A 237,398-nucleotide genomic window follows, 5' to 3' on the forward strand; every position below is an offset into this window, starting at 1 on the left:
GGCCTGCACCTTGAGATGAGGCCGACGTGTGCTGGGTCATGCTCTGTGCTGCTGTTCACCGGACATGAGAGCTGGGGTGACTGTGTGACCGGCCCAAGCCTCACTTTCCCCTTGTGGACACCCCCTACCTTCCCTCCTTGCTGTGGATCAGAACACGGAGGACTCACGAGGCAAGCGCTGTCCCTCCCACCGGCATTCCCAAACGCAGATAATTAGACACGATGGAGGAGAAACACTGACCCTAGCTGCCAACCCCTCCTTCAGTAAGTGGGAGTGGTCCCTGGGACCCCTGGGACAGTCCACCAGCCCCTCCGCGGTGACGGCGACAATCACAAGGATAGTGATTCGGTGACGAGGACGGTCTTCACACGCTAACTGTGCCCCGGGCACCATCCAAAGCACCCCGCCTGAATGTCTCGAGTCCTCAGAGCGCGGAGGCTGCGTGGGGAGGCCCAGGTCGGGGTGAACCAGGGGCATCGTTCGTGCTCAGCCGCTCTGGAGGCGGCCGACGAACAAGGCAGTGTTTGCAGCAAGGGCGAGATCCACTTTCTTACGGGAACAAGAGGAATGTGGCGAGTGCCTGTCCAGGGGTCAGCAGCCCTGAGAGGCTGTCCCCAGACTCAGGACAGCAGCAGCCTTGGGACGGTCCAGCCACGCCAGAGATGCTGGACACCTGGGGACCACCGCCTCCTCTCGTAACTGAAGTGAACGCAGGCCAGACCGTCTTCACGTTTGTTTAAGGCCCTGGGACATTAGGGACTTCCACTTTTATGTCGAGAGACATTAGAGGGCGGTGCCTTCCCACGAAGCAGGAACAAGTCAGCATCCGCAGGAGTCACGGTGGACAGCCGTGTCACGCCGCCCCCGTCCTGATGCACACCGCATGTGTCCAAGAACCAAGCTTCTCACCAGTAGGACCTTCCTCCTTCCTCTCTGAGGGTAGACGTGGCCACGTGACTCGCTAATCCACAATCATTGCTTCGTAGCCAGCGACGTCCCAGAGCCACTACCCCCGGGAAAGGGATGTGTGCGTGAGCAAGGAGTCCGCCTCTGAGGGCTGGGCAGGGCGGTTCGTTAGGCAGCATGAGCCCGGCTCTCCTGGCTGAGACGCTGAGTCTCTCGTGGGTCCCAGGCACAGCCCTGGGCTCTGGAGACGCAGCCACTCCCAAGGCAGCCACTGTTTCGAAGTCCCGGAGAACAAGGTCTGCCTGACCAGAAAACCAGCTGCAGCGCTGGTTCACTCAGGAAGACAGCAGAGAAGCTACGAGACAGGCAGGGACATCAGAGACAACTGCTCTGGACGGCGGTAGCCAGGACGAGCTGGCTCCGGGTGCGGCCAGTGGAGGACGTCGGGCCGCGCAGCCAGCACGTCCTTCCTGGAAGGGAGTTGGGCTGTGCGTCTGCGATGAGGACAGCAAAGAGCCGGCAGGCGAGGGGCCTGTGAGCTTTGTTTTTCCTCTGCCCCCTGGGGGTGCGCCCGCGACGATCATGATGGGGCACACAGGGTCCTCCGTGCACATCTGTGGACGGAACCGGCCGCCATGAGAGGAGCATTCACGCACCGCTCTTCCTGCTTCCAGGAAAGCTGTCACCCTGCACAGTGGCCCGGCTCGTCCGGGCGGCAGCTCGGGCTCTGGGTCCCGATGTGGGGCAGAGGGGGTGCCGGTGAGAACACCAAGGACCCCGGCAATACGCAGGGGGAGCCCACTCACCAGGGCCCCGCGCCCCCGTCTTCTCCTTTGTGTCCGTGAACCCCAGAGCCGGCCCCTGCATGGACGGGCCACCTCCAGGAGCCCCCGCCCTCACACGCCCACTGGACACACACGCCCTTGATGAAGCCGCCGTTCGGCAGCCAGCATTTCGCATTCTGAAATGAAACTTTTTTTTAACGCACAGTCCTTTTTAATTCTGTTTCTAATTACCACGCTGTATACAACCCAGAAGGCTGGTGAATTGATAAAATATGCAAATGAACCAACAATTCATAGACTACATTAGAATTTCCATTTAAACTGTTAGTTAAGCTGTACACATTTGTAAATGTAAACATTAACCCTCAGGAAAAATATTTTTTAAACTACAGCCTAATTGGAAACTCCACAATAATGCGGAACAGAACAGGATCGTGGCCCAGAAGGGTGCGCTCTCCCGTGACTTTAAAAGGAACATTTGCACGGGCTGCGGCTCCCTCCCAGCCACGGCGCCCACCCACCCCCACCCCGTGGCCCTGCTTCCCGTCCTCCAGGTGGGCTGCGGCGCCAGGGGGTCTGCACCGGGCACAAGGACAGAGCCTCTGCCCCTCCCCTCACCACCACCCCCTCCACCACAGAGCAGACGCTCGCTGAGCTCCCCTGGACACGGAGAACCGGGAAATGAACTGAATGGAACGGGCTGAGTGGAACTCGCTCACACGCACAGAGGTCGGCGGGTTCCCGTTTTAGAATCGAAGGAAGCGGGTCCATAGTTCCTCCCCTCCTGCCTGTGCGCGAGGGACCTCAGGCCAACCAGCGCGCGAGCAGGACGGCAGGGGCCGGGCGTGGCCAGGGCTGGAGTCACCCACAATCTAAGCAAACGAGGCTGTGCATCTACCCATGTGCCCATCTGGGAAGGGTGTACACCCCGTGCCTGGGTCGAGGGACAGCGTCTCCCTAACCCTGCGAGCACAGCCCCTCCCAAATCACCTTCACCGACTCCTCAACACAGGGGACACTCTACGCTCAGGGGATCCCGAGAGAAGAGAGACACTGAGTCTTCAAAGAGGCTGCCACGACCCTTGCGTCCATCTGCTAGAATGTATGTCGGGAAAACGCTGGCTTTAGTGGAAAGCGTCCCTGACCGTGAAATACACAAAACCCGCAGACCGGTCCCCGCCCGGCGCTGCCGGTGCCGCTCGGAAGTGCGGAGCTGAAGGTAACACTTGGGAGCCGAGACCCCCCGTCCCCAGTTCTTGGGGGGCTGCCCTCCCCTCCTATCCGGCTCCTTATTTCTCTTTCTTATTACATTCTCTACTGGCGCGCATCGGAAACAGACTCAAGTTCCTTTCGATAATGAAGAGAAATAATTAATACTCCAAACAGAACGCGCGTCTGAATGTCACGGAAACTGCCGCGCGACCGAAGCTGAGCGCACATCCTGGGTCCCCGCGGGTCCCACGGCTCCTTCCCGGTTGTCGAGACACACCAGGCAGCTCGCACCGCCCTGGGGACACAGGACTCGCTTCCGATTGAAGAAAGACGAATGCTTTGGCAGACAGCGTTCGTGACTTTCCCAAAGGCCAACGAATTAATGATCTATAAATAGGAACCACACTCCCGTGTTCCATCGCATTCTCTAATCACTTCCTCGGGAGGCTGATCAATCAATAAGGGGGAGGGAGGGGCCGGGAGCACGGCAGTCATCGCTCTGAGAGTCCACGCTGTGTGCCGGGGGGACGGTACGCACGGGCCGGAGGGGGCGCTCAGCCACTGTCCACGTCCCCTGCTCTGGTCGCCTGCGTCCACCTGTGGTGCAAAAGCCGCTGACCCTGCCTCTGGCACGTGGTCAGCAGGTCAGCAGAGCCTGAGGCTACGTCCCGGGCCCCCACCTCGTCACATGGCATGTTGTCACCACGCGCCCTCACGGGAGGAAGAAGCTGCGCGCGGAGCGGCAGGGTGGTCTGAGTGGGCGCCTTCTTCACCCGTCTTTCCCTACGATCATCGTTAAAAGTGTTCTCGTCTATATTAGTTTTTGTTGTTAATCTCTTACTGCGCCTTATCATAAATTAAACCTTATCATATGTCTGTGTGTATATAGGAAACACGTGGTATGTACAAGGCTTGGTACTCTCCGTGGTTTCAGGCGTCCCCGGGGTCTCGCACGGACCCACAGCAGACATAGGGCGACTTCTGGACTGTGTCCCATGGGCAGTAACTCCACGGAGTCGGCGTCACGATTCTTATCGTATAGATGAGCTCAATCCACTGAAACTCAGAAATGAGGGACTTGGTCAATGTTCTGAAGTGACAAAGCTGTAAACACCCCTTCCAACAGCAACCTCCAGCATTTCCTCTACAAGGTGCTGCGGTGCTCCGTGAAGACCTGTCACACGTCAGTGTCTGATGCTCCCGGTTGTCACACGTCACTCTTCCCCGACTGTGGCACGCAGCTAAAAGAGGGATCTGCCCATTCCCAACGTCAAAAATCAGGGGTCAGGGGGTTTAAGCATCCAGTCTGGGTCCACTGAGCAGATCGGAGGTCCTCTGCCCTCTGCGCTACAACACCCCCGTTCAGGGTCCCCCACACCTGTCCTACGGAGACATGAGACCCTTTGCTCCAAAGGCACTGGGTCAAATGCTTCTCCTTGCAGGTTACCCTACAAAGAGCATTTTTTTTTTTCATGATTTTATGTCTCTTTCCCCATGCACCGGACTTCATTCCTAAATACCACACTTCAGAGTTTTGAGTAAGCCCTTGGGGGTAGATCCGGAAGCGTGCCTTCTCCTCCAGATCCGATTCAAACCCTCCCAGCCCGTGCCCCGAGCTCCTCGGCTTCATGACAATTTCCCGCCTCCTGCCCGCTTCCTGAGACGCGGCGTCGAGAAGACGGAACGGGAAGAGGAGGTTAAGTGCTGCCTGGTGGCCTCCAAGAAGCAAGTAAGACCGGAGCGGGAAGCTGGAGCCGGCCCGGAGCTGGCCCCAAGCCCCGAATTCCCAGCGCCCCTCCCCAGGAGAGACTGACATATCTCCAATGACAACGAGGATGAACGTTGGGCAGCGTGAGCACCGCTGGCATTTCCGAATCAGTATCCGTGGAAACCCTCCGGCGATCAAGAGGCAGAGGGTGAGCCGTCATCGACGCAGCTTCTGCTACGAACGACACGGCCCCCCCGCCCCCGCCGACATCCACCAACTCTGGGTATTCACGGGTCTCTTCCTTGACACGAGTGAAGCTTTCAACACCTGCAGGCTAAACCCCCTTCTTTTCATACTCAGTGATTCGCGCAGATGGGCCCCCGCCCCCCACGCACACACGTCTGGCCCGACACTCGTCTGAAATTCCGGTGAAACCAGAGGAAACTGGGCGGGCTGTCCCGGGTTCGTCTCTGAATTTCTTCAGGGTGCCTGAGCTCGATCAGGTAGTTCCTACAGGACCCTGACCCACATTCCTGTGAGTCGTTGAGCCGCTCGAAGCCAAGCTGTGAGAAGCCGGTTCTGCCAGGTAACCAGCTAAGTGGTTCGGGGGAGGCCGGTTTCCTGGCGGGGAAGTCCGGACTACGCTGGTGCCCCGTGGTGCTGCAGCGAGGACCAGCGGAAACAGAGGCCAGCAGGTGGATGGCGCAGGGCTCACAGCGGAGGGGAGGGACGCGGGGACCAGGAGCCCTCACGGCGGGCCTTTTGTTGTCCACAGGTCTTCCTCAGTGCCCCGGTCACTCTCACACCTTAGGGAAACTGTAAGAAAACCTCCTATTCACGAGGTTGTACAGCTCCCTGTGGAATATTGGAGAAAGAATAAAAAGCAATAAGAAAGGGGTTGAATTAAATAAACCCTAAGGGTCCTTCGAATTAAGAGTGTCCTTTTCGGGGCTCCCTGTCACAGTCGGGAAACCCACGAAGACAACAGGATCAGGAGGTTATCAGCCTTCACGGTGAGGTTCCGACTGCGGAGTTCCAGCTGTTTGGGCCAACACAGACGAGGCGCACCGCGCTGGGCCCATCTCAGGCACGAGCGCAGGGAATGCGACAGTCAACCCAGACCCTAACAGAGCCGCAGGAACGGGGAGCGTAAGCGCCGCAGTCCTAGCAGGCAAGACGGGAAAACCTGCCCCAGAGCGAGGGACGCGCGGTTGGCGATGCCGAGCAACATCTCCAAGGTCGCACAGCCCACACATGGAAGGGGCAGCGGAGGAATTCCCGTCCGTTTTCCCTGCCCCCCGGGGGTCAGAACGGCCCCGGCTCCAGTGGAGACAGGCGTCTGCAGAGCCTCCCAAGGTGGGCAGACACCAGGTGCCCACGACGGCCTCCCGCGGAGGCCCCCGTGAAGCCTCCCCGACCTGCTTCCACGGTAAAATCTCGTGTTTGTGTTGGCGAAAGAAAAGTTTGGGGGACAAAGAAAGGGGGACCTCGTCAGCTCTGGATCTAAATCGAAGGAAGGAGAAAATACCCTGAATTGAATGACCCGGGAATCCATCTTTCCCCGAGAGACGACCGGTCACTTGTGAGAAACCAGCTGGAAATGTCGGCACCTGCGGCAGCTCCCCAGGCTTTTGTCCCGGCCACGTGGGGGTGGGCGTGGGGGGTGGATTCGCGGTCGGTGGATGGACAGTGACATCTAGTGGCCACTTAGATTAGCCACGTCCACTCTCCATCAGCGACCTAGTTGGGTCCTGCGGACTTTGTAATTCAGCAGACTTCCCCTGAGTACCCGGAACGTGAGAGCCGTCGTGCTGACGTCCTGTAACACTCTCGAAGCCTACAGAAACCTCTCCCCCCAAAACCAACCCCTGAAAAAGAGACAGAAAAGCATCTAGAGCCATAGAGCCTCTTACAAATGCTCAGGGTGACCTACCAGAGAGGTCCGGTCTCTGCAAGGGGAATGAACAGCTGCCTGAGCTGGTGACCCCATCGAGGCCCCCGTGACTCCTGAGCACCAATCTCAAAACCTTCTCTGTTCCTGTGGATTCAAGCGCTGCGTCGGTGCGCGGCAAAGCTGGTTCTCCTGACTTCCCTTGACGGATCTGTCCCCCTGGTCCACCTTCCCTTTCATGAAGCATAAACTGTCGCTTCCATAGTTCCTTATACCTGGATCTAGGGAAGGAAAAGAGACCCCAGCAGACAGGCAGGAAGACTTGGTTTTCTACCACAGCTACACCCTGGCTGTCCTCGGGCTACTTGTTGACCTCAGCAAGGCTGTGACCTTTTTTTTTTTTTTTTTTTTTTTTTTTAGATTTTATGTATGTATTTGACAGACAGAGATGACAAGCAGGCAGAGAGGCCAGCAGACAGGCAGAGAGGGTGGGAGAAAGCAGGCTCCCCGCTGAGCAGTGAGCCCGATGCGGGGCTCAATCCCAGGACCCTGGGATCATGACCTGAGCCGAAGGCAGAGGCTTTAACCCACTGAGCCACCCGGGTCCCCCAGAATGAGGTCCTTTTACTCCTCTCACCAACTGAAGACTGGATGAAATCTTTTCTCTTCTCTGGAAGCTACTGAGCAACTGCTATGACGGGAGCCCTAAGCCCACCCGGCTTGGAGCCCTGTGCCCAGGGATCGTCACCCATAATCAAAACCTTCTCTCCCCTTCCCCTCTGCTCCCCAGATCACTGACGGCAGAGTCGGGAGCTGAGACTAGGTCCCCTCAGAGACTTCTTCCAAGTGGAGCAGTTATGCTTCTGCACAATTCCCTCACTTCTCGCTGTAGCTCTCAAGCAGGAGCCACAAACCCATAAAAAAACAAGGGGCTTCCATGATTTACCATTAAATTAGAAAGCCTATATTTCAAATGTATAGCTATAAATTACGCCCGTGACAAAGGCATAAATCAGGCAGCGCTACCATTCCCAGACCTTATTTATGAATTTAGTCTTGCACAGAACTTTATGACTCTCATTTTAGATGGGATTCCTCCAAATCTTAAGGAGTGTCTGGCTCAGGACTGAAGTCATAAGGAACCTGTGACAATTCCAAAATTACATTCTTCAGTGACATCACTCAGAACAGTAACCAATTCAAAAATAAATACAAATATTGCCTTTCCTCTGGTTTAATTAACCAATGGTTGGAAAGAACTCATTTATTTCAGAATGAATTTATGGTATTTGCGACACTGTGGGTCACATCCCCTCACCAAACTGGGCCTGGCCTCCGAGAATAAAGGAGCGTTTTGCTTACTCAGACTGGCAAGTAAAGGGAGCACAAAAGATGTTAACGTGTGTACGTGGCTTTTGATTGTGATATGCTCTCCCTGCTGATGAAATAAACACATCATTTAAAACTCCATCTTTAAAAAGATAAGGAACAAATGATCAGAGTTCAGGTCCCATACGTGTTGGATCTCAACCAACATCGTTTAATTAAACCTGGGGCATGGCCACACTAGAAGCAATTAGTATTTTCAAATAAAGCAACTCTTTCTCTCAGAGGCAAAGCATCAAAGACTCATGTTGCGTGTTGTCCTTACCGCAACAAGAAGAAGAACGGAGACCGTCATGCATCCAGTACATAAAAGTTCAAAGAAAGGGATTCTGGGAGAGCCGGTGAACCGGAAATTAGGTATATACCATTCTTGAGGCATTTTAGGTAATTGGGATATTTCTACCTTGTCTCTTTCTTTGGGAGCCCTCAAAAACAATGCACTAATAGAATATTCTTAAAAATATGGTATTTCTCTTCTGAAGTGAAAAAAATAGCATTGAGGAAACCTATCCATTTAAATTGTTTAATGTGACCCCACAGCAAGCACTGTGAGCAGCCTTGAGTTTAGTGTTCTAGAACGAGGCGACAGTCGAGCCGACCGCTCACACAGCATCTACAATTGGGGGTTCTCCCTGAAGTCTAGGAGATCGCCAGCGGAGGCTCTGAGTGGCACGGACGAGCAGGGGACAGGTGTACTGTCCCTGGGATCTGACTGGCACAGTCACTACCACTGAAAGCAATTCAGTTTGGAAACAGAAAAGTACCACAGGATAGGATGTGCTAAGCGCTGCTGGACGGAAGACTGGCCAGCTCGGCCCTGAGGGGCGCCGGTGCTGCTGGCTGCGGGGTCCAGGCTGGTCAGCTTCCCTGGGGCAGGTCGGATGACACTCGAGCTGGGAAGGCGGGAATCGGACTGATGTGCTTATGGTCCAGAGCCTGGAAGACAGAGATGCGGAGCTGCGCAGGAGGCGAGTTTACGGTGGGCGTCGGAGCACACGTGGGCTCTGGAGGCTGGGTTTCCTGTGAGACTGACTAGGCCCCAGAGCACAGGAGATCCCGAGTGTCACAGGACTTCAGGGTAACAGGGGCCCTCTGGCCCGCACGGTCGGAAGAAAGGTCACCGGGCAAAGGCGACAGCGTGCCCCAGACTCGGGCACCCACGCCTGGATCCAGTGGAAGTGAGAGCCAAACCCCTCTCTCGGTCGCAGGGAGCCCACGGAACTGTCCTTGAGGTTCCCTGAGACCCCGCTCTGCCCCGTGTTCCCATTTCAAGTCTGCATTCACTCCAGCCTGCTCGAGACGCTGCAGCACTGCAGAGTGCGAACATCCTTGGAGGTCTCCTGGCCGTCCTCCGGCCGGGGCTTCCAGCCAGCTTTTCCATATTTAATCAAAAGCACTTGGATGCCGGTTTTCAAAGAAGTGAGCACCGCGTGCCCTGCCCAGCCGCTGAAGGCTGCAGCCCTTCAAAGCTCGGAAGCCCGACGCCCACGGACCCCAGCGGATCGGCAGAGCCCAGAAGCTGGGGCGCTTCGCGGGCGAGGACTGAAGGCGGAGTCAGGGTGCAGGTTCACGGGCTGAGTCAGCCGCGCGGCGGGGGCTGGAGCGTCCTCTGGGATTTAGGAAAAGCAAGACGAGAGCCTTTCTTCACTGCCTCCTTCCTGTCTTCCAATCTAATTGACAAAATCCCACAGAAGCACAGAAAAATCCCTCTCTAGCCAGGAGGTGAAAACACGTTTTTTAAGGTGCACAAGGGAAGGAAGGGGACGGGGCTGGCGTGACCTCAGCGTAAGGAAACAGCAACTCCTGCCCAGGAGAAAGGAGGCAGAGTCAAGATGCAGGACGCGGAGCAGGTGGGTGAGATCATCCGATTTCCCGGGTCAGGAAGGAAATTCACGAGTAGAGCAAACCAGCTTTTCAATTAGGAATGGGGTCTGTTTAATTCTCCAAATTTACTACTATTTCCTGAGCCGTGTGCGTGTTTCTGAATTGAATACACCGGCGAGTCATGTCCGGTCCTTCGGCCACAAGCTCTGGAGATGACCCGTCACACGAGGACACCAGCCCGAGGTGGTGTCCAGCCCGACCCGTCACACGACGACACCAGCCCCCAACCTGCTCGTGCTGACGACACCAGTCGCCGCGGCCGTGCATGGTCTCACACATTTCAGAACGGTCAATGGTACCGCTCTTGAGATTGTCACAGCCACTGTCCTGGGAGTTAAGATGTGAAGAAGAGACGTCTCCTGTGTCCTCATAATAACACAGGAGCTCCGGAATCTTTCTTATGCAACCCTAAAACAGAGATAGGACATTAAAGAGGGAGGTCCTGGACTGGCATTTCTGACCACCCAGTAATAACCTCGCGCGGCCGTGCCTGGAGGAAACGAGTGTTTTCTGTAAGTTTAGTGGTTGTCTGTTCAGAACATAAAACCCTAGTGGGTGAGTCTGTCTTCTAGTACAGAGAGTACACGAGGATTACATGTATCTCATTTCCTATAGTCCCTGAATAACCCTGGTACCGGCACGCTAATGGGTAAAGAAGCCCAATCCCAAAGGACAAAATCCATGCGACCAGACCAGGCTTTTCCACAAAGAGGCATTTTTCTCTGCAGTCCTTGTTAGCACTCGATCATGCCACAGGATGAACCTGCACCTCGAGAATCCTTTACATCTTAGAAAAATGGCAATACAGACATACACATATTTAAATAAATCCGCGCTTGCAACCCAAATAACTCATTTCAGAAGACTAACATACTCTCAGGTAGAAGAGTTTACATCTGTGTATGAATGTGCCCAAGGAAACAGAGGGCTTGGGAAAAAGAAAAATAGAAACAGTTTATAATTTTTCCAACTAAAAGAACTTCTTTTTTTGCTAAGTAGCAAAAGTAACAATACTTCAGTCTCATCATCCTAAGTCCTCGCTCACAAGAGAGGCAGAGAAGGAGTGATCATTGTTTAACATATTTGTGTTGTTTAATTCACATTGTATTTATCTTTATTAATTATTAACACATTTTTAGCTGTCATGCATAAAGCCAATGCGGGAGGGAATAATATCAAAATGAACACAAAAGATGCCAAGTGGCAGAGATTTTAAAGAGACCCCTGTCGACAAGGGCCAACACCCCATAAAAGCCTGGAGATGACCTGCGGTGGGAAACGCACCAGACCAGAGACCAGGGAGGGAAACAGGTGCAGGCTGGAGAGAGCTTTGCCCCAAAGACAGGCGCCCTCATGCCCCGACCTAGGCCTCAGTTTCCCGTTCTGTAACCCTGCACCAGGTGACCTGAAACCCACCTTCCTGCCCCCAGTGTGCACGACTTCCGTGGAGCATGAAGTGTGCGCCCCCCTCACCGGGCGCCGCAGATCAGCACAGATGTGCTTGCCAGACGCACGTCCCCACGTCCCCACACTGATCTGTGTCTGATTATCAAACTGCTGAGGGGACTGGTGCCAAAGGCAACGTCTGTTACGACTGATCCTCCTAAATCCACTTCCCACGAGCAGAAGGGCTCTGGGAGCCTCCTGAGGGACTCCACCCTCCTGTCTGTTCCCTCCTGTCCTTGATGCAGGATCCGGGATCCCGTTTGTAACCCCTCCTGGTGGTGGCCGTGGCCCCGAACAGAACAGCCCCAAGAGGGTCACAGAGTCAAGGTCACAGGCTCAGGGCCCCGCAGGCTGAACCACCTCCCACATAAAAAAGAAAACCATCCCTCTTCCTAGGCAGCGAGTGTCCACGAAGCCGGAGACGCCGTTTCGCAAGTCCTGGAGGAGGTAACCAACGGGGTGAGGCCAGTGAGCGGAGGGGACCGTGCCCACAGTCACAACTGTGGGAAAAGAAAGCCATGACCCAGCACAGGAAAATCATGGCCCCTGGACCCCCCAGTTCTTGGTGTGGAGCACACCTGCTTCTTTGGGGATCATTCTAGGCAAGACTATTGTGTTGCTACTGACACAGGCAGGAAAAATGTGTTCCTGCGTTCCTCGGCATACAGCAAATTTTCAAATGGCCCGATCAAAGTAAAACATTTTTCATTCACAGGAAGGGAGGGTCCATCTCTTTAGGGGCCCACACGCCAGGCTGGGCAGGACCCTTCTTCTTCACCCAGAGGCCAGGGCCCCCTCCGTGGGCTCGCCGGGTCCCACGAGAGGCTGGAAGGGAGTCCTGAGCTACTACGTGGTTTCCTGAAGGAACCGCCGGGTTTCCCAGTGGCAGAAACGGAAGATTGAGTATTGGAGCCGCCAAGCAGTGCCTGATACGCACCATTTTGTGGACACCAGCCCCTTCCCGTGACTGTGACTCTGAAAGCCAGGGTCTGGCTCGTCCTCTTGTGACCCCAGAATGGATTAAGGTTACAGAGTCTCTGAGCTGTTTCTATCCATCAAGCTCTGTAGCTTGAAGAGGTGAGCCGCAAATAGCCACATGGTCATCACCAGGGACCTACGGCCCATGTCACTCTGGGAGGCCCTCCAGGACACGCTGATCCTCACCCACACACCCCGAGGGTGTGTCCCATTCACCCCATTTCTCAGGCCCCGCCAGGCGAGTCCCCCGCGCCACTGCGTCCGGACATCTAGGGCAGGAGATCATCACCCCAAGGCTACACTGTCACGCCTCTGTTCACAGAAAATGAAACCCACCCACTGTCCTAGAGGGACCAGCAGCCCAAATGCTTCTGTCTCCCTGGGGAAGCCTCACTCGTCCGGCCGCATTGTGTCACAGCCCACAGTAACCTTTTTCCGGAAGCTTCACTGGAGCCCACGCACGGCTCATCTGCAGGCTCTCCACATGACTGGACCGTGGTCCCCACCCCTGTGTAGAGGGGCAAGAGGACAAGTGGAAGGACCTGGAAACCTGGCCCCGTGTGGACGTGGTTCCGGTCGATGCCTGCGCTTGGCCCCTGTGCTTTGCTCAAACGTCAGCCTCTGTCCGGAGCGTCGTCTGTAACCTCGGAGGATGCGTTGCTGGCCGGCCTCCGCGAGGAGCCCCCGCCGGTGACACCCTCCACCCGAGCTCTTCCCTTCGGGTGCCCTCAGGGAACCGGTGTTCAAGATTCAGCCACCAGAGCCCGCCCAGGAAAAAGCCTCTCCCACGGGGACTGGCTCTCGCAGCTGAACCCTCAGGCAAACGGGTTGTGTAGAGACGGTCCAGGACACAACAGCTCATGCCCCATGTTGGCAGCTGCACAGGCGGACGCTGAAGCAGGCTGACGGCCCGGCCTCGGAACTTCGTCTGCATCGCTGGGTGGGATGTTGGCCAGGAAGGTCAGAACCGCTGCAGTGTCTAACAGACACCTGCACCTGGTGGGGGGGGGGGGGGGGGGGGTTGTGGCCAGCAGGACGTGGCTTCCACGAGGCCAGGTGCCTCTGCTATGTGCAGAGCACCTGGGACAGTGTCTGGTGCCTCGTGTTGTGCAGTAAAACTTGCTAAGTGAATAATTAATAAATAAATAAATAAATAAATAAATGCTGGATCCTACGTAGTGCAAAGATCAGGAAATACCTCAGTTTGTAGGATCTTCTGTTTCCTGCAGTGGCTTTTCGTCTGTCCCCATCCCCCATCCCCTGGGGCCACCCTGCCCCCACCCTCGTCTACCCCAGGGCGCGTACTGCAGGGACAGTCCCAACCTGCCCGGAACCCTCTGCTCAGGATTCTCCAAGAACCTTCCTTCTAGGAATAATGAAAACAAATGCCAAATCTTTATGGTTTGTGTTGCCCTTTATCCATTACTTTTGAGATACATTTATTTAAAAAAAATATAAGTGGAGAAGGCATGCCCCTTGGCTGCAGACTCCAAGTGCCAAATCCTGGTTCCCTCACCAAGAACCGTGTCCGCTCCAGGAAAACTGCTGAAACAGACTTGAAGCCCAGTGCTTTCAACATGAAGGTCACTGCAGATGTGACAAAGCTGGAGACAAGAGCACCAAAGTGACATGAAATCAGGAGGGTTCTGAACAAGAGCCTGGCTGGGCAGAAGGAAGGGGCAGACACCCAGCAGCGGGAGCGGGGGTGGGGGGGTGGGCTGTGGCGGGGGCAGGCCGGGAGCCAGGGAGCTACGGCGTCTGTGCCCTGCACTGAAGGAGTCACCCAGCCAACGAGACAGCACGGTCCAGCATCTTCCACAAGGTAGCTGGCAGGTTTCAAAAAGCCATGTTTGAACTGCCAGGTAAATCAAACACTGGGAGTCCCGGACGTCCCAGTGGGGGGGGACGCGAGAACAGCACCTCCCCAGCTCCACAAACGAGGGGAAATACCAGTAGGTTCTGAGGGGGAAAGGTTCCATCAAAATGGTCTCTTCGATATCAGCCACAGCAACTTCTTTCAAGATATGTCTCCAAAGGCAAAGGAAACAAAAGCAAAGATGAACATTTGGGACTTCATCAATATCAAAAGCTTCTGCACAGCAAAGGAAACAGTCAACAAAACAAAGAGGCAACCCACGGACTGGGAGAAGATATTTGCAAATGACAGTACAGACAAAGGGCTGATATCCAGGATCTATAATGAACTCCTCAAACTCAACACACACGAAACAGACAATCATATCAAAAAATGGGCAGAACATATGGACAGACACTTCTCCAATGAAGACATAAAAATGGTTATCAGACACATGAAAAAATATTCATCATCACTAGCCATCAGGGAGATTCAAATTAAAAGCACATTGAGAGACCACCTTACACCAGTGAGAATGGCCAAAATTAGCAAGACAGGAAACAACGTGTTGGAGAGGATGTGGAGAAAGGGGAACCCTCTTCCACTGTTGGTGGGAATGCAAGTTGGTGCAGCCTCTTTGGAGAACGGTGTGGAGATTCCTCAAGAAATTAAAAATAGAGCTGCCCTATGACCCTACAATTGCACTCCTGGGTATTTACCCCAAAATACAGATGTCGTGAAAAGAAGGGCCATCTGTACCCCAATGTTCATAGCAGCCATGGCCACGGTCACCAAACTATGGAAAGAACCAAGATGCCCTTCAACAGACGAATGGATGAGGAAGATGTGGTCCATATACACTATGGAGTATTATGCCTCCATCAGAAAGGATGAATCCCCAACTTTTGTAGCAACATGGACGGGACTGGAAGAGATGATGCTGAGTGAAATCAGTCAAGCAGAGAGAGTCAATTATCATATGGTTTCACTTATGTGTGGAGCATAACAAATAGCATGGAGGACATGTGGAGTTAGAGAGAAGAAGGGAGTTGAGGGAAATTGGAAGGGGAGGTGAACCATGAGAGACTATGGACTCTAAAAAACAATCTGAGGGGTTTGAAGCGGGGGGTGGGAGGTTGGGTGAGCCTGGTGGTGGGTATTGGAGAGGGCACGGACTGCATGGAGCACTGGGTGTGGTGCAAAAATAATGATACTGTTATGCTGAAAATAAATAAATAAATTTTTAAAAATGGCCTCTGTATATAAATAAATCATTACCACGTAAATGCCTGCGAGCCAATAGAAATCACATCTTCAGAGAATGTGTAATGTCAAAACATTTACATGATACATTTATGTGTTTGAAAAAGTTACCAAAGGGTAGGAACAGTATGAGCTCAACTTTTTAAACAATGTGCACAAACGTACATAGTTATATTGAGACTTGGGACATAAGACAGGAAAGGTTAACAGTGGTAATCTTTTGGATGGTGAAATTTATTCTTCTTAAAAAATATATTCTTCATAATTTTCCAACTTCCTGTCTCAACCATGTATTAGTTTTGAAACAAGAGAAACAAAATGACATAAGGACTCTGTCTTTGGAGATGTCTGTATTTCACTCTATTTGTAAGCAGTAGCTGTTCTCTTAAAAAAAAAAAAAAAAAAAGGAAAGAAAATGAATTTCATCGCTTGCCCCTGTCCCTCCTGACCACTGAAACCCACGCTAAAACTCAAAACCTGGGAAGTGATGTCTGTGTGCTCAGCAACAAAGTCCACAGGGAAAAAAGCAGGATGAAGCCTAATACGGTTGGCAGACACATTCGTTGGCCGTTTACAAGCTCGAAAGCCATGGATTCTCCATGAGACAGGTCCTCGCGCTCCCAGGCTCTCCAGTTAGCTGATGGCAGAACAGTGCCGTGCCTCCCTCAGGGATCCCCTTGTCCTGGGAGGGGCGGTAGCATTCCCCTGAGGGTCTCCACGTCATCCTGCTTTGGAGGGACTGTGTGTCATCCCAGGGACACTAGCAAGAGATTCCGGCCTCCCCAGGAAAACCTCCACCGAATGAGAGGTTCACGACATGGAGCTTCTTTCTTTTCATAATAGGAAAGATTAAAGATCGCTTCCAGTCAATCCTCGAGCTGCCCTGATTTTCAAACATTAGTGTCTGTGTTGTCTAACGCGCATGGATTGCCAGATCTGGCTTGCTTGACTTGGGGTAGAACCGAGAACACGCCTTTTCCACCTGTACTCCCAAGTGTGGACGTCACACCACACTTCGCAAACCACTGTTGGACACACCTGGGTTTCTTGGACCTAAGTGGAAATTGTACCAAAGCGTACGTTTGAACACTTTTGCCTTGGAATTATGCAAGGAAGGGAAGGTGAATTTCAGTCTTACTTTTTGTTTCCCCCTTGAAAAAAATTTAAGATAATATCACTATTTATTGAGTCCTCATTGTGTGCCAGAAGCTGTGATAAGCATTTTTTAATTATCTTACTTAAAGATCAGCAGCCCTATGGAGCAAGAATTATTATCACATTCATCAGATGAGGACTGAGCTCAGGAATGGTGTGCTCAAGGCTCTACAGTCACAGAGAGGTAGAGGGACGTTTCCATTATACTTTCTCTCTTGAAAATTCAAGGACTAAGTTAAGTTTATTTCTACCTTCCACTCTGCTGCTAAACTTCATTCTTGTGAATAAATGTATTTCCTCATGAACAGAAGGCTACACATTTTTCTCCTTCACTCTCAGAAGGACTTACAAAATTGAGCAGAGAAATAATTATCTCACCTGAGAGTAGAAAGGAGAAAGCAAACAGAATGTACACAGAGAAGGCAGGCTTTGCACACAAGTTCAAGGGAAAGGAGCGTGAACACAGCATCTCATCAACAAAGTGAAGATCTCGATGGACAGGTCTGGAGGAAAGGGGACCCCATCACTCGGCCATCCATGCCAGGGAAGGGTAATATGCAATAAAGGACATGGCACAATTTCTAGCCATTTCCAGCGAGCTCCTACCTGAGAGCAGTTCCTGGCTTCTCTACCCCACCATGAACACAAAATCCATGAGGCTGTGTGGTGCTCCCTGGGGAAATTCTTTTTAAAATACTGAAAATATCTGGGAACAAAGTAAAGCAAGTTCTCTGGAGATAGGAGGAAAATGCTTACTTAAGATTATAGATCTGCACATCCATCAACTGGAAGGCGCTGGAAGGCAGCATCTAAGAGGGACTCCGGACCCAAGCAGCATGAGTGACCAGTGGCACCGTCTTTCAGCAACAGGGGCACCTTGTGTGGCAGCCTCAAGGCAACGACAGCGAAGCACACACAACTCCAGGAAGCAGATCCTGGGGCTCTAACTTCAACAAGACCCTTTGGAACAGACGCCATTTTCACATGTCTCCGCCACACGGCATTCAGGACCAAACCACATCCCCTCGTTCTCTGCAACCTGCCTCAACACCTGGAATTTATAGCACATTCTCTCCTCAAGAATTGTAAGATGTGAGCAAGAGAGAGGCAGTTAGGACATCAAAGCACAGGAAAGGCTCAGCTACACGCTTCTTAGTTCACAAAGCAAATCACAAAGTTAAGGTCCTGGGATTTGCTTTCCTAAAAAACCCTCTGTCACTCCACCTCATCCCCTTCGAATGTCTGTGTTTCTTGGCCTAGAGCACCGTTCTTCCTCCTCGTGAACTCCTATTCATCCCTCAGAACCCTCCTTGAAATCCTCTCTAGCTTTGGAAACAGTCTAACACACCTGGCCCTCTGGGGCAACACCAGGCTGTGGACCTGCTTCGTGCTTGAGCTGCAATAACTGTTTGCCTACCCGTTCAGCCTAGTCAGGAGTGTGTGTGTGCATGTGGGTGTGTGGTCATACGTGCTTCTTCCATATATCCAGCATGTCCGGAACATAAGAGGACTTCTGAGCACTCAGAAGTGTTTCTTGAACAAATATTGGTCAAGGAGGAATCTGGCCAAACCCTTGGAGGATGTAGAAAAACTAGAGAAAGCAGAACATCTGGCCTGAAGACCAGCCCAGATGCTGGAAACGGGAATTCTGAGCGGCAGTGCTGCGGACCTGAAGGACACAGAACGTGCCCCGCAGTAAAAGGCTGCCGACAAGAGCCAACACAACGTGTGTTCTGAACCAAAGGGGCAAGCGTGTTTACAGTATAATACGGCTCTCACCGTCCTGGTGACTTGTCCCGATGCCGTTTCAACGCTGGACATTTTAATTTAATTTTCTTTCCGGGGCTGTCAAGACCTCTCATTATTTATGGGCCAGGCCTCCGGAAATACTGTGGCAATGCACACATTTCCATACTGAACAACTGCATTTCGACAGGGGCGGCATCTGGATATATGCTCTTTGTTTGTAGAAAGAGCCAATCAGCGTGTGTGGGGGAAGCAAGACCGGCACGAGTGTTCTAAGCGGCCGTGTTGGAAACCAGGCCAGGTACGAGCTCTTAGCTCTGAAGGCAATTTTTCCAATGCAAAGTAATCATGATGAGCCCACGGCTGGATCCAGAAAGCTGAAAAATAAACATCAAATTTATGTAGTGTATTTAAGAGCTTTCATAACAGAAATTATTTGCGTGTCAGGTACCATCCATCGTAAGAATGTGCATTTAGAACACGTTTAAAATGCATATTACCTGCCTGATAGGCTGACCACAGTAGCCCTCCTGAAATTGCTGTAGTCTATCATGTACATGGGGGGCTCGGGGTCTTTTGAAAGAAGAAACCGTATATTATGTTTTCAGTGGAGCAAACAGATTCTCTGAGCCCTCTCGCTCGATTCTATCAGTGCCTGCGAACTGACAACCTTAGCTCCTTTACGAGGCATGGCAGCAAGTGGAGCAGGAGAACGTGAGAACGCAGAGCAGATCAGGGCCGGACACGGTCACTGGCGATGGCTCAGCACTACTTCACTTTCTGTCGCCACGTTGCCGCGACGTTTGCCCAGCTGGCCAGTTAGCCATGCTCTGCAGAATTCCCCTAAGAGGGCGCCTTCCTTAAGGGAGGACTTTGAGCCCCAAGGACTTCAGTCCCATTTGCATCAAACACCAAAGGATCCAGGAAGCATGTGAATGGACAGGTAAGAACAGGAAGGGGACCCTCTCTTTGGAAGCTGATCTTTGAGGAGTCCCCGGCTGAGGCTTGGGTGTGTGTGTGTGTGTGTGTGTGTGTGTGTGTGTGCATGTGTCCCTTTGGGGGAACAGGGGAGGGAATAACCAACAACCTTCCATCCATCGCACACAGAAGCTAGAAGCTCCTGGTTGTTTTGGTACATCCATTGGACTGGGAGTTTCTTAAGACAAAGCTACAGAACTCCCGGCATGTACTTCATGCTGAGGAAAATTTTTTAAAGGTAAAAATATACATATATATTTCTTTTTTCTTTTTATTTATTTATTTTCAGCATAACAGTATCATTATTTTTGCATCACACCCAGTGCTCCATGCAATCCGTGCCCTCCCTAATACCCACCACCTGGTTCCCCCAACCTCCCACCCCCGCCCCTTCAAAACCCTCAGATTGTTTTTCAGAGTCCATAGTCTCTCATGGTTCACCTCCCCTTCCAATTTACCCAACTCCCTTCTCCTCTCTAACTCCCCATGTCCTCCATGCTATTTGTTATGCTCCACAAATAAGTGAAACCATATGATAATTGACTCTCTCTGCTTGACTGATTTCACTCAGCATAATCTCTTCCAGTCCCGTCCATGTTGCTACAAAAGTTGGGTATTCATCCTTTCTGATGGAGGCACAATACTCCATAGTGTATATGGACTACTTCTTCCTTATCCATTCGTCCGTTGAAGGGCATCTTGGTTCTTTCCACATATATATTTCTATATTCCTATTTCTATGCACCAATATAAAGAAGAACCATTCTTATCTTCTTCACATATTTTTTAAGAGACAGAGAGCAGGGCGGGGGGAGGGGCAGAGGGAGAGAGAGAGAGACTGTCAAGCAGACTCCATGCCCATTGAGGAGCCCAATGCAGGGTTGGATCTCATGACCCTCACACCCTGACCTGAGCCGAAATCAAGAGCTAGATGCTTAACTGACCATTTCCCCCAGGTACACCCTGGATTTCGGGTATTTTTTTTTTAAGATTTTTTATTTATTTATTTGACAGAGAGAGATCACAAGTAGGCAGAGAGAGAGAGAGGAGGAAGCAGGCTCCCTGCTGAGCAGAGAACCCGATGTGGGGCTCGATCCCAGGACCCTGAGATCATGACCTGAGTGGAAGGCAGCAGCTTAACCCACTGAGCCACCCAGGCGCCCACGGGTATTTTTTTTTTTAATCAAATTCCAAAACTGACCTTCTGTGGCCCTGACGCACAGTCCTATCCTGATGGAAGGGTTACCGCAAAACGCTTTGTTTCACCCATCAGTGTGTGACTGCACTGTCCTGCCTTAACACACGGCACAGAATGAAGTTCCGAATCAGCTGAAGAAGCCGGGATCTTCAGGGAAGTCGTGGTTGACCTTGGCAGAACCCAGGCCCTTTCACAGATTCTTGAAAGCTATGTAGCCATTCCCAGCAAATGCACACGTAAGCACGCGTGCACATGAAACGGGGTTCACAGCTCTGCCCGGCGCATTCCCGGACGCTGGTGGAGGACTCCTGCCCCAGTGTCGTCGAAGAGTCACCTCCAACAACAAGTACCACAGAGCAGGACTCCAGCTGCAAAGAGAGGAAGGCGAGGCTGTTGGGTTGAAATCTTCGTAAGGCCAAAACCTACCATTTGTGGTGTTTTCAATTTCTCACATGACCTCCTTCCTCCCCTCTAGGTTTTTTTCTCAGTAATAAAGGCAGTGAAAAATTCTAAGCATTGTGACTAACAGGGTTTTATTTAATAATCGCTGTGGTTTCAGGGCAAGGATCATATAAGTAACCCCAACCCCTCCACCCAAAAATGCACACTTTCAAAGGTGAAAATTGGTCCAAAGGAATGTTTTTGAGTGCAAAAAGGGTCACTTTATCAAGAAATTATTTTAGCCCAATTAGAAAGGAAAATGTAAGCATCTGGGACTTCCTGATCCGAGTTTTTCCTTGTACAGAGAAGTTTCCAGGTGTTCTCAGTCCTGCAGACAAGCACACAGATGGGAAGGCTGGTTCTCTTGTTCGTGGAAGCTGCAGGAGCCTCTTACGGTGTTGACCTCTGAGAGTCTGCGGACTGGAACTAATATGCGAGATTCTGAGCACAGTGCTTGGCTCCGAATGGGGATGAAATAAAGATTAGCCATTATTGAAACTTCCTAGTTAGACTTTATTCTGAATAATCCATTCTGAATACCACTTTACCATTAAATGTCTACTAAGCTAAGTAACACTGAAAGGAAAATATGGCAAAATTCCACTTTCTTTCCAAAAATGCAAATTAAAAGAAACCATAAGACAGATAATTTCCTCTCTCTCTCTCTCTCTCACACACACATACACACACTCACATATATACATATTTGTGTATATATATCAGTTAAAGGAACCAGATGAAAGAACTCACAGATGGTATTTTTAACCATATGCAGACATGTCCACGTGAGGAGGGCTATATCCTCTCCAACAGTTTCCAGAATGGGAAAAGCCCTTAACAAAATGAGATGGGAGATAATGGAGGGACAATATTATTGTGGAAATGGTCAGTGTATGGGTTTCTCGACTTTTCCTGTGAGTTCGGAGAATTACTAGGATGTTGGTGAAAATGCGTAACAGCAGGGGAACAAACCTGAAGAATGCTGTTTGTGAACCGTTTGACAACATACTATTTCAGGGGGCAAAGGGGCCGTTTCAGCCACGTTGGGAAACTATGCCGTTACGGGGACACTCTTCAGTCACCCTGCGTAAGCACAGTGCACTCATCCTGCCACCACGGTGGGCAGTGGGGGTGCCGCCTGCTGTGCTCCTAGAAGACAACACATTTCTCTTCTCAAAACTTAAAGAAACGCTAGCAGCTTTACGACTTAGGACTAAACCATTGGATCAGTTACCAAAAAATTATATTTTTCAAAATAACAAGCTGGGAACTCTGCAAACCACTGACCTATAGTCTCAAAATGTTCATGGTGAAAGACAGAGAAGCCGATCAGCTGTTCCAGGCTAGCCGAGGGCAGAGACGTGAGACTCGTGCCGTGCGTGGTCCTCGACCGGACTGTTTTAAGTCTGCCATAAGCACCTTATTGGATTGACTAGGGAAATACATCAAATTGTTGTATGATAATGTTGCTAGATCTCCCAAGTCTGATAGACTAATACTGCCCCCAAAAGACTTTCAAGCCCTAATCCTTAGACCCTGAGAATGTGCTGGATTGGCCGGCCGGGGGAGGAAGGCTGTGGATTCTCTAGCCCCGACATTCACAGGGGCTGGTTTCCTGGACCATCCGGGCGCATCTGGGGTGATCCCAGGAGAGTCCGTGCCAGAGTGAGGTGCTTCGGGAAAGACTCCATCAGCCAGCGATGGTTTTGGAGATGGAAGGGGCCCTGAGCCAAGGGATGTAGGCAGCGTCCAGAAGCTGGGAGGGCGGGGACCTGGATTCCCTCCTGGAGCCTTTAGGAGGAGCACAGCTCACCCGACACCAAAATCTGAGTCTGGTGAGACTCACTTCAGACATCTGAAGCTCAGAACTGCTGAGCAATAAACTCGTGGCTCTGTTACCACAGCAGAAGAGACCAACGTGACAAGCCTAAGAATTCTGCTGAAATTATGTCAAAGGGTGTTCTTGTTCTCGGGAAATGGATGTGGAAGTGTCTAGGATGAAATGCCGTGCTCCCTGCAGCCTTGTCACTAATAGCTCAGAAGAGAAAGAGGGGATGGCGGTCAGACGTCAACAGGACGACAGGAGCAAAGTCCTGCTCAGTCTCCGAAAGAGGAGGGTGGGCACCCACGACACCAGCGACACTCTGGAGGGGGTTTAAGACTTTTTCAGAATTAAAGTTGTGGGAATAAGAAAGAGAAAAAGAAAAAGACTATAAGATCATGTCAGAGCTCAGTCAGAAGCAGGGTTTTGATCCATTAGCAAAGTCAACCATGTGCAAAGGAAGAGAGTGTGGAACCAGGTGTGTTCGGTGCTGGAGGATCCCAGACAGTCCGCTGAGGGGAGGTGAAGAGACCAGCTCCTCGTCCCCCCAAGCTCCCCTCCCCGGGAGTTTTACTGTCCGGAGAACAGGGTCTCCGGGTGGGGCGCCAGGCGGACTGAAGGTAGACAGAGCCTTCCGATGACAGGGGATGAGTGAGAGCTCGCTTCCTGCACACTTACTCGCCCCCACGATCCCCCGCGGATCCCCTAGGACCCCAGCAGCCGGCGCGCACGCTCTGGGCAGGATCCGGGTCCCGCCAGCTCTGGGGAATCTGGGCAGCCATGGGAAGACGTCACAGCACTGTTGGCGGGGGTCCCCCCCAGACTGGCCACCGAGACCGCCCTGCAGGAAGACCCCCGGGAGCACACGCGCCCAGTCACGTTGCAGTGCTGCACTCTGGACATCGGACGTGGGAGAAATGCTTCAGTCGCAAAGACGCGGTCCAGAATTATACGCTTCGTTCTGCAAACTGAAAACATCCCCTACGATTTTAAAATTAATAGTGTCAGAGAACAGGAAAAGATACTGCATCCACACAACAAAGTACTAAAGACATTTAAAAAGGAAGAAGAAGAAGAGTAAGGATGAGAGGAGCAGCAGCAGCAGCAGCAGCATGTGGGAGACAAATCCAGCGTTGCGGAGAGCGCGCCTCCCTAGAGAAGGGGGAACGCGAAGCCGGCGGCGGGCGGCCACCCCCGCTTCGCGCTCTTGAAGCCCCTGCCCTGCCCGTGCTGCTGCTCCTCGCCCTGGGCTCTGGGTTTTACACCCGGCTCGCTCTTCCGCGGGCCCCTCGTCTCCCCCAGCAGCAGCTCCCCCCGTGCTGTGTGACGCCGCCAGAGATGCGGTTTCCTCCTCCCTTGGCGTTCTCCTCACCTGGCGGCCAGAAGACCTTTTCAAAACACGAGGCTGAGCTTATGCCCTCAGTGCCTCTTGTCACCCTCTGGGTAGAGACTACACAGGATGGTCCCTCCACGACCCAGGTCACCCCGTCCCCACCACACGGTCCCCTTCCAACCCTCGTCCCCAGGCGCTGTCCCCGTCCAGGCTCCATGCCCTTCCTTCCCTCTGGGATGACCCTCACTGCTGACTCTCCCTAGTGCTCCAGATCCCAAAGCCATCCCAAGCCGTGCTGACACCCGCTCCCAACTAAGTCTCCTCTCAGACATTCCCGTGGCCCAGGGTGCTCTCACCACGGCCACTGCGTTTCTGCGTCCATATGTTCAAAGGCTGGATTGATGTCTGCCTGGAGCGGGGGTTCCATAAGGGCAGGAATGCCATTTATGTTTGCACGGCGACTGACATGGTGGAGTTTCTTAAGGATTTGGGGGGAAAGGGAAGAGAGAGCGGGACGAGAAGGAGGAGTCGGGGAGAGGAGAGAGCGCAGGAGGAAAGGAGGGAGGTGAGCCAAGCAGGCTGGCCCTCCTCACTGCGGCCGTGGGACACGGGGAGGGCGAACGCGGAATCGGGAACAGGACGGGACACCTGACTCTGCCCCGGAGAGAGCTCTGCCCGAGGAGAACATTGCAAGCGGCCACGCACTCACAACACGGCGCTTCTGCTTCCTGGACCCCCGGGTCCCTGGTGTTGGCTGAAGCTCAGGAGCAGGCGTAGAGTGAGAACGAGGTCGTCCTGGCAGGAGTTCCCGCCGCGCCAGTGAGCCGAACCGGACACCTGCTCAGCTCCACGGAGAGTCCGTTACACGTCAGGCGCTCTCCTAAGTACGTGCGATCTATAAGTCTAAAAAAAAAAAAAAACAAAAACAAAAAAGGCAAGAGCTTTTCTGTTGTGCACAAGCAGACTCATGTCCCAGATAGAAATAGGCCATTTTCACAGGTCACTGTAGACTGGGCTTGTGAGGGTCCAGCAGACACCAGTCTCAGGGGGAGCCGGGATCTCCCTTCTACAAGCAGGTTTGGGTTCTCTGTGCCGGTGCCAGGCTGCGCTGCTGGAGAGACAAGGGAGCTCAGCACCACGTGCGCCCACACACAGAACCCCCCGCACGCAGAACCACCCCGTGGTGAAGGATGCGCGGTACTGTCAGCTCGCTGCTGTCTCCCAGGCCAATAACACCTGGGAAGTCCTTCCCATTACCCAGACACGGTTGTAATCTAATCTTAGCCATGATCTACTACTTCTGCTTTAACAACAACCCAAGAGGAAAGAGTGGTCATCACTCCCATTTTCCAGATGGAAACAGGCGGGGGATTAAGACCCTTGCCCCATGCACACAACTCACAGGGTGAAACCGCAATCAAAATCCAGGCAGCCTGTCTCTGAAACCGCAAGCTAAACCCGTGGCTATACTATTTCCCCACAGACACTTCACAAAGTCTGTTCCAAGGCTTAGCACATACCAGCAACATACCTGGGACTTCTGATTGTTGAATGACACAGTGGCATTCACAGATAAGTCCTCAAACCACAGCAACAGAAGCAAAAATGAAGAGCATGGAACCGGTTTTAGGTGTGCTCCAAGAGAAGCCCACTCATCCTGCCAGGCTGCCCTGCCCCCTTCCTAGCGGGTGCTCAGAGAGCCCAGCTGAGCCCTGCCCCTGCCCCCGCCTTGCCCCCGCACCTGCCAGGCCTGATGCACTGTTGGGCACCAAGCATTCATGCCCAGGTGTTGGCTCCAGAGAGTAAAGACACAGTGGGTTGCTAGGACCTTTTTTTTTATTTTATTTTTTATTTCTTTCCAGCATAACAGTATTCATTGTTTTTGCACCACACCTAGTGCTCCATGCAATCCGTGCCCTCTCCAATACCCACCACTTGGTACCCCGACCTCCCACCCCCCGCCCCTTTAAAACCCTCAGATTGTTTTTCAGAGTCCATAGTCTCTCATGGTTCACCTCCCCTTCCAATTTCCCCAAACTCCCTTCTCCTCTCTAACTCCCCTTGTCCTCCATGCTATTTGTTATGCTCCACAAATAAGTGACACCATATGATAATTGACTCTCTCTGCTTGACTTATTTCACTCAGCATCATCTCTTCCAGTCCCATCCATGTTACTACAAAAGTTGGGTATTCGTCCTTTCTGATGGAGGCATCATACTCCACAGTGTATATGGACCACATCTTCCTTATCCATTCGTCCGTTGAAGGGCATCTTGGTTCTTTCCACAGTTTGGCAACCGTGGCCATTGCTGTTATAAACATTGGGGTACAGATGGCCCTTCTTTTCACGACATCTGTATCTTGGGGGTAAATACCCAGGAGTGCAATGGCAGGGTCATAGGGCAGCTCTATTTTTAATTTCTTGAGGAATCTCCACACTGTTCTCCAAAGAGGCTGCACCAACTTGCATTCCCACCAACAGTGGAAGAGGGTTCCCCTTTCTCCACATCCTCTCCAACACACATTGTTCCCTGTCTTGCTAATTTTGGCCATTCTAACTGGTGTAAGGTGGTATCTCAATGTGGTTTTAATTTGAATCTCCCTGATGGCTAGTGATGATGAACATTTTTTCATGTGTCTGATAGCCATTTGTATGTCTTCATTGGAGAAGTGTCTGTCCATATCTTCTGCCCATTTTTTCATATGATTATCTGTTTTGTGTGTGTTGAGTTTGAGGAGCTCTTTATAGATCCTGGATATCAACCTTTTGTCTGTACTGTCATTTGCAAATATCTTTTCCCATTCTGTGGGTTGCCTCTTTGTTTTCTTGACTGTTTCCTTTGCTGTGCAGAAGCTTTTGATCTTGATGAAGTCCCAAAAGTTTATTTTCGCTTTTGTTTCCTTTGCCTTTGGAGACATATCTTGAAAGAAGATGGATGCTAAGATTCTGAACAAGATCCTAGCAAATAGCATCCAATAGCACATTAAAAAGATTATCCACCATGACCAGGTGGGATTTATCCCTGTGCTACAAGGATGGTTCAACATTTGCAAATCAATCAATGTGATAGAACAAATCAATAAGAGAAGAGAGAAGAATCACATGGTCCTCTCAATAGATGCAGAAAAAGCATTGACAAAATCCAGCATCTGTTCCTGATTAAAACGCTTCAAAGTATAGGGATAGAGGGAGCATTCCTGAACTTCATCAAATCTATCTATGGAAGACCCACAGCAAATATCATCCTCAATGGGAAAAAGCTTGCAGCCTTCCCGTTGAGATCAGGAACACGACAAGGATGCCCACTCTCATCACTCTTGTTCAACATAGTGTTAGAAGTCCCAGCAAGGGGAGATGGAGAGGAGAAGGGAGTTGGGGGAAGTTGGAAGGGGAGGTGAACCATGAGAGACTGTGGACTCTGAAAAACAACCTGAGGGGTTTGTAGGGGCAGGGGTGGGAGGTTGGGGGAACCAGGTGGTGGGTATTGGAGAGGGCACGGATTGCATGGAGCACTGGGTGTGGTGCAAAAACAATGAATACTGTTAGCTGAAAAGAAATTTAAAAAAAGACACAGTGAGTGATCGCAAACACATCCGTGCTGCCGCCAGTTCTGAAAAGCTGACTCCTCCCTACCCACACTCATTACTACCACAGCCCTGGAGACAATCGTATTTGTTACATCAAAACACCAGGAACCGGGGGCGCCTGGGTGGCTCAGTGGGTTAAGCCGCTGCCTTCGGCTCAGGTCATGGTCTCAGGGTCCTGGGATCGAGTCCTGCATCGGGCTCTCTGCTCAGCAGGGAGCCTGCTTCCCTCTCTCTCTCTCTGCCTGCCTCTCCATCTACTTGTGATTTCTCTCTGTCAAATAAATAAATAAAATCTTTAAAAAAAAAAAAAAACACCAGGAACGGGGGCACCAGGAATGGGGGACACCTGGCTGGCTCAGCCGGAAGGTCATGCAGCTCTTGTTCTCAGGATTGCGAGCTTGAGCCCCACCTTGGACGTAGAGACGACTTAAAAAAATAAAATCTTCCAAAAAAGGGGGGGGCTTAAAAACCCTAGGAATGAGGAAGAAACTTTTGGGTGGTGCAGATGGACAAGTGTTACCAGAACAAATTTATGAAGCGATGTAATGGCAGAGGTGATCTGCTTTCAGAAGTTCATCATCATTTTCGGCATAAGCATAGGTCCCTAAAAGCCTAAGATGATGGGAATTGTGTAAAAGAAAAATGTCATATTTTATCTCAGAATGTCGCCATTTGGGTATATAGGCAAGAAGGAGACTTCAGGAATACATAATATCAAACTGTGTGTTTGCATCATACTCACAACAGCAAATTACAGACTAGAATTGCAGCAGTCGAATATTTCCATTTCTTTGGAATTTCCGCTAATTGCCTTGGTAATTGGGCCTATAAGACTATCAGGCACTAATGTGGACCGCCGACATTGAATTTCATGGACAAGGTGTGAAGGAAGCTGGCGAGACTGAAGGAAGTGCGTTGAACACCAGGCACCACGCGTGCATTTCTAGACTCCGACTTCCAGGCTTCGCCCACAGACCTCCTGATTTTTCACACCATCTAAACAGGAAATTAAAGTTAATAACAGGCTTCTTAGCTGATTTTCAAACTGGTAATTTTAAAAATCATAAATGTTTGAATATCAAGAAGTGGCTTATTTCCCGGGCACATTTTTCCCACCTTTCCAATAACGGGCATGATGGGGTCACGGAATAATTCCAAGTGTTAAATTGCTTCTCTCTCCTTCAACGTCCTGCTTTACGGGAAGCACCTGCCCTTTGGCTTCCAGCCAAGACCCTGATGACAAGGCATGATTTGGGCCCCAAAGAGGCTAAAACATCAGCAGTGAAGGTGCCCCGTTTTAATCTGAGCAAAGCAGAGACATAAACGAAACCAACCTAAAGCTGCCTGTGCTGCATCCGGCTCGGGGAGCTTCCGTGCTCTTGTCCCCACAGGAGCACAGAGCGCATGGCACACAGGCTAGATTCGCACACGTTCACGTTGGAAGTCCCAGTCTGCCGTGGTTAGAGGCAAATCACTGAGCCCCTTGATTTTTTGGCATGCCTCGGCTTGCACATTTGCCCTTGTGTCTTTTTCGACTACCTTTACATTAGACTGCACATACAGTCCGTCTCACTGGAGGTCAGACCCTCATTAATTCACTTGACCGGGCTGGAAAACTGCTCTTTAGAAGAACTGAGGGGCAGAAAATAAAACATTTTCCCCTGGTTCACAAACAAGGAATCAGCAGTATAATAAATTGCAGAAAAATCAGACCAAAGAGAAACATAATTCAGCACTGACCATACAATTAACACCCAGGTCCTACCACAATTCCAATGTAATTGGTGAAAAGTAAGTTAAAACACTTTTTTAAGATTTAAGTTTTTCTTTCTCTACAACTAGAAAAGCTAATAAAAGCATAAGCCGGCATCCACTGTCCCAATGAATCTTTAGACTCGGACACACGCGGAGTCATGAAAGTAAATTATGACACTGAATTTCCAAGTGCTTGTGTCATGTGATGTATTCTCTACGAAGACCCCCAAGAAATAAATATTCCAAGCCTTCTGGCTGAGGTCGCCCTATTGATTGAGTAGGAAAGGGCATTCTAAAAGGCAAAGCATTTTTAAAAATTAACACTACACAGATGCACCTTAATGCTTTTAAGAAATGTCTCTGGCAGATGGAACATCAATTTAAAGAGTTAAAAAAAAATCCGCTCCCGCCGGAGAAAGAACAACAACGTTCAGAAAGCACGATGCTCCCGAGGGCCTGCCTCAGAGGAAACAAGAGAGAATGGAGGAGAGAAAGAAGCAGGTTTCTTTAAGGATTACAGGAACCACCATGCTTTATGGGCGCTAAGTTCCCACGATGTTCTGAGCACGGGAATGAGAGGGGAGAGCCAAAGGTCCTGAGGTCGGCCAGGGAGGTCATGACCTTCAAAGCTCTCGTTCCATTTATAAATAGCCATGGTTTTGAGGGGAAAGAATGGAAACTCATTTGTATTTTGGAAAATGTAATTGGGCCCATGCAGCCTGAGGAGGGGCTCTGGAGGGCTGGGAGGGGGGGTCCCGGAGCTATGGTGCCGGGTCAGTGCACATGGAGAGGACGGTCCTCCTGCAGGGCCTCGGGGTGAGGGACGTGGGGACTCTCCGAGCACCGGGAAGTGGGCACGTGAAAGCAGCTTCCAGACCCTGCTTCTTCAAGGCAGAAGCTCTCAAAGGTAAATCTGTCACCATGCCTTGTCTCCTGCTGTAGGATTTAGGTTTTTATATCAGAGAGCGAGTCTCTGGCATGTGAGAAGCTTTGGCCTTCCATCTTCATATCACAGTTCATTTCCCCGATCAATCTGCTCATGGACGTCGACGTGGGATTCTACGCCCGCGGTTGGTGACGCAGTGAGATGGGAACTCACAGGCATCCCCGGCTCAGGCAGTCTGTTAGGGTGAAGCTGGCATGAGATGTCGCCAAAGCCACCACCTCAAATGTCCCATTGGGTCCTGCTCTTCTGTCCTCCACCGCCGCTTCAGAGCCTTCCCCATGTCCACAGACCTCACCCTGACTACATCAGACAAAAGACACCTACGTGTGTGTTTACGGCAATAAACTACTCCAAGTTTAACTGTAATTTCAATTCGGCTAACACGGACTTAGCACCTAATCTGCACCAGGCCCTCCACCAACAGCCTCCGAAAACCACAGGAAAGCACTTTGCCTCTGAGGACTTTGCTAGTTAGAGCACGGATTTTGGGTCCTAGAGCTACAATCCCAACCCGACACAGGTTTGGAGATTCCATAAAGTCAAAACCCCAAGAGAGAGTGCGGATGATCTCCAGAGGTTGATGTCAGGACCGTGAAGGTCCACCAGTGGGTGTAAGAAAGCCCATACCCATTCAGTCCGAGTCCTTTCCACTCGTGTTCTGTTTTCTTTGACCTTGAACTCTGAGCCAAAATGTTAACAGTTGGTTCAGGAAACTCACTCACATATAAACTCATACACATAGAAACTTCCACATGTAGCTAGCACTCTTATTTCTACTTTGAAATTCCTGGAGTTTCTGTTAGGTGTACATGGCAGAGATTTCTGACGTGGGCCCCCATGATGTCCAGGGAGGGTCAGCCGAGCACACGACCCCAAGGCGCAGGGGCCAGGTGCAGAGTGAGGCGGGCCTCCCCCTGGCTGCCCCAAGGGCTCTGGCTGCCTGAATCTCCCAGCAGGCCAGGCTGTGGCAGAGCTGAGAATGCCCTCCCAGCGGCACCCCTGCCGGGAAAAGATGAGGTTGACAGGTGGCCACGTGGATGAAGTTCTGTGCACTTAGCCCGACTCCTGGCCAGCTGATTCCCAGCACCTTCCTCCATCCTGGTGACCTAACCCCAGACCCAAACATCACAGGTTTGCCCTTCACCCTCTCCACCACTCTGCTCTCCTGTCCCCACGCCTGGTCCCCGCACCCACGTCTCCACCTCCAGGTCTCATCTGTGACACACGCAGCCTCTGCTGGAACACCCATTCTGATGACGAAGGACATTTCCAACCTCATGTTCGTGGGCGCTGCTCCCGGGCTCCCAGGGATGCACTATACTTCAACATTTCCTAAGCTCTGAGTGACTCACTGAAACGTCAAAGCACGTGGGTCACATCCCCAAGGAGAAGCACCTGCTGGGCTCCAAGGCAGAGCCGTTCCTGCTGCGTCGGGTAGCCGACCAATCACGTCTCACCCGACGGCACGCGATGGCAGCGAGCAGCCTTCCTCCCCAGACTCGGTTCCTTAAAGGTGAGCTGACCTGTCACCTTCATTGTCTTCCGCACAGTGCCCGGGAAGGAGCGGGATTGGAGAGTCAGTCCCAGACAGTGGATAATCCTATCGTTACAAATCCTGCTTGGAGCTTACGGGAGAGACTAACCAAATCCACGAGTGTTTTTGGGCTCTGTGGCTGACACAAGATCATGAAGGAAACTGTTTCCTCGGGGCACGAAGGTGAGTGGACAGTGAGAATGGAGAATTCCGCTCACACTGAGCCGGGCGGGATCACGTCCTGCAGGCTCCCAGGCCGGCCCACGGCTGAGCTTCAGAGGGACGGCGGGGTATCCCTCGGGACCAGGCTCATCTTAGATGCGCTCCAGCTCGGCTGTGGACGCGAGAGCAAACACAGGGTGGCTAAGAACCAGAGTGATCCTAGGAACCGGGTCAGAGAAGAAGGGGGGAGGGGAGGAGGGAGAAGAGGAGTGGTGGTGGGGTACGGGGGGGCGGGGGGGGGAGACGGGAGGAGGAGGGAGGAGGGAGAGGCCGGGAGACACGCAGGACAGCTCCACCTGCCTGCCTCTGCTGACATCCAGACCAGCAAGCGTCCCCGGGGCAGCGCTGTCCAGTAGGAAGATCTCATGGACCAAGGGCGGAATTCTCAGTGTTCTGGTGTCCTGTTCCGGAAAGTAAAAGGCAAGAGGTGACGTTAACTTTAATCGTGTTACTTAACTTGAAACCTGCAGAGGTATTATCATTTACACACGAAATTAATGTGCAAAAATGATCCATGAGAGATCCGACGTTCTTTCTTCCTCCTAAGCCTTGGACACCCGGGCTTTTACACTCGCGCTTAGCACCTGCGGACGAGCTGGATTTCACTCACCGGAAGGACAGCGCTGGTGTGGACCCCGCTGAGAGTTCATCTTGCCCTCTCGGGGCAGTGTCCCCCCGTGAAACCGTGATGTTGTAAATAAAACCCAGACCTTATTTCTAAATGGGGCCAGATTCTTCTTCTGGAGCAAAATCTTTTTTTTTCCTTTTCTTTTTTTTATTGTATTACGTTAGTCACCTTAAATACACCATTAGTTTTTGATGCAGTGCTTTTTTCCTGAACCCACAATGGTGTTCTGCTTGGACTGAGTGTCAGACTCAGTCCTCTGCCCCGTGGAATGCTCGTGCCTCCTTCATCACGTGTGCAAGGCCTGGAGCTCGACATGTGGCCTGTCCGGGAGCCATGCTGGGGGCACACACATCACTAGCGGACCGAGTTCTCTCTGCCCCCGCCGTGCACTCAGATCAGCCCTCGGGTGCAGAGCTCAGCCAGCTGCCCGGAGAGGGGCTCACATCTCTCTTCCCTTGTGCTTTTCTCGGCTAGAGCATGATGTCACTAGGTCCCTGGAGATGGCTTTGCTGATTCTTCCTCTTCACTGATTAACTACGGGCTGCTGTCTCTTTCGTGGGCGGTGGGAATGCGTCTGCTTCTCTGCAGGCGGGTGAAGCGGCCTGGGCTGTTCCAGGCCCTGTGGTCAGGACAGAGCCACCGTCTTCCGACCCTCGGAGCTCCCTCGCCTTCCTTCTCCCCAGGAAAGCCAGAATGTGGCTCACGCCTGGGCTCCAGGTCTTCTCGCCACAGACATGGGCTTCCTCACACCCAGGAGTCCTCCTCGCCTGGCTGCTCTCCTGGGAGTCGTCCGGACCCTCCACCCAGGGCGGTCTGGGGCATATGCCATCCTTGGGTCCTTCCAGCCCTACTTGGAAAACAGGAAAACAGCCTTCCCAAACCTAGAGTGTGGAGGACCAGCCCGATCAAGGCACACAGCAAGAGGCGGCAGAGCCCACACATCAGCAGGGGACAGAGTCAACAGGAAGACACAGAGGCTGTTCTCTCAGCATGAGAATATTCTCCAACCAAGAGATGCCCTTTGTGGGTGTTGAGAGACTGTGGAACATCATTGAACTTGTACCCATAAACTAAACCTGTAATGTTTGATGATTTGTCTCTTTTTTAATAAAAACATCTCCTGATGAATTTATGCCTAGCTTGCTTCCAGTTGATGGGCCCAGAGCTATAGAATGTTCTCGGGCTTTCTGGGTGGAGTCTTTAATGAAAAGGAGGACGAATACCAGCCCCCAAGCATTCTGCTGGTGTGCGGGGCCCCAAGTGTCCTGACCTGGTTCATTTCCATAACTAGCTTTTTCGAACACGGTCGTACAGTCTTCCAACTCCTGAACCCTCCACAAGCAAGGGAAGCAGTTACTAAGAGGCTGGAGTTGGGGCTCATAGGCGGGGTGACCTGTGTGGTCTCAGCCCCGGGACAAGGAGACCCCAGGAAGGGGGTGGTGCAGACCAGAGCGTGCAGGAGATGAGGCAGTGGCTGGCTTCCACGTGAGTGCAGGAAACACTGCAGGGGGCACCCCGCCGCCCCAGCAGCTGCTGTGCGAGCCCTCGGCCACGCAACGTGGAGCTGGATGGCTGCGGGGCCCGTGGAGCCCAGGCGGCTCTGACCTCCTCCTCGCTCGGGCTCATTTGAATGGAGTGTACGTGCGGACTTCGCTGCGCAACCAAAGGGTCGGGCTTCCTACAGCACAGCAGCAGCAGTGAGGCCTTCAGACCACAGGTGTGCCGGGCCCTCCGTCTGCCAGGTCCTGGGGGACGTGACGGGCACGGCTGGCGCGTGCTCCAGAACACTGTCCTGTTCTCTGGCCAGCTTTCCCGGGGCCCTCTCAGACAGGGCGAGCACGTCACTGAGGGCCAGCCCTCCTCCCAGTCTGTTCCAGGAACCCTAAGACGGCTAAGACAGACTCCGTCACGTTCATCTCACACTGGACCCGGAGGACACACAGACTCCAGGGCGTCTCTGCACGGGGGAGGCCCCCGGGACCACGTGCAACCACGCAGCACCATGTGCCCTTTACAAGCTCCGTGAATTCGCACGCGGGACCGGCCCTCCAGGCTCCAGGAGCTGCGGGGAAGGCAGCCATAGGCCTCTGCGGACAGCGGGGCCTCGAGAGTGGGGTCTGGGGGCCGCACCCAGCCTCCTTCCACACCTCAGAATCACCACCGTGGTCCCCGCTCTGGAGTCTGGCTTGCCGCGTAGCGGTTCTAGGCCAGGCTCACCCCAGAGCGTCTCTGCACCAACACAGCGCTGTCTCCTAAAGCAGGTGCGACGTCCTTCTCCACGCGGTCCGGCCCGTGACGGGCCTGTGCTGCTCTCCGCAGCGTCGCGATTCCTCTCGGGTTCCAGCCTCTACCCCCACCGCATCTCGTGAGCTCACACGATGTGCTGCTTCCGTGAGAGGCCGGCTTTCTGCCTCCCCCGGCTCAGTCAGTGCCAAATGCTCTTGGGCTCAGAAAGAGATCCCACACCCACTTTTTTACTTTGAGCGGAAAAGGAGAAAAATGGACTATGACTTATTTCACACATATATAATTCCAAAAGTGTATAGAAATTACTAGAAATGTGTAGACGACCAGCTCTAATTCTTCATTTTCCCAAATATGACATTTATTTGTACCTTAGAAAAAAATCTTCTTAAGGCTTTTTTTTTTTTTTTTTTTGCTAGTGTTTGCTCTGCATCCCAGGAAAGCTTCATAACGAGATAAAAATGAATATTTTCCATTTATTAATGTGTATCTCCTACATGTCCACATGTTTGTTATTTACATATTTTTTCCAAAATAACCAAATAACCTTAGAGCCTTTTCTAGGTGACCATCCTCCTTCCGTACGGTCATCCGCGGCCGTTTAATGAAGAAACACTCTCTCCTTCGGAGATATTATCTACAATTGGGTTTTAAAAAATTAACGCTCAACATGTTTCAAAGATAATAATATCCCATGGGCAAAGTCCTGCGGTGAGATACATGCTAGTGTAACCTGGCTCAAACAAACAAGCGTGGCATGTCTGCCTCTAGGTATAAAATTGAGCTCAGTGAAGGTTACTGTCCATGAACTTGCTACGATGTTACAGAGTTTACATTCCACCAAATGGAAACAATTTATCTAAGACTATCTGGTTGGCTGGACTATAAAAGAAGGAATCTCTTGATTTCTTGTCCTTCCCTTATTTATTCCATAATCTTTTTTCATTTAGTTGAGAAACAAAATCTGAAGAGCTTCCAGGAATGGAATCAACAATCGAGGTGGGGTCTCAGGGTCTTCGTGGACGGATGGCCTCTCTTCCCTCGTGACTTTGGCAGATAATGGGAGTAGACACACCTTAACAGACACTGCCTGGGTGCAGGGCACCATATGGGGTCACTCGAGGAGGAAGAAGTCCCAGCCACAACGGACTCCCCCCTTGGTGGCATTTTAATCCTGTCTCTAACGAGGCAGGCTAGAAATAAAGAATAAGAAAGAAAGGGTTCAGGCTCACGACACAGACACACTCGTCATCAGACAGGCTCTGTGAAAACCCTTCTGAAGTGCAGACAACATTCTGCAGAAACACAGACTCGGCACAGAGGAGGTAAGATCTGTCAGCCTGAAGAGGTACGTGGGTTTTGATCAGCCAAAGAAAGGGGGAAAGGAACTTGCAAATAGAGCAGCATGAGCGAAGGTGGGAGATGTGAAAACACACGGCATATTCAGGGAACGGCAAGAAGTCGGTGATTAATCTCAAATCGTTGAGAAACAAGTCACATCTCTTATTCTCACACTGAGATGAGACCTACGTTCCTCCATTCTTGATCCCATTAATTCCAAGAAGCTCTGTGTCAAGCTTCCTTATTCTCATTTCACTCGGTGGAAACGGCAGAAGTCGTGTGGTGGACACAGCGTGGGTCTCGTGCTGGCCGGTGTGGTGGTTGGTCCAGACTCGCCGCACTTTCTCCTGTGGCTCATTGCTCAGTGTCAGCATCATTGGCTATAGTTCTCACAGCCCCCAAATTAATTTAGAGTCGCCATTTGCTGACGACAGTCACTCTAAAAATAATAAGAGGAGTTATTGCCATGGCCTGGGATTTGCATTCAGGGAACCCGAAATGATTCTTTATTATCTATGGTTGCTATTATCCAATTCAAATATTCATCACTTCTCTGATGATTATGAGAAAGAGAAAAGTCAAGTCCAACAATGGACTTGGAAAGTATTTGTGACTTAAAGTCTACAGTAAGGAACGTGATTATCCAATAGATAGGAGTCCAATAGATGCAGAGATTTCTTACAATTACCAAAATTATCTAAACATTTATGGCTACAAAGGGCCGGTATAGTTGAAAAAGAGATTAACTTGGAAGACTTTAGACAATAAATGTTAATAATTGCCACATTATTTATGGATTTCTTGTTTATATGTTTACACGTAAGTCCTTCGAAAACAATAAAGAATTGAAACATTTGCCTAGAGCGACGGAGAAAGCATCCTACACAACAGCTTTCTTTGGTTTATCATTTAGCAGAAGTAGCAGGGGGAGGGGAGAAGCAACAGATTTACTTTAGCAGAACATCTAAAGTCCTTCAGGAACGTCTTAAGTACACACAATCTTGCCTTTAGAAACCCTAGCCTGTGGCATCAGACAGCTCTGGGGGCGGGAGCGGTGAATGTTATAAACACGGACAGTGTTTTCATTTCCAAGTAAGTCCTCACAACTAAGGAGTGATCAATCTTTCCTTCTATCAAAAAAATAATTATTTGACTCTCTGCATCTTCTATCAAAGTCAGTGATCCCACTAACAAAAGGTTGCCTCGCATTTAGGAGTTTCTCGGGGTTCCACCTGTGTCTACGAAGCATATCTGATTTTCAAACCGAGGACAGAGGCTGAGCTGCTTCACGTGCAGTCAGAAGAATGGAGAGTTTGCTGAGCTCCTTCTGCCATTCGCCAGCTGGTGTTTAGAAATAGTATCTCATTTAATCTTTATGAAGCCCTGGGACACGGACACTCAATTGTCCCAATTTTATGAGGAGGAAAACCTGGGCTCTGAAATTATTTTATGACCTAGAAAGTCATCTCTTTGTTAACGCTAAAATGCCTTCTCAGTGCTTTGATGAATGGTGGTCACCTACCTGCCCACTGGGGTTCTTAAATCCCCGACACTTGCGGCAAAGTGAGGTGGTCCCCTGCACTTGCCTTGGTGACCCTGAGCTGCGCACAGCCATGAGGAGGGGACCAGGACATGGTCCAGGTCTCAGGTGGGGGCCCACGGCCCAGGGACTCTGCACACTCCCCTCCGCGTGTCCACAGCATCTTAGAGAGACAAGTGAGAGCAGAAAGGCTGCTGAGAATAGCCAACACTCCCAGAACACCTCGGATGTGCCCGGCACCGGTCGAACTTTGCATATGTCAGCTGGCTTCACCACAAGCCGGACGGCAGTGCCATTTCCAGCCCGTTTCCTGCCCACGGCCGGAGAAAGGCAAAGCCAAGCCCAGGGCGTTCACTCTCGGGCGGTACCAGGGGTCCAGTCGAGGCCTCAACCTGAGAAAAGCTGCCAGAGGGGTGCAGGGCACTTCCTTTCCTTCCCATCAGGGCAGGGGACCCCAGGGCAGAAGGGACAATAGGACAGCAGCCCCGTACAGCGATCACACCCATGAAGCCCCCGCACAGCGATCACACCCATGAAACATCCGGTTTCCTGCAGGGGACCGTGCAGTCTTCGCCTCCGCAAAGTCACGTCTTATGATTATCTTTATGGAGTGGAACGTGCAAACGGGCCCCGAGGGTCCCCTCATCGGCCTGTGCCACCCCAAAACAGTGATGGCCGCTATCTCTGGGCGATGAGATTAGGCCGATTGTTTTTTATTTTAAATTGTAGTTTCTGCAAATAGTTTGCACAAGGAGCACACAGAGTTTTTATTTTCACAGAACAGGATTCCATTCTTGACAGGAAAGCTGCCTTGCCATTCGTCTTTCCTGCTCTAGGTGTAGCGTGGAGCTGCGTCATCTGTGCGTCCTACGATAACCTCCACACATGAGTGAGCGTCAACAAATCCTAAATATAAAGATTTTTAGTGGGTTGATTGCCAGGGGAACAGTCCCCCTGGGGATGACCACGGCCCCCATATATTCCGAGGGCAAGGTCACATGGGCAGCGGTGGCCTGACCAATTCAGCCAAGCAGATCGGCAGCGTTTACTGAAAACATACTAAACGCACAGCATAATGCCAAACCCTGAAACACCCCCATCCTTTAGACAGCAGGTGACCATTAAAAGCCGCTCCTAGTGGGATGGACGTTGACTGAAGCAGCCACCCTCCTGACAGTGTGTCACCCCACAGGGCCCCCCCAACTTCACCATCCCCTTCCCCTGCCCCATGTCCTTCCGAAGCTGCGAGACCTTGCTGTGGCTTGAATCAAGTCCCCAAATTCTCATGCTGAGACCCTAAGCCCAGCACCTCAGACTGGGAGCTTACGTGGAAATAGGTTCATCGTGGATACACTTGGGCTAAAGGAGTTCACGCTGGAGCAGGTGGGCCCTCATCCAGAAGCACCAGCAGGTCCTCATTTAAGGGGGAATTGAGACTCTCGCGTTCGCACAAGGGAGCACCACGTGAACCGGAGGGCCGGGAGCTGCTGGAAACCCCAAATACAGCCTTCCAGCCATGAGAAGCACAGGAGAGACTCTGCCTTATGGCCTCGGGAGGAACCGCCCTGAGACCCCCTGATCTCGGGCTTCTGGCCTCCAGCCTGGGATGCGACGCGTTTCTGTCATCTGAGCCCGGGTCTGCAGCATCCTGAGGGCCTCCTGGGAAATCACTCAGCACCTCTGGGCCAGCCGCCCCCTGTCAGCCCCCAGCCAGCCCCCCACTCCCACAGGGCCAGCTGGGAGCACGGTGCAAACACAGGCAGGACCCTCATGGGTCCCATCCACCGTCACCCCACACTCGTGAGCCTCCGTCTCCTGGCCCAGAGCTTTGTCTCCCCCAGACCATCCTCCCCCAGTGTCCAGAGAGGTGCCACAGCTCCCAGTCTTGCCCACCCTCTGGACAGAATCCCACCGCGCCATCCGAAGGCCCTCCACAGACCTGACTGCCAGTCCCCACAGAGGTTTCGGGGTCTGCCTGCTGCTTTCCAGAGAAGGCACCGAGGCCTTCCTGATGTCCCTCCCAACCCCTGCTGGCCTCTGTGGTCTCATATCTGCTCATCCCAAGTCCCTCTCTCAGGGCAGCCCCACTGAACTGGCCCTGACCCCAAGCATCCGGAGTCCCCCTGGACTCCTTCCAGAGGCCTGTCTCTGCGGCCTGGAGGACGCGTCCTCTTCAAGCCCACTCCAGATGGACAGCAGCCCAGATGCCTCTTCCAAGAGCTCCTGGTGCCCTGCAGCTCACAGGTCCTTCCTGGGGCCGGTGGCACTCCCGGGCCCCCAAAACGATAGCACCAGTTAGTCTGACACATGAGACGTGGGTTCCCTGAGAACGGGGCTCAGGTCTGTCCCTCTCCGCTGAGTGGTTCCCCCACTGCAGGATGCTGACTCCAATAAACATCTCTTAAGTCACTTCTTTCATGGACACGTGTTTCGGCCGAAGCTGCACGGAGTTCGGAATTAACCCGGGGGACCCTGGTCCCAGCCCGTGGAAAACACAGACACGGAATGTGGATAGAGACGTGCGCTTGGCCCCGGGCTCAGACGCTCTCTGGATCTCCGGAACTGGGACTGAGAATCCCACCTTCCAGGCCCGTGTGGACGCTGGAAGGGAGGAGCACAGCCCTCGAGCTGCCCTGGAGCTGCCCTGGAGCTGCCGGCAGCTCTGGAGCTGGAGCTGAGAAACGAGACGGGCTGAGCGCCAACCGTGAGAACTAACAAGGAAGGAAGAGCCCAGGCTGTGCTCTCCGGTGTGGTCGGCGCGGATTCAGATTTAACTTCGTCAAATGTAAGTTAATTAAAATCAAATGAAAGCCAGGATTTCGTTTCTCTGCCACAGCTCATGTTTCTGGAAGTAGGAGAAAGGGAGAGCTGTGGACCTACGGCTCCCTGAAGGCATTAGGACCAGACCGGAGAGAGCCCCCACTTGCCCGTGAAGTGACGGGCCCAGCTATTGCCGAAAAGCAGGAACAATGAAGTCTGAAGCGTCTTCGAGGTGTGCGGCCAAAGGGTGAGTTTGGAATCGTCAGTAAAGGGAGCAGGAGCGGAGGCTCCCGCAGGGGAAGTGACAGGATTACCGGGGACCCTGAGTCTCTGCCAACAGAGTCAGCAGGGTCCTGCTCTGGGGTCCTGGCCTCCCGGGGCCGGGGAAGGCAGGGGCACCCCGCCAGCGCACAACCTTGAAAGCCCTGTCCGTGGGGCAGCGTTCACTGACCCCCATCTGAGATGGGGAGACGGGGACGGGGTGTGGAGAGAGGCTGTCCCCTCGGAGCCAGCGCTGTCCGAGGAACTACGTACCCAGCCCCCGACACCAGCCCGGACCGAGCCCTCCTGCCGTCTTGCCTGGGTGCCGTGTTCACGTAGTGGACGGTCATCACTGCTCGGTATTTGACTTGGCTTCCTGCGAGCTTGGATCAGGCACTTACCGGGTTATGTCGGCGGGAGGATGGACGAAGGGATCCACCATGGAGGCCCCATAGGGCCCTTTTAATCCCCTCCATCCTCAACTCCAAGCGCCAGGTGCAGAAACCCGGTGCCCGTGTCCCTGCCTGCAGGTGGCATCCCTGTGCCCCACGTGCATGTCCCTGTACTGGCATGTGCCGGTCAGACCCCTCCCTGCCACGCAGCCTTAAACCACAGCTTCTTCCCCATGGAGCACATTTCCCTCATCTGAACGGAGGGCTCCTAACCCCTGGGGAAAGAGCTACCAGGAGGAGCCGCGTGTCTCAGGAGAGCGAGGCGCCCTTCCCTGTCACCGCTCAGCCTTCCAGCTCCGGACCGACTGCTCTCTCGGGCCGCAGGATCCCGCAGATGTGTTTGTTGACACAGGCTCCAACCTGCGGGACAAGCGCCTCTTACATGCAGCGGTGCTTTCGGACTCTGCTCTGACCCCCAAGCCCAGCCTGTGGCCATCCAGAGGATGTGCTCCTGCAAACCGATGGGGGAACCAGGGACCACTGCTCTGGGTGCTCACCTGGAAATCAGTGACTTTTTCAGAGAACCAAGTCCTGCGTCTGATCGTGATTTAAAGCGGAGGACAGTGGATGGGGAAGCGTGGGTCCCTGCAGAAGCCGCGTCTCCTCCAGGTTCACTTGCGAAGACTCCCGTGCGTAGGGCTGGGGGCCAAGACCACGTCTCCAGAGCGGCCCATGCCTAAATGCCCCCACGATTTGGAAATCGGAGAGATTACGCTCCACCTACATCCTGAGCTTTTGGGGCAACAGGAAAAGCACATTAAATGTATCTGTAAGTTGAGGAATGTTTCATATGCTGAATGCCGGGGTGTAATTGATAGAAACACAGCTCGTCGTGTGGAAGCAACTGAGAAAAACACATTGAAAAGAAGTAAAACAATATAAAATATAGCTGGAACTCGCTATGATAAGCCATTTCTTTTCCTTTCACACCATATTGGATCCCAGAGTCGAGTGATGTCATTATTTTATTATTTATCACTACTGAGACTTGGCCATGTGAGACTTGGCTGAGGTATCTGGATTTCAGACCATTTGTTTTCTGCTTTTATCATTAATCTTTCCTCCAGCCAAACCCTGGAGCTATGGAAATGCAGAGATCCCAAACCCCCAGCTTTTAAGATCCTGGAAGATGGATGGCCAAATGCCAAACAGCATGTCTGCGTGTGCACGGCTGGGCCAAGTATGCTGCTGGCGCATAATGACGGACAGACCTGGTGCTGGAAGGAGCGCTGGGAGGCGTCCCGGCCCCTCACTTCCCAGGCTAAGGGTGGAGGCCGGGGGAGAGGCAGCATCAGGCTGGAGAGCAGCCGTTTTGCCTGACCCTCGTTCCGAGATGCGTGACTTTGGGTAATGTCGTAATGTAAGTGCTTCTGGCTGATTTTCTTATTTGCAAAATCACCTCCTCATCATCATACCCTGCTTCTGAGGGGCACCCTGCAGAGATGGTGAACTTTTGGGTCAAACATTCTGGAAGCAGCATGACTCCACAGAGGCCAGCGCAGACCCTCGGCGTCATGTCACGGGAGCATCCCACCACTGAGCTCCAAAGACAGCGCGTCGCGACTTCCAAGGGCCATTCTGTCCCCTCACTGCCCAGTATGGGGGCCACTGGCATATGTCACTGTTGAGTGCATGAAATGTCATCTAACCGGGATGTACTGCCAAGGAAAATATTCACTGGATTCGAAGGCTTACTACAAAAGGGATCAATGGCCTCCTCCACACTTCCATAATGATTACCTGGAAATGAGAACATTTTGGCATATGAGGTCCAATAAAATGTATTACTAAAACTAATTGTACCCGCTTCATTTTACTTCTTTCAATGTGGCTACTAGAAAATCTGAAGTTGCCCATATGGCTCCCATCTGTGGCCCACGTTCGGTTTCTTCTGCACGGCGCTGTTCTAACAGCCCCGCCCCGCCCAGCCTAGTCCTCGCGGGGATTTCCTCTCATTCAGGGGAGTCCTCCCTGAGATGGCAGCCCAGCTAGGATGCAGGGGTTTGCCTGAGGCAGCCCAGCCCTCAGCCTCAGTCTGGCTTTTCTCTAGATCTTCCCACAGCAATGGGAACTCAGTCTACACCCTTTCTTGCCTTTTACTCTCAATTCTCGGGCTTTTCACATGCTATCATTTAAAGCAGACACCCCGCAGAAAATTATACCCCCAGGGCCAAAGACACAGCTGAGTGTTATGGATTAATTGTGTCCCCAAAAATATATGTTCAAGTCCTAACCTCCAGTGCCCATGTATATGAACCTACCTGGAAACAGTGTCTTTGCAGATGCAATTAGCTAGGATGGGGTCATGCTGGGTTAGGGTGACCCCAAGTCCAATGATTAGTGTTCTTACAGGAAGAGGAAATGCCTAGCAAAGACAGACACAAAAGGAGCTCGCCCTGAGACTACAGAGGCACCCAGTAGGGTGGTGCCCCAGGGACACCAAAGGTTGCCAGCCACTGCCAGATTCTGGAAGAGACCAGGAAAGATCTGACCCAGAGTCTCAGAGGGAACGTGGCCCTGTTGACACCTGGATTTCTGACTTCTGTGTCTGGCTCTGTGAGAGCAGACATGTGCTTAAGCCGTCCCATTCATGATACTTCGTGACAGCCACCCCAGGAATGAATACAGTGTCAGGAGGGACCTGCAAAGGACCCTGCAAAGCTCACATGCACTCCCATGATGAAAAGAGTTTTCTTTGCAGGTTCATAAATAAATAGCAGCCTTTCCAAAAAAGAAAATACTATTTTATTGGTAATTGTAAGACATAACAGCTAGAAAACAAAGCATAAAGGGTACCTAATGTCTAATACAGTTTAGAAAAACACAGCTAGTATTTAGTGACAGCTGACCTGGAGATGGGCTTGTAGGAAGAAAAGGACCACCAAGGCAGCACAAGGCCCCCTTTGGGGGTGAGCAAACATTTTGTATTTTGAATCAGTGGTGGGCTCATGGGTCCACACATTTTTCAAAATTCTTCAAAACGGAAGAGGGGTTTGAGGAGGAGTCAAGATGGCGGGGAAGTGCAGCTGAGACGACATCGGTCAGAAGGAGATCAGCTAGATAGTTACCAAACCGCTCCGAACGCCTACAAATCCAACAGGAGATCGAAGAGAAGAAGAGCAGTGATTCTAGAAACAAAATCGACCACTTTCTGGAAGGTGGGACCAGCGGAGAAGTGAATCCAAAGCAACAGGAAGATAGACCGTGGTGGGGAGGGGCCGGCTCCCAGCCAGCAGCAGAGCAACGGAGCACTAAATTGGGACTTTTAAAAGGGATGTCGCTCCAGAGGCTAAACCGGGGTGAAACCCTCATGGAGACAGTGTGGCCCCAGGTCCCGCAGGGTCACCGAAGGATTGGGGATGTCTGCGTGTCACAGAGCTCGCAGGTATTAGAGCAGGGAAACCGGCTACAGAGACAGAGCCGATGAGTGAGCTCTCAGCGCAGGGTGACCTTAAACCATGACCCGTGGCACAGTCATGCCACTGCTCTGTGAGCAGGGACCCCACAAGACCCAGGGAGACCCCCTGGAAGAGCGCAGGGATCTGCTGGGTTTGGAGACTCTAGGCGGGACTGTGCCAGGGACAGAGATGCTCAGTCACAGGCTGGGTGAGCTCAGAGTGCAGCTGGAGGCCAGGGAAATGGGAATGACTGAGTGCTTTTCTCTGAGGACGCACTGAGGAGTGGGGCCCCAAGCTCTCGGCTCCTCTTTTCATTCCCATCCTCTGGAACTCTATGGAAAGCGCTCAGGAAACAAAAGCTCCTGAAAGCGAACCCGAGCGAATTACTTAGCCCGGCCCCTGGTAAGGGCCATGCAATTCTGCCTCCAGCAGAGACGCTTGAGAATCACAACAGGCCCCTCCTCAGAAGATCAACAAGAAATCCAGCCAAGACCAAGTTCACTGACCAAGAGAATAGTGGAATGCCAGAGGAGGAGAAAGCAAGGCATGGAATTCATGGCTTTCTCACCATGATTCTTTAGCCTTGCAAAGTTAATTAATTTTTTTAAATTTTTTCTTATTCTAATTTTTTCTAACTTTCATTCTTTATTCTTTTAATGTTTTCAACTAGTTTCTCTTAACAATACTTTTCATTAAAAAAGACCTTTTCAACCTTCATTATTAGAGTCGTATTTTATCCTTCATTGTATCTAACTTTATTTTTTGTATACACACAGGGTTTTTCTTCTAAAAAAAATTTTGGGATACAACTTCTTCTAATAGATCAAACTATACCCTAAATCTAGCACAGGGCTTTGTTCTAGTCTCCAGCCTGAGCAAAATCTCTCCAATTTCTTTTTCTTTCTTTTCCCAACCAACTTATCTTATCAACTCCTTTTTTAGAATTTTTTAAAAATTTTCATCTTTATTGTCATATTCTATCCTTTGATCATGTTCACCCTTATTTTTGTACATATACACACACACACACACACTATATATATATATATATATGTTTTTCTTTCTTTAAAATTTTGGGAGGTAGTTTCTTAAAGAGACCAAAATACTCCCAAAATTAAGTGGGTGGCTCTGTTCTATTCACCAGTCTAATATATATTTTCTTTTCTCTTTTATTTTTTTCTTAATTTTTTTAAATTTTTTTAACTTCTTTTTACCCCCTTTTTTCCCCCTACAATTTGGGGTCTTTTCTGATTTGGTTAGTGCACATTTTCTAGGGGTCTTTACCACCCTTTTAATATTTTTTTCTCTCCTTCATATGTTCTTATATGGATAAAATGACAAGGCAGAAAAACTCACCACAAAAAAAAAAAAGAACAAGAGGCAGTGCCAACAGTTAGGGACCTATTCAATACAGACATTGGTAATAAGTCAGATCTAGAATTCAGAAAGACGATTCTCAAGGTGTTAGCTGGGCTAGAAAAAGGCATGGAAGATATTAGAGAAACCCAGTCTGGAGAAATAAAAGCCCATTCTGGAGAAATAAAAGAACTAAAATCTAACCAAGCTGAAATCAAAAAAAGCTATCAATAAGGTGCAATCAAAAATAGAGGCTCTTACTACTAGGATAAATGAGGCAGAATAAAGAATTAGTGATATAGAAGACCAAATGACAGAGAATAAAGAAGCTGAGCAAAAGAGAGACAAACAACTTCTGGACCATGAGGGGAGAATTTGAGAGATAAGTGATACCATAAGATGAAGCAACATTAGAATAATTGGGATTCCAGAAGGAGAAAAAGAGAGGGGGGAACAGAAGGTATATTGGAGAGAATTATTGTAGAGAATTTCCCAAATATGGCAAAGGGAGCAAGCATCAAAATCCAGGAGTGCAGAGAACCCCGCTCAAAATCAGTAAGAATAGATCCACACCCCATCATCTAATAGTAAGACTTATAAGTCTTAGTGACAAAGAAAAAATCCTGAAAGCAGCCTAGGACAAGAAGTCTGTAACATACAATGGTAAAAATATTAGATTGGCAGCAGACTTATCCAAGAGACCTGGCAGACCAGAAAGAACTGACACGATATAGTCAGAGCACTAAAGGAGAAAAACATGCAGCAAAGAACACTATATCCAGCTAGGCTATCATTGAAAATAGAAGGAGAGATAAAAAGCTTCCAGGACAAACAAAAACTCAAAGAATTTGTAAACACCAAATCAGTTCTACAGGAAATATTGAAACGGGCCCTCTAAGCAGAGAGAGACCATAAAAGTACTAGACCAGAAAGAAACAGAGACAATATATAATAACAGTCACCTTACAGGCAATACAATGGCACTAAATTCATATCTCTCAATAGTTACCCTGAATGTAAATGGGCCCAATGCCCCAATCAAAAGACACAGGGTACCAGAATGGATTAAAACACAAAACCCCTCAATATGCTGTCTACAAGAAATTCATTTTAGACCCAAAGACACCACCAGATTTAAAGTGAGGGGGTGGGAAACAATTTACCATGCTAGTGGACACCAAAAGTAAGCTGGGGTGGCAATCCTTATATCAGACAAATTAGATTTTAAGCCAAAGACTATAATAAGAGATGAGAAAGGACACTATATCATACTCAAAGGGTCTGTCCAATAAGATCTAACAATTTTAAATATCTATGTCCTTAATATGGGAGCAGCCAATTATATAAACCAATTCATAACAAAATCAAAGAAACACATCACCAAAAATACAATAATAGTAGGGGACTTTAACACCCCCTCAGATGATCCAAACATAAGGTCAACAAGGAAATAAAGGCCTTAACTGACACACGGGACCAGATGGAGATCACAGATACGTTCAGAACATTCCATCACAAAGCAAGAGAATACACATTCTTCTCTAGTGCACATGGAACATTCTCCAGAATAGATCACATCCTGGATCATAAATCAGGTCTCAACTGGTACCAAAAGATTGGGATCATTCCCTGCATATTTTCAGACCACAATGCTCTGAAGCTAGAACTCAATCATGAGAGGAAATTTGGAAAGAACCCAAATACTTGGAGACTAAAGAGCATCCTTCTGAAGAATGAATGGGTCAACCAGGAAATTAAAGAAGAATTGAAAAATTCATGGAAACAAATGATGATGAAAACACAACGGTTCAAAATCTTTGGGACACAGCAGAGACAGTCCTGAGAGGAAAATATACAGTGATAAAAGCCTTTCTCCAGAAACAAGAAAGGTCTCAAATACACAACCTAACCCTACACCTAAAGGAACTAAGGAACTGGAGAAAGAACAACGAAGAAAGCCTAAACCCAGCAGAAGAAGAGAAATAATAGAGATCAGAGCAGAAATCAATGAAATAGAAACCAAAAAATAATAATAATAATAATAATAATAATAATAGAACAAACCAATGAAACCAGGAGCTGGCTCTTTGAAAGAATTAATAAGATTGATAAACCCCTGGCCAGACTTCTCAAACAGAAGAGAGAAAGGACCCAAATAAATAAAATCATGAATGAAAGGGGAGAGATCACAACAAACACCAAAGAAATAAACCATTATAAGAACACATTATGAGCAACTATATGTCAGCAAATTTGACAATCTGGAGGAAATGGATGCATTCCTAGAGATGTATAAACTACCACAACTGAACCAGGAAGAAATAGAAAACCTGAACAGACCCATAACCAATAAAGAGATTGAAGCAGTCATCAAAAATCTCCCAACAAACAAGAGCCCAGGGCCAGACAGCTTCCCAGGGGAATTCTACCAAACGTTTAAAGAAGAATTAATACCTATTCTCCTGAAAATGTTCCAAAAAATAGAAATGGAAGGAAAATTTCCAAACTCATTTTATGAGGCTAACATTACCTTGATCCCAAAACCAGACAAAGATCCCATCAAAAAGGAGAATTACAGACCAATATCCCTGATGAACACGGATGCAAAAATTCTCACCAAAATACTAGCCAATAGGATCCAGCAGTACATTAAAAGGGTTATTCAATATGACCAAGTGGGATTTATTCCAGGCTTCAAGTTTGGTTCAACATCCACAAATCAATCAATGTGATACAATATATTAATAAAAGAAAGAACAAGTACCATATGATACCCTCAGTAGATGCTGGAAAATCATCTGACAAAGTCTTGATCAAAACTCTTCAAAGTGTAGGAATAGAGAGTACATTCCTCAATATCATCAAAGCATGAAAAACCTACAGCAAATATTATTCTCAATGGAGAACAACTGAGAGCTTTTCCCCTAAGGTCAGGAACATAGCAGGGATGTCCATTATCACCACTGCTATTCAAAATAGTACTAGAAGTCCTAGCCTCAGCAATCAGACAACAAAAAGAAATTGAAGGCATCCAAATCAGCAAAGAAGAAGTCAAACTATCACTCTTTGCAGATGATAAGATAGATACTTTATGTGGAAAACCCAAAAGACTCCATTCCAACTCTGCTAGAACTTGTACAGGAATTCATTAAAGTGTCAGGATATAAAATCAATGCACAGAAATCAGTTGCATTTCTATACACCAACATCAAGACAGAAGAAAGAGAAAATAAGCAGTCCATCCCATTTACAGTTGCACCCAAAAACCATAAGATACCTAGGAATGAACCTAACCAAAGAGAAAAAGAATCTGTACTCAGGGGGCGCCTGGGTGGCTCAGTGGGTTAAGGCCTCTGCCTTCAGCTCGGGTCATGATCCCAAGTCCTGGGATGGAGCCCCACACTGGGCTCTCTGCCTGCTTCCTCCTCTCTCTCTGCCTGCCTCTCTGCCTACTTGTGATCTCTGTCTGTCAAATAAATAAATAAACAAAATCTTTAAAAAAAAAAAAAAAAGAATCTGTACTCAGAAAACTATAAAGTATTCATGAAAGAAATTGAGGAAGACACAAAGAAATGGAAAAATTTCCATGTTCATGGATTGGAAGAACAAATACCGTGAAAATGTCTATGCTACCTAAAGCAGTCTATACGTTTAATGCAATCCCTATCAAAATCCCATCCATTTTTTTCAAAGAAATGGAACAAATAATCCTAAAATTTATATGGAACTGGAAAAGACCTCGAATAGCCAGAGGAATGTTGAAAAAGAAAGCCAAAGTTGTTGGCATCACAATTCCAGACCCCAAGCTCTATTACAAAGCTGTCATCATTAAGACAGTATGGTACTGGCACAAAACAGATACACAGATCAATGGAACATAATAGAAAGCCCAGAAATAGACCCTCAACTCTATGGTCAACCAGTCTTCAACAAAGCAAGAAAGAATGTCCAATGCAAGAAAGTCTCTTCAACAAATGGTGTTGGGAAAATTGGACAGCCACATACAGAAGAATGAAACTGTACCATTTCCTTACACCATACACAAAAATAGACACACATTAAAGACCTCAATGTGAGAAAGGAATCCATCAAAAGCCTTGAGGAGAACACAGGCAGCAACTTCTTCAACCTCAGCTGCAGCAACCTCTTCCTAGAAATATTGCCAAAGACAGAGGAAGCAAGTTCAAATAGTTCAAAAATGAACTATTGGGATTTCATCAGGATCAAAACCACCTGCACAGCAAAGGAAACAGTCAACAAAACCACAACACAAATGACAGAATGGGAGAAGACATTTGCAAACAACATATCAGATCAAGGACCTGTATCCCAAATCTATAAAGAACTTATCAAACTCAACACCCAAAGAACAAAGAATCCAATCAAGAAATGGGCAGAGGACACAAAAAGACATTTCTGCAAAGAAGACATCCAGATGGCCAACAGACACATGAAAAAGTGCTCCATATCACTCGGCATCAGGGAAATACAAATCAAAACCACAATGAGATATCACCTCACACCAGTCAGAATGGCTAAAATTAACAAGTCAGGAAATGACAGATGCTGGCAAGGATGTGGAGAAAGGGGAACCCTCCTACACTGTTGGTGGGAATGCAAGCTGGTGCAACCACTCTGGAAAACAGCATGGAGGTTCCTCAAAAAGTGGAAAATAGAACCACCCTAAGACCCAGCAAGCACACTACTGGGTATTTACCCTAAAGATACAAACGTAGTGATCCAAAGGGACACGTGCACCCAAATGTTTATAGCAACAATGTCCACAATAGCCAAACTATGGAAAGAACCTAGATGTCCATCAACAGATGAATGGATCAAGAAGATGTGGTTATACATATACAATGGAATACTATGCAGCCATCAAAAGAAATGAAATCTTGCCATTTGCTACAAAGTGGATGGAACAAAAGGGTATTGTGCTAAGCAAAATAAGTCAATCAGAGAAAGACAATTATATGATCTCCCTGATATGAGGAAGTAGAGAGACAACATGGGGGGTTTGGGGGGTAGGAACGGAATAAATGAAGATGGGATCGGGAGGGAGACAAATCATAAGAGACTCTTAATCTCACAAAACAAACTGAGGATTGCCGAGGGGAGGCGGGTAGGGAGAGGGTGGTTGTGTGATGGACGTTGGGGAAGGTATGTGCTATGGTGAGTGCTGTGAAGTGTGTAAACCTGAAGATTCACAGGCCTGTACCCCTGGGGTTAATAATACATTACATGCTAATAAAAAAATTTTTTTTTAATTAAAAAAGAGGGGTTTTGAACTCATAAAAAAAATTCCTCAGAACACACAGTTCAAGTGGATGCAGTTCATTGTGTATTTCAATTAAGTTGATAAAAAGCAAAGCAAAGGATCGTAATAGACTGAGATATTATTCAGGAAGTGTTAACGGAATCCTCTCCCTCCTGACGTGGCACTAGCAAGTTCTCTGCTGGATCATACCCTCTACACTGTTCCAGCTCCTTGGACGGGCTTCTGTGCCGAGTCGCCCGCCCTGTGAAATCTTCAGTTGTGGTGCCTGTGGCATTGAGCCCATTATTTTTCCCTTAAGGAAAGGTTTTTATGCTGCATACACAGTGAAAGGAAGTGAAAATCTAATGTTAACAAAGAAACACACTTTTAAAAATCACATGCAGGTCAGTTTTTTGTACTAACGTTTTTAACATATTTACAGTTGCAACTTTTTCTCTTTTTAAATATCTCACACAACGTGTTGTGTGATTCTGTTGGGATCTTAACATTTCCTTTACACTGTCTGAGCAAGCTTCTCACAAGTGATTTTTATCCATTCGAAAGAGCAGGTGGAAATAAGAATGCAGACAAATCATCAAACACATGAGTCTTCAAAATCTTGTCTAGAAGGGTCATACTGTTCAAGCCACCCCATGAAAAAGGACAAATTACAAACTCTTCACCTAAACCAACTGCTAAAACTCAGAGGTTCATCACAAATGTTCCTGTCATATCGATATACTAAGCAAATGATACAAGTGGTATTTTAAATATTATTGGATCCAGATGAGATTTTAGCTGCACAAGAGAGTTTTGCAATATAAGACACACACACACTAATTTTTGTCTAGCCTTCAGCAATGGCATAGTCCACCATTCATATAACACTCCCCACCCCAAATTTCTGCTAAAAATGACCACTTAGACAAAATAGTTATGAGGTGCCATGACAAGACTTGTGTTACCAATCCCCACAGAAGAGCTTTGACCCCTTTCAACGGAAGGGGAGAAAAGCTGATAAGGATCAGAGAGTTCTCATAGGGCTTTTCCAAGTCCCAGGAAGCTGGCTAGACATTGACACATTCTCCCTGAACACCATCATAACTCGGGAATTCGAGGGAGCACATAGTTAGAAATACTTTAAAGATATTCTTGGAAAACATCTGGTTGAAAAGGCATAAATGTGGTCACCATACAGATCTACAATGATATCAATTTACATGTCTCTCTTCGTGTTTTCCTCCATACCATACAACTTCATCATGCACCTGCTTAACCAATTAGAGATTGGGAGAAAGTGGGGCTAATTATTATTTGATAATTAATAGAATGATTTTTGGCTCCATAAATTGTTGAAAGTATAGATAATGCACTCTAACATTTATGAGATCTTACCCACTCTCCTGCTAACCCAAGCCCAATACTACATAAAACATATGGGTCAGTGTTACACTACTACAGTCAGATTTTTTTAAGGGAATCCAGACAAAGTTGGATTCTTTCAAATAAAATTGTTAGTAACATCATATTGGACCTTTAAATGCAGTAACTTTTCAGTGATAAATGGACCCATTATTAGAGGATAGGCTCCCTGCTTTACTCTGCAAACCACAGTTTGACTCAGACCAGTGAGAGCATTTGCCCGGAATTTTAAGTCTTCTGACATTTATTTCACAGGACTTGTGAAATAAGCTAAGCCGCCCACCGATCAGCTTAAAAAATTCTAAGGACAGCCACTGCAATCCTCCAACATCGAAACAGAAAGAAAGTCTTAGGCCAACCAGAGCCGATCTGATGGTTTTCTCTTTACCCTTTGAGGCAAGAAAATGAGCCCAGGTCAGCAGCAGGCGGGTCCTCTGCCAGCTGAGAGCCGGTTCCACGGCATCTCTGGGCTGCACCTGGCATTGGGCTGGCCTGACTCTCGGACTCCACAGGACTTTGCATCAGGAGACCTCTCCTCTCTTTGCAAATAAGAAACAAAGAAGATTACAAGGGAAATGGCAACCAAGAGATCGCCGCTCCAGGGTTTGGCAGAGAATGAACTCAGCCCAGGCGCCCTCCGGCCAGCTGTCGAACATAGCCTCTTCTCTCCGCCGTCCGCCCGCTACACCACGGAAACACAAAGGTGAACGATAGTCTTATCAGACGCGGTTGGAATGACATGGAATTAGGAAGAAATATGTGTCCTGACTCTGTCAAGAAAGACCAAGCTTCCTGAAAAGCCAAATGACAGGAGCGCAAGGAGAGGGTTTCAGGGACTGGAGCTGGAGAAGGGTGAGCCGCGGCCCCTGCTCCCTCCTCGTGCCAGAGGTGAAGGTCAAGGTCAGTGAGGGCTCCACCATCACAGGTGGACCATCAGCCTGCCTTTCGTCCTGGAGGAAAGCTTAGCCTTACCTTGTGTCTATACCACACAGACAAAATATCTATTTTTTTTTTTCACATCCCAAACATGGCAAGTCAAGGAAAGATTTCTTTAAATGTTTGAAAAGACCGAGAAAAATTATTTCACCCAAAATTAAATGCGCACTTCTCTGACAAATTCATTAGAATCCTAGAAAGCATACCATAAAGTTAACTATATAAATGTTATGCTAGCTTTTTCCAAGTATCAGTATAAATGGATGAGATCTACAAAGAAAGCATCTATTTGCTGTTTCTCGTTGACTGCTGGGCTAGCTCTGGTAAAAGAAAAATGAGAACTCCATCTGACTGTACAAAATTTTTATGACTCTTTATTATTTTGTGCAAAATCTGTTTTATCTTTTTAAAAAATGGGGGGGGGGGGGGTTGCTTCGGTGGCTCAGTCAGGTAAGCATCTGACTCTTGGTATCAGCTCAGGTCATGATCTCTTGGGTCCTAAGATAGAGCCCCGCCTCAGACTTCGCACTCAGAGTCAGAATCTGCTTAACATTTCTCTCTCCCCCTCTCCTTCTGCCCCTCTCCCGCACTAGTGTGCCCTCTCTCTCGAAGAAATAGTCTTTTAAAAAAATACAGATCTTTTTTTAAATTTTTTATTTTTTATAAACATATATTTTTATCCCCAGGGGTACAGGTCTGTGAATCACCAGGTTTACACACTTCACATCCACCTCAGGTGTTTTTTATTTGCTCTTGAAGGATTATTGGCTCGCTGAAATCAAGTTGATGTGTCCAGTGTTTGGGACAAAAGTAGAGTTTTGAAATGATCGGGTTGTATACAAATTTCTGTTGTAATTTTATTAAACTCAGCTCTTCTGAGAAAATTGCTAACAGTCTTCAGGAAAAGCACCTGGATGGCTCAGCCGGTTGGACAGTTGACTTCAGCTCAGGTCATGATCCTAGGGTCCTGGGATCCAACCCAGCATCCAGGTCCCTGAGTGGGGAGGAGTCTGCTAGTCGCAACACCCTTCCCCTGCTCATGCCCTTTCTCTCTCTCTCTCTCTCAAATAAAAAAATTCCTTAGTTAAAAAAAAATACAGATCTGTCTTTACCACAGATATATGAGAACTACACTCTCGGAGTAAAAAGATACTTGGAGAGAAATCATTATTTTTAGATAACTAATCCAAATGTTTAGTTTGCCCCACATTCACGGTTTTGAGAAAATAGTTCCAGGAACACATGGAACTTTGGAAGGTTAATAGAGGAAGCTGTGTTTCCATTAAGCCCATTTGTCTCTGCAGCGGCAGGCTGGCACCTGCTCACAGAGTCACAGAAGCTGATGACACACGGCTCTTCCCCACAGCGCCGCCCGGCGTGTCACTTTGACAGCTGGAGATCAGCCGCCATGGGAAGAGTCACACCTCAGAAGGGACAGATGCTTACAGGAAGGGCTTCCCCGCCCCATCCCAGGAAGCCAATTGTTCAGCATCTAGCAGCACACCACTGCCTCTTAGCTAAGACATTTTCCCCCAGAATATTCTTGATGGGTATATGGGAAGAGGAGAAGAAATAATGTAACTATTTCAAAAAATGTGATCACAGATGTTGATGGAAGTGTCCGAACTTCTAGTTTTAAGATGAATGAGTGTTAAAAGCTGATGTCTAGTGCCATTATAGTTAAAGATACTGTTCTGTAGACTTCAACTTTTCTAAGACGGTAGATCTTAAGTGTTCTCACTTAAAAAAAATAGTTTAAAAAGGTAATTATGTGATATGATGGAGGTGTTAACTAAAGCTACGGTGGCAACCATGTTGCAACACACAACATATCAAAACAACACATTGTACACCTCACACTCAAAGGATGCTAAGTATCAACTGCATCAGGATAAAGCTGGAACAGATGGTAGGAAGGAAGGAAGGGAGTGAGGAAAGGGAGGAAGGAAGGGAGAGAGAGAGAGGGAGGGAGGGAGGAAGGGCCGGGCTGGCACAGTCGGGTAAGCACCCGCCTTCTGCTGGGTCACGATCTCCGGGTCCCGGGATAGAGTCCTGTGTTGAGCTCCCTGCTCAGCGGAGAGTCTGCGTCTCCCTTTCCTTCTGCCCCTCCCCCCAGTGTCCTCTCTCTAAAGTAAATAAATAAAAATCTTTTTTTAAAAAGATTTTTATTTATTTATTGACAGAGAGAGATCACAAGTAGACAGAGAGGCAGCAGAGAGAGAGGAGAAAGCAGGCTCCCGGCTGAGCAGAGAGCCCGATGCGGGACTCGATCCCAGGACCCCGAGATCATGACCTGAGCCGAAGGCAGCAGCTTAACCCACTGAGCCACCCAGGCGCCCTAAATAAAAATCTTTTAAAAAGGAAAGAAAGAACACCTTTTAAGAAAGGAATATAAAAGGAATTATCATGAAAACGTTTTTAGAAGGATAATGAGGAGCCAGTGATTCGGAGCTAATAAACGGGGTACCTGATCTTGAGAATGACAAAGTTGGTCTCCCATACTTTTCATCTCCTTATGTTTTCTACCAGTCTCTGCATTAAAGCTCTAATATAGCGTAAAAAGTATAAGTGGTTTGCGTCTTAAAATTTTTCAAAAGAAATTAAAACATATCAAATGTTAGTGTTTTGTGACAAGTTCAAAGTTTTCGTTGAACAGGTTTTTTTTTTAAATAGAAATAAAAGAAGTTGGGACATCTAAGAGCTGCAATTTGCTGGCCAGCTCACCAGCACCTGTACCCCTAGGAGGCAGAAATTCCCTGGTCTTTCTCCCACGGCAATCTGGAATTTGCTCATTATGCAGAATGCCAGAAATAGGTCAAAATATGTCACTGTGAAAAATAAGAAAAATTTAAACTCATCAATTCTCAAACTTCAAATTTTTGAATATCCTATGTGTGCTTCCCTCTGCACCCCCAAAAAACAGGTTAATTAGGATGTAAACTTGTTTTCTTACCAAAAGGTGTGACAGGGAAACCTTCAAACTAATGTGTGTGTTACAGGTGCACAATGCCAAAGACATACCACATCTAACATCTCTTTTAAAATTCTCTGAGTACGCCATTCTAAACCAAAGTTCACATTCGGTTCTGTTCTATGTGCTTTATTCCAGCATTTAAAATAAGAATCAGGAGCTGTTGGGGCGCCTGGGTGGCTCAGTGGGTTGAGCCGCTGCCTTCGGCTCGGGTCATGATCTCAGGGTCCTGGGATCGAGTCCCGCGTCGGGCTCTCTGCTCAGCAGGGAGCCTGCTTCCCGCTCTCTCTCTCTCTCTCTCTGCCAGTCTCTCTGCCTGCCTGTGATCTCTCTCTGTCAAATAAATAAATGAATAAAATCTTTAAAAAAAAAAAAAAAAAAAAAAGAATCAGGAGCTGAGGAGCTCAGCTCAGCTCTCAGCTGAGAGCATCCAGTGATCCGTGATGTGCAGTTAATGCCAGGTTTTCACTGAATTTTCTTTTTAGTCACTTTGCTGAGTCACCCATGGTGAGTTATTCCACATGGGCCTAGTGAACAATAAGCTCAAAACAACCATACAGCCAAGATGCTACTTCCAGGCACAACGTGTGCCCCCCTCTTCCTAAATGAATTTCCACACCACTAACACTTCATTAGAAGATAAGGTGTACTGTTGGCCAGCCTCAGAAGAACTGTAGGAAACACCCAGGGACCCAAAGAAGGGGAGCTGCCTGTTTCAGAACAAAGACGCATCACTTCTCTGTCCCACCTGGACTTATCCAAGACCCATAAAGCAAGCCCCGGAGGCTTGCAGCTGGGACGAACCCGCTCAGTCTGTGCTCCAAACGCATGCACTTTCAACAAATGAGAGCCCCGGAGTTCACCTAGAGCTTTCAACACTCTTGATTTGTACATTCCTATGACGTTTTGTTATCTTGTTTCTAGTCTACAATAGGTTGAAGGTAGTCAATTACAGTGGGGAAGAGGAAATGTTTAGACAAATTCCGTGGGGTGGTAAGAAGCGCTCACTGCAGGGCAGAGCCAGAAAGAGAAGGACAAAAACAGCAGGACACCGAAGACCTATCAGGTCTCCATCCTACGCACCATCACACAGCGATCTGTTTTCATAATGCTCGTCCTGACTCATTGAGACAATTACGTTGAGTATGCACGATGCCCCTTCATACAGATTTACCCCCCCAAGATGTGCTCACAGGTGTGCAAGCCCTCTGCGACCACAGTTCAGTGAGTAGCCACACCTCTATCCCGGTCCCTGCAGGGCACCCGCTGCCAGAGTCACTAAAATCCTGTCCTGCTCCCTTGTAAGGTGCCCCGAGTCAAGTGGAGGCACATACAACACCTTTCCGTCCCTTCGGTCTCCCTTGCCTGGAAGAATGAGAACCCTACAGTCTACAGCTGTTTACCACCACTGGGCAAAATCTCTCAGCTCACTTTCCAAGTATTTCTCTACAAAAATTATTTAGTCTGCCCAAAATTTCCCTTCCAAAAGGACAAAAAGGCGAGAGAATGTTCTCTGATATAGAGAAATTATGGCAAGAAACAAATCCCCTCAAAACCGCCAAACTAATGGAATCTATTTCAAGCCAAGAGGTAGTAACAGGGACTAGATTCATTCTCTTTGTTTAAACAGCTAGAAAACCAGACAAAGTATGTGATCTTTCTGACACTGGACAGCCAGCACCACTGTGGTCCCTGAAGAAGGGAAATCAACAAGGGGGCCACAGTCTCTGGGCTTTCTGCTTGGAGACAATCTCCAGGCCACAGAGCAGGCAAGCCAGGAGAACTCAGCCAGACCATGGGGTGGGGGGGGCAGCGGCGGGGGCAGGAGGAGCAGAGAGGAGGGGCTGCCCACAGAGCAGGCTCCAAGACCATCAGACTCCTTGATGAAAAAGTGATCTGTACATCCAGAAGAAATAACTACCCAAGAAAATACCCACCATGAAGAACCAGACAAGACAATTCCCAAAGCCCACCTCAGCTGAGAATAGTTGATGTTCCTTGGGACTTGGGATGTCAGGTAGACTCCTCCTAATGCTTCCTTCGCCTTGATCTGGAAGAACAAAGCAGGTGTATGCCTGCTATGCTGGGATCTTCCTCACAGGCTGCCATGCTTAGAACCCTGCCACTCGGGACCAAGCCTGCTCAACAAAGGATGTGAAAGGACCCCAAAAGTCTGTCCCATGGGCTATGAGATGGTCTGAGTTGAGTCCAGCCCAGCCAGACCCAACCGGCTGGTTGGTACCCCAAACCAAATAGAAACTGGTCAAGTTATCAGAGCTTCTCCCTTTGCATTAGGTCAAATGATGGGTTTTGTAAATTAATCTGGCTCATTCTGAGCTTTCTTTCTCATGTACGAAATGCGAAGCAACAGCTGTTAATGTGCTCCAACCAAAGGAATACTGCAGAGTCAGATCATGCCAGTTTTACACCGTGTCACCAGATATTGGAAATGGAATATCAGTTTAACTGATTCCAATGATGATTCAGTTTTTCATCCAAATTCATAAAATAAATGTTTTTGCAATTCTATTCTGTAGAAGATGAGAGCACCTGACATTACGGTGAATGCTATTGTGAATTCAGTTAAAAAATTTAACATACATCAAAATCATGGGTTTTGCAGGGATCACCTGAGTCCACATTGAAGTGGACCACTGTGTTGTGGCTCCGTAATATTCCTGCGATGCTGAGGACTTCCGGAGCTGCGTGGCACTCAGAATGGTTGTGCTGTGCTTGTGATGTCCCACCAGCCAGCCGTCGCTGTCAAAATTATTTTTATATATCAAAGAACATGTGAACTACAGTGTTTTTGTGATAATGTTGTTTAACCAAAAACAGCTTCTACAGGCCAGTAGGCCCTTTTCTCCCTGCTTCCTGTCCTCCATCATTGCAGAAATGTTTGTGCTTTGAAGAACTTCTTCGTACATCAAACTAATGGTTCTACACTTGATAAAATATTTCTTATGCTTTTTAAATTTTTTGTTGTTGTTTGTTCAAAATCTGTTGAAAGCTTTGATAGATAATTCAACCCAAAGAACCAAAAAAAAAAAACTTGATTTGGAAGTCTGGACAACTTGCAATTATTGGGGATAAGCTTGAAAACAGGACTCATGGACATTTATCCTTACAAAAACAAGGGAAATGCCCAACATTTTGAATGATGAGGTCAACTGGAGAGGAGGACTTCATTCTGAAATTCTATAATTTTGCTTGAAAATATCTCAACTTGTAGGAGGAATTTGCTGATGGAACAGCTATTTTTAATTGTTTGAATTTATATGTTGTACCACAATAAAACTCAAAAGCATCATGATTTTGTAGCATATAAATTTAATAAAGCATCCAAAGAATCATCAAAAGAACAACTTCTCTGATGAGATTATAAAAATATTTGTCAATGGAATGTGCCCTACATGGAATCAACAAAGACAATAACCACAGAAGTATTTGCCTGAAATATTTTCAATTACAGTATTATTTAAATAGTATTGAGAATTTTCTATATTTAGCAAAATTTGCTCTGCATTTCCAGGTCCCCAAGCACCTCTGAGACAGTATTTTCTCAATTAAAAACCTGATAGTAAATAGAGAAGAGTCAAATTAAGGTGTCAAAAATTTCAAATTTATTAACCCAAATGTTACTTTGAAGACAATTATTGATAATTTTGTGAAAAATTAATAATAGACTATATTAAAACATACTTTTAAAAAAAATCAAGGAAATGCAATTGCAGGGTCATAGGGAAGCTCCATTTTTAATTTCTTGAGGAATCTCCACACTGTTCTCCAAAGAGGTTGCACCAACTTGCATTCCCACCAACAGTGGAAGAGGGTTCCCCTTTCTCCACATCCTCTCCAACACATGGTGTTTCCTGTCTTGCTAATTTTGGCCATTTTGACTGGCGTAAGGTGATATCTCAATGTGGTTTTAATTTGAATCTCCCTGATGGCTAGTGATGATGAACATTTTTTCATGTATCTGATAGCCATTTGTATGTCTTCATTAGAGAAGTGTCTGTTCATATCTTCTGCCCATTTTTTGATATGTTTGCCTGTTTCATGTGTGTTGAGTTTGAGGAGTTCTTTATAGATCCTGGATATCAACCTTTGTCTGTACTGTCCTTTGCAAATATCTTCTCCCAGTCCGTGGGTTGCCTCTTTGTTTTGTTGACTGTTTCCTTTGCTGTGCAGAAGCTTTTGATTTTGATGAAGTCCCAAAAGTTTATTTTCGCTTTTGTTTCCTTTGCCTTTGGAGACATATCTTGAAAGAAGTTGCTGTGGCTGATATCGAAGAGATTACTGCCTATGTTCTCCTCTAGGATTCTGATGGACTCCTGTCTCACATTGAGGTCTTTTATCCATTTTGAGTTTATCTTTCCGCAGTGTCAGGATGGCCAAGTGGTCTAATGTGCCAGACTCAAGCACAGCTTCCTGCCCATTAGGTTTTGACACTGCCAAATCAGGGTGCTTTCTTTGGTTCCCTTCCTTCAGAAATGATATTTGTCTCTTGACATTCTTCCATAATTCAAGTCTTGAGGGAACTCTCACAGTGAAAGGTATAAAATTGGTAAATTTTTATTTTTTTAAACTTTTTATTTCTTATTAACATATAATGTATTATTAGCCCCAGGGGTACAGGTCTGTGAATCGTCAGGTTTACACACTTCGCAGCACTCACCATAGAATACCCTCCCAAATGTCCATAACCAAACAACCCTCTCCCTACCCCCCTCACCCCGGCAACCCTCAGTTTGCTTTGTGAGATTAAGAGTCTTTTATGGTTTGCCTCCCTCCCGATCCCATCTTGTTTCACTTTTGCCTTCCTGACACCCTAAACCCCCCATGTTGCCTCTCAAATTCTTCATATCAGGGAGACCATATGATAATTGTCTTTCTCTGATTGACTTATTTTGCTCAGCATAATACCCTCTAGTTCCATACACATTGTTGCAAATGCAAGATTTCATTTCTTTTGATGACTGCATAGTATTCCATTGTGTATATATACCACATCTTCTTTATCCATTCATCTGTTGATGGGCATCTAGGCTCTTTCTGTAGTTTGGCTATTGTGGACATTGCTGCTATAAACATTCAGGTGCACGTGCCCCTTTGGATCACTACATTTGTATCTTTAGGGTAAATACCCAGTAGTGTGATTGCTGGGTCATGGGGTAGCTCTATTTTCCACTTTTTGAGGAACCTCCATGCTGTTTTCCAGAGTGGTTGCACCAGCTTGCATTCCCACCAACAGTGTAGGAGGGTTCCCCTTTCTCCACATCCTTGCCAGCATCTGCCATTTCCTGACTTGTTAATTTTAGCCATTCTGACTGGTGTGAGGTGGTATCTCACTGTGGTTTTGATTTGTATATCCCTGATGCCGAGTGATGTGGAGCACTTTTTCATGTGTCTGTTGGTCATCTGGATGTCTTCTTTGCAGAAATGTCTTTTTGTGTCCTCTGCCCATTTCTTGATTAGATTCTTTGTTCCCTGGGTGTTGAGTTTGATAAGTTCTTTATAGATTTTGGATACTAGTTCTTTATCTGATATGCCCTTTGCAAATATCTTCTCCCATCCTCTCAATTGTCTTTTGGTTTTGATGACTGTTTCCTTTGCTGTGCAAAAGATTTTGATCTTGATGAAGTCCCAATAGTCATTTTTGCCCTTGCTTCCCTTGCCTTTGGCAATGCTCCTAGGAAGAAGTTGCTGTGGCTGAGGTCAAGAGGTTGCTGCCTGTGTTCTCCTCAAGGATTTTGATGGATTCCTTTCTCACACTGAGGTCCTTCAACCATTTTGAGTCTATTTTCACATGTGGTATAAGGAAATGGTCCAGTTTCATTCTTCTGCATGTGGCTTGTTCAATTTTCCCATCACCATTTGTTGAAGAGACTGTCATTTTTCCATTGGACATTCTATCCTGCTTTGTTGAAGATTAGTTGACCATAGAGTTGAGGGTCTGTTTCTGGGCTCTCTATTCTGTTCCCTTGATCTATGTATCTGTTTTTGTGCCAGTACCATACTGTCTTAATGATGACAGCTTTGTAATAGAGTTTGGAGTCTGGAATTTTGGTGCCACCAACTTTGGCTTTCTTTTTCAATATTCTTCTGGCTATTTGAGGTCTTTTATGGTTCCATACAAATTTTAGGATTATTTGTTCCATTTATTTGAAAAAAATGGATGGGATTTTGATAGGGATTGCATTAAACGTATAGACTGCTTTAGGTGGCATTGGAATTTTCACAATATTTGCTCTTCCAATCCATGAGCATGGAATATTTTTCCATTTCTTTGTGACTTCCTCAACTTCTTTCATGAGTACTTTTATAGTTTTTTGAGTACAGATTCTTTGCCTCTTTGGTTAGGTTTATTCCTAGGTATCTTACGGTTTGGGGTGCAATTGTAAATGGGATTGACTCCTTAATTTTTCTTCTGTCTTGTTGTTGGTGCATAAAAATGCAACTGATTTCTGTGCATTGATTTTATATCAAGATACTTTACTGAATTCTTGTACAAGTTCTAGCAGATTTGGAGTGAAGTCTTTTGGGTTTTCCAGATAAAGTATCATATCATCTGCAAAGAGTGATAATTTGACTTCTTTGCTGATTTGGATGCTTTTATTTGGTAAAATTTTGTTTTGCCAAAGTATTTATTATTTGAACAAATTGTGTGCCTTCCTATCTCTGTGTTGTAAAATTCCACCCGATCTATTTGCTCCCCAGTCCACCATGTAACCCACATATTAGTATCCTGCCTGCCTGACCCCTAGCAGCCCTTGTGTTCCTTCCCTTAGAGAACTAACTCTGTAAACTACCCATAAAGTTTAGACCTGCTTCTCTGCCTAAAATTCTTCATTCATCTGGTAGTGCTCTGGCATCTTCATTCATCTGGTAGTGCTTGAAATACTCTCTCTTACCTTCTTCTTTTCACATCTAACTCTTCATAATCCCGAGCCTTTAAGGGAAGCTGTCCAATCATGCTTATTACTGAGTCCCTATGAGGATCTTTAATGGGTTTCCTGTCTTGAGGTTCATGACTCTAGGCTGCCTTTAGGGAAATAATTCTATTTCACTCCCTTAAACTTCATCCTTTCTCCCTGCATTCTAGTTCTTTAGGCTCCAATAATTCTTCCTGATATAGTAACTACTACTCCTTTTCCTAGTTTTATCTTCTCTCCTCCCTAGTCTTGTCTTTTTTTTTTTTTTTTAGTCTTGTCTTTTAAGAGCAGTTTTATAACTCTCTAGTCTGGCCTCCTGTATCAAAGTATTCCTTAAGGTTGAAAAACATCATGTATCCCCTTGTAAGCCTCTCTAAGCTCTTCTCTAAGATTACAAACTTTTTCCCCAAAAAAACATTTCATCTTCCAACTGAAGGAATTTACCATCCTCACTTTCTCTGTTCCTTTTCTAATCTCAAGCCCCAACCTTGAATTTGGCACTATCACTGCCCCTTTCCTAGTAAGTGTATTTTATCCTTCTTACAGTTTCTTGTATGCCCTCTTCACTCTCCATTGCTGACCCCAGTGCGTATTTCATTAAAACATATTAAAGCAACAAGAGATTCCTGCCAGCAAACCTACAACTGTGACTTCATCTGTATCAGTATCCCATTCCCTCCTGTTACAACAGAAGTGGTGACAAATGTCCAAATATTTCCTTCCACATGTTCTTGCCTCCTGTCCGTGTAGTTTCTTAAAATCAACCCATCTCACATCTTCAACAAAACAGGAAAAAATATACAGTGGAAGAAAGACAGTCTCTTCACTCTTCCAGTGGAATCATTCCAATAATGACCTCCAACATTTTGAGTATCGATCACATGAAAGAAAGGGAAAGGAAAGGAAAGGAAAGGGGAGAGGAGGGGAGAGGAGAGGAGGGGAGGGGAGGGGAGGGAGGAAGTGGGGAAGTGTGTGGAGGAAAGGGGAGGAGAAGCCGAGGAACCAGAAGGGCAGAGAAATGAAAACCTTCCCTCAGCCTCCATCTCCTTACTTTTCCTGACTCACTTCTCTGTTGCCATTAACAGGTTTGCTTCTCCCGAAGTCTCATTTCTTCTTTCGTCACATCCTCTCTGTCCTTCTGTGGGAGGTGAAATCTCCTTTTGAGACTCCACCTTCACTTTTATTAAACCTTCTCACTCCATGATGGGTACCTCCTAGAGTCATTTAAATACTTTCTATTCTTTTTTGTCTCCGTGCCTCAGTCAGGCATTTTCTATTGATCAGTTTATCAATTTATAATCCTGTTTTCTGCTGTACTTGACATGTTATCTCCATTCATTGCTACTTTCAGATACCATATGGGTCTGTTCTAAAATTTTCTTTCGACCCCTTTTCGTAGGTTCCATGTCTTTGGTAGAGGTTTCTATTCTTTTCCTTCCACATTCCTGAACATACTGATTGTTGTTACTGTAAAGTTCTTCTCTGCTAACATCCGCACTCCTGTGAAATCACTATATCATCTGCGCTTTTCCTGGGTGCTTAGTCTCTCGATTTTCAGTGACAGAATCCTGTATCTTATCACACCTGATAATCTTTGATTGAATGCAGGATGCTGTGTATTTAAGACAGTGTGATTCCTCCAGGGAGGATTCCTCCTTTCTGCTGAACTTTGGTGGGGGTGATTTTTTTTTCAGATTTCATTTTATTTGAGAGAGAGCAAGAAAATCACAGATGGAGAGGGAGAAGCAGACTTCCCACAGAGCAAAGAGCCTGATGTAGGACTCAGTTCCAAGATGATGAGATCCTGACCTGAGCCAAAGGCAGATTAACTGACTGAGCCTCCCAGGTTCCTCTCTTGGGGATATTTTAATCCATTTAGGGAGTAAGCTATATTGGTAGTGGACTGCTGTGTTCCTAACCCTCAACCAGCCTCTTTCTCCTACCAGAATAGAAGTTCTGTGAGCAGAGGGCTTCTGTGGGTCTTGCTCATCATTTTTCTCTTATGAAAGATAAACCAAAATATTCCACAGGGCACTGTAGAGGCTCAGACCAATTAGAACTTTGATTCTCATTATATTTTCAAAAAGTGGACATCCAGGAAAAATGAACTATTCATTGTTCTAAACATATAATTACAAGAAAAGAGAGTCCACAGATGACGTCCACCAACCTTGTGTAATTAATTAAGTGATCAAATTGATTCTTGAAAATGCAACTACATTACATGTACATAGCTTGCTGGTTGGTGGGGGCTAACATGTAGCAATAGTTCATCAAATCATTATGAAAATGTTTAATTTTTATCAACATAGGTTCAGATCTTATTTTTTCCATTCACTTAATAAATAAACCTAATCAAATATATTTAGTAAATCTATCAAGGAGCTTAAAGGAGAAGGATCATATATTCCAGATATATCCAGATATAAATGGTAATTCATAGCTTCATCTGGAGGAAATCTTCTTGATGGTGGCAGGGGGGCTCTGCGTGGTGATAAGATTTCCCATGTTTAAACTGTCCCTCCATGAAAGAAACATCAATACAAGAGAAAATGATTCAAAGGGGGAAATGTGCAAAATATTCCGAATACCCAAGCATCAGCCCAAAAAGGCAATGTGGGTGTTGACTCTCTCACTGCCGACCCAGTGTGGAGTCTCAAGCACTTGGAGGAGAAGCGTCCGTGAAATGATGGGAGTGGGGACTTGTAGGTCCTGCAGTTTGCAGAGACAATCATTAAACTGAAGAAAACAGCAAACAAGATGCTCGGGTAGAGAGGAATACGGGGGATATGTGTGTTAATGTCTCTGAAGGCATTTCTGCAACTCGAAAGCTATTTCTCTACAAGTTTTTGTTAGTGTATCTGAGGCAGACAAGAAATACAGACAACAGAGTTCCAATCTGCTCTGCTTTCTGGTTTAAATAAAAAACAAACAAGACAAGACTTACTTCTCTTAACAATCTCTTTCCCACAAACACAGAAGCACACAGTATTGCCTAATTAACAGAGAAACAAATGAGTTTTACCATATTTTAAATTTGCAAAAATATTCCTGAAAACCTTCATATGTTTCCAAGTGCATGAGACCTTCAGCCATTTGGGTGTGCTCCAGGAAGAGACTCCAAGCTATGCCTCGGCCACAGCGTGTTACTGGTAGGAGGTTCTGGAGATCAACACAGCAACCCTCACAAGTCCAACCAATAAGATCACTCCACAAGGAAACACAAGTTCATGTTCAACTTTTTATACAAGACTAGTTTGATTTAGGGGTGTCTGGGTGGCTCAGTGGGTTAAGCATCTGACTTCTGATTTCAATCAGATCATGATCTCAGGATTGTGTGATCCAGCCATGTGTTGGGCTCTGTGTTGGGCATGGAGCCTGCTTAAGATTGTCTCTCTCCCTCTGCCCCTCCCCACTTTCTCTAAAATATATATATATATATATATATATATATATATATATATATATATACACATATATATATATGTATATATATATGGAGAGAGAGAGATCACTGGCATGCACAACAATACCTTACCATGCCCATTCCAAGAAAAATAAATGAGAGGAATATGAGCACAGGTCATTCTAAATTCCTCTGTTTTTTTTTTTTAATGATCTTTCCGAGGCTTAATTATAAATTAATCACAAAGAACTACATTTCATTCTTTTAAATGTTTACTTAAAAAAAATACTACCAAGAAAAGGAATTAGAACACTATGGAATCCACTGGAAAACCCTCATCTTTAGCTTTTGAGAAGACACAGTGCATGGGCTTATTTCAAACCAGATGCAGTTTTCTCACTGCTAACAAGTCGGTATGCGAGAGGGAAGCACCATGATTGGAGGAAAACTGACGTCAAGTGATAGAAAGGTAATTTTTTTAGTTCATTGGTGTCCACTCCCAGGCCATCTACAAGACATAAAAAAGCAGGTTAAAAGAGAACTTTCTGAAACTTATCTGACCACATTTTATTCCCAGATCCCAAGAGCTGGTATTCCTGTTAATTCTGGGTGTTTTTCTAGACAGCAGCATGTGGCATGTTGAGAATCTATAGATTTCATGAAAGCTAATGACAGAGCATGGAAACAACAATTTGCTCCCAGGCAGGTATGGATACAGAAACAACCTTGAGAACTTATTTTGAAATTATTCCATCTTATATCTCATTAGTTCAATAGTTGATCTAAAGAACCCCTTCCCTGAGATGCAAATCAAAACCACAATGAGGCATCACCTCACACCTGTCAGGATGGCTAAAATAAAAAACACAGAAAACAAATGTTGGTGAGAATGTGGAGAAAAAGGAACCCTCTTACACTGTTGGTGGAAAGTAAACTGGTGCCGCCACTCCAGAGAACAGTATGGAGATTCCTCAGAAAGTTAAAAATAGAGCTACCTTACGACCCAGTAGTAACAAATGCACTACTGGGTATTTACTCAAAGAATACAAAACCACTAATTCAAAGGGATATGTGCATCCCTCTATTTATAGCAGCATCACCTATATTAGTCAAGATATGGAAGTAGTCCGAGTGTCCATTGACAGGTGATGGATAAAGATGTGGTATATTTATAATGAAATATTTCTCGGCCATAAAGAAGAATGAAATCTTGCCATTTGCAACCACACAAATGGAATTAAAAGGTATTATGCTAAGTGAAATAAGCCAGAGAAAGACAAATGCTGTACGATTTTGCTCATTTGTGGAATTTAAGAAACAAACAGATGAACAAAGGCAGAAGAAAGAGATAAGCTAAAAAACAGACACTTCACTGCAGAGAACAAGTCACCAGAGGAGAGGCGGGCAGGAGGATGCGGAAGGAGGTGACGGGGGTTGCGATGATGAGCCCCGAGTGCGGAAGTGTTCAATCACCGTCCCGTACGCCCGAAACCAATGTAACACTGTATGCTAGCTAGGATGGAATTAAGATTAAAAACAAAATAAAATAAAACACAGAATAAAATAAAATTAAAATGAAATGAAATAAAGACGAACCTTTGTCCATCTTCTCCCCTTCCAACCTGCAGCCCCACCTTCAAATGTGCTAAGACGCCATGACATTATTTGGGTCTGCATTTTTTATTTGGTTTTCATACTTAATAACTCTCTGAAGGAAATTAAGTAGCCCATCCCCTTGACACCCAGACCCCTTTAATCTACCCACCAAGTGTAAACCTCATCCAGATGTGATATTTTACAGGAAACAGTATTCATGTGTCTGTCAAAATGAAATGGGTCTGTATTACACCAGGGTGGTACCAGGAATTTCGGAGAGTTTATTTCATTTGATTTATACAATAATTCTGTACTAAGATGGGTTGCGTATTACAGTAATTTAGAACTAAATTTTTTAAGGAAGAAAGAAAAGAAACACATGAGTTCAAGTCCTGTCCCTGCCACCTAAAGCTACCGTCACACGGGACTCGGGACCAGCCTCCAAACCCCTGTGCTGACCATGGAACAATGCCAGCTGCATCGTCTGCCATCTCGGGGTTTGCTCCCAGCTCTAACATTCTCATTTTATGGAAAACAGGTGATGCTCGGAAAGGACAAGTAGACGTTCAAGACCGTACAGTCAACAAAGGTGGCACAAGGCCTGGGCCTGCTGTTCTCATCCCCAGTGCATCCTCTTCACACGATGACACACACCAGGACACTGGGACAGAAGCCTCTGGCTAACGGGAGCAGGAAATGCCATCCTAAAATTCTTTTTCAAGCACCAAAATATGTACTAAGCATGGAGCTAGATCACAATCAGTGGGCTCTCCACCAGACACTTACTAGTTAACCAAAAAAGCTAAGGTGGTTTCCGTGTGATTATAGTTTCCTACTTATGGGTCATAAATGCTCTAGGCATGTCCACCATGAGGTCAAGGAGCCATCATTATGGTGGAATGGCAGCTCTCCTTTCTCCGTCCACAAGCCAACACTGTAAAACTCATTAACAACAGTGAAGACCTTGACGATTCTAAAATCCTTGTTCTGGCAGGAAAGCTCAGTTAACCATAAGGGTCAAATCCACAAATAATCGTAGCAGAGAATCTGCTTGTCTTCTCTCACTAAATAACAAAACAAAAAAAAAAAAAAAAAAAAACCAAAACAACCAAAATGAAATAAACTAACATAGTTTAGTGCCTTTCTTGTGTCCAGGACTGTCCTAAGCACTTTATAAGAAACATTATTGCTTTAAATTATTCCAACAACCTATGAATTAGGTATGATTATTAACCCCAATTTATGGATGAGTGACATAGTTCACACACCTAATGGAGAAGCTAAACTTGTTTCATCTGACTTGAGAGTCCATTCTCTTCATCACCAAATTGTACCTTTCCATGGGTTCTACCATCAATTTCTAACATATAAGACATACGTGTGTCCGTGTGTGTGATGTATAAGTGCTTGGATGTATATTATAACATGTATAATTATAAGATACCTGAATTCACTTTTAAACAGGAGAAAGTAAACATAGGTCAAGGTGTAAGTATATGCCAATTTCAGGGCAGAGGAGTCCCTCTGGAATGCCAGATACGGACTGATATCCCAAGAAATGAAGGTCTGAGCCAGGGGGCAAGATACATTATGTCTCACTAGTCACTTCCCTCCCCTTCCAGCTTCACATTCAGGGAACAGAGGAAGGAATTCCAGGTGAATTGAGTCTTGGTCATTCGTTTTTAATGTTGGCCACCAAAATATGAAATGTACAGTTTTAATATTGTACTAGCATACCTCTTCTTCTGTATAATGTGAAAAAATGCCTAATTTTATTTTCATTTGCCTTATGATCCTTTGTAGCTTCTGACTGTTGTTCCTTACAACGTGGCTCATATTTTGTTTTCATGGTATTTGTTGTTTAATGTTTTTTCCCTGAGTCATCTCTTTTTGTCCCGGTGATGGTTGCTCAAATGATTCTTGTTTGTCAGGTATCTGTTCTTGGGATGGTTGTCCCAAGGATGGACATACAAATGACTCCTTTTTGTCAGGTATCTCTTCTTGAGATGGTTGTCCCAAGGACAGCCAGTCAAATGATTCTTGCTTGTCAGGTATCTGTTTTGGGAATTGTTGTCCCAAGGATGGCCACTCAAGTGATTCTTGCTTGTCAGGCATCTGTTCTTGGGATGCTTGTCTCCAATATGGCTCTTTGAGCAATTCTAGTTCCTCAGGTTGTTCTTCCGATTGGTTCAATGATGACTCTTGTGGTTGTTGTTCCATTGGTGGTTCTCTTTGGTCTTCTATTTCTAGTGGGGTTTCTAGTAGTACAGGTGTGTTTCTTTCCTCTAGAATGCCATATGATTCTTTTTCTTGTTTTCAGTAAACAAAATAAGACAAAATCACCAATCAACATAGTAGCCATCTAAACCAAGTGAAATAAATCATAAAATGACAAACATTGCTACTGTATCATTGATTTCATATTGATAGTGATAATATTTTAGTAAAAATAATACACAGGATATTACAATTAAAATATGCTTTACATACATCATCACCTTTACTCTCACTTGGATATAAGATCTTAAATAACCATAAAATAGGTTATAGAGAAGCTTAAGAGAAAAGCAAGTATAAATGATGTGTTACCAAATATTAAATATATATTTGTTGGTTGTTTAAAAATTGAAAAACCATAGGGAAGACTCTTGCTTTTTCTCAGGTCACTGAGGTAAAAAAGACACTTTTAGTAATATCAAAAAGGAAGAATCAGAGTGCAGAAGACTCCAGAGCCACTGTCTTTCTCCAGAAAAGGAACCAACACATGAAAACAACCTTTAGAAGCAGAAAGATTATGAGGTACTTATTAAGAGGTACTACCACTTGCCAAACCACAGTCGTCAACGATGATACCATCTATCCCTATAGTGATATAGGCCATTGGGCATAGGGAATCAAAGGCTGCTCCTGGAAACTGGAGAAAGAGCTATTTGAGACCGCCCGTGGAAGAACATCTTCAGTGAGAGACCTCCTGGAACCTCAGAGAAGCCAGGGGTCTCAGCCGATGTGCTTTCCCTCCCTCAAACCTGTTCTTTCTCACCTTTGCAGAACCAAGACCTAGACCCCAGTCCAGAGCCCCAACTCCAACTTTATCCGTGCTCCCCATATCCAGCCTGTGGCCAATCTTATCAATCTGGTCAACTCCTGCAAAGCCCATTCTCTTTCTAGTGGTAGCCCACACCCATACCAGGCCTCTGTCACCGCAGGGAACCCTGTCCCTTCCCTGCAGCCCATCCCACCCCAGGCCTCTGTCGTTCAGGGAACGCTGGCTCCTCTCAACAGCGCAGGCCAGGCCCCGGCCTCCTCACCCCCCAGAATGCTGTGAGTGCAGGTGCGGCTCACTCTCCCTTCCCTGCTGTTCTCCAAGTCATCACCTTCAACACTAATTTGACCATATCACACCTCTGCTCTGACACAGTGACAAGATAAGGCCCAAACCCTCTAAATGACACACAAGGTTGCAGCAAGAACCGCACCCCCCCCTCCCCGTGGCCAGAGCCAGCTAGGCCCTTCCTGCCAGCCCCCTCGGCGTGGGGACACACTCCTGCTGTGACCCAGTCCCGCCTCTCTGGCTGGGAGGCCAACATCAGAGGCAGCGCCTCCTGCCGCTCCCCGGCAGGCCCTGTGGGGAAGACGGCCGAGTGTCCCAGCCGGAAGGAGGGACACCAGTGTGGCCTCCGCCCCACACAGGCCCAGAACCACGGGGGACTCGCTCCTGCCCACAGTCCTGACACGCGGGCCCCGAACGGAGGAGGACTCGCTCCTGCGCACAGTCCTGAGTCAGGGGCTGAGTGACGCGGCCTCCCCAGCCAGCAGACCACCTTACACGGAGTCGCCGGACACTTCTGCCTCCTCTCACAGGCCTGACAGGCCCTCTGCGTTTGGGTGGCGGGAAACCACGGCCCTGCCGCGAGCTGCGCACGTGGGACCCTCCCCTCCCCCGAGGGATCCTCCCCTCTCCTGCACCATCCATAGCCCCTGCGGCCTCTCCCGGCCCGGGCCGGCGGCGAGACACCCCCTGCCCGCCTCCCGCGTGTGCACCTGCGCCCCCCGCCCGCCGTAAGTGAGCTTCGGGGGGAGAACAGGACTGAGCCCCCCTCACGCACGCACACGCCTGGGGCTCAGCCAAGCGCCGGCGCAGACCGGGGTCCACACTGCACAGACCGGCAGGTCACACCGCTTCCCTCCGCGTCCACACGAGTCCCGGCCCGCTCCTTTAAGGACCGCAGGAGTCGCCTTCGCTTTCAAGGTTCCAGCTCAATTTCTTTCCGTTTATTTCCTTCTTGAAACAGGGTAAAATGCGAGTCTTAAAAACGCAGGCTGATGGTGGTGAGTGAATGAAAGCAGAGTGAGAAAAATGGATCATGATCCACTCCTGATCATGCTGGAGTTTAAACAGCAAAGGGGGAACTAGGAACTGCCCCGAGGTAATCTGACCGTGAGCCAACGACAGGCCGAGGCAGTGAGAGCCAGCACGGCCCAAGCCGCTCTTTGTAAACCCGGGGAGGCGCTGGGCGCAGGGGACCCGCTCAGCAGCCTGGGCCGCTCGCACGCTCCCTCCCGCGGGTGGCTGTGGTCCTGCTCACCGTCCACCTGCCCCTCCGCGCAGGCAGGGCTGCCTCACTCAGCCCTGTGTCTCCAGCACCCAGCTCAACGCACCACGGGAAGGGACTCAGAAAATGTCGGATAAATGGCAGAATAAGGCAATAAAGAATAAAAGAACCAGCCATCCCCCAGCCCTACACATAGAGCATTCCTAAACACATTCCTAAAAAACACATTCCTAAAATTAGAATGTGTGAGATTAAAAATAGAATTAAGATATTAAAGCACATTTACGTGAGTAATAGATTACCATAAAATGTAATATAAGCTTATGTTAAATATTAATAGAAAATAAAATGTGTTCTATTATTATGCAATAAAACATATTTCCAAACTCCCTGAGCTCTCCTTGTCCTTTGAGTGCAGTCGCCAATGAGATGATGCTGTTGTCACACACACGTGCCCAGTTTCCTATCAGAGCTGAGCCCACGACCCAGCGGACCTCTCCATGGGGCTAAAAAGGTATCACCTGGACGCCCTCCTCTGTCTCAAGTCTCTGTCTGGAATCTGTACTGCTTGTCACAGGTTTCAGGAGCTTTACTTTTCCTCTTCTCTGCCCCCCCCTTTTTTTCTACAAAATATTAGAAGAGTGTACAGTGAAGTATTACAGTAATGGCATAACGCCGGCACTGAACTGTGGGCTGGCAGAGAGCACCACCGTACGGCGGGTCTCACCCTGCACTTGTCACGCTCTGAAAAACCCGGCCCTACCACGTACAGTTTAGAGGGGACCCTGCTTAGTGAGGAGTAAGTCATCTGTTCATGGCCACGTAATACCAGTGGGAGGCGGCCAGTTGACGGAAGGGCCGGTGGGTGCCCAGGCTCAGGTGATGCACAAAGTAACCCACGTGGGACTTCTTCAATGGGGAAACTCACAAATGGACAAAGTGAGCCAGAACAGCCACCTGCATGTGTCACACGTGCCCCCACAAATGATCATCGATAATTCACTCTCTTACCAGGAAATGGAACCACTTTTTTATTCTCGCTGAGGTTCTTGAGAGATGCTGGAAAAGAGAGAGAAATCCAGATATTAGTAAACTAACCAAAGGGCTCACACACCGTGAGATTTCGATGGACCATCTACGCCTAAAGAGTTGGCTGGAGCATAACCACGGGATGTAGCTTGAGGGAGTGTAGAGCAATTTCAGCCAAAGGATAACCGTGCGTCGTGACACAGAAAGTGGTGCCCACATCATGCAAACTGTAGTTCCTGCAGTCACAGGGCAACTGGCAGAACAGTGACCTTATTTTTCTTCCTCTAAAGAAAAGCACATTTTTCCTAAACTGCTTCCTCGTGCCGCTTCAGCGAGGAAAGTTAGGGACACGTGGTGGCATTTCCTTCACTCTGCACAAGATTTGCTAGGTACCAGAGTCTCTCTGGTTACACCAGTAAACCGTGTAATGCAGGTGTCGGGTGTACCCTTCGAGCAACCAGAAAATGCAAACCAGCTCAACTTGCACAGCAGCTGCCTTTCAAAAACAACAGTAAACAGCAATAAAAATAGAGCATTTGGTCTAAAATGAAAAACACTGAAAGAAATGCAGGACTTAACATCAATGCTTGCAAGATAGAACCCACTAATACACCTGGAACCACATGAATAGACTCCCGCAGCCTATGCGGGTCTGCCCCGCGTAACAGCTTCTCTGGCAATTTGGCTTTGACTCTGGCAATTTGGCTCTCTTTTCTGCCTTCAGGTATCCTGAGGTTTACCGAGTTGCTGCCAGCTCAGGACCGTGGCATGAAAATATCGCTCCTATCGTGGATACATGCTTCTGAGTGTGCTGCTGTGTCCAGGTCTCCACTGGCATGATTAACACAGAAATATTTCTGCTAAGAAGCCTGTCGGTGAACTTGAATCCAGGAGCCAAACAGCTAGACTGAAGCTCTTCTGAAAGCCTGACATTTTGGCAAGAAATGACGGACAAGATGGACAAGGGCAGCTGGGGGAGCTGACGACCTCTGGAGGAAGAAATTCGAGACGCGGTTACAAGATTCGATCGGAAAGATTAAACTGCCACCGGCTGCAGCTGCGGCATCTGAAAACTGGGGCAGAGGAGAATGAACGGGAACCCAAGTTTCAGGAGCTGGCTGGTCGCGAGGACGTCGTGGGAGGCCAGAGGCCGCCCGGAGCCAGGCTCGCCGCAGCAGCTGGAGGAGGTCAGGAAAACCTGCCTCTGTCCACGGGGAATCCCATCACTTGTCCGCTTCAAAGTATTCATGACTGGAACGTTTTGTGAGAACGGTAGTCAGCGCTGCCCGGAAACCTCATTTCCGTTGTCACTTACTTCTGTGACTGCCGCAGTCGACGGTGGCCTCTCACTGTGAATGAAGATTTCAGCCTCCAATTGGTGAAAACAAATCCAATGTTTTGGTTTAGGGTATAATTCCCTTGCAAAAAGTTAGAAGCCCAGAGTTAGATGGCATTTAATTTTTGTACATTGTAACTATTACCTAGGCATCTGATTTCTCTGTGGGCTAGAATGTTTTAAAATAAATCAGGAAAGACATTTTCCAAGTCCTTAGAGGGAATTTCAAATTAAATCGAAAAGTAGTTTGAAGTCACAACATCTCTGATGGTGGCTTGAAGGATTCTTTTCCCACTGGGGACCTAGAAAAACAGGGTAACCTAATGAGCCAGACTGCGGCCAGTATAGGCTATTTTATTTTTAAAATAATTTCAGTTTTCTGTGTTCAAATGTGCACATGATAGAAAATTTGGGACATAGAGAAAAGCCCCCTAAAATGGAAATAAGTTTAAGTCACAGAACCACCGCTTGCTATTTCAAGTTGTAATCAACATGCAGTCTGGCAATGGAGAATACGAAATCGTCTGAATTAACAGCCTCAGGATAAACTTCCAGATGCAGATGGCGGCTCCGAGGTACACAAGCTTCCAAGAGCCCTGCAGAAAAAGTGACCCAACTCACACCCTCCTGAGGACACAGCTTCTGCACAGTCTTCCCCAGCGATGGCTGCTGGCCCTTCCACACGCTCGGAAGTGGGGACGGGCGGGTCCTCCTCCTCCTCGCTGCCCGTTCCGGACCGTTAGCCCTTGCTCCTTCCTATAAGCCTTCCCAGTCCTGTCCTCGGGCCCCACCGGCCACTTCCTCTCCCTGAGGCCACCCCACCCCTCTCTCCCTGACTCTCCCGATCCACAGTCCCTCCCCCAGAGCCTCGGTCACAGCCCTTAGAGAGCTCAGCAGCCACTCGAGGCAAACCTCCCTGGGCCAGCTCTGCCTCTCATCACATCTGGCAAGCCTGTCCTCCGTCCTTCTCCCAAGACCACACCTTGGGCCTCGTCATCACCAAGTCATGTACAGCGCATGTCCGGTGCCCTCTGCGATGCTGACAGAGCTCCAGCCTCCCCCTCACCTCACTCTGCCTGGAGTCAGCGTCTGACGTAACCATCGTGCATTAATAAAAACTGAAGTTAGTATTAAGACAATACTATTTAATTGCAGGTTTTATTTGGATTCCACCAGTTTTTCCATTAATATCCTTTTTCTGTTCCAGGACCGAATTCACCAGCGTGCTTGCAGCCAGCGGGCATGTCTCCTAGTGTCCTCTGAACTGTGACAGCTTCTCAGGCTCTCCTCGCTTCCCATGGCCAGGACGCTGGCTGGGTGTTCACAGAACGTCCCCCAGGTGGGGTGTGGCTGAGCGCTTCTCATGCGTGGACCAGAGTTACGGGCTGGGCGGAGCAAGAGCAGAGAGACGCAACGTCCTTCTCCTGCACCGTACGAAAATGTATATGAGACTGACATTACTTTATCACTGGTGGTGCTAACCTTGACCCCTGCGGTTCTCCACTATAGAACATTGCCCTGTTCCCTTTCAAAGACCGAAAACCAACGATTTTGTCCTTGCCTTTTATTTTACACATAAAATTAAGACCCAGATAGTAATGACAGTAGAAGCTCATCAGAAGAGAAATGATGGGAGGAGGGATAGCTGTCGGATCGTTAAGGTGCCTTCCTAGACCTGATTCCCATCATGTCGTAAGCTGTTTATTCTCTTTTCTTCATGCTGATGAAAACATGTCAGCATCTCATTGGAAAGGAATGACAACACATTATGCTATAGGTATTATTCCTGTGAAATCTGCCAAGAAATTCAACAAAAGTGTATGGTGAAAGCCGGTGAGAATTCCATCCTGGGCCATTCGATGTCAGCAAGAGTTTCAGCCTGACTATTTTTAAGCACGCAATGAGGGAGAATGCCAACTGGACGACCCGTCCAAAGGAGGTGTGCAGAGATGGCCGGAAATCAAAGCAAGACACAGCAGGAGGGGGCAGGTGACACGGCGGGAGAGGCCCTCGGCCGAGCGAGGAGAAGGAGGTGCTCTCCACAACACCAGACAGACCCGCAGAGCTTGGGGGAGATCCAAGGGAAGCCGGCACAGAATGGAGAATGGCTCTAAGTTCGGATGCTGTTTAGAGCTCCCAGTATACCTCCAGATTCCTGTCCTCATTTAACAGCACAACAGTGCCAGATGCTATCGACTCTGGAGATGAAGAATGTAACGTTCAAAGAGTTTGAGTGACTTGCTTGGATGCCACAGATCCGGGAGGCAGGGCGGGGACTCGCCGGCTCTCGGTCTAGCACGCTTCCCTCCACACACATCGTTGATTAAACTCTTATAGTTCATTTGAACGCTCAGCTCCTCCAACTAACACTTTGTTTCTCATCAATTCCCAAGCAGTTTTCATACAATTTGTAAGTAACTACATATAAATGTTCTCTTATCAGTGTCAATGTAGCCAATGACAGCTTCTCCACAAGACCATTCTGGAGGAGTGACGTCAATAAACGGGAGAAAGCCTATACCCTGTTTCCATGGCTCTCAGGTAGGACAAAGGCCCCTTTTCCTGCATTCCTGCGTATAAGGCACAGAGTGTCCCATCTCGGAAGAGGAAAACAGCCATATAAATTCAACTTGTTGTACAGACACCAAGAAATAATTTTTATGACCTTGAAAGATCATGTAATAGAGCTGACATTATCAATCCTACGAAACCGGAGAGGGGCTGCGTATTGAGGCAGACCTCAGTTTATTGCAATTTGCCTTACTGCACTTTGCAGATACTGGGTTTGTATTTTGACTTTTGTTTCTTTGGCAAATTGAAGGTTTGTGGCAACTCCGAATCAAGCATGTCTGTCAGCACCATTGTTCCAACAACATCTGCTCATGTCTCCATGCCACACTTGGTGATTCTTGCAGTAACTCAAACCTTCTCACTATTGTTAAATGTGTTATGGTGACCTATGAGCGATGATTACCACCGGCTGAAATCTCCTGAAATCTCCGATGAGAGTACTTTTTAGCAATAAAGTATTTCTGAAGTATGTATATTGTTTTGTAAACATACTGCTAGGTAGAATGTAGTACAATGTAGTATAAGTGTAACTGTTCTATCCAGTAGGAAACCAAAACCTTCATCTGACTTTGCTTTATTGCAGTATCCGCTTACTGGAGTACCGGCTTTATTGCGGTTTTCTGGGACCAAACCACAGTACCTCCCCAGAAGGACCCCAGACCGGTTCCTATAGAGGAATGGCGTGAGTCTGGCCAGCACGAAAGAGAGAGAGGTGTGAGGTTCTCAGAAACGACTTGGGTTTAGGAGTAAGGGAAGTATCTAAGGAGGAAAGTATAGCGAACACTTTTCTCTAGAATCACGCAGCTCAAGTTCTGGCTAAAGGCAAGGATTAGATTCAAAACTCAAAGAGCCCCCGGTGAACCGAAGCCCACCCCTGGGCGTGGCAGGCCCAGCGCCAGCAGCTTCCGGCAGGGACGGGGCAGCCCCTCACATGCTCATCAGCTGAGAAAAGCTGACAGAAGGAGCTGACAGGATCCCAGCGGGAAACGTATCGGTCTTTCCTTCTGATTCTTTTGTTCCTTCTCTTCAAATATTTTTTTTTAATTTTTTCAATTTATTTGTTTTCAGAAAAACAGTATTCATTATTTTTTCACCACACCCAGTGCTCCATGCTATCCGTGCCCTCTCTAATACCCACCACCTGCTGTCACCCTCGGCCTGAGGCGGCAGAGTCGTTCCCCAAGTCACACACAGCCTTCCCTCCACCAGTTATGCCAGTGCCCACAGCACTGTGCGCGGCGCCCCATGCCCCCGCTGGTCGTCACAGGTTCCAACTCATGGGACAAATTCTAACCACACCTCCCTGCCCCGAGCTCTGACCAGCTGGGGACAAGGCACACAGAGACATGGGACTCTAATGCTCCCCCAAGGAAGACGCAGCTGAGTATGGGGGCCCCAGGCTGGGGGGTGAGGGTGGGGAGCGTGCCGGGTGCAGGCAGACCCTAGGGGCTGCAGGAGAGACAGCGGCAGAGCTGGAGGGCCACTAGGACCGAAAGGTACTGTCTCACGGTCCTGGAGGCCAGAAGGCTAAGGTCAAGGTGTCAGCGGTATTGGTTGCTCCCGGGGCTCTCTCGTGGGTGTGTAGGTGGCCATCCTGCCCCTGTGTCCTCATGTGGTCATCCCTTAGTGCGTGTCTACGTCCTGGTCTCTTCTTGTAAGGGCATCGGTCAGTGGGGATCAGGGCCCCCAGTGACCTCCTCGTCCCTGATGACCTCCACAAAGACCCATCTCCAAGCACGGTCACCCTCTGAAGTACTTCCCAATTTTCAAAAACAAGAAAAATAACAGCAATGGGACGCAGCCACGAATCATTCCCAGTAACGTGAAACAAACAAATGAAGCTATTACCATCTTGGATTAAACCTCAGGGACTTAAAATGGCCTCATGGCCCCAGAAAACAGAATCTTGCAAACACAGAATGTAAGACGGCACAGCACTGTTCTGGAAATGGGGGTTTCAAGGGGCCAGAACTCCGGGCCCTGAAACACCCGCTTCTACAGAGGCCGCTGGGACAGGTGGCCACGAACAGCCACAAGCACTCGGTGGGAAAGGTGACTTTTTTTTTAAGATTTTATTGTATTTTATTTGACACAGAGAGAGAGAGATCACAAGTAGGCAGAGAGGCAGGCAGAGAGAGAGAGGAGGAAGCAGTCTCACTGCTGAGCAGAGAGCCCGATGTGGGGCTCGATCCCAGGACCCTGAGATCATGACCTGAGCCAAAGGCATAGGCTTAACCCACTGAGCCACCCAGGTGCCCTGAAAGGTGACATTTTTTAAGTGAGGTGTGAAATGCACTCATTGCCTTCTCCCAAATCAATCTTTGCACTGGGCCACAATCTCCAGTGGCCTCAGACTGGACTGTATTCGAGTGAAAAAGTGCCCGGAGACCTTGAAGTCTGTCATTGAGCCACAGACCCATGAAGTAGAGCACAGAGACAACCTGGCCACTGGGAAACCAACTTTTGTAGCAACATGGACGGGACTGGAGGAGATGATGCTGAGTGAAATCAGTCAAACAGAGAGAGTCAATTATCACATGGTTTCACTTATTTGTGGAGCATAACAAATAGCATGGAGGACACGGGGAGTTAGAGACGAGAAGGGAGTTGGGGGAAATTGGAAGGGGAGGTGAACCATGAGAGACTATGGACTCTGAAAAACAATCTGAGGGCTTTGAAGTGGCGGGGTTGGGAGCTTGGGGTCCCAGGTGGTGGGTATTAGGGAGGGCACGGATTGCATGGAGCACTGGGTGTGGTGAAAAAATAATGAATGCTGTTATGCTAAAAGTAAATAAATTTATTTATTTAAAAAAATAAAAATAAACTTTAAAAAATTAAAAAAAAAACAGGAGGAGTCATCAAATCACTCATAGTCACCTCATCAAGGTGACTCAGTGCTGGCGTGAGGGGCAAACCTGCGGCCAGCACGGCACCTCCCTGACAACGGGAGGGTTGCAAGGAAGAGAAAGGGATTTGCTTGAATTTCTGCTGTTTCTCCTGTCACCTATGTCACCGAGGACAAGGCAGGTTGTTATTCTGTTCTCCTTTGGAAAATGAGGATTGTCACCTGGCAAGGCTGTGGAAATGAAAATTTTAAAAAGGAACCGTCTATGGAGACGCTGTGGAATCTGTGCGTATTTTTAGAGCACCGTTAAAGCAGATGGTCCAGTATGTTTCCTATGCTTACGGCTCCATAAAAGCCTGTAGCGTTTAATGGGATTCTTTTAAAGTATTCCAGACTTTGAGTGCAGGGGAGGGCACAGGAGGAGCAGGGAGGAGAGACAGGTTAGGGGTTGCTCACAAGGATTTCTCTGGCATGAATGTCACCTGGAGAGCATCCTTCAGTTAAAAATCAAATAACGAAGAGATGCTGTGGCTCAGACCCTTACCCTACAACTAAATGGACATTCCGGACAACTTACCCGCGGTGCCCAGCTGGTTCCCTTTGGCCGTGAGGTGGTGATCAGGGGCCCCACGTGAGCCCCACGCCAGGCAAACCCCACCTTCTAGCAGTACATTCAAGGGAGGCACTTTATAAACCACTTCTTTTCTTTCAGAGGAAACAAAACAATTCTCTGGCCATCTTCTTGGCATTTATCATACTGAATGATGACTTTCCTCTTAAGTTACCAAGAAGAGGGGAAACCCAAGAGGTCGGCATTCGCCAGCATTCACTGGAGATTCTATTTCCCCAACATCCAGTAGAAATTATTGTTGAAGGACACCTGGGTGGCCAGTGGTTGAGCATCTCCCTTTAGCTCAGGTCATGATCTCAGGGTCCTGGGATCGAGCCCCGAGTCAGGCTCCCTGCTCAGTGAGGAGTCTGCTTCTCCCTCTCCCTCTGCTGCTCCCCCCACTGAGTTTCCCTCTCTCTCTCTCATATAAATAAATAAAATCTTAAATAAAAATGAAATTGTTGAAAGATTTTGATTGTGGAGATTTAAACAATTATAATGAAAATTTAAAATTAAAGTCCCAAACATAATAAGGTAGGATGGGTCCTCCGTCAGCCTGCGTCCCCCACTCCCAGTTCACAAAGGGGGAATAATATAAAAGGTCAGCTGGCATGCAGAACCTCACTGCTGCCTGAGAGCCTGAAAACCACTGCCTCTCCTTTAACCCAGTCTCACTGGTCCCCAGACACCGGCTCCCGCTGGCGCTTGGCAGCGCTGCCCAACAAGAATCCAGTGCTCTCCTCCTTCACGTAGAACCCTCAAGGCTCTCCTGGAAGCTAGTTTATTTTAGCCATGGACACTGCTAGAGACTTCAGCCCGTGAGACATGATAGGTGACAGCCCGCCCACAGGACTAGGGAGTTTGGGCGCATCTCCTCCCTACGAGCCAGCAGAGCCCCCTTCAGCCTCTCCCGTGGAGACACCCTCTATCTTTCTTCAAGGGGAACAATGCCCAGGTCCTCACACACAGGTCCACAGGGGGAGCGGGAGCAACAAACAGAGCTAGGTAATCTCTGCCGTGAGGTAAACTGGGAAGACACTATCATCTCACGGAACTGTAACCACCACCCTTCCAAGGGAAAGGCCTGCAGGTGTTGCCTTGGAACTAAATTAGAACCAAAGAGCACAGCAGGTACTGATACAGATCTGAGCCACGAATCGAGGCTATGGCATGACCTGCAGGGTCCTCTGCCCCTACCCACGGACTCGAGACCCTCAGACCCCAGAAGACACGCCATCCGAGTTCTGCTGCAACTCGGAGAATTCAGAAACTGGAAATAACATGTGACCTTGGAAAGGACACCTACCCACTCTGTGCCCCAGCCCCCTCATCTGTAAAATCTCCACCTTACTGAAAAGATAAACAGCTCATATGCCCATAGGATTTTTACGATTTGCAAAGCATTTCCCAAGCTTTATGTCATTTAATACTGTACAATGTCAGTTCCCACTCTTTGTGGTCATTATGTTACACTAGAAAGGCATATACCCCAAACTTCCTCTAAAACTACAACTCTAGGGGTGCTTTTGGCTCAGGTCATGATCCTGGGGTCCTGGGATTAAGCCCCACATCAGGCTCCCTGCTCAGCAGGGAGTCTGCTTCTCTCTCTGTCTCTGTGGCCCTCTTGTGCTCGCTCGCTCTCTGTGTCAAATAAAATCTTTTTAAAATTTTTTTAAGTAAGTAAAACTACAAATTTAAAAAATGATGATGATAAGTAAACAGTTATGAAAACAATTTAGGAAAGAATTTCTAATCTGGTGATGTTATTATTATGGGGCTGAGATGAGGAGCCAGAAAGGGGTGCTGGGCGAGACATGAGACCTTTGTCTACTGAACGTCCTCTGGACATTTAACTGTGTTTCTAGAGATGAGAAAGACCAGCTGTTTACAATAGGATCACACCAGTATCCTCATCCAGAGCTGAATTATTACAGAATATATACACATTTCTATTTCTTCACCATCTACATGACATACCTTTTTTCTTTTTGTTGTGTCTTAAGGGAACCCTTTTCTTAAAAGACATTCGTGAATTGTCTTCCTGAAACAGAAACCATCAGTGTTAGCAGCTGAAACTTTGTTCTCTGAGCTATAAGCAGGAGTCCTCGGGCGTGGGACAGTTGGCCACAGCCAGACCCTGAGGACTGAAGTTTGGACAAGGTTTAGTCACCGCAGGAGTTAGTGCCTTCAACAGTGATTTGCCAAAACATGACAGCCGCTCAGGAAGGCGATCTACCTTTCCACGAAACAGCGAGTGCCTTGACTCTGGCCTGGCCTGTCCGGACCAAGATCAAGGAAGACCGTGGATCCTCATGGACGAGAAAACCCCTCCTCTGGCCTGTGGGTCTATCCCCAGTCTGCGGAGCTTTTCCCTCCGGGCAGTTCAGGGACGGAGCTGGAGAGCAAGACCCTATGGACCCCGTTGACACAGATTCCCATGGGCCACTCCAAGCTATCCACCGCTGACCCGTCCTCCCCAATGTCTCCCTTGTCAGAAAGGACCCAGCTTTACTACGCAACGCGGAAAACTGGAAAGAGAGTCTCTCCTATCCTAACAGCAAGAAAAGGTAAAAAAAAAATCTACGGAATTTCAATTTTCTTGAATTCATCAGAGAGCTGAGACCACAGGGAAACCATTAGCCTAGAATGTAGGACAGACAGACTCCACCGCAAAGAGACGGCCGGAGCGCCACTGCCCCGGGGCGGAGCGTGGGGAAGACAAGGGGTAGGAAGGCTTCGCGCACGCAGATCGCAGATCAGATCAGAGGGAGTGCGGCAGGCCGGGGAGCGCAGAGCCAGGGCTCCCTGGATGCGTGGCTGCGTCCGTGGTGGGGGCACAGAAAACAGTGGGGCCTGGAGGAACTCGAACTAACAGGGAAAAAAAGGAAGTTCTTAAAATAGCAAAACACATCAAAGGATCCAGGAGCCGGGCTGAAAAAATGACAGCGGCCCACACTGGGACAATGAGAACAACAGATACTGCAGTACTGGATTAGAACCCGGCGCGGGAGGCGAGTACACAGAAGCCCGTGATGTGTGCATCAATGGCCGAGTGAATAACCACGTGAGAAATAAGCGGGGATCCCCTCCGCTGGTGCGTGCGCTCACACTTCGCTTCCTCCACAGGGAGCCCAGCGACCCGCCGCCGACACCACGGCAGGAAGGCCTGAATAGTAAAAAGTGACACACACCACGTCACCCGAGAATGAAGGTTACTGTTACTGGGGACGCCACACGGATGTCCCCCAAAATGATACGACAAGTCACTTCCCCTCTGCGGCATTCTTTCCAAAACCCCCGCGAGCACGCGAGAAGACCCCGCTGGGGGACCCCTTCTGGGGCCTGCCTCACCTGACGTCAAACCGAACAAAGACCTCACAAGAAAACTGCAGGCGAAGAACCCTCGTGAACCCAAACACCAGGCTCCTTCCCAGGTTTTAACGCATTAAATCTGAGTCTATGTAAAGAAAGATGATACGTCGTGAACACGCAGGGTTTCTCACAGGCAGAACGGGGCAGCCGCTGAGGGAGAGTTGGCCAGTTCTTCATGTCACAACGTTAAATATGTTTGTACCACAAAACCCAGCAGTCTCACTCCTGGGTATTTACCCAATCAGTGCGTAAACGTCCACAGCAGCTCTTTTCAAAATTGCGAAAGACTGGGCACAACCCAAAGTCCTTCAACTGGGGAGCGGGCGAACACGCCGCGTTGCGTGTGCAAGTGTGCAATGTGGCCGTGGCTCAGCACGTGAGGGCACGGCCGGTGGGTTCCTACGAGTCAGACGGATCTTGGAGAGGCCGCCCGCAGGCCGTGGACGGCAGCCGCAGGAACCCGCGTGAGGCAGTGGGGCCCGCGGCGCCCACCAGGGGACCCGCCTCGAAACATCCACGGGCCCTCGCTGAGCCGTGGCTACCTCCAACCAGGCACAGGTACCAAAAAAGGAAAGTCCCACACCTCCCCATACTTCCTCACCTTCCCCCTAACCACACCGTCCCCGCCGCTGCCTCCAGGCGGACAGTCTCCTCTGCCGCGGCTCCCCTGCTGCCTGTCGATAAACCTCTCTCCCTTGTTCTGCGCGAGATGAATTCTGCCACTGCCCAGCCGCCGGCCTGGCCGCAGCCGGTCACCGCACCCCACCCACGAGGGTGACAGTGAGTGGAAGACAGAGCTCCTGCCGCAGGACACTGTGGAAGAGGCAGGACCTCGGACAGACTGGCCCGGAGTGGTGGCCCCGTCACGAGGGAGGGGAGGAAGGACGGGGGTCGCCGACGAGGGGCGCGAGGGAGCTGGAGGCCGCGGATGTCCTGTGCTCGTCGGAGTGGGCGGGGACGTGACTGAATGTCCCCAAACTCCTCGATCGCCACACTGAGAAGGGCGAGGTTCACTGCATGTAAATTAGACGTTCGTCATTAAAAAAGGAGATAAAACGGACCCACGAAGGGATTCCTGGTGTGAAGTGGTGAGCCAGGGGATTCTTCGCTCCGACGGATATTAAAAAACTGAAGAAATTACTATGGTTCCTACAAGCAGCTACCACAGCCCTTGAAAGCACCGAAGGGGGACAGCACGGAAGCGGATTCTCTGCGGGTGGGGAGGGGCGGCCTCCCACCTCCGCAGCCCCTGGCCGGGAGGCTCCTTGCCGCCGGTGGCTCTGGCTGCAGGAAATCACAGCCGTTCTGCCCAGCTTGGCAGGTGGCCGTTCGGAGTTGCTGAGCACCTGCAAACGTGAGGGTGAAATTGTGGAAATGAAAACGTTGCCAAAGGACGGAGACCTGTCATCTGCTCCCCACTCATGCTGTGTTTGCGTACATTTGCCAGAATGCCCCAGATCCCAGTGTATGTAGGTTACAGCTCAATAATACAGCCCAAAACACATTAGCTCTCAAAGAAAAAAAAACCCAGGACAATACCTCTGGCACTGGTCTACCTGGCTCTGGCGAGCCGAGCTGCGAGAAGCCGTCCAGACGGCCACCTTTACACCAGCAGAAAGAGCAGAGGCGCAAGAATCCAGGGGCACCGAGCAAGCCTTCCCTGACGCGAGGCCCAGAACCCCACAAGAGGCACTTCCCAGGCTGAACTGAAGGCAAAGAGGAATCAGAACCACCTCATGAGGCCACATGTGGAAGTTCACGTGCTTCGTTCCTGGGAAAGTCTCCATCTCCCCCTCAGAGCAACTGTGCTCAGAGCGTCCCTCTGCCTCCCACTGGTGAGTCCGGTGAGTCCGTCAGGAGCGAGACGCTGACAGCAGCAGGAGGCACTCCTCGTCCTACCGCGAGAGGCGGCAGGACAAACTGCACAGAGTTCCCGGGAGAACCCAGAAGACACAGCGAGCGGAAGCCACTTGGCAGTGAGAAAGAAGCCTGGGACCTCAATCCTCTCTGAAAAGAGCAAACAACCCAGCAAAGAGATTTGCTGTGTGCAGGATGACGACTGATTTCATCAGGAGACGGGATTTTCAAAATGAAGAAATTGTGGCTTTATCTTCAGAGGCATCACTTGTATGCAAAATCGCTTCTGCAAAACTCAGCATTGCTTAAAAATGAGACACAAATGAGATATTTCTCTATTTGCATTTAATCACTGTTCTCACCAAAACTGTTCGATTTGGCCTGCAGCATCGTGGAAAGCCTGCGGTAAGCAATCGGTAAGGCCTTATACAGTCTCTGAGATTAAACACTTAAAAACTTATTTGTAAAAACCTAGTCACTTCCTTTAAACTGTCATAAATGCTTTCTACAACATTTCACGGAAGTGAGGGCGACACTCATTCTCTGCCAGGTTGCACGGTCACCAGCAGGGCTTACCTGGCCACTCCCCAAGGCCCTGCCTCACTGTGATCCCAGCTGTTTCTTTGCTGCCTACCCCTCCCGTGACTTGATCCCAGCGGTTTCCCCTCCCGTGACTGCCACCCTCCCTCACCCAAAACGCCTCCCAGGGAGAAAAACAGAAAGAGGAAAATGTGTATTGTTTGCATCAGCTCTGCCCTGGACCCCATGGGCTCAGAGTAGGGACGTTTCACTTAGGTGAGGTTATTGGGGTATTTCCTTGATTTTCAGTTATCCGTATTATTAATAAGGAAAAATGTTAACCTGACGCATGTCAGTGATTCCTTTCATCCCCACCTCACTTTATATTTCCAAGTTTTGAATCGGAAACCAGTCTATTCCAAACCGACCTAGAAAGAAAATGTCACTAATAATTCAATAGAAGGTAGATTTTCCTAAATCTACATTACAACTCCCCAAGAGGCCAGAACGGGGGTAGAAGATAACACCATGAAAATCTCACTGGAAACACCCTGAAGTCGTAAGGACAGTCCAAGCAGATGCACTCTGAAATCAGGTTAAGACGCCTTTTTAAACATCTGTCATAACAACAAAACTCCCTTACACATCATGTATGTGTTCCTCCTCTTCTACGGGATAAAGGCAATGAGATCTTTTAAATAAAATGCCTACTTTTGATATCAAAATTATTTACTGGGAAAATGACAGGATTTTGGTATGTAAAAACCATGACCTCTTGGAACAATTAAATATAAATGAGATAAGAAAATATTTCTAAAAAATGTGAGGTCACGGGATACAAAAATCAAACTACAGAAATCGATTGTGTTCCATGCACTTGCAATGAAGCAGCAGAAAGAGAAATTAAGAAAACAGTATCAATTAGAAATGCACCAAAAACAATAAAATATCTAGGAATAACCCTAACCACAGACAGGAAAGACCCGTACTCTGAGAACTACACAACACTGATGAGAGAAACGGAAGATGAGACAAAAACAATGGGAAGACTCTCCATCCTTGTGCACTGGAAGAACAAATATGGTTAAGATGTCTGTAGTACCCAAAGTCATCTACACATCTAACCTAATCCCTATTGAAACAATAGCAGGATTTTGCTCAGGATTGGAACAAACAATACTGAAATTTGTATGGAACCTCAAAAGACCCCAAACAGCTAAAACAACCTTGGAAAGGAAAAGCAAAGCTGCAGATCTCCCAATTCCAGACTTCAAGTCATATTACAAAGCTGTAGGGAGCGACTGAGTGTGCAGTCGGTTGAGCGTCCAACTCTTGGTTCCAGCCTGGGTCGTGCTCTCAGGGCCGTGAGACCGAGCCGCACACCGGGCTCTGGGCCCCGCACGGAGCCGCACACCGGGCTCTGGGCCCCGCACTGAGTCTGCTCAGCAAAGTCTCCCTTACGCCCCTTCGCCCCTCCCCTGTCTCAGATCGAAAGCACATAGCTGCAGTCGTCAAGACAACATGATGCTGGCACAGAAATGGACACATAGATAGATCAAGGGGTGACTAGAAAGCCCAGAAATCAACCACAATTATGTGGTTAATTAAGCCTCAGCAAAGGAAGCAATACTACACAATGGGACAAGGACCGTCCCTTCAACCCATGGTGTTGGGAAAACTGGTCAGCAACATGTGAAACAATGAGACTGGACCACTTTCTTACTCCACACACAAAAATATACTCAAAATGGACAAAGGACCTAGATGTGAGACCTGAAACCATACAAATCCTAGAAGAGAGCACAGGCAATAATTTTTCGAGATCAGCCGTAACAGCGTTTTTCCTAGCCGTGCCTCCTGAGGCAGGGGAACAGAAGCAAACGTGAACTCGTGGGACCGCATCAGAGTAACGACTTTCTGAGGGAAACGATTAACAAAACCAAAACGCAACCTACTGAATGACATATCTGATCAAGGGTTAGTATCCAAAGCATATGAAGAACATATACAACTCAACACTCAAAAAACCCCAAATAATCCAACTAAAAATGGGCAGAAAACATGAACAGGCATTTCTCCAAAGAAGACATACAAACGGCTAACAGACACACAACTAGTTGCCCAACATCCCTGATCGTCAAGGGAATGCAGATCAGAACCACGATGAGATATCATCTCACACCTGTCAGCATGGCTAACATCAAAAACACAAGAAACAAAAGGTGTTGGCGAGAGTGTGGAGGAAAAGGAACCATCATGTGCTGTCGGTGGGAATGGAAACTGAGGCAGCCACCCTGGAAAACAGTAGGGAGGGTCCTCAACGGTTAAAAAAGAGAACTACCCTCTGATCCAGTAATCGCATGGCTGGTATTTACCCAAAATACAAAAACACTAATTCGAAGAGATACATGAACCCCTATGTTTACTGCAGCATTATTTACAGTAGCCAAATTATGGAAACAGCCTGTGTCTGTTGATTGATAAATGGATAAAGAAGCGGTATAAATACAATGAATACTAAGCCATAAAAAATAATGAAATCTTATAGTTTGCAATGGCACGGATAAACCTAGAGCATCATGCTCAGTGAAATAAGTCAGAATAAGACAAATACCATATGACTTCACTCATATGTGGAATTTAAGAAACAAAATGGGAACAAAGGGGAAAAAAGACAAACCAAGAAACAAACCCTTAACTGCAGAGAACAAGCAGATGGTTATTAGAGGGAGGTGGGTGGGAGGAACATGAGAAATTTTTTAAAAATTATTCACTAGGAAAATGGCAGGATTTCAGTTAATATTTATGATAATGTAAGTACCATGACCTCTTGGAAAAATCAAGTGCAAGCAAGATAAGAAAATGTTTCTTTAAAATGTGTCTGCTCGGGGCGCCTGGGTGGCTCGGTGGGTTGGGCCGCTGCCTTCGGCTCGGGTCATGATCTCGGGGTCCTGGGATCGAGCCCCGAATCGGGCTCTCTGCTCAGCAGGGAGCCTGCTTCCTCCTCTCTCTCTGCCTGCCTCTCTGCCTGCTTGTGATCTCTCTCTGTCAAATAAATAAATAAATAAAAAATCTTTAAAAAAAATAAAAATAAAAATAAATAAAATGTGTCTGCTCCTGCTAAGTTTTTCCTTTGTGGATTTGCTGTCATCCTTAAGGATGAGTTTTGTTTGTTTGTTTTTATTAGAAGCCACAAAACAAAATTAGGGGCAACACACAACAGAACAGAAAGTAGCTCCTCAGTAAATAAGGCACAAAGGAGAAAAAGGGGGAACGCTCCTCTCTAAATAAAGGGAAATTTCAGCTGCAGAGACAGAAAACAAATTTTGATTCTCATTTTAAATGTTTGTTTCCATTTGTATGGACATACAAATGGCCAACAGACACATGAGAAAATGTTCATCATCACTAGCCCTCAGGGAGATTCAAATTAAAACCACATTGAGATACCACCTTACACCAGTTAGAATAGCCAAAATTAACAAGACAGGAAACAACATGTGTTGGAGAGGATGTGGAGAAAGGGGAACCCTCTTCCACTGTTGGTGGGAATGCAAGTTGGTGCAGCCTCTTTGGAGAACAGTGTGGAGATTCCTCAAGAAATTAAAAATAGAGCTTCCCTATGACCCTGCAATTGCACTCCTGGGTATTTACCCCAAAGATGCAGATGTGGTGAAAAGAAGGGCCATCTGTACCCCAATGTTCATAACAGCAATGGCCACAGTCACCAAACTGTGGGAAGAGCCAAGATGACCTTGAACGGACAAATGGATGAGGAACATGTGGTTCATATACACTATGGAGTATGATGCCTCCATCAGAAAGGACGAATACCCAACTTTTGTAGCAACATGGACAGGACTGGAGGAGATTCTGCTGAGTGAAATCAGTCAAGCAGAAAGAGTGAATTATCATACAGTTTCACTTACTTGTGGAGCATAAGGAATAGCATGGAGGACATTAGGAGAAGAAAGGGAAAATTGAATTGGGAGAAATGGGAGGAGGAGATAAACCGTGAGAGACTGTGGACTCTGAGAAACTAACAGAGGGTTTCGGGGGGTGGGGGTGAGCCCGGTGGTGGGTATCAAGGAGGCACGGATTGCAGGGAGCACTGGGGGTTACATGTAAACAATGAATCATGGAACAGTGCATCAAAAACTAATGATGTACAGTATGGTAACTAAATAATATAATAAAAAATTTTAAAAAATAAATGTCTGTTTCCTGAAAATCTCAAATGTAGCCAATCACCAATTACCTTTTGAGTATGTGCTATGCACCCTGGGCTCTGCAGGTCACTGCTAACGGCAGCAGGGAACAGAAGTTGTGGTCTTTACAATGAAGAAATACATGGTTATACTGAGGGACTAATTAGCAAATGGGAAATGCATGCCCCTTAGGCAGCAAATGACAAATCTATGAAACGCAGTGTTAATAACCATCTATAATGACCTCATGGTCATGGAGTAGGTTGTGCAGAGTCTCAAAACCCGCCGGGGTGCCTGTCTCAGGGGGTTAAGCCTCTGCCTTCGGCTCAGGTCATGATCTCAGGGTTCTGGGATTCAGCCCCTCATTGGGCTCTGCTCACTTGCTTCCTCCTCTCTCTCTGCATGCCTCTGCCTACTTGTGATCTCTCTCTGTCCGATAAATAAATAAAATCTTTTTAAAAAACACTGCCAAAGTTTGGAGGGCCAATGATGGTTTCACAGAAGTGGTCAGACTTAGGTAGGGACCATGAAGGATTGGAAAGAGCAGGGACATAGCAAAAGGAGAAAAACATGTGCAGACGTAGAGTCAGGAGAGGGTATGACGCGAGGGGTTGACCGACACCAACGAGTACTGAGGCACGGGGCCGGAGGGAAGGCTAAGAGCTGGGAACATTGGAAAGTTGGCACCATTTGGTGCCTTTTTAGGAAAGAGCGAAGGTGCCACAACCGAGACGAGGAGGAACCAAGTGGTATTGCAGACACGTCTTATTTGAGGAGACACCTAAGTGGAAATGCAGAGGTTCATAAACATCACAAGGTCCTATGTGCTGTGAGCGTCTGGATGACGTGCGGTCATGCAAGCTGCCATTAAAGACAAAGGACAGAAATGGCATTTGGACACAGACGGGGGATCAGAAGGGAAGGTCAACACGACTCAAGTAATCCCAGCCATCCGGTGAACTCCCCATGAGGGAAGCAACAGAGAGAACCAGAATGACAGAAGGTGAGGTCTCTGCTTGGGGGTCGGTCAACAGAGAGAAGTCAACAGGCTGTTGGGACTAGAGAGTGTCATGCTACGGAATGCAGGAGTTTGTGACCAAGAGATTGACATGCAGTGTCGCGACCAAGTGAAGGATGGGGCAGCAGATGAGAAACGTTTGCTGAGTCCACCCACCACAGGGGCGCGGCTACGGGAGAGGCAGCGGGGAGGCCAGACACCGACACATGCGGCACAGCTGACACCGACAGCAACGGCAACCCTCTTCACATGGGACTATGCACAAAGCAAATGACAAGGAACACGTGAAGACAGCCGGGTACACCCGCTCGATGGCCATGCTGGAGGCCACCATCGGAGCCACCTGCTGGACGACCAGGACAACGTCTCAAAGCAGGCACCTCTGCTTACTGGGGAGCAGGACAAACGTCCATGAGCAGGGGAGAGATTAACAACATTGACAAGGCAGACAGAACCTACAGGCACGGCAACCCTCGTGAGTGGCAGAAAGAGGAAATTCTGGAGGAGGATGGAGACTGGGCTCATGGGGAGCGAGGGGGTGTCTCTTCCTCTGGGGCTTGAAGCCGCAGGCTGACTAAAAGGGATGCTGAGCAAGAGGCCGTCCTAGGAGTCTCTCCAGGCTGAAACGGCCACCCTCTGCCTCGCTGGCACCCAGAGGCACCATATCTGACTCTCATCCCAGAGTTCCAGAAAAATACCAGGAGCTGTGGAAGGGCCACCGTCATGTACTTTTAGAAACACATGAGCTGGAAAAGAGAAGAAGACTCGGTCCTAGAATAGATAGATGAAGATCTGGACGAGATCACTGTCTCCAAAAGACGCCACTGAGCCCTCCAAGCATTCAAGGGCTTGAGGAAAAGCAAACAAACCCGCAAGGAGCCAAAGCACACTTCGTCCCCACGGGCTGCAGCCTTTCCGCAGGACCCAGGACAGCAGCCGCTCGTGCTCTGATGGCAAGGTCCACACCTTCCTGTCTCTGTACCCTGCACAGAGACTTGTGCAGCTCCACGGGCTCCGAACACAGAGGCTACTGGGTATCTGGAACTGGGTTCAGGCAGTTCTGTTGCAATAGGAAAATCTCCAAAATCACAGTATTGAGAGAAGGAGACGACGTTTCAGTAACATGAAAAGGCCGGAGAAGAGTCATTTCTAGGGGTGCTTCTGGCACAGACTTTTTTTTAAGATTTATTTATTTGAGAGAGAGCGAGCACACGTGCACACACGAGCACAGGGAAGGGCAGAGGGAGAGAGAACCTCAAGCAGACCCCCGCTGAGCACAGAGCCCCACATGGGGCTCAGTCCCACAACCCTGAGATCATGACCTGAGCTGAAGTCAAGAGCCAGGAGATGGACCGACTGAGCCCCCAGACACACCGGCTCACACTTTTACGATCCCATAGACCCGGTATCCTGATGAGGCTGTCAGTCAGTGGCAAGTGTGCAGGCCTTGTGACACACGTTTGGACAACAGTGACGAAGTAGGTTGAAGATCGCTCAGGCTTCGGATTCTGAGGATGGAACGGAGGGGTGTGGAGGAGCCTTTCACTCCACCCCAAAGAGCTGTACAGTTTGCTGAAATTCACATGCACGCTGCGCTCGTGACCTTTACCGATTTGTGAACTGCATTAAGACATTTCAATGTGAGGTATAAACTTGTTTTTTGACTGATCACAAGTTCAAAAAAAAAAGAACTATTTTCCCTAGACTCATTCTATCTCCAAGCAAAAATACGAATTTTATTTATAGAAGTTCTTTTGCTCTGCCGAGGGAGGGTCCTCCTTCAGTCCCGAAGACGCATGAAAAACAAGCTTTAACTTGACTCGATACCACGTGGCTTCACAGACGGCTACAGGCTACAGGTCCTGGCTACTTCTCTGCTTTCTCTCAGGGAAAGGTGTCCAGGTTCACAGAAGAGAACGAGGAATCGAGAGAGAAGGCGGCTGAAGCACCTCGTCCGTTCAAAGGGCCCGCGAGCCTTCTGGCTCGCTTCCTCCTCCTCTTTTTGATCTTCTTTTCTCTCATCTACTCATGGGAGAAGATATTTTTCCTCCAAAATATGGCTATTAGTTGGGGTAACTAAGTAATAAATTCACCTAAAAGTACCTTCCCGGAGTGTGGTGTAGACAGCCAGTAAAGGCCTCTCATTAAACTTTCCCAGAAATGAGAATTTAAAATGCTACGCTCTGTGTCCAAAAATTACATTTATGGCCCTGTGCTACTCGAACCTAAAGTCCAGACTGCTTGGCAACACACAAAATGTTCTAAATTGACCATGTATATTTTCATAATTAAGAATAATTCATACATTTTAAAAGTTATAGGCAGCATCTGTATAACTCACATGGAAAACCAAGTAAATGTGAATAAAACGCTTTCCTTTTGTGGCTGCGACGTTCGTGTGCCTGTGATGTTCGTGTGCCTGTGGGTGATATTTTAATGTCTGGGTGGCGCTGTCGGGTGAGCGTCTGACTCAGTTTCGGCTGACGTCATGTGTTGCGGGACTGAGCCCCACACCAGGTTCCACACTCAGTGGGGAGTCTGCTTCTCTCCCCCTCCCTCTGACCTCCCCCGACTCTCTCTCTCTCTCTGAAATAAGTAAATAAGTCTAAAAAACAAAAACAAAAGCCCTGCCTGCCTGAGGCCAGCGGCAGTGTGGGAAAAGGACCACCCACGGAAGACAGAAATGGGCCTTGTGGCCCCCATTCTGGAGCTCAGCACAGAGGGGACCACCTCTCGGAATGCAGAAAGACCCTCTCTTGGGTCCTGCTTCTGCTGCTTATGCATTATAAGTTCTATACGACTCTGCTCTCAGCCCACAGGAGGCTCCTCTGCTGATGCCTTTAATTAAGAGTTTGCTCGCAGCCAAATCCTGGTGCTGTTCTTGTCTATGTCCTAGCGGACGGGTCCAAAGAAGAGTAGTGTCCGTCTGCTAGTAATCGATTTTCTGTAACAGAGCAATGTAGACAGCTGCTGGATGAGCAAACAGACGAGCACGCGAGCAGCCCAGCGCGGGCTCAGGACAAGCTGCGCGCCGACCTGAGCATCTCCATCCTCCCTTTCTCCCTGCACAGCCACAAGGGAAGACAAGGGTAGCAGACACACCCGAGACACACCGGGACCAGCCGGGAGCAGAGGGAGCCGGGGGCAGTCCCACCCCGGAGGCAGCTGCTGGAAGGAAGTCTGCCTGCTGCTCACACGGCTTGGAGAGGGTCAGGGACGGGCAGGCCCCGCAGGGAGCGGGAGCGAAGTGTGGACGCTTCCCAGACAGAAGGCAATAGAAACAGCCGGCCTGCACCTGCTGGTCTCTTCCTAGCTGCCCTGAGGTACGGCAGACAAGTAAGAACCATGTATTCAGTTGGCAAGATGTCGTGGTGTTTAAGGAGTGTCCCTGTGCCACAGGGACTGCAGGCGAGGTCATGAGCATGCCCGTCTCACACAGACACCTGCTTTGCACATACATATGGCCAGAACAGGTAAGATCTGCTCTCGAGTGAACGATACGCCGCTGTTAGCTACAGAGCCTGGGCTTACTCTTCCTATGACACCAATTCTCGCTCACGTGCTGCTTCTCCAGACGGAACGAAGCCTTCCACCTCGCCCTCCAGGTCCCTACCCAGGATTTCTAAAATTGCACAAACTCAGCAGAAATGTTTCAATGGAGCCCCCCTCATGGTTCATCCTATTATAAAACACATATTCAATACACTACGTTTTATTAGTGAAATATAGTTGAAGATAAATCATCTCTACTGTTTTAAAGTGCAAATTTCTTTTTTTGTTTAAATCCAAATGCATCTCCTATGCATAGAGGAAGCCAAGCCTTATTTTTCTAGAGCCATGTAATTCTCTAAAAATTTCATTACTTAATAGTTAATTCACCATACCCCACTTAGCATTATTGATGACTTACACTTAGCTTTTGCGACTTCAGTGTTGATCGATATGAACCTCATCTCTCAAAGAAGCAATAAAATACTTAGCAGTAGTGACAGAATGGTATCAAGATAATAAAAAGGGAAAAAATGGTTAAGATACTGGGCAGGCAATGAATTTCAAATATCAATGAAAGAATCAATGCCGTTTTCATTTTGTCACAAAAAACCCTGAGTCAGAGACAATGCTAGATCAAAAACTCCCTGGTTTTATTGGCATCTCTGACAATGTTAATTAAATGAAAACCCTCTCCTGATGGACTGATGGAGCATACGAGAGCGAATCACGGTTCCAGGTTCACACCCCATTTACCGAAACAAGATGCTTACACAGTGTGTCCAGCGGTAGCTACACGCAAAGGAAGATGCCTCATGCTCTGAGCTTAGCATGTATTAAATTCATTAAATCATTTAACTGTGATTTATGTCAGATGATATAAACCATTACTTTGATTATTTTTTAAAAGGTCTCACTGTTTTGTCACTCATTTTATAGCTAGTGATGTATCAAGTACCCACTTTTCTTATCTGATCTTGTCAGGCATGAGGACCACTGTTTCCAGCCTCAGTGACCACAAAGAGTGGGGAACGGGAAAGTTGCCCATTTCTTTCCAAACCTCCTGTCTTGTGAGACTTGATTCTCAAGTATGTCTAAGCACAGTAGCATTTGGGGTGGAGTCAACATGACAAGAAAACCAGAAAACTAAATAGAACACAACTCTATTTTTTAAGAAAATAAGCTCACATGTATCAATGATACCTAACTCTTGTTCTATAATTATGGGACCAAAATTACCACTGTTTCATTCTATTTTGTTTTTTTAATTTTCTTATGACTTCACCCAAATTCATATTGTTTGAAATTTCCTACTTTTCAACAACATAAACACTGAAGACTAGAAGCTAGAAGAAGGCCAAACCTCTCTCTCCTGCCAAATTCTCATCCTAAAATTCCCAGGACTGTTCGGTGAGGAATTTTTTGAACAAGCAGTGTTCCTTGGTGGGTAAGGAAGGGAGGCTCTGAGCAGAATGTACACTCCTACCCAAGGGGCTGACTCTTCATTAGAGAAAAACGAACAGAAGGCAGGGAATGGGGAGTTATTAAAAACCTGAAAGCACACACAAAATAACTGGGGACAGTTGAGGAAATAACGTACTACAATAGCCAGCACAGTCGCTAAAAGTAGAGAACACTATGACCAGACGGGTGATTCAGACATGTGTTGGAAGAGGTGACCGCTGAACCAGATGAAGTTTGGCATTGGGGAGAGACTGGAAATCAGGCCAGAAACATAAGCTCAAAGGTTAAGTATGAGAATCAGTGCCACATAATACAGCATTCATTCAGAAAAAGCTGGGGCCAGCCCTCTGCTGCAGGGGGACACAGCACCAGCCCCCCACAGAGGAGCTCACACCTGTACAGACAGGCGTCCTCTGACCATCTGCAACTGCTTCCCCACACCTGGGTTCCACTTCTTCTCACTGCCCACACTATTAACATCGCTTGTTTTCTTGTTTTCCAATGGGCTACAATATAAATGCTTCAAAGGCAGACAATCTGCTATTTTTCTGTCACACTGATGGCACTGAACACAGAAAGCTCAACAGTTCTGAGATGTTGGTTACAGTGGCCATGACCACCCATTCGGAGGGACCCTGGCTCGATCTCATCACACATCACATGGTCATGAAACACACAGAATTCCCCTCAAAAAGATGAGAGACCATTTTATAAATCGATGAGTACATACGCTCAAAATCTTACTTGTTATTACACACTTACTATTAATCACTTTATGCTTGATATTTGAAGCTCTTGAGGAAAAAAATGTTACAGTCATCATTTCATCCTCTTACACATTCCGCACCTGGAACTTGTCACTATATATATATGTATATATATATATATATATACACATATATATATATATACAATATATATATATTGTATATATATGTATACAATATATGTATGTATATATACATACACATACACATATATGCATGTATACAATATATATGTATGTATATATGCATATATATGTATGTATACATACTATATATATGTATATATAATATATATTGTATACATACATATATGTATACATATATGTGTATGTATACATATATATGTATACATATATGTATACCTGTCTCAATGCCTCTAAATATAGGGGACCCGTATGTCCGAGTGATACCCTAAAATGCAAGACCTAAACAAAGCCTCCAAATTGCACCCCTACAGCATTCTCAATGTTCTTTGGTGACTTTCAGAGACTTACTATCAGTCTAATGCAGGATGGAATAATTCAACATCTGGTTTCATGGTTTGTTTTGTTTTGCATTTTTAAATGTATCACCGGGTAAATTATTCCTTCTGTTTTCTTAAGCCTCTCAAGTTTTCACCCCAATAGCAAAGATACCAAACGAGAAATCAAATGGAACATTTATTCCAGTAAAAGAGAAATGAAATTGTCTTTTTTGATTCTGGCATGAGATCCAAGTTTCAAAACAGACAATACTCAAAAGGCAACCTGGAACATCGCTCTAGAGGAAGCCCACATAAGCACAATTCATATGTTGTCTTTGGTTGTTTGAGGTTTTTCTTAATGTGAGTGACATCTCTTATCAAAAATGTTCAAATCTATTTTTAATAAGTAAATTCAACATTTGAAGTATACTAAGAAAAACCCTAAAATACTGAAAATACCCTAAATATTGATTCATAGTATTAATTAAAATATTTTTTATTATCAGCAAAGTCATGATCCCTTTAAGACATGATATAAAAAAGTTAATGGAAAATAGCCCTTAAAAATACACACAAAAGTGGAAATAGATTCTAAGTAGAAGAATTCGGTGTTTTTACCATTTTTATTGTATTAATAAATCTATAACAAACATTATTTTTATAATTTGATAAAGTAGCCTTGATTTTTAAACATGGGATATCATAGAAGAAAATTCAATTTTTCAAAATAATTAATGCCAGCAGTGAGTGAGTAAGGCACTGTGTGCCCCTGGTGTTAAGAAAAATGAAAATATAGGAGCACTCAGTGGCTCGGTCAGTTCAATGTCTGGCTCTTGATTTCAGCTCAGGTCATGATCTCAGAGCTGTGGGATCAGCCCTGGGTGGGGCTTCACACTAGTTGTAAAGTCTGCTTGAGAATTTGCTCTTCCTCTTTTCTCCCCCTTCTCTCTCTCTCAATCTCTCTCTCTCTCTCTCTCTGTCTCAAAAAAAAATTTTTTTTTAAAAGAAAGAAAAGTGAACATGTAAATAAAACAGAATGCCTCCTTCTAAAGGCTTTAACCTCTGGTAGGAATCTCAGTAAGAGGGGAGAATAAATACCCCGATAACTTACTCCTCACCCACTGGAGAGGACACTTCGTGGCTATTCCTAATCTTTACACAGACTTGACAGGTTGGAAGTTATCCCAGTTTTGCACATAAGGACCCTGAGGCTCAGGGCAGGAAATGGCACCCAGACACAGCTTACGTGTGTCCAAAGTTTGCTCTCTTCACACATCCTCTTTACCAGCACAGTCAGACTGAGAGCAAGGAGCACATACGTCAAACCAGCCATCTATTTTCCAAAGAGTTACTGGACACCAAAGTCTGAGAGAATGTTGTCTGAGCACAGGGGACATCTCCCCGAACACCCATGGTGGCCTTCCAGCAAAGTGCAGACGAGCTGGTTGCTGAGCATTCCAGGGGATGGAATTCAAGATAAGAAAATTGATGACACTGATTTTAATGAGAGAGATACAAGTGGGAACGGCCAAGTGTCTGATTTCCAAGTGAAAAACACTTTCATTAAAATACTGCAAACAGGGGCATTTCGGTGGCTCAGTGGGTGAAGCCTCTGTTTTCAGATCAGGTCATGATCTCAGGGTCCTGGGATCGAGCCCCGCATCGGGCTCTCTGCTCAGCAGGGAGCCTGTTTCCCTCTCTCTCTGCCTGTCCCTCTGTCTACTTGTGATCTCTGTCTCTCTGTCAAATAAATTAATAAAATCTTTTTTTAAATACTGCAAATGCTGTTTTAAATACAGATATGTTGCACTTTTCAAGAACTTGCAAACCCATTTTCTCGATCAGTTTTTTTGAGGTATGTAAACCTATAAATCAGTAAAAAATTGTTGACTGGGTTAATGAAGTGCAGAGAAGTAAACTTACTGAGGGGCACTTCGCAAGTTTACAGGAGAACTAGGACAGGAACACGGTGCTTACATGTGGCCACGTGCCCATCAGCATGTTGCAGGTGCATCTGCTTCTACATAGCTGTGTGCACCTGCCAGAGACAGGTGCGTCTGTTTCTGCCTGACTGCGTGCACATCTGCCAGAGACAGGCGCGTCTGCTTCCACACGGCTGAGCACACATCTGCACGCGACATGTGTATTCGCAGATGGTACTGTAGCTCATGTGTGCGCCCCACCTCAGTTGCTGCGAGGATTCTTTTACAATTCAGTTGTCTCGGAGAGCATAAATAAAAGTCATAACATTGAGTACATTTTGTACATGTTATCTCTATCCTGGAAGTTGATTTTGCTATAAATAAACCACCAAACTTCACAGGAAGAAACTGAGCTCTGGTTCTCTACAGCGTTGTCCTGAGGTTCCCGTGGGGGAAGTGGTGGACGGAGCATCTACTGCAGGTTGATCTCATGTCAAATCCGGCTGATTTTCCAGCTGGCTTTGATTAGGCAACCTTCCCAAATACTAGCATTTCTGGCCCAAGTTTTCCACGGAGTCACGAGGAGTCTACATGCACTAAGGAATAAGTCAATCAAGTCTTGCATACTCTGAAAAAATCACCACGGTCACTTAATCATCCAACAAATAACAGTGAGACCTTTTTTTTTTTTTTTTTAAGTAGGTTCTGCTCCCAGCATGGAGCCCAGCATGGGGTTCGAACTCACAACCTGAGATCAAGACCTGAGCTGAGATCAAGAGTCGGAAGTTTAACGGACTGAGCCACCCCTCCCCAGGTGCCCCAATAGTGAGACTTTGATTCTGCAAGGGACAGAGATACTGCCAGGAAGACAGGACCGTGGGGATGAACGTGTCCCTGTCTGCTACGTGGGGCCAGCCGTCCAGACAGAGCCACACCTTCCTGGGGGGCTACGAGTGTCACGGCTCTGGGGAGCCTGCGTTCCTCCTGTGGCCCCATGCATGGACACATCCGTCCTCAGCCCAAGGGCCAGGGCCCAAAGATGCAGGTTTTAGGGCTTCCTGGAAAGCCCAAGTGAGCATCCGCAGGTGCCTGCTGGTGCCTGGCTTCTGGAGGGCGCTCCCTAACACACGACTCGAGGGGAGGCTTGGCCCTCCTGCTTTCTTCCTACCTGCCCTTCGGGTGGATCTGCCCGCCTATCCGAAATGTCTTAGCTATGTTTCCTTCCCTCTGAGTTTGCTTCCTTTCTGTGGGAGCAGAGCTGCGGTGCATGACGGCGAAGTAGAGGTCTTATCCCTGAAAAGGTGCCTGGCAGGGTTTTGGAATCCACTGATTCCCCTGTTAGGTCTGGCTTCAGAGCACAAAACACAAGAATTACAGAATTTGTTGATACAAACCTTCCTGTCGCTGTCTTCACAAGGACTTTCATCTTCTTTCTCCTATTATTAAAAAAATACAGTAACCAACTCTGTGCAAGAAGGACCGTGTCGAACACACCCGTGCTCCCCCTCACTTTCCTGGTAGTCGTGCAGACCCTGCAGGGCTTCCTCTCCGGCTCCGGCCCGCCTCGCTCCTCCCCTTTCCCCGCCCGGTTCGTCAGGCTCCACCCCTCCTCTCCTGAGTCGTTCTCACGCCCTTCTCAGTAAGCACCTGCTGCAGAACAGGACACACCATATTCTCGGCTGCTGCGGGGTGTTCACCTGAGGGCCCCGCCCCCGCCTTCAGACCCGCGTGCAGGTCCCGCGTCCCGCTTCCCAGCACCCGCGACACCAGAGCATCAACTGTGCATCAGCCACCAAGGATGCCTCCCTTGTTTCTGCTTCGTGTGACTAATGCGTGTGTTGGTGGGCTATTCCCCTCGGGTGGTTCTCAAGTCTCCAGCTCAACGACAACAGTGTGCCGTGAACACCTGGCTAGCAAGTACACACTTCGTCTTGATTAGTTCACTTGTCTGAGCTCTTCAGATGCGTTAATGTTGGTGTCGCACTTTAAGGTGACAGTATTCCCGACATGTCAGAGATCATCTGCAGAAATGACGTATGTAAGGCGTCCTGAGGATGAAGAAGTGTCCGATGAAAGCCTGGCTCCGGTTCTGCTTCCTCTCCTGGTGTCACCCCGTCTGGGCCAGAGACGTGCATCAGGACCAAACAAACCCTTGTGCACACCCTCTGGGCCGGAAGAGAGCCGCGTCTGACCCTGACGCCGACACAGCTCCTCCCGCCCCAGGCCTTCCTCATGGCCGCAGAGAGGGGCTGGGGGAGGCGGCAACGAGGACCCCGTGCTCGATGCGCCCCGAGATCCTGCTCAGGACAATACGGTGTTTGCACACAGACAGCGCTGATGGCCGCACGCCACGGCAGGGGGCCTTCACACCACTGAACGGTACTCCTAAAAATGGTCAAAATGGCCAGTGCTGTGTTTTTACATACACATATTCTACTACAAAAAAAATTAGATAACAGAAACTCCTTTGATCAAACAACAGAAATCTGTATTTTAAAAATAATGTGCACAATAATACGCTGCCTTACAGCTTTGCAAGGTCACTTTCATTTTACCCCAGGATGACAGACTTAAGTTTAAGCACCCTAGCCACAGGAGCTCAGAGCAAATTGCAAATGGTCACGAGACCCCTACTGCGTCAAGGCTCGGTCCCGGACACGGTGAAGGACACGTGACGCCAAGCCTCACGCTCGACCCCCACCCAAGGAATCCACAGCGGGCGCAGGAGAGACAACTGGCCTCTTGCCCAGGAAGCGTTCACTGGATGTCGTTTCTTTGCTATTACTACCACCTGTTACAGTGCACATAACACGCTTGCTCGCTTTCCGATCTCTCAAAAACATGGGCTAGATTTCAGAGCAAAAACCCTTCAACTCCATGAGGCGATTCATGCCCATAAGGAAAAGGCACAGGGAGTCCTGCTCGGGCCACGCGGGAAGCAAAGATGGCGCCATGTGGACGTCAGAGCAGGGAGGCTCTTCTGGCTGTGAGCAGCGCGACACCTGCCGCGACGCCTGCCATCACTGGGAACAGACCACGGAGCCCGGCACAGGAAACAGCTCTGCTGAGAAATGAGGCACAACTAGCATGGGCTTCACGACACTGGAGGAAACAGAGCCTCGCTCACTCACAACCGCACCCAAATCCAAGCTCCCCCACTTCCTAACTACGGAAGTGGAGGCACGTGACGTTCTCGTCCATCTCCTTGCTTCGGGGGCCCCAAAGCTGGGTGCTGACGCCTGGGCAAGCGTGCGTGTGAGGAGAGGCAGGCCCCCGCAGCAGAGCCAGCACTCGGCAAATGGGCAGGCTGCTCTCCCCAGACGCCCCTGCCCACCACACGTCAGCAATGTCCAGACAAGAGAGAATGGGGCCTCCGCTGCTCCGGGTCACCGGCTTTCCCCAGAAGCTGAGGTGGCAAAACCAGGCGGTTAAAAGCCAATCGCTTGGGGTTGCGATTATTCCGATAATGCATTAAGAAAGACACTTTGATTCACTCTAACGAATTAAATCTACTGATGGATGCCAAGTCACTGATACACACGGAAACTCGCCGAGGCCCCAGCAGATTCACACAGCGAGTCAATAAGGCACCGTGACAAACGTCAGTGGCCAGACCACACCAGGGACTCTGGCTGCCGCACAAAGTCACTGTCCTCACGATGCCTGTGCCCTCTTCCTGCCGAAATACGGCCATAGGTTACTCCACGCCTGAGCACAGAGTGTCCGTCTCCGCTCCTCCCCCCGTGCAGGCAGGAGCTGCCGTGTCACCGCTCCCGGCGCTCCAGGACAGACGCTCACTCCGACACCACAGCAACGAAGTGTCTTCTTTCCTCCTCGTCTCCAAGACCTCCCGTCACCTGTGCCTTCGCGGAAAACCACTTCCACATCAAAAGAACAGGAGGAAGGGGAAGAGAATCGCTTGAAAGCGCATTCCCTGCGACCGTCTGGTTTACATCGTAACCCCCACCGGTGGTGAGAAACCCAGACAAACTTCCCCCCAAGCGCCCTCCCCAGGTGGGCAGGAAGCTGGCGACAGCTCCGTGTAGCCCCAGCCCCTTCCACCCACGCTCCGGGCCACTTACTCTGTTTCTAAATGCGGAGCACGTTTACGAGTGGAAAAGGAATGGCTCACAAGGCTGCTGCACCCCAAGTTTCCTTATAGTTCAGGAGGCTTCAGCATTAGAAGAGACTCACACTTGATACCCCAGACTTAACCACACAACCTCCTGCCTGGGTCCAAACAGTTTAAAACAAGAGGGGCGCCTGGACGGCTCCGTTTGGTGAGCGTCTAATTCCTGATTTCAGCTCAGGTCATGATCTCAGGGTCCTGGTCAGCGGGGAGCCTGGCTCTCCCTCTCCCTCTGCCCGTCCCCCTGCTCGTGCACTTCTGTCCCCCCCCCAAAAAAGGAAATTATAACTATCTGAGGTGGATATGTTAATTAGCTTGAATTGCCAAATATTCTGCAAATAAATAATTTAAAGATATGTTTTCCCAGAGCACATACATCAGATAGACTCGTCACCTCATGTCAGAGGTTATGCGCCCCAGCAGCGTGCTTCCTGCTTGGAAGGCACAGCTCAGCGTGTGGCGGAGGACGGAGCAGACGCAGAACCACGCAGCCCGGGTCCACGGGGCGGGCTCGTGCTGCCATCCGTGGAGCGCGCGCCCCGCGTCCCCGCTTCCCTGACCACACCAGCTACTACACAACACCAGCGCCCCCAAAGCAGAAGGTCCGTGGCGTCCGCGGACGCCTACACACCGACACACCTGCTGCTGTTCCGCTCGCCACGCTCCCTCTAAAAATACACCTTGAAAGTTGCTGGGAAAACAGTTTCTCAGTCCGTGACTGGACGCACAGTAAGAGGTCATTAGGACCAGCGGAGGAGCCATTAAAATTACTCACATGATCTCTGGCACCCGAGAGACCGGATCGAAGGGACCACCTGCCTGGGAAACACGCGAGGTTCCCACCGCCACGCTGCGCCGCGTCCTGGACCGCGGTGGGCTCTCTGCTTCCCTCTCCCTCCCACGGGAGCTCCACCCCACGTGCTAGGACGCGCCTTCCTCCCACAGCACCAAATACAAAGTGAGAGTGGAAGTAGCTCACCTTGTGGCTCTCAAAATCAGGGCCGCTATGAGGTGTCTCTTCATCTTCCTTGACTATCTCCGCGGGTGTCTGGAGAGAAAACACACGGCGGCCGTAGTGGCAGTCGAGCGACGCCAAACCCCGGGAAAGGAGCAGAGGGGGTGGAGAGCAGAGCTCTGTGGACCGCTTCTGTGGACGGAGCTGAAAGTGTGGCTGGTTTTCCGACGCCCCCTGACCAGCATTTTTACCTTCACTCCACTTACGAAACGCTAACCTATTGAATGAAATTGTCGGGGACATGGTTAAGGGGAAACACCAGCAGCCCCTTTCCTGGGGGAAAGGAGTGGATCATCCGTCCAGATGCCTCTTGTCAGTGGGTAGCAGATGCCTGTGGACCTCCGTGTGCCACTGGGACCCCAGTCAGCGCCCACCTCCCCGACATTCAAGCCTGGCCCGCCACAGCCCGGGCGGTCCTGCTCCTCACACGGCGGGCCACCTCGCGTCCGTGGGCATCATGTCCCAGGTTTTGTGACTTGTCAGCAAAAATCATTGAGCTGTGTTTAACTGCTGCCCTGGGTACTCTCCACGAGGGGAAAGCCACGTGGTCCTGTGGCTAAGAAAGGGTCCCTCAGAGCAACGTCACTCTATTTCTGTGCCAATCAGGGTAGGCGCGCCCCGTGTCCACTGCGGGCTGGCGAGGGGGTCCCTTGTTCATCCGTCACCCAGGACGCCAGACCAACAGACATCAACTCCTTGCGTTCCCATGGCTTCAGAGGCAGAGGGACACTGTGGCTGTCAATGCCTCTGCTCGGACGTGCGGCCCATGACAGCCGCCCACGTGTCATCACTGAAGGCTACGAAGCTGCACCTGAGTTCAAGGGTGGAGGAGGATTCTCCCAGCAAACGGCCACGGCAGGTGCCCATGAAGAGACCTAAGGACCCCGCAGCTCCTGCCAGCTGACCCTGGCAGGTGCAAGACCGAGTCCGGGGCTGTGTAGACGTGTGGTCTAGGTGGTCCCCCTAGCCTGGACCTCGGCTGTCCAAACTTCCGAAAACTCAGAGCCTGCATAAGCACTGCCGTCCTGCGGTCCACACAGAAAAGTCACCGTGATGTAGGGACCGCCCCAACCGCAGCAAGAAACAAACATGACAAGCACATCCTCTCAAAGGGTCGCCGATGCCAACGGCGATGCCATGTATTCAGCAACATACACAGAATGAGGAGCCCCGCAGTCCTGACCCAGGACGGTGACGGAGAATGCAAACCAGCGCGGCCCCTGAAAAGCTCAGCCACACAGGGAGATGAACGTTAATTAAGTCGCACAATTAAGTATAAAACCTCAACTGTGATATGCTTTGTAAGAGGGATTCGGGGAGCTAAATGGGCTGCCACGGCCTTACCAACACAGGAGACCACGGAACGTTTCCTCTGCTGTGCCTACAACGTGAAATATCTTCCTGCGGTCGTCCTGCGGGAGGACGCGCGGAGACTGAGGGGCACGGGGCGGGGGGTCGTCGGCCAGCCAGCGGTCACGGTAATCTAGCCGGGGACGGTGGTAGTCACGGCCGGAGGGATGGCACTGAGACAGAGAGCACGGGCGCTTCCAGACACACGCAGGAGGTACCACTTGGTGGTCTGGGTGCAGAAGGGCTGAAGCAGTGAGTCCCAGGAACATCTCGGAGTTTGTTTTTTGTCTGACTGGATGGACACGTGTCACGCAGCCACTGAGACAGGAGCGCGCAGCGTGTGCGGACGGTGTGGAAGGACAGCCGCGCATTCCCGCTGTGCTGAATTGGTGTCTCAGCACATCTAGCAGGGGTGTCAGCTCCTGGGGTGTGTCTCTCTGGATGTGTGTGTGTCTGGACGCAGCGTGTATAGATGCGTGTGTGTCTACCTGTGTGTGTCTGTGTGTACATCTGGACCCCGGGGAAAGAGACCTGCAGAGAGACTGCCGCCATAGTGATGGGGAGTTCAAGATGTAGAGCAATCACTGGCGTGACCTGACCCGGGTAGACCTCCAGCATTCGGTGCCAAGTGGAGGACTGGAGGTCTGCCGAGAAGAATGAGAACGGGCCCCCGGCTGGCTCACTTGGGACAGCACATGATTCTTGAGCTCAAGGCTGTAAGTTTGAGCCCCATGTTAGATGGAGAGATGACTTAAAAAATAAACTCTCTAGGGGCACCTGGGTGGTTCAGTGGGTTAAGTGTCTGACTTCGGCTCAGGTTCTGATCTCAGGGTCCCGGGATCGAGCCCCGCATCGGGCTCTGCCCATCAGGGAGCCTACTTCCCCTCTCTCTCTGTCTGCCTCTCTGCCTACTCATGATCTCTCTTTCTCTGTCAAATAAATAAAATCTTTAAAAAAAAAAAAAAAAAAAAAAACCTAAGGACGCAGCCACAGACCATGACAAGTACTCAGAACAGTCCCCAAAGCAGAAGAACCCACCGGGGGTAGGGGCAGGCAGGAAAAGGTGTGATGCGGGACCCGGAAGATGAGCGGTAACTGACCAGGGGGGCACAGAACATGCTAGAGGCCCAGCGAGCATGGGGGGGGGGGGGGGGAGGGGACGGCGAGCAGGGGGGCTGATGCAGCTCGGACGGCCATCGGCAGGGTCGTGCGACCCCCGTGACCCACCTGGTCCGCGGGCGCCTCCACCTGCACGTCATCGTCCTCTCTGACTTCCGGTGCTCCTTGGGTTTCCGTGTGGGGAGTCTGGGCTTTGTACACATCACCTTCTGGAGGAAAACAGCACAAACAGGTGTTCAGGCCGACGTCCCCTGCACATTCTCCGGCCCAAACCGAGGTCGCGGCTCCGTACCACTGAGTTTCCGACGTGGTGCGCGGGCCGCTGGCCCCGGAGCCCTGCATCCCACCACAGGACCCCATGGCCTTGCCTCTGCCCCGTGTCTGCACGGACGGCCGTCCCTGCGTCCTGCCCCCACGGGGCTCGGTCCCAGAGATGAGACTCGCCGAACACTTGGCAGACACGTGTCCAGCCGACTCCAAAATCACCACAAAGCGACCCCCTGCCCGACACCAAAGTCCTAGTCTGAGGACATGCACCTTGGTTACTTCAAGAACTTCCTTTGAAGTAATGAACTCAATGCGTTTGAACCGACGAGGTATTAAAACCGCACGTTGGGAAGCAGTCGGCCGAGCCTACAGAGAAGCAGCTCGCCGGCCCCACAGCCGCACGTGCCACAGGCTCACAGAATCCGCAGGTGCTTGAAAACCTTGTCCTCACCCTGACAGGACTTCAGCGACAGCAAGGGGCCGGCCGCTTCCCTCAGCCCCCAGAGGATGTCACCACGGTCGTGACGGCCTCAGTGACCGCAGCTCACTCGACTTCTTGTCCTTCCCCGCCCCTCCCAGCCCTCAGCCCCGGAAGGACCGTCACACAGTCCTCGGCGGAAGGGTGCCAGGCCCTCCTCTGCCTGCTTGATACTTAACACGCACACAAGTCTCTGAAAATCCTACCGTGGCCGTTTGTAGAGAAGCAGCGTGCGGAGGGCCCCACGCTCGGGAGCCCGCTCAGGACCACGCTCGGGAGGGCCGTACCTGGAACCTGGGCCCCAGCACACCACGCTGCTTCCCGGAGAGAAGTTCGGGTGCCTGCCGGGCAGGCCCGGCCATGCAGTACAGGCTTTGTCAAGAAGGAAACTTTGCATGCACTGATTAAAGTCTATTGCGCGGACTACAGGGTCAGTAGGCCCTGGTCTTCGGCCCATGCTGGCCACGGTCAGGCTCTAACCACACACTGCGTCCGCCGTGCCACCAGGCAGGAGCGCTGTGAGTGCCCAGCGTCCACACCGGGGCCTGGTGCACAGCCGGACAGCGCCGTCATCCGGGGTGGGGAGGCCCAACGGGGACGGGGCGCAGGAGAGACGCGCAGGGAGGTCAGGATGTCCCCTGGGAACTGGCCGAGGGATCCCGGAAGCTAAGAGAACACCGGCGCACGAAGAGGAGGAAGCCGGCTCGCTGCCCTCCTTCCCCTGGTCCTAGCCTCTGTGCCACCAGCCCCCGGCGACGCCCCTGGGACACACACCGATGGGACGTGGGGCAGCTGGCTCCCAGCCAGGGCTCCGCAGAATAGAAGCAAGAGCAGAAAAAGTATTTTTTTCTAATTATTTCATTTTAAAGTCAGCTCCAAAGTTCACTCTTTCAAATTCCCTCACACTTAAAAAGTAAACCCGCACAATTCCGGTGGATTTGAGCCTCACGTTTCCCTCCAAAGGCTGAGAAGTTTGCAGGTTGTTTACTGCGTCGCCCGTCCTTAGGGGAAAGCGCGCCCGCCCAGATGCTCCCGGAGACAACAGAATTCCTGCATTGATCCGGAGGGCTTCCTGGGTGGGGAAGCCCATTGCCTTCAGCGCCCGGATGCTGTTTCTCTCCTCTCACTAGACGGCCCCTGGAGCTGAATGTCTCACTCGTGACCCAGACAGTCACACGTCCAGTGCCTCAGTCGGTTACAAGCCCTGTGTCTGCAGAGGAGCGGCCCCGGGAGAGGCACATTCTTAAGATGGCAGCGGTTTTCCCGCCCACAGCCGGACCAACTCACGTTACCTGTGCCGCCGTGCGTTAAATGCTCCACGAGCATTTTCTTCTTTCCCTCTTTGGCATAAAAAACAGAATCGTCTCCCTGACAGGGAATGTCGTCGTACTTATGAGGTTCTTTTCCTTTGGCGTCCTCCTAAGGCACAAATTAAAAATTAAAAGTGTGAGGAACAGCAGTGCCCCCTGAGTCTTACCCGTTGGTTTGAGAACGACCAGGCGAGCCTCGCTGGGGCACCTGGGAGTGCGTTCCCTCCTGGCACCCAGGTCTGGACGCCCCGTCCCTTACACTTCTCTTCAGCAAAGTGGCCAAACACCTCCCTCCCACGGCGAGGACAGCCCTTCCCAGGAAGGGGGGACCAGTCGTCCCCCTGGAGGGGCCCCCATCCCCCCACAAGTCCCGACAAAATGAGGGGAGGCTTTGGAAGGGGGCAGGTGAGTCTGAGGAGGTCCTAGAAGCCTCATAAAATCGCTGTTTTCCACACTGACAAAGCTGTTGCCCTGGAACCCCGGAGCAAGGGGAGCATCTCTGATAAAAAGCTATTCAGCATGTTTTCAGAGACAGGTTGGTTTTGAATGGAGACACAGGGAAACTCAGATGGTCTGAAAGAAATCTACAGACAGTAATGACCGAGCACAAGGGGTCACAGTGGACAAGGAGCGCATTCGGAGCACATCCCCGCTCCGCCCCGCACACCACCTTTCCAGCTTCCCTGTTCTCTGTCTTTACTGAACGCTGGCAGGACTATATAAATCGGGATTTCTCCCGAGCTCTCTGCGGCGCCTCCCGGTACCGTCAACATATGTATGGCACCAACGACCGGCTGCACTGTCCTCGCAGAAACTAAAGCATAAGGTAGTCCCGCAACCAAATACAAGAACCAAGCGAAATCTTTCCACCTACTTTAAGGGGCTTTCCTAAAAGCTGCAATCATGTCCACAAGTAAGGAAACAAGATCTTGGCAGCACGGGTCGTAGAACGAGAACACAGTATGTGCCGCTTGTGTTGGGGCAGCTGGGGGATGGCATTCAGAAAGCCTGCTTGACTCCAAGCGTCGCTGACGCCGATCCTCACAGCCATTTCCTGACAAGACAAGACACCCTGTGTCCACTGCTACCTCGGAAGTAATACCCGAAGGACAGTGACACAGGAAGGGTCCCACGCTCCTCACGAGGACACAGTGCGACCATGGGGCAGAGCAAAGTGCACAGGGAAAGCAAGACCATCACAGCCCAATCCCTGGCCCCCCGGTCCCCCGGCCCCCCGGCCCCCCGACCCCAGGCGCGGCGACACGACGGAGCTGAGTGGGTCCCCACTGACCTGGAAGGTGGCCCCAGACGCAAAAGACTCGGGGCCAGCGTGATGGCAGATAAGAGCGGGCATCAGTTCAATAAACTGATCTCACTGTTTAATCTCGTACGTGACCACCGCACCTGACGGGAACGCACTCGTTTCTAGAAGCTCCGTACTTCTACGACAACCGCCGAAACCTGGAGCCGTGCTAGGTCAGCTGCTCACCAAGTCTGAGCCGCGCTCACCCGCGCACCCCGTTGCCTCCCTCCGCTTCGTCCCGTGGCCCAGCACTGAAGCAACCTCAAGTGTGCGTGACTGGTCAGGAGGGTCGTGGCTCGCGGCTCAGCACTAGAAGGCTGGAAGCCCCTTGGGGCCAGAGATGTTTGTCTAATGACTTCCCAGAGCCTGGAGCCGGGAGGCCGCAGAAAGCGCACGGTACGTACTTGCCCGGGGAGTGAGGGAGCGGCGCCGGCGCGAATCTTCTTCTCCTGTGACTCTCAAGATGCTCGCGGAGCCGTCACAACTTCAGGGAGGTGTTCGGTGCCTCGGCTCGGCGCTGGGACCCTCGCGTCTAAGCCCGCCTGTCTTCCCAGCCCTGGCCCAGCCTCCTCCCTCTCAGGCTTCGCCCACCGTCCAGGTCCTCCCCGCCGGCAACGCCCTTGCTCCCTGTTTTCAGATCCCAGCGCACGCCGAGCCCAGGGTCCTGGGGCCACGTTCCTGGAACACCTGCATGTCATCACAGAACACGGGCCCTGTTCTCTGCCTTCCCGGCTCCAAGCAAGCAGGGACCTCACAACACGGACTCGTGACGAGGAAGTCATCCCAGCAGTTGCTCAGGAAATCTCGGCTGATCTCTGGAACTGAGTAAGAAGATGTGGGGAAAGTAGGAAAAGAACAAGAAGACTAGGACAGAGACAGGGGAAGGGCTGGGGCACCCGAGCATCTCTATCCCTCAGTTTTCACTCAGGTCGTGACCCCGGGGTCCCGGGATTGAGCCCCACGTCGGGCTCCCTGCTCTACAGGGGGCCTGCTTCTCCCTCTGCCTCTGCAGCTCCCCCTGCTTGTGCCCTCTCTCCTCAGATGAATAAATGGAATTTTTAAAAAGCTGGGGGCCGGACTGCAGGGTCCACAGCGCCCGCCCAGCTGCCCGCCCGTGCCCCTGAGGCAGCCTCTATGCCCCTGCTGTCCTGACCTGCCAGGGACACCCCAGATGCTTCTCCAGAGCCGCCACCTCCTCCAGGGCTGGTCCTGCTCCAGCGTCACCGTGTCCCATGCAGACGAGCCATCGCCCACACTCCCACCCCCGCGGCCCACGCAGCCCACGGCCACGCATCTGCTGCCCTGCCCTCCGGCTCCCGGCTGGTCTGTGCTCCCCAAAGTCAGCAAGGGGCCGCCTTCAGCTTTACACACCCAGCCTGTGTGTCTCTCATGGTCAGGGCAACGCAGATCCACAGCAGTTCGCAGAAACAGCGGATTGGGTGGAGAACAGAGAATGTGTGGCTTCCCCACACAAAGAAACTCCTGCAGGTCACCCTGTCCCCACTCCTCCCTGCCCTGAGTCCCGAGTCTCAAACCAACACGACGTCTTACAAAGGGGCAGGTGCTCCCTTCCCTTTCATTCATCTTTCCCCCCATTAAAAACGTTCTCAGGGCACATCCCCCAGGCACGCCGTGTTCACTTCTCCGGAGTGCTGTAGGGACTATCACCTTTCTCGGGAGCCTGTTTCATTCGATGCAGCTAAACTTAATGCGGCTGTAACAGACCGTCGTGCTCAGGCACAGGAAAGGCAGCCTCCCGAGGTGATGTGGGTGAAGTGGAGAGCGTGTCTGGTGGAGGGACAGGAACCAGCCAGTTAGTTCTGAGTCAAGCCACTCCCAGGGGAAGCTGGTGCTGCACGCTGAAGGCCTCGCTCCAGCTTCCCGAGTGAACATCCTGCTTCCCAGTGGGTGAGGGTCTGACATCAGAGAACCAGGACCTATACCATGCATTATTAAAGTGGAACATTTGCCAACATTTGAACCTGACTATTGCCTCTTCAAGCCGCTGGAAGGAGACACAAATGCAGCCTTGGATGTTATGTGATACTGCAACAGTCTTGACGTTAAGAGCCCGCAAATGTTAGCGCCGATGCACTTACTCCCCATTATGCTTTGCAGTTTAGACCTGGTCATTAGAGTGTGGGTGGCCCACGGTATGCGACTCTCTGTTTCATACATGTGTGCACACGTGTACACACATGCACACAGGCCTTTAACTGTTTTATCTCTTGTTCATTTCAGGTCACCACCACCGTTTGCACTCCATGCCCAGAGGAGCAGTCGGTAACATGAACATCCTGGCTGTGGCTCTGATAGAAACACAATGCCTGTTAATTATTTACCAACATGTCATGGAGGCTTGCACATTAGAATCGTCATTTTAATATGGGAATGAAGTTTTAAACAGTTATTAAATTAGCCTCACTTCTTGGAGAGTAAGAGATACAAAATCGTGGCAAATGAGTTGCTATAATACGGAATCTGATCTAACAAAATCAGGACAGGTTCATTCAGGTATTTTCCTAGGACTCAACAGTCACGGGCAGGTTAATGGACACCCGGAGCCCAGCGGCCTTTCCCGCGTCCGGTCACCCAGACAGACGAGCACCTGGCCATTGTGTTTCTCCTCATTTCATGGAATCAAATGCCATGAATCAGAAGACACGTGGTTATTTTTCGTGCCGCTAAGTAACAAACTACCAGCTGAGCTCGCCACACACTCTGTTACCTGCAAGTTCTGTTTTCCACTGAAACAGCCCTTTCGGAGCTTTTAGACGTCGGTTTTTATCACATAGCACATCCGGACGTAAAGCAGGAGGACAAACCACAGAAACAAACCGCTTGGCTCGGCTCGAGATCCCACACCCCGCGTCGGGCTGCCCTGAGCCATCTCTCCTCACAGCTGAGCACATCGGGGCTTCGCCATGCCTTGTGGACAGAGTGCACCACTACTGTTCTGGAATGTTCTCCCAAGTGGCTCTGCACGTTTTTAGGCTGGTGCTTTCTTGCCGGGAGCACGGGAAGCAAGGCTTCTGCAGGTGCCTCAGTCACGAGATGAGGCGGAAGAACGTGGCGGAGTGCTTCCTGGCCACCAGACCCCTCTCTGGACACAGGGGAGGTTTGCACACACCGTGGGCACGTGCCACCCACTGCACGGGGACTGCGCAGCACCGCCGGCAGATGCGCTCCAAAAGCCAACAGCAGCCCAGCGGCCCCTACAGCTGAAGGCCACCCGAATGGAAGGCAGGCGCCACCGGCCCAAGACCCACCCAGCCAACACGCAGGACTGGGAGACGTAATAACGCATCGCTGTGCTGACCCCCTAGGCCTGGGCGCCGGTCGTTACACTGTCACAGATTCCCGAGCCTGAATCTTCAGCTGCGCACAGCCAACTTCCCTCCTCAGGTGCCAGAGAAGAGTGAGCTCTTCCTTTGCAAAAATATCCACGAATCTCTAGCGGCCGCGCTATCTTTGTACCTTTCTGGGAATACGGTAAGTTTCCACTTCGACTCTGAGTCACACCCACGTCACCGTGAGGACGTCTGCAGCAACGACACCCAGCGCGTGCAGAGCCAACCGCGCTCGCCTCGGCCGAAGAGACAGGCGACGCCCGCGAAGCCACACGCGACGCCCGCGGCCATGCGCGGAGGCCCCGTACGCAGGAGGCGCCCCACTTCCCACGGAAGACAAATCAGAGAAGTTGAGCGAGAGACGAGGCCCATAAGGAAGCCACGGTGCTTGCCGTCACGTGGCTGCTGAGAGTGATTCTAAACCCAGCCTCAAAAAGGAAAATAACAAAATAAAAGAAAACCCAGCCTCGTGCAGCCAGAGAAGCCTGGCACGTGGGCTAGTTTCCTTCCTTAGAAATGCACCTGTTCCTCACACGGGGCAAAAGTTTGTACGTGGGGCGTCTGGGTGGCTCAGTGGGTTAAGCCACTGCCTTCGGCTCGGGTCATGATCTCAGGGTCCTGGGATCGAGTCCCACGTCGGGCTCTCTGCTCAGCGGGGAGCCTGCTTCCTCCTCTCTCTCTCTCTGCCTGCCTCTCTGCCTACTTGTGATCTCTCTGTCAAATAAATAAATAAAATCTTTAAAAAAAAAAAAAAAGTTTGTACGTACTGAGTTCTCAGCCCAACATATTACACAGACCTCCACACGCAGAACAACGAATGAGGTGAGACACCTTGAGAGGCATTTGTACAAGAAAAGCACAGATTTTACATCAACCTTTGTCATAATCAATGCCTGTTCTGGTCTTTTAGAAATTCCCTCTTTTTTGTTTTCTGGAATAAAACGTGTTTGCTCTGCCGTTACATGCCATGCCTTGTCATACATCACAGAACATTTTCAACGATAAGATCTAGTTTTTTCTGAAATAACACATTTTATTTGCATTGCAGTGTGTGAATGTCTGTGACCCTCACGTTTAAGATCCTTCCCGTTACACAGCGTCCTTAAAAACCTGTTATCGTTCCAAAAGAGAGGAGAAAGCATATAGAGGGTATCAGAACAAACACGTGCCGCATTTTAGACCAAATAGAACAAATATTTAGTAAGATATTTAGTAATATTTAGTAAAATACCCCCCTCTCGGGACCCAGAGCCGCAGTAGCATAATGAAACAAGGACATAGCGAAAGCCGTGATGACCCCAAAACCCGTGGCTCCGTTCTCTGTGCCCAGAGGCTCCCCAGGTCACTCGAGTAGGGGACTCCAAGGTTGTGCCACTCGGGCTGTTTCAACATTCACAGTCAGTGTCCACACCGCACGTGGAGACACCCATGGAGGCAGCTGAGGAAACGGAGGCTGGACACCTGTGCACATCCACGAAGGCTCCCTCTCCGCCTGGAACGTCGGCCCCTTCTCTGGACCACGTGGACCTGCGCTCTGCTTGCCAATGTCCCCATGTCCACGACCCCCTCCTGCAAACCATCGTGCTACACACGAGATCCCACGACCCTGAGATCATGACCTCACACAAGCGCTCTGTCATGAAATACATCTGCACGCGAGGAAACGCATTCTTAGGGCAGAGTCATGTCTATCCATTCTGCATTCTCGACGATTCTCGTCCACTCATTCAATCAACAAACACTTAATACCAAAGGCAACCTGTAGAGAAAGAAAATTGAGAATAAATAAGATGAAGAAAGGACGAATACCCAACTTTTGTAGCAACATGGACGGGACTGGAAGAGATGATGCTGAGTGAAATCAGTCAAGCAGAGAGAGTCAGTTATCATATGGTTTCACTTATTTGTGGAGCATAACAAATAGCATGGAGGACATGGGGAGATGGAGAGGAGAACGGAGTTGGGGGAAATTGGAAGGGGAGGTGAACCATGAGAGACTATGGACTCTGAGAAACTAACTGGGTTTTGGAGGGGCAGGAGTAGGGGGTTGGGTGAGCCTGGTGGTGGGTACTGTGGAGGGCACCGACTGCATGGAGCCCTGGGTGTGCTGCATAAACAGAGAATTCTGGAACACTGAAAAGAAATTCAAAATTAATTAATTAATTAAGAAAAGAAAATAAATAAGACGATCATTTACGTCAGGAAGCTTCCAAAATAACAAGAGTCAATTCAGAAAATCCTTAACACCAAAGCCAGGTAAGGACCCCGTGAAAAAGCAGCATTGGAGGCGAATCTCATCTATAAACAAACATGCAAAAGTCCCTCACAAAACTGAGCCAAACATACTCAAAAAGGCATCTTTTCGCAGTCGGGCTTTTCCAGCCAAGGCGGTAGGGTGAGGCCTGCAGTCGTGAGCTCGGGGAGACGAGTCAGGTCAGCTGCGTCCTTACCTCGGCGACACTGAGCTCCTCCAGGACCAGCGCGGACGGGCAAGGGCTGGGCTCAGCCAAGGCTGGACTCTTGCCGGCAGATTCCGGGTGGTTCAGACGGGTGAGGAAGCCAAAGTACTTCCAAGACAGCGGCTAAGACGGCGGTTATGACATTGAAACAGCGCCAGGAGAAAAGCCACGGGAAGGTCTGGCCGTGAGGTGCGGGGAAGGAACAGCTCAGCACATGGGGGCCCTCCCAGCAGGTCGGTCCCGGGAGGGAGGACCAAGCCAACGGGCTGGGAGCTGGGGACGGCAGACACGCGGGAGACACGCCACAGCTCTGCTGAGTGAACGATAAGGTCCGTGTGGCCACTGAGGTAGCATCTTACAAGGCGGCGGGGGCCCGTGGTCATCAGAGTGGCGGGTGATAAGGACCCGTAAGGCCACCAGCCTCTGGCGTCTGCCTGTCCTTCCAGGCTTCTGTCCTGACGCGCGCGGCCGCTCCTCTCGTCCCGGCTGTGTGTGTCACACTGCGTGTAGACACGCACACACACGTGAGCGCGTCTCGCCTCTGTGCCTGACGTGCCCCCGCCCCGCCCCGGGCCCAGGGTGCACAGCAGGCCTGGCCCCTCTCCCTCCAGTCTGTCCCTACGCCACACGGATTCCACCTCACGCTCACTGGGTCATATCACGGACGCCTCCGGGTGCCTCCCAGCGCCGCACCCTGAGCTCCCCCGTCTCGTCGCCGCACGCACAGCGGGAAGCCTGACGCCAGCACTGCACCCAGAAGCTCCAGTCCCGCTGCGGGGGCCGCCCTGGGGGCAGGTTTGCCAAGTGTCCCCAAGCCCAGTTCTCCCCTTTACTGTGTGAAAGGGACTTACTTTCCTTAGAAAGAGAGAGCGTGAGCAGTTGGGGCAGAGGGAGAGGGAGAGAGGATCCCAAGCAGACTCCACACTCAGTGCAGAGCCCGGCACGGGGCTCGATCCCACGACCCTGAGATCATGACCTCAGCCAAAATCAAGAGTCAGACACTCAACTAACGGAGCCACCCAGGCACCCCAAAAAGGACTCACTTTTCTCTTCCCTCGTGAGCATTTCTCGATGTCTGCATACTTTCTGAAAGACAAAAGATAAGTCAGCTAGAACTTCATAAAAGTCAGCCAAAATACATCTTCCTGAAAATGCAGGCCTTAGCCGTGGCATTTGGGAGGGCAAGACCCCGTGGAAGGCACGGTGGTCCCCCACGTCACGGGCTCACATCAACAGCATCTCCCAGCCTCTGAGCAGAAGGGGCCCTCACTGAGGTTTGCTCAGTATCCTTCCTGGAGACCTTGGGAAATCCGACGGTTTCCATTTCTATCAGGGTGCGTGGCATTCTGGCCCGAGGGTGTCATGTCTACGGACACGTTCTGCCCTAAAGCTTTTATACAGTCCTGGAGGAAAATCCTAACATGTTTGAGGGTTTTGGCCGTTGATGGTCACTCCCACAAACATGGGTTTTTCATGCAGCTCTAATGGGGACCTGTGACACACACGCCATGTTCTCCCTGCTGGACAGGAAGCACGGCTCGGAGACATGAGGTTCAGTGAATGTGGCACCACTGACCAGGGGAGGAGCAGAGACCCCAGCCCCGTCCAAAACCCAGCCCAGCTTCCTTCCACCACGTGGCAGACCCCCACCCCCACCCCCATCTAACTGCCGCCCTTCCCTCTGACGCAGCCCCGGGAGCACATCCCGCCAATTCCTCTGTAGGGGCTGAACCCTGCCAGTGCTACACACAGGAAGGAACACACAGGCACCCCGCTCTCCGGCAGGAGGGCGCCTCTGGGGACCACGCTGTGGGTGGGGAACGGACTTCAGTCTCTTAGCAACTCGGGGGACTCTCTCCTCTTTGCACAGAGAAAGATACTTAAGCAACCAACAGACCCAGTTCAGGGTCCACACATGAACAGGGGACAGAGAAAAACAAAACACATGGACGGGGGGCTCTTGTGGAGAGCAGCGGACACGGACACAGAGAGGACCAGCACCGCCGTCCAGCAGCCCCTGAGGTCCTTCTACCCACGGTACAGTTAGGACAACCAGGAACAAATTAACACATGGATAAAATCAGGAAACAGCCCTGCTTGCCAGGCTCGGAGGCAGGCCCCCAACCTATCCATACGCTAGGCGGTCATCGCCTACGGACAGACAAAACAAGCCATTCTCTGCCTCAAGGTAGAAACCCTAACATCGGCTGAGGGCAAACAGGCACAACACGTCTCAGGTCCCTCGGCTCTAGGCCGGGGAACTCATGGGTGTGCAGGAGTGAACTGCCTGCCACCTCCAGCACAAGACCAACTCCTACAGTCCTCTGCTCGAGATGATGACCATGAGCAACGTGACGGAGAAGCAGCCACGGGGAGGGTCCCTGACAGGTGTCCTCAGACCACTGCGGCCCCACATGCCGTGCGAACACAGCCAGGGGCTGAGCAGTCCAGGCTGCAAAGTCCTGTTCGAAGCTGGAAACCGTTCCTCCCAGCCAGACCCGGACATCAGGAGCTCCCTCGGGGTGGGAACTGGGGCCACGCACCTGAGTCACACACCGTGACCCCAGCCTGCTGAGAGGAGGGCTACTTGTAAAGCGCAGCGAAGCACGGGACACCCAGGTACCAAATCAGGGAGAGGCAGAGTCCCGCCGTCCAGCGCAGGGGACAAAGGGCGTGGCTGACAGGGCACAGTCCCCCCAGGGCTCACAGTCCCCCCAGGACTCACCATCCACTGGCAGGCACACCTGAGGCTGCTCCCCTGTCATCCCGTGCCCCACCGTGTCATCCCACAGGACCCAGAAGCAACGAACTCAAACACAGCCCTAATATCCAGGCTTGAATCTGGGCAACAAATTGAGGATTTGGATCAGTGTACGCCTCTGAGCTCCGGCCTCGCAGGTCACCTCCTTCCTGACTCCCCATGGAGCCGGGAGACCCAGTAGAGACACACGGTGGAGCGTCAGGAGCTCCGCCACGGAGGGCCCCAGACTAATAGACCCCAAAGTCTCCTGAGGAAGCGTCAGATGCAGCTGTGCCCTGGGAATGTATGTCAGGCCGCCCTGTCAGGGGACTTCCAGGTTCTTGAACTGCGAGACCAGCAGACGGACAGAGTCCACGCCTGTCCACGTGAGCAAACCTGCAGGCTCTGGGCAAGCAGGTCCGCGCACGAGGCTGCGGGGTCCTTCAGAGCAAAGCCCCGGGCATCCCTCGGGCAGGAGAACATTGTGCACCATCACAAGAGCTTTTCTGGCCAAACTCAGATGCCAAGCCAGGGAGTGAGCAAAGCCCGAGAAGTGACAGTCAACACTCTAGCTTTCTCCGGTGATGGAATGGGAGACCCCACCAATGCCTATGTCTCCCTCATAGACGTTCCCAAAAGTCCACACACACACACACACCATGGTGCACCTTTAGCTGGGCCGGGATCCACGGTCAAAATCACTACGGTTTCCACCAGGAAAGCCTGCCGCCCCACAGCCACTCCGGACTCCAGAGCAGGGAACCCGGGCGAAGGAAGAAAACAGAACCAGGTCGCGGACGGAGGCCGGGCCGTCCCAACCGTGTCCCGGGGCCCATGTGATCTACACACTGATGCTCGTTCTGTCCGAGTCTCCCAGTGTCCCCCCCGAGAAGAAGCCGTACACGCAACACAAGGGCTCCCTGTCCTTCTCACAACATCACACAACAGGGAGTCTCACGCCTCCCTGTGAAAATCCAAAACTGTGTCCTGTATGAAACAAGAGTATGTCGCTTCACTCCGGAAAAGCAGCCAAGAGCTGAGCGGCTGTACTTGGGGGCAATCCCGGGGAAAAAGGCGAACTCTCCCAACTCAGGAGGGCAAGGTAGGAAGCAGGCTCACTGTTGGACCTCGCTGGGCACCGTGGAGGACTTCCAGTAAGGGAAATATTTGAAGGTCTCCAGTCCTGCGGCCACGTAGAAGTGGTTGTCCTGTAGGTCCTTTGAGTTCTCCAAGAGATGCCCGTTCATGGTAAATAACCTGTGAACAGAGCGAGAAGAGATGGCGGGAGAGTCAGAGCAGCGGCCGCGGGCTGGGGGCCCTTCCGCAGGCAATGCGACCGGGACGGGGGCTACCGGCGAGCGCCGAACACGTAAGCAAGTGTAATCCAAACGGGCTCATTAAATCCCGTGGGAGCTGCCCCTCCAAGGCTAGGCTTGCTTCCCATTTTTAGATTTTTAATTAAAGTATATTTTCAATTATGTACAAGTACTCAGAGGCCCTTGAGAACATTTTAAGCTCTTGGTTGGTGTTCAATTAATTTTAACGACAGCAAAAATTGATACAAATTGGCTTGTATTATTCTAATAATGCTTGGAAAACAAACCGGTATTTATTAGCAAATAATACGCCTTTTTATAAGCCCCAAACGACTCATATTTGCCTACTTTTACTCTGGGCTGGCAAGTGGATTGGCAAGTATCCGTCCACTCATTCTTTCACATAAGACATGATTCGACTCACTCAATGCTGAGCATCTTCACGCGCTGGACAAGGTGGTGCCGTCTTGGACATAAATGCAAGTAGAGAGGTCATCCGGGTTTGTACACAAACCTATCAACACAAATGGGACCAGCGAAGGGCAAAGACCCAGACTTCCAAGAGGAGGAAACCAGACTCAACGGAGGCCTCACAGAGGTGGGGGCACGAGAGGGCTGCAGAGGGCGGGCGGGGTCCTCTCGGGAAGACGGGCAAAGCCGTCCGGGGTAGCAGGAGGGGCCAGAGGCCAGAACACGGGGTCAACTGTCGCTGAAGGTGAAAGGCACACGCAGAGTGGATTCTGGGACGTGGAATGTTCTAGGGAGAAGAAGGGATCCCTGGGGTTGCCGCAGTGATTGGAAGTTGCCATGGAAGAGCGGGCAGGAGCTGGGTGCCAGCAATCGGCCGCTGACCGGTGTGGGGGCATCACACCCATGCAGCTGATGGAGGAAGGGGCCCAGCCTGAGACAGGAGGCTCGGGCCGGACAGAGAGGGTGTACGCGGGGATCGGGGGTCTGGGCAGCGATCCGGAGCGGGCAGAGGACAAGTTCCCGCGGAAGAGGCTGAAGCCACAGAACCGTCCTCTGCCCATCAGTCCTTCTCCAGCCTCAGCATCAGAACGCGGGAAGGCTGCTAAGACGCAGACGGCGGCCCCGCCCTCACGGCCTCCCGGCCCGATCCAGGACAAAGCTGGACACGCTTCTCTAAAAACGCCCGTGTCCCTGCGGCAGCGGCTCCAGAACTGCGTGAGGACGGCTGCCTTAGACCAGCCCCGGAGGGACAGGAAGACCTTCCCGACAGGAGACCACCGCAAGAAGCCACCGACAGCCGCCTGGGCAGCAGGGGCCGTGACAAGGAGCACAGTGCTGGCAACTCTGTTCCTCTCCTGCCAGGGCCGCCCTCTTGGGACCGCTGGTGCCTCCCTGCACTGGGGACCCAGACGGCCGGTGCAGGCGTCCCCAGGATACAGTCAGGAGCCACAGATGCCGGCCGCAGGCGAGGGGTGGACGGAGGCCGACAGGGCAGAGGGGCAGCAGGGCCATGCGGGCTGGAGGACAGCGTCTCCTGCTCAGGGCGGCCGGGTGAGGTCGGTGCGTCCCCCAGAAGCAGACGTGTCCGAGCAAGTGGGCCAAGAATTTAATACATACATGAAAACACCGTAAGTGCGGTAAGAGGAGAAGTTACACACAGGAAACAAGAAAGTGTGAAGAAGAAACAGAAATATGGATGTGAATACTGAGTCGCGGAGACAACTGGTTTGGGCGCCCCGCAGAGGCCGTGCCACGGCTCCAGCCGCTGCCGGGAGGGCAGGACCGAGGGCGAATCCCGGAGGCGGTCGGCACGAGAAACACCGCGCACGGGAGAAAGGCCCCGAAATGAGGGTGAGCAGGACCGCCGCTGCCCGAAAGAATCTCAAAACGTAACAAAAGTGAAAGGGAGAGAAATGTGTAGGAACGCGGAAGATGAACTTCACAGGCTCAAACTGAGTCACTGAGCGTCACTAAGGAGGGAGCCCGGGAAATCTCACGGGCGGGCGCGTGGACACGCTCACCCCCAGGAGGGTCCTCCCCGGACGAGCCGGGACAACGCGGCCACAGCCGCACCCGCACCAGAGTCTTCAACAGCAGCACGGAAGGCCCGAGACGAGGACCGGGTGTTTGCGAACCTGGAAGGAAAGAACTCGCAGCCGCCAACCCCCCGCGGAAACGGGAAGGCCCGGGAAGGCCCGGGAAGGCCGTCGCCGTCACCAGGCTCCCCGGCCCGACTCACCCCGAGAGCGTTTCTACAGGAAGGAGCCGAATGGCAGGAAAAGCCCCTGGAGGACACCGACGCGGGGTCACGTGCCACGGGCGACCACGCACACTGCCACAATCCGGGCTGTCATTTAAAAAAAGGCAAAGAAACCCTCCTCAGAATAACCCGAAATTCAGACCGTGGATCACGGCAGCACGACGGGCCTCGTTGAGGGGGGAGCCCAGGAGAACGCACCGAGGCTTCTGGTCCCGTCGGGGAGGGGAAGGAGTCAGTCCGGCGTCTGCGAAGCGGGAGACAGACGCGGGGGACATGGAGTCTGGGTTCCTGTCGGGGGCCCGGGGGATCCTCGGCACCGTCAGCAGAAACGAGGAAGGGGCTGTGCGAGGCGACAGGTCAGGCGGAGGGCGGTGGACGCAGGGAACCGAGCTCTCGGCAGTGGCAGAGCAGAGGGGAATGGACCCTGGAGCAGCTCAAGTCGGACGTGACAGCACAAGTCCCGGACACGCCAAAGGGGCTGCGGGTCTTCCCTCCAGCGGCGGGAGCCCCGCAAGGATGAGACGCGTCGCCCGCGTGTTTCTCTGAATGTCTGTTCTCAGGAAGCTCAGTGTTCTCTGCCGTGATGAGACCATTGGTACTTCCAAGCATTTATTTCATTCCCAAGCTCTGCACCTTTTCTACATCCAACCATAAAGAACTGGGCAGAGGTGGAGAGAAAAACCAGAAGCGTATTAATCGAATGTCCTGTTTTCCCTCCGAACCTCCTGTTTCCTTGCTCGCTTCGCCTCTGACTTTCCATGTGTGACGTGCGATCAGTTCTGCCACCACCTCCGGCTCCGTCCAGGAGCGCACACACGTCCGCGGGCTCCGCGGACTGGCTCTTTCCTTCGGAGTAACACGCTGACATTTATCAACCTGCCTTCGGGAACATCTGGGTGCCCACAGTCCTGGTTTTTAGGTCACATCGAACTTCCCTGGCACATGTGGGATCCCCTCGGCACTCCCTGCGCTCGCTAGGTTAACGACGACCCCGCGACTCTCGACGCCCAAGAGTTATGCTCTGCTCACACAGAGGCCTGGTCTTCATCACTGGCGTCACAACTGCCGATCGTAGATCAATTGCTTACGTTTTAACTGACCCCCCAAGAGAGACAACTGACCAGTGAAACAGGAGTGAATGTTTTGGCCCTTCCACCCCAACGCCTACCGTCGTGGGGACCATCACGGTCCATACAGACGATACTTCAGACACCCAGCATCACGTCTCAGACTTTTGACTGAGAAGGTTTGTGCCTTCCCTCCACTTTGTCAGCCCCCCCCATGTAGGACTTTGCGCATCCTTCTCCCCGGCCGTGTTCCCAACATTGACGCCTCGACCTTTCCCTCTGCAGCCTGCTAGGCTGCTGCTCCCACTGTCCCTCCTTCTGGTCCACCGATCCGCACCAACCCCTTGGTCTAAGTCCACCAGCCTGTCCCTGGATTCACTCCCACAACCAGCCATGGCCGCCTCACCTCCGTCCCCCCTCTGTCCACCCCACCACTGTCCACCCCACCACTGTCCGCCCCACCTCTCCCCAACCCCATTCACCATACCTAGCACATGGCAGATGTTCAATAAACTATGCTGAATGGAAAATGAAATAAATTAGTTAAAAATAAGTGTGGTGGGACGCCTGAGTGGCTCAGTTGGTTGAGCGTCTGCGTTCAGCTCAGGTCATGATCCCAGGGTCCTGGGATGGCGTCCCACACTGAGCTCCCTGCTCAGCGGGAAGTCTGTTTCTCCCTCTGCCCCTCTGTCCCTCCCCTTGCTTGTGCTCTCTCTCTAGCGCTAATAAAGAAATAAAATTCTTTTTTATAAATAAATAAATAAATAAAAATAAGTATGGTAAAAAGACAGTAAGTACCAATTATCTGTTTTGTGTGTGTTGAATCTGAGGAGTGTTGGAGAGGATGTGGAGAAAGGGGAACCCTCTTCCACTGTTGGTGGGAATGCACGTTGGTGCGGCCACTTTGGAGAACAGTGTGGAGATTCCTCAAGAAATTAAAAATAGAGCTTCCCTATGACCCTGCAATTGCACTCCTGGGTATTTACCCCAAAGATACAGATGTCGTGAAAAGAAGGGCCATCTGCACCCCAATGTTCATAGCAGCAATGGCCACAGTCGCCAAACTGTGGAAAGAACCAAGATGCCCTTCAACGGACGAATGGATACGGAAGATGTGGTCCATATACACTATGGAGTATGATGCCTCCATCAGAAAGGACGAATACCCAACTTTTGTAGCAACATGGACGGGACTGGAGGAGATGATGCTGAGTGAAATAAGTCAAGCAGAGTCAATTATCACATAGTTTCACTTACTTGTGGAGCATAACAAATAGCATGGAGGACACGGGGAGATGGAGAGGAGAAGGGAGTTGGGGGAAATTGGAAGGGGAGGTGAACCATGAGAGAGTATAGACTCTGAGGAACTAACAGGGTTTTGGAGGGGAGGGGGTGACAGGTTGGGTGAGCCTGTGGTGGGTATTGTGGAGGGAACGGATTGTGTGGTGCATAAACAATGAATTCTGGAACACTGAAAAGAAATTTAAAAAATAAATAAATTTTTTTAAAGACAGTAAATATTGTCTGATTCAAATAATTAAAATCAGAGTTAACGACGTCACATGGGAGTCCTTGCCGGTCCAGGGAGGACACTCCCATGCAGTGACCGGGTCTCCCCCAGGGGACAGAGCCTTACTTTCGCACGCCTCCTAGAGGGAAGACTTTTTCCCCAATCATGGCCAGCACACTATTCCATTCCATCAGACTGAATTTGGGTACGATGACTTTTACAGGTGGGATAAATAGTCTTCCATTTGTGAAAACACTGTAAGAATAAAAATTTTAAAAAAGCATTCATTAGTGCCTTACGCTTGAGGGGGAACACTGGAAATCCAAAAAGAGACCCATAATTAGGGAACCGTAAACAACATGCGATCTCCAGGCAGCCCTCAGATGCCCAGCCTGACCTGCCAAGGACCGTGACCGGCCGAGGACTGTCACCAAGAAGCTCAATGCTGAAAGCGTGGTGACACAGCGACTCTGCAGGGAAACATCTTTTCACAGACGATCCAATGTCCAGGTGAACAGGACACGACTCCCTTTAAATAACAGACCTCCACTGTGGTGAGTAAAATGGAAGAAAATGGTGCCCTTTTGGCAAACAAAGGGAGAATTTTGCCTTTAAAAATGCAGTTCCTTTCCCTTCCCATGGAGCCACGGTAATGTCCCACAGGAAATAATGTGCAATCCTCCGAAAAGATAACAGAAACAATTGATTTCACTCATGTAGTCTTAAGGCAGCTTCCCCATGATCCCAGTGGACTTATTTTGTTTTCTGCGTCGGGGCAAGGGGCTGGCGGTGGGAAGAATACTCAGTGTAGAGTTCTCCTGTTCATGAGGCTTTGCCACCTGGACCAAGTCACTTGGCAACAGTTTCACACTCTTGTAACTCAGAATAATGTAAACGATGAGTCTTGTTTCTGTAAGTCTTAAAGTAATAAATTACATTTAACATTAAGGAGCTCAATTTTACAAGTCTGGCTTTCCATTTTTTACATTATTCATGGTTACTGTCATTTTGTTGTGGTTGTTTTCCTGTAATACAAATAATTTAAAATTGGATGAATACATCTCTTTTTCTTTCAGAGCAAATATAAAATTTAATACATTTGTGCAAAGTACAAATATTCGGTTTTCTTTCCTAATGCTCTATGGCAAGGGGCTTCAAACCCATGCAGAGACCACCTTCTTCTCTACGGAAAATACTTCCCCAAAATAAACCCTGGAAAATGTTCTGTGCAAGTTATAGTACAATGCATTTATGTGATAGCCCTCCTGCAGTAAATACTTGCCACGATGTTTTCATCTCTTGGTTTTCCTAAATGTCTTATCCCAAAAGTCTTTCCAAACATAGATTACTACTTGTAATAAGAGAGGTGAGTGTTTAAACAAGGTCATGCAGTGTTTCTGTCTAAATTTTTAAAGATACTTAACATGCATTCTTATACTGAGTGTGGGGAAATAGGCACTCTTACGAACAGAACTGTGTCCCCTCCCCAAGAAAAAATTGCGGCGGCAGCAGAATCCAGCCGACTAAGACACACACACCTAGTGGGGCTGTCACTGAAAGTGTCGTGCTCTTCCTCAGAGCGAGTTGGTCACACAGACTAAAGAGACAAACAGGGTCCGTAACCACGGTCCCTCTTGTGAAATCCAACCCTGGAAATGGAGCAGACTCCTAGATAAAGACATTTCTCATAGGATTATTTACAGAAACAAAATATGAAAAGAACCTATAGGTCCAGGTACTGAGAAATGGTCAAATAAACTGGCACAGCCAGACAGTAATAAACTACGCAGCAGCTTAGAATTGTTGATGCAGAATTTGTATTTACAGGGGGTTATGGTCAAATACAGTTAATGCTGTAAACACACACACAAACACACACACACACTCACCCCAGAAGGTATGAAGAGACCATGAAATGTGAGTGTCCTTCAGGCTACGAGGAGGATCTGAGAAGTTGGACGAGGTATTTTTATTTTATTCTTTACAGGGTTCCAGGTTCCCACATGTATTTATAATAAGAATGTAAAAATGGGGGGAAACTACCCATTTGAATATTTTAATTTTTAAAGACCAAGAAAGGAAAGAAATGTTTTTTCTAATCTATAAATTAAGAAGCTACAAGTTCAGAGGGCGTGCCAGAGTTAACACAGCTCCCAAAGTTGCTGGTTGAGCTGAATAATGAACCAGAGCTTCCTGCTCTGCCGGAATTCGAGCCTCGGTCCACCTGCCACCCGACACTCCAGGTGGTTGGATGACCAACCGACCCCACTGAGTACCCAAGAACGGTTTCCCAGGGAAGTCCCTGATGGAGAGGTTAGGGGCGGTCAAAGCCCAGCATGGTCAGATGAGGGCACATCTGAATTTTGGGAAACAGTGCAGCCAGTTACGTAAAGCACAGCTTATCCACATGTGCTCGTAAGGAACCATCTCCAAGACACACTGTGTGGTGGAAAAAAGGGGGCACCCAACAGTGTCTGTAGGACCCAAATGCTTGGGTCTGTGAACCTGTCCTGTAAGGATCCTCGAGAAGCGGTTAGCAGCCGTTGTCTTCAGGGAAGTCACTACAGATCTAGGAACAGAAGGTGGGAGGAACTCTTACTTGTAACACATACCTTTTAAAGCTGTTTATTTCTTTATCATGGGCATATGTTACTCTGGTCCCAAAAAGTAGTTAGTTTTTAGAAATATAACTCAAATAAGAGATGTTAAAGGCATAAAACTATACTCTATGCACCAGCTGTGATGCTCATTAAGGTTTAATAAATATTTTAAGTAGAACATATTTTAAATTACTAAATAAGAAATATTTTAAATTTTTAAAAAATAAGAAATAGCACATGGATCTAGAAATGGACCTTCCTCAGGTGTTGGTGATGGTGATGATGGTGACCCAACAGGTACCATGTGACGCAGCTTTGCTTCGTGGCAGAAGCAGGACCTAAATCCAAGCCTCACCCTCCACACTTCAAATGCACGTGGTCTGGACGTGCTCAGTTCTGGGGAGACCCAGACAGCCAGGAGAGCCCCAGGCTCTCTCTCTGAACCTGGGCACACTCAAGCAAGCCACCCCACTACCACCACAGCTCCCCAGCCTGTGAGAAGGGAGAAACTCCTTTCTCCCTTGAACATCAAAGACTCTGGAACCCACCACAACTATTTCGTTTGCTTGCTTTTTATAGTTGCAGGTTCTCCAAGCAAACATCATCTGGTCTCTGTAGAGAAGACACTGCGTTTGAATGGATATTTGGGTCCATCTAGTGGAATTTCTAGCACACCGATCTAATGCGTGGAACACATGCTGCAAGTGTAAATGGTCCGTAATAGAGGAAAAAAAAATCCATCAAAAGAAGTGAAAATCACTGATATTTTGGTTCATGCCAAAAAAAAAAAAAAAGTAACTTTAGGGATATGCCCTTTTGTCAGGCAAGATCCATAAGTCCATACTGTTTCCTAAGATTTCTATTCACTCTTCAGAAAGAGGCGTCTTTCACAAACTTTGGAAATTCTGTGCCTCTCATCTTTTCAAAACGGCTTTCAGGCCTAGAGAAGGCACAGTGGAAAGACCCAGGTGCTGAAGGAGAGGTATTCTATGGAAATTATGGTCCAGGTTCTAAATAGACATGAAAAGGGGCACATGTGGCTAATCAACAGGTCATGTTTCCTGCATCCTTCTGCCTCCCAGTCTGGGCTCTGAGGAGTCTAGCCATGGCCCCCGGCCCTTCCCTGGTCAGCACGCATAGGAAGGACACCGGGTCGAGGACATGGCAGGTGCTGACCACGGCCAGGACCAGACGCCCCAGCTGGTGCTATTCGGACACGGAGAGCCCACCCTTCTGCAGAAACTCCCCGGGATTCTGTGCCCTGGGAACAGAACATGGTAAAAGGGAGGACACTGGCTCCATCTCCACATCACAGGTTTTCATCATAGATATGATAACATCCCAGTACAAGAAGGCCTCGGAGAGCTCCTGCTCCAGGACCGACACTGGGCGGGGCTGCTGGTCGTGTCCCCAAGGAGCCCGCGGCACACGGGCGCATGATGTCATCCATCCTGTTTTACAAGCAAGGGAGCCAATGCAGAGACATGGGGCATGTGCCAGTCACAGAAATAGGAAGATGAAAGCGGGATTTGAGCCAATGATGTTTTTGAGTCGAGTGTGTGCTTTCTGCAGCCCCAAATCTAAGGCAGACGGGCCCAGAGAGCCGTCTCGATCACCCCGACACACAGTCCCAGGCACCTTGACCCTAACATCAGCTGTGGCTCCAGCGGGGAATGGAGACTCCAGAAATCCCCCTCCTGCCACAGCGCAGGAGCACGACCTGCTATAACCTCGCAGGTCTTTGCCTTTGGTCTTCCTCTGCCAGTAAGAGCTCAGTGTGGGGAAAGAGCCCATAAGCTTCCTTTCAACACCCACCAGCGGCAACTGCCAGCTTTAAAAATAAGAGCCTAAGATTAAATTCTGTGTGGGAAGCCCCTTGCCTTTCCACCCCCGTGGAAACTGCTGAACAGCAGGGCAGCTGGATTGTTTTCCAAACCAGGGTTCGAGAGGAGAAAGGAGGGGCGGGCGGGGAGAGGGGTCAGAGGAAGGAGGGAGGGGGAGCCAGAGGGAGGGGAGGGGTGGGGAGGAGGGAGGAGGCGGAGGGCTGGTGAAGGTGAGTCTGTCCAGCTGAACTCTCGCTGTCTCTAAGGAGCCCAGCAGTTGTGACCGCTCACAGGACCTTACTCACTTAACGTGCCGGGAGGTCCGGTGAATCGTCTGCCACCGGGAAGGCACATTCATATCACAATGTACCACCGGTTTGATCTGAAAAGAGGAAAAGAGTCAGAATTCAGTTCAAAGTGACAAACACCTGTTAACTAGCAGCAGACCGCATAGACCTGCCCCGAAACAAGCAAATGTGGGGACGGCCCGGCTGACAGCCTCACGGGGCGGCCCCAGGAAGGGCTGGATTCCTCGATGGGGGGGGCGGGGGACAGGACTCCCGCCCAGCAGCGCCAGGTGACTGGGGTTGGGATCGGCGGGCTGTGCCTTCCGGTTGGGGTAAGAGCCAGGTGAGCAGGTGCACAGCGGGCTAGAGCCGTCCCGGAAGGTCCAGAGAGATCCACAGCAGCTCCGGACATGCCCAACAGCGCACCTGACAAGCCAGCATCCGTGATACACTCCCCAGGCACGCAGCTCGGCCAAACCCTGCGGCCCAAGAATGGTGGGTGGCTTCTAAGTCAGGCCATGGGGTTCAGCTAGAATGCCCTATGAGCAGGTGAGAACACCTCCCCCGTTGCCTGATCCTTTCCTGTGCATCCGACCTGAGGGACTTAGCCACCCCTGGGGCTCATTCCGCTTCTACCTCACACCCCCTGTGGCCTAACACATGGAGGAAAAGGACCTCGGAGCCTTGCCGGAGGCAACCAAAATCTCTCTTCCCCCGAGTCTTATCATTTGCAAGAGTGCAGAAAAGCAAGAGGAGGGGACTGTGCTGTTGACACACTGGGGAGGGCCGTTGTCAAGACCATGACCCCGCACAGTCCCGGAGCTGCCTCAAGGCTTCTCCATCATGACCTCCTGAAACTCGCTCCCCAGCAGTTTGTCTCTGTCTGTCTCCAGCAAGCTGGAGAGCGTGGGTCCGATTCACCCTCCAGACCTTCAGGGCCCGAATGCCCCACCCGAGCCACGAGGCCTCCACATGCCCTCTCCCCGAGCCCAGCCTGCCCCCCTGCCTCATTCCGCCGCTGCGCACTCTGCCAGCCTCCACCCGGGACCGCGGGCAGCTCTGCACCTTTGCTCCTCCCACCAGGCACACCGCAGCCCCTCAGTGCTCACCATCAACCACCCTGCCCAGCAGGCCCTCATCAGGGCCCTCGGGTGCCCCCCACACCGCACGCTGCAGTTCCTGCGGGCTGCACCCCACCCCTGCTGCACTGTGAGCACCACGGCACTAGGAGTCCGCGGAGCCCTCACCTGGAGCCCCGCCCTCACCTGGAGCCCCGCCCTCACCTGGAGCCCCGCCCTCACCTGCAGCCCCGCCCACACCTGCAGGCTGCATCCACACACCTGTGCAGCTGACTCTCCCCGTCCCCATCTCCCCATCTCGGGCTACCTGTGACCCCTTCTCCCTTCTGACCCAGGCCCGAGGAGCAGCTCACAGGGCGGCTGGACCCACCGGCACGGGAAGCGCTTGCTGCGGGCTTGGGGCTCCGATCTGCCAAACGCCTCCCTCCGCGCCAGCCCTGAACGTCCTCTCGGCCCGGAGCGTGCTGCCTGCCTGCGCTCCGACTCCATGTGCCCAACCTCAGAATCGGGGAGACCCTGAGGCTCTTCCTCCCCCACCCCTTCAACTAGACCATCCCCGCGGCTCTCCCTTCTAACCCCGAGCCCTGTCCCGGACCCACGCGCGTCCATCGTGCTGCTCAGGCGGCCCCATCTCGCGGCCGCTGGTCCTCCCGGCCCCACGGTCCCTTCCCCACGGGACCGCCCTGGGGAACATCAGTCAGAATGGTCCCCCGACTCAGAGCCCCCGTGGTGCAGGGAGCCGCACGTGCACTAAATTCCGCACCCTTCCCTTCCTCCCCACACCACAGCCCTGCACGCGCTCCCGCAGCCCGCGGACCTCCGGCTTGTCCCTGCACGAGACCTTGAGCCCGGAATGCGCCTTCGTGTCTTCACACACCTTCCTCTTTCCTGCATTTAGGACTCGGCTTAGGAGCAGCCCCTCAAGAGGTGCTCCCTGATCGATCACGCCTTTGATTTATCTCCATCTAGCATTTACTACCGTCTAGTAGGTCTGTGTTTACTTGTTCACTTATGGTTGACTCCTCCTCCCGGGAATGTAAGCGTCCAGAGAAGCAGAGATCGTGATGGTCACGTTGGACTAAGGATCCCCAGAGCCTGAAGAATGAGTGGCCCAGAGCAGGAGTTTGAGAAGAAGGTTGTGAGTATGAAGGAATAAATGTTGTCATGGCAAGTGAGAAACAGCCGACACTCCAGGAAGAATCCCAGGAGAAGTGAGGTCAGTGAATGTGGTGGAAATGCAGCCGACAGCCCGTCGCCCTATAGATAAGGTTCTACACACCTGCACACTGATGGCAAAAAATCACAGCCAAGAATACCAAAAACTACCATGAATTGGCTGACCTACTTTAAAAACAAAGCAACAGGAATTATCGTCTGCAAAATTCTATTAAAGTACAACTACCCTAAGAAACAGCTTTCTGCTTCATTGCATAAAATTATGGAAACAATGAGCTAATTGCTTTTTTATGTGTTAATGATTCATTAACCTGGATATCACCTGCCTAATTCAATAACCCCAGCAATTAAATACATGATTCTGGGTTTCTTCTCCCAGTACTGCACATGAGCCCCTAAGAAAGCACAGGTGGTTTCTGTGACTGTCTGATGGTGAGGACAGCAAGGGATCATGTGTCCGCTCATCTGCGCTGAGAGCCTGCAGGGCTCCAAAACCAACAGTCTGAGCGAATTAAACCAAATCTACACTGAGTGCAGAAGAACACTCAAGGTCACGGCAGGTGTATGTCCCGGGCAGCAGCAGTGGTTGACTGGATGCCCCGTGGAGGCAGGCGCTGCGCTCAAACCTAACCCTCCAAACAACCAGGCGAACTACCCACGTGGTGAACAATCAGAGCTGCTAGTGTCTTCACCAAGAACCCCTGCTGCCAAGCGTCCTGGCCTGGATATGCCGTCAGAAAACACGTAGTTGTAGATGTGGCACACTGGGGGTTTGAACCTATGCCGCGTGGTGCGTGGAGCCTGAGGAGGGCCTCTGCGATTCTGGCTCTGGCCTGGTCCCCTTCCACTTACAGGACCTGGAACAGCTTGTGCACCTGTGTCCCCGTGCATGAAACGTGGGTGAAGGCGGCAGATGTGGACGAAAACGCAGATGAAAGTGGCGCCTGTCTCCGAAGGTCTGCTCTCAGCGTGCCCAGCACAAGACGAGATGATGCACTGCGGGGCCCAGCAAAGGGAGGGTCCGAGCTCGACTGAGAGCAGCTACCGCTGCTGCTGCTGCCGGCGGCGGCCTCATGGCCTCCTGCGCCCCTGCTCTCTGCACCTCAGCGAGCTCCTCCAACTACCCTCAGTGAACATCTTCACAGCCTTTTCCATGCAAAACATCAAACCAAAAAGGGTAGCACCAAGGAGTCTAGCACCAAGAAAAGACTGAGTCACGTAGCCACATCAAGGCGGGAATCTCATCATGAGCGAACGGCGTTCATCAGGGTCTGGAACATGGGCCTGGGGCCGTGCACGCTAAATCAACAGAGAGGCCCTGCACCACCTGACGGTGGGGGCCGAGCCTAGAGCCTGAAGAGATGCTTTTGTAAAGAGACACACAATCGCCACTGATCACAGAAACCCTACGGAAAGTGCGGTGGGCTCCCCGCTTCCCATTCTGCTCAGTAAGGGAAAGGTCACGCTAGACCACCTCCAAAATCACTTCGGCTTTCATTCTGTGATCCTGTGAGTCCAAAACCAGAACAAAACAAAACAAACAAACAGAAACGCACACAGCTTAACTCTTTCCCCCAAATGCCCAGGAATCTGCAGAGCTCAGCCCTTCTGGAGCAGTGATGTAGGACGGAAAGGCAGCGGGTGGAGAGTTACCCCCTTCACACCCTCCCACCCAGTGCCATTGCCTGCAGAAATGTAGCAAACCAATGACTCCTTTTGTAAAAATGAAACTGCAACACATGAGACTAACCACTCGTCCCGGCCTGGCGTCCGCAGCCTGTGACCCCTGCAGAGCTTGAACGAGGGCACACAGATAAAGCACCCAAAAGGAAGAAAGAAAGAAGAGTGAGACTGTGGGGGTGGAGGACAGGGAGATACAGATAGAAGCAGAGAAAAGAAGGACCAAAACGGGTGAGCACAGGCCAGCACACTTACACTTCCCCAGGATGCCTGGGGTCAGAGGCGATTCACTCTGTGCAGTTAAAAGAAATAATGAAGATACTGACAGTTGGCGACCGATGGAGGGGAAGAGTTTCCCACATCAGCTTCAACGAGGAGGCTAGGAGAAGCAGGTCCACCCTGCGAAGCTGGCAGAGAGGGCGAAGCAGGAGGGCCAAGGCTGCCTGCTGGATTCCAGCACGTGCCCAAGCCGGCCGCCCCCATCCCCCCCGGGCTGCAATGGAAATCTCCATCGTTGGGCCAAGATGGTGCGTCCACAGTGTCTCTGACAAAAATGCAAATGTATCACATGACAGAGAACCGAAGTTAGCTCCCTCCTCTGACGAAACAGCAGAAATCATCCCTGAAGGCCTGCGCCCTGGGAGGGAAGGGCCACGGGGGAGCGCAGGGAAAAGGGTGTCCTAAGGAGAAAGGGACGAAAGCGAAGGGGCAGAAGAGTCACCCCACACAGGAGCGGCGCTCCCTCCCCAACAACACAGAAGAAAGTTCAAAGCAGAACGGAAGCCGAAAACAGAGCAAAGAAATCAAGAAAACCAATAAAACCAAAAATCGTTTCTTGGCGAAGATTGGTGAAAGTAACAAAACTACACAGTCCCATCGGGAAAACGAGAAAAGACACAGATGCCCAGGAACAGCAGGCATGAGGGAGGTCACACTGCTGGGTTCCACAGACGTTACTGGGTCAGAGAACTTTATAAACGACTTCCTGGGGAGCCTGGGTGGCTCATTTAGTTAAGCACCTGATTCTAGGTTTCGACTCAGGTCATGATCTCACAGTCCTGGGATCGAGCCCTGCGTCGGGCTCCCTGCTTAGCAGGGAGTATGTTTCCCTTCTTCCGCTCTCTGCCTCTCCCCCAGCTCCCATGAACTTACTTTCTCTAAAATAGGTAAATAAATCTTTTTTTAGTCTGTTAAACACCATGCAGTAGTACATCATTAGTTTTTGATATAGTGTTTCACGATTCATTGTTTGCATATAACACCCAGTGCTCCATGCAGTACATGCCCTCCTTAATACCCACCACTAGGCTCACCCATTCCCCCAGGCCCCTCCCCTCTGTAACCCTCTTTGTTTCCCGGAGTCCACAGTCCCTCATGGTTCATCTCCCCTTCCGATTCCCGCCCCTTCATTTTCCCTTCCGTCTCCTAATGTCCTCTGTGCTATTCCTTATGTTCCATAATTAAGTGGAACCACATGTAATTGAATTTCTCTGTTTGACTAAATAAACCTTTTTTTAGAAATTAAAAATAAATGATTTCTTGTGATAGTTTCAACAACTGAAATGAAATGGACAAATTAAAAGACACAAACTAGCAAAGTTCACTCAAGAAGAAACAGACAACCTGAGGAGCCCTATAGCTGGGAAGGTAGCTGGATGTGTAGTTAAAGACCTTCCCACAAAGACAACTCCAGGTCCAGGGGGTTCCCCTGGCAACTTCTACCAGACACTTAAGGAAGAAATGATACCAAAATTAGAGAAATAAATTAAAAGAATAAAAACCTGCATAACAGCATCCCTCCATGAACACAGATGCAAAAATTCCAGACAAAATTTTAGCAAATAAAATCTAAAAATTTATAAAAAGGACAATAATTTAAAATCAATGTAATCCCCAGGAGTGCAATTGCAGGGTCATAGAGAAGCTCTATTTTTAATTTCTTGAGGAATCTCCACACTGTTCTCCAAAGTGGCTGCAACAACTTGCATTCCCACCAACAGTGGAAGAGGGTTCCCCTTTCTCCACATCCTCTCCAACACATGTTGTTTCCTGTCTTGTTAATTTTGGCCATTCTAACTGGTGTAAGGTGGTATCTCAATGTGGTTTTAATTTGAATCTCCCTGAAGGCTAGTGATGATGAACATTTTTTCATGTGTCTGATAGCCATTTGTATGTCTTCATTGGAGAAGTGTCTGTCCTTATCTCCTGCCCATTTTTTGATATGATTGTCTGTTTTGTGTGTGTTGAGTTTGAGGAGTTCATTATAGATCCTATGACCCTGCCATTGCACTCCTGGGTATTTACCCCAAAGATACAGATGTAGTGAAAAGAAGGGCCATCTGTACCCCAATGTTCATAGCAGCAATGGCCACCATCGCCAAACTGTGGAAAGAACCAAGATGCCCTTCAACGGACGAATGGATCAGGAAGATGTGGTCCATATACACTATGGAGTATGATGCCTCCATCAGAAAGGACGAATACCCAACTTTTGTAGCAACATGGACGGGACTGGAAGAAATTATGCTGAGTGAAATAAGTCAAGCAGAGAGAGTCAATTATCATATGGTTTCACTTATTTGTGGAGCATAACAAAAAGTATGGAGGACAAGGGGAGTTAGAGAGAAGGGAGTTGGGGTAAATTGGAAGGGGAGGTGAATCATGAGAGACTATGGACTCTGAAAAACAATCCGAGGGGTTTGAAGGGGCGGGGGGAGGGAGGTCGGGGTACCAGGTGGTGGGTATTAGAGAGGGCACGGATTGCATGCAGCACTGGGTGTGGTGCAAAAATAATGATACTGTTATGCTGAAAATAAATAAATTTTAAAAAAAAATTTTTTAAAAAGAAGAAGAAAAAAAAATCAATGTAATCCATAATATTAACAAACAAAAAGCAAAAATCCCCAAGATCATCCCAGCAGACACAGAAAAAGCCCTGCCAATTCTAATTTAGATCTGAATCCTACATCACGAGCAGAGCCTCTGCCCCCCTATAGGCCTGACCCAGCCCAGTGGGCAGAGGGCATGATGTTTTATCTTGCCTGCCTTCAGCCTTCTCCTCCTCCCTGCTCTTCCAGGGCTGGGCTGGAGGGCAAGGGAAGGGCAGTGTCCAATGTGATTGGAGCTGCTGTGGGGATTCCTCAGCAGGTGTCCAACGTGGTTTTGGCAACTTTGAGAGGAGGGGGCTGGAGCAGGTTATTCCGAGAACCACCACAGGGCCTGCCTGCTGCACTGCTTCTAAATCAGGAGATGCATTTTTCCATCGGATGCCTTACCAAAATATTTCCATCCCTAGAATAAGATAAACAGCTAAAATAGTCCATAAAAGACTGGTTTTTTACTCATTGTTTTATTATACCCAGAATTATGGGGATGTGCCCCAAAAGCCATGAAGCAGGAAGGATATGGTGCATAAAGTAGTAGTAAGTAATCAGAGATGATGAAAGAGGGGTAAGACAGGTAGTGAGGTAAGCAGTGCAGGCAGCAAGAAAGAGAGCTGCCCACCAGCGTGACCCACGAATCTCAGCTCTGTGACTCTGGTGCTCTGTCCTCGTATGGGACAGCAGGACACAGATCTTGATTTCAGGCTGCACTTACAGTCCACTCATGAGAACAGATTTCCTGGATCAAATCTTCCCTTTCAGTCAAGACTCTTGGCTGTGCTCATTCAGGGTTGGCAATAGCACAGATACATGTCCCCAAACACACTATACTCCCACCCAGACAGGCACTTACACATCAAACAACAGTAACAATCCATTTTTAGGGACTTCCTCCGCAAAAGGAGAGGGCCCAAGGCAGGGGGCACCAAGCACGCTCAGCCACACCCTCTATGCTGCTCAATGCCAAGGGTAGTTATGGGTATACAGAAGCAGTACAACTTCTCAGAAACCTCCTGATGTAAATATTAAAGAAGTTACAACTGTGCCTCTAATTCCACCTCTGTATGTACAGTCACGACTCTGAGCAAATATGTATATAAGGGATCCTTTACATCACTGTCAAAATATTGAAAAAGCAGAATTACCTAAATATCTGCTGATAGGGTGGGTCAGATAATTAAGACAGGTTCACGTGACAGAATATCTCGCAGCCATTAAAAACATGTAGCAGAAGATCAGTCACTGTATGAGAAAGCAGTCACAACATACAGTAAATAAAAAGGAGATTGGGAAAGAGTGTGTACTGATGGACCCCATTTCTGCAAACACATAAGCACATCTGTACGCATGTGTTGTACACATGTGTGTTTCCATGTATACATGCTTGGGGCTAGAGCACAGAACAGCCCTTGGAAACAGACATGACAAAGTCAAAAAGCACCGACCTCGGGAGGTAAGACTATGGGTGATGCCCATTTCGTTCACTGAGCTTTTCTGCACAGCTTTCTGACATTCTTCTCAATAAGGACTCTCTTTACAATCAGATTTTGTAGATGAAAAAACATAAACTCTAAGAAAAATTACAAAACCATTTGCATGTCTTCATTGGAGAAATGTCTGTTCATATCTTCTGCCCTATTTGTATATGATTGTCTGTTCTGTGTGTGTTGAGTTTGAGAAGTTCTTTATAGATCTTGGATATCAGCTCCTTGTCTGTATTGTCATTTGTGAATATCTTCTCCCATTCTGTGGGTTACCTCTTTGTTTTGTTAACTGTTTCTTTTGCTGTGCAGAAGATTTTGATCTTAGTGAAGTCCTAAAAGTTCACTTTCACTTTTGTTTCCTTTGCCTTTGGAGATATATCTTGAAAGAAGTTGCTGTGGTCAACGTAGAAGAGTTGCTGCCTATGTCCTCCTTTAGGATTCTGATGGATTCCTACCTCATGTTGAGGTCTTTTATCCATTTCGAGTTTATCTTCATGTATGGTATGAGAGAATGGTCAAGTTTCATTTTTCTACACATAGCTGTCCAATTTTCCCAGCACCATTTATTGAAGAGACTGTCTTTTTTCCACAGTATATTTTTTCCTGCTTTGTCAAAGATTAGTTGACCATAAAGTTAAGGGTCCATATTTGGGCTCTCTACTCTGTTCCACTGGTGTACATGTCTGTTTTATGTCAAAAAATGGGCAGAAGACATGAACAGACACTTCTCCAATGAAGACATACAAATGGCTAACAAACATATGAAAAAATGTTCTTCATCATTAGCCTTCAGGGAGATTCAAATCAAAACTACATTGAGATACCACCTTACATCTGTTAGAATGGCCAAAATTAACAAAACAGTAAACAACATGTGCTGGGGAGAATGTAGAGAAAGGGAAACCCTCTTACACTGTTGGTGGGAATGCAAGTTGGTGCAGCCACTTTGAAAAACATTGCAGAGATTCCTTAAGAAATTAAAAATAGAGCTTCCCTATGACTCTGCAATTGTACTACTGGGTAATTATCCCAAAGATACAGATGTAGTGAAAAGAAGGGCCATCTGTACCCCAATGTTCATAGCAGCAATGGCCACAGTCGCCAAACAGTGGAAACAGCCAAGATGCCCTTCAACAGATGAATGGATAAGGAAGATGTGGTCCATATACACTATGGAGTATGATGCCTCCATCAGAAAGGATGAATACCCAACTTCTGTATCAACAATGGATGGGACTAGAAAAGATTTGCTGAGTGAAATAAGTCAAGCAGAGAGAGTCAATTCTCATATGGTTTCGCTTATTTGTGAAACATAAGGAATAACACGGAGGACATGGGGAGATGGAGAGAAGGGAGTTGGGGGAAAATGGAGGGGGAGGTGAACCATGAGAGACTGTGGACTCTGAGGAACTAACTGAGGGTTTTGGAGGGAAGGGGGTGGGAAATTGGGTGAGCCTGGTGGTGGATATTATGGAAGGCATGTATTGCATGGAGCACTGGGTGTGGTACATAAACAAGGAATCTGGAACATTGAAAAGAAATTTTAAAAGTAAATAAAAAATTTTTTCAATACCTGAAAAAAATAAAAAGAAAAATTACAAAACTTTCGGGGATGACTATACTCCCGTGACTGTGAGTGCATGCCAGTCCCCACTCTAGCATCCTGACTTCACATCTGGCACGTCACTCAACCTCTCTGGTCAAAGTCTCCTCGACTAGAAAATGAGGGGGTTTGACAATATAACCTGCAACTTTCCTGCTTGTCTTAAAAATATAATGACTAGTGATAATCATACCCTATCTTTTAAGTCACCCAAATAAAGCATGCACATGGACTGAAACTTGAGAGCAACTTTTCAGAATTGTTGCTCATCCCCACTCTCTGCCCTTCTGGAAAGAGGGAAGCAGGTGACCAGGTGTTAAGAATAATTACATGCCAGCTCATGACAGAGAAAATGAAAGAATACCAAAACTACCACTTAAAGGAGTAAATACTCTCAAACATCTCACCTTTGAAATACCCAACAGAATGACAAGTCTGTTTTAAAAAAAAAAATTAAAAATCATGTTACCACCTAAATATCTACAGGATATATTATTTAAAACCTAGAAGTTTCTGTTGCTTATTTTAAAAGGAGGATTTCTTTTATACTTATTAAATGGATTTTTTTCTTTTTTTTCTTTTTCTTTTTTTTTTTCTTTTTTTTGCTAAGAGTCAGGTAATGTGAACATAGTGATGGAAGGCTCCACCCTCTAGACCTTTCAAATGTCTGTCAAGCACAAAAATGTTAAGAACTTGGGGCAAATCTTTAAATTTAGCATTATAATTAGCTTCAATGTTATATAACTTAAAATAGCTTTTCTTGACACCCATCTGTTCAAATCCTCAAAAACAAAAGACAAGTGAAATATTTCAACAAATAATTGCACAGTGTGTCTCAAAGATGACGATCTTCCTAGGCATGGTCTTAGAGTATTTTTACTGACTTCCATCGTGTTAGTTACTTAAGTGCTTTGACAAGTATGACAAGCTTGCACAGTAGATTCGGGCTTCAAGAGAAACACACTCTTATAGGCATTGCCTACAAACCGCTGATTTAGTAAAAGTGGTATCATTCAGTGCTGACATTCAAAGTTTTCCCAGGTCACCCAATTTATCTCAACTTTAGTAATTAGCAGTGAACACTTACTTCCTTCAACCTTCTCATCTTTGCAGGTTTTCTGGGCTCTATATGAATATAACTGCAAAAGAAGAAAGAAAAACCTAGTTAGAAGGTAAATATTGAGATGGAAGTTCAGAGTCTTTTCAGAGAGGACTCCTTTTTGGCATTCCCATAAGCAAATCCACAACAACTTCAACTAAAGTAAAGAGCAGCACATGGGACATGGACACTCAACAGCAAGGTCAATGGCAAAGTCATCTCAAGACAATGCCACACTGGCTGCCATTGGCAACACCCATGGGAAACTGCCTGAATGGCACTCTTTCCCTCCTATAACCTTATTAATCCAAAAGGACAGTATCGATCATCTATTCCAACCTCTTTATTTACCAGCTCACCAAAGAGCCCAGAAGTGAGCTCACCCAGAGTCCCAAAAACTGGCCAGAGTCCAAGCAGAGTCCCTCCCTATCTAGCTCCTCATCATCTGCACCATCCCCTCCTATCACACAGAATTACATCACCATCCCCATTCTGCCAAAAATGAACACTGGGAAATGTCACCAGAATATCACATATGTGAGCCTCACCAGTACAAATTTTGACAGTGGGGGACTTTCAGAGAGTCCTCCATATGCCTCAAAAATAGAACAGGTACTTTCTCATGATAATAAACACTTTAATTTTATATCCTTTAAGATTTCTTCCTGATTTAAAAAATCATATATCTGAGATTGTTGCTGTTGTTGACAGTTTTAGCAATATTTGGAGAAGGATTGACAAAGAGTTCGCAGCTGGAAGGAAAAAGAATTACAAAGTATTCAGTTGAGTCAAGAGTCACAAGCCAGCTGCTTACAGAGGCCAGGAAAATAATGACAATGCTTTCCAGGGCAGTCTTAGGGAACAGTGGGGACTGTGGCAAGCATGAACCTACTTTTTTTACCCCTTTCTTCTTCCCCCAGTACCTGGTCTCTTGTGATTTGGTTAGCATATATTTTTCTGGGGTCTTTGCCACCCTTTTAGTATTTTGTTCTTTCATTCATCTATTCTTATCTGCATAAAATGACAAGGCAGAAAAACTCACCTCAAAAAAAAAAAAGAAAAAGAGACAGTACCAATGGCTAGGGACCTAATCAATACGGATAATAGTAATATGTCAGAACTACAGTTCAGAATTATGATAACCAAGGTGCTAGCTAGGCTTGAAAAAAGCATGAGATTCACCTTCCTCCTGCAGAAGGAGAAGTGCAGGACCACCCTGCGGGAACCTGCTGGGTTTGGACAGTCTAAACAGGGCCATGCACCAGAGATAGAAACACTCAGTCACAGGCTAGGTGAGCACGGAGTGTGGTCGGAGACCAGGAAGATAGGAGGGATCAACTCCTATTCTCTGAGGGTGCACTGAGGAGTGGGTGCTTGAGCTTGGAGGATATCTAATATCCTTGGAGGATATTAGAGAAACCCTTTCTGGAAAAATAAAATCCCTTTCTGGAGAAATAAAAGAACTAAAATCTAACAAAACTGAAATTTTAAAAAAGCTATTACTGAGGTACAATAAAAAATGGAGGCTCTTACTGCTAGGATAAATGAGGAAGAAGAGAGAATTAGTGATATAGAAGGCCAAATGACTGAGAACAAAGCAGTTGAGCAAAAGAGAAGCAAACAACTACTGGACCACAAGGGGAATAATCAGAGATAAATAATATCATATATGAAAAAATATTAGAATAATTGGGATCCCAGAAGAAGAAGAAAGAGAGAGGGAGAAGAAGGTATATGGAAACAAATTATAATAGAGAATTTCCCTAATATGGCAAAGGGAACAAACATCAATATCCAGGAGGCACAGAGAACCTCACTCAAAATCAATAATAGGTCCACATCCTGTAATCTAGTAGTAAAACTTACAAGTCCTAGTGACAAAGAGAAAATCCTGAAGGCATCTTGGGACAAGAATTCTGTAACATACAATGGTAGAAATATTAGACTGGCAGCAGACCTATCCACAGAGAGCTGGCAGGCCAGAAAGGACAGGCATAATATATAATATGCAGAGAACTAAATTTTTTTTTAAAAATGTAACCAAAAATGCTATACCCAACTAGGCTGTCATTGAAAATAGAAGGAGAGATAAAAAGCTTCCAGGACAAACAAAAACTGAAAGAATTTGCAAACACCAAACCATCCCTACAGGAAATATTGAAAGAGGTCCTCTAAGTAAAGAGAGAGCCTAAAAGGAACAAACCAGAAAGGAAATGAGACAATATACAGTAATAGTGACCTTCCAGGCAATACAATGGCACCGAATTCATATCTTTCAATAGTTACCCTAAATGTAAATGGGCTAAAAGCCCCAATCAAAAGACAAAGGGTATCAAAATGGATTAAAAAAAGAAAACCCATCAACATGCTGTCTACAAGAAACTCATTTTAGACCCAAAGACACCTCCAGATTTAAAGTGAGGGGGTAGAAAACAATTTACCATGTTATGGACATCAAAAGAAAGCTGGGATGGCAATCCATACATCAGACAAATTATATTTTAAGCCAAAGACTGAGAAGAGATGAGGAAGGACACCATATCATACTTAAAGGGTCTGTCCAACAAGAAGACCTAAAATTTTAAATACCAATGCCCCTAACATGGGAGCAGCCAATTATATAAGCCAACTAATAACAAAATCAAAGAAGCACATTAATAATAATACAATAATAGTAGGGTACTTTAACACCGCCCCCCCTCACTGAAATGGAGAGATCATCTAAGCAAAAGGTCAACAAGGAAATAAAGGCTTAAATGACACTCTGGACCAGATGGACATCACAGATATCTTCAGAACATTCCATCCCAAAACAACAGAATACACATTCTTCTCTAGTGCACATGGAACATTCTCCGGAATGAATCACATCCTGGGTCACAAATCAGGTCCCAACTGGTACCAAAAGACTGGGATCATTCCCTGCATATTTTCAGACCACAATGCTCTGAAGCTAGAACACAATCACAAGAGGAAAGTTAGAAAGAACTCAAATTACCTGGAGGCTAAACAGCATCCTACTAAAGAATGAATGGGTCAACCAGGAAATTTAAAAGAATTTTTAAAAATCATGGAACAGGGGCACCTAGGTGGCTCAGTAGGTTAAAGCCTCTGCCTTCAGCTCAGGTCGTGGTCCAGGGTCCTGGGATTGAGCCCTGCATCAGGCTGTCTGCTCAGTAGGCAGCCTGCTTCTCTTCCTCTCTCTCTCTGCCTGCCTCTCTGCCTACTTGTCATCTCTGTCAAATAAATAAATTTTTTTTAATCATGGAAACAAGTGAAAATGAAAACACAACTGTTTGAAATCTTTGGGACACAGCAAAGCTGGCCCTGAAAGGAAAATACATAGTGATACAAGTCTTTCTCAAAAAACAAGAAAGGTCTCAAATACAGAACCAAACCTACACCTAAAGGAGCTGGAGAAAGAACAGCAAAGAAAGCCTAAACCCAGCAGGAGATGAGAAATTATAAAGATAAGAGCAGAAATCAATGAAATACAAACCAAAAGGACAGTACAACAGATCAACAAAACTAGGAACTGGTTTTTTGAAAGAATTAATAAAATTGATAAACCCCTGGCCAGACTTCTCAAAAAGAAGAGAGAATGGACCCAAATTAATAAAATCATGAATGAAAGGGGAGAGATCACAACCAACCCCAAAGAAATACAAGCCATTGTAAGAACACATTATGAGCAACTATACATCATACAATTTGACAATCTGGAGGAAATGGATTCATTCCTAGAGACGTATAAACTACCAAAACTTAACCAGAAAGAAATAGAAAACCTGAACAGACCCATAACCAGTAAGGAGATTAAGGGAGTTATCAAAAGTTTCCCAACAAACAAGAGCCCAGGGCCAGACAACTTCCCAGGGGAGTTCTACTAAACATTTAAAGAAGAATTAATACCTATTCTCCTGAAACTGTTCCAAAAAATAGAAGTGGAAGGAAAACTTCCAAACTCATTTTATATGGCCAGCATTACCTTGATCCCAAAACCAAAGACCCCATTAAAAAGAAGAATTACAGACCAATATCCCTGATGAGCATGCATGCAAAAATTCTCACCAAAATTCTAGCCAGTAGGATCCAACAGTACATTAAAAGAGTTATTTACCATGACCAAGTGGGATTTACTCCTCGGTTGCAAGTTTGGTTCAATATCTGCAAATCAATCAATGTGATACAATACATTAATAAAACAAAGAACCAGAACCATAGGATACTCTCAACAGATATTGAAAAAGCATTTGACAAAATGCAATATCCTTTCTTGATCAAAAATTCTTCACAGTATAGGGATAGAGAGTAAATGCCTCAATATCATCAAAGCCATGTATGAAAAATCCACAACAAATATCATTCTCAATGGGGAAAAACTGAGAGCTTTTTCCCCTAAGGTCAGGAACACAGCAGGACTCTCCCTATCACCACTGCTATTCAACATAGTACTAGAATTCCTACCCTCAGCAATCAGACAACAAAAAGAAATAAAAGACATCCGAATTGGCAAAGAAGAATTCGAATTCTTACTCTTTGCAGATGATACGATAGTTTAAGTGGAAAACCAAAAGACTTCATTCCAAAACTGCTAGAACTCATACAAGAGTTCAGTAAAATGTCAGGATAAAATCAATGCACAGAAATCAGTTGCATTTCTATACACCAACAGCAAGACAGAAGAAAGAGAAATTAAGCAGTCCATCCCATTTACAGTTGCACCAAAAACCATAAGATACCTAGGAATAAACCTGACCAAAAAGGCAAAGAATCTATACTCAGAAACTGTAAAGTACTCATGAAAGAAATTGAGGAAGACAAAAAGAAATGGAAAATATTCCATGCTCGTGTGTTGGAAGAACAAATATTGTGAAAATGTCTATGCTACCTAAAGCAATCTACACATTTAATGCAATCTGTATCAAAATACCATCAACTTTTTTGAAATAAATGGAACAAATAATCCTAAAATCTGTATGGAACCAGAAAGACCCCAAGTAGCAGGAGGAATGTTTAAACAGAAAACCAAAGTTGGTGGGATCACAATTCCGGACTTCAAGCTCTATGACAAAGCTGTAATTATCAAAACAGTATGGTCTTGGGAATTAATGGTTTGGGGAAATTTGGACAGCCACATCCAGAAGAATGAAACTGGACCATTTCCTTACACCACAGATAAAAATAGACTCAAAATGCACCAATTTATTGAAGAGATTTTCTTTTTTCCTACTGTATATTTTTTCCTGCTTTGTCAAAGATTATTTGACCATAGAGTTGAGGGTCCATATCTGGGCTCTCTACTCTGTTCTACTGGCCTATGTGTCTGTTTTATGCCAGTACCATGTTGTCTTGGTGATCACAGCTTTGTAGTAAAGCTTGAAATCAGGCAACGTGATGCCCCAAGTTTTGTTTTTTGGTTTTTGGTTTGTTGTTTTTTTTTTTTTAATTTTTTATTTTTTATAAACATATATTTTTATCCCCAGGGGTACAGGTCTGTGAATCACCAGGTTTACACACTTCACAGCACTCACCAAAGCACATACCCTCCCCAATGTCCATAATCCCACCCCCTTCTCCCAAACCCCCTCCCCCCAGCAACCCTCAGTTTGTTTTGTGGGATTAAGAGTCATTTATGGTTCAAGAAGATGTGGTTTTTTTTTTTTTTATTAACATTTCCTTAGCAATTCGGGGTCTCTTCTGATTCCATACAAATTTTAGGATTGTTTTCTCCAGCTCTTTGAAAAATGCTGGTGGAATTTTTAATGGAATGGCATTGAAAGTATAGATTGCTCTAGGCAGTATAGACATTTTAATGTTTATTCTTCCCATCCAAGAGCATGGAATGGTCTTCCATCTTTTTGTGTCTTCTTCAATTTCTTTCATGAGTGTTCTGTAGTTCCTTACCTCTTAGGTTAGGTTTATTCCCAGGTATCTTATGGTTCTTGGTGCTATAGTAAATGGAATCGATTCTCTAATCTCCCTTTCTGTATTTTCATTGTTAGTGTATAAGAAAGCCACTGATTTCTGTACATTGACTTTGTACCCTGCCACATTACTGAATTGCTGAATGAGTTCTAGTAGTTTGGAGGTGGAGTCTTTTGGGTTTTCCAAATAAAGTATCATGTCATCTGCAAAGAGAGAGAGTTTGGCTTCTTCATTGCCAATTTGATTACCTTTTATTTCTCTTTGTTGTCTGATTGCTGTTGCTAGGACTTCTTTCTTTTAAGATTTTATTTATTTATTTGACAGATAGATCACAAGTAGGCAGAGAGGCAGGTGGGGCGGGGGGAAGCAGGCTCCCTTCTGAGCAGAGAGCCCAATGCAGGGCTCGATCCCAGGAGCCTGAGATCATGACCTGAGCCAAAGGCAGAGGCTCAACCCACTGAGTCACCCAGGCACCCCTGTTACTAGGACTTCTAATACTATGTTGAACAAGAGTGGTGAGAGTGGACATCTTTGTCATGTCCCTGGTCTCAAAGGGAAGACTGTCAGCTTTTTCACATTGAGGATGATATTCGCTGTGGGTTTTTCATAAATAGACTTTATGAAGTTGAGGAATGTTCCCTCTATCCCTGTACTTTGAAGCATTTTAATCCGGAACGGATGCTGGATTTTGTCAAGTGCTATTTCTGCATCAATTGAGAAGACCATGTGGTTCTTCTCTCTTCTCTTATTGATTTGTTCTATCACATTGATTCATTTGTGAATATTGAACCATCCTTGCAACCCAGGGATAAATCCCACCTAGTCATGGTGGATAATCTTTTTAATGTACTGTTGGATCCTATTAGCTAGGATCTTGTTGAGAATCTTAGCATCCATATTCATCAGGGATATTGGTCTGAAAGTCTCCTTTCTGGAAGGGTCTTTGCCTGGTTTGGGGATCGGGTTAATGCTGGCTTCATAAATAGAGTCTGGAAGTTTTCCCTCTGCTTCAGATTTTTGAAGCAGCTTCAGGAGAATAGGTATATTTCTTCTTTGAAAGTTTGGTAGAATTCTCCAGGGAATCTGTCAGGTCCTGGGCTCTTGTTTTTTGGGAGGTTTTTGATCACTGCTTCAATCTCATTACTAGATATTGGTCTATTCAGGTTGTCAATTTCTTCCTGGTTCAGTTTTGGAAGTTTATAGTTTTCCAGGAATGCGTCCATTTCATTTAGGTTGCTTACCTTATTGGCATATAACTGTTGATAATTTCTGATGATTGTTTCTACTTCTTTGGTGTTAGTTGTGATCTCTCCCTTTTCATTCATAATTTTATTAATTTGGGTCTTCTCTCCTTTCTTTTGGATTAGTTTGGCCAATGGTTTATCAATCTTATTGAGTCTTTCAAAAAATCAGCTTTTAGTTTCATTGATGCACTCTACTGTATCTCTAGTTTCTATCTCATTGATCTCTGCTCTGATTTTTATTATTTCCCTTCTTTGTGTGGAGTTGGCTTAATTTGTTGACAGCTATGTGTGGAAGAATGAAACTCGACCATTCTTTAACACCATACACAAAGATAAACTCGAAATGGATAAAAAACCTCAAAGTGAGGCAAGAATCCATCAGAATCCTAAAGGAGAACATAGGCAGTAACCTCTTTGACATTGGCCACAACAACTTATCAAGATATGTCTCCAAAGGCAAAGGAAGCAAAAGTGAAAATTAATTTTTGGGACTTTATCAAGATCAAAAGCTTCTGCACAGCAAAGGAAACAGTCAACAAACAAAGAGGCAACCCATGGAATGGGAGAAGATATTCACAAATGACAATACAAAAGGCTGAAATCCAGGATCTATAAAGAACTCCTCAAACTCAACACACACAAAACAGATAATCACATCAAAAAATGAGCAGAAGACATGAACAGACAGTTCTCCAATGAAGACATCCAAATGGCTAACAGACACATGAAAAAATGTTCATCATCATTAGCCATCAGTGATATTCAAATCAAAACCACATTGAGATACCACCTTAAACCTGTTAGAATGACCAAAATTAACAAGACAGTAAACAACATGTGTTAGAGAGGATGTGGAGAAAGGGGAACCCTCTTACACTGTTGGTGGGAATGCAAGCTGGTGCAGCCACTTTGGAAAACAGTGAAGAGATTCCTTAAGAAATTAAAAAATAGAGCTGCCCTAGGACCCTGCAATTGCACTACTGGGTATTTACCGCAAAGATACAGATGTAGTGAAAAGAAGGGCCATCTCTACTCCAATGTTCATAGCAGCAATGGCCACAATCGCCAAACTGTGGAAAGAACCAAGATGCCCTTCGACGGATGAATGGATAAGGAAGATGTGGTCCATATATACTATGAAGTATTATGCATCCATCAGAAAGGATGAATACCCAAATTTTGTATCAACATGGATGGGGGACATGGGTAGATAGAGAGGAGAAGGGAGTTGGGGGAAATTGGAAGGGGAGGTGAACCATGAGAGACTATGGACTCTGAAAAACAATCTGAGGGGTTTGAAGCGGCAGGGTGGTGGGAGGTTGGGGTACCAGGTGGTGGGTATTATAGAAGACACGGATTGCATGGAGCACTGGGTGTGGTGAAAAAATAATGAATACTGTTATGCTGAAAATAAATAAAAAATAAATTTTAAAAAAACACGGATGGGACTGGAGAAGATTATGCTGAGTGAAAGAAGTCAAGCAGAGAGAGTCAATTATCATATGGTTTCGCTTATTTGTGGAGCATAAGGAATAACATGGAGGACATGGGGAGATGGAGAGGAAAGGTGAGTTGGGGGAAATTGGAAGGGGAGATGAAGCATGACAGACTATGGACTCTGAAAAACAATCTGAGGGTTTTGGAGTGGTGGGGGTGGGAGGTTGGGTGAGCCTGATGGTGGGTATTATGGAGGGCACGTATTGCATGGAGTACTGCATGTGGTGCATAAACAATGAATTTTGGAACACTGAAAAAAATTTAAAAGTTAATAAAAACTTTTTTTAATTTTTTATTTCTTTTCAGCATAATAGTATTCTTTGTTTTTGCACCACACCCAGTGCTCCATGCAATCCGTGCCCTCTCTAATACCCACCACCTGGTTCCCCCAACCTCCCACCCCTCGCCCCTTCAAACCCCTCAGATTGTTTTTCAGAATCCATAGTCTCTCATGGTTCACCTCCCCTTCCAATTTCCCTCAACTCCCTTCTCCTCTCCATCTCCCCTTGTCCTCCATGCTATTTGTTATGCTCCACAAATAAGTGAAACCATATCATAATTGACTCTTTCTGCTTGACTTATTTCACTCAGTATAATAAAAACATTTTTTAAAAAATAGACTCAAGGGGCACCTGGGTGGCTCAGTGGCTTAAAGCCTCTGCCTTCGGCTCAGGTCATGATCTCAGGGTGCTAGGATAGAGCCCTCATCGGGCTCTCTGCTCAGCAGGGAGCATGCTTCCCTTCCCCTCTCTCTGCCTGCCTCTCTGCCTGCTTGTGATCTGTCTCTGTTAAGTAAATAAAATATTTAAAAAATAGACTCAAAATGGATGAAAGAGTTCAATGTGAGACAGAAATCCATCAAAATCCTTGAAGAGTACACAAGCAGCAACCTCTTTGACCTCACCCACAGCAACTTCTTCCTAGAAACATCGCCAAAGGCAAGGGAAACAAGGTCAATAATGAATATTTAGACTTTATCAAGATAGAAAACTTTGGCACAGCAGAGGAAACACTCAACAAAACCAAAAGACAACTGACAGAATGGGAAAAGATATTTGCAAATGACATATCAGATAAAGGGCTAGTATCCAAAATCTATAAAGAACTTATCAGACTTAACACCCAACAAACAAATAATTCAATCAAGAAACAGGCAGAAGACACAAAAAGATATTTCTGCAAGGAAGACTTCCAAATGGCCAACAGACTCATGAAAAAGTGTTCTGTGTCACTCAGCATCGGGGAAATACAAATCAAAACCACAATGAGATACCACCTCACACCAGTCAGATTGGCTAAAATTAACAAGTCGGGAAACAACAGATGTTGGCAAGGATGTGGAAAAAGGGGAATCCTCCTACACTGTTGGTGGGAATGCAAGCTGGTGCCGCCACTCTGGAAAACAGTATGGAGGTTCCACAAAAAGTTGAAGATAGAGCTATCCTATAAGTCAGCAATTGCACTACTGGGTATTTACCCTAAAGATACAAATGTAGTGATACAAAGGGGCATGTGTGTACACCCAAATGTTTAGAGCAGCAATGTCCACAATAACCAAACTATGGAAAGAACCTAGATGTCCATCAACAGATGAATGGATAAGAAGATGTGGTATAAAATGGTTAACAGACACATAAAAAAATGTTCACCATCATTAGCCATCAGGAGAATCAAATCAAAACCACATCGAGATACCACCTTACACCAGTTAGAATGGCCAAAATTAACAAGACAGTAAACAACAAGTGTTGGAGAGGATGTGGAGAAAGGGGAACCCTCTGACCCTGCAATAGTACTCCTGGGCATTTACCCCAAAGATACAGATGTCGTGAAAAGAAGGGCCATCTCTACCCCAATGTTCATAGCAGCCATGGCCACAGTCGCAAAACTGTGGAAAGAACCAAGATGCCCTTCGATGGACAAATGGATAAGGAAGATGTCCATATACACTATGGAGTATGATGCCTCCATCAGAAAGGATGAATTCCCAACTTTTGTAGCAACATGGACGGGACTAGAAGAGATGATGCTGAGTGAAAGAAGTCAAGCAGAGAGAGTCAATTACCATACGGTGTTGTTTATTTGCAGAGCATAAGGAATAACACAGAGGACATGGGGAGGTGGAGAGGAGAAGTGAGTTGTGGGAAATTGAAAGGGGAGATGAACCATGAGAGACTGTGGACTCTGAGAAACAAACTAAGGGATTTGGAGGAGAGGGAGTGGGAGGTTGGGGGAACCAGGTGGTGGGTATTATGGAGGGCACGTATTGCATGAAGCACTGGGAGTGGTTCATAAACAATGAATATTGGAACTCTGAAAAGAAATTTAAAATATAAAATTTTTTTAAAAAACTAAAAAAAAAGAAGAGTGGTATATATTTACACACAATGGAATACCACGCAGCCATCAAAAGAAACGAAATCTTGCCATTTGCAACAATGTGGAGGAACTAGAGGCTATTAGGCTGAGCGGAACAAGTCAATCAGAGGAAAACAATTACATTTGATCTCCTGGATATGAGGAAGTTGAGAGGCTGTGTGGGGTCCATGTGGGGTAGGGAAGGAAAAAATGGGATCAGGAGGGAGACAAACCGGAAGAGACTCTTAATCTCACAGAACAAACTGAGGTTTGCTGGAGGTGGGGGGAGTAGAGATAGGGTGGCTGGGAATGGACATTGGAGAGGGTCTGTGCTATGGGGAATGCTGGGAAATGTAAGACTCGTTATTCAGAGACCTGTATCCCTGGGGCAAATAATACATTATATGTTAATTAATTAATTAATTAATTAATTAAAAAGTGAACAAGCAAGCATGGGGGGGGGAGAAAAACTAATGCATAAAAAGATCCAACCAAAAAACACAAAATGCTGTTTATCATTTCAATGTTTCACTCCAAAAAACTGACAAATACAACATAGAGAAAAAAACTAATTCCTCAGAGATGCAGTGAACTGGAGTCTTTAGGCCAGTGTTTGGAGAAGGGCTTTGTAGGATGTGGATTTCCTTGGGGGTGGAAAGAGGGGAGCCGACATTTGAGCAGAAACTGGACATTAACGTGCAAAGTCACTTGGTGCTGCTTCCAGAGAACAAAGGAAAGGAAGAAGCCACCCATTTGAATTAATCCAGGCATTCTAAAGTGCTGCATGCATGAAATTTCACAGCACCACATCGGCTATGAACTCACCCCATTTTGATGAGGACATAGATCTTCAGCAAGGTCATGTAACTGGATAAATGCTACTGAGATAGGAAGAGCCAGGATTCACTGCAACCCAGGCCTTCTGTCCCTGAGACCACACTCCCGGTATCTGATATCTGGTTCAGCTGCCTCCTTTTCCTGATACCCACTATCCTCAGGATACAAACGGGTGAAAAGGAGACAGAAGTAAAGGTTGGGTGCAGGCGAACTATGATAGTGTGATTTAAAGCTCTTCCATATTGTAAGCAAACATTACATTTGATTTTTGATAATAAGGCAACCAGGAAAAATTCCTGGTATAACTCAGATTCTCTGGAGTTTCCCCCAGTCATGGGCACACACACACCATGTCTTGATTTACGTTCTTTTGTGAATACAGTTTTCTCCACAAAAGAAATCATGAATTCTAGGCTTTACTGGACATTTTTTTTGAAGCGTAATTACTAGCCTATAATATTTTGTTTTATAGAAGAAAAACCTATGTTCCTCATCTCTAATTCATCCCAGAAAATGTAGGGTTTGAATAATGATCGGATTCTATACAGACTTGATGGTGTTTGTCTTTTCAATGTACCATTTTGCAGCCATTATTATGAGAAGAGCCCCAGGACAGCTAACACATCATTAGGTTTCACTGCAAAGTTCATTTGCTGGTGGTACAATTAGAAGATTATTTGCTAGAGAAAATTAACTTTAACTGCCCAGTGGCTCAGTAATTACAGAACATACATTCCAACAAGTGCTAGCTTACTGATACCAGCAGAAATCAAGCCAAAAGATTTGTCAGAGCTTTAGTCACCTAAGTCTGGATTCCGATTTCATACTTCATTGATCTAAAAAGTAGTGAAGAAAATGAAATTTAAATGCCTCTCCATGATGAACTTCACAAGCAAAGAGCACCGATCTATGTACATCACTGAAGGTACACAGATGATTCCAGAGTCTCGAGGACACCTGGAAATGCCCTGACCCTCCCCACTCCCCACCCCTACCAGTGAACAGGATCACGCTGTCTCCCTCATGGAAAACACTAACAAACCTAAAGAGATCTGGGAAGAGAAATGCCTCCAAGTGTCGGTATTTCGACCATGTGTCCAAAACATTTCAAATAAACTATGACAGTCTCCCCACCAAATCAAAGGTCTAACAGGGTCTATTAGAAAACTCCCCGACCCACAGGACAGAGGAAAGAGAAGCATGTACCGAGCATGTTTGGGCATGTTGGCCCATGCTTCCAGGCTTCCTTCCTCATCAGCTCATACATAAAACACAGACTGATTTTACAAGGAAATGTTTGGGGGGGGGGGGGAATTAAATACTCTTCATTATACATACACTGAAGAGGATTTTAATGTCAATTTTAGTAGCAACATATTCTGCTACCTGAACACTGGATTCTGTAGGAAATCAGAATTCAGGGTACAGAGTGTCAAAGTCCACTGGAGTGATGGTAGTAAAGACACCCAGACAGAGTGGATTCAACAACAGCAATTTGTGTATCACCGTTCTGGAGGCTGGGAGTCTGAGAAGCCTGTGTGCCTGGGTTCTGGCGAGGGCCCTCGTCCAGGTCCATGGACGGCTGCCTTCTCGTGTGTCCTCACATGGCAGCAAGAGCATTGAGCTGTCCAGTCCCTTTTACAAGTACACTAATCCTATTCATGACCGGTTCACCTCCCAAAATCCCCACCTCCTAACACCCACACTGGGGATTAGGTTTCAACTTGGGAATTTCGGGAGGACACAATAATTCTGTTTGCAGCTGGTTACAGTGATATATAAATCATGATATAGCATATGGTCAAGCCTGAAAACAATCATCACAAAATCGGACATCTATGAAGGAATGTGTTCTTGTCAGTGAGGCTCGCTGTAACAAACAGGATTTAGCAGGATTAGCGCTGTCACAAACTTAACCCAAAATGTCAGGGCATTAATTCAATGCCTCTTGGCAACTCAGATGTCAATGGATTAAGATTTTCCTTCAAAAACAATAGGATGTTTTGGGGCGCCTGGGTGGCTCAGTGGGTTAAGCCGCTGCCTTCGGCTCAGGTCATGATCTCAGGGTCCTGGGATCGAGTCCCACATCGGGCTCTCTGCTCGGCAGGGAGCCTGCTTCCTTCTCTCTCTCTCTCTGCCTGCCTCTCAGTGTACTTGTAATTTCTCTCTGTCAAATAAATAAATAAAATCTTTAAAAAAAAAAAAAACAATAGGATGTTTAATTTGCATCTTTGCAGATGCAATTGAGAATTCAGATCACAAGCCAGCTTGCTCACAAAATTACACTATCTGGGTGGGTTCCCAAGTCCCACGTTACTACCTGGACCCCGGGTGTCTTTGGGTGAGCAGCCTGCAGAAGATCAGCTCAGCAGCCCTCTCCAACGAGTCTCACCTTTATCTCAGCCCTGCAGGAATTTCCTCAACTAACATCCACATAAAAGGAGTCACTTACGGTCAAAAGTAAACCAACAAGATTATTCTCTCAACTGAGAAAAAAACAACTAAAATAACAGGAAATAGAAACAGCTTTCCAACACAGGCATCTCAGATGCACAAGGACAATATTTCAGCAAAAGCAAGTGTGAAAGGACATGCAGGACCAAGAAAGTCTAAAGAACGATACACGTGATTTGAAAAAGAATGAGGGGGAATTTTTAGAAATGAAAAATTAGTTTAAAGTTAAAACTCAATGAATTGGTTTGATAGCATCTTATATACAGCAGAAAAATTAGCCAAAAGATCAATGTGAACCAAGTACCTAAAGCCCAAAGAAAACAGAGAAATTCGGACAAAGAGGAGGACTCCCCGAGGTCCGTGTCGGTGAGACAGGCCAACCCACATCAACTCCAAGGCAGAAAACACAGAAAGTGTAAGACAGAGGCATCCTCTAAAGACAAGGGCTGTTGAAAGTTACCACACCAGACTCCAGAGAGTCCAATCAACTGGCTACTTGGACAAATCGCTTACACCACAGTACACTGACGTTAAAGAAAATACATTCTAAATAGCCAGAATAGATAAAATCTTACTTTCAAATAAGTAAATTGTGATAACTGGTTTCTCATCAACAACCTCGAAGTTTAAAGACAATAGAAAACACCTTCCAGGGCCCCCGGAAGGTGCGGTCAGTTATGTATGCAACTCTCGGACTCTGCTCGGATCAGGATCTCAGGGTCATGAGATCGAGGCCCGTGCTGGGCTCCGCACTCAGCAGAAAGTGTGCTTGGGATCCTCTCTCTCCTTCTGCCCCCGCCCCCAACTTGTTTTCTCGCGCGCGCTCTCTCATACATAAAACAATGAAATCTTCCCCGAATAAAGAAAGGAGAAGGGACGAGCAGCTTCTGTGGACTGAAGGACCTGTCATTCCGACAGAAGCATCCGTCCATGACATACACACGAAGAATGAGGGACAGAACACTTCCATCCCTGGGGACACTGGACTAAGTAGCTCTGATCGACCTGTCCACTGAAAACTAATAAAATCAGACAAAATGACAACATTTTCTCAAAACATAAGACATCTAACAAAATAATGAGGAATTACCAGGCCAAGGTCCAGGAAATAAAGAAGATCCAAATATGTGAGCCCACTATCTGGGGCCACTGCAGCCCAGGGCTTGCTGCCCACAGACAGATGGCTGAGAGGTTGAACCATGTCTTTGATGGGCTCTGTGGCCAGCAGGCAGAAGCACTTGGCTCAGGGCACCAGCAACGGGGCTCCCTGTGAACTATCCATACTTGTGAACTGAGACCCCAGTGGGATCCATCCAGTCATCAAGCCATCTGGGTGGCCCAAATTATCACATATTCTGAAATTGCACTAAGGTGATCGTGAACAGTGGATGACAGGTATCTGGCCAAAACACACAAAAAATCAACTTTGGCAAAAGACATTATCACCCTAGGCCTCAAATTATTTCTGCCAATAAGTTTTGAGAGTAATATCCCGCATCCAAAGATAACTAGCAGATAGAGAGACAAGACAGCATGACAGAAAACCAGGAGGAGCGTCAGCCAGGCTCCCTCCCAGATCCCTGGTGCTGGGGAGAGCCAGCTGCTAAGTCACCTATAAAGAGGCTCCCACTGCAGGGGTGAAGCTTCCTGCCCCCTGGTGAAGAGTGAGCCGGGAAGCACCCACCCCAGTCCGGCCTTCCGATGACAGTAGCCACATGCTGACTGCAACCTCACGAGAGTCTCAGAGCCAGAATCACTCAGCTAAGCTGCTCTTGAATTCCTGATCCCAGAAACTGTGAGAAAATAAAGCTGTTTTAAGCCAAAAAGCTTGGGGTGATTGGTTATATGGCAGTAGGTAACGAATGCACCCTTCTAGAGAGAGTCTTACCCAAACGCACTTCAGACAAGCCAAAGAATGTTTACAACAGTGTTTCATTTATTCCAGCATAAAATTTAGAACAACCCAAATTAGCCATCAACAGATGGGAGAAGTAAACTGGCATTTTGGTCCATGAAAGAGCACATGACCACAGAGGCCAGTGACCTCCAGCCTCATACTATTGACGGGGATGAAAATCACAGCTTATCATCATGTGGAAAAGCAACCAACAGAAAACCAGAAGTACACAAACATGAGAACATTGAAAAATCTGTCCTTTGAGGATCGATCATCATGGAAAGATGATACAGAAACCAGGAGAGCGGTGTCACCTGTGGGAAAGGGTGGGGACGGAAGTGGCAGGTCGCCAAACACCAGCTGCGTCCTCTCGGGATCCCGAATGTGGCTTAGACAGATTTTTCTTAAACTCTACATAGAATATTGTGTACACTGCTGTGTATACAATACATTTCACCATAAAAGAAATGAGTTAGCAACAGTGCCAACACAGGCAGTGTGTCTTTTAAAGGCAGACACAAGAAATAGGTGATCCTGCCACAGGTCAGGAATTCCTGAAGGATAAGGAAGAGCTTCCCCCCCTTGCATTTTGTAAAGAAGCCATTTCAGAGGCCCTGCTCCAAAACAGAATCTCTCATAGTCGTGACCCCTCTCTCTGTTATGGTGACTTGCTTCTTATCTCCCGTAAACCTGCATCGTAAAGCTCTCACAGCCTCTCTAGCACCCGGACTCCACCCCACGGGAAGGGGGGAACACCGGCTATTTGTTGAAGAACTGCAAGGTTGAATTCGGGGTTCTGGAGACACTTGTATAACGACAGTTACTAAGAAAGCTCGGAGAAATTGTAAGAAGCACTGGAGTACTCCTGAGAAGATGAATAGAACTGTGCTGTGTAAGCCCACTAGCAGTAAGACCTCAAAGGGACTGTGACACCAATGTCGGGCTTAACAAAAAAGCCTCAAACTGGCATTCTGAGGGGACGCCATCCAACAGGACTCACAAGTTGAATATGGCCACTCCGTTTCCATCAGGATTTCACACACAAGTGTATCTCCCCAGGACAGCTAACATCTCTCCCGCCGGCTGTCTTGACCTCAGCAGACACTGGGGAGGGGGTCTCTTTGCTCTCCGCAGACATTCAGTCTGTGCTGTGGGCCAGCCTTGCTTCATGGGCCAGGAGTCTGGAGATGATGCTTACAAGGCCCCAGTCTAGCAGGAGACTCTGCTGGAGACCCACGCATTTCACACCTTAGCAAGTGCGTTCATCCGGGAATGCCCAGCCAGGCATGGCCCAACACGTGAGGAGGGGGGAAGCCAGGCAGAGGATGACCCTTATCTGACTCCTGCCTCCCAGCTGCTCCCCAGTTCTCCCCGCAGGGCCAGCTCCCTCCCTTCCTGCAGATCTTCCAGCCAGGTGGACTTTTCAGGCCGGCCTGCCCTCAGGGCCACTGCCCGCCCATTCCTCTTTCCAGGCCCTTTCTGACACCCTCTAACACACGGCGGGGGGGCAGGTGGACGCCAGCAGGTGGACGCCAGCCCGGCCACAACCAGCAGGAGGGGGCTGTGCGCACAGGGGTGCTGCCCCACTGGTGAGTCACCAGGCACAGAACACGGCTCTGCGCTCGCCTGGTCACCGTGAGAAGGGGCGACAGTGCGCGTCCCTCGCTCGCGCTGGCCGGTCACAGGGCAGAGGGTGACAGGTGTGCCTCCCGCACTTGCCGGGTCACAGCCCACGGCGGGCAACATTGCGCTGCCGCACTCTCCGGGTCACCCCGCACAGAGGGCAGAGGGGAGACGGCGCACCTCGAGGGCAGCGGGCCGCGCGGGGAGGGGGCACCGCACTCACTCGAGCTTCTTGAAGGGCTCGCGGCCGGCCGCCACGTACTTGCCGCCCGCCCGCAGCGCCTGCAGCTCGAGCACCGGGTGCCCGCACGTCGGCGTGAACAGGCGCCGCACGCCGAAAGGCACCTCCATCCGCTCGGTGAGCTGGTCCAGCAGCGCCTCGAAGGTGGCCACGGGCCGCCGCGGCAGCACGAACCTCCGGCCCACGAAGAACGCGTCCCCGTTGCGGTACACCAGGATGGTCTTGGCGGGCGTGGTGTCCACCAGCACGTGCGGCCCGCGCGTGCCCATGGCCGCGCTGCCCCAGGGCCACCGGACACCGCTCGCTGCCCTCGAGCCGGGGCGCAGCCAGGGAGTGGGCGCGGGACCGCGGTGCGACCCCGGGTCCCTGCGCGGGCTGACGCCAGCCGGCCATTGTGACCGCCTGTGGCCTGCAGTCCAGAGAGGGGCAGGACGATGGCCAGGGAGGGGAGGCAGGGAGTCGGCGCAGGGGAGCGGCGGGCATCTGAAAGCCTGGACAGGGAAGGGGGCGGAGAGCCAGGACCAGGGAGGAGCCTCCGCGAGCCTAGACAGGTGCAGCGAGCAGAGCTCGGGGAAAGGAAGGGAGACAGCCGCTCTCTGTGATCTACCTCTCTGGCAAGGTGGCAGGAATGGGAGGGTGCTGAGGACCACCTCACACTAACCACAGCCTTCCCACTGCGCTGGCCGGCCTCCTGTGCAGGACAGGTTGCTGGGATGGGGGTGCGCATCAGGACAGTCTCCACCATCAAAACTCGTCAAGGAAGAATTGTATGGAACCATTCAGAGCCTGTGAGAAACTAGATTTCTCCTCACAGCTGGCACACGGCTCCTCACCAGTCTGACCCTCAGAATCCACTTTCATTTGGGGGAGAAAGAACAATTGCAGGGCACGGGCGCCCCTGTGGAAGCTATTCCTTTTCTGGGTAGGGATGGGCCAGTCCTCTTGAGCTGAGACAGTGAATGATTCCTGAAATACATTTTTCCAGTGGTTTTGATGGGCTTAAACTTCTGTTGAAGGCGATAGGCTATGGATATGCAGCCACATCTACAGACGGAAGAGGCGCAGAGTGTGCTACATCAAGATCTCGGAGTGGTTTTGTCAAGTAAACTTTAGGAGACCACCTGCCTTTCACAGCCTCAGCCAGTTTTTCACCTACCTCACACTTCACAGCGACCATAAGTACAGATGCCAGCGTGTGAGAGTGACCACTTTATTAAATAACCAGGAATCCCATTGATCTTGGTAAGATTCATTGCTAGAAGCCTCTTAAGTTTGGGGTGTTAAGAACATTTCAGGAGACGTGTAGGACCGCGTTGACCAGCGCTCGGCCTTGCGGGGCGTCAGAGGTTGGCTCGGAAGCCCGCTTTCACGGAGAACCTCATCATGGGCTTCTCGCGGGGCCGCAGCAGGCAGATGGAGCTGGGGAAGCCCTTGAGTCGCAGGCGGCCCACGCCACCGTCCGGGGAGATGGTGAGCCTTGCGTGTGTGATGACGTCCTGGAGCTCCAGGGTCAGGCTGTCGAACAAGTGACTGTTGTTGGCGGAGAGCTGAAAGAGAAGCAGGGAGGCACTCTTGTGATAACACAGGGCGAGGCCCATGGAGCCAGCCATCCTGTGGGCTCAACACCCATGAACCGTGACAGGTACTCACTGATAGTGAGTTGGCTGACCACAGAGAAAAGCTAGTTGGGATCACAAGCCTGGGGAACACTGACATGAACACTCAGGTCCATGCTATCTGTGGTTCTTAATAGTCATTGAAGTAGACACACTGATAAGGAAAGCAAGTGACCTCCCAGAGGTCGTCACCCATAACTCCATGGGAGCAACCTTCACACCCCACTCTGACCCGCAAATGACTATCTTCTTACCGGATGGAAGCGGACACTTCCAGAATGTCTCAGCATCCACTCCACAGAGGACACGCGGTTAGAGGTTTGAATATGCTACTCATCCCTTCTAAAAAGTTAATATACTGCAGAAACATCTCTCATATACATATATACGGAAATACGTATATATTCCTTGCACATGATGATTTAAAACAAAACTTGTTAGAAATGCAAAAGTATGAAGAAATAGAGCGTGTGTTTTCATGACAAATGAAATACGTTTTTTAGAAGCTTGTCCGTGTTACTGTTAAACACGGTGCATCTGAGGGATGCGGCCAGGCTGGGGACCAGCCTGCCCAGCTCCCCATGGGTACCACACCTTAGTGACTGGCAGCAGCGGTTTCCACTTATGGCCCAGAAGCTTCCACTTCTGCTTAATCATATCTTCTTCCTCCTGAGTTGTCAGGATACAACCATCCAGCTTACAGCTGTCGGGAGAATTGCCTGTCGGAGCAAACGCAGGGTGACTCTCCATTTTGTGTAGCACTTTGACTTACAGGGTCTTGGACTTTTTAATCAAATCAAAGACCCAGCAAAGAGCAAAATGTTCTCTCTGAACAGAAGCTAAAAGTGTGATGTATGTGGGAGAAGGAATGCACCCAGTAGTGATGGTGTTGGATTGCCCGATGAATTTAGGTGTGTGTTTTTCAGAGGAATCAAAATCAACCTGACATCATGAGGCCAACATGAGTTGGCTGGCATGTTGGAGTTTGGACGTACAGCATTTTACTTGTAAAGGTAAAGGTATCTGATAAGCCTTTATCAGGAAGAACAAATCATTCTCTCTGAACAGAAGCAAATGCAGCTAAGTACTTGCACAGGGATGTGTGGCTCATCTGAAGCTCTCTTGAAGCTGAAGATACTTTCCCTATGGCATCATATTTCTTCACATGAGGCACAGAGAAAGACAGAGCTAAGTTAACCAGTCAGTGAGCAGCACCCACCCAAGTGCTGTATTCCAGGGGTGCTGACTGCTCCCCAGGTGAGACACGAGGTCCCAAGTCTCTCTTCTCTCTGCAGTTCATCAGGGCTGTGCCCAGTGGAGTTGCAGAGCCATGCTCTTTGTGGGGAGAACATTTTGGGGAGTCCCCTAAGACTTTAAGATCAGCAGAGGAGGACTTGCTGATCAAGAACCTGACAGGAGCAGCATCTTGGTGGCTCAGTTGGTTAAGCATCTGCCTTCAGATCAGATCTTGATCCCACAGTCCTGGCATTGAGCCCCATTTCAGGCTCCCTGCTCAGCAAGGAGCCTACTACTCCCTCTCCCTCTGCCTGCCTCATCCTCTGCTTGTGCACTCTCTCTCTCAAATAAAAAAAAAAAAAAAAAAAAAGAATCTGACAGGAAAAAGAAAAATGCATTATTCTCATGCCCCCTGCAGCTCATCTCTTAAAACAGTGATCTCCGTGGTGGGTGAGCACACCCCTGGGTGCACACAGAAACCCAACAGATGCAGGAGGAGAACATTAAACCCACTATTTCTGATTGCATTCCTTTAATATGTATACACATGCACATGTGTATTAGGTTTTGTGTATTTGAGATGACAGCTGGATCCTGACATGCCCCACACCCCAGGGCTACCGTCAAATTGTGATGCACAGAACCTAGACAGCAAACAGCAGCAAGTTCATGATGGAATAGTCCAGGCACCCTGGTTACATGGGTTACTGTTACCTGGTTTTAACTAAACTATCATTCACAGAATTAATAAGTGATTTTAAACTATTCATGCAGACACCCATGGATTAAAGATACCATCAGAAATGCAAGCACCTATAAACCAGGAGAACAGAGTACAGCTGACATCACCACTGACCCAGGATGAGCTCTTCATCAGCTATGGTATTTATCCCAAAGATACAGATGTAGTGAAAAGAAGAGGCACCCGCACCCCAGTGTTCATAGCAGCAATGTCCACAATAAACAAACTGTGAAAGGAGCCGAGATGTCCTTCAACAAATGATTGGATAAAGAAGATGTAGTCCATATATACAATGGAATATTACTCAACGTTCAGAAAGAATGAATACCTAATTTTGTATCAACATGGATAGAACTGGAGGGGATTATGCTGAGTGTAAGAAGTCAAGCAGAGAGAGTCAATTATGTGTGGATACACTCATGTGTATGTGTCGATTACACTCATGTGTGGAACATAAGGAATAGCATGGAGAACCACAGGTGAAGGGAGAGAAAACTGAAGGGGGGGTGGGGAATCACAGAGAGAGACAAACCATGAGAGACTCTGGACACTGGGAAACAAACTAAAGTTTATAGAAGGGAGGGAGGTGGGAGGATGGGGTAGCTGGGAGATGGTTATTAAGGAGGGCACATGTGGTGATGAGCACTGGGTGTTATAAGCAACTAATGAATCATGGAACACTACATCAAAAATTAATGATGTACCATATGTTCATTAACTGAATATAATAAAAAGAATAAAACTAAAGAAAGAAAGAAGAAAGAAAAGAAAAGTGAAAACAGTGACCCAATAATCAGATCTAAAATAGTCTTCCAAAAATAGGTCACAATGATAAATACTTCTTTATTTTTTTTTTAAGATTTTATTTATTTATTTGACAGACAGAGATCACAAGTAGGCAGAGAGGCAGAGAGAGAGAGAGGAGGAAGCAGGCTCCCTGCTGAGCAGAGAGCCCGATGCGGGGCTCGATCCCAGGACACCGAGATCATGACCTGAGCCGAAGGCAGCGGCTTAACCACTGAGCCACCCAGGCGCCCCGATAAATACTTCTTTAAATAATTCACTTAAGTCCACTACCACTGAAGAAGAGCTCCACTTTAAATATATATTGTGTCTTTCGTGGGGTATCACAATGGGTTAAAAAATAAAAACCATTGATATACTGTCTGCAAGAAACTCATTTTAGACCCAAAGACACCTCCAGATTTAAAGTGAGGGAGTGGAAAACAATCTACCATGCTAATGGACATCAAAAGAAAGCTGGGCTGGCAATCCTTATATCAGACAAATTCTATATTAAACCAAAGACTATGATAAGAGATAAAGACTCCATATCATACTTAAAGGTCTGTCCAACAAGACCACCTAACAATTTTAAATATCCATGCCACTAACATGGGAGCAGACAATTATATAAACCAACGAATAACAAAAGCAAAGGAACACATCAACAGTAATACAATAACAGTAGGTGACTTTAACACCCCCCTCACTGAAATGGACAGGTCATCTAAGCAAAAGGTTAACAAGGAAATAAAGGACTTAAATGACACACTGGACCAGATGGACATCACAGATATCTTCAGAACATTCCATCCCAAAGCAACAGAATACACATTCTTCTCTAGTGCACATGGAACATTCTCCGGAATGGATCACATCTTGGGTCACAAATAAGGTCTCAACTGGTATCAAAAGACTGGGATCAGGGGCGCCTGGGTGGCTTAGTGGGTTAAGCCTCTGCCTTTGGCTCAGGTCAGGATCTCAGGGTCCTGGGATCGGGCCCCACATCGGGCTCTCTGCTCAGCGGGGAGCCTGCTTCCCTCTCTCTCCCTCTGCCTGCCTCTCTGCCTGCTTGTGATCTCTGTCTCTCTGTCAAATAAATGAATAAAATCTTAAAAAAAAAAAAAGACTGGGATCATTCCCTGCATATTTTCAGATCACAATGCTCTGAAGCTAGAACTCAATCACAAGAGGAAAGTTGGAAAGAACTCAAATTATCTGGAGGCCAAAGAACATCCTACTAAAGAATGAATGGGTCAACCAGGAAATTAAAAAGAAGAATTTCTTAAAATCACAGAAACAAATAAAAATGAAAACACAACTGTTTGAAATCTTTGGGACACAGCAAAGCTGGTCCTGAGAGGAAAATATATACAAATACAAGTCTTTCTCAAGAAACAAGAAAGGTCTCAAATACACAAGCAACCCTTCACCTAAAGGAGCTGGAGAAAGAACAGCAAAGAAAGCCTAAACCCAGCAGGAGATGAGAAATTATAAAGATAAGAGCAGAAATCAATGAAATACAAACCAAAAGGACAGTACAACAGATCAACAAAACTAGGAGCTGGCTCTTTGAAAGAATAAGATTGATAAACCCTTGGCCAGACTTCTCAAGAAGAAGAGAGAGTGGACCCAAATTAATAAAATCATGAATGAAAGGGGAGAGATCACAACCAACCCCAAAGAAATACAAGTCATTAAAAGAACACATTATGAGCAACTATACATCATACAATTTGACAATCTGAAAGACATGGATGCATTCCTAGAGATGTATAAACTACCAAAACTGAACCAGGAAGAAATAGAAAACCTGAACAGACCCATAACCAGTAAGGAGATTGAAGCAGTTATTCAAAATTCTCCCCAAAAAACAAGAGCCCAGGGCCAGACAACTTCCCAGGGGAATTCTACCAAACATTAAAAGAAGAATTAATACCTATTCTCCTGAAACTGTTCCCAAAAAATAGAAATGGAAGGAAAACTTCCAAACTCATTTTATATGGCCAGCACTACCTTGATCCCAAAACCAGACAAAGACCCCATCAAAAAGGAGAATTACAGATCAATATCCCTGATGAGCATGGATGCAAAAATTCTAACAAAAATTCTAGCCAGGGGCGCCTGGGTGGCTCAGTGGGTTAAAGCCACTGCCTTCGGCTCAGGTCATGATCTCAGGGTCCTGGGATCGAGTCCCACGTCAGGCTCTCTGCTCAGCAGGGAGCCTGCTTCTCTCTCTCTCTCTCTCTCTCTCTCTCTCTCTGCCTGCCTCTCTGCCTACTTGTGATCTCTGCCTGTCAAATAAATAAATAAAATATTTTTAAAAAAAATTCTAGCCAATAGGATCCAACAGTACATTAAAAGGATTATTCACCAGGACTAAGTGGGATTTACTACAGGGCTCCAAGTTTGGTTCAAGATCCACAAATCAATCAATGTGATACATTAATAAAACAAAGAACAAGAATCGTAGAATACTCTCAACAGATGTTGAAAAAGCATTTGACAAAATATGGTATCCTTTCTTGATCAAAATTCTTCACAGTGTATGGATAGAGAGTACATACCTCAATACCCTCAAAACCATCTATGAAAAACCCACAGCAAGTATCATTCTTAATGGGGAAAAACTGAGAGCTTTTCCCCTAAGGTCAGGAACACAGCAGGACTGTCCACTATCACCACTGCTATTCAACATAGTACTAGAAGTCCTAGCCTCAGCAATCAGACAACAAAAAGAAATAAAAGGCATCCGAATTGGCAAAGAAATCATCAAAATCTCACCCTTTGCACATATGATACTTTATGTGGAAAACCCAAAAGACTCCACTCCAAAACTGTTAGAACTCATACAGGAGTTCAGTAAAGTGTCAGGAAATAGAATCAATGCACAGAAATCAGTTGTATTTCTATACACCAACAGCAAGACAGAAGAAAGAGAAAATAAGGAGTCCATCCCATTTACAATTGCACCCAAAACAATAAGATACCTAGGAATAAACCTAACCAAAGAGGCAAAGAATCTTCACTCAGAAAACTATAAAGTACTCATGAAAGAAATCAAGACACAAAGAAATGGAAAAGCATTCCATCCTTATGACTTGGAAGAAGAAACATTGTTAAAATGTCATGCTACCTAAAACAATCTACACATTTTATGAATCCCTATCAAAATACCATCAAGTTTTTTCAAAGAAATGGAACAAATAATCCTAAAATTTATATGAAATGAGAAAAGACCCCAAAAAGCCAGAAGAATGTGTTTTTTTATGTTTTTTTTTATTTTTTAAATTTCTTTTCAGAGTTCCAAAACTCATTGTTTATGAATCTCACCCAGTGCTCCATGCAATACGTGCCCTCCATAATACCCACCAGCAGGCTCATCCAGCCTCCCACCCTCTCTCCTCTAAAACCTTCAGTTTGTTTCTCAGAGTCCACAGTCTCTCATAGATCGTTTCCCCCTCCAATTTCCCCCCCTCACTTCTCCTCTCCATATCCCCATGTCCAGAAGAATGTTTAAAAAGAAAACCAAATTTGGTGGGTGGCATCACAATTCCAGACTTCAGCTCTGTTACAAAGCTGTAATCATCAAGACAGTATGGTACTGGCATAAAAAAAAAAAAAAAAGACACATAGATCAAAGGAACAGAATAGAGAGTCCAGAAATGGACCCTCAACTCTAGGGTCAACTAACCCTTGACAAAGCAGGGAAAAAGTCCAATGGAAATAAGAAAGTCTCTTCAATGAATGGTGTTGGGAAAATTGGACAGCCACAGGCAGAAGAATGAAACTGGACCAGTTCCTTACACCACACATAAAAATAGACTCAAAATGGATAAAGGACCTCCATGTGAGACAGTAATCCATCAAAATCGTTGAGAAGAACACAAGCATCAACCTCTTTGATCTCACCCACAGCAATTTCTTCCTAGAAACATCGCCAACAGCAAGGGAAGCAAGGTCAATAATGACTATTGGGACTTCATCAAGATTAGAAGCTTTTGTACAGCAAAGGAAACAGTCAACAAAACCAAAAGACAACGGACAGAATGGGAGAAGATATTTGCAAATGACATATCAGATAAAGGGCTAGTATCCAAAATCTATAAAGAACTTACTCAACATCCAAAGAACAAATAATCCAATCAAGAAATGGGCAGAAGACATGAACAGACATTTCTGCAAAGGAGACATCCAAATGGCCAAAAGACACATGAAAAAGTGCTCCATATCGCTCAGCATCAGGGAAATACAAATCAAAACCACAATGAGATATCACCTCACACCAGTCAGAATGACTAAAATTAACAAGTCAGGAAAAAACAGATGTTGGTTAGGATGTGGAGAAAGGGGAACCTTCCTGTTGGTGGGAATGCAAGCTGGTGCCGCCACTCTGGAAAACAGTATGGAGGTTCCACAAAAAGTTGAAGATAGAGCTACCCTATAAGTCAGCAATTGCACTACTGGGTATTTACCCTAAAGATACAAATGTAGTGATACAAAGGGGCATGTGCACCAAAATGTTTACAGCAGCAATGCCCATAATAGCCAAACTATGGAAAGAGTCTAGATGTCCATCAACAGATGAATGGATAAAGAAGATGTGGTATATATACAATGGAATGCTATGCAGTCATCAAAAAATGAAATCTTGCCATTTGCAACAACATGGATGGAACCTGAGAGTATTATGCTAAACGAAATATGTCAATCAGAGAAAGACAGCCATCATATGGTCTCACTGATATGGGGAACTTGAGAAACAAGACAGAAGATCATGGGGGTAGAGAGGGAAAATGAAACAAGGTGAAACCAGAGAGGGAGACAAACCATAACAGACTCTTAATCTCAGGAAACAACCTGAGGGTTGCTGGCGGGGGGGTGGGAATGGGGTGGCTGGGTGATGGACATTGAGGAGGGTGTGTGCTATGGTGAGGGCTGTGAACTGTGTAAGCCTGACAATTCACAGACCTGTACCCCTAAAATGAATAACACATTATATGTTAATAAAAAAGAAAAAAGAATATTTATGTGTGTGTGTATGTGTGTCTTGGTGTGGTTACTGAGTAAAGTCACAATGATTCCCAAGACGTTTAAACATTAAGGCATCCAAAATACAAGGATAAACTGCCACCGTTCACTGACAACTAAACAATCACAATACCCCCAATCCAATATGTATGAAAATTTCACCCAACAGTTATAAAAATTTAATATCTGCTCTTGAACTTTGCCAATTTAATGACACATATATACTTTCATAAGAAAGTAGGTTTTGAATACCAAGGGTGCTTGTGCAATTTTTTTTTTTAATGGAAGAGCATGGTTTTGAAAATGTGTAGCCCCTTGTCTTAAAAGTACAGTGTGGAGCAGAAATGGTCAACCCAACCAATATGCTTTGTCCCCCTTCCCCCAAAATAAGATGATGCCATCCAGTTCTTGTCATGTCCTAACCAAGGTTATCTCAGTCTTTCCAAGAGAGATCCAGGCCCCAGTAATAAAGGGTCTTCACAAAATCTCGTCCAACTTTGGGGGTCATCCAGTTCAACTCTGACATTTTATAGAGATGAAAAGTAGGGCACCAAGAGTCAAAGGAAGTTGCTCAAAACCACACATCAACTGAGGGTAAAAGCTGATTCCAAGTCACTGTCCTGAGCCCCACTCCCACAGGACCACATTATCTCTACAGCCAGCATCGGGTCATGTGCCTTCCCTGTCCACATCACACTTACCTTTAAAATGTGTTGTATCGATTTCTATTTGCGTTATTACTCCAGGGTGTGCCAATCGGAAAACTGCCCATTCACAGCCCGGAACAAGGAGAATGCCGTTCTCGTCATTCTGGAATCCAAAAGGAAGAAGAGAGAGATAAGCCAGCTTGGTGCCATTTGAGAAACTAATTCTGGAACCAGCAAGTGAAAAATGTTGACATGTACGTAGGATATTTCTTTTATCTCTTACTATAAAAGAGTGTTTCCTAGACCCTGATATGTAAATTACTTTCTGTGCTAATTGCCCCTTTGCCTATTATTCCTTAAATGCCTCATGTGGACTCAAGAGTTTAATGGGCAATTGGTAAGTTTTTATAAATTTCTTACATGACTTTCTATGTCAATTGTAAACTCATGTAGAAGGGTCTGTGTCTAACCATGCCCCGGATCCTCTAATAAATTTGTTTCGACCTTTCAGTGAAATTATGTTCTTGGTCAAATCCATACCAATATATGATCTGTCTCCAAACCTTAGTTTCTGACAACAGCGTTATGTTCATTTTCATTGGAAGCATTAATTGACATGGAAACTGACCCAAGAAAGGGGGTTTACAAGTAAGTTTTAACACAGAGAAAGGTGTTTTGTTTGCTTTTGTTTTGACTTTCGCATCTCACATTAGTCACTGACCAAAATGTTTAACAGCTGAGCCATCCCTAGGGTCCCAGATCCATCCCACAGCCACACGTCCCTGTCCCTTATCTCATTCAGGGACACGCAGATACCAAAAATGATTAAACTACTATTTTCTTCTCCAGGTCAACCAAAGAGTTTATCAGTGGGTTTTCTATCATTAAATTGTAGATCCTCACTTCTTTATTAAACAAATGGGGTTGGGGGATGCCTGGGCAGCTCAGTCTGTCAAGCATCCAACTGTTGATTTTAGCCTAGGTGGTGATCTCAGGGTTGTGAGATTGAGCCACTGAGGGCTCCATGCTCAGTGGGGAGACTGCTTAAGGATTCTTTCTCCCCCTCTCCCTCTGCCCTCCCCACATGCTCACTCTAGCTCTTTCTCATTCTAAAATAAATAAACAGGGGCGCCTGGGTGACTCAGTGGGTTAAGCATCTGCCTTTGGCTCAGGTCATGAACTCAGGGTCCTGGGATTAAGCCCCTCATCAGGCGAGACGAAGTCTGCTTCTCCCTCTCCCTCAGCCCCTTCTCATGCTCGCTCGCTCTTTAATAAATAAAATCTTTTTAAAATTTTAAAAATAAAAAAAATTGGACAGTGATGCAACAGGACAGGATGTGATTGTGACAGCGGGGAATCTGGAAAACACGGAGAACTACTTCTGGAACATTGCCTGAGGGGTTTCTGAAATAAGCATTTCCTTGAGGTAAGTTAAAACAAGATCTAGAAAACTTCACTGTGGCTGTTTGGGACTTCTTACTTCTAATACTGGAGGCCTGTCCAGCCTTCTCGCTGTCTCCCAGCCATCTGCCATGGACCTGGGCTTGCCAACTCCTGCCAAGAATGACATGGTTTAATGGGAATGTCACAGGATTTTATCTTAAATGTGAGAATGAATGCATTGGCATCATTAAATCACAGACCTCATGGTCCTGAGCATCACTACACAAACCATTTTCATTCAGCTTAATGTTTTGGTAAATTTGCATACAGCCAGAGGGTTGTAAGTTTTACTTTTCCCTTTAAGCCAAAATTAAGAAGGAAAATTGCTATTGATTTACTTCATATCATAAAGGCATCAAATCCTGTGGCTAGATGGTTAATCTCACCCACTCCTGCACTTCCTCTTAAATCATTCAGACTATGTGGGGTGCTTAATGCTGGTGCCCAGATGTCCCAAATAAAGGCCAGCTGCCAGAGCATCCTCTTACCTATCATATTGTTTGGATGCCCGAAGTGTGCATTGCTGAATCCTACACAGGCACCCCCGTGAGCGATGGCCACCAGGTCAAATGGTTCTTTGGGATCAGTTGCAGCCCAGTCTTTCTGTCCAGTACCATACACTCTAAGACGTGCAATTCCACCATCTGAGAAGGCAAGAGGCCATAGTTACTTCCTCCTTGAAAAGGTGGCTGCTTGTAGGTTGTCAACAACACAGCCCTCCACAACCTGTCCGCTCTGTTTCTCAAATACACCAACCCTACTGCCCCAGGGCCTTTGCACCTACCATTCCTTTGTACTGGAACAAATTTCCCAGCTCTCCAAAAGACTGCTTTTCTTAGGTCTCACCTTTAGTGCCATGATCTCAGAAAGACTTTTCCTCTCACTCTCTAGCTTCCTCTTTCCAGCTCTGCCTGGCTCTGCCTGATTCCCCAGGTTCGGTGTATCACCGCTCCCATATTTACTTCAGAGTTCAAGTCACAGTCTGAAATTAACTTGTCATTTTATTTGTTTAAGCCCCTGCTGATATCAGTCTCTCAGAACCAGAGTATAAAAATCTTTAAAAGCCAGAATAATGATCTATCTAGAACTGGTCCTGGCACATAGTAGGCGCTCACACTTTTTAAAATTAGATTAATAATTCCAAGAAGGTCAAAAGACAATCAATTGGGAAATTCACCATAGATATAATGTTTGATGTCACAAATTAGCATTGCTAAATCCTACACAGACTAATATGAACGTTATGTTTTTATTTTTATAACAACACGTTGCTTAGCAATACGATTGAGAATAGAAAAGATAACAGTCACAAAACCTGATCGCTTCTGAGAGCCACAGCAGCCAAGATTAGGCCTGCAGAGCAGAGAGTACCTGCCGACATCAACTCACATTATCTGATCCTAATAAAGTGAATGTTTTTATTTGTTAGACCAGTACTTCTGGACGATGGGAGCAAGCTTTGTATATAGAGCTTTTTCCCATTAATCAGGGTATTCTACTGAAACAAAACCCTATAAATTTTTACATGAAAAATTTGATGAAACTGAGGGATCTGAAAATTTTTCAGTAGAAGAGTCTTGACATTTACAATAAATAAAACCAGACTATGTTAGCATAACGCCCTAAAAATATACTAGAGGGAGCAATTTAGCAGAAACTAGCCTATGTCACCACTGCTCTGGTTCACTGGACATGGTGATCAACTTTGATGGTTTAGAAGATGCTTGTCTGTTGAGTGTAAAGCTGATTTGATATTTTTAAAAAATAAGGTTCTTCTTTACAGACTTAATATCTAGCCTCAGCATTAATCAAAACTATGAAAGATATTAGACACATCCCTCCATGCTCTGAGGGTGATTCACTTAAAGCAAATTGTTGTCACCCTACATGTCCCTTCAGGTTGTCCTACTGCTTTCTGCCCCTTTACACTTGGACCCCAGGAGAAAATATTTGCAAATCATATATCTGCTAAATAATATGTATCAGGATATATAAAGAACTCTTACAATTCAATAATAAAAAAAACAACTTAAGAATGGACAAAAGACACTTTTCAAAAAAACATGTTTATAAATACAGGTGTACACGTGCACATGCATATCTAAACATTTCCAAATGGCCAAAGTAAGGAACTGAAAACATGCTCAGCATCATTAGTCATTAGAGAAATGCAAGTTAAAACCACAGTGAGATTCCACTTCCCGTCCTCTCGGATGTCTACAACCAAAAAGTCAGTTAATGGCAAGTGTTAGCAAGGATGTGGAGAAGTTGGAATCCTTCATGCTGCTGGTGAGAATATAATAACGCGGTTGCTTTAGAAAACAGTCTGATAGTTCCTCCTACCAATTTAAAACACAGTTACTCCTTGACCCAACAATTCCAATCCTACATGTAAGCCCAAATAAGAAACTTGTACAAGAATATTGATAGCAGCATTACCCATAGGTAATGGGTTTCCAACAGGTGGAAACCCCAAATGCCCATCAACTGATGAACTGGGGAAACAATGTGGTTTCTCTGTGCTGTGGAATATTATTCTGCCATGAAAATGACAAAATGCTCCTAAGAATGTTACAACATGGATGAGTCCGAAAACCGCTGGTGAAAGACGCAAGTCACAAAAGACCATTTATTTTTGTTTTTGTTTTTGTTTTTGTTTTTGCTTTTGAATTATTTTATTATTTATTTATTTTTAAGTAATTTGTCCTGCTTCCTTTTTTTTAAATTTTTTCAATGTATTTATTTTCAGAGAAACAGTATTCATTATTTTTTTTAATTTTTAATTTTTAATTTTTTATAAACATATATTTTTATCCCCAGGGGTACAGGTCTGTGAATCACCAGGTTTACACACTTCACAGCACTCACCAAAGCACATACCCTCCCCAATGTCCATAATCCCACCCCCTTCTCCCAAACCCCCTCCCCCCAGCAACCCTCAGTTTGTTTTGTGAGATTAAGAGTCACTTATGGTTTGTCTCCCTCCCAATCCCATCTTGTTTCATTGATTCTTCTCCTACCCACTTAAGCCCCCATGTTGCATCACCACTTCCTCATATCAGGGAGATCATATGATAGTTGTCTTTCTCTGCTTGACTTATTTCGCTAAGCATGATACGCTCTATTCATTATTTTTTCACCACACCCAGTGCTAAGACCATTTACATGAAATGTCGAGACGGTCAAGCCTGTCAAGACAAAGTAGTTCGTGGTTGCTGAGGGCTGGGGGAGATGAGGGTTGATAGTAAGGGTACGGGACTTCCTTCTGAGGCGATAAAACCTTCTAGAACTGACTGTAGTGATGGTTGTACTTGGCTGTACATTTCCACGGACTTCATGCCATATATCAACGTATATTATAAACCACTGAACTGTGCACTTCAAGTAAGCGAATCACATGGAAGGTGGATCACATTACAATAGAGCTGCTAAAGAGAAGAAAGGGAGGGTCATCTGCACACACTGCTTGATCTGCTAGTGTGCCCAGCGAACTAGAAATCATTAGGAGATATTTAACCTCATACAGCTCAGTTCCATCACTTCCTGATGTGATGCCTTTTCAGTAACTACCAGTGGATGGTTGGGTTGGGACGAGAATTTCCTAGAGCACAGAAAAGGCAAATCATAGCCCTGAAATGTTAGAGTGATGAGTGACTTCACTCTGGAACACGCCCACATTAAGTAAAGAAGAACCAGAACGGCAGATGGGTCCACATCATATTTACCCGGGAAAATGTTGAGCCTTACGTGACTCCATCTCTGCTGAGAATCGACGGGAAAGTAATTGTGGCTGGAAGCAGGCTTTCCTGGCTGGAGCTCTGTCATGGGGACCAGGTGATTCCAGTCGTCGGACTTCAGCTAGCAATAGATATGTAGATGTTAGCAGTGGCTCCTGGGGACTCATCGTAGTACTCACGTGAGAATAAAAATTGATGACCAATGCCTCATAAAACACTTTAATAAAAATACTAATAAAGATTAAGTCCCAGGTTTGATAAGCAGATTAAAGGCCGGGGCGGGTTTTCATCCTGATTAAAATAGCCACTGCGTGAGCGGGGCAGGAGTGCAAGCAGGGAGCTTGGGAATGCAGGACAAGGTCTGAGATCCCCTCTGGGGATCCTTGGAAGGAACCGGAATAGTGACGCTAACATTCAGTAAAAACCGGGCCGTCCGGTTGACCAGTTGACCTGACGTTGTGACTGTTTCCTCTCCGTCCTCGCTCTTCAAACGGTGGCTGTTACTTATTTTCCAGTCTGTTGTGATCAACACTTTCGTAAAACACAGTATAAATTACTAGACAAACTAAAAAACAAGAATGTACCAGAACACAAGCCCAAGTTGTTGGTCTATCAGATTCATCAGGCATAAAGTCTACGTAAGAAGCACGTAAGCGGGGCGCCCGGCCGGCTCAGTCGGATGAGCCTCTGCCTTCAGCTCAGGTCACGATCCCGGAATCCTGGGATGGAGCCCTGCGTCAGGCTCCCTCTGTCCAAGGGGAAGCCTGCTTCTCCCACTCCCACTCCCCCTGCTGTGTTCCCTCTCTCGCTGTGTCTCTCTGTCAAATAAATACATAATTTTAAAAAAATAAATATGTAAGCTATTACTATGGATTTCCGTATTTATCTCATCAGAAAAGCCACCAGCGGACGAGCCCGGGGAAGCAGAGTGCCCTGAGACCCACTACTGCAGACCTCGCCCAGGCCACGTCTTTCCCTTGCACAGGGGTAGCACGAACCCCTGCAGAAGCACCTGCAAAGTCCCGCTGGGCCAGTAGATGAAGGCAGGTGCACCGGGCTGAATGCCGTGGCTGGTGCGCGGAGCCCGTCCCTCGCCACCCGGCCGCCACGACAGGCTGTCCCTCTACCCCCAGCCCCACAGAGGCGCACCTTGGCAACAGCCTCAAACTCCTCCGGCGTGGCCGCGGCTTCCGTCCTGGCGCCTCTCTGTGGGATTTCTGGTTGTTTATCTAAAGGTAGATTGACCAGTAGGGTTAGGGTTCGTGCTCGGAATCAAAGAGAATACACTCTCCTAGTGGGCTGTACGTTCATTTTCATTTTGCCAAATAACCCCAAAGATGACACCTCTCAACTCAGAGCACCAGATGACCACAGTAACGGACACAAGTTGAAGTTCCTCGCTATTTAAAACACTAAGTGACTTCAAGACGTCCTGCAAGGCGCCTGGGGGACACTTGCTTGTCAGAATAGTACGTGCCACTTCCAAGTCCAATGGCAACAAATGTATCATGACTAGAGGGTTTAGAGGTTGGATCAGTGGAAATTCCGGGGCATCGCCAGGTCAGTTCCCGAAGCAGGACTCCCCCCATGGCATCTTGGAGTTGACATTGGGGTGATATCTCAGACAATGGCTGGGCTTGGGGAAGGTACCTCACTGTTTGTCCTTAGTCATTTCCTGCCTCCAGAGTAGCATCTCTCTAGCATCCCCTAACTTCTCAGGATCCCCCCCCAGTCCTCGGGAGCACGGCCTGTCCTTCCACAGAGCCTCGTACAGGCCTGTGGACGCTGGGCTCTCAGCATCAATTTGCCAGCAGACATGATTTATCGTCCCTAAGTACAAGTATATACACACACATAAAGGTACCCGTTTCTAAAAGGACCAGCTGCAGATTGTGCCAATTGAAGGACCACCAACCCAGGCCTAACTTGCAGAGCCTGTCCGATTCATGCGGTCCAGCACCGCACACAGCAGCAGGGACCCTCTCCGAAAACCCCGTGCCTATGGCATCATTACGCACCCTGGGAGAGCCAAAAGGACGCTGGTGCCCCCCACCACCTCCGTCCACAGCGGGCCCAGACCTGGCTCCACACTGTCCGGTGTCCTAGTCCCTGCCACCCTCCCTTGCAACCTGCTCCCCAGACCTCACGGTGCCAGCCGGGCGCGCCTCTGCAAGGGGCCGGAAGAGGCTGGGGGTAACAACCCCCATCTCTGGTCGAGCTAAAAACCAGAACTCATAGAACCCTGCGTTGGGAATCCAAGTTCTACAGCTCGGTGGCAGTCAAGTGGCCTTGGACAAGTCGCTGGACCTGTGTGGGTGGGCGGTGCACAGCAGGGGCTGCCCCGGATGACCCCACCTGCCCCCTGTGCCCATCTGGGGGCCGGTGGTTCCCAGGGCACCTTCTTCCAAGTTGGCTGCTTGAATCGATATCCGAGGAGCATAATCGCCCATGAGGTAGGAAATGTCCACGTCAAAGCCCCGGATAATCCCTTGTATCCCCAGCTTGATGATGCACCAGTCGTGACCTGCGCGACAGAAACAAGGATGGCCCGGTCAGGTGAAACGTGTGCTCCAGCAGAGCTGAAGACCAGCAACAGCAGCCCCTCCTCCCACCACAGAAAAGTGCACACGGGAGAGGCTCCGCTGTGACCAAAACGTCTCCTGTAACATGGCCAAGTGTGGCCGCCGTGCCCCGCAAGAACCCGTGCTCCAGACTCGGCAGGACATACATAGGCCATGGAACCAGGGAGACCCGGTTCTGGTTCCAAAGTGAAAACTGGCCTCTCTGAACCCCGTTTCTTCAACAGCGAATCTGAGATGAGATCAACCATCCAGAAAGGTCAAGTGTGACTAGACCCCGCCCAGGCCTTCAGGGTGGACCTGGGCCTCCTGGAAACGGCACGCTTACCGTTACCGGGGGACTTCCTGTGCCCCGAGTCCCCAGCTTAGACTTAGCTGAAGTCTCAAAGTCTCCACGGCACCCGTCACCAGGTAATGCCTGGTTACTCACAGTCCCATGCAGACCCGCCTTTAAATGCCCAGACTCGCTGGAATCTGGTCACGTCAGGAGCACCTTAGAAGCACCCAGCATCTCTGCAACACTTGAGACAGACCCAGAAGAATCAGTTATTAGCCTCGTGCTGGGTCTGTTTGCTTTTACAAGCATTTCTTCAACTTTAAAAGGAGTATTTTGATTGGGCCTGATAAGTAGTGCTGAAGAGAAGTAGGTCCTTGGGTGACAGGAGGTGTGTGCCGTGGCAGAGGGACCTGTGTCCGATCCCAGCTCTTCTCCTGAGGGACGGGACCGGGGCTGAGGGAGTGAGGCTGCTTCCATGGCAGCCTCGTGGGGACAAGAGCAGCTGCCCCAAGGAACGGGGCTGAAGGCCCACCTCAGAAGCTCCCCGCCTGCTCCCCACAGCCTCGCCGACACTCGTGCACGCCCTCTTCCCGCTGCAGGGGCACAGGGGACCCCTTCCTGCATCGTCAGAGCTGGGGTTCAGGAGGGACCCCTCAGATACAGAGCGTTCCAAGGGCCCGCGACAAAGCCGAGCCGAGACGTGCACTGGCTTTCGGACCCGTGTTTAAGCCTCGCCGCAGTGAAAGACAGAGACGTCGCGTTACCTGGAGTCCTCCTCCTCCTGGTCTGCCACCCATCCAGCCGCGTCCCAGACTCGGCGCGCTCGTGTTCTCCGAAGCCTGGGCGGTCCGTCTGAAGCAGAGACGCAGCAGGCCACCGTCAACGCCCGCGGGAGGGCCGGGCTTCCCGCGCGAGCATTCCCGCCCCAGGGGGACAGGAGGGATTGTCACAGGTAAAAGCCAAGCGACCTAAACGCGTGTCAGCACAGGGAAGAGTTCCGGTGGGGTGAGGGACCCGGTGGTGGGCAGCGGGGGGCCGCCAGGCCGCGGTCCCTGGGCACGGGCAGGGCACGCACACTTCCGCGAGACCTGTCCCGTGACGTCAGGTGCTTTATCAGAGCATGTCTACAAATTCAAAACCGAACAGCAGTACCCCTTCCTCCAGGCGGACTTTCTGTGTATTTATAACAGTGAAAAGTGCTCGGAGACGATGTTGGTCTCAGGGCAGCGCTAATTCTGCACAGCGAGGCGCGGGGCTTCAGCTTCACCGCAATTTTTTTCTCAGGAAGGAGACTGTGCTGATGCGCACACGTGTGTGTTCTACGGCTATGCTGCACACACCCGTGTGCAGACACGCACGCGCGTATCGAACACGCACACACGCAAGTGTCATGGAGGAGAAGAGGCCCCGCTCTGCATCTCGTCCCCTGCGGAGCCCGGCACGTCACCGACAACCACACCTCACCACGTGGCGTGCGTCTTGTCGACTGCTTTGTGTCCGTGCGACATCCAGGAACTCCGTCGTGGGCGTCTAGAGCTCCAGCTCCTTCTCCTCAGGGCCACAGGTCACCCACATCTGGACGCTCGTATCACGGGCTCTTTAACCAGGTCCCCATGGATGGGCATTCCCGTGGGTCCCCCCTGCCCCAGACAACACTGGAATGGCTGTTTTCTACATATCTCTGCCTATTTATGCAAGTAGTACCAATCTGAGGGACAGCTAGGTCAAGGCGTGCGTGCATTCACGTCTCCTCTAGACAGACATGGTAAAACGCTAAAGCTGCGTGACCTAGAACAAGTAAATCAACATCTCCATTCTTCATTTCAGCATCATTTTCTCTGAGGAGTACTTTCACAGAGAGCCCCTGCCTTTAACGTGCTCTAGACCAGGCTAGCTCCTGCCCAGGAGAGTAACCCTGTCACCAGACCGACCAGAAGGCCAGCGACACGCAGAGCACAGCACCCTGGCCACAGCCAAGACTCCGGCTGCTGTCACATGCGGTGTGCGTGCGTGTGAACTCTGTGCACACCTGTGCTTATCCGCCCACTCGCAAGAATTCACCCCCCACAGCCAGTATAACAAGGTCACGGGATTCTAGCCAAGCCTCCATTTCTTCCCCTTATTGGTCAGTATTTGCTGGGGTTTTTGTCCATCTTTTAGTAAGCATGTCCTACACTTTTCAATTTCCTACAATTTCCAGACATTCGAGAGGCGTGCCAGCACAGGTCACAGATTGTGAACTGCACGTTCGACAGAGGACAATATACAAGGATCTCGGTAATTTCCCCGCAGAGCAACGCAGTCCCAAACCGCTATGTCAGGTGCAGTCCGTCTCCAGTGTGTCTGAGCCTGAGCCGGAGCTGGTCTCTCCAGGCTTCTGCTGTTCGAACTGCTCATTCCTGGTACACGTTACAGGACTCCCATCCCCAGTACTCCGGTGGATTCTAACCACTCAGATCACTCTGTGCCCACACTTCATGCCAATTTATGATACCTTTATGAGGTTTTCCGCAGGAGCAAAAAAGTCATCTGTTGCGAATAAAATCTAGACAAAGAAAGAAGATAAAATAACCATAAATTAAAAACCATTTTATTTCATGCCCTGGTGAAACATTATTGGACACAGTAAAAAGACATGTGCCGCTGCCAGGGGAGAGAAACAGCAGGTAATTAACCCAGGATGCTTGTAAAGGTCCAGACCTCGTCGCCCGCCTCCATCCTTCCTCCAAGCTGGTGTCCACTCTCTCCCGGTCGGACGCGGAGGCGCTAACGTCTTACGCTTGGTGAGAAAACCCACCAGCTCTTCTTTTCAAGAACGGGGGACACTGGGCTTTGTGACTGTCTCACTGGCAGAGCAGTGGCCCAGGACACGCCACAACCCCCCCCCCGCCCCCGTGGTTTGCCGGCTCACTGAAGGACGTCCTGATGGAAGGTTGGCCGATCATTTCTCAACCCCAGCAAGACATGCTGGAGAGTGAGGGCACTGCTGCTAATTGCACCAGGAAAACGGGTATAAAATGGATTTTCTGAACAAAACAGGCTGCTGTCATCCGTACCTCACCCAGGACCAGGGACGGCTGCTCTCGGTCAGCACAGGTTCCTGGGCAGCGGTCGCCGGGGGAGAAGGGACATCTGCCCCTGCCTTGGCGAGGCTGCTCCTCACGGACCCCACAACGGCCCCTGGGTGATACCATCAGACCAGCCCACCTTTCCTGCCAATACCGGGCTGTTGCCCACCAGGTGTAGGGACCCGAGCTGGTAGGGGGCACCGAGCTTTTGGTTTAATTCAGTGTAATTAGCCTATCATTGGTTTAGGGTGTGTTGTTTAGGAGACATTATCTTGTGTGCTACTGGCTTGCAAATTATTATTAGAAATTACAGTTTCCACAGAGAACCCATGTTAAATAAATGACCGTGTCCGTCTCTGAGCACAGCTCGCCTCCAATGAAAGGCCTGGTCTCTGACCCCCGCCCAGAACCTCAAAGGCAGGGGAAGACCTGGCAGTTTCGCAGTTGCTGGCTGTTTGGGACGCAAAGTGGAGGGGAGTCCCTGCAGTGCCGGGGTGGACCTGCCCGGAGCATGTGTCAGGGCAAAGCACAGGCGGGTGGACGCTAGAGCCCCTCGCCTGTCCAGATCCTTCACCGGCTCCTTGGCAGAAGCCCTCTGCGGGCACACGGGGCCTTTCCGACCTCCTGAGGCTCCTGCTCCCCAGCACCAGCTGACGACTTCCAGAAACACGAAACCAAGGAGCACGCAGTGCTTCCCCTGCCCAGCGTCCCCGTCTGCCTGGTGTCCCAACGGAAACCGCCCCTCACCCCTTTGCCGTGCTGGCTCCCTCTCCCGCTTGAAGCCTCCTTGGAGCAACACTCACCTGGATGGGCTTCCCCATCGCTTCCCGCTCCCTCGGGCTGCCCCCGGCCAGCGGAGATGCACTCCCCCGGCCCCTGCCCTTGCCTTGACTCCCAGGTCTGTCTCCTTTTTTTTTTTATTTTTTTATTTCTTTGCAGTGTTCCAGAATTCATTATTTATGCAGCACACCCAGGGCTCCATGCAGTCCGTGCCCTCCACGATACCCACCACCAGGCCCTCCCGTCTGCCCCACCTTCCCTCCAAAACCCTCAGCTTGTTTCTCAGAGTCCACAGTCTCTCATGGTCCGTCTCCCCGTCTGGTTCCCCCAACCCCCTTCTCCTCTCCATCTCCCCATGTCCCCCGTGATATTCCTTGTGCTCGAGTAAGCGAAACCATACGGTAACGGACTCTCTCTGCTCGCCTAGTTCGCTTGAGGGCGCGCCCCTCGCGTGTGCACGGCCCACGGCCCGCGCCGCGCCCCTTGCTGGAGCTACCAAGGTGGCAGGGTACACCTGCGCTCGCGGGCGGGGACCACGGATCAGCACCGAGAACACACGCAGGACAGAGAGCCCTTCACACGGACGCAAAATGTCTCTTTGTTCTAAGCTTAAAACCATGCTGCCTTTGCCAGAATCGTCACCAGTTTTTAAAAGATTATTTGGCATTTTTGAGTCTGATTCTTGCCGTTCTAAGCAGGTTCTCTGCAGAGGGGGCGTTGGTGCTCAGCGGGTGGGTACACGGACCCCTCGTTCGTCCACGAGACACCCCCCCACTTACCTTTCCTCCTACAGACTCACACGCCATGTCCACAAGCTGGGTGAAGTCTGGACCCCTGGCCAGTTTGCCCTCCCTGGGAGAGTCAGCCATGCCTCCTGGCAACGAGAAAGGAGGCTCAGTCAGCCTGGGTGAGAGGGTGGCAGGACGCAGGACGCGTGTGAGCGAGTGAGGCCCTCCCCCGGGGGATGGGGCACGTGCCTGCCCACCAAGGGTCCCTACAAGTGACTTTGCAACCTGGGAGGGAATTAGAGCCTGCTTTCCCTCTGAAGCACATAACAAAACTTAGAAAGGAATAATTAACATAACTTAACATAACATAACTTAGAAAGGGATAATTTGCTTTCAAAGTGTGTAGTTAGATCCATTCAAAAAACATTTATTTGAGCAATTAGGAGGCAGGCCCTGGATAGAAATGGGGTGCAGAGGCGAATGCGTGCCCTGCCTGCAGGGGAAACAGACGCCCCCAGACACCCATACAGAGCAGTGTCCTGGAACCTTCCGAGACTAAGGCACAGAGGTCACTCCACCCAAGGGGATGCAGGACCCTTTGCTACATCACGAGTGGGGCTAACATTACTCAATCCAACGCACACTTACTTTGAAATTGAGAACACAGAGATTTGGAGAAGGGCAGAGGTGTGGACGGGGGAGTCGGGGCTGGCCTGGCAGTCGCCCCTCTCCTACGCCAGTGGATGCCCGCCTTGTTCCTACTGTTTTTCCGCCCCTCATATGGTGAAAGGAGAAAGCCCCACAAAAACTAGTGTCTCAGTAAGATCCGCTCACAACAGAAGAAATGGAAATGGTCGATGGACATGAGAAGTCAACTCTCTCCCGAAATCACAGGACGATGATGATTCAGACAATGGCAGCTTTCCTTATGACACTTGTGGACACTTTTTGTAGCAATCGCACCCCAGGACCTGCTCTCGGCAGTGGGAGCTGGAGCGACGTCTGCGCTGATGAGCTCCTACAGCTCGGGAAGCGCCGGCGGCTCCCCGCTGTTGCCCTCACAGGCCTCCCTGAGCTGCTCACGCCGAGTACCCCCCCCACTTACCCCGGTGGCCTCACACTGTCTCCTGGCTTCTAACGGCACTCCCATGACGACTGTCCCCAAATGCATATCGCCCTCCTGGATTTCCACCTGCCCACTCCGCCTGTCTCCCGGATGTGTGACCGCGTCCCCGGGCCAGCGCGCCTCCCACAGGGCTCTCATCTCCCGCCTCCCCTGGACGCCCCCGTCCTCCAGCTGCTCACGCAATCTCAGGATCACCTCCCCTGTGTCTCCTCTTCCCCTTAGACCTCGAATCCTACTTATCCCAACATCACGTCGGCCCAGAAGTTGGATCCAGAACCCGGAAACGGTAGAACATGGCCTTTCCTTCCGCATCACCCCAGCAGGAGGGCAGAGCGTAAAGGCGCGGATGAAAAAGGCTGGCCATGGCCCGAGGGCTGCTGTCGCGGGTGACGGCACACGCACGACGGGCCCGAGAAGCCTCCTCTCCTTCTGAACACACAGAAATCTTCCACGGTGAAATTATACGCGTTATATGCCTTATCCACACAGAGAGAGAATGGGGCGTGGGGGGCATCGTCATCTCTCTCCTGGATCACTCGCGCACCCCAGCTGGTCCCTGCAAACTCCCCTCCCTCTGGTCCCCGGGGCCACCCCTCCCTCGCGGCAGCCGTCGCCCCCAGCAGGACACCAGCGCCACCTTTCTCAAACTAGAGGGCCCCTGTCAAACGGCTGGCGGGTGTGGCTCGCCTTCCAGCCAGAGTAAGAGCCGGTGTCCCTCAAGGTCCACAGGGCGCGACCCCCGACTCGCCCGTCCCAGCCCCGGGTATGTCCCGCCCCCTCTGCTGGAAGGTTCTTCCTGGGGTTCTGCACAGGCGCCCTCACCTCCCTTCAAGCCCGTGCTGCACGATCACCTTCTCAGTAAGCCTGACGCCCCATTCACAGCGACATTCCCACTCTCCAGCACCTCCCACACCCCGAACCCATCTACCTCTGTTTCCACAGCAGACACACATACTGTGTAATTTGCTTGTCATTGTCTCGTCCGCCTCCCCCAGTGAGACGTGAGCCCCATGAGCACAGTGATCTCCGTCTGGTCCACGGACACTGCCCTGGGGCTTGGAACATGGCCCGGCACGTGCGAGATGCTTAGTAAATATTTCCTCCATACATGAGTGAATGAATAATGTTTTCTAACTCATTCCGTGTTTTAAAATACTGCTTCCCTCACTGGACTAAAATCTTCCTGAGGATGAAAAGGTGCCGGAGAAATCTGCTGACGTTGATCATGAGTTTTCAGTAAAATCATACACAGTGCGTGGGGTTTCTCTCTTTTAATCCGCAGAATGCTGAGATGCCGGTATTGCTGGCATCTTACAAATGAAGAAACGCGCCTTTGAGAGGCCAAGTGAAGTGTACAGACCACACATCTGGGAAGGGTGCCACGGTTCCAACCCAGATGCGCCTAACTTTGTTCGACATATGAAAGCCCTTAGCACAGTGCTGGCCTACGGGGACAACACAGACGGCGAGTGAGGCCGTTCTGCAATCGTGTGCACCGTCCTGTGACGTTCAGGCCCTGGGCCAAGGCGGGGATTACACCTGCTCCTCAGGGGCTGACAGCCGCGGGCAGGACACGGACACGACAGCGGGCAGTGCTGGTGATCAAGACGGCAGTGACGCCCTTATAGCACGCCGGGACCTCGGGGGCCCGGGGGCTCCCACTGGGAATGGACTCCTGAGCCAGGACTCAAGGAGGAGGGGCAGGGGAGACACGCAGGGAGGGGAGGCTGCGGGACCCACGAGCTAGAGGACAACATCTGTCCGCACCTGCCCCATCCAACCTAGAAGCTACTGGCCGTGCGTGGCCATCTAATACATCTAATAATGTAATTATACAATTTCATTATAATTAAATAAATCTAATAAAATGAACAGTGCCGTTTTCCCTCGGACTAGCCACGTTTTGAGGGCTCGGGAGCACACGTGGCTTCCATGCTCAGTGGACTCGGGAGCACACGTGGCTTCCACGCCGTGGAGTACACGCAGAACAGTCCGTCACAGAAAGCTCTACTCGACTGTGTGGGGACGTGCCGGGCTTCCTCTCCACCACCACGCACGGAGGCCGGACCACGAGTCAGATACGCGCCCCACACAGCCTGCGTCTAAGGCTCCTGCGTGGACCTCACTCTGCCACGGCCGGGGCAGCTCGTCAAAGCCGAGACGTGGCAGGTTTGTTCTGTCCCGGCTCAGGCTCGGCCGGGCTCTCCAGCGGCCCCACCTGGGCTCAGGACCTCCGAGCTGGGGGCCAGCCCGCCCAGTGCCAGGTCCGCACCTGTGGGCCACGTGGGCTTTCCCCCGACGGCAGCGCAGTAACCGTCCCGTGTCCCCGACAAGATCACACGGAGCCCAGCCAGCCATGGATGCTGGACAAAGCCTTCTCGCATATTTAATTTTCTTGAATAATCCCGTGACATCTGATTTACCTGGTCATTCTTTTGAAAAGTCCCCATTTTCTCCCTGGCAGTTGCGGCGAGCTCCATATGCAGCAGGACGGAGCTCGCTAACATTCCGCCAAAGCCAACAGCTTAAGGCCCCTCTCCCAGCTACCCAGCTGGACAGAAAACGCCGGGTGTTCTGGCAACACGGGGCAGGTGCCTTGCGAGTCTTGTCATCCTGCCTCCCTCCTCGCCAGAGCAGCGGGAAGGGGCATTCTTTTCACGCCTGCTGTAGTCCATCTTTTTCTTCACTGTGCCTTGGGTGACCTCCACCAAGAAGTGCACGCAGCCGCCATGGACCAGAGGCTGCAGATGCGCGGGGAAAGAGCCAGACAGACGAGCATTTTCCACATTTCTCAAAGGGATCAGTGCTCCCACCCCCAAATCCTGACCCTCAGATTTAGGCAGTCACTTCAGCACTTCCTTAAAACACAAAACAAAACAAACAAAAAACCCTGCTCCCTTCTGCAAATGAATGTTTCCATTTTGCAAATAAATAAACTCGCAGCTCTCAAGAAAGCACCAACTTCAGGGTCAGGGTCGCAGTGCCTTCTATGGTGCAGGCAGCGAGGCAGGGCCTTCCCAGCCCCAGTGTCTGTGGTGCAGGCGGCCCCAGGGGAACCCGCAGGGGGAGGCCATACAGCCTGCTCCTCAAACTGGATGAACACGCTTTCCTGAAGCCCCTTAGTGTGCAGGAGCATTTGTTGAAGAGCCCCGCAAACCAGCTGGAGATTTTCAACGCCAATGTTTGCTTTTCCAAGTGAAACCCGGCGTTCGGACCCATCTGTTTTTGGTTTGTGAATTCGGTTTGGGGCAGAGGTTTCCCCCGGGCTCCTGCCTTGGCCTTCCCACCGCCCCCATGTCCCGGCGCTTCCCCCCAGCCTGCACGCTCGCCCCGAGCTGGGGCGCCAGCGGAGGCGGCACGGCTGCCTCGGGACACAGTCGCGCAGACACCTCCAACATTCTCTTGCTAAAGCTCCACTTGTGGCCACGAGCCGGCGGCCACGAGCTTCGCATGTGTTTCTCTGAGATAACGCAGAAACCAGCCCTCCCCGCACACAGCAGACGCGCCACCAGAGATAAATGGGCAAGGAGCCCAAACCCCTGGACTGGTTCATAGAAACAGCAGAGAGGGGAGGGCGCAGGTGAAGTTCAGCACGATGTTCTCTCCTGCTGTTCACACCCTCCCCGACCGTACCAGAGGTCAGGCCTGCAAGTAGCAGAGACCATCCCTACCAGGCCCAAAGTGTGCAGAAGGCGTAACACTGGCCGGGTATTTTACGGTTGTGCTAAGATGGGGACCATTTGCCACACATCGTATGCAACTTCAGGTCCAATGAAATATAAAACTCAGCTTCTTGGTCGCACCGGCCGCATTTTATGGGCTCGGGAGCCAGGTGTGCCTGGGAGCTTCTACACAGAGCAGCCCAGAAGAGCGATTTCCATTGCTGGAGAAGCTTCTAGCAACGGTCCCCACTGTAGGGAGCACCATTGTCTTAATATCCCTTTTTATTAATTTAGACACAACGTTCCGCGATCTTAGAGCTCTTTGGCGGCCTCTTGTCAGTGCCGGAACATGCTGACCCAGGCCAGCCCGTCTCTTTGGCTCCCTCATGCCTGACCCCGTGACAAGGGACTTCACACAGCAAGGGGGATCTTGCAGGCGGGATTGTGTTCACAGATCCCGGGGCCCACGGACAAGGGCCGCTCCGCACCCTCGAGCAAGCAGGAGAGAAAACGGAGTCATCGGATCCTTGAGGGCAGAGGCTGTGGCACCATCAGCTGTGCCCATTTTAAGGGACACACAGAGGTGCACCTGGGACACTCACTAGAGCCACCGGGGACCCCAGGCCAACCCTGCTGTCTGGGAGCATCCAGCCCGACCCGGCAAAGGCCCGCCTGACCCGTCTCGGGCCATCCTGGCCTCCCCGCGGCGGAACACCGACAGCACCCACTGGTCACCTGGAGGCCTGTCCACCAAGCTGGCGCCTCCACTAAAGGTCTGGGTCTGGTTGCAGTTGGGTCCTGCCACGCTTTCCCTAAAATAAGTGTAACAGCATGAGACGGGCGTCCGGAAGACAAGGGGCATCTTGGGTCCCAACCCTGCCTCCTCGCCTGCTTTCCTGCCTCATACCTGTTCTCCTGCCTTCCTCACGACAGCTGGGGCGTTACTTGTGATCACACCCATTGCAGAGATGCCCAGAGAGGCCGGGCGTTTGGCCAGTGTCACACGGCAATGAAAGGGGCGGGGACGGGTTTCCAGGGGCCTGGGGAGGAAGCCACAGACCCACCCCTTCGTTAACGATGAAGAAAACAGCACTGTCTTCACTGTCTCCCCAGGAGCTGCATAATTCCTTATGTGTGTTCTCCAGACACTCTGGAAGGCCAGGATAGGGTAAGTTTCTCCACCCCAGGATACACATGTGAGGAAGAAAGCAGAACGACCCCACAAGCCAGCTCTCACACTCCTGCGGATTCATGGGAGACCACAGACGCACCCGTCCAAAGGGACGAGTTCTCGGGTTTACAGCCGCATCCTTTATGACGGCCGAGATAAGGAGCAGCCCGGTGTCCGCCGACTCACGCACGGAGAAAGGAGATGTGCTGTAGACACACAGTGGACTGTCACTCAGCCATCAGAAAGAATGAAGTCTTGCCACTTGTAAGGACACGGATGGGGCCGGAGAGTACTCCGCTGAGTGAAGTTAAGTCCGTCAGAGAAAGACAAGTATCATATGGTTTCGCTCATGTGGAATTTAAGGAAGAAAACAAACGAGCAAAGGGAAAAGAGAGAGAGAGACCAACCCAGACACAGACTATTACCTACAGAGACACACGGACGTCCCCAGAGGCGGGGGGGGGAGCAGGTGACGGGGATGGAGGAGACAGGGTCGTGAGCCGCAGTGGGTGATCCGTGGGGCTGCTGGACCCCCATGTTCTACGCCTGAAAGTAACGTAACACCGTGCGTTAACTTTCCTGGAATCTCTTTTAGTGTGCCAAGGAAAAGAGGGGACCCCTCCCATGCGGTTCCAGAACACTGTGCAGGCCTGACCACACACCGCACCCCGGCTGCACGGAGGGAGCTCGCGGTCTGTGTCTGGGTTTCTCTCCTGAGCCACGAAGCCCGAACGTGTCCCTCACGGCCCAGGCTCCAAGTCCTTGGGGACTTGTGGGGAAGCAGGTCCTCTGCCTGGCCGTGGGAGCTCACAGCTCGGCACCTTGGGTGGCGTGGGCTCACCCAGCTCTGCTCATCTCCCCAGCCGTCCACTGTGTCCTGCCGTCCTGTCCACGGGGCGGACAAGGTCTCTGTGCGGGAGGGAGTGCCCGCCGGACCTGACCTTCCCTCACCCAAAGGCGCCTTCCACCCGCACCACCCGTGCGTCTACTTCCAAGTCTGGGTGTTTAAATGAGGCTTTCAAAAATAATTCCTTGTGAGGGAACAAGATCCCCTCTGAAAGGGGCAAGCCATGAGTGTGCGGGAGCATTTTCTACAAGTCGCATCAGATTCGTCCGCCGTGAGGAGCCTGAGGACAGTCACCTCTGGAGAGCGGGCGATCATTGTCTTTCTGACGGAGAAAGTATCATCCTGAAATTCCACACGCTCAGGCGCCGCTCACGCTCTACTGTCCCCTCGGGATTTGCCTTAAAAGACAAGACGTGTGGAGGGTGTGCAGGACGGCAGGAGAGTAGGACAGCAAGCCGGGCTCTGCCCATAGGTGTGGGACCGCGGGAGCAGATTTTCTGCGACCCCCAGCGACCCACTGCACCTGCGGGGACTTCAGTGAAGCTTCGGCCAGAAGTGTGAGGTTTTTGGAGATAAAAGGAGTTGATTCATATTTGGCATAAAACCAGAGGGAGTTCAAGCAGCAGCGGGTGCAGCTGGCGGGCAGAAAGCCCAGGCCAGGCTCCCAGCGCGGCGCTGCAGCTCTGCTGTGGGCAGGACACCAGCTTGTTTCACCCCTGGACCAGCTCTGCAAAGACCCATGACTCACGGGGGTGCTGGAGGAGCAGGGGTGGGGAGGGGAGCGCGGGGCGTAGAGCAGGGCCCAGCCTGGCATCACGGGCCATGGGGTCTGGAACACCCCCAACCCGGCACCGGTCCCACGCCCGCCCCGCGCTCCGTGGACGCTGCTGGCCCCGGCCTTACCTATGGATGCCATCAGAGGCTCATCGCGCTGAGTCCCTCCCTGGCCCGTTCCTCCGTCACAGACAGCTTTAAAGCAGGAAGGTGTGTCTGAGCGGCACCCAACCTCACGCAGCACCCCAAGTTCAGTGTTCAGCACCCGGTTTCCTGCTCCCCACAAGCCAGCCAGGGTCCCATGGTGCTCACTGCTGGCCAGGAGGAAGTTTAGAGGGGCCTCACCCAGCAAGACAGAACTTCCCAGAGACTGGCCGAGCCTCTGTGATGTCACAAGGGCTGGGGGCGGGGGCTCGGCCATGGAGCAGCCCTTCCCTGGAGAAGTCAAGGGAGTCTCTGCAGGGACCTCACTGGGGGCACACAGCCAGGCCTGATCCCCCACAAGAGCCCATCCCCACTGGCCTGGTCCTGAAACACCCCCTCAGCCCAGCCGGGACAGGACGGCCAGTGCCGTGTCTCTGAGCCTCCAGCAAATGCACGGATTCTGCACACACAGCCACGGTTCGAGAGAGGACAGCCTCTGGGGGACTTGACAGGGAAGGACCCTCAGTGCCCAGGAAGAGGCGGATGCACGCGAGGTTCACATGATTTAAAGGACTCCGTGGACCTTGATGAGAGGGGCCCCGCCTCGTGGAGTGCAGCAGACGCCGGTCCCTGCCCTGGAGCCCACGGTCTAGAGGAAGAGCTCTCCGTGAGGCGGGAACAGCACAGTGGCCCCAATGTGCGCGGTGCCCAGCGGGTGGCATTGTCACTCCACCCTGCAGGGCAGTCATGTCCGGGTCCACAGATGGAGAAACTGAGGCTCAGGAGGTCGGAGATTCATGCAAGGTCACTTGAGTCATGAGCGGCTGAACAGGAGCAGGAGCTCGGCTCGTCCACCCGGCACCGGCACCCGGCCTTGGAGGCCTGGGGGCTGGCAGTGCGGTGTGGACGTCTGTCACCATCCTTTGTTTCGTCACCAGTTTGGCCTTCCCTTCTCCCCTCCTGCACCCCCATCCCTGATGTGGAAAGCGCGCCCCCTCCAGGTACTCCCCAGCCTCTGGTTGGTGCCCAGGTCCTCAGGTCCGTGCGGACACGTCCGTCCAGCCGTCCAGGGGGAATTCTTAAGAACACAAGCCACATCTGTGCCTCTGTCCATAGCGGCAGACCCTGTACTGAGGTTCTCTTCACCCGTGACCTGAGTCGAGCACAGAGAACAGCCAAGAGGGATACTCGGGGCTCAAGAAGGCTGCGGAGCCGCCTGTCCGCACCTGGAGCCCAGCTCCCTGAGTGTGGAGCGCGTCCGCGCCGCGGGACAGCCGCTACGGTGTAGGTTCTGACTGCAGATCTGGGAGGCTCCGGGAGTCTGGACCTCTGCACGTGGCAAGGCGGTGCCGGGCGGCAGGTCCAGGACCTGGAGAACAGGGTGTTGTGAGCCACACTGTCCGGCCACTAGCTACTTAAAATCAAATCTAAAGTTGAAGTTAAGGGGCGCCGGGGTGGCTCAGTCTGTAAAGCGTCTGCCTTCCGTTCAGGTCATGATCTTGGGGTCCTGGTTTCGAGCCCCGCATCAGGCTCTCTGCTCAGCCAAGAGTCTGCTTCTCCCTCTCCCTCTGCCCATCCCCCGCTGTGCTCTCTCTCACACTCTCTCTCCTTCTCTCTCTCAAATAAATAATAATAAATGAAAATAAAATTTAAGTTAATTTAATAGAAGTTGAATTAAATTTAGAGTCTACGTCCCCTGCCTCACTCAGCTCCACGTGCTCCATGCCACATGCGGCGACGTGGAAACCGAGCCCTCCTGGCTTTGTGCCCGTGCTTCTCGACGGCGCTGTGGGGGGGAAGACGAGAGCCAGCACAGCAGTGGTCCCAGAGCCCGGAGCTGGATGGAGCCCGTCGGGGCCATGGGAGCGGCGAGAGCAGACCCTTCACCCAGAGGCTGGAGTTGAGAGTCGCCCGCGGCGCACCTCAACAGCAGCCCCAGAGGAGCCGAGGCCGGAACCAGCCAGCCGGCTCAGCTGCTCCCACGTTCCTGAGCCACAGAACCCGTGCAAGACAGTACACAGCTGCCGGCTTGTAGGGTTGTTTGTGACCTAGCAGTGGGTAACTGACCCCCACGAGGGCCCCTGATGGGGGATGACAGGTAGAAAGGTTTGGGGCCAGGGTGGCCCACGGCAGCGAGAACGCGGACTGCAGGCGTGGGCTCTTCCTGCTTCGGGGTGCTGTCTCTGTGCCATCTGCGCCCGTGGATGAAGCAGGCGGGGTGTCTCTCGGGGTCACCGGGGCTGGGCATGGCCCCACAGGCACGGCCTGACACGGGCCAGGACACCACAGCCAGAAGCAGCCCACTGCCCCTGAGCCCCAGCGCGATGCTAGAAACGTCTGCCTTCACAACCCACCTTGTGCCTCAACCTCCTCCCAGACCCTGACTTTGAGCGGCAGGACCCACCGCAGCTCACAGCGCCTGCTGCACCTTCAGACAGAAATAAAGGACCTGATCCAGGCTGCAGCGCGCGTCCCCTCGGGGCTCCTCCCTCCTGTTCACGCGCACCAAACTCCGACTGACCACCTGCAAGGTCCCTCCTGCTCCCACTGTCCTGTCGGGACATACCTGCCCTTTCCCTGTGGGTGGCAGGTTGCAAACGTGGCCACAACCGTCCAGATCCCGCTGCGTCTTCTCATACCCCATGTGGCCCCTTGAATCCGGACGCACCTTCGCACGTAGCTATAGAAGGTGACAGAGCCACATCGTTCCTGCTCAGGGCTTGGGCCTCAGGCAGCCTTGTGGGCCCACTCCTGCTTTCTGGAACTGCCACCTTGTTCACACCCCGGGGCTGGTCACTTGAGGATGAGAATCCTGGCCTGCCCACCAAGGCGTGACTGCTTGGGCAGCTGCCAAGAGACAGGGGAGCCCAGCCGTGACCAGAAGAAACACCCTGCTGTCCCAGCCCAAATGGTTGACCCCTAGAATCATGGGGAATGGGTAAAAACATAGTTACTATTTGAAGTCACTGAGCTCTGGGTGGGCCGTTGCACGGCACAGACAAACCGATACAGCGCATTCGGTTTATGCTCGTACTTGGAAAGCAGTATTCCTCCACCAGAGATACTGAAAACTCTGTGCTTTGCTTTCCCAGCCTCCTCTATAGCTCGGGCACAGACACCAGCCGCCACGTGTGGGAGTTCTGTGAAATGGCTTCTCTGGATTTGTGCAGGGCACAACCTGTGCAGCTGCACAAAATGGCCCCAGGACAGTACGTACCCACACAGACCTGCCCTCCAGACTCTGGAGGTGAGCCAGTGAGATACCAATGCAGCTTGTATGGCAAGAGCAGCAGCTGGGTCCTTCTGCAGCATGATTCATGGGCTCTGTTCCCTTCTACATGGTCCCCAATGGCTCTCCAGTCTTTCCAAAATTCCTGTGAACTTCCAAAAACCTTTCAACGAATCCCCTTTCTGCTTAAATTAGCCAGACTCTGATTTTCTTGCTTACGGCTAAGAAACACCTCCCACCCTTGGTTCGGATCTGCTGGATTGATGTGGGTAACGCCTGGTGACTGTCCCTCGGTCCTCACCTGCCCACCCAGTCCCCCAAGGAACTAGGGTGAGCACGCTGTCCAAACAGCCCCAGGGGGAGCCGGCCGGCCGGCCGGCACAGGCAGACAGCGAGAGTCGTTGCTCAGGTCTGAATGAGGCAGGAACAGGACACTATGCTGCCCCGGGAAGAATGATGGACAGTCTCACGACACCAGTCAGGGACCCGAGCCTGCCCCCACAGAAACGCCCCGGTGTCATCTTCCCGGCCTGGACCAGGCTTTGTGCGGGGACGCTGGGACCGGAGATTAATCCTATCCCCTTCCTAGAGCGAGCTCCGCCGCCGCCTCCGACAGTCAGAACCACCGATCCTTCCCCGGAGTGGGCTTTTTTTGTCCGTCTAGATGGCCGCCACCGCCCTGGGGACGTGGAGGAGGAACCACGCGGCGGAGGGTCTTCTGAAGGACATGGCTCCCCTGGGTCCGGGGGCCAGAGCCCCTCCTTTCCCTGCCTGCCTGCCCTTTGTTCCGCAGCGTCTCCCCCGGCCTCTCACTGCTCCCTCCTCTCTAGCGCGCACACGCATACGCATGTGCACATATGCACAGCCATGCGCACGTACGCACAAGCACGCACAAGCACGCACAGGCGCACGTACGCACAAGCACGCACATGCGCACGTACGCACGAGCATGCACATGCGCACAAGCACGCACAAGCACGCACATGCGCCCCCATTCGCACGTACGCACAAGCACGCACATGCGCATCCATGCGCAGGTACGCACAAGCACGCACATGCGCACCCATGCGCACGTACGCACAAGCACGCACATGCGCACGTACGCACAAGCACGCACATGCGCACACGCACACCCCATCCTAAAGAGCCCCCCACCCCCAGCTTCTGTGTCCTGCCGACTCCCCGCGCTCCCGGCTGCAGACGCATGGCCTCCTCCCGCCGCTGGATGGCAGCGTGGACCCGCGGGTCTGCAGCCCCACCAGCTGCCTGGGCTGGGCTCCCTCCTCCACCTCCGCCCACGCTTCCAGGGCGGGGGCTTGAAGGAGCAGAGCTCCGTGCTGTCAGCGGCACCTCATGAATCCCGGCTCTCACCCCAGCCAGGAACCTCCCCCCTGCCCTGGGAACAGGTCCCTTGTTGAGAAGTCGGGGATGAAGTTAGGAGCAATGATCTGCCTTCTGCCCCGTGGTTGATCTCCTATCAGATTTGCTTTGAGTGGGCATCAAGGCAGGACAGCCACATGCAGGAGGCGGCAGCAGGAGCTGGACCCGCTGAGCTCCCTCCCGCTTCTCCAGAGTTGGAGGGGACAGGAGAGCTCAGAGGGATTGCCCTCTGCTCCCCTTGCCTCCAAGGTGGGGAGGAGACCCCGAGGGGCCGGGGCTCCCCCGGGACAGCACACGAGCCAGGAGAGCCCATGAGAAGGCCGGTGCTCACCTCTGACCCACGCTCAGACTGAAAGAGCAGGGGCTCCGTGCGGGGTGCTGGAAAGCCGCCTCAGGGCAGAGGCCATGCCCTTGTGCTGTATTCTTTGAAACATGAAGAAGTGTGGTTGATGCCCAAAAAGGAAAGGGACCTCAGATGCTGTGGCGGCCCCCTCCGGACTTGCCTCCCGGTGTCTACACGCTGTGATGTCCCCTCCCTGAGCGCGCACAGGACCTGGGGGGTCACCCCTCGTGGACAGAACGCCCTCGTGGTGGGACGGCGCACCACCTCCCAGATCAGGTCTCGCTCGTGTCTCTGACGCAGCCGCCGCCATGCGGGAGCTGCCCATGGAAAGGCCCCCGTGACAAGGAGCCTGACCCAACCCACGACCACCACCGGTGGGCAGAAGGGGGTCCGCCTGCACCCCAAGGAGAGTCCAGATCCACGGATACCGTGAGATCCTTAATGTTGTTGTCACAAAATTCGGTCCAGGGCGAGTCGTCCGTCACCGATGGGCAGCGCCCACGGGACAGGACACCACGAGGACACCACACGCTCGCACGTCAGCTGCACACAGCTTTGGTTTCCTTCCCCCGAAACCTGCGCTTGCCCCAAGCAAAATGTCCCCTATTTAGGTCACAGTGAAAAGGAGCAGACGTTTTAACGCAATTGCAGACACGTGGGCCAGAGGGAGGGCTTCTTCTCCACGCGGGAATGGAAGGGCCGACGGGAACGGAAGACGCTGCTGCCACTGTTTGTGCTCAACTGCGGTCATATTTCAAGCTTTTATTGTATAGTTTGGACAAAGGCAGAGCGATTCTGAGTAACAATTCCCCACGGAGCAGGAGGCGACGGCGCAGGGCTAACAGGTGACTTCCTCGGCCACCAGGCCCCCAGCCAGCCCCGCGGCCTCCCTCCCGAGCACCGCGCTGTCCGCGGCCCAGAAACGCAGCCGGGGGGCTGGGGGCCGCCAGCGCAGGGGGCAGGGGCACGGGGGGGGGCGGGCAGGGGCGGCCCGGGGCGGGGCGGAGGGGACGGCCGCCCGCTCACACGTGCTCCTTGTCGAACTCACACAGGAAGTGCATGGTGACGTGGCAGGCCACGTCGTTCCAGCCGCCCGAGGCCACCATCTCCACGCAGTCCTCCTCGTCGTAGGCGTTGTTGGGCTCGCCGCTGCGCCACTTGCTGAACGTCTGCATGGGCGAGCGGTCCGCGTACACGAACGTGCCCTCCCGCTCCAGGTCGTTGATGCCGATGAAGACGCGGGCCAGGCCGGCCTGCGCGATGTAGGCGGCCATCAGGCCGTTGGCGGCCTCGTCCTTGGGCATGCCCAGCGCGCCCCCGCGGCCCTGGCAGGACAGCTGCGCGTCCACGTACCTCTTCTCCTCCTTCACCAGCAGGTAGATCTTACTGTCCGTCTCGCGCACGCCGGCGACAGCTGCGGGGGAGGGCAGTGCTGGAAAGTGAGCACTCGCATTTCTGTAAACACGCTCGGTGCGCCCCACACGCGAGTCCCGCCGCCCGTGGGCGTGGGCGCGGGCGGGACCCGCCGCCCGGCCCCTCGGTCTCGGGGTTGGGGGGGAGGGGGAGCAGGGAGACGCGGAGAGCATACCATTTTTTATGAATTTTAGCTCCGTCGTCAGCTGCGTGACCTGGTTGTCCATCTCGCCGATGGCCTTCCTCAGCTGGCTGCATTCACACGGGATGCCTGCGGAGACCCGGCCCGCCCCCCCCGTGTTAGAGGCGACTGGGGGCTGGCTCAGGAAAGCGGCCCCCCACCCAGACAGAAGGCTTCTTGGGCCAGCAGACCCCATGGGCCGTCGAGGCCGGGACGCAGATTCCGGGCTTCATCCCGAAGGCAAGGAGAAGCAGCCCAGGGACATCAACGGGGCGGCACCAGGACTTACGGGGCGGCACCAGGACTGACCCGTTTTGAGACAGGGTCTGGGTGGGAAGAGGGGAGGATGGGGGAGATGCGGCTGGGGGTAGAGTCGTGGCCGCAGCTCAGGGGACAAGGGGCTCGGGGCAGGGACATGCAGATGCAGAGAAGCCGGCACATCTGAGGCGGGGCCCCAGGGCCTGAGGGTCCCTCACGCAGCACAGCCGTGCCACCTCTGGTCGGGGGTCCTGGCCCTTCCGGGGGCCCTGAGCTGCTGCCATGAGGAGCTCCACTTGTCGACGCCCCGCTCCCCGTCCCCAGCCTCGGGGACCTGGCCACTGCCAGCCCCTTGCCTTCCCCGGACCGGAGCATGTCCGGCCTGCCCTGGCCGTACCACAGCCCGCAGGCAGGACCTCCTCTCTCCCTGCAAAGCCCACGGCGCTGAGCGCAGCCGCACTTCCAGATAGAACATCCCCGGCAGGAGACGGGGCCTGTCTTCCAGAACCTCACCGTCCTCCACCCCAGAGTCTGGAGCACCCTCCCTTCCACACTCGGCGGCTCATTGACACTCCGGCCCGGGCGCGTTTCTGGGGCAGAGCCCGTCTGAGACCAGACCCGCGCCCGCGCCCTCCGGGGCTGCCCTGCTTTCTGGATCATTCTCTGCGGTGACAAGCAGGAGGCTGGTTCCTCCGCGGCCTTCAAATTGTCCCGTGGCCTCCAGGCCAGCCCCGCACTCCTCCACTCTTCTTCCCTGCGGGACCGCCCGCATCCAGAGGCGGCCATGAGAGGCGCTGCCATCCCTCCCGTGACCTCACGTGGCCAAATCCACGCCCACCAGCCATTCCTCCTCCTCCCCCCGCAGCGCGGAGGAGCCCTCCAGACAAGGGCTTTTACTCAGACATCTCTTTCGTCGCCAGTTTCCAAGCTCCGAGCTTGCCCGGAGCTACTCTCTGAATGTCACCATCAGGGTGAATGACAGCAAGTGGAGGCACGGTTGGTGGAGACACAGAAAGATGGGCTGATTCAACAAGCAGATCCCAGCACGTGCCCACACACATGGCGGTCTGGAGGGGACGGTCAGCCCCAACCACTGGGAAGCCCGTTCGGCTCCAGGATCCCCCCACCCAGTCCCCCAGAGCCTGACGGCAAGCTCACAGGGAGGTCACAAGAGCCTGAACGAGGTGCTGATGCAGGGACAGGACACAGGACGGCGGTGCAGACGGCCTGGGACCGTGGAGGATGGCAGAGACAGCGTGGAACCGTGGGGGGCGATGTGTGTAGCGATGTGTGGGACAGAGGACAACACCCGTGTGGGAAACGCCACGTGAGCGAGGGGTGGCTGGACCCCCGTCAACAGCGGGACATGGAGGACGTGCACCAAGCACGCGGACAGGTAAGTCTAGACAGGAGGGGCCACCGAGGGGGCATGTGGCTGGGGGAGCCGCGCCGAGGAGGACAGGCAGCAGACAAGCTCCACAGAGAGAGGGCCGCGGCCGCAGGACAGCAGGTAGAGAGGCCACCGTCATCGGCACCAGGAAGCTGGACACGTCTCCTGAGCAGCCAAGGTCCCGGGTGACCTTCTCGGGCTTCAGAGGAGGTTGCAGGGGGCTCCGGAATGAGAAAGCGCAGACGTGCTTCCCGAGGAGCGCGTGGTCAGAGGAAGGGGGAAGCTTTTCGAAGTGAGGAACACGCGCTTGGGGACGGGGGTATCTGAGCCGACCCGTGTGGTCGGTGAGCACTGCGGTCCCAAGAAGGACATGAAAATACTCAGGTAGAAGGGAGTCGAATACTGAAATAGTCTAGGAGAGGGTGTGACAGACAAGGAGAGGGGATGCCAGCCACGGGTACTCCGTTTTCCGGACCACAGGGGTTTCATTGCATGATTCGCACTTCCGTGCCGAGTGCAATTTTCCCCACGTCTTGGTTACTGTAACCAGCGCTGCTGTGAACACGGGGGTGCAGACATCCGGCGGAGTTAGTGTTGCCTGCTCTGGATACACTCCCAGAAGTGGGATCGCTGGAGAACACGTTAGGTCTATTTTTACCTCTGGAGGACCTCCGCGCTGTCTTCCAGAGCGGCCGCACCAGGCTGCACTCCCGCCGACAGTGCACGACAGTCCCCTTTCTCCACCTCCTCGCCAGCACCTGCTGCTCTTGTGTTTTGGTCACAGCCGTTCCGACAGGTGCGAGGTGACCGCTCATGGTGGTGTTGGTTCCTGATGACTAGAGAGCCTGCATTTCCTCTCACGTACCTGTCACCCTTCCGCGCATCTTCCTGAGAAAAATGTCCGTCCAGCTGCCTTGCCCATTTCTAACCGGCTCTTTTGCTGAGGTGTTGTATGAGCTCCTTGCAGGTTTTGGATTGGCTCATCACCCAATGTACGGTTTGCTAATCGTTTTTCACTTGGTTGGTGGTTTCCTTTGCTTTGCAGAAGCTTTTGAGTTTGATGAGGTCGCACTTGCTTACTTTTCCTTTTGTTGCCTTTGCTCTGGGCATCATACCCCAAAACCCGAGACCAAGATCCGCATCGGGGAGCTTCCTTCCTGTTTTCTTACAGGAGTTTCATGGGTCTCGGGTCCTACATTTAAGTCTCTGGCCCATTTCTAGTTAGTCTTTGTGAGCAATGTAAGATGGGGTCCAGTTTCATTCTTTTCTACATATGGTCCTGTTTTCCCAAGAGACTGTCTTCTCTCCATTAGTGTTCATGGCTCCCTTATTAAATGTGCCTGGGTTTGTTTCTGGGCTCTCGGTGCTGCCGCATTGGGACTGTTACCGTGCCGGTGTCACAGCAGCCGCATTGGTCTGTGGGACTGTTACCGTGCCGGTGTCACAGCAGCCCCATTCCTGTCGCTTCATGGCACAGCTTGAAATCTCAGCGTGTGATGCCTCCTGCTTGGTTCTCCGACATTATAAGCCCCGTAAGAAATGGGAGCCCTTCAAGACTGTTTCCAAGAGGAACCAAAACCAGCCAGCCACCCTACGTGTCCATCCGCGGAGGAGGGTTCATGAGCTGTGACATGTATACATGGAGTGACACTCAGCTGCAAACAATTAGGAAACCCTGTCATTTGTTTTAAGATTTTGTTTATTCATTTCAGAGAGAGAGAGCGAGTGCGCGCACAAGAGAAGGAGAGGGAACATGACAGAGAGCGCAAGCAGGGGAAGAGGCAGAGGGAGAGGGAGAAGCAGACTCCTCGCTGAGCAGGGAGCCAGGCGCGGGACTCAATCCCAGATCCTGGGATCATGACCTGAGCTGAAGGCAGACGCTCAACCGACTGAGCCCCTAGGCGCCCCAGGGAATCCTGTCATTTGTGATAACAAGGATGGACCCTTAAGTCATCACTGCTGGGAAGCGAGTCGGGCAGAGAAGGGCCAACCCTGCAGGCTCCCCCTTCCACGTGTGGGGGGAGGGAGCCGGAGCAAGGGGCCGGCAGGTGCAGACGCCCACCAGGGATGCGGTGCGCGCGGTGAGGACCACGGCCCTTCGTGGGACACACGGGGGAGCTGGTAAGAGCAAGTCCTTGGAGTTCTCATCCCAGGGATCATTCTTCCCCTTTTCTCTTCTTTCTTTTCTTTTTATTGTGTCTCTATGAGAAGACGGATATTAGCTGAAGCGATGGTGGTGATCGTGTCACATTATCTGTAAACCAAACCCCTGTCCTGTAACCCTTAAACCTTTACAGCAAGATATGTTAATTATCTCTCAATAAAACAGGGGCAAGTGCAAATTTTCATGCATGTTTTAAAGCCCGGCGGCCCGTGTGCCATACCTGGTTCTCCATTGGGGCCAGGGGGTCCCATGTCACCAGAATCTCCTTTTTCACCTGAAAAAGGAAAGCAAGGTCAAGCAGAGGTGGGGCGCATCCCTTGAGGCTGAAACTGCCGAAGTTCACAATGTCGTTTCTTCCATGTGTGATGCCCTAGTGTTTCCCGCAGACCCTGTCTTTGCTGTGAACACAGGGAGTTGTGTTCTAAGGTGATTACCTCGGGCTCTGTCGATGTGACCTAGAACATACGCCTAGCACGAGATCGGAGAGATGACCCGACCCCCTTCTTTAAGTCGAGTCCAACAAGTCCCGATTGTGTCATAGAACGGTCTGTCGATACCATGTCATGAACCCCTGGGTCAGGAACAACTAAATCTGACTCCAAGTCTCACCCACCTGGCGGCCAGGAGACAGTGATGCTGGCACCTGGCTGGACCTGGGGACAGTCCCCCCCAGTGCAGCACGTGGGCTCCCGCCTGGCCTGAGACACGGCCTCCCACAGAGGACACGCCACACAACCCACCCCACCCCCCAGCCTCCCAGCGTATAAAGCCAAGGGGTTGGACACAGCGTGCCAACAACACTTTCTGGCTGCTCTAAAATTAGACAAGTCTATTAAAGGCACATGAATATTCCCGCAGCGCGCTCTCTCCTCCCCGAGACAACCTGAATGTCCCAGTCGTGTGGGAGGGGGCAGGAGCAGCGCCCCCTCCCTCTGTGGATTCCATGCATCCTGTCCACGTGGGGAGCGGGGGAGCCTGCCAGCCCTGTCTGCAGCATCCCTGGGACTCCCTGGTCAGCCTCGGGGCTTGGAGAGGTCTGCAAGGTCAGCCCAACCAGGCCCAGGAAGCAGATCAGGTAAACTAAGCTAACGAGGGGCTTGTCTGCACACGGCCCCTCGGTGAGACACTGGCGTTGCCGGGAGCACACGTCGTACATGAAAGGCACACGTGTCCCTACTCAGTGGCCAGCACAAAGGGGCAACAACCCAGTTCTCTCTCAACAGATAGAGATGCCATGATCAAGCCCTAAGAAGGAAGGAGATGATCTCTGGACACGTGCCGCTGAGTGGGTAAGTCAGACACCCGTGAGGGCCTCGGACACACTGACTCACGGACTGGAATTAGAGGAGGGGGGACCGCGGCCGAGGGAGGGACCAGAGACCCCGCCTCACCAGGACACGGCTCCTCTCGGGGGGTGAGAAGGTTGAGCAGCTGCTCAACATGCAAAGGTGCTTACTGCCACGGACTTGCGCACCTGAAAACAGCTAACACGGCCAGTTTCACGTTACGACGATTTTACCACCATCTCTCAAAGCCTTTGGGAAGCACAGCGGCCCCTCTTCCTGCCGCACACACCGACGTGCTCTGGAGCGAGCCAGCAGCCGTGCCAGCAGGTGCTCCCCGCAGGGTTCCCCAGACAGATGCTGGGCTGGCTGGTCTCTGCCACCCTCCTGCCGAGGACCCCTTCCTGCCAGGGACGAGCTGCGGCCAGGGGCGGTGCCTGGCACCGTCAGAACCGACCACCCGAACCCACTCACAGCTCAAGCCCCCGGCAGGTTAATGAGGCAGAAGGACTCCAGCGCCAGGCTTGGGCAGACCACCCTGAGCCCCCTCCCTGCCACACAGGCTCAGCCACGTTCCCAATCACCAGTCCTCCCCGGCCTTGGGCCCCTCCTTAGCACCAAGGGGGAGGTGGGGAGACCTCCACGGGATCGCTCTCTGAAAGTTCGGGGCCCGGGGGCTAGGCGCAGGACGTCCCAGGTGCTCCAAGAGTGTTTGCTGACTGGGTGTCTCGGAGCCTTCCTTATCTGCCTGGGCCTTAGTCTCCTGGCCTGTCCCCGCTGCAGGGTTGTGTGGTCAGATGAGGTCGCCAGATAGCCGCAGACGAGGGCAAGTGTCTTGTCCCTAAACGGCTGCTCTCAACTGGCTGTTGCCTCCTGGGTCCCATTCTCATGGAAACCCACGCCCCCAACACGGTTTGAAAAAGTCACCGAAGCTGGAAGTGGACAGTGTTTCTGGAGGCCTCCTGTTACTCAGATGGGGCTCGGTGCTTCCTTAAACTGGTTACAGACGTGGCAGTGAAAGGTCTTGTCTGAGTAGCCGCCCCCAGTTCTCCGCCAGGGTGCCCCGTGAATCCGCAGGTCGGGGCATGCTCACCCCACCCTGGTGGGCACCCAGCCAGCCGGCAACCCTGAGCGGCCCCAGAGGCAGACCCTGGAACCAGAGGTATCACGTGTAGAGCTCACAGAAAGAAGCAACTGGCCAGTCTGCACGTGTTCTCCAGCGCCCGCCCCGGGAGCCTGGGAGGGAATATGGGGCGCGGGGTGCGTCGCAGATACCTTTAGAACCAATGGGACCGACTTTTCCATGGCGACCCACACCGCCCTTCTGTCCTTTGTCGCCCACGGCTCCTGCGGAAAACACAAGATCAAAATTGGTTGGTGCGCAGGTAGTTCAGCCTACCTCCCGTTTAACTTCACCCACGCACACTCGCACGTGCACGCACACGAGAGGAGACGGACCGGGTACGGCTCTCATCTTTCCGTGACTGACCCCCGAAGGCTCTTCATGGTCACTTGTTGACAGATTTCCCAGAGGAGGACACACCTCCCCGAAAAGCCACGCGCACTGCGGAACCAAGGAGACCACCGGTGGGTCCCCGTCCAGACCTCAGCCCAGGCCCCTCCTGCTCTGCGCTCACATCGGTAGAGAGATGTGCTCCGCCCCAGCCCGGCCCACGTCCAGCAGCTGCTCCGCCCCAGCCCGGCCCACGTCCAGCAGCTGCTCCGCCCCAGCCCGGCCCACGTCCAGCAGCTGCTCCGCCCCAGCCCGGCCCACGTCCAGCAGCCACGCTCCATCCAGGGCACGCGGGCTGCTCTCGGGAGCCGGGAAGCCTCAGCGGGGTGTGCAGTGACCACCGAGGCTCCTTTCCTCGGAGCCTCACTCACGCAGGAAGCTGGAGGAGGGGGCGGGAAGGAGGGTCCAGGGATGCTCCGTCACACGCTTCCGAGGGGTCTAGTCCTCCAGCAGGGCCTGGCCACACAGCGCCACCGTTCCCTGCGTGCAGCTTGGAGGGTCACCCCCTGCAGCTCACTTTGCCTCTCCCACGCTGCCCATCCCTGCAGGCCGGCCCGGTGACCGTCCTCATGCCCTGACCCTACAGGACCGTCCTCACTGACCAGCGCGCTAAGACCCAGGACGGCGGTCCTCCCCCGTTCCCAGCAGGGGTCATGCGGGCGGAGGGCGTGTCCTCCCCCAGGTGCTCTCGAACTCCCGGGCCGTCCCTGCTGGTCCGCTGCTGACCCCAGACCGCAAACCCAGCCGGCAAACAGCGCACATACACAGAACACTTAGTAAAAGAAACACGCGGTCAGACTTCATTTAACATAGAAACTAAGGGAAACTGAGCACAAGCTCCTCCGCAGCAGGGAGGGGACAGGAGGGACTTCGTGCTGCGTACAGATAAGGCTTTGTCCTGCTCTGATGCCGACTCTCACCTTAAACCTGAGGACTTCCCAGCCCGGAACTCGTAGCTTTGCAGACAGACAGAGGTCAGAGGACAGAACACAGGCCTGGGGACAAGCCCGGCTGACATGGAAACGCATCCCCGTGACACAGAAATGGCTGACATTCACACACACTTATTCACGAAGCACCCTCACGCCCACGCTCCTGCTGGCTCACAGAAGCGATCCCTGCACAGACAAGGCCCCGAGGGCCTGAGAGGCTGGTCTGGGCCATGCGGCCGGTGTACGGCAGGACCGAGACAGAGCTGCGACTGCAGATCTGAGAGCCAGTGCCCCCTTCTTGGCACCACGTTTGGCGGGGACCCCAGGGAGGCCGAGGCCAGGCTGGCCCAGCCGTGACAGAGACGACTCGGGCCACAGATCCTGTGGACTGTGAGCTCCACGTGGCGCAGCAGGACTTAGCCCGGCGGCAGGCGGGGAGCGGTCGGACACCTGTAACAGGTGTGCTGACGCAGGAGAGGGGCTGTGAGGCAGCCCTGGCGAGTGAGGGGTGGGGAAGGTGCCCCGAGGGACACAAACCTCCAGGTGGGGAGCTAGAAGAGAGTGGCAAGGGGACCCAGGGTTGCCGTGTCTGGTGACACGCAGAGGGGCTGGGAGGGGCGAGGGCACCCGGTCAGACAGCAGGTGAGAGCCGAAGACAGGTGCCCAGGAGCAGGGTCGGAGGGCAGGGAGGGCGGTGGGAGAAGGCCACCTCTGGGAAGGGATCAGGAGCGGGTGACGTTGGGGAGGCCCCTGGGCAGGCAGGGAAGGGGGGAGGAGCGGGAAGCAGGCTGTTCCCGGGGGCACCCGCACGGCAGGAATGTCTGGCGGGGCCCGCAGCGGCCTTCTCTGCGAAGGCCCCAGACCAGCAGTGAGTGGTAGCGGTGAGGTGGCCCCACAGGAGGGGCAGCCCAGAGGACCTTGCGGGGCGGTGAAGGACGGGGTGCCCACAGGGTCGGAGCTGCGTGGTGAGACAGGGACAAGCGTGAGGCCCTGGCCGGAGCGGGGTCAGCGGCTGAACACGGCAGAGAAGCCTTGGGATGAGGCCAGGCATGGACCTCTGGCTGGGAGCTCACGGAGACCCTGGGGCCGAGCACGGGGGGGCTCCCCGTGGGGCAGAGTTAGCGCAGGGCCACGAGCAAGGAGCAGCAGGGTGTGGAGGTGGCGCTGCCTAGTGGGAGGCAGCCCTTCAACGCCCCATCCCTGTGTGGGGCCGGGGTCCGTGCGGGACAGCGCTGAGAACTGGCTCCGCGCTCCTCGTCTCCGTCCTGGCCCACCGGAGCCAGGCCTGCCCCTCCCGCCCCTGCGGCCAGAGGACCCTGGGTCACTGCTGACCTGCTCCAGTCTCCTGACCGGCCCTTCCCCCCCACCAGGGTCCCCGGAACAGGCTCACCCCCAGTGACCCTACTGCTGAGCCCCCAGAGCAGCCAGCAGGGAAGGGAGCAAGAGCAAACCGCGTTCAATCACCCCGAGCCCAGCACTCAGCCCGTCACACACTCGCCCCCGGCAACCCTGCTCCAGACAGCGGGGCTTTCACCGCTGAGCGCTGGCTTGTGGGAAACGTGCCCCAAGTTCAGTGTCGCGGGGAGAGGCTGCCGCCTGCCTGAGGCAGTGAGGAAGGGGCCTTACTTCCCGCTGAAGCAGGAGCTCGGCCACCACCACGCTCCCCGCCATCTGGAAGCCACGGTCTGGAACGCCTCTGGGGCCCCTTCCGCCACAGCCTGTCCCAAGACTGACCCAGGGATTAGAACGTGGCTCTGCCCCGTGCACCCCGTGGCTCTCATGCCACGTGCCAGAGAGACCCCGCGCTGGTCTGCTCCACCTCCACGACTCGGCCCTGCAGCCGCGCAAGCCCTGTTCTCCCCGGAACCGCCCCTCCAGCTTGCTCGCCCCGCTGCCTCTCCCTCCGCGCTCAGTCCGTGAGCAGCGGCCCCCGCCCAGGCTGAGTGCCCCCGCGTGGCCTGCCCACCGTCACCTCCCGCAGGGGACTGAAGCGTGTCCTCCCCGCCCAGTGCTGAATCCTGGCCCCCTGTGATGGGGGCTGCCAGTGGGCCTTGGCAGGTGAGCGGGGTCCGATGAGGTCGTGGGGAGGGGGCAGGTTGCCCAGCACGGGACTGTGGCCCTTGCAGTCAGGAGGGACACCAGAGCTCGCTGTCTCTCTCCAGCATGAGAGAAGACGGCCGTCTGCTGCCCAGGACGACCTCCTCGGCAGAGCCTGACCAGGCCGGCGCCCGGATCTCAGACGTGCAGCCGCCGACACAGTGACAAACACAGGTCTGCTGTTGCAGTGGTCCAGCGTGTGGTGTCTGCCTCCGCAGCCCGGCCGGCCACGTCCCCGCCCTTGTCCCGACGCCCGTGCCCACTGATGAGGTCAGAATCCCGGAGCTGACTGCAGCGTTTCTGCACAGCCGCTGGCGAAGAGCATTCTGCAGAAAATCAGGGTTCCCTGGGACGCGTACACACCCTGTGTGCCCCCACGGGGGCAGCCTCCCGTCCCCAGCCTGCTTCCAAACGGCTGAGCTCTCTGTCCCCTAACTCTGGAGTGCACCCCCTTCCTGGCATCCAGAATGGACCATGAGCGTGGGAAAAGTCAGTTGGAGCTGCAGGATAAAGGTCAGGAGGACCTCGTGTTTAAGCTTTCCTAACTTTCCTGTCTCCCCCAAACGTGAGGTCCTTCTGCTGTTGTCACTCAGCAGTCAGCAGCGGTCAGCTGTGACCTTCCGTACCCGTCCTCGTGGGGACGTTCAGACGGAGTAAGTACAACACAAGGTCCCTACGGTGCTCCAACGAAGACGGTGCCCGAGCAGGAAGTCTCGGTGCAGACCGTCCCAGCGAACCCATTCTTCAGATGGGAAGACAGAGGCCCAGAGAGACCCAGGGACTCGCACCTGCACTGACCAGCAGGAAGGACTGTTTCCAACACACAGGAACACCCCGGCCAAATTCCCACGAGACGGGGCAGGGTCGCCAGAGCCCGGGGAATAAAGGGATGTGCCTTCCCGCCCAAAACCCGACGGTACGGAGGAGTGTGGGCATCACATCAGTGCACAGGCCGGCAGTGAGGGTGGACCCGGCACGTGAATGGAGGGTCCCTGCCCTCCAGGAAGACCCCAGCAAGAATGGCAGGAGGGGAGCCCTTCTCCCTGAGGCCCGGGCTGAGAAACTCGAAACGACACCAGCGCCCTGTTAACCCACCCAGACAGCCCCGGCGCCCCACGCGTGCCGGCGGAGGAGAGCCCTGGATGCAGGCACCCGCTGTCAGAAGCACAGCTGCCGACGTGCCTTCCCCACGCCCGCAGAACGACGCACCCCTGGGCCGCCCCGGGGTCCAGCACACACCTGCTGTCGCGGACAAGTTATAACCAGAGAGGACCGGAGAGCCGTGGGCTGTCCGCCCATCTCTGAATCACACAGCCAAACATTCACGCCAGGTGCCACTGTCCCCTGCGGGTACCAGACCCAGCTCCTGCCCCTGGAGAAGAGAGGGACGCTGCCTGGCGCGTTCCGAGGAAAACCGGAGGCCTCACGGAACAGGGTGCCCCTGCCAGGGAGGAGGCCTCACTGCGCCCCGGCCGGAGCCGGCCACTCGGCACCTGGCCTCAGCAGCCTCCGGAACCCCAGGAGAACAAATGTCCGTGTTTAAGCAGCGCCGTCTGCGGGATTTGTTACGGCAGCCCTAGAAGACCAGGACAATTTCTCTGCACCCCCAAGAGAAACGAGTTCAGAGTGACCCACCTCGAGTCACACAGCACTCGAGGGAAGACTGCCGTTCTGTGACCCTGAGCACGAACTCCACAGCCAGGCAGATGAGACCCTGATCCCAGGGCAGAGCTGTGCAACCTTGGACACGTCACCCACTCTGAGCCTCAGCGTGCTCATCCCTCGAGACGCATCACGGCGGTGGTCGGCACCTGTGTCGCTGAGCACCTGGGAACAGTTTCACACAGACGGAGGCCCCTGCTCCGCGTCCGGGGCTCCCGACCCGCGCCAGGCTGGGGACAGCGGCTTCCCGGCACCAGGGACATCCTGCACTGAGCCAGTTTCCAGCAGCCAGGCTGAGGACTCAGCGCCGCAGGCTTGTGACCGCCCGGCTGGGACTCAGAGGCTGAGGACATGCGGCCAGCGGGGAGCGGGACTGCTGCCGGGCTGCCCTGCCTTACCCACACCAGCCTGTCCCTCTTGTTCTAACCTCAGCCTCCTCCACTGGGCCGGCCCCGCAGGCCCTGAGATTCGAGAAGACCTGGTTGTTGCCCCATGGTGCTATGGCCGTACAGGAGGCCCCACGGGCGGTCAGAGAGCCCACCCTGCTGCACACGTGCTCCGACGGAGCAGTCCGGGAAGAGCCACCCTCGCTGGTGCTGGGCAGTGTTCACACACACACACACACGTGCATGCTCACGCCCATACATGCTAATGCACAGGCACCTAGAAACACGGCCCCGTGTGTGCACACATGTGTGCAAACATGTCTGCACCTGTTCAACCACATACACACATGCCACACACACGTGCATGTGTACAAGCACACCACCCGAGGCTGTGAGGCTGGTAACCATCAGCTGGGTTTGAGCCCAGACCTCCAGGGCACCCAGAGGTCCCCCAGCCCCTGTACACTCGCGCCGGTGCCATGCCTCACCCCCTACACCTATCATGGGAGGGGCCATCCCTCCAGGAGAAATGTTTTATCTCTCCGGTGTGTTGAAAAGAAAGGGTGAGAACCAATCCCCTGAGACTGTTGACAGGTTCTCCAGGGCAATCCCAGGTGGCTGGCGTAGCTCACTTGTTTTCACCTGCAGACACTTCTTGGGAGGTAACCTGGGGCAGAAGACTGTTGTGGTTGCAAACCCAGAGGCTGTCCAAGGAGCGCGGGTCAGAGCAAGAGCTCTACCGCCTTCTCCCGCTTCCGGAAAGGTCTTCTTGCTCCTCCAAACAACAAGAAGCTTCTTGCAAAAAGCACACATGTCTCTGTCCCTCGGTTGCAGGAGATGATTAGAAATGCACCAGACGCTGCAGCCCCGTCCCCTTCTGCCTGAAGAGCTTTTTGCCGAGGCCCCCGGGAGCCGGGAGCCGAGGTAATGCCCCTGCACCCGCTAATGAGACGTGTGCGAGACCACGTCTGTCCTCCAGACACGCACAAGGCACGAGAGAACGGGAGCCGCTCACTGCAGGCAGGTAACTCTTATTAATTTTAATGACGATCTCACACAGTCCTTTGAAGTGGGATCAGGGCAAAGGGGCACTCAGAATTCAGCTTCCCTAGCGACTTGTAATGAAGGGCCTGTCACTGACATGGGGTCACCCTCCACCTCCGAGTGCCGGGAGGGTCCCCAGAGCCTAAGGCAAGTGGCCCAGGAGCCTCCCCGATCTCGTCTGAGCAGCGTCTGGGGACGCGGAGCCCTGAAAACGAAGGTGACGCTGGAAGCAGTGTCAGCCACACAGTTCTGAGCCGCTGCCGCAGAGCAACGCAGGCCAGAAAGGCGGGGAGTGTCCTTGCTCCAATGGAGGACAGAGGACAGCGGGAGGCGTCTGCGCACCCTGGCCTGGCTTGTGGTTCTGGAAAAGGGATTCGTCAGCTTGCACGCACTTCCTCTTGTTCAAGTTCCCGGCCGGGCTGGGGGGCTGCTCCGTGGGCTGCTCCGTGGGCTGAGCTGAGACCCCCGCCCAGCACACGCACATCAGCCAGAGGCAGTCCCCCTGCGGCCTGACCCACGTGGGCACAAGCGGTGGAGCGGGCTGCGAGGGCGTGCGGGCACTCAGGACCCGTCACCTCCCAACCCACCGGCAGGCCCTGGCCACATCACGCGAACAGCAGCTCCGGGCGGCGTCTGCCGATGGATGCCCGCATCTCAGCCGCACGTTAACGAGAGCCCAGCGGGCTGCTGCATCCTGCAGTCTGAGAGGCATCGGGGGAGCGAGCCCTGCGGTCAGCAGACGGCAGAGAGCCCAGCTTGGCGTGGCCACAGACCTGCCCTCTACCACCTGGAGCAGGGCCCACAGATGCACCGCCCAGACCCTCAGCACAGGGCATGGGGTCACTACAGATTGCAAAGATATTCGAAGATACTGAATTCAAGAGCTTTTCCAATGGGTGAGGAGCTTCCAGGTGCCACATCTCCCGGGAGGCCCTGGAGCCCTAAGAAGAGAGTGAGGGCACCTGCCCCAGGGGCCCACCATTTTGCTTGGAGTCTGGTGTATAAAGAAACGGGCATGACAGGGCTGTGGCACGCCGTGCCCACCGCACACTTGGCAAGACTTGCCACAAAGGACCACTCCTGAGGACCCCAGGGGACGTGTCCCTCAGGCCTCAATGCCAGGGCGGTCAGCGAGTCTAGGCAGTTAATGGATTCTGAGTCTCTCGGTCCTCGCGCCCTGGGAAGCCCTAAGAGGAGGTGGCCGGGCAGGAGGGTTGTGACTGCCCCGGCCCCCCACACCACCACTCTCACGCTGCTTCCCCTGGAGAAGAGTAAGTTGGAGAACCACGGGTGTCTCCCTCGGGCCCCGACGTGAGGACGTGAGCCACCTGTGCGGCTCGCCCCACCGAACACCCGGGACCTCACAGCATGAATTTCACTGAAATAACCTCATCTTATACATGAGGATAATATTTTTTTCTTCTCCAATATTTCTACCTTAGCTGAACCGTATTTTGTCACCTTTCAAACGGAGCATGAAAAAAAGAGAAAGAACAGGGAGAGGGCAGGGAGAGCAACCCGCCGAGGAAGCAAAGGGCGAGGGACCGGCCGCCGGAGGCCCACAGCAGCCCCGGGCCAGGAGGACGCACGGCCCCGCACCCCACCCCGGGGAGCCCGTGAGACCCACCGCGCAGGCCGGGCTGGGCGCGCTCCAGCGGGTGGTCCCCGTGGAGCAGTGGGCAGTAGGCGGGGTCTCGATGAACCCTCAGGGTCCCTCCCCCACTTCCAGCGGCCGGAGCGGGAGCAGCTCTCTGCACTGGGGGAGCAGAAGGCCCCGGACCAGCGACTCCTGCCGCCTCTTCGCTGGCCCTGGAAGTGAAGGAAGGAGTTCGTCCAAGACCGAAGGAGGGACTGAGGAGGAAGACAGGGTCGGCGACCACGGATCCGTCCAGTCTGGGACGATCCAAAAGGCAGGAAGCCCTGCTCTACAGCATTTACGGAAAGTGGTTTATGGACATCCAAGGAAGGGACCCTCCTCACCCAGGGGGAATCACCCAGAGAAGGTGCCAGAAGGACAGTGGCTCTGGGGCATAGCCAGAACTCACACAACTCAAGGCCATGGAGCCTCAGATGAAACATGGAAGACTTTGAGGACAAAGGCCTACATATGGTCATTTTTGCAGCTGTCGGACAAGATGCTGAAGAGGGGCTCTGAGTCCCATGCCGCTGCGTCCCAGCAGAGCACCTCCAGAAGGGAGCGGGAGGACCCACTGCCTGCGGCCCAGGACCACAAGGGGACCCACGCCCTGGCTGGCCGAGTCAGATCCCAACTGGCCAAGGCTTCTGAGCCGGTGTCGGGGCAAGTGGGTGTCTGCAGAACACGGCCTCCCCTTCCCAGTGAGTCTGGGGGACCTGCAATCCTGTCTTCCACGAGAAGCATAGTACCTGACCTTCTGTGCCCTGCCTCACCCAGCCACAGCTGCCTGAGCGGGGTTCAGGGACCCCACCCCCACCCAGCTGTGGCCGCCAGCCTGTCCTGGCTTCTCCCCAGAGACGGGCGTGTGTCCCAGGAGCCATCAGCGGTGAGATTGTCCTGCGGCCAGAAGGTCCTCGATGGGACGCAGAGCCGGCAGAAAGCAGCCAGCTGGCACGTGGAGGAAGGGCTGCCGCAGGACAGACCAGGGTGGGAGCCCAGAGAGGCCGAGGCCGGGGAGCGGCTCCGGAAACGGCGGTCCCGTAACCCCGCAGGGAATTCGCACACCGCCGTCACACACTAGCAAGGTCACCAACAGGAGCTATTAGTCTTCCAACAATTTCCCAAAGGCTATCACCAGTAGAAATCACGTCGCAAGATAAAACGGACACCGGCTGAAAGGCCGCAGGCAGAGACCCATCGGGAACTGAAAATCGGTGGCGGAGTCTCTAGACGAGAACGGGGCGCTCCAGTCGGGCGACCCGACGCAGCGCAAGTGGACACAGGAGAAAGCTCACAGGCGGGAGCGATAATCAGTAAAATGTGAGACATTTGAACAATAATAAATTCTACGGGCGCCTGGGTGGCTCAGTCGGTTGCGCATCCGCCGCCGGCTCAGGTCATGACCCTGGGGTCCTGGGATTGAGCCCCGCATCGAGCTCCCTGCTCTCCCTCTGCCTGCTGCTCCCCCTGCTTGTGCTCTCTCTCTCTCTCAAATAAATAAATAAGATCTTCTTTTTAAAAGTCTAAAAAATAAATAAATAAAATTCTAAAAACCTCCCAAGGAGCCCAGTAATATTTACACGGAAAAAATGATTCCAGGGAAAATAATTTCTGAAAAATGAAAAAGTCAACAGTCCATTTGCCCACACCCTGAAACCAGGCAAGTCGCTGCCCCCCACACCCGCCTCTGGTTTCTGCAACTCTCACTCCCCTTGAGCGAAGAGCCTTCCGGAAGCTATAGAAGTCAGAGACTGGACATCAGGAGCAGCGCACCTGAACAGTGGCCTTGCTCGGCTCAACCGGGCTGAGCCGGGAAGCCTCCGGGGCTGGAAGAAAGCAGGGGAGCGGGGGAGAGAGGGCAGGAGGACCCCGAGACCCAGCACAGTTCCCGCCCCACGCCCCTGCCATACAGAGGCCACGGCAGCTGAGGTCACCCCTCCTGGGAGCTTTCCTGCAGGGGGGCCGGAGCGCCTTCTGAGGTCGCCCACGGCCCTCCACGGCCAGCTGGACCCGGAGCACCGCGTCAGCATGTCTGCGGGGGGCCACCAGAGGCTACACACCTGTGCCTCCGGTTACAAAAATGCACTGACATCGAAAATCAGGCCACGGTCTTTGCTGGGAGTACTAAAAACACAGAAAGGAGTAAAGAGAACATTTAAATGCCTGTAATCCTACAACCCAGAAATCACTACTGACGTTTTGGGTTATTTCTTTCCTGTCCTTTCTCTGTCTTTGTGTAAATATTTTAATCAGTTGTGTCTGTTCTTGTATCTGATTCTTGTGTCTGATTCTCTCCCATGTGTCACGTCAGGGCCGATCCTGTTCCTAAAGATCGCCCCAAAAGATACTTCCGACATTTCCGCATAACTGCTTCCACCTCTCAGGGATCCAAGTACATGAACTTGGGTTCACGTGTTCTCTGTATTCTGCACTCAGCAAACACCCCAAACTAGAGCTGCTCATTCCGTCAGTGGCGGTGCCAGACCCCTGATGAGCCCCACCCTCGAGACTCAGGGACTGGCGTGCTCAGAGGAAGTGGTGCTGGTTAACCCGGCCGCTGCCACACGGGGCTGTAAGGGGCCGGTCCAGGCTCCTCTCTCCGCCCTAACCCCACAGAGAACTCCACACTAGAGCACTCCGCCCAGGGTGGGATTTTTAAGTTACCCGTGGACACTGGGCATCCACTAACGTTACTTCACAGCATGAAAAATGGTCACATTAAATTTAAGAACTAGAATGCAAATTGAGGGTTTCAGGGGGGGGAGGGAGGAGATGGGGCAGCCCGGTGGTGGGGATTCAGGAGGGCACGGACTGCACGGAGCACTGGGTGTCGTACACGGACAATGGACCATGGAACACTACATCAAAAAAATTGTTTTACTTAAAAACATTTTTTTAATTAAAAAAAGAAGTAAGATGCAAATTTATGTGGACACTACAATTATAGGAAAGCAAAAAAAGGCACAAAAAAAGAAATATCCTAAAGTAAGTGCCAATCTCTCAGTGGTTTTATTATGGTGATTTTCTCACCTCGTCAGGTGTAGATAAACTTTCTACCGTAGCATATGTTGGAAAAACTGGAAACAAGGCAGTTACTTAATGAAGGTAGGACTCAACTGCCACTTGCATGCTGAGCTCAAACATGGTTACTTTGAAAAAAAAAATCGATGAAATAGGATTGTGAAATGACTTTGAGACTGTCTAGAGTAGGGGAGCTATCTACTTCCTGACTGTGAAACATAAAATCGCCCACACAAAGTAGAGGAAATCCCTTTTATCGCTCTGCAAATTTCATAATTAGTTCAGTAATAAAATAAGACAATCTGTCTACTCTCCTTCCCACTTCCATAAAAAGTATAACAATAAAAACTACAAGCACTTTAGTTCTGCGATACTGTTAACTTATCACAACCCAAGAACTCAGAAGAGTTCCGCCCTGCTGGCCCCCTGGTCAGCTCTCCACTTGGTCAGCTGGGCTGGCCTCTGCGGGGATGGCCACTACCTTGTTTCTTGCAGGGGCCCCGGGAGAGGTGCTCCTGCTTCACTCACTCCTGCATTTGCAGGGGTGAAGTGCTCCCCAAACCTCGGGAAGATTGCTCGTTTCAGGGGTGACGTGCATGGACCGGCATGAGAATGTATGCCCAGATGGCCTCTTTAAAGTTCCAAATTCCACTTAAGGCAACTTATTCGAAGGAAATACTCAGAGATATGCACAGAAAACACAAGTACAAAAGTATCTTAGATATCAAGAATAAGAACCTAAAACTTTTTTTAAAGATAGAAGAAGACAACCAAAGAAAAAATAAGAGAAGACCCAAAAGACAGAAAAGAAATACGAATGACTTTTAAATGCCCAGATGATGACTCTACTTCATTCATAATAAGAGAAGCGAAGTCATACTCACTAAGGTGGCATTTTATGACTGTCAGACGGGCGGCTTCCCTAAGTCAGGGAGGGCAGCAGGAGACGCATTCCTTGTGTTGCCTGTGACACTGTCTCAATCTCCCCGAGGGCACCTCTACCCAGATTTCGAATGCACCTCACTCTGATCCAGCAATTACACGGTTTATCTTCAGACTCTGATCCAGCAATTACACGGTTTATCTTCAGGCTGTACTCGCAGACATTTACAAATGACACATCCGAGATCATTCTCTACAGCAGACCCCTCCAGGAATGGGAGACCAGTTAAAGCGTGGCAAGTTCACACATGGGAGAGCAGGTCATCGCACAAGAGGATGAGGGGGCGTGCCTGTGCTCTGTGGAAGGATCCGGGCGCTTTGTTAAGTCAAAGAGGGAAATTCAGGACCATATGTATATGGTGCGACTGTTCGTACAAGAGGAGAGAAGAATCGGGTGTATGTTTGCCTGTGTGCTTGCTGATTCATAAAATACGTCTGTAAAGAGAAGTCAACCACCAGTGTTGTTGCTGGGGAAGGTGCCGGAGGCCTGGGACGTAGGAAAGCGTTCACTGTGAGTCATTTTATATGCTTCGAACTTTGAACTAGGACAGTAGTTCATTTATTTTTTTTAACTGGTTTTTTGTTGTTGTTGTTGTTTTAATGAGTAAAGGAGAAAACATGAAATAAAAATCAGGGGCACCTGGAGGGGATCAGTGGGTTAAGCCTCTGCCTTCAGCTCAGGTCATGATCCCAGGGTCCTGGGATCGAGCCCCTTATCAGGATCTCCGCTCAGCGGGGAGCCTGCTTCCTCCTCTCTCTCTCTCTCTGCCTGCCTCTCTGCCTACTTGTGATCTCTGTCTGTATCAAATAAATAAGTAAAATCTTTTTAAAATTTTTTTAAAAAGGAAATAGAAATCCTTAAGGCTAATGGAAGGATCGTGACAGAGATGTTGGGTCTCGAATGTGACGAAGGTTCCCGGGTGGACGCAGCTATCAAAGTCATCACTTGTACATCAAAAGGAGAATGTCCATAAATTGTACCTCAAAAAAGTGAAAAAACAGTGCATGGGCTTGAATATATATATACTCAGTGGCCTTTATCTGCATCGTCATAATAACTTTCCAGAAACTGGAAACCGCCTCGCTCTCCAGTGTTGCAGGACTGGCTGGGGGACCAGCGGGACGGGCCGCAGTTTGAGTCCCAGAGCACAGAGCGCGAACACTGACGAAGCACTTCTACCCCTTTACTGCGCGGCTACTTTGCACGGACAACTGCTCCCTGTAAGACTCAGCACAACCCCAGGGGAAATGGAGAATTACACGACTGTACTTAGAAGGAAACAGATTCAGCAATTAGAATCGGCTGGCCACAGGAGCCTTCCCCTGTAGAACCCCCCACGCCCTACCCAGGTCTGTCCCTCGGTCCTTTGCACACCTGCACCACTGCTTGCACACCTCCTCATCTGCTCACACACCTCCTCTCTTTACCCACCTCCATCATGGCTTGCACACCTCTTCATCTGCTCACACACCTCCTCACTGCTCGCACAGCTCCTCATCCGTTCGCGCACCTCCTCACTGCTCGCACACCTCCTCATCCGTTTGCACACCTCCTCACTGCTCGCACACCTCCTCATCCGTTCGCACACCTCCTCACTGCTTGCACACCTCCTCATCTGTTCATGCACCTCCTCACTGCTTGCACATCTCCTCATCTGTCTGCGCCTCTTGATCTGCTCACGCTCCTCTAGCACTGATCACACGCCTCCTGATCTGCTCACGTGCCTCCGTAACGTTTGGCACACCTTCAGAGTTTCTCGCACACCCTCCCAATTGCACGTGTGCATGTAACACTCCCGAATGACCCCATGTTGCAGAGGAGGCTGATGAGGAGCCGCACGAGATGGCCGGTGCTGTGCGCCGCTCCCAGGACGTGCTGTCTCTGGGCGTGCGGCGCACTCTGCACCCTGGCTCGCTACGCCGGCACCAAGCCCCCCTCGCATCCGCACGCCCTCCTCTCCCTGTGGCTGCAGCAGCAGCACCGGCTGCACCCTCTTGGGCAGACCCCACGGGGGCTGGGAAGGGCCAGACTGGCGGGGCCGAGGGGCAGCAGGTACCTTTCTCTCCTGTGGGGCCGACTCTGCCAGGCCGTCCGGGTGCACCTTTGTCTCCCTTCTCTCCAGCATCCCCTGCGGAAGAAGTCACGGCGTTTAGGACCTCCTTCTGAGCACAGATCCCAGCCTCGGCTTCTCACCCTGTGGCGGCCAGCCACGCCCCTTGGCCTTCCGGTCCCCTGCCCCAGCGGCAGACATTTCCTCTCTTACCCTGACCATCCCCCAGCCCCACGGGCTTTCCCCCCTTCCCACCCTCCATCCCTGAGGCTCTCAGGGCCCCGCCCCGGGTCCGCGTGGGGACTCTGCTTCCGGGCCCTCCTTTCCCCGTCCAGGGACGTTGCGACCCCTTCTCCAAGTAGCCCTGTGGGCTAGCTTGCCCTCTGGTGCACAGCGCTCCCTGAGAACCCCTGTGCCTGCCCCTCTGCCCTCAGGGCAGCATGAGGAGAGCGGGCATCCCGAGGCTCTCCGGTGCCAGGTGTCCCTGTGTATCTGGCTGTCCGTGTATCCGGCCGGCGCACCAGGGAAGAATAAGCAGGCGCTCCCGTCCCCATGCCTGCGTCCTTTCAGCACGAGGGGAAGCCACACACTCGGGGCTGGGGAGCCTGAGACCCGGTGGGCATATCCACCTGGTTCGGGTTCCCTGGCCGGGTGTGTCCTGCTCTCAGCCCAGGCCGCATGCCGCCGGCCCTCGTCACGGGTCCTGGCGTGTCTGGGCGGTCACTTGCTCATCTTTGATCTGCCGCTGGTCTCACTCAGAACTGAAGCGGGGAGCTGGGCTATTCGTCTCCTGATGCCCCACGCTTCGCACACCGCACGTCGACCCGACGGCGTCTCCCAGAGGTGAGTCCCTCCGTGATGCTCCTGGTTCTCGCGGACACACAGATTCTCCCGCCGGCAAGCCCCAGGCCAGGGGTCGTCTCTGCTTTCCGTCTCCCTCATCAGCGGAGCGCAGCCTCTGCCAAGCTCTGTGGGGTCGGACCGGCCCGCTCCCTGCCCTGGCCCAGCTGGGCCGGCCCAGGGCTCCCGGCGGCTCTGGGGACCGTGCTCCCGCGGCCCACGCAGGACAGACACGCATGCATGTGGGGACGCCCACGGGCAGCGGAGGCGGCGGCAGGAGCAGAGGCTGGAGTTGGACGGAGACGTCAGGGTCCCTCCCCAGGCCTCCTCCCCCCCCCCACTCTAATCCACACCCAAACCTTCTTCCTAAAACACAGACCCCATTATGTTATGTCCCTTCTTTTTTTTTTTTTTTTTTTTTTTTTAAGATTTTATTTATTTGTCAGTAAGAGAGAGAGAAAGAGCCCACAAGCAGGCAGAGAGGCAGGCAGATGCAGAGAGAGAACCAGGCTTCCTGCAGAGCAAGAAGCCCAATGCGGGACTCAATCCCTAAACCCTGGGATCATGACCTGAGCCGAAGGCAAAGGCATTAACCCGCTGAGCCACCCAGGCGCCCCTGTTATGTCCCTTCTTAAAACCACCAACAGGCTGAATGTGGAGACAAATGATGCCTCATTTCTAAAACCGTCCTCGGGAGCCCAGGTCATGGCGGCCACCGTCCCACTGTCCCATCGGACCCTCCAGGTTGCGCTTCTGATCCGCTCACCGGCTGCTTCTTCTCCCCAGTGACCAGAGCCTTGACCATATCACGCGGCTCGTCTGCCCGACGGCTGTACCGCTCCCCCATGAGGCTGTGTGTGCCAGCAGGGGTCCGCGTAACCCCCCAGTGCACCCAACGCCGGCCACCGTCCAGGCTACTTCAGCTCTCTGTGACCCTCCTTGGGCCTGCGAGCCTGGTGAGGAGCTTAACTGAGCTTACAGATGCCCCAACGAGATGCCCCAAACTGACTGTCTGGCCTGAAGGAGGGGGCATCCCAGGTAAACTTCCCCAAACACAGAGAAAAGCAGAGTGCCAGCAACAGCCTGTGCTCACCTGCGTGCCCCTGGGGGGAAGGCTCCACGCAGCCCCCGGCTGAAGGGTGGGATCACACACGCCCAGCACACACGTGGCCCTTAAGTCTCTGTGTACTTTACGGTTCTTAAGAAAGGAAACTATCACAGTAGAAATACTTGAGGACACATTGATAGACCCGCAAGAAATACCGACTAACAGACTGAGCCCACCACCCAGAGCCTGCACACACCCAAGCGACACCAACACCTGGAAGATAACTACCAGAGGAACGTGACCCTTGGGGCCATCAGCGTCTGACCCTGAAGTAAGACGCTGAATATTTTCATAAAGGCAAGAGAGGATAAACACCTACGATCAAAAGTAAAAAGCATTGATGGGGCGCCTGGGTGGCTCAGTGGGTTAAGCCGCTGCCTTTGGCTCAGGTCATGATCTCAGGGTCCTGGGATTGAGCCCCGCATCGGGCTCTCTGCTCAGCAGGGAGCCTGCTTCCTCCTCTCTCTCTCTGCCTGCCTCTCTGCCTGCTTGTGATCTCTGTCTGTCAAATAAATAAATAAAATCTTAAAAAAAAAAAAAAGTAAAAAGCACTGAAAAGAACCAACTAGAGCATGGAATGGTCTTCCATCTTTTTTGTCTTCTTCAATTTCTTTCATGAGTGCTCTGTAGTTCCTCGAGTACAGATCCTTTACCTCTTTGGTTAGGTTTATTCCCAGGCATCTTATGGTTCTTGGTGCTATAGTAAATCGATTCTCTAATTTCCCTTTCTGTATTTTCATTGTTAGTGTATAAGAAAGCCACTGATTTCTGCACATTGACTTTGTATCCTGCCACGTTGCTGAATTGCTGTATGAGTTCTAGTAGTTTGGGGGTGGAGTCTTTTGGGTTTTCCATATAAAGAATCATGTCATCTGCTAAGAGAGAGAGTATGACTTCTTCATTGCCAATTTGGATATCTTTTATTTCTCTTTGTTGTCTGATTGCTGTTGCTGGGACTTCTAACACTATGTTGAACAAGAGTGATGAGAGTGGGCATCCTTGTCGTGTTCCTGATCTCAACGGGAAGGCTGTGAGCTTTTTCCCATTGAGGATGATATTTGCTGTGGGTCTTTCATAGATAGATTTGATGAAGTTCAGGAATGTTCCCTCTAACCCTATACTTTGAAGAATTTTAATCAGGAACGGATGCTGGATTTTGTCAATGCTTTTTCCTGCATCAATTGAGAGGACCACGTGGTTCTTCTCTCTTCTCTTATTACTTTGTTCTATCACATTGATTGCTTTGCGAATGTTGAACCATCCTTGTAGCCCAGGGATGAATCCCACCTGATCATGGTGGATAATCTTTTTAATGTGCTGTTGGATCCTGTTTGCTAGGATCTTGCTCTTGGATTAGAAGAATAAACATTGTTAAAATGTCTATATTGCCTAGAGCAATCTATACTTTTAACGCCATTCCGATCAAAATTCCACTGGTATTTTTCAGAGCTGGAGCAAATAATCCAAAAATTTGTATGGAATCAGAAGAGACCCTAAATCACTAAGGAAATGTTGAAAAACAAAAATAAAATGGGGGGCCTCACATTACCTGATTTCAAGCTTTACTACAAATCTGTGAACACCAAGACACATAGACCAGTGGAACAGAGTAGAGAGCCCAGATATGGACTCTCAACTCTATGGGCAAATAATCTTCGACAAAACAGGAAAAAATACACAGTGGAAAAAAGACAGTCTCTTCAATAAATCGTGCTGGGAAAACTAGACAGCTATATGTATAAAAATGAAACTTGACCATTCTCTTACACCTTATACAAAGATAAACTCAAAATGGATAAAAGACCTCAACGTGAGACAGGAACCCATCAGAATCCTAGAGGAGAACATAGGCAGTAACCTCTTCGATATCAGCCACAGCAACTTCTTTCAAGATATGTCTCCAAAGGCAAAGGAAACAAAAGCGAAGATGAACTTTTGGGACTTCATCAAGATCAAAAGCTTCTGCACAGCAAAGGAAACAGTCAACAAAACAAAGAGGCAACCCACGGAATGGGAGAAGATATTTGCAAATGACAGTACAGACAAAGGTTGATATCCGGGATCTATAAAGAACTCCTCAAACTCAACACACAAAAAACAGACAATCATACAAAAAAAATGGGCAGAAGATATGAACAGACACTTCTCCAATGAAGACATACAAATGGCTATCAGACACATGAAAAAATGTTCATCATCACTAGCCCTCAGGGAGATTCAAATTAAAACCACATTGAGATACCACCTTACACCAGTTAGAATGGCCAAAATTAGCAAGACAGGAAACAACATATGTTGGAGAGGATGTGGAGAAAGGGGAACCCTCTTCCACTGTTGGTGGGAATGCAAGTTGGGGCAGCCACTTTGGAGAACAGTGTGGAGATTCCTCAAGAAATTAAAAATAGAGCTTCCCTATAACCCTGCCATTGCATTCCTGGGTATTTATCCCAAAGATACAGACGTAGTGAAAAGAAGGGCCATCTGTACCCCTTATAGCAGCAATGGCCATGGTCACCGAACTGTGGAAAGAACCAAGATGCCCTTCAACGGACGAATGGATAAGGAAGATGTGGTCCACATACACGATGGAGTATTATGCCTCCATCAGAAAGGATGAATCCCCAACTTTTGTAGCAACATGGACGGGACTGGAAGAGATTATGCTGAGTGAAATAAGTCAAGCAGAGAGAGTCAGTTATCATATGGTTTCACTTATTTGTGGAGCATAACAAATAGCCTGGAGGACATGGGGAGATGGAGAGGAGAAGGGGGTTGGGGGAAATTGGAAGGGGAGGTGAACCATGAGAGACTATGGACTCTGAAAAACAATCTGAGGGTTTTGAAGGGGCGGGGGTGGGAGGTCGGGGGAACCAGGTGGTGGGTATTAGGGAGGGCACGGATTGCATGGAGCACTGGGTGTGGTGAAAAAATAATGAATGCTGTTACGCTGAAATTAAAAAAAAAAAAAAAAAAAAAGAACCAACTAGAAATCTTGCACGTTAAAACGTGAAATTAATTTTTTTAATTAATTATTTATTTATTTGAGAGAGAGAGAGAAAGAGCGCACAAGTAGGGGGAGCATCAGGCAGAGAGAGAGGGAGAAGCAGGCTCCCCACTGAGTAGGGAGCCCGACATGGGGCTCGATCCCAGCGCCCTGAGATCATCACCTGAGCCGAAGGCAGAGGCTTCACCGACTGAGTCCCCCAGGCGCCTATGAAATATTTTTTTTTTAATAATCTTATTTTATTTGAATTCAATAAATCAACATCTAGTGTATTATTAGTTTCAGGGGTGGATTTCAGTGACGCGTCAGTCGCTTGTAACACCCGGTGCTCACGACAGCATGTGCCGTCCCTAACGACCGTGACCCAGTTAGCCCGCGCCTCCTGCGTCCCTCCTCCATCGGCCCTCAGGTTGTTTCCCATAGTTAAGGGTCTCTTATGGCTTGTCTCCCTCTCTGATTTTGTCTTATATTGCAACCTTATTCTTAACAGTTAAAAACTGGAAATGGCCCAAATATTCATTTAAAAGGGAATGGCTCATCAAGCTGCAGTGTACATGAAAGTAATTTTGAAATGAATCTCTGTACAGAAAGGCCGAGTGGCCGGGTGGCCGAGGACGCGAGCCACGCCGCGCAACGCGTCAGGACGGAGAATGTTGTCACGGAGCACCGGGAAGAGGTCGAGGACTGGAGAGCTGTGTTTGGATTCCAAGTTCTCAAGGGGAGAGTGAAGAAAAGCCCCACAGACGCCCATGTGCACCGCAGAGGAATTCCAGAAAAGGGAGAACAGACAGTTGAAGCCGTGAGGGTTTGGCCAGGTTAAGAGCTGTGGCCTCCCAGCGCCAGGGGAAGGCACGGAAGGCCACAGCGCAAGCGCCACAGGGAACCACACGTGACAGACGAGGGAAAGCAACGTAGACGCGACGCGGTGACGCTGCAGAACTCGGGAGTGAGGAGAAGACCCCGTGTGTCACCCGGGGCCGGGGTTGTGAAGACGGCGGCTCCGGCGTGAGTCAGGCTGACTGGGAATTCTCCTTAGCTGCACAGGACATAAGGTAAAGGAAGATAAAATACGACAATAATTTCAACCCAAAAAAGCCATAATCGAGACTGAGAGATAGAAGAGGGCTCGATGAAGTGACTTGTGGGGACCCGCCATAGCCAGGCGCCCAACGGGCAAACACTCTGAGAGGGGCCCTACCCGCACAGGTGAGGGGCCAGGATGGAAGTGACAGGTGCGCAGGTGCCAGCGAGGGCTGGGCGATGGGGCGGTGCCCAGAGAAAGAGTGGGCCCCCCCCCCCGTGTGTCAGGGAGAGCGGGAAGTGTACCCCTGAGGGGGTCCGGGCCGCGGCGAGCCTGTGTCACCGCCTGCGGGACAGCACCGGCTCCCGCGTGCCAGCTCCCCCACTGAGCAGGAACCCCGGGAAGCCCGAGAGCACACCCCGCCAGCTCGGGGTCTCCCAGCGCACCCCGGAGCGGCCCTGACCACAAAGGCGCTCTGTCTGCACTTGTAGGAAATGTACACCAAGCACGCCGCCAGCTTTTCTTTTGTGGAGGAAGAGGAGCCCCAGAGGCTGCCTGCTGTGTTCCCCGACATGTGCATGCAGCGAGCTCGCCCCACCACGGGAGGCGGGACCGCGTGCACCCCACGGAGGAGGAGCCAAGCCCGGAGAAGGAGGCAGCAGGTCTCGACCACCCCTCCCTAGTGCATCCAAGCCTTCACGGGGAAGGACTGAGATCACCAGACCGCCAGTGAACCAACGCTGCGCACCCAGCTCCGCACTCCTCCCAGAGAGAAAGCAGTGAGGACACAGGCCTCAGGACGGTCGCGGGCTCCCCGGCTGCCCCCACACCCCTGCTGCTGCAGGTCGCATGGAGTGTGGCACCTGCGTGTGTAGCAAGGCTCCGAGGACGGAAAGTCCCTGGGCAGCACCAAGTGCTACCTTGAGCCCACAAGTCCTCTTCCTAAGGCGGGAGAGAGGACTACTATATCATGAAAAACTTTCTAAGACCGTGACCTCTCATGGGTCTCGTCTCAGATCATCAGAAAGTCCCTCGAACACTGTTCTCCCCAAGATTCTGCATCACAGTCTCGCCCAGTGCTGGGGAGCAGGGGTGGTCCCTGGGAGGGGGGCGTCCAGAGCTCAGAGGCAGAGAGCCTCCCGAGCCCCTGGTTGGGTGAGTCCCCCAACCCCGAGGACGGGGTGCACTGCACCCTAGAAGACAGGGGCTGCGCCCTATCCGTGGTCTCAGGGACATTCCGAGCTGCGGCCCCGCTGATGAGAACCTCAGGACCGTACTGCTCTAAGCCTCTGCCCGCAGACTCGCGCGCACGCCGTTCTGCGCGCCCGGGGAGCCCAATGTCCTCCTTCCTACAGCCTTTCCCTCAGCGGGCAGTGATCCGGCACCGACGCCCGTGTGACATTCTATGTGACAAGTTATGTCTCTACCCGGAGAGGCTGACATTTGAAGTGTCCAGCTCATTCTTCGTCATTGGCAACCTGTTCCCTCCTCCCTCCCACGTGCAAAGCACACGTGGCTAGTACTCACTTCTAGCTCGTCTCCCTGCCAGTCTCAAGAAGGTCTAAGCACAAAGCTGTTGCCTCGATGGCATTTGGGTCATTCTTGACCCAACAAGGAAGACATCAGGTACTTGGTGTAGGCACTTGGCCATCTTTGCGGCCGGTTGAGGAAGGGCCGTGGGTGCTCCTGGCTCTCCAGCACCTGCCTCTACAGTGGACGTCCCCCCACAGTGGGAGAGGAAGCAGGCCCCAGCCGCTGGCGTGTCTCAGAGGAGCAAAGTCCTCAAAGGTGTGCGGTCGGTCCCCTTGTTCCTGGGCCAGAACAAGAAACCCCCAGTCCTGGCCTCCACCGCCACCCCCAGAATGGGGACAACGGGAGGTGACGTCACTTCACAAGGCTTCTGTGAATTCACCCGTCATCTGGCGCGTACGCAGCTTCCACCTGTCAGTCACAGCTCGGTGAAGCCGGAGACAAGCACAGGACACCCGACTGCGCGGACTTCGGGAGGTCTGGTAAGAAGCTTCTTGGGGCGCCGGGGTGGCTCAGTGGGTTAAGCCTCTGCCTTCAGCTCAGGTCGTGATTTCAGGGTCCTGGGATCGAGCCCTGCAACAGGCTCTCTGCTCAGCATTGAGCCTGCTTCCCCCTCTCTCTGCCTGCCTCTCTGCCTATTCGTGATCTCTGTCTGTCAAATAAATAAATAAAATCTTTTAAAAAAGCGTCCGACTCTCGATTCTGTCTGGGGTCATGACCTCCGCGTCGGAGATGGAGCTGGGCGCTCAGTGTGGAGTCTGCCTGCAATTCTCTCTCTCCCTCCCCCTCTGCCCCGACCCCTCCTCGCACGCTGCCTCTCTCTCCAATAAACAAATTGTGGGGAAAAAGTTTCTCTACTGGAACTGTGGCTTTGGTGTGCACAGACTGTGGCCATCGAGACTATGGGGCAACGTTGCTGCTTCATCAGGGCGTCTGGAACGCAGGCTCCACAGCCCAAACCACCCTCCACGGCTTCCACACGACCTGGGGACGAGTCTGCTTCACCTGCTGCAGGACGAGCCCCTGGGCACAGGGTCTGCCTCAGCGTCGTCCTCCAGGGCGCCCACCCCCCGTCCGGCTCACTGAGGCCATCTGCCCCGGCCGCCCTCAGCTGCAGCCTGCCCTCACAAGCCCCGTCTGCCCCCACGACGGTCTGGTCTCCAGAGACTCCCGGCTCTGTCTTGGAGGGCGGTCATTCTCGTCACGGGTCCAAAGCCCCTAAGTGTGAGTCTGCTCCCTCTGTCTCTGCAAGGAGAGCTGACATTCGCGCGGAAGGCCCAGTGTCCTGGCCGGTCCGTGCAGACGGAGCAGGAAGCAAAGGGCAGAGGGGAATTTGGGGAGTGAGTCCTGGGCCGGCCCCGCTGCACCCTGGTGGCTGGCTCCGAGAGCCAGAGGCCCAAGCCTGCCCACCTGATGTGTGTCACGAGCCCTGCGCCTACTTCAAGGGTTTTTGTAGCATTTGAGCTGGAGCCCACATGTCCATCCTGCAGTGGACCCTCCACCCTTCTTGGGGATTACAAGATCTGGGAATCTCTTGCCTGTGTTGTGGAGAAACCAGGGTCTTTTCTAAACAAAGATGCTCATTCCCGGGGCCGGTACCCCCAGCCGCCACATCTGCTCGGCAGAGCAGACTCCAACTGGAAGGAAATTACAAGCAAGCCGGCAAGCGAAGAGCTTTTGGGGTTTGTTTGTTTGTTTGTTTGTTTGTTTTTTAAAGAAGAAATTAGGAGCTCTCAGGAACCAGTGTTGGAGCACTGGCTTGGAAGCGGTGGGACCCGGTCCGGCAAACTGCCAAATGTCCCTGAGCCTCCAATGTCCTTATCTGCAAAATGGGCCAGATGAGACCATCTCATTCTGAAAGTCATTCGAGGTATGTGTGTGGCACCTGGAACGAATGTTAGTGTCCTTTATGGGGTGCAGATAGGCGGCTAGCTTCAGAATTTCAGAATCCCTTGGCCAAAGGAAGAGTAGACTTTATGTAGTCGACCCAGAGTTTGGCAGATGGGGAAACTGAGGCGCATCTTGCTCAGACCCCGGGCGGCGGCAGCACCAGCGCTCCAGCCTCAGCCACACTCGGGAGGCCGCGGTCGAGGTTACCTTTGAGGCCTGGGACGAGAATATGCAGGGAGCAGGCGTCCTCCGCTGTCTGCTGAGGGTGTCCCCCCGGAAGCAGCCACAGGAAGGCCAGGCCGATCAGAGCCAGACGCTGCTTCATCACGAGCGCTCGGGGGACACAGGCTCCTGCACCAAGGAAGGGGACACAGCGATGAGCGTTCAGACACCGGGGCGTGACCGCATGCAGGCTGGGGCCGGGGTACTGGTAGATGTCGGGGCGCCTCCCAGCCCTCAGGTCTCTCCCTCGCGGCCCACCTTCGCCTCCCCGTCCCGGCCACGCTGGGACCCCCAACCTGAGCGCAGCTGCCAGATTCTCGCCTCTGTGTCTCTGTGGCTGAGACGTCACGCACACAAAGGCACACGTGTGGTCCTAGGACAACTCTGACATGCCGCCCAGAACAGAGGGTAGAGCCCAGCCAGCTCCCCAGGGCAGGCCGGCCCCCCATGGTCCCTGGGCCCAGGACCCCTCCAAACCCCTTGGAGCTGCGCTCTTGGGCTGTGAACGCGCGTCTCGTGTGGCCTCCTAGCACCACCGCGCGCCAGTGTGCTCCTAACTGACCAGTGTCCCGATGGCCCAGCATGGAGCTTTCCGTTGCGGGCTGTGCGCAGAGTCTGAGCAAGCCTATTCCGCTCAGCACTGCTGCGGGGCTCACAGCAGCTCTAGCTCATCAGTCGTCTGTCCCTGTGACAGCACCCGTCACCAGCGGGTGTGGGAGGGGGACGGAGGCCGGGACACACAGGAGAACACAGCTGGCCCTGCGCCCCATGGGGATCAGGTACGCTGACTCTTCCCCAGAGGGCCAGTGAGGAAGTCTTGGGGGCAGCACCCAGAGAGCCACCCCTGAGACTCTGATGTCCACACAGCGCAGGATCTGGGGATGGCCGTGCACCTGGAAGCCCCGGGACCAGGACTCTGGGCTCATCATGTCTCCGTCACTGGCTGGTGCCCTCCGCGTGCAGGGGAGGGAGGAGTCCGTGCAAGGAGCAACTACGTGAAACACGGAGAAGTGTGCCGGGGCAAGTGCTCGCCGAGACGGCCGCAGCACTACTGTTTGCACACGGGGAGGGCCCCGCGGCCTGCAGGCCCTCCGGGCCCAGGAAGCCAGAGCCTCTGAGCCAAGAGGTCCTGTGCCCCAGCCACTGCTCCAGCCAGGTTCTCCGTGCGACAGATGCAGGCAGAAGCCGTGTGTGCTCTGTGACACCCTGCAGCGAGGGCCCTGCTCCCCTCGGCGGGGGCACAGGACGCACGGTGTCCCCGACAGGGGACCATAGAAGGCCGGCCGCCCCCAGCACGTCGCTCCCGTTTCACAGGCCGGGGAACCAGGATGAGGGTAGGGGAGTCGGCTGCCCAGAGCGCCCCTCTAGTAGGTGGGGAGGTGGGGTCGGACTGGGGCCTCCTGGCGCACCTGACCTCTCCCTTCTGCTCCTGTCGGCCGTCCGAGCGCCAAGCCCGGGAGCGGGGGCCGCCCACCTCCTTACGCTACGGTGGCAGCTCTCACTGTGCTGTTTCACGCTTGCGAGAGACAAGGAGCCACTATTTACTACCACACGTGGGCACACAAACCTCATTTAGTTCCCAAAACCACCTTGGACCTGGTTCCTCAACGCGATGGTGCCAAGGAGGCTGGAGGCTGGACAGTCAGCCCCCCTCCCAGCCCCCCCACCCAGCCCCCCCCAACCACCCCCCAGCCGGCGCTGGGCCTGCCGCCTTCACTTGCGTGAGGGAGCAACTCTGAGGAGAAGGGAAAGGGGTGAAGGTTTGCCCACGGCCCGCAGGGATGAGCTCTGCCCCTTTCGCTTCCCCCTGCCGCTGGGCCTTGGGCCCCGGGCCGGCGACTTGCCCTGGAAGTGGACCACGAGTGAGCAGCTCCTGCAGCCGGGAAAGGCTCGGACCGCGGGCAGGAGCTTAGCGGGCACTGAGCTGAGGACCGAAAGGCTGCGTGAAGCAGCGAATGAGGGACGGACAGAAGCTCACCACGGCAGCCCCGAGAATTTAAGGTCTCCCCTCCCTGCGACTGCTTTTCCTCGCTGCCCGAGAGCTCCTCATGCCTCAGGTCCACGCGGGACCGGGGTCAGCGCCTCGGACATGGCCGGTGCGGGATGGGCTCGCGGTGCCTCCGGCCCTGCATTAATGGACCTGGAATTCCTAAGAGCCTGTTTGCGACGCTGTGTCCTTCACCGTGTCGAGCTGAGCTGCTGCTCTAGACGCAAATGTGGGTTCTTTCCAGAATGTAGCTCTTAACAGTGATGATAATGTTAAAAAAAAGTCATGATAAACTTACATTTGGGCTCAAGTCTACAATACTTGCTTCTCGGTGTTTGCGGGGCGGAGGGGGTTAGATATTTCTTAACATCTCAGGGTCCGAAGCTGATGTGGGAGTTTCGTGTCCGGCTGAGAACAGCTGCGTCCGGGGACAGCCACGCTGCTCAGCACGACCCCCGGCTACCACACACGGTTTCCAGCCACAGCGGTCGCCACCTGGGCCGTGCAGAGCCTGCACAAGGCCCCCGGGGCCACAGCCGGAACCTTCCCCGCAGCCCTACCCGCCCCCCACCCGCGCCCCACCACTGGCTCCTGCATCTGCGTCTCCTCAAGGCAGCCCTGGTGCGGGGAGAGGGGGGCTCCAACTCTTCCTACTTCCGGCTCTGCCCTGGGAGTCAGGAGAGGAATCCGGTCTGTAAACAGAGAAGCCGCGGCCCGCTGGGCCCTAAGAACCACATCCTGATCCAGCCAGAGCCGGGAGGTTTCCACCCTCCCCCTTGGGCGCAGGAAGCCAGGGTTTCCGAGGGGAAATTCAATTTGGAATTCTTAGTAGAATTTCATTGTGAGAATGAAATTCTCTCTCTCTCTCTCAAATAAGTAAAATCTTTTTTTTAAAAAATAAAGAAACGGACAATGAAAAAAAATGTAGTATAATTTACCAAACTCACAATCCTACCTTTTCACTAAGCTCTGCAGCATGTACAGCCTGAGAACCATCTGGAAGCACCAGGGGCTCCGAGAACAGACACCCCCCACCCTCACCCAGCTGCTTGCTCCCCACGGTGACACGGGGTCTCCCCAGGGCCCAACCAGAGGGCACACACTGAGGAGGAAGAGGCCGTTCCCCCAGCTTTCTGCAAACCGTCTGTCCTCTCACGGCCCCCAGATTTCTCAAAGCCGTGGATGAGCTGGAATCGCGGTGGACGCCCGGGCTCACGCTGCCGGGCAAGGCGAGCGCTTCCCACCAGATCAGAAGTCTGGCTATGCACGTGCCGCGGCTTTCCCACTTTGTCTTTTAAGTTCCTAAGCACGACCTAACTTCAGCTGGAAGCCAGCTGGCCAGGGAGGAGGGACCCCGTCACACCATGTCCCACCCGGTTTGGGAGACCAGAAGTCCCTGCTCCGGTCCTGCCTTTGCCCCACTGCTGAGCCCAGAACAGAGCCACGGGCCATGAGCACAGATGACCGCTGCGGCCCACGTGGCCCCAGCCACAGGCGGTGGCCGCCCCCCGGGAGCACGCTCCGGCCACCTTCACACGCTGCCGCAGCCACCTCTCACACAGGGATGGGGATTCGAGAACACACAGCCCCACCTCTTGGAACGAGTGCAGAGAGGAAAAGCCTCCTCCTGTGAGTGCCCTCGTGAGCTGGCCCCATGGAGTCTCCAGCATGAGCTCCTGAATTACTCAGACTTAGGAATTCTAGAGTCGGATCCATCGGACAGACCCCATCCGTCGCGGGGACCAAAGAACAGATCCCATGCCCCCCCCACCAGAGTCCTCCCTCTGGCCTCTTCGGGAACCTTGCCTTCCTCGTTCAGCGTGTCCCTGTGGACTGGCAGACACCCCCCCCCCCCACTCCCCAGGGCTGCCAGGTCCCCCGGCAGAGCGCCCCTACCTGCAGCGCACGCCAGGCGAAGGGGACGTCCTGACCGTCGGGGACCCGCGAGGACACTGTGCCCGGGAGCCTCATAGCTGCTATTTACAGAGGCCGCTGAGCCCCACAGGCCAGGCGAGCGTGGCCTGGGGCCGCCAGGCTTCCCAGCAAATCAGGCTGGGTCTCAGCCTTATCTGCAAAGAGCTTCCTGTTTGCAATACATCCGCGGTCCTGCGGGAGGGCGGTGGAGGGTGTGGGAACGCGGGAAGCCACTGCGGGGTCGCGGACCCGCCAGAGATGCCCTTCGGGCTCTTCACCCCGAGCCCCCCAGCCTGACTCTGGCGTCTGCTCTGTTCTCTTTCTCTTCTCCTGTTGAAGAAGGAAGCGTGAGTACTGAGCACGCTGGGCGTCAAAGGAAGCAGCGAGGGCGGCCACCCTCAGGTGCCGCATCAGACCGATGAATGTGGCCGCCCCGCTTCCTTCCACTCTCCCGGCAGGGTTTCACTTCAAGGCACTCCCTGCTTGTCTACTGTCTGTCCAGACCTACCCCACGCAAGACCCAAACTCACGGCACTCCCTGATGCTTCACGAAGGCAGAGCAGGGGCCTATGGTGGGCGGTCCGGCTCCTGCCTCTTACGGAGGAAGGCAGGGGACTTCTTAGAGAAAAAGATACACACATACAATTACGACCACAAAAGGCTACATTCAAAGATGCATTTTTATTTAGACTGAAAGCCGTCACAACAGATTACGAATTTTGTAAAGATTTTCAAATTCAGGGGCTCCTGGGTGACTCAGTCAGTGAATTGGCTGCCTTTGGCTCACGTCACGATCCCGGCGTCCTGGAATCGAGTCCCACATCAGGCTACCTGCCCGGGGGTGGGGAGGGTGTCTGTTTCTCCCAGTCACTCCCCCACTGCTTGTGCTCTCCTGATGTCTCTCTCTCTCTGACAAATAAATAAATAAAATCTTTTTTTTTTTTTAAGATGTTATTTATTTATTTGACAGACAGAGATCACAAGTAGGCAGAGAGGCCGACGGGGGCAGGGGGAAGCAGGCTCCCCGCTGAGCAGAGAGACCGATGCGGGGCTCGATCCCAGGACCCTGAGATCATGACCTGAGCTGAAGGCAGAGGCTTTAACCCACTGAGCCACCCAGGTGCCCCAATAAAATCTTTTTTTAAAAAAGCTGTCAAATTCCATATACATCATAAAATCCATGAAAAAGACTGGATTCTTTTTTAAAGATTTTATTTATTTATTTGACAGACAGAGATCGCAAGTACGCAGAGAGGCAGGCAGAGAGAGAGAGGAGGAAGCAGGCAGGCTTCCCACGGAGCAGAGAGCCCAACTCGGGGCTCGACCCCAGGACCCTGAGATCATGATCTGAGCCGACAGCAGAGGCTTTAACCCACTGAGCCACCCAGGCGCCCTGGATTCTTTATTAAAACCGCCAAATAGGGGTGCCTGGGTGGCTCAGTGGGTTAAAACCTCTGCCTTTGGCTCAGATCATGATCCCAGGGTCCTGGGATCGAGCCCCACATCGGGCTCTCTGCTCCTCGGGGAACCTGCTTCTCCCTCTCTCTCTGCCTCTCTGCCTACTTGTGATCTCTGTCTGTGTGAAGTAAATAAATAAAATCTTTAAATAAATAAATAAATAAATAAATAAAACCACCAAATAGCATAAATAAATCTGAAAGCTTAGATCCAATGGGCGACTTCCTGGGAAACACACGACCTTCCACAATGGACCCAACATGAAATAGAGGCTTAGCAGCCCCTAACAACTAAGGCGGTTGACTTTGTAACAAAAACTCCCAAGAAAGAAGCTCCAGGCCAGATGACTTCACGGGAGAATTCTACTGAAGTTTTACAGAAAAATTAACACCAACTTTTCACACCTCTTCCAGGAAAAAGAAGCGGGAGGAGCATTTTCCAATTCATTTTATGAAGTTGGTGTGACCCGGAGACCAAAACCAGAAACAGTACAAACACACAAAAAAGTCCACACAAACTCCTAGAATCCAGAAGGGGCTCTGCGGGGCTCAGAGCTCAACATGAACGTTTGGAAACCAGGCATACCTCTACGAGCTGGCAACGGGCACATACACTCCAAAACTTAAAATCACTTATAATCACTCAAAGAAATGCAGTGCCTCGGGGTAAATCTAACAAAACACGTCTGGACCTAAGTGCCATCCAGGAAAATCACAGCAGCCCTAAGACACCGAATCGCGCTCCCGGACTGGGAGGCTCAGCGCCGGGGGGAGACGCTGATTGTCCCTCGAGTGACCTACAAGCTTAACACAATTCCTGTTCAAATCCCAGAGAGACATTCTGTAGACAGAGACAGGATTATTCTCCAATGTATAGGAAAAGACAAAGGGAGCAGGAGCTAAAACAATTCTCAGATGAAGGATGTAGCAGGAGGAATCGGTCTGCCCAGTGGGACAAACCAGACAACTGCCTGGAGGTTTTTATTATTGAACAGACAATTCCCCACTGTAATCACGCTCTAGTGTAGAGCCCAGTGTATTAACTACGTTCGTGATGCCGTGTGGCCCTACCGTCCATCTCCATGATGGTCGCACCATGTGAAACTGAACCTCTGTCCCCATACCGCTGTGTCCCCAGGTCCCAATGCATTACAGCCCACCTCAGCCTCCTGGCCGCCTGGCCACGCCTGCTGGACGTCCTATGATCCCGACCATTCTAAGTATCTCGTGTGATCGGAGTCCAACGTGATGGGCTTCTTTCCTGGAGCGTCATGTCCTCAAGGTTCCTCCTTGTCACAGCCGGTGTCAGAGCAACTCAACCCACCTCAGTGCAGAGGAACACAGCCCCAGCTCAGCCTCACCCTGGTCCCATTCCCTCCCCAGGACGTGTGACCGGAGATACTGTCACACCGTGGGGTCAGGGGCACGGAGCACCGGCTTCTGGGAACTGCGATGGACTGGAAGGTCCTCACCACAAAGAGTAACCAGGACCCAGCGGGCGAGAGCGCTCACAGGCGGCCCCCATAGACCCAAGCAGGTGACAGTGCTCACACGCCACCTCCATAGCCAGATCACAAGGACGCCTCTGGCTACCCCAGTGCCTCCCACCACAAGGCCCGAGACGCGATGGAAACTGACGGGGCACCGTGTGCTGGTGTGTGCTCCCTCGGCCCATGTGGGACGCCCGCTGGAGGAAGGGCCAGGGCCTGGGTCCCAGCGAGGCCCGCTCAGTCAGCCACGAGCTCAGCCCTCACAAGCAGCCCGCCCAGCCAGCTGCTGGTACTCCGGCTTGAGCTCCAGAGCCGGGGCAGAGGACAGTGCCTGCCCAGATGCCGCCGCTGGGGCACGTGCCAGGTCGGAGCCCACACGGTCTCCCCAGAACCGGGCTTTCTGGAGCGCGGAGAACCAGCAGCCCACCAGCCTGGCAACACTCTCCTGGGGTCTCACCACCCACCTGGTCACTTCTCTTTTGTGTCCCAAACTGCTCAGGGCTTTTTAAGTGCCCAAACTGAGAATTAGTCTCGGTTACAGAGTAAGTGACATTATACTGACCACCTGCTTCAAGGAGGCTGTCAGAACCGTTTGCCATTAGAAATCCTGTGTGCACCTGCCTTACAAGCACGCCCCCAAAAGCCCCGAGAAACCAGCAGGTCCTTCTCCCTTTGGGCTGCTCTGGCTCCCAGCCCTCCCTCTGTCCCGCCTTCCCCGCCTTCTCTTGAAAGCGCCGAGGTCGTGCTGTTGGGCGCAGGCTTTTCCCCCCGGAACTCGGGCCCCTCGGGCCGCCTGGCCGCACAGCGCACAGCGGGTCAGAACGAGACTCTGGCTCAGCTCCCGGTGACTGTTTACATTTCCCAGAGATAACGGAGAAATCTGCACAGACAGCCAGACCCGGCCCATCTGTCTCTGGGTGGGAACTCTCCTGAAGGTCACCCAGCCAGGCCTCCACCGCTCCAGATACTCCGTCCTTTAGGACATTAACCTGGGCCACCCCCTGCCCCCGCCTGACGGCTCTGCTTCTCCAGAGCTCCTGAATGTGCAGAGCAGCACGAGGCCCACACCCGGCCCTTGTGGACGTGGTCCCCGGGCGGTCGGGGGTCCAGGCACCATAGCTGCGCTCATCGGAGCTGGAGCCTACCGCGTGGCCGGGAGATGCGGCCTTGGCGTCACCGTGTAGCTCGCCAGCGAGACAGATGTGAATGCCATTCATCAGATGACATCGTGCCGTCCAAGGTCATTACGGCACCCGAAATCACCGGGTCTCAAATGTGAGCGAGCAAAAACCACCCAGAAGACCTCTGAAAGCACCGGCCGCTGTGCCACCGCCCCAGACTTTCTGAGCCGGCAGTTGGTAGGGGATCCGGGCACCCCCGATTCTAACGAGTTCCCATGCGATGGGCGATGCTGGGGCTGCTGGACCAGGGACCACTCTGCCAACCGCTGCCTCCCTCACAGGGTGCTGTGAGGCCTGGGGCTGACAGAGTAGGTGGCCCGCCGCAGGGCCCCACGCGCGGGACACCCACGAATCACGTGGTGCTGTCCTGACCTTCTCGCTCCCCGCCTGCTCTCCTCGGTCGCCCCACAAGACCACACACTCTTGCTCCAGCACAGGACCCGAAAGCCAACAAATCAGCCCTGGACCAAATGAGGGAAAGACCTGCTGGCCACGGCGCCCGTCTTCACGGCAGCCACATGGGAGCCGCAAGGAGCCAGCACGTGACCACATGGTCAGGCCTGGCAACGGCCCAAGGTGAGCAGCCCCACAAGGCTTCTTCCTGCGCCAGGGAAGCAGAGTGAAGGTGAACAGCAGGGCCGGCTGTCCCAGCTGGGCACTGCACACGGGGACCCCTGGGCTGCGGCCTTCCGTGTGGTTGTGGCCCCTCCCGAGCCGCTCCTGCACACCTTGCTCCGGGGAAGCCTAAGCCAAAGGAAAGGCCTCTGTGAGCCAGAGGAAAGCAAGCCCTAGGTGCACCGCTCAGCGACGCAAGTCAAGGCCACCTAGTTTCCTGGTTGCCGTCCACGTCTGCATCGCCTGCTGGGCAGGGCAGACCTCCGAGGACAGAGGCCCTAACTTACCGGGTCTGCCAGAGGACCTGGCACGGAGCCAGCTTCACAGCCTAAGGGGACCCGAGCCGTACTGTCGTCCTCACCAGGCACTGGCACGCCATTCAACCATGGCTGGATCCGAGGGTGACGGGCGGGCTAGCCGTGAAGTCGATGATCCTGATTACAGCGAAGTCATCAACATATACTGACCGCGGTTGTCTCGGCTCAAAGCCTTTGTCCAAAGTCACATCTTGTCTGAAATACGCCAGTCAGAAACTCACACAGCAATGCCCGCTCTGTGCTCCCCCAAGAGGTGCTTGCCGTAGGCCCCCTGCTCGAATACCACCTCCCAGACCAGTCCCGGCTCGGACACCACGTCCCAGACCATGTCCCTTAAGTGGGCAGGGATTTTAAGAGTTTATCCTTACACAACCCCCTCATGTTACCAAGAGGGCACGGAGGCCCGGGGACGTTAGAAGACTTCAGGAAGGCCACACGGAATGAAATGGCAAAAGCAACCGATTGATAAAAGAGAGAAAAATGTAGACTTTCCTCCTCTGTTGCACTCACAGGTCGGAGAGCGACAGACCTGGCTCGGTCATCTGGTTTCCCTGGGTCTCTGGGATGGTTCTCGGGCCCGAACACTCTGCTCATCATGAGACTGATTTCCCTGATTCTTGATCCTCCCTTTGGAAGTAATACGACCCATTTGGTTTTCAAGGACAAGAAACCTCATAGATTCTTTTTCTTCTTTTTTAAGATTTATTTATTTATGGGGCACCTGGGTGGCTCAGTTGTTTAAGCATCTTCTTCCCGCTTGGGTCATGGTCCCAGGGGCCTGGAATCGAGTCCCACATGGGGCTCCCTGCTTGGTGGGGAGCCTGCTTCTCCCTCTCCTGCTCCCCGTTTGTGCTGTTAAATAAATAAAATCTTTCTTTCTTTAAAAAAAAAAAAGAGAGAGAGAGAAAGAGCATGAGACAGTTGAAGTGGAGGACGGGGCAGGGGAAGAGGTAGTCTGAAGCAGGTCCCCACGGAGTGTGGAGACCAATGCGGGGCTCGATCCCCACATGAGATTATGAGCCAAAACCAAGAGCCGGACGTCCAGCTGACTGAGCCCCCAGGAACCCCAGAAAGCTCCTACATTCTTACACCAAGCTGACAAGACTCCACGCCAGGCACTGTTAAGCACACGCACCTCCCTGACTGGTGCTGAGAGGTAGTCTGCAGTGATGGCTCCAGGACTCGGGGCCGTGACCCTTCGAACTGGAAGAACTAGGAGACCTCGCTAGTCCCGGCCCGTCCTCCGTTCTAGAATGAGATCTGAAGTCACAGAAACAAGGCAGCTCAGGGAAGGCGGCAGCCCCAGCCCCGCAGTGACCATACGCACGTGGGCGCAGACCCGAACGGCAATGGACTACGTGACCGGGGTCAGCGCTGGCCATCTGGGCTGCTCCGGGCTTGCAAACTGCCCGGCGGACAGTTCCAAGTAACAGGAGCAGAGCAGCAACTGCACGTGGAGTGCCCGGCCGTCGGCTCGACTGAAGACGCGCGCTGCCGCGTCCCGTTTCA

General features: G+C 50.7%; 3 protein-coding genes across 10 annotated transcripts; all 3 read right to left on the bottom strand.

Moving 5' to 3' along the window:
• Nucleotides 1–70,206: 70,206 nt before the first annotated feature.
• On the bottom strand, nucleotides 70,207–160,328 carry DCDC2C (doublecortin domain containing 2C). Its single transcript, XM_059132757.1, has 13 exons — nucleotides 159,980–160,328; nucleotides 141,907–141,958; nucleotides 130,934–131,010; nucleotides 126,332–126,460; nucleotides 121,202–121,339; nucleotides 118,386–118,428; nucleotides 110,213–110,339; nucleotides 108,284–108,384; nucleotides 105,671–105,739; nucleotides 101,957–101,998; nucleotides 83,461–83,524; nucleotides 74,104–74,151; nucleotides 70,207–70,848 (listed from the first exon to the last, which is right to left on the bottom strand). The coding sequence occupies exons 1-13, from the start codon at nucleotides 160,264–160,266 to the stop codon at nucleotides 70,385–70,387; spliced, it is 1,641 nt and encodes a 546-aa protein (XP_058988740.1). The 5' UTR covers nucleotides 160,267–160,328; the 3' UTR covers nucleotides 70,207–70,384.
• Nucleotides 160,329–161,171: 843 nt separating this feature from the next.
• On the bottom strand, nucleotides 161,172–190,680 carry ALLC (allantoicase). The gene is made up of 12 exons (XM_059132758.1): nucleotides 190,374–190,680; nucleotides 182,716–182,810; nucleotides 180,583–180,633; nucleotides 178,853–178,940; nucleotides 177,631–177,756; nucleotides 176,382–176,461; nucleotides 175,221–175,353; nucleotides 171,984–172,139; nucleotides 171,533–171,606; nucleotides 170,107–170,215; nucleotides 162,208–162,332; nucleotides 161,172–161,544 (listed from the first exon to the last, which is right to left on the bottom strand). Exons 1-12 carry the CDS (start codon nucleotides 190,663–190,665, stop codon nucleotides 161,338–161,340), a joined length of 1,536 nt encoding a protein of 511 aa, XP_058988741.1. The 5' UTR covers nucleotides 190,666–190,680; the 3' UTR covers nucleotides 161,172–161,337.
• Nucleotides 190,681–196,070: 5,390 nt separating this feature from the next.
• COLEC11 (collectin subfamily member 11) lies at nucleotides 196,071–231,111 on the bottom strand. Of its 8 annotated transcripts, none has more exons than XM_059132759.1 (7): nucleotides 230,812–231,099; nucleotides 226,914–227,057; nucleotides 217,320–217,391; nucleotides 203,305–203,376; nucleotides 200,967–201,020; nucleotides 196,929–197,024; nucleotides 196,071–196,772 (listed from the first exon to the last, which is right to left on the bottom strand). In XM_059132759.1, exons 2-7 carry the CDS (start codon nucleotides 227,029–227,031, stop codon nucleotides 196,363–196,365), a joined length of 822 nt encoding a protein of 273 aa, XP_058988742.1. In that variant the 5' UTR covers nucleotides 227,032–227,057; nucleotides 230,812–231,099; the 3' UTR covers nucleotides 196,071–196,362. The 8 variants fall into 8 exon arrangements, with proteins under 8 accessions (XP_058988742.1, XP_058988744.1, XP_058988743.1 ...); XM_059132761.1 differs by having other exon boundaries at nucleotides 196,071–196,754; nucleotides 230,812–231,091; XM_059132760.1 differs by lacking the exon at nucleotides 230,812–231,099 and adding an exon at nucleotides 229,214–229,420.
• Nucleotides 231,112–237,398: the final 6,287 nt, after the last annotated feature.

The sequence above is a fragment of the Mustela lutreola genome, chromosome 9 (genome assembly GCF_030435805.1).
Source record: "Mustela lutreola isolate mMusLut2 chromosome 9, mMusLut2.pri, whole genome shotgun sequence".
Classification (NCBI taxonomy): Eukaryota; Metazoa; Chordata; class Mammalia; order Carnivora; family Mustelidae; genus Mustela; species Mustela lutreola.

Bases quoted from the DNA above. Each gene is read 5' to 3' on its own strand.
- ALLC (XM_059132758.1), bottom strand. From the start codon at position 190,665: ATGGCCGAGCCCCCGCCCCCAGCCCTTGTGACATCACAGAGGCTCGGC. The intron at 180,634-182,715 runs GTAAGTGGGGGG...TTCTTTGTCTAG, and splicing joins GTGAGTCTGTAGGAGGAAAG to ATTTTATTCGCAACAGATGA. The intron at 176,462-177,630 runs GTGCCCTGGGAA...ATCTACCTTTAG, and splicing joins AGCAGCCAACTTGGAAGAAG to ATAAACAACCAGAAATCCCA.
- DCDC2C (XM_059132757.1), bottom strand. From the start codon at position 160,266: ATGGGCACGCGCGGGCCGCACGTGCTGGTGGACACCACGCCCGCCAAG. The intron at 141,959-159,979 runs GTGAGTGCGGTG...CTTCTTTTGCAG, and splicing joins GAGCCCTTCAAGAAGCTCGA to TTATATTCATATAGAGCCCA. The intron at 101,999-105,670 runs GTGAGCTACTTC...TTTTAATAATAG, and splicing joins CTGATTTTGAGAGCCACAAG to GAGAAAGAAGATGAAAGTCC.
- COLEC11 (XM_059132759.1), bottom strand. From the start codon at position 227,031: ATGAAGCAGCGTCTGGCTCTGATCGGCCTGGCCTTCCTGTGGCTGCTT. The intron at 201,021-203,304 runs GTATCTGCGACG...TTCCTTTTTCAG, and splicing joins CGGTCCCATTGGTTCTAAAG to GTGAAAAAGGAGATTCTGGT. The intron at 196,773-196,928 runs GTATGCTCTCCG...CTCACTTTCCAG, and splicing joins GCTAAAATTCATAAAAAATG to CACTGCCCTCCCCCGCAGCT.